Source organism: Canis lupus, chromosome X (assembly GCF_003254725.2).
Source record: "Canis lupus dingo isolate Sandy chromosome X, ASM325472v2, whole genome shotgun sequence".
NCBI lineage: Eukaryota > Metazoa > Chordata > Mammalia > Carnivora > Canidae > Canis > Canis lupus.
The window spans coordinates 51826591-52107051 of NC_064281.1; the positions used below are offsets into that span (position 1 = coordinate 51826591).

General features: G+C 38.9%; 2 protein-coding genes, 1 non-coding gene and 1 pseudogene across 3 annotated transcripts; 2 read left to right on the forward strand and 2 right to left on the reverse strand.

Annotated features, from left to right (window-relative positions):
- The first annotated feature begins 10705 nt into the window (after positions 1-10705).
- On the forward strand, positions 10706-11992 carry LOC112671933 (glyceraldehyde-3-phosphate dehydrogenase-like). Its single transcript, XM_025466278.3, has one exon. It carries the CDS (start codon positions 10778-10780, stop codon positions 11777-11779), a length of 1002 nt encoding a protein of 333 aa, XP_025322063.3. The 5' UTR covers positions 10706-10777; the 3' UTR covers positions 11780-11992.
- A 41683-nt stretch (positions 11993-53675) lies between these two features.
- On the forward strand, positions 53676-243417 carry AR (androgen receptor). The gene is made up of 8 exons (XM_025466065.3): positions 53676-56433; positions 157797-157948; positions 204165-204281; positions 223624-223911; positions 229619-229763; positions 234898-235028; positions 235891-236048; positions 236700-243417. Exons 1-8 carry the CDS (start codon positions 54851-54853, stop codon positions 236853-236855), a joined length of 2730 nt encoding a protein of 909 aa, XP_025321850.2. The 5' UTR covers positions 53676-54850; the 3' UTR covers positions 236856-243417.
- Positions 129282-131158, reverse strand: LOC112671788 (60 kDa heat shock protein, mitochondrial-like; annotated as a pseudogene).
- On the reverse strand, positions 139497-139603 carry LOC112671952 (U6 spliceosomal RNA). The gene has a single exon (XR_003143938.1). It is a non-coding gene; the product is annotated as a U6 spliceosomal RNA (small nuclear RNA).
- Positions 243418-280461: the final 37044 nt, after the last annotated feature.

The following is a 280461-nucleotide window of genomic DNA, read 5'->3' on the forward strand; positions in this document are numbered from 1 at the left end:
CCACCAGTGAGAATGGGGAAAATTAACAAGGCAGGAAACCACAAATGTTCGAGAGGATGTGGAGAAAAGGGAACCCTTTTACACTGTTGGTGGGAATGTGAACTGGTGCAGCCACTCTGGAAAACTGTGTGGAGGTTCCTCAAAGAGTTAAAAATAGACCTGCCCTATGACCCAGCAATTGCACTTTTGGGGATTTACCCCAAAGATACAGATGCAGTGAAACGTCGGGACACCTGCCCCCGATGTTTATAGCAGCAATGTCCACAATAGCCAAACTGTGGAAGGAGCCTTGGTGTCCATCGAAAGATGAATGGATAAAGAAGATGTGGTTTATGTATACAATGGAATATTACTCAGCCATTAGAAATGACAAATACTCACCATTTGCTTCAACGTGGATGGAACTGGAGGGTATTATGCTGAGTGAAATAAGTCAATCGGAGAAGGACAAACATTTTATGTTCTCATTCATTTGGGGAATATAAATAATAGTGAAAGGGAATAGAAGGGAAGGGAGAAGAAATGTGTGGGAAATATCAGAAAGGGAGACAGAACATAAAGACTCCTAACTTTGGGAAATGAACTAGGGGTGGTGGAAGGGGAGGAGGACGGGGGATGGGGGTGTGGTGAATGGGTGACTTGCACTGATGGGGCACTTGATGGGATTAGCACTGGGTGTTATTTTTTATGTTGGCAAATTGAACACCAATTAAAAATAAATTTATTATAAAAAAAGAAGTGGTATATAGTTTATTTCCCTCTCTCCCATTTCCACCTTCCCATATGTTCATCTCTTTTCAATCTTAAATCCTACATAGGTGAAATCATATATTTGACTTTCTCTGACTTGTTTCTCTTAGCATAATACATTCTAGCTCCATCTGCATCATTGCAAATCGCAATATTTCGTTCTTTTTTATAGCTAAGTAATATTCCATTGTGTGCCTGTGTGTGTGTGTGTGTGTGTATCACATCTAGATGGGTAAAGTGTACTGGGCACTTTTTATGATAAGCATTGGATGTTGTATGTAAGTGATGAATCAAATTCTACTCTGGAAACCCAATATTGTACTGTATGTTAACTAAGTAAAGTTTAAATTAAAAAAGAAGTGATATCACACACACATCTGCAATAGCATGGATGCAGTTGGGGAGTGTAATTCTAAGTGAAATAGGCCGGTCATACAAAGACAAATACTATTCATTTGTATGTGGAATTTAAGAATCAAAATAAATGAGCAAAGGAAAATGAGAGAGAGAGAAAGAGAAACCAAGAAACAGACACTAAACTAACTGATGGCTACCAGGAGTGAGGGGGTAGGGCGATGTTTGAAACAGGCAATGGGGATTAAGGAATTAAGGGGTGCACCATCCTGATGAGCACTCGGTGATGTATGAAATTGTTGAACCACTATGTTTTACACCTGAAAACAATATCACACTGTATGTTAACTATAATGTAATAAAAAGGAAATATAATAAAATTATTCTAAAAATAATGAGTATGACTTTGGCAATTAAGAAGACTAAGACAAAAGGTATCAATAGCCTTTCTAGAGATATGCTATAGTCCCTTTGAAAAAAACTAAAGTTTACAACTTAATTTTTGCTCTTCCCAAGACACATTTTTGTTAGTTTTATTTTCTTTACCTTGTTGTGTTTTAATAGGGATCTGTTAGTTAGTTTTATATTCCCTTTGTCCAAGATATTAGACTCATTCTGTTTTCTTGAGGTATAGACATTTTCAAATTCTATGTATCTCACACTTCCTTCATATTATTTTCAAATATCAAGACACCTAGAATTTCTCTTAATCTGCCTTATACTATGTGCATCATGTTTCTATTCTATTTTAATGTAAGCACCCTCAGCATGATACTGTATCTTACTGCCCTATAGATAATCTGAGCACATCATGTAGGTTTACATGGAGAAAACTCATTTGTGAGTTTATGTAAGCTTAATTTTTCAATAGACTTTAATTTTTTTAAAAAAATAGCTTGTTTCTGATCCTTTCTTCTCTCTCTCTTTCATGGTTTGCTGATTTTCTTTAATGATATACTTGTGTTTCTTGCTTTTTTGCATGTCCTTTAATGTTTTTTGATTTGTGGCTCCCATTCAGTTTATAGATAACATCTTCTGCATGTAGTAGTCTCTATTAAACTGATGGTCATTTAATTTTGAGTTCATTCTTTATTCCTTTCCCTTCCCCACTGCAGATACTTGGTATCATCTTTCACATCTTCTTATTTTATGCTTCTATTTATTGATTTTTACATATACACTTGTTTTTTTGCTTTTGCACTTCCTATTTTTCTTTTCTTAGTTATGTCTTTTGTTTCTACTTACAGAGTGCCCCTTAATATTTCTTGTAGGGCTGGTTTCAGTGGTTGTGAATTCTTTTAATTTTGTTTGTCTGGGAAACTATCTCTCCTTCTATTCTAAATAGTGTCCTTACTGGATAAAATATTCTTGGGTGCAGATTTGTCCTATCAACACTTTGATTACATCATGTGTCTTTCTTATGGCCTGCAAAGTTTCTGCTGAAAAATAAGCTCATAACCTTATGGTCTCTCTTTTGTATATAATAATCTTCTCTCTTGCAATGTTTAAAATTCTTTCTTTATCTCTATTTTTTGACATTGTAATTACTATGTGCCTTGATGTGAAACTCCTTGGGATCTCTGTGCTTCCTGAATCTGGATGTCTGTTCCCTTCCCCAGATTTGGGAAGTTTTCAGCTATTATCTATTCAAATACATTTTCTGCCCCCAGCATCTTTATAATGAATATGTTATTACACTTGATGTAGTCAGAGTTTTCTAAGTCTACTCTCATTATGCATTATTTGTTTGTCTCTCACTCGATCAGCTTGGTTGCTTTTCATTACTCTGTCCTCCAGGTCATTGATACATTCCTAAGCTTCTTGTAGCCTACTATTTATTCCATCTATTATATTTTTAGTTGCATTTATTGAGTTATTCATGTCTTTTTTTTATTCATGTCTTATATGTTATTTTTATCTCCTTATCAAAGGTCTCACTGATGTCCTCCACCCTTTTCTGAAGATCAATGATCATTTCTTTAAAATCTGTGGTAAGCATATTACTTACTCTCCTTCACTTAGATCTCCTGCTACAATTTTGTCCTGTTCTTTCACTTGGAACATATTTTTCTATCTTCTCATTTTGTCTACTTCTTTGTATCTGTTTCTGAAGGTTAGGAAAGTCAGCTATATCTTCTGCTCTTGAAGTAGTGACTTTATGAAGAAGTCCTGTAGTGCCCTACAGTGCAGTATCCCCTGTTCTCCAGAATCTGGCACTGTATAAGAGTCTCCTATGTGTGTTGATTACGTCTTACTATTTTAAGACACATATTGTATCTGAGTCATTTTTCCTTTCAGTCCTGAAGTCTGCACTGACTCTGCCTATTGTGGGTTGTGTTTGCTCTCTGTGATATTAGTGAGACCCAGGCAGGCTGGCTCTGAGGGGACATGACAGCAGAAAGGCTCAGGGGCAGGGTGGTTGTGTTAGCAGAATTTTCTCTGAGCCTCTATCTCAGGCTAGAGCTCTTATAGCCCAGTGGCCAGGGGAGGTAAGGTGCATGGCAGCAGTTGTGGTGACTAGGAGCATTCAGCATCTGTACAGGCAGTGGCTGGGCAAGGTGTAAGCATGGCATTAGCAAAATTTGCACTAAACCCAGGGCCAAGGCCAGCAGGCTTAGAGTGGGTGAGTCCTCAGAACTCCTGGGTGGGGCACCCTGCTAACAAGTTAAGTACCAAGTGTCTGCACAGAGGTGCCTCCTGCAGGTGGCTCTGTGTTTATTCTAGAGGGTGGGAGAGGAAAATGGCACCTGCCAGCTCCTTTGTTCTCAGAGAAATTCCCAAACATGCTCTGAAATTAGTATAAATAGATCTCCCTGCCATTGTGCAAGCTACATTACCTCTCCTTGGGCTCTTGTCTCTTTAAGGAGAGACACTCCAGCTATCCTTCACCCTCCTGGCTCAGTCAGTGCTGAGTCAGCTGACTTTTAACACCCCAGGCTCCAAGTTCCATTGGTAGTCCACCCCTCTGGTTTTCAAGGCAAATATTAGGAGGATTAATCTTCCCATGTGGGCTCCCTGTTGCTTTCCCCTCTTCATGACTGCAGCTCCTTTCCTCCAGAGGCAGCTCCTGACTACCATTTCTGCTCTTCCTCATCTACCCAATGTGGCTTCTCTATATTTAGTTGTGGAGTTTGGTCTACCAGTCTTCAGATTGCTTTCTGGTTTATTTACCCAGATATGAGTGAAATCTAGTTGTAAGTGTGCAAGGAGGTGAGGTGAGCTTAATATTCTCCCACTCTACCATCTTCCTAAGTCTCTCCAGGATATGTCCAAAGTAATACTCTTTAAATGGGATATTTTTGAAGGAAGTGAAGAAAAAATATACTTACAGTGGTGAATAACAATTGACACCCACAAAAACTTTACAAAGTCATCAGCATATGTGTGGAAATCATTTGCCAAAGTTATCAGAAGATGTGACCCTGAGAGAGCATGGTCTTTTGCAAGACAAGTATCAAGATGGAGAAGCAGCTGGTGAGAGGAGATGGGAACCCTGGATTCTGGTTCTCTGTTCTAGTTAGGAGACTCAATTGCCTTCCCAATGCTCAGAGTAAACAGTAACAACTAAATAAATGAAGTCTTCCAGTAAGCCAAACAAAGTTATATGGATTAATTATTAGGCCTGATTCTGAAGACTTTGGTCAAATTCACAAACCATCTCATTCAGATTGACAAGGAAATGAGGAAGAGAGAGGAATATTGTCAAAATGATACATGATTTGCTTCAGAATTTACAGAATGGATGTGGTCACTTATGTTAAGTCTATATATATAACTCAGACTATTTTAAAAGTAAAACAAAAACAAATTTAAGGTTTAGAAATAATGAATAAATAAATATAATTTTTTAAAGTTCCTATGGGGCTAGCAACTGAATACATGTTATTCTCCTAAAGATCTAAAGAACTTTCATTATTTATTTATTGGGGGGGGTAGGGGTACAGGGTGAGAGAGAGAGAGAGAATCCTAAGCCAGCTCCAGATCCAGCATAGAGCCTGACACAGAGCTCAATCTCACAATCCTGAGATCACAACTTCAGCCAAAATCAAGAGTTGGACACTTAACCAACTGAGCCACCCAGGCATCCCAAGATCTAAAGAATTTTTAAAATAAATATAGTTTATGGTACATTATGAAATAATTTATGACATTCAATGATAATCGTATCATTCTAACAACATAAAAGGATATTTTCAAAAGGAAAAACATATACATAAAATCACAATCCTGTGAAACCTCCAAGCAAATTATTGTGTGTGTGTCTATAGCTATTTTATAGAGCTGTAATCTTAGTGTATATGTAACTTTGTTTCACTTAAAGAAAAAAACTAATGCCATATTGGAAACATTTCCCATAGGGTTGCAGTTTTCCTAATTTAAATGGTAACAGTTGTATATTATTCCTTGGCTTGGTATGTCAAATGGTATTTATGTTGGATTTTTAGGTTGTTTCTGATTCTTTAGTAGTAGTAGTAAATGATGAAAAAAATGAAGAAGTTTTATTCTGATTAAGATGGAGAAACACATTCCAATCTGTTTTTCCCACTGATGCAGCTAAAATTACTGTACAGAAGGCATAGAGGAACTATGCAAGAACTCTGCAGAGTAATGGTAGCAGGTAAATTGTAAAAGAAAAACAAAAATTAATGTATAAGCAATACACCAGTGAATTTCCTGTATTTTTCCGTATATAGCCCCTATTCTGAACTCAAAGGCATCATGAAGCCCAAAACTGCTCAAGTATAGACAAAAAAAACTCCAAGAAAAGTCCTCATTTTTAATTCAAGGATCAGAAATCATAACACCTACAAAGATAAAGTAGAGGAAATCCCTTGTTGTTTTTATTTTTCTTTCTATCTCCAGCTTTCAGGCAAGCTTCAATATCTAAGGTGCAAAGTCATGGTGGAGGTAACAGCAATGACACCCAGGCAGGAAACTAAAATTCTTAGGAGGAAGACCCCTTTTCTTTGAGCAAGATGATTGTAGTCAAAAGAATGTGGAAGGAAATTCTATTGCCTTTTCTCCCATTGCTTAGCTTGAAGGCAGGTTCAATCACAGGAAACATGTGGCTTAGTGAAGACATTAAAAAACCCTGGCTTTTTAGCCAGAAGACCAAGGAGTCTCTGGGACCCAGAGAATGTCCAGTTGATCACAAAGAAGATAAAGTTTATGAAATGGAGGACATAAAAATGTTTATGAATTTGTTGGGCTTATCTCAAGCTGTACATGTGAAGATTTGATGCTAAAAAGCACATGAAAGGCATGCAGAACTTAACTATAGAGTTAACTACAGAGTATACTACTTAGGTTCCAGATTGGCCTCTGGGGCCGTGCACCCATGGACTAGGTAGTAGACACATGCAACAGATCTGAATAGCATTTTAAAAGCTTTAAAAAAGCAAACTGATATTCAAACAACAATCCACAGAAGGTGGATTAGAACTTGAGAACTGAAGCCTACCAAAACAAACAAAAAATCAGTAATGTTCTCAATAGAATTAGAACAAGACCTGGAGTCTCATACATAGTATTTAAAATGTCCCACTTACAATAAAAATCACTGAACATACAAAGAACTAGGAAAATCTCAACTCTCAAGAGAAAAACAATCAAAATATGTCAAACTTGATATAACCTGGATGTTACAATTATCAGAAAAGCACTATTATAAATAGCTATTATAACCAAGAAGCTAAAATAACACTGAAAATTAATGGAAAGGTAGAAATTCTTGCCATAGAAATAGAAGCTATAAAGAATGAAATGAAAAATTTTAGAACTGAAAAATACAATAACTAAAACAAAACTTTCACTGAAAGCATTCAATATCAGATTGGAGATAAAAAGAAGGAGTTAATAAACCTGAAAACAGGACAATATAAATTGTCCACTCTGAGAAAAAGAAAAGTAAAATGAGTGGAAATTTTGGCTATTGTGGGACAATACTGAAAGGTCTAACAGTCATCAGTTATCAGAGTCCCAGAAGAAAAGAAAAAGAATGTTATGGAAAAAAATTATGTGAAGAAATAATGGCTGAAAATTCCATTGGTGAAAAACATAAACTTATAGATTCAAAAAACTCAGCTAAATTTCAAATCGATAAAGTCAAATAAATACACATCTAGACATGTCATAATCAAACTAATAAAAACCAAAAGTAACAACAAAAATCTTGAAAAATCGGATAGAGAAAAGCAATGCATTTCATATGGGGAAATACAGTCAAATGACTGAAAATTTCTCATCAAAAACCAGGGGGGTCAGAAGACATCTTTAAAGTACTGAGACAACTGTCAATCTGAATTCTATATACAGTAAAAAGTAACTTTTAGGAATGAAGTTGAAATAAAGACATTTTCAGGTGAATGAAAAATAAAAGAATAATAATAAAAGAATTAATTACCAGCAGACCTGCTCTAAAAGAATTGATAAAGGGAGCTCTTTATGGAAAAAAAAAATTGTTTCAGAGAGTAACTTGAAACATCAGGAATGAAGAAAGAGCAAAAAAAGATAAATATCTGTGTAAATATAATAGAACATTTTTCTCTTTTTTTAAATCTTTAAAATAGGCATGAAGGTTGAAAGCAAAAGTGATCACACTATCTGTCAGAATTTTCAATGTATGTGGATGTAATACATGTGATAACTAAAATGCAAAATGGAAGGATAAAGTGACCTATATGGTGGTAAGTTTTCTATGTTGCACTCAAAATGTAAAAAATTAATTCTGAATACACAGGAGCAGTTAAGTTTATCTATTGTCCTTCCATGTGTAAACATCTATAGTACATCCATACAATGGAATACTACTCAGCAATAAAAATAATGAGCTGTTGATACACACGAAAAGTTAGTTGAGTCTCAAAAGCATTATACTGAATGGAAGAAGACAGTTGCAAATGGTTACATGCTGTAGTACTCATTTATATAACATTATTGAAATAACAAAATTGTAGAGATGGGGAAGAGATTAGTGATTTCCAGGAGTTAGGAATAATTGGGTGAGAGGAGAGCTGGGTATAAATATAAAGGAGATCTTTGTAGTAATGGAAAAGTTCTGTATCTTGGTTTCAGTAATGATTACACAGATCTACACATGCAATAAAAAATATAGAACTATATAATACATCTTCCCAATATCAAATTCTCAGGTTGATATCAATACTCTAATTATGTAAGATAAAACAATTTGAGGAAATCAGATGAAGGGTACAGTCTTCCCTTGAATAAACATGCCTCAGAAAGTGAATATTTCTCATTGTTTCATCACTTCAAGGCAAAAACTGCTAATGCTACCGCATACATTTCTCTAGATCAGGCATCAGGAAACTTTTTCTGTAGAATCAAGTAGTGAATATTTTAGGTTTTGAGGGCCATAGCATGAAAGTTGTCAGAGGCAACTTATAAACATATGGTCACGGCTGTATTCCAGTAGAAGTTTATTTATACAAACAGGAGGTGGGGCTGAATTTGGCCCATGGGCTATCAATTGATGAGCCCTGAATTAGATTAAGTACAAAATATAATATATGTAATATATAATAATATAGACAAATAATATGTATTTAATTATATAATATTTTATGTAATTCTTATATATTTTACATATACTATATATGCCTATTCACATATTATTATTATTTATTTTACATATGTATGATCATACATACTTAATGTTTTATAATTTACTTTTTGCACTTAATAATAAATATTGAAACCTTTCCTTGTCAACAGATATAGATTGATCTTATTCCATTTTAGTGACTGCAGAGTATTTCATTGTGTGGAAATATATATTCAATCAACTTGATATTAATAAATATGAGGATTCAAATTTTTAGCAAATAGAATGAATGCTACATTAAACATCTTTATTACGTGTATACATTCATATATATATGATTTTGAACTTATGCAAATGTTTCTATAGAAACTAATTGCTTTTCATTCATAGATGTTTTAAATAATTTTTTAAAAAGATTTATTTATTTATTTGAGAGAGAGAGTACAGTGGGGAGGGGCAGTGGGAGAGAGAGAATGACAAGTAGACTCTTGCTGAGTGCAGAGCCCAATATGAGACTTGATCTCAGGACCCTCAGATTGTGACCTGAGCTAAAACCAAGAGTCAGATGCTTAACCGACTGTCCCATGCAAGTGCCCCATAAGTAATATTTTTAAAATGTTATTTTTTTAGGCTTAATTGTATTTTCTGTTTATTCTGTTAATTTTAAAGCTGGCTGCCTCATTGGCCAATTATACATTCATAGGGCTCTTCTGTTTACAAAGTACTTGTAAATACTTTCATTTGAACTTTATAGAAATGTTGTTAGCCACAGAGAATAAAATAGTCATTATTACTCCATTTTGGAGTTGAGGAAAATGAGGCACAGAAAAGTTACTTAAGTTGTCCAAGATTGCACAGTAAGTTAGTGTTTAAATGGAGCTTACAATCCATGCCTCTTTATTTGATTCACTTTGAGTCTGGGTCACTTTTCTCTCACATGGATAGGCCCTCATTTTGGTTTTAGCATGTTTGCAACTTCTATAACAAATAAGGTTAATACTCTTAAAGATAAATGGACAAAGGGTAGAAACAGGAACTTGACAGAAGTAGAAATAGCAATTAAATATAGGAAGATATGCTCAGCTCATCTATTTAAATTGAAATTAAAACAGCAGTGATATTTTTACCTATTAGATGCATAGAATTAAGAATGTGTGTGGAATCCAGTTCTCCCACTGACTGAAAATTGGATGATAGCTAATATGCTAGTCTCTATCAAAAATTGCTATATCTGCACCTTTTGACTCAAAAATTGTATAGGGATTTATCCTATAGAAATATCTGGATAACTTGATGGGATGAGCACTGGGTGTTATTCTATATGTTGGCAAATTGAACACCAATAAAAAATAAATTAAAAAAAGAAATATCTGGATAATTGCAGGAAGACACACACACAAACACACACAGGAAGGAAGAACACAACATAATCTCTGGTTGCAGAACTGTTTAATGTCATAAAAACTTGGAAACAACCTACATATAAATCAAGAGACTATGGAATACTATGGAACTCTACGCCACCGAAATGGAATACTATGCCATCGTTAAAAGCCAATCTTTTGCACTCAAATGAAAAAGTATTCAGATTCATTAAGTGAACAAATGAAATGACAAAATATGGTAATGGTATAATCCCATTCTTGTAAAAATGAAATGCTATCTAGGCCAATACATAGATATATATTTTAGGAATAAAATATGCCTCAAGAAAATATTCCAACCTCTTAACATGATCATATGTAGGAAAATGCTTTTACACATATTTGCAACAAAATATTTGTATCCCTGGGCTTCAGAATCCAAAAATTTTTTTTAATTTTTATTTATTTATGATAGTCACACACAGAGAGAGAGAGAGAGGCAGAGACACAGGCAGAGGGAGAAGCAGGCTCCATGCGCCGGGAGCCCGACATGGGATTCAATCCCGGGTCTCCAGGATCACGCCCTGGGCCAAAGGCAGGCGCCAAACCGCTGTGCCACCCAGGGATCCCAGAATCCAAAATTTTTATGAAGACCATACAAAGAGAGACTAGGGCTCTCCGCTCCTCCCCGCCCGACAGACAGCCGCGTCTTCTGGTGCTGCGCCAGGCGCGTCCCCGAGGCACGATGGTGAAGGTCGGAGTGAACGGATTTGGCCATATTGGGCGCCTGGTCACCAGGGCTGCTTTTAACTCTGGCAAAGTGGATATTGTCGCCATCAATGACCCCTTCATTGATCTCAACTACATGGTGTACATGTTCCAGTATGATTCTACCCACAGCAAATTCCACGGCACAGTCAAGGCTGAGAACGGGAAACTTGTCATCAACGGGAAGTCCATCTCCATCTTCCAGGAGCGAGATCCTGCCAACGTCAAATGGGGTGATGCTGGTGCTGAGTATGTTGTGGAGTCCACTGGGGTCTTCACCACCATGGAGAAGGCTGGGGCTCACTTGAAAGGCGTGGCCAAGAGGGTCATCATCTCTGCTCCTTCTGCTGATGCCCCCATGTTTGTGATGGGCGTGAACCATGAGAAGTATGACAACTCCCTCAAGATTGTCAGCAATGCCTCCTGCACCACCAACTGCTTGGCTCCTCTAGCCAAAGTCATCCATGACCACTTCGGCATCGTGGAGGGCCTCATGACCACCGTCCATGCCATCACTGCCACCCAGAAGACCGTGGAGGGTCCCTCTGGGAAGCTGTGGCGTGACGGCCGAGGGGCTGCCCAGAACATCATCCCTGCTTCCACTGGCGCCGCCAAGGCTGTGGGCAAGGTCATCCCTGAGCTGAACGGGAAGCTCACTGGCATGGCCTTCCGTGTCCCCACCCCCAATGTATCAGTTGTGGATCTGACCTGCCGCCTGGAGAAAGCTGCCAAATATGACGACATCAAGAAGGTAGTGAAGCAGGCATCGGAGGGACCCCTCAAGGGCATCCTGGGCTACACTGAGGACCAGGTGGTCTCCTGTGACTTCAACAGTGACACCCACTCTTCCACCTTCGACGCCGGGGCTGGCATTGCCCTCAATGACCACTTTGTCAAGCTCATTTCCTGGTATGACAATGAATTCGGCTACAGCAACCGGGTGGTGGACCTCATGGTCCACATGGCCTCCAAGGAGTAAGAGCCTCCTGGACCACCAGCCCCAGCAAGAACAAGAGGAAGAGAGAGGCCCTCAGCTGCTGGGGAGTCCCTGCCCCAACTTAATCCCCCAACACACTGAGAATCTCCTGACCTCCAATTTACATCCTAGACCCCAAGGAAGGGGAGGGGCTTGGGGAGCCCTACCTTGTCATGTACCATCAATAAAGTATACTGTACCCAGCCAAAAAAAAAAGAGAGAGACTAGATTTCAGTGATCTCCCACAAAAACTGGGAACACATATCTCCAGTGACTGATATAGCCAGTGGGAAAAGCAAACATAGTCCCTCCAAGTTAAGGAGGAGAAAGACATTTATATTATTAGAAAAGCAAGCTAACTACCTCCCTACTCCTCCCTATGAAGGTACTTTAAATAACACTTTCTGGGAAATGTCATAAACAACCAGATTTAACATGATAATCAATAAAAATATGAATCAACATTTGGGTAGCACTTGGCATACACACACATTATTGCATTCAATTTTCCAAGAATTCTGTCAAGAAAACAGCACAGCTATTTTTATCCACATTTTCCATATGAGGATACTGAAACTCTAAGTGGGCAAGTGACTTGCCCCAATGTCACACAGCTATTTAAGTAACAAAATCAGGACTAGAATTCAAGACTCTGGACATAAAACCCCATGTTTTCTTTGCTATTCACCTCTAGTCAGTGAAATCACTAAATCATTAGTAGTTGTGGCTTCCTTTGGGGAATGAGAGTTGTTAGAGGGAAAGGAGAACAGGCCCATTAGCTTATAGTTTTTAAATAATCACCTTCATCTCCCCTCCAAATCTGCAATTCCAGTTCAGAACCATGTAACGGCATACATATTGAGTCAGGTCCTAGGCAGGAAAGTTTAGTTCTATTGATTGACCTAGGGTAAATCTCTTTTCTTAGCTTCCTATACAATTGGTGATTTTTCTCATTCAGACATTCAGATTATCTGTAATTCCATTCAATCTACATATAGAGGGTAGACTAAACTTCTCGGAATTCTGTTCCAAGTCAAACAATCTGTACTTCTATAAAAATGATTGCCTAATATTAATAACTATCAGTTATTACATGCTCACCATATGCCAGGCAGTGTACTCAACAGTTTACATGTATTATTTCATCTCATTCTCACAACAAAAATATGAAGTAGGTGCTATGATGATCCTCATTTGACTCATGAGGAGAGTGAGACACAGAGATCAAATGACTTGCTCAAGTTTACACAGTTATGAAGTGGCAGACACCAATTATGAACACAGGTAATTTGACTGAGGATCCCATGGTTTGAACCACTGAGCCCACTAGTGTGGGCCATCTCTTCCATTCAAGTCATTTGCCAGAGAAATTATGGGAGATATCTTGCTCAGACAGGATAATATAGCTCCATTAAATAACTTCTCTTTTTTTTAATGTCTGAAAGTCCTTTTCTGAATAGTTGTTTTGAAATCAAGATCAGTTCATCCATTTTACATGAAATTACTGTCTCTATAAGTTTCATTAAGACAAATCTCTCATAGAGAAACTTCTCTGGAAGCAAATATATAATTTTAAGAAATTAAGATGGGAACTAAATTTTGTGCCCCAATCCAACTTTTAGCAACATTGATGTGGGGGAATTTTGACCGTAGCCTTAGTCAATCTATTGGTGTTTCTACCTTCACAGGCAGAACCCACCATGTACAGTGTTGCAGGTTATCCACTGCACAAGAGGGCCTGGTAGTGAGTACAAGGGCTGAAATTCAGCTCTGCCACTTGTCCCATGTGCCCTGGTTTAAGTTGCATCTCTGCAAAAGGCATCTTTTGTTAATTTGTAGAAAGGCGTGGTCTACTCACCAAACCAGTAACTTGAAGAGCTGGGACTGTTTGGGGTGTGAGAGATGGGAAAGAGTGTGAGAGTGAATTTTGCTAATTCACACAAAGTTGCTCCATGAGCTAGCAGCTGCCCTGCTAATAGACCATTACAGGCCATTCTCAGAGCTTTTACATACTTGTTACACTATCTCATCTCTCGGGGCATTGCCCTCTTCTGGAAGACAACTATCTAACCTGATAAATTAATTCCTACTATCAAGTATTAAGTAAGTGAAAAGGAGAATTGTTCTCAGGACTAAACACAGTGAAATGAACATTGGTGAGAAGTACTTGAAATACAAATGACATGAGGAGACTCTAAAACAGGATGTAATTGCTTTAAATCAATACAAGGCTCCTAAATCAGAAAAGTCATATATCAAGAATTTGGAAGTTGTGAGTAAAGGCCAAACCAGTAAGTATTAAGCATCCCTGGAGATGTCAGAGAAGCTTGAAAGCTGAGTATAATTCCACAGAACAAGAATTATTAGAAAGGGGGGACACCGGGGTGGCTCAGCAGTTGAGCGTCTGCCTTCGGCTCAGAGCGTGATCCCAGAGTACTGGGATCGAGTCTCACATCAGGCTCCCTGCATGGAGCCTGCTTCTCCTTCTACCTGTGTCTCTGCCTCTCTCTCTCCGTGTCTCTCATGAATAAATAGATTAAATTTTTTTAAAAAAATAAAAAAGAATTATTAGAAAGGGGAAGAGGGTGTTTTTGATAAACCACAAATGAATTTCCTGATCTCAGGTGAGATCGTTCAATGATCATTAAGGATTTAAAAAAAGAAAAAGTATATATTTGAACAACATTCAGTAAGAACAAGTGATAACAAACCAACCTCATTTGTTTTTGTTTGTGTTTTTAACAAAGGTACCCATGCCAGAGAATGGTGCCTTACTTCAGTAAGGCATTTGGCAAACTCTCTCATGGTAATCTTTTTAGATAGAGGCTACAAGGAAACACTGTTAGGATTCACAACTGAGGGCCAACCCTGAAAGGTGATGAGCAATTAAGTAACATGCTGACATGAATCTGTCTTAAAAGACTTGGCCTTATTCCTTTCACTAACTTAACAAAGATCTGGATGAAAATTAAGAAGATATACTATTCAAATTTGAAGTTATAGATATAGGGAAGGAAAAGCAAATGATCTGGACTTTTTTTAGAGCAGTCCTGATTTCAGATATTGTGGTTCAATGTCTCCAGGCACCAACAAAATAGTCAAAAAATCTCCCAAATTACAATATTTTGGCATCCAAAAGACATCTACTAGACTTCTTATACAAATGAACACAACACAAAATCTCTTTGACAGAATGTGCATGCCAGTTCAAGATTAGGAAAATATCATCATTCATAAGGAACATTATTGTGCCAGCAGGTGTATGGAAAGGAAAAAAAAAAAAAAAACAGAGAAGCAGAAGTGCCTACAAGAAAACTGACTCTGCTAGCAGTGATAGGGTAATGTTGGGTGGAGGGAAAACTATGTTGAGTTCTCTGCTTAGAGAAATCATTACTTTTGTTTCTCAAGTTTCCAACCCTTTCTAGGCTGTAAAATCAGAGCTGACAATAATCTTGGACAGTTTACTACATTTAAAGACTTTATTTTAGTCACTGAGGCAGAGGTTGAGAAAAAGGAGGGAAAGAGGTCAGATGTTTGGTGTTGATTAGAGTTGAATAGGCTGATATAAGTCATTCCAAGACTAGAGGGAAATGTGGAAAGAATGAGCTTACGGGTCAGACAAACCCTGATTCACACCCCAGTTCTACCATTTTCTTAAATTGTGTGATCTTGGATAAGTTATATTAACCTTTCTAAGCCTCAATTTCCTAATCTGAAAAATAGCAATGTAAAATAATGCTCATTTAACAGGGTTACTGAATATTGAATAAGATAATGCATATAATGTGTATAACATGATATCTAGCACATATTAAGAACTCAAGAAACAGAATTCTTCTCTTTACCTTATGAATTTGCTTCTTCATCACGTTCTCTTTCCTCAGTGAATGATGTCACTATTCACCTAGTTACTCAAAGCAAAAAACTTGAATATCATACTTAATTTCTCCTTCTCTATTATTACTGTAGCACTGATAAACACACACACACTACACACACGCAATGGATTACTTAGTTCTGAAGTTCTTTTTTTTTTATGAGCAATTACCTTTATTTTCAAGTAGGGCAAAAATACACAGGTTCTAGAAAATATCAGATAGTAAACTAATTAAAATCCACAGTAAATTTTTTTATTGGAGTTCAATCTGCCAACATTTAGCATAACACCCAGTGCTCATCCTGCCAAATGCCCCCTTCAGTGCCCATCACCCAGTCACCCCAACCCCCCACCCACCTCCTTTTCACTCATTTTCTCTCCTTTCCCTTTATTCCCTTTCACTAATTTTTATACTCCCCAAATGAATGAGACAATATAATGTTCTTAAGTTCTTTATGCAATTTCTACCTCCTGAATATCTTTCGGATCTATCCACACCTCTTCATTCCAATTGATAAGACCTTAGTCTCAGGCATCATCATCTTTCACCTGGGTCTTGCCATTGCCTCCAAACAAATACATTGCTATTTGTAGTTTTCTCCTACTCTAATCTATTTTTATTTCATACAGCAAAAGTGATTTTCCAATATCCAAAGTTTATCATATCATTCATTTGTTTAAAACATGTCAATGGCTTCCCAACTTCTTTATGACAAAGACCAGTCTCTTCTAAACCATTTTTCAAGGACCTGGCATCACAAATTCCTACTATTTTTTCAGATGTGTCAATTCTGATGTCCCTTCTTCTGAGACACTTTCTCTCATCCAGTTCTTAGCCCAATTGTCAAATTCCTCAGGAAGCCTTTCCTGAATCTCCAAACCAGGTTGACTCTCCTCTTGTTATTTACTGTATGCTTCCAAGGCCCTATTATTCCTCCTTTGCTGCATATTATGCACTTATAATAACAACAAACACTTATATAGCACTTACTGTGTGCCAGGAACTGTTCTAAGCACTTTATATTGTTGTTCAATGTAATTCTCATAACCATCCTGTGAAACAGGTGTTATTTTTACTCCCATTTTTCAGATAAGGAAACTGAAGCACAGAAAAGTTAAGTTATTTACACAAGGTCATACATCTATTTTTTTTGTTTCTTAAATTTAAATTCAACTAATTAACATATAGTGTATTATTAGTTTCAGAGGTAGAGTTTAGTGATTCATCAATCTTATACAACACCCTGTGCTCATTACAATCTAGACCTGGAGATTGGAACCTGGGCAGTCTGGCCCCAGAATCCATGCTTTCAAAGCACTATACATGCTTCCCCTCACTTTTGATAAATTGGTTAATAGCTTATAATTATGTAATTACACTAGAATATAAGCTCAAGGCCTGTGTGATTCTCCCAATGCCCAAGATGGTGCCAGAATCATAGTTAATATTCAATAATTGATTAGATGAATAAGTCAATATTTGTTGAATAAATATTAAAGGAATATATAATACCTATTATTATCATTCTCAAATTCTGACTTAAACATTATCTGCTTTATGAAGTTATCTCTGATTTCACAACCCATGCTGGACAGATTTAGTTGTTACTAACTCTGTGCTCCCAAATTTATTATGTATAATGAGTTTTGCCCAAGAACATGGGGAGTCTTTGAGGACAAAACATGTTTAATTCATGCTTGGATTTCTAATATTCACATCAAGAATATCTAACATATAAAGAAAGAAGTCTTTCATTTAATATAAAAAGAATGTCTAACATACAGTTAGATTAATGAATAGGAAGAAGAAAGGAGTATAGTCATCTAAATAAATGATAGATGACAGTTAAATAGATAATGAACAAATATTATATCACCAAATGAGAATCCAAACATAAATTTAAATCTAATAAGATGAAATTTAAAAGAATAACTGAATGTCCTTAACTGCATGAGATCGCTGAGAGATGATGCTTTACAGCAATACATATTAAAAGACTTAGTGGTTTTAGTTGATTATGGTAAACTCCTTGCTAATCAACAATGTGCTGTTGCCAGCAAACATAATGTGACATTAGCCCACTTCAACAGAGACTGAGTTTCCATGAAGAGGGAGCTGACAGCTACATCTTCTGTGCTAATCTACCCATACCAGCATTACATGCTTAGTTCTTGGTCCTGCCCTCTAAGAAGAAAATTGCATGATTGGGAAGCTACAGTTATTCATAAAAATAGACTTATTTTTGGAAAGCAAATAATCACTGCCTAATTTGTTACTTTTACAAGTTAAGATTTTTATATCTTTTTTCTCTACAATAGCAATAATAATAGCACTCCATAAAGTTTCTATGATGATTAAATGAGATAATGATTATAAAGCACATTTCCCAGTGCCTGACTAACTCTAAAGTTATTAACCACTATTCTGAAGATCAAAAAACGCATGGGCTTTCTGATGACAGTAAGTGATGGCTCTGGGATCTGAACCCAATTCAAAAGTCCTTGGACTTTCCACCAGAACACCCTATCTCCCTGGAAGATATAGACATTTAGAAATCCATTAAGAAGAGGGGGAAGAAGAACACATTCACCTATCCCTCATCCTTCAAATAAATTTACAGCACTTTCAAGAATCACTGCCTTTCATGAGTGAAAATGTCTCTTGAGCAACTGGGAGGTTTTTTGTATTCTGAGAGCATGGGAAGACTATTTCTTGGTCCAGCCACACACACACACACACACACACACACACACACACTTTTATTTTCCCCTCAGTTGACCTGCTGTTTCTCAATATGCTGCAGCTCAGGTTTTGGAAGTGTAAGTCAGTCTTGAGGAATTCTTGGGCTAATATATCTTTCCAATTGATGAATTTAGAGATTATTCAAATCATTGCTAGTCTACACTCTTCAACATATAATGAATTTCTATAGGGTTAATGTTAAGTCCATAAGTACTTGAGACTTCATTAATCTATTCTTTTACTTATTCAACAAACATTAATGATAATATTTAATACACATAGCACCTACTATGTTCTAGGCATCATTTTATGGACTTCACACATATTGACTCATTTACCTTACAACAACCCTAGAGAAAAATACTATTGTTATCCTTCTTTTAAGGCTTTATTTTTTTGGTATATATATATACACACATATATATATTTTACAGTCATGGTATATATATTTTTTTTATAATAAATTTATTTTTTATTGGTGTTCAATTTGCCAACTTACAGAATAACCCCCAGTGCTCATCCTGTCAAGTGCCCCCCTCAGTGCCCATCATGGAGTTCAATTTGCCAACATATAGCATAACATTCAGTGCTCATCCCATCAAGTGCCCCCCTCAGTCCCTGTCACCCAGTCACCCATCCCCCCTGCCCACCTCCCCTTCCACTACCCCTTGTTTCCCAGAATTAGGAGTCTCTCATGTTCTGTCACCCTCTCTGATATTTCCCACTCATTTTCTCTCCTGTTCCCTATAATCCCTTTCACTACTTTTTATATTCCCTGTATGAAGATGTAGTATATATACAATGGAGTATTACTCAGCCATTAGAAACGATGAATACCCACCATTTGATTCAATGTGGATAGAACTGGAGGGTATTATGCTGAATGAAGTAAGCCAATCGGAGAAAGACAAACATTATATGGTTTCATTCATAAGGCTTTATTTTTTTATGTAGGCTCCATACCCAGTGTGGAGCCCAATTCAAAGCTTGAATTCTCAACCCTGAGATCAAGACCTGAGCTGAAATCAAGAGTCAGACACTTAATCAACTGAGGCACCCAGGCACCCCTATTATTATCCTTCTTTTAAAGGTAAGAAAACTTAGGCACCAGATTGGTTATATAAACTGTGTAAGGGCACACAGCTAAGATGAAAACATTTCCTATCTGGCTTTAGTGACTGTACTCAACTACTGTCTCTGTAAACTTCCCCAACTATGCATCAGTCACTAAAATAAATATTGAGCACCCACTATGGGCTTCACACAGTGCTAATTATTACATTAAGAGTAAAAGAAGCCTTAGACAGCATCTTTGTCTTCAAAGATCCTACAGCCTACAAAAGGAGAAAAGACTAACACATATAAAACAACATATATAGATAACAGTGTTACTAGGATACTAGAAATCAGGTTAATCCTGATTGAAAATCATCTGTCCTAATGTCCCTGTAGACCTTTTAAATATGTCATAAATTCAAATATTTTATTATCTAAACTATATCTCTCAAATTACACATCAACTCTTTTTTTCCCATATCCAATTTGGCACAGAACTTTGGTGACACACATATGCCCAAATAATCCTGTTCTAACTAATTTGGGGATAAGTTCAAAAGTCACTGCTGAGATTGACCCAGGGAAATATTTCATTAGGAAACATAAAGTGTGTTATTGCTATTTTGCCTGAAATGGGCACCAGGAAATGCCAGAGGCTTCTTAAATATGATTTTTTCCTTCTACTTCCATTTGGCATTCTGTGTAACTCACATATGCCAAATCCTGCAATAGCTGAAAGATCATGACACACCAGGCAAGACCAGATATGGCTGTGCAAACTTTACCGTAAATTACATTCTGGAGCTATTGGGAAATTTAGTCAGAAGAGAACTCTTTTACAATGTAGAATTGTCTATTAAACTATACATTTAGGATATTTTCTGTTTGAAATGTTTAAAACTCAAAGGCATAGATGGTATTTATAAATATTGTCTATTTTCCTAACTATTCCATATTTTAGATTTTATTATCGACTATTTCAGGGATTAGAAGCCTTGAGTCACTGCCTGTTTTCATACATAAAGTTTCATTGGAACACAGCCACATCCATTTCTTTACATATTGTCTCTGGCTGCTTTTGCATTACATCGTCATAGTAGAGTAGTTGAAACAGAAACCAAGTATCCCATAAAGCCTAAAATATTTATTATTGAGCCTTTACAGAAAGAGTTTGCCGATCTCTTGACTATTTCATTAAAAGCTTTATTATAAATCTAACAGTAAAAGGAATTCAGGGTAGAAGAGGTATTAAAAACTTACAAAGGTATATATTCCTCTGATTCTAGGCAGTGCCCACACATACACCTTACAGACTTATTCATATACATGAATTTATGATCTGCTTCCTTCTTTTAAGTTTAGTGCTTAGAGGTACATAGAGGTTTTCTAGTTCAACCACATCTCACCCCCACTCCTATGTTACAAAAGGGATAATGAGGCTTAGAGTGGGGAAGGGACTTGTCCAAAAGCCAACTGTAACAGACTGAACTAAACTCCATATTTCTACTGCTGTTGCCTCAACTTTGTTTTGTATTACATTCTTATATACTGACAGATTCTTTGCATTTAAATGTGAATGGAATTCCTTTCTTAACCATTCTCTTATTTTTGTAACAGGCTTGGTTTCCAGATGAGAAACAAACACCAAGAAAGTCAAAGTGTCCTAGCCAAGATATCAGGGTGAATTAGAGGCAGAGTTGGGACTAATTGCACAGTGCTAACACCTGCAGAGAATGCCAAAAGGTGATATTTGATCCAACCATGATGAAAAGAAACGAGTGCTTCTCTGGGACCCATCATGTTCACAACTGAATGTCCATTTTTCATTTGATGTTAAGAAACTATAGATCTTACTACCCAACCTTGCTTTGTGTCTCCTTATGGACACAAAAAACGGTGGTTCCAAGGCAGCTACTTCTGCCAGGCCTGAGAAAAACAGACAAGGGAAAAGCCTGATGACAATAAGAATTATGGGATGGGACAAAATTACTATTGCTTCGTTTTTCCTAGAGCGAGATATCCATACAGCAAGACAGAAAAAAATGGGCACTTGCATAGTCTCTGATGTATTTGCTTTGGAACTTTGAGTAGGTTTAGTTTGTACGTTATTCAATCCAAAATACTCTTTTACACACACACACACACACACACACACACACACACACATGCACACACACACAAGGAGTCCGTGATTTCCTGAAGCCTTTGTCTTTGCTGATGCTAGATTTGTTCTTCCCACAGCCCCTACTTGATCTCATCTCCTTATGGATAAATTTGACCATTTTCCAATGTCATAATGTTAGCTTATATATGAAACCTTCTATATCTCTTGCAACTGGAAGTAAGCTCTGCCTCTTGTGAAGCTTCCCAAGCTCTTTCTTGTAGAATTTTTATATAGCTCTTTCTCATATAATTTTTTTAGCTTTTTCTCATTTATTTATAAGATAGTATCTTGTACAATTAGTTATAAACATTAACTGAAAAATCGATGAGGGACCCCTGGGTGGCTCAGTGGTTGAGCATCTGCCTTTGGTTCAGGTCATGATCCCAGAGTCCCAGGATCAGGTCCCGCATTGGGCTCCTTGCATGGAGCCGGCTTCTCCCTCTGCCTATGTCTCTGCCTCTCTATGTGTGTCTCTCATGAATAAATAAATAAAATCTATAAAAAAAAGAAAAATTGATGATAGTATTTGATCTTATAACAGCTGATACAGTATATAGAACAAGGGTCCCAAGGATTCCCATTTGACAGACAATAAAGTTGAAGTTTTGAGAGATGAAGAGTCACATGTTTGCTATGGGTCAAAAACCAGACCCAAGCTTGGTCATCTGTTTTTCCCTTTTACTCTATCTGGAAGATGAACAGAAATAAGGTTTCTCTCTTCAACATAACATTTGTCAAGATTATCTTAGAGCTCTTTAAATGTTGGAAATACAAATTGAAACTCAAGCAGAAAACCATAGATGTGGATTTAGGAACTTTTCAAGCCAGATTGTGATTTCTCAGAATTATTTTTTATAGTTAGTATCAGGGTTTCATGGCCAGAAAAGAGTCTCAAGGTCATCTAGGACAAACTCGTAAATAGAAAAGATATAAATTAAGACTGATAAAAAGTAAAAGTTGTGTAAGTGCTGGCTGACTCACCTCCCCTTTTCTTCTATATGGACTAAAGCCTGGATAGTACACTCTATGGGAAAAATGACTTCACACCTCCACAAGAGTTAATTGTCTCTTGCTTTACCTTGTTACCTCTCATGCTACTACCTTGTTACCCTAGGGAACAAGCCAAGCAGTACTAGTTTAATTGTCAAGTTTAGAATGAACATTTTCTGATGAAGAACTATGAACCATCAAGAAGCCTTGTGGTCAGGAACTAAACACTGTGCAATTGGCTTCCTAGGGCCCCATTTCCTCTGAGACCTATTTGGAGTTAGAACTTCATCGTTGACAAAAACTAACCTTTACAGCTGTCAGGAAGGAGCCAGGACAGCTGTGAAAAGAGTGATTTTGTTCTGCCCCCTGCACCACTTGAAAGCTATGCCAACATCAGTTTCTAAAACTTTTCCCACCAATGAAAGTACAAAGGGTAGGAGTCATGTGTGCTTTTCACAGGCCTGGCAGAGCCTCGAAGCTTGGCACTTAAGTACTTCTCCTTGTTTCAACATGTACCCTCTATAGATTCAAAGTGAGAATGGCTAGAGGTTAAATATGAGGCACTGGGGTAGTTTTTATTTGCTTGTTTGTCTGTTTTAAATGATCTCTTCTGGCCATAACTTCCTTAGGTTATGCCTAAATGGAAATCACCAACACCTGTTCTCTCTGCAGCATACACTCTGGGAGAGGAGTTTCAGATTTGCAATGTCTTCAGACATGTCTTTAAAATTTTATACCACTTCCTATATTTCCCATGCTAGATGTACTCAAAATTGGGAGTGTATGTTTTCAGAAATGGAGACATGCATAGGGTCAGGGAAGATATGAAACTGCCAGGTTTGGCTATATGATTTGCAGAGCCCAGTATGAAATTAAAATATGAGATATTTTAAATATATATCTCATATTTTAATCTCTATATTATAGAGATTGTGTTAATCTCTATAATATATAGAGATATAATCTCTGTTATATCTCTATATAACAAGGATATATTAAAATATCTCCTTGTTAAAATTATTAAAATTTCTTGATGGGCTTAGAAAATAATTAAGCTAAACACCAGTTACTTCTAATTATGGGGCTCTGTGAGACTGCATGGGTCACATGCTCATGAAGCCATCCCTGTTCCCTGTTTATAGAGAGACCAGAACACATTGATGATTCTCAAATTCAAACTGCCCCTTATCAGAAAACCTGATAAATTGAATGGTTATTAAACTATAACCCCCTATGTGATGATCACATTGTAGAATTCTGCAGAAAGAGAAAATAAAAGTCTCATAATGATGCTAAGGAACCATTCAAAGACTTTACTAGTTTACATGATGACTTTATAGAGACAGAGGAATTGACTAGATGGCCTTTTAAAAGGATACAATTTCTGTGACTCTCACTGATCTTCCCTAAAAAAGTCCAGGCTCTTTCTTGACCAAAATTAACAACCTGTATTGGCTTTTTGCCACTTCACATTTATTCACTGGACCAGTGCATGACTGCTGCTCACATCCCACACAGTTGGGTCAGAGCCTTCACTGGTTAATATTTATAAAAAATACTTTGAAGATGAAATCCTAGGTGGGTAGAGAAAACACTGGGCTTGAATAGAACAGAGAGTTGTTGGGTCTGAGCCTTCTCTCAGAACTGCCACTACCACACAATGTGATCTTTGACAGATTTGCGGTAGCTGAGTGGCTGTACTTTCCTTTTGATGAAATAGCAAAAGCTATATAGCCTTAACATGTGGTAGGATTTTTCCCAGTTCCAATACTGAATGCCTGGGTTGCATTAGAAGAGAAGTGTTGGCTGTTTCATTTCTCTGGCCCTTATACACATACCATACTCTGAAGGTAGTGCTTAGCAAGGGGCCATTTCATATTATTAAGAGAGAAGCATGCTCAGCAATACCTTGTCTGTGGGCTGGCATTTAGACTTTGTCTATACACAGAAACCGGTTTGACTGAAATCTGGAATAAGTAAACAGACACAGGTGGAAAATAATAATCACAGTAGTTTTACACATATATTTTGTTTTTAGGGCTAAATAACTAATTTAATTTATTTTTAAAAGCATTTTCTATTATGTTTTTCTGGTACCATGAAGGCCTTACCTAGAAGTGGAAGTTGTGGAGAAATAAAGAAATTCATTTGGAGCTTATTTTCCCCAGAGCTTCTGAGGGGACTTTTTTAGGTGGTCAATGTTTTTAACTCCACAAACGATATAACTATGGACTGCTTAGAACATTCCTTTTTGCAGTAACATTCTGACAACAAGGAGCTACAGCAGGGTAAGCCAGCTAGGGCTTGGCCTGGGGCTCCAGCCTTAGCCTAAACCTGGGACTGGGAACATCTCCAGTCAATTTGGCTGATCCCACCCTCTGACCTGCCTCCTGAGTGGATTGTGGGCCAGGCTAAACCAGGCCACCTCAACACTTGTGTCAGGGAGCAAGAATAAGGGAGGGAGGATGTTCAACTCCTGGCTTTTAGCTGTGTCTGGCTGACTGCATACTGTTGAAATTTAGCTACCAGCCTCACCTTAACCATAACCAGTTGACTCTCTTAAAATAATCTGATTTCAGGAGCCCCTCAGGCATGGCTTAAGGTTCTTTGTTGACTTTGGCCCTTGGCTCTGGGGCATAGGAGACCTGAATTGATTTGAGAGTCATGGGAACCTAGATAGGCTACCAAAAGCTTCTAATTGATCAATTCTTAGTTCAGTTGAACATGTATTTACAAAGCCAGTAATTCTGTGCCAGGCCAGTACTAAAAACTAGGGGTACAAAGTGGACTGAGGTCTGGTCCCTGCCCTTCAGGAGTTCACAGTCTGTTTACAAAGCCAGAGGAGTAAACAGATCATTTCAATATAATGTGATTAATGATAGGCAAAGGATGAGAACTTTATGTCTTGAAAGCACTGAAGAGAAGCACCCGAGCCAGCCTAGGGGCATCAGGGGAAACTTCCTGGAGGAGGGGTCAACAGGTAGTGTTTAAAGGAGTTAGTTTGGGGTAAACCAGTGAGAAATAAGTGTCAAAGAATGAAAAAGAGCAAATGGGAAGGAGTCTAACAGCACTCTATGCTCAAGAAACTATGAAGAGTCAGGAAAATCAAAATTTAAAATACAAGAGTTGTGATGGGGAGAAATGAGAGTAGAAAGGGAGGTAGATAGAGAAGTAGTCATGGGAGTTCGAGATGACATATTAAGGAGATTATCACATATCCTAAAGCCATTGGGGAGCCTTAAGAGTCTTAAGCAGGTAAGATTGGTCAATTGAAAGATCGCTTGGAGTGCAGTGAATATATGAATGAATAAATGAATCTACATCATACTTCTATTTTAAAATGTGCAAATGTTTTTTCCAGAAGCCTACAGAATACAGTCAGAATTCATTGGTTTTATTCTCTTCTAGCTGCTTCAACCTAAACTTACATTCTCAACTCACTCCATTCTCTAGCCACAGATAAAATTTACAATTCTCTACTCATTTAAAGCTCATGCAATTCCCTGTTCCTAATTAGTCCCTTTCTCCTTCCCTTCCTTGACAAATCCATAATAATTTTTTGAGAACAAGATCAATTATCATTTTCTCTGAGAAGCCATCCCTTACTCCTAATTATTATTCCTGTCTTCTAATAGCACCCTGTTCATGCCTTATAGTTTTTATCACACAGTGTTGTAACATCTTTGATTCCCTAAATATTCCCCATTTGACATAAGCTTCTTGAAAACAAAGAGATACATTTATTTCTACATCACTAACACTTCACATAACAATAAATAAAAGTTGGTTAAAATAATCTAAGAATCAACTGGTTGAAATATAAGGTTGAAATCAGACCACTTTAGTCATTTTGGTACTGGAAGAGTTTAATTGTGGAATGTAGTAGAAAGAGCACAAATCAAGCTGAAGAGTAGGGGGTGAGACATGATTTGACACTCTAGACCATGTCCTGCCATTGACTTACTGCAGTCAGTACTGTGCCCTAATGTCTCAAGCTATACATTACTCCAACTAATCTCCTAAAAGGTTATCAATTTCTCTCTCATCCCAGATCCAATTCTTTAGGATTATATTATTCGTATTGTCCATATTCCTATCTCCTAGAGGTGTATAGATGATATAGCAAGGGTATATATGAAGCACTTGTCTAAAAGAAAAAAAAATACCAAGTCCCTGTGATAGATGAATACTAGGAAAGGTCTCTAAGAGACACTTAACAGAACTCCTCACTCAGAATGGAAATCTTTCCATCTCTCTCTCTCTCTCTCTCTCTCTCTCTCTCATTCTCTCATATTTAAAGAATGGGGAATGGTGACATTTAGAGTTGCATTGCTTTGACTCTGCCGAGACCTAATAGCCCATTGCAGCTAATACAAATATTTCACAAAGTGAGCCTCTCAAGTTAAATTCCATAGGATACATACTCATTCATTGGCAGCTTTTATACCCCAAGAGATCTGCTGTCAGATATTAAAGGGGTAATGGATATTAAGGAGGGCACTTGTTATGACGAGCACTGGGGGTTGTATGTAAGTAATGAATCATTTGATTCTACACCTGAAACTAAAGTTACACTATATGTTAACTAACGGGAATTTAAATAAAAACTTGGAAAAATGGTGTTTCCCTGAATTTTGCTGTAAAGCCAAAGCTACAATAACACAAACCAGGTAAGAAAAATAAAGTAATTAAACACATTAACAGGATGTTTCCTACCTGCCTGGCAGCAAAGGAGGAAAGCTTTACAACATCTACAAAAAGATGGCTAATACAATGTATCAGTCAGTGAATAATTTGCATTTTTAAAATAATATGAAGATAGAACCCAGGTTCTTTTCTGATTCCTTTATCACTATTTCCAAAGTTCTATAGCCTTGGCTTATTTGTTCTTCCAAGGTTGGCTGAGACAAGAGACATAAGTGTCAGGGTTTCAGGACAGAGAATGAAAATTAATCATAACAATTTAAAATGATAGCACTTGCATAGAACTTTTTGGGGGGCATGGATATTTTTTTTTATTTTTTTTATTGGAGTTCAATTTGCCAACAGATAGCATAACACCCAATGCTCATCCAGCCAAATACCCGCCTCAGTGCCCATCACCCAGTCACCCCAACCCCCTGCCCACCGCCCTTTCCATTATCCCTTGTTTGTTTCCCACAGTTAGGTGTCTCTCCTATTTTGTGACCCTCACTGATATTTTCACTCATTTTCTCTCCTTTTCCTTTATTCCCTTTCATTAATTTTTATATTCCCCAAATGAATGAGAGCATATGTTTGTCCTCCGATTGACTTATTTCACTCAGCATAATACCCTCCAGTTCCACCAAAACAAAGCAAATGGTAGGTATTTGTCATTTCTAATGGCTGAAAAACATTCCATTGTATACATAGAGCACATCTCCTTTATCCATTCATCGTTCGATGGACACCGAGGATCCTTCCACAGTTTGAGTATTGTGGACATTGCTGCTATAAACATAGAGGTACAGGTGTCCCGGCGTTTCACTGCATCTGTATCTTTGGGGTAAATCCCCAGCGGTGAAATTGCTGGGTGGTAGGGCAGATCTATTTTTAACTCTTTGGGGAACCTCCACACAGTTTTCCAGAGTGCTGTACCAGTTCACATTCCCACCAACAGTGCAAGGGGGTTGCCCTTTCTCCACATCCTCTCCAACCTTTGTGGTTTCCGGTCTTGTTAATTTTCCCCATTCTCACTGGTGTGAGGTGGTATCACATTGTGGTTTTGATTTGTATTTCCCTGATGGCAAGTGATGCGGAGCATTTTCTCATGTGCCTATTGGCCATGTCTATGTCTTCCTCTGTGAAATTTCTGTTCATGTCTTTTGCCCATTTCATGATTCGATTGCTTGTTTCTTTGCTGTTGAGTTTAATAAGTTCTTTATAGATCTTGGAAACTAGCCCTTTATCTGATAGGTGATTTGCAAATATCTTCTCCCATTCTGTAGGCTGTCTTTTAGTTTTGTTGATTGTTTCTTTTGCTGTGCAGAAGCTTTTTATCTTGATGAAGTCCCAATAATTCATTTTTGCTTTTGTTTCCCTTACCTTCATAGATGTATCTTGCAAGAAGTTGCTGTGGCTAAGTTCAAAAAGGGTGTTGCCTGTGTTCTTCTCTAGGATTTTGATGGAATCTTGTCTCATATTTAGATATTTCATCCATTTTGAGTTTATCTTTGTGTATGGTGTCAGAGAATGGTCCAGTTTCATTCTTCTGCATGTGGCTGTCCTATTTTCCCAGCACCATTTATTGAAGAGACTGTCTTTTTTCCAGTATATAGTCTTTCCTGCTTTGTTGAATATTACTTGACCATAAACTTGAGGGTCCACTTCTGGTTTCTCTACTCTGTTCCATTGATCTATGTGTCTGTTTTTGTGCAAGTAGCACACTGTCTTGATGATCACAACTTTGTAGTACAACCTGAAATCTGGCATTCTGATGCCCTCGGCTCTGGTTTTCTTTTTCCATATTCTCCTGGCTATTTGCGGTCTTTTCTGATTCCACACAAATCTTAAGATGATTTGTTCCAACTCTCTGAAGAAAGTCCATGGTATCTTGATAGGGATTGCATTAAATGTGTATATTGCCCTGGGCAATATTGACATTTTCACACTATTAATTCTTCCAATCCATGAGTATGGAATATTTTTTCTATCTCGTTGTGTCTTCCTCAATTTCTTTCAGAAGTGTTGATGGTTTTTAGGGTATAGATTCTTTACCTATTTGGTTAGGTTTATTCCTAGGTATCTTGTACTTTTGGGTGCAATTGTCAATGGGATTGACTCCTTAATTTCTCTTTCTTCAGTCTCATTGTTAGTGTATAGAAATGCCACTGATTCCTGGGCATTGATTTTTCTATCCTGCCACACTGTCGAATTGCTGTATGAGTTCTAGCAATCTTGGGGTGGAGTCTTTTGGGGTTTCTCTGTCCAGTATCATGTCATCTGCGAAGAGGGAGAGTTTGAATTCTTCTTTGCCAATTTGAATGCCTTTTATTTCTTTTTGTTGCCTGATTGCTGAGGCTAGGACTTCTAGTACTATATTGACTAGCAGTGGTGAGGGTGGACATCCCTGTTGTGTTCCTGATCTTCAGGGAAAGGCTCCCAGTGTTTCTCCATTGAGAATGAGATTTGCTGTGGGCTTTTTGTAGATGGCTTTTAAGATGTTGAGGAATGTTCCCTCTATCCCTACACTCTGAAGAGTTTTGATTGGGAATGGATGCTGTCTTTTGTCAAATGCTTTCTCTGCATCTATTGAGAGGATCATATGGTTCTTGTTTTTTCTCTTGTTGATATGATCTATCACACTGATTGCTTTATGAGTCTGAACCAGCCTTGCATCCTGGTGATAAATCCCACTTGGCCATGGTGAATAATCTTCTTAATGTACTGTTGAATCCTATTGGCTAGTATCTTTCTGAGAATTTTTGCATCTGCATTCATCAGGGATACTGGTCTGTAATTCTCCTTTTTGGTGGGGTCTTTGTCTAGTTTTGGAATTAAGGTGATGCTGGCCTCATAGAACGAGTTTGGAAGTATTCCATCTCATTCTATCTTTCCGAACAGCTTTAGTAGAATAGCTATGGTTTCTTCTTTAAACATCTGTTAGAATTCCCCAGGGAAGCCATCTGGCCCTGGACTTTTGTGTCTTGGGAGGTTTTTGATAACTGCTTCTATTTCCTCCCTGGTTATTGGCCTATTCAGGTTTTCTATTTCTTCCTGTTCCAGTTTTGGTAGTTTGTAGTCTTCCAGAAATGCATCCATTACTTCTAGATTGCCTAATTTATTGGCGTATAGCTGCTCATAATAAGTTTTTAAAACCGTTTGTATTTCCTTGGTATTGGTGGTGATCTCTCCTTTCTCATTCATGATTTTATTATTTTGAGTCTTTTCTCTTTTGTTTTTAATAAGGCTGGACAATGCTTTATCTATCTTATTAATTCTTTCAAAGAACGAACTCCTTGTTTTGTTGATCTGTTCCACACTTCTTCTGATCTCTATTTCATTGAGTTCTGCTCGATTCTTTATTAACTGTCTCCTTTTGTTAGGTGAAGATTTTATTTGCTCTTCTTTCTCCAGCTCCTTTAGGTTCAAGGTTAGCTTTTGTATTTGAGTTCTTTCCAGTTTTTGGATGGATGCTTGTATTGCGATGTACTTCCCTCTCAGGACTGCTTTTGCTGTATCCCAAATATTTTGAATGGTTGTATATTCATTCTTATTAGTTTCCATGAATCTTTTTAATTCTTCTCTAATTTCCTGGTTGACCCTTTCATCTTTTAGCAGGATGATCTTTAACTTCCACATGTTTGAAACCCTCTACACTTATTCTTGTGGTTTAGTTCTAGTTTCAAAGCATTATGGTGCGAAAATATGCAGGGTATAATTCCAGTCTTTTGGTATCGGTTAAGACTTGATTTGTGACCCAGTATGTGGTCTATTCTGGAGAAAGTTCCATGTGCACTTGAGAAGAATGTATATTCAGTTGCGTTTGGATGTAAAGTTCTGTAAATATCTCTGAAATCTATCTGGTCCAGTGTATCATTTAAAGTTTCTTTTTTTCTTTCTTTCTTTCTTTCTTTCTTTCTTTCTTTCTTTCTTTCTTTCTTCTTTCTTCTCTTTCTTTCTTTCTTTCTTTCTTCTTTCTTTCTTTTTTTAAGATTTTATTTATTTATTCATGAGAGACACACACACATACAGAGAGAGAGAGAGAGAGAGAGACAGGTAGAGGGAGAAGCAGGCTACATGCAGGGAGCCCGACGTGGGACTTGATCCCCGGTCTCCAGGATCAGGCCCTGGGTTGAAGGGAAGTGCTAAACTGCTGAGCCACCCGGGCTGCCCCTAAATTTCTTATTTCTTTGGAGATGTTATGCTTAGTTCTATCAATTGTAGAAAGCGCCATGTTCAAGTCTCCAAGTGTAAGTGTATTATTATCTAATTATGTCTTAACTTTGGTTATTAATTGATATACTTGGCAGCTCCCTCATTCGGGCCATAAATATTCATGATTGTTAGGTCCTCTTGTTGGATGGATCCTTTAAGTATGATATAGTGTCCCTCTTCATCTCTTACTACTTTGGAATAAACTTTAATTTATCTGATATGAGGATCGCTACCCCTGCTTTCTTTTGAGGACCATTTGAATGGTAAATGGTTCTCCAACCTTTTATTTTCAGGCTAGAGGTGTCCTTATGTCTATTTTTTTTTAATTTTTATTTATTTATGATAGTCACAGAGAGAGAGAGAGAGAGGCAGAGACACAGGCAGAGGGAGAAGCAGGCTCCATGCACCAGGAGCCTGATGTGGGATTCGATCCTGGGTCTCCAGGATCGCGCCCTGGGCCAAAGGCAGGCGCCAAACCGCTGTGCCACCCAGGGATCCCTGTCCTTATGTCTAAAATGAGTCTCTTGTAGACAGCAAATAGATGGGTCTTGCTTTTTTATTTTTTATTTTTATTTTTTTTATTTTTTTTGGGTCTTGCTTTTTTATGGAGTCTCAAACCCTGCGCCTTTTCATGGGGTCATTAAGCCCATTCACGTTCAGAGTTACTATTGAAAGATATGAATTTAGTATCATCATAATACCTATTCAGTCCCTGTTTTTGTGACTTATTTCTTTGGGCTTCCTCTTTCTTTTACAGAGTCCCCCTTAATAATTCTTGCAGAGCTGGTTTGGTGGTCACATATTCTTTCAGTTTCTGCCTATCTTGGAAGCTCTTTATCTCTCCTTCTATTCTGAATGAGAGCCTTGCTGGATAGAGTATTCTTGGTTGCATGTTCTTCTCATTTAGGACCCTGAATATATCCTGCCAGCCCTTTCTGGCCTGCCAGGTCTCTATGAAGAGGTCTGCTGTTAACCTAATACTTCTCCCCATGAAAGTTAGGGATCTCTTGTCTCTTTCTGCTTTAAGGATATTTTTCTTTGGAATTTGCAAGTTTCACTATTAAATGTCGGGGTGTTGAATGTATTTTTTTTTATTTTTAGGGTGGAGACCTCTCTATTTCCTGGATCTTAATACCTGTTTCTCTTCCCAAGTTAGGGAAGTTCTCAGCTATGATTTGTTCAAATATACTTTCTGGTCCTCTGTCCCTTTCAGTGCCCTCTGGAACCCCAGTTAAACATAGATTTTTCCTTCTGAGGCTATCATTTATTTCCCTTAACCTTTCCTCATGATCTTATAATTGTTTTTCTCTTTTTTCCTCACCTTCCTTCCTTGCCAACAACTTGTCTTCTATGTCATTCACTTGTTCTACTTCATTAACCCTTGTCGTTACTACCTCCGGTTTGGATTGCATCTCATTTAATTTATTTTTAATTTTGGCCTGATTAGATCTCAATTCTGCAGTCATGAAGTCTCTTGAATCCTTTATGCTTTTTTTCTAGAGCCACCAGTAGCTTTATAATTGTGCTTCTGAATTGGCTTTCTGACATCGAATTGTAATCCAAATTCTGTAACTCTGTGGCAGAGAGTACTGTTTCTGATTCTTTCTTTTGTGGTGAGTTCTTCCTTCTAGTTATTTTGCTCAGTGCAGAGTGGCTAAAAACAAGTTGTACTGGAGAAAGGAGAAAAAAAGACATAAAAAGGCAGGGAAACAAACAGAAAACAGAAAACAATGAGGGGTATCCTCTGATTCTATATACTGTAAGTCCCTAGACTTTCCCTGGAACTTTCTAGCACTGCTTGGTCAATAACTTGCTCTTCCTCTGTCTTTCCAGCTGGTCTTCTGGGGGAGGAGCTTGCTGTGTTGATTCTCAAGTGTGTGCACCAGGGGGAGCTGCCTTGCCCCCTGCCAGGTGCACGGTTCAGTGGCAGCCATTTATCCTGCAAGACCCCTGTTCCCTCGCGGCCTTGTTCAGTCCCTGGTACAAGGTAACACCAGGAGGAACAACAACAGTGGTGGCAGCCAGCTCTCTGACCCTGGAGTCAGTTCTCTCAGTAACCACCGAAATCTCCCAGTCTGCAGGGGCCTGGATGCTCTGGGGTGGGGGGCCTGATCTGCACACCTCAGGGGCACCCAGCAGCAGGATCGTCCTTGCTGCCATGTGTCCTCCCAGCCTCTGCCTGTCCTGGGGGGAGCGCTGGATCTTGGGCTGTGTACCTCCGCCCCTTGGGCTCCGGGGCTTGTGCCACTGGAATCGTGCTCCCAGGGCCACGCAGCCCCCTCCGCACTGAGCCACTGCCTAAGCTTCTGCCTGAGCTGCTCTCCCATGGATTTTTTTTTTTAAATTTTTATTTATGATAGTCACACAGAGAGAGAGAGAGAGGCAGAGACATAGGCAGAGGGAGAAGCAGGCTCCATGCACCGGGAGCCCGACGTGGGATTCGATCCCGGGTCTTCAGGATCACGCCCCGGGCCAAAGGCAGGCGCTAAACCGCTGTGCCACCCAGGAATCCCCCATGGATTTTTTTTAATTGAAGTTTGATTTGCCAACATATAATATAACACCCAGTGCTCATCCCATCATGTACCCTCCTTAGCAACCGTCACCCAGTTACCCCATCCCCCCACCCGCCTCACCTTCCACTACCCTTCGTTCATTTCCCAGAATTAGGAATCTCCCATGTTTTGCTTTTTTTAATAATCTTCTTGCATAAATCATCTTAACTAATTCTTAGAATAGCCATGGTCTAATGAATCTCAGGGAATTTGCATGTACTTTTCTCTATGGACAGTTCTTCCTATCTTTGCCTAGTTCCTCTAATGCTTCAGATCCTAGCTCACTGATTACTTTAATCAAGGTATCCTTCCCTGACGTCACTGCCTATGTCAAGTCTTTCTGTTACATACTCATGGCATGGAAACCTTTCTTTGTCTTATCATAATTGCAATTTACATGAGAAGACATGAGTATTTAACTATGATATATTTATGATATAAAGTGCTGCTAAAAAAAGTGGCTGCCAAGCCATAGGTTATATTTCTTAGCCCTCCTTATATGTCAGGGAAAGGAAAGGTGACATATAACCTGTTCTTACTAATGCAATATGAACAGAAGTAACATGTGTCATTTCTGGGACATTACATTTAAAAAGCAGTTGTGCCTTCTTTACCCTGTCTTTATACTTCTCTTGCCTGCGTTCAGAGGCTTCTGAGGCACTAGGGGAGTGGTTCTCAAACTTGACTGCATGTTAAGATTGCCTAGGAACTTAAAAAATTTTGATACCTTTGCTGTAAACTAGAAAATAAAATCTCGGACACCCGGGCATCAAGTTTTTTAAAGTTTCTTAAGAGATGCTAATGGGTAGGCAAAGTTAAGGACCACTGCCTAGGGATGACTTTAGGATCCCTGAAAAACTGTGGAGACAGGTTATCTGCTGAGCAGGAATACCTGTATTGGGCTCTCATGTGAGCAAGAAATAAACTTCTGTTAAGCCACAGAAATTTGAGGAGTTTATTATATCAGCTACTTTACCCTAACTAATATATTTCCCATTATATATTTTCAACCTCCAGCACAAAGTCTAGCACATATTATGTGTATAATTACTATTTATTGAAAAAATCATTATGTTCCCCATCCTTACAGATGAAGTTCAAAGTGGTTAAATAACTTACCCAAGGATGCACAGGTAGAAAGCAGCAGTCTGAATCTGAGCCTAGGTCTCCTTGATTACAAAATGGGTATTCTTTTCACTATCCTACAATGCCCTCTTTTGCAGATGAGAAAACCATAAGATTTCAGAAACACCCTCACTTTAATATCCCTCATAGGTGACAATTGCAGGCTATGATGGCATCAGGATCCTGGACCCTAATTAGTGGTAAATGAAGGAACAGAAAACCACTGACAGGAGTTGGTGGAAATTGGTGAGTGGTAATGCTCCTTACCTGGGTCTCAGGTTGCCTGTCTCAGGACAAAGCCCAATACCTCAAACTGTTGGCAACTAAGACCCTTTCTCATGAAACCAGAAAGCTAACAATTGGAATATAGTATTATATGGTAGAAATAAAAAGACCTTAGCCCTGGACCATATCAAGATCTGACTAAATGGTCTTGTGCATTACTCCAGTTTTCCTGTGTCTCCCAATTTTGTCTAACATATCTTTCTAAAGACCACCTGTGACACATCACTCCACAGCTCAAAAATATACAATAGCTTCCTGTCCTTCCCCATATAAATTCCACATCAGTCTTTCCCAAACACTACAAGACCCTCCATAATCTGTTCCTGTCATATCCAGCCAACTTTTTCTCTCAGCCTTCCTTTACACATCTTTGTCTCTAGCCAGGGTGTCTTTTTCACACTCTGTAACCCATCCATGCCTTCTTCAGCATTCCTTCAAACTTTTCTTTATGTTGGGTCCTGCTCTCCACCCTACTCTGCTCACATTTCACAACTTCATGAAGTCTTTTTATGCTACTCTGACCCATCCAGTATTTTTCTAGGTGTTATGTTTTGTGTGATTATTTCATCTCCCCAGAGGAGTTTGTCAGTAACTTGGTTGCCAGGCCCCAGACCAAATCCTCTTCATTTGTGTAATTATGATTACTGATTAATTTCTTTGCAGAGATAGTTGGAAAAACATTCCTGAATACATGATCCCATTTGACAGGCACACTAACCCTATGAAATAAGTATTGATTCCCTATTTTACAAAATATTTTTTGAGTATCTGCTACCTGCCAGGCACTGTACAGGGAAGACGTTTCTTGCCTTTTTTTACAGGTGAGAAAACTGAAAGATGTGTGATGTAAAGGGACTTATTGAAATTCACACAGCTGAAAAATGACTAATCTAGAGCTCCAACTCAGGCTTATCATTCTACATCCAAGGTTCTCTCTATTACATGTTATATCTCCCCTAGAGCAAGAATTCAGTATTTATTGTCTGAAATAAAATACATTTTATTTTTAAGCACTTGGGAGAATTCTTGGTATACTTACTATTGGAAGCATTAACAATAATATCGAGAAACATTTATTGGGCACCAATTATCTGCTGGGTAAAAATGATATATACATCAAATAACATTAGCCATGCCCTAATTGTTAAGTGACTGGTAGAAGTGTCCAGGGATTTCTGAGAAGGACAAGAGCACTGTGACTTGCTGTAGACCCAACTTTGGAGGAAAAGTAAGCTTTGGCCTGAGCCTTGGAAGATAAGCAAGATTTTGATAAAAAGAGAAGGAGGAGGAAGAAGAGCATTTCAAGAAGAGGAAATAATGTGAGCAAAATTTTCCAAGGTGTTTCAAGATCAGGTTGGGTATCTTTGTTTTTTTACCAACTGTAAGAAATAAACTTTTGCACAAAATGTGATAAATGAAAACTCAGTTGGTTTTGAAGATTGGAAGAAAGTGATAAAAAAAAAAGTATGAAAGTGGAAGACCAAAGCCCTGACATGAATTACTGGAAGTGAGAGAACTTTTCAAACTGTAAATGAAAATGCACACAAAATGATTAAAATTACTATTGTTTTTGTTATTGCTATTCTACTGCACAATAAATGGTTTGATTTAATCATTGCTGAGTTCATCATTGAGTGGTGGCTATTTCTGTATACCAAACAAGGGCATAAATCTTACCAAGAAAGACAAAGGAAGACACTATACAAATGGGAAACATTCTTTTCACAGCATATTGAGTTTATTCAAAGTTCAAAAGGACCTGGGTCAGCAGGTGGGTGGCTTCAGGCTCTGTTTATCCCTCTCACTTAAAGTGAGATTCTTGGAGGAAATGAGTTTTGGAGAAAGTGATTTTTTAAGAAGTACAATTTGACTGAATCTACCAACAATACAAATTATCATTTCTCACTTTGCCTAGCACTTTGATCTCTTCAGTGACTTTTGTGGACTCATCTTCCTTTTACTCTGACTCTGGGAAATAAGAAAATGGTATAATACTTATATATGCAGGAAATTTTGAAGGCTTTGGAGCCAAGATGACTCGTTTCAAATCTCAGCTCTATCACTTCCTAGCTATGAGAACTTATACTTCTCTGAGTCTCAGAGAGAAAGAATAATTCTTACTTTTAAAAATTCTCATGAGGATCAAAGAAAATTTGTACATGACCTGGAATGTTCTTCACTTATCAGTTCTTGTTTGGTTCCCTGGCACTTTAGGGCATAGGTTTGAGAGTCAGAGAATATATGGACCCAATTAAAGTAAATTTATTCAACAATTTGCAATTGAGTTTCTCTTAAGTGCCAGGCTCAGTGCCAGGGGCCAGAGACAAAGAAGCAAACACGTCAAACAAGAGCTTAATTTTTGTAGAATGTACAAGCCAGGCCTTTTTTTTTTGACGGACATTAGCTGTATGTCTGTAATACTTAATTCCGCTGAGCCTCAGTTTGCTCAATGGAATAATAGTCATTGCCCAAATGACTTCCTTATCAGGAAGTTGCAAGAGTCAAATTAGATAATGAACATAGAAACATTCTTGTGAACTGTAAATTACTTTACCAATGGAATTATTAGCAGCTATATTCCTATTTGATTGCAAGAAGGGCTAAAAATCATGAGTTTTTAGCTGTATATACCAAAAAGCATATTATCACAGAATCCTGGCCAGGAGTATGGCCGAGACTGGAGTGAATATGAGAATATTGTCAACATCAAGGCCCAGGTATGGGAGGTATCAAGGCACTTTATACAGCCAGGAAGGTCTGGCTATCTATGACACTGAAAGAGAAAGTCTTTGGACTTCTAGTTTTTCTTTCTTTTTTTTTTTTTTTTTTTTTTTTTTTTTTTTTTTTTTTTTTAGTTTTTCTTTCTTGTACTCAACTTCCTCACTTCCCAGATAGGAAGCACTTATTCCCATAGCCTTTTTAACTTTTCCCTTTTTCACATCTGTAAGTAAATCTGCTCTAAGAAAATGATCTGGTCAGCTTATTCATAATAATGTGTCAATGACTGAACACTTCATGGATGACCACTCCCAAGGAAAGGGGCATTGAATTGGGGGCTTTGCCTTAAGATAAAGAAAATAACACTAATGTTAAAATTCTGGGAAATATTAATAAAGCTCAGTTTCTTCTGAAATTATACCAAGTACATGAAGACTGGTCCAACCTGTAGGAGCTTTAACAATAATAGAACCATAAAATGTCAGAGCTAAAAAATTTCTCAAAGTATGTTCACTAGAACATTAATCATTCATCTATTCTTCTAAAAAGGAAGTGGATGATATAATGACCAATATCCCTGGAAATCTTTTCCAGTAGTTTCAAAGCATAGATTTTTTTTTCAAAGCATAGATCTTTTATGAATCATTATTAGGGTTAGGGGAGAGCATAGATCTGTTGGTACATGCAGGGAAACCCATCTCCAAATCTCACTAGTAAGGTTCTCAGCATGCATTAATTGGTGAAAATGCATATACTCTTTGCCTATTTTCAACAAACCTATTTATTTTATTATCTTCCCTGAAACCCCCTTTGAGGACAGCTATCCTTCAACTTTTCCAGAAGAAATCCTCTTATTCACATGGTTACTGAGAACTACTATGTTCCTACAGTGTGATCTTTTCCTGGCAATAATTAATTGGCCAAACAATGGGCATGTGAGCCAAGCTTGTACAATCAAAGTCCTTATCTGGGCTTTTGAATCAAGAGATTCCAGCCCAGTCTGGCTTCTAACTTGAACTGTATAGATGTTATCAGTGGCCATTTTTTCCCATGTGGACTGAGAATGGAGAAAGTGGTCTGTAGAAGAGGAGAGAAGGAGACACGCCAAGAGAAGCACACACAATACAGGTAGACAGAATTCTGACAGCATTGAGTACATTGTTATAATTTCTACTGAGGCTGAGCAGAATTCTGGTTTTGTGAGACATCCCTATAAGCTTAATTATAAATATCTAGGTAGGTGAAATAATTCAATTTCTCTTTTTGCTGGAGTGATCTCAACTGGGTTCCATTACTTGCAACCATAACTCTTAACTAGTAAAGCCCCATACTTACCAAAACTAAAGACAATACATTAGTGAGCTTTTATATTCACACTATCTTACCACTGTAGAAGTATTTTTTTATTTTATTTCTTTTTTAAAAAAATATTTCATTTATTTATTCATGAGAGACACAGAGACCGAGGCAGAGACATAGGCAGAGGGAGAAGCAAGCTCCCTATGGGGAGCCCGATTTGGGACTCTATCCCAGGACCCCAGGATCATGACCTGAGCCAAAGGCAGACAGTTAACCACTGAGCTACCCAGGCGTCCTTGCTTTTATTTCTATTATTACTTAATCACATATGATTTTTTAATGACAAAATTGTAGTCCATGTGCTTTTTGCCTGGTTAAGAGACTTACAGAAACCAAGGCACAAAGCAAGACAAAGACTTATCAAGGGTCAATATCAGAGCAGAAAAACATATTAAGGTGTTATGGTTTTGGATTATCCATGAACTTTCTTGTCTCAGCCCTAGATGGAGTCTCTTGGCTTTATACTGGTAATTCTCACCAATAAAGATGGCAAATTTAAAAAGACAACACGTTTTCTGTAACAATCTAGGTGACAAAACCTACAAACCTAAAGCCACTGTTACAGCATTTGAATATAGTCATTCTGAGTCCAAGGTGGTTGATACATTCACTCCATGAAGTATGGCATACAGTAGTTATGAAAGCAGATGTTCGAATCTTGTTTCTATAACTTTGAAATGTGTAGTCTTGAGCAATAATTTAATCTCTCTGCGTTTCAGTTTTCTCATCTGTAAAATGAAGATATAAATACCTTCTTAGCTGAACTCATAGTTTTTGTTAGGATTAGATGGGGAAAACTCTTTGAAAACTCTAAAATGCGTAACATGTCCTAATTGTTTTGATTTCTAACAAAAAGAAAGAATGGACTTGATTCTTTTTCTATTGTGTATTTTTTTAGGGTAGTACATAGTAGGTGCTGAAAAAAAGGTCAAGTTACTCATTGAAAGTTTCTGACATTTTGTCAATGAGAAAAGGATTATGCAGATGATATGCAAATATCATTCAGTAGTCAGGATAGCATAAGCTATAACCCATAAGTTTCAGGGGTTCCAAATCTGACTCTATTACTTACTAGTTCTATGATCTAGGACAAGTTGCTGTATTTCTCTGAGTTTCTTTTTCCTCAACTGCAAAATAAGAGTGATAACAGTATTTTTCTCATAAGATTGATGTGAGGAGGGACACCCGAGTGGCTCAGTGGTTGAGTGTCTCTCTTTGGCTCAGGTCATGATCCCGGGGTCCTGGGATAGAGTCCCACATCAGGCTCCCCACAGGGAGCCTGCTTCTCCCTCTGCCTATGTCTCTGGATCTCTTTGTGTCTCTCATGAATAAAAAAAAATCTTAAAAAAAAGATTACTTTAAGGATTAAATGAGTGAATTTGCATAAAGCTGTTAGGAAAATGCCAGAGCACAGAGTAAGCACTCCTAGTCTTACATAAGTTAGCTTATATATGGCTCTTAAAAGGATGGAAAGCACATAATAAGTTTGTAATAAATATTACCTGCTATTATAATCCATTGCATAGACTCTGGTGATAAGAGAACCACAACTTAGCTATTTCTACACAAAGTCTTTTCATTTCAATCTGATGATACAATACAAATGCTCTTGTAATACTGTATTACTTTTGTTTTCATGTCCCTGTCCTGGTTTGCAATCTGTGACAGGAGCTGCTTTTAACAGCTTTGTAGACAAGTATTCTGGGCATTACTATAGCACATGTAATTGCAATTTGGCCAGCGTTGGAAAGCAGGTGACTAAGGAATGTTATATAGGAGACAAAGGGGTTATTGGTAATAAGCTAGTATTTAATTGATCATTGTATTTGAATCTTCTTTAGTCCCAGTTTAGGCTGATTCAGGAAGGAAAACAACCAGAATCAGGTATCTTTTGCATTTCAATAAGAATGTAATCAGTTTTGGTCTGTTGGAAAATAATGTTTTCTTTTCTTTATGGCTTTGATCATAATAATTCACAATTCCAGTATACACAAGCTTGAATCATCTTTTTAAATAAAGTAAGAGATTTTCAACTGACAAATATCAAAACACTATTTGTGATTCATCAGGTAAAGTATAAGAATTTCTACTAATGACTCCACTTTCCAAGGTATGACGATGATGCCTCTTTCTTTTGTTAATTTACATTTTAACTCAGCCAGAAATTAAATAAAATTTTTAATATTCTAAGGAGTTAGCTGCTCTGGGTCAGGGTGGAACCCCTAAGGGGTGGGGGCCTTTTCTCAGAGACTTGTGATATAGGTCATACTTCTCTGAGGGAAAGTGATGTACAGGGGGGCAGTAGCAAGGGATTGTATGAATCCATCTATTACAGATCCTCAGCTCTACTCTCTTATGGCTTCATTGTCACCCATGCTCAAAAGCAGCTGCCAGGAAATGAATCTAGAGAATTTATCCCAATTTTCAGGTAGAGCGAGTCCAACCCTAAGCGAAGTTTTCAGTTAGCTGCACAAAACCTGCTTCTCTAGGGATAGGAGATCACTTGTGGAGGAGGATTGATCACTGAAAATTCTGCGTGGAAGAAAGAACTATAATGAAGAAGAATAATGGCCCCACATTTTTCTGCATCTGAATAGCTGAATGACCTTGGGCAAGTCACATCAGGTTCAGAGGGCAGGTTCCTCTTCTGTGTAACAGAGCTTATCATTCACATTCTGCTTAATTCCAAAAGTTGCTCTGAAAACTGAGATATTATATGCAAATATTCTTTGTGAACCACAGTGTCCTGTGCAAAGGTCACTGCTGTCAGAGCCTGAAGCTGTAGAAACATCACAGAGATAGGGTGAAGGCATCATCACTCAAACTTTTGGTTAATCCAGAGAAAACACATGGATATGATGGCAATTGTTTAGCGCTTCACCTCTCTTAGGTTTGAACTCTACAGGGAGACTCCGCTACTATGAATGATAACATTGATCTTAAGTGTGTCTTTTGGCCTTTCTCTGATATCCCCAGAACAATGCATTCTTAAAGGTCCATAAGAGACATGCATATTCTTACTGATGGTCATTTTCCCTTTTGGAAGTTTCTTATTCCCCCCTCAGTACCTGGTAAAGCCAAAACAAATATGAGCCAAGATTCCCCGCGCATTGCCATCTAAAATGTGTTTTTCAGCAACAAATGCTGCCAAGAGTAGGATGGGATAAGGCCTTTCTGCAAGGGAAACGTAAGATGTGGGGGGAGAAAGAGGTCTTGCTGAAACGATTTCCAACTTTTGACCTCTGCTTCCTTCACATGTTTTGAAACCTTTTAAATGTGGAGTTTAAACTTTGAATCTCAAATGTTACCCTGGCACCTGAACTTGGGGTCAAATATCCTTAGGCATTTTGAAAAGTAAATAGCACCATACAGATGATACCAGTAATTAACTGTTGCCTAACGCCTAAGAGGCAGTATAACCTGTTTTGTATTAAACACAGCAGGCTTCAAGTTCTTGTTTCAATTCAATATTGTCATCTTTAAAATGGGAATAGTGGCAAATAATGATACTTTCCTTGGAGAACGGTTATAAGCATTACAAATTGGCACACAATGGACAAATTTTTATGATGATCTTAATTACACATTTTCTTTGCATTCTTTTTTATTTGTTTGTTGTTTTCACAACAAATTGTCAAGAAGGAAATTATTATTATCTCCATTTTACAAAAACGTAAAAAGTCCTGGACTGGGAGATTAGCCGGAGCTCATATAACACATAAATGGAAGTGGAAGGTATTTTTATTCTTCATCAAATATAACCGTAAAATCTGTTACAAAATGTCTTTCTATATCATAAATTCAACACTGCTTTTCTTCATCTAATGTTTAGTCTGTAAGTTATGGATAAGCAGAGCACCTCACCAGAGCATCAGAGAGGCAGCTGAAGCATAATGGTAAGAGGTTAGTTGTTTTGTGATAAAACATTTAGATTCATAGCACTGGACCTACCTCCTATCAGCTGTCTGACCTTGCACAAATTATTTAGTATTTCTGAGCCTCTGTTCCCCCTCTACAAAATAGAGATAACACCAATTCACCTGGTTTCTTGTACAAAAGTAATTGTTAATGACCTGTAATACCAGTGTATCACAATGGACTCCTAGATAATTATCTTTGTTAGCAGTCAAATAGCAGAAGTGTGGACAAATCTCTCTTTCATAACACTGTTGTAATCTCCTTGCATGTAACATTCTATCCCTATAGTTTGGTTAATTGGAACATGTAAAGTTCTTAGTCCCAATGCCCAGTAGAGTGCTTGGCATACAGTAAGAGTTCCATACATTTGCTAAACAAATGAAAAATTAATTAATGGCAATGCACAAAGTGGGGAATACTGCTTGGTAGAGCAGGAAGATTTATAAGATCTATATAAAATATCTGGTTATGATAAGTGTTTTTGAAAGAGGTAAAAATAAAATGTTATGTAAACTATGATTAATAAATCCAGGAATGCTTCCCAGAACACTCAATATTTGATCTGTGTTATGAAAAAAACATTGAATCTGGTCATGAGAGAAGGGGGGGAATAACATTTCAGTAAAAGTAAACAGCATGACCCAAAGATAGGCAGACCTGAGAGTGTACGATATGTTCAGAGGGAGCCCAAAAAGTCTGATGTGGCTAAAGATGTGGGTGGTTGATAGGAGAACAAGATGGGAGAAAGGGACACAGAGAAGCATTAGGGCCTAACTGTGACAGACTTTAAAGTCTATGTGATGGAGCTTGGACTTGAACCTGCAGGCCAGAGTTTGCAGATTGGCAGGGCACAAACTAATTCTTGTCTACAGACATGTTTTTTTTTTTGGGGGGGGGGGCGAGTGGGGGTGTGCCAAAAAGAATTGGCTTGCATGATCTTTTTAAACCAAATGAATTAGTTGCCAACTTTTTTTTTTTTAATTTTTATTTATTCATGATAGGCACACAGTGAGAGAGAGAGAGGCAGAGACACAGGCAGAGGGAGAAGCAGGCTCCATTCACCGGGAGCCTGACGTGGGATTTGATCCCGGATCTCCAGGATCGCGCCCTGGGCCAAAGGCAGGCGCCAAACCGCTGCGCCACCCAGGGATCCCTAGTTGCCAACTTTTAAAGACATTCAGATTTTACAATAAAGTCTAGAATGCTGTTCTTAAAAATGATTGAATATCTGAAATACTGAAACTGCATTCTTGCCTGGCAGCAACCAGCTGGAGTTAAGTGATGGCTACCTCTTTTAGATGGAGCATCTACTCTCTAGTTGGCCACAGTCTTCACCACCCTACCCTTTGTGTATCTCCTACCAGGGTCTCTTCACTCACTTTTGTTACATATGAGGCATGTGGGCTTGAAACCCCTTGTACAGGGGCACTTGGGTGGCTGAGTCAGTAAGGCAGCTAATTCTTGATTGTGGCTCAGGTCAAGGTCCTGGGATCCAAAGCATGGGGCTCCCTGCTCAGCTGGCTGTCTGCTCAAGGATTCTCCCTCCCAAATGTGTGAAAATATCAGTGAAGGTGACAAAACATGAGAGACCCCTAACTCTGGGAAATGAACAAGGGGTGGTGGGGGGGTTGGGGTGACTGGGTGATGGGCACTGAGAGGACACTTGGTGGGATGAGCACTGGGTGTTATGCTATATGTTGGCAAATTGAACTCCAATAAAACAAATTTTTAAAAAGATTCTCCCTCCCTCTCTCTCTACCCCTCCTTCTGTTCATGCTCTCTCTTTTTTTCTCTCTCCAATAATTAAATAAATCTTAAAAAAATAAAAAACCTGGAATAGGCATTTGAAGGTTATAGAGCAGAGGAATAATAAGAGTTATTCATTAGACGAAGACCTGATGATTCTGATGATTCTGACTCTGTTGAAGATAGCCTGGAAGAGAGTAATCAGGGGCGGAATTAGGGCTGGAGTTGTGGAAAGAAAGGATAAGATGAAATGGAGGCTCCAACACTGAGGAGCAGGAAAAACATATGAGCTGCGAAAATAAACCTTTATAATCCTCTAAGTGGAAGAAGTAGCAATCATCCACAAAGCGGCAGAGAGAACTCTAAGGGTTTATTCATAAGCTCCACTCCTCATTTCTAATGCAACTCAAATGTTTTAAGATGATTCTTCACTCTCCTTCTGAGACTGAATAACTCCCAAAGACAGAGTCCACAGTGTCTTATTTATCAGTGAAACCCAGTGCCTAGCACAGAGCCTGGCAATCAATAAGTGCTTTGTAAATACTCATTTGATGTATAAATCAGAGGGATTCTCTATTTTACTTGTAGGTAGAGGAAAGGTTTATTACATTCCAAAGCATGCTGAAACCACAGGGGTTTTTGTAACCCTCTCCCCACCCCTCACCCCCACACCAAGCCAAACTCCTAGTTTGGAAATAGAATTTTAATTCTGTGGAAGTAGAATCCATCCTTTTACTCAACAGGTATTTATTGAGCACTGGCCATGTGCCATGCCAAGCTAAGTCTTAAAGACTTGATGATGAACAAAATTCACAAGGTCAATGTTCTCAGGAAACACACTTACAGTCTGGTGAAGAAAATAAATATTAGGGACGCCTGGGTGGCTCAGCGGTTGAACGTCTACCTTTGGCTCAGGGCGTGATCCTGGAGTCCTAGGGATCGAGTCCCAGGGATTGAGTCCCACACTGGGCTCCCTGCATGGAGCCTGCTTCTCCCTCTGCCTGTGTCTCTGCTTCTCTCTCTGTGTCTCTCCTGAATAAATAAATAAAAATCTAAAGAAAATAAATATTAAGTAAATGCACAATTAATATTAATTTTTTGTGAGAAGTCCTCCAAAAAAATACTGGGTACTATTAAAACATATAAAAAGGTGGGCAAGGAACCTGAGCTAGCCTAGGAGGTCCAGGAAATCTTCCTGGAAGTTCTGTATGCATAGGCATTAACTAAATGAACAGGAGGGAGAATGAATCATCATTTCAGGTACAGGGAACAGCATATGCAAAAGCAGGGGGGACTGTCAGGCATTTGAGGAACTCTGAATAAAAGCCAGTGAGTGGAGTTCAGAAAGCAGGAGGAAAAGAAAGGTAGAAAGATATTAGATCATGTAGATTTGATGTTTAAAGATTTGGATGTTTATACTAAGAACAATGGAAAGCTAGAGACAGAGTTTAAGTAGAAGAATAATGTGACCAGATTCAACATTTTAAAAAAATCTTCTACACAAACATATGTTGACAATTGATTTTTAACAAAGATCTAAAGGCAATTAAGAGGAAAAAGGATAGTTTTCTTTTTCAGTAGTGCTGAAAAAATAAGACATTTCTATACAAAAGAAGTGGATATCCATATATAAAACTTAAAATGGATTATAGATCTAAATAAATGTAAAACTTAAAATTATAAAGCTTCTAGAAATCAAAACACAAGACTTTTAAAAACATAGTTTGAGATATTGGGTTAAAAAAGATTTTTTAGATGGCACCTGAGTGGCTCAGTGATTGAGTGTCTGCCTTTGGCTCAGGTTGTGATCCTCGGGTCCTAGGATCAAGTCCTGCATTAGGCTCCCCATAGGGAGCCTGCTTCTCCCTCTTCCTGTGTCTCTTTCTTTGGGTTTCTCCTGAATACATAAATAAGATCTTTTAAAAAAAGTAAATAAGCAAAAAAGATTTCTTAGATCTGACACCAAAGGCATAATCTGAAAATGAACAAATTGATATAATGGACTTCATCAGAATTAAATTTTTTGCTCTTAAAAAGATCCTGGTAAGACAACTATAAACTGAAAGAAAATACTAATGAATCATATTTCTGATACTGAACTTGTATCTACAATATATAAATTAATCTAAAAACTCCATAATGGAATACAAGCAGCACAATCTGGAAGATAATCAAAAAATTTGAGTGAAGTCCTCATCTAAGAAAATATACAAATGGGAAAAAAGCTCATGAAAAATTCTCTACATCATTATTCACTGGAGAAATGCAAGTTAAATGAGAAATACCTGCACATTAAATTAAAAGGACTGACCATACCAAGCGCTGGTGAGGGTATGGAGGAACTGCTGGTAAGAATGTAAAACGATACAATCACTTTGGAAGGCAATATGGCATATGAGAAATGAAGCATATGTCCATATAAAGACATGTATAAATATTCATAGCAGCTTTATCCTAATAGCCAAATAGTTTAAAGAGCCCAAATGTCATCAACAAGTGAATGGATAAACAACTGTGGTATATCCATACAATGGAATATTACTTAACAATAAAGTAGAAAGTTAACTGATACATATAAGATAAATATCAAAGTTATTACACTGAGTGAAAGATATCAGACCAAAAAAATATTTCATTGATATGAATTTTGAAAAATGAGGACTTATAGTAACAGAAAGCAGATCACTGATTGCCAGAAGAAGAGTGTGGAGAAAGTAAAGAAGGGCACAAAAGAAACTTTTGGATTGATGAGTATTTTCACTATTTTGATTAGGTGATGGTTTCACAAGTGTATTCCTATGCCCAAAGTTATCAATTTGTACAACTTTAAATATATATATTTTATTATATATTCAAAATACCTTAATTATGCTATTTTTGGAAATCCCTCTGGAATGGAAACCACAGAAATAGACCCACATAATATAATCCGTTGATTATTGACAAAGGAGCAATGGCAATACAATGCTGGAACAACTGGATATCCACATGCAAAAGACAATGAATTTAGATAGACCTTACACTCTTCACAAAAATTAACTCAAAATGGACCACAGACCTAAATGCAAAATGCAAAACTACTCTAGAAGGTAATATAGGAGAAACCCTAGATGACGTTGGGTGTGGTGATGACTTTTAAGATACAACACCAAAATGTGGAGAAAAGGGAACTCTCTAACACTGTTGGTGGGAATGTGAACTGGTGCAGCCACTCTGGAAAACTGTGTGGAGGTTCCTCAAAGAGTTAAAAATAGACCTGCCCTATGACCCAGCAATTGCACTGTTGGGGATTTACCCCAAAGATTCAGATGCAATGAAACGCGGGACACCTGCACCCCGATGTTTATAGCAGCAATGGCCACAATAGCCAAACTGTGGAAGGAGCCTCGGTGTTCATCGAAAGATGAATGGATAAAGAAGATGTGGTTTATGTATACAATGGAATATTACTCAGCCATTAGAAACGACAAATACCCACCATTTGCTTCAACGTGGATGGAACTGGAGGGTATTATGCTGAGTGAAGTAAGTCAATCGGAGAAGGACAAACATTATATGTTCTCATTCATTTGGGGAATATAAATAATAGTGAAAGGGAATAGAAGGGAAGGGAGAAGAAATGTGTGGGAAATATCAGAAAGGGAGACAGAACATAGAGACTCCTAACTCTGGGAAATGAACTAGGGGTGGTGGAAGGGGAGGAGGGCAGGGGGTGGGGGTGAATGGGTGACGGGCACTGAGGGGGGCACTTGAGGGGATGAGCACTGGGTGTTATTCTGTATGTTGGCAAATTGAACACCAATAAAAAATAAATTTATTATTAAAAAAAAAGATACAACACCAAAGGCAAGGTCCATGAAAATAGGAATTGATAAACTGGATAAAATTAAAAACTTCTGCTCTGTGAAAGACAATGTTAAGAGAATGAGAAAACAAGTACAGACTGAGATAGAATATATGCAAAATACACACCAATAAAGGACTGCTATTCAAAACATACAAAGAACACTTGAAATTCAACAATAAGAAAACACCAGATTAAAAAATGGGCCAAAGGGATCCCTGGGTGGCGCAGCGGTTTGGCGCCTGCCTTTGGCCCAGGGCGCGATCCTGGAGACCTGGGATCGAATCCTACGTCCCGGTGCATGGAGCCTGCTTCTCCCTCTGCCTGTGTCTCTGCCTCTATATCTCTCTCTCTCTGTGTGACTATCATAAATAAATAAAAATTTTAAAAAAATCTTAAAAAATGGGCCAAAGACATTAACATACACCTCACCAAAGAAGATATTCAATATCAAATAAGTATATGAAAAGATATACTCCGCATATGTCATCAGGGAAATTCAAATTAAAACAGCAATGAGATACCATTACCAGAACTACCAAAATCTGGAAAGCTGACAACACCAAATGCTGGCAAGGAAGTGAAACAAAAGGAACTCTCATTCATTGCTGTTGGGAATGCAAAAAGGTATGCTATTTTGAAAGATAGTTTGGTGGTTTATTACAAAACTAAGCTTACCTTTAAAATATATGATCCAGCAATCATGCTCCTTGGTATTTATCCAAGGGAGTTGAAAACCAATGTCCATACAAAAGCCTACACACAATGCTCATAGCAATTTTATTCATAATTGCCAAAAGATGGAAGCAATGAGGATGTACTTCAGTAAAATGACTAGATAAATAAATTGTGGTACATCCAGACAATGGAATAATATTTGATACTAAAAAGAAAGGAGCCATCAAGTTATGAAAAGACATGGAGGAAACTTAAGTTCATATTACTAAGTGAAAGAAGCCAATATGAAAGGTCACATATATGATTCCAGATGTAAGGCATCATGGAAAGGGTAAAACTATGGAGACAGTATAAAGACCAGTGGTTGTCAGGGAGTGGTAGGGGGAATAAATATTTGGAGACAGGAGTTTTAGGGCAGTGAAAATACTATGTATGATGCTACAGTGATGGGTACATGTCATTATACAATTGTTCAAAACCATAGAATGTACAACGCCAAGAATTCATCCTAATATAAACTAGGGACCTTGGGTGATTATGATGTATTGATGTAAGCTCATCAGTCATTGCAAATACACTGCTCTGGTGGGGAATCTTGATCATGTGGGAAGCTATAGATGTGTGGGTGCAGGAAGTATATGGGAAATCATTGAGCCTTCTTTTTAGTTTTGTTGTGAACCTTAATCTGCTCTAAAAATTTAACTCTTTTTTAAAAAAGATTTTATTCATTTATTCATGAGAGACACATGGGGAGGGGGGAGAGAGATTGAGAGAGAGAGGCAGGGACACAGAGAGAAGCAGGCTCCATGCAAGGAGCCCGACGCAGGACTCAATCCCGGGACTTCAGGATCATGCCCTGGGCCGAAATCACTGAGCCACCTAGGGATCCCCTAAAAATTTAACTCTAAATTTTAAAAACTCCTCTGGCTGCTCAATGCAGGACTGACTTGTATGAAAGTAAGAGTAAAAAAGATGGAGACCACTTATGGTGGTACAGATGAGAAAGGAAAATACCTACCTTGAACTAGGTTGGCAGTAGCATAGATGAAGAAAACTGGGCAGATTTGTGAGCTATTTAGGAAATAAAACCTACAGGATTTGGAGAATGTCCACCATTTTCCAAAGGTCAGTTCATCCTGGCTTTCCAAAGCAAGGAGCTAGGAAGAATTACATTAACAAAACTCCCTTGAAATTACAGAGGAAACCCATGGCAAAAACTGACCTTCACCTTACATGACCTGAGAGGACACCTCTGGTTGCTAATCTGGTTGCTAAGAAACTATAAAGAAAAAGGAGAAGGAGAAGAAGAAAAAGAAGAAAAAAGATGGTACAAGCACACAATTTATATAATATTCAACAGTGTCTCTTGATCTTTTTTAAAGGCATAGAAGGAAAATAAGATGAAATGGGAGATCAGAGTTTAAAATTCAGAATAAAGTAGATACCCTATTATGTTCACAGTAGTTAGCTTTTCCTGACAATGATATAAATGTTGATAGCACCCCTTTAAAACTAAAACATAGCAATGTGATTCTTTAGATTTGTAGAGTGCTTTCCTGTTTACTAAGTTGTCCCATCATCTTCTTTTTTTTTTAATTTTATTTATGATAGTAACAGAGAGAGAGAGAGAGAGAGGCAGAGACATAGGCAGAGGGAGAAGCAGGCTCCATGCACCGGGAGCCCGACGTGGGACTCGATCCCGGGTCTCCAGGATCGCGCCCTGGGCCATCATCTTCTTTAACTACCACTTCAGTCTTCTAAGGTAAGTATTATTGGCCACAATTTTCTGATGACAAAACCATGAAGACAATTTTGGCATTCTAGAAGTAATGTGAACTTTGGAGTCCTTCAGATCTGGGTTTAAATGTCTGTTGGGCTGCCATTTATTGAATGGGCAACTTTGGAGAATTATTTCATAACTTAATTTTCTGAGGCTTCTTTACCCTATCTGTTGGGCATTTCACTAAGATTAGCACCCCCCAACACCCTCCCCCTATTGGGTGTAAATAAGAAGAAAAATCCAGTCAGTCATAGCACTCTAATTGTCAGTGTCAGAAAGACCATCTAGTTCAGGCTCTGCGTTCTCCTCTTCCCACTTCACAGGGCAAGAAACGGAAGCTGAGGGATAGGAAGAGATTCATTGTCAGTCTGTAGACAGTTCTTCTGGCTCTGAGACCTATGCTATTTCCATGTTGCTTTCTCATCAGCCCAGCTGACTCAATTCTCTTTGAGCAACCCTAGTTAAAAGCTTTGGTGGAACTAGAGGTTGTAATAATTATTCAAATAAAATTTTCAAAATATCTGTGCACTTCAATTACATATTCCTGTTAGCTATTACAGTGAGGAATTGAAAATTATCCTTATTACAATTTGATATCTCTAAGAATAGACTGCTTCTTTACCATAAGGGATGATTTGTGAGATTCCTCACTAAAAAGGGCAAGGAAGGGGTATATTTAGGATATATCCAGGCAAGGCTGAAGCCATTAAAATACCAAGGGATAATTTTCACCACATCAGGTAAAAAGCGCCTCAGGCCTTTGCATTCTGGAAGGTTCATTTATAGCTCTTGCCCAAGTGCCCTTGACATTGATTAATCTAGCTAAAATAGTAATGAGATGGAAGACTAGTTTAGGTTCTACTAATGTGGGAACATAGAATAAATTATGCCCTTGTTTCAATGTCTTCGTCTGGAAAACAGAGCTGATCATGCCCACTCTTCCTTCCCTTAAGATCAAGTTACCTTCTTTGGTGAGGGTAAGTAAATGTCCATGATGCTTGGCTGTGAACAAGATAAGACTCTGTTACCCAGTAAAAAGTAGAAGAGATCCATGAAAAAATCTCCACCAGCCTCTGGGAGAGACAGACCCTGCCCAAATCTAGAGCTGTAAGAAATTTAAAAGCTAGGAAGGCCAAGGGCCCCCGCTGACACAAAGGGAAACCTCCTTTCCCATAGGTCTACCCTGCCATTTCTTCCTCTCTTCCATCCTCACCTGCTTCTCCATCTTTAGAGAGATACTATGGTGTCTCCTCCATAAAGGAACAATTTCAAGATGCCACTTCACTCCCTACTCCTGGCTGTCCACCAAGAGGAAGAAAAGCAGTCCTATGTAGCTTCCATCCCTTGAATAGTGCAGTTTGTAAGCTTAAAATATGCAAAGACAACTTGGAAAAGCAAGTACCAGTATATGCGCAAACGTCTGCAAAACCCTGGACAAAATTGAGGTCCCTGTGCACATGACTAGTGTTTCTAGTGTTTATGTGTTTGCCTGCTTATCTGGGTGATTTTGCCTTTGCGTGTCTGGATAGATGAGAAGTGTATGTTTAGAGGCAAATAGGCACACAGGAAGAGAAGAGGGTAGAGTTGTCCTCTGGTTATTAGGCAGAGGGTTCCTAGCGCAATTGACATCATGCCACAAGGCCAATATACCCCTAAGGAAAATTCGGAAGGTTTCAGCAAGTATCAGCTGCTTTGTCCATAGCTTCTTCCTCAGTTTGGAGGAGACCCTCCCATCTGCGCTTCTGTCTGCTTTGAACATATAGCCCCCCGTCTGACACGCTGGTACTCCTGTCGCCGCTACCTTCTCCCTTCCCCCTCACACACAAGCAGAGTCTGTTTTGAGATTGGACTTCGGAACCAAATCTGTAAGTGCTGGCCTTAGGGAGCTCCACTTGGCACTGTCCTCAAAATAAAGCTCCGGGTTAAAGCTTCAGCTCTGGCATGTAAAGCCTGGTCCCGAAAAGTAAGAGGTATCCAGGGAGCTAGGGTCCTCCTGGGCTAAAGCTCCCCTCTCCTGCTTTCACCCACGCTTCGCCAGCACTCATTTCTCCAAAGCCACGGTGCAATAGCGCGCCGCGAGGGGAGGGGAGAAAAGAAAAGGGGAGGGGAGCGAGAAAGGAGGTGGGAAGGCTAGGAGGCCGGCCCGGCGGGGGCGGGACCCGACTAGCAAACTGTTGCTTTTGCTCTCCACCTCCTAGCGCCCCTTCGGAGATCCCAGGGAACCAGCGTGCGGGGAGAGCTGGAGGGTCCCAAACTAGCTGGGAGGCAGAAGAGGCAGCAGAGGAAAGCGACCGAACTCCCCGCTCCAGTGTCGGACAGGAGCTGAAGGGACGTACCGCGTCAACCCCAGCTGGGCTCCCGCAGCAGCCAACGCTTCTTGCAGCGCCGCGGCTTGGAGCCGCCGCCCCAGAGCTGCCCTTTCCTCTTCGGTGAAGTTTTTAAAGCAGCTAGAGACTCGGAGGAAGCGAGGAAAGTGCCGGGTAGGACTGACGGCTGCTTTTGTCCTCCTCCTTTCCACCACCCCCCGCCACACACACACGGTTCTCCTGTTGCTGCCTCAGCCGGCTTCTCTCGGCCCGTCCTCCTACTCCCCCCCCCTCCAAGTCGGCCCAGCGAGGCCGGCCAGAGTTTGCAGAGAGGTAACTCCCTTTGGCTGCGAACAGGCGAGCTAGCTGCACGTTGCAAAGACGGCTCTGGGGAGCCAGACTACCAGTGAGCCGCTTCAGCACTGCCGCTGGGACCGGGCTAGTTAGGCGGTACGCGGGGCTGGCCCCCAGTTTTCCCTCATTCCTTTACCTTCTTCCTCTGTACCAGCAGCTCATTTCCTTCCCCCCCCCCCCCCCCCCAGTTTGCAGGGCCAGAGACCAAACAATGAAAAGGCGGTCAGGGCTTCCATAGACAATTCAAAACAAAAACAAAATCCGAACAAAACAAAACAAACCCCCAAACCCAAGATAAAACAAAAAGAAAAATAATCCGGTTCCTATTTGCACCTGCTTCAGTGGACACTGAATTTGGAAGGTAGAGGGTTTCCCTTGTTTTTCTTTTGTTTCCTTCAAGACTTGGGCATCTTTTGAATCTACCCTCCCAAGATTTCAGGAACAGACTGTGAGCCTAGCACGGCAGATCGTGCCCAGCGCGTTTTACTGTGCAGGAGACTTTGAGGCTGTCAGAGTGCTTTTTGCTTGGTTATTCCTGCAAGTTTCCTTTCCAGGAGCTTCCCGCTGGTGGGCAGCTAGCTGCAGCGACGACCGCATCGCAGCCTGTTGAACTCTTCTAGGCTAGAGAAGGGGAAACGGGTTAAAGGAATTAGGTGGAAGAGTCAGCCAAGCCCAAGGATGGAGGTACAGTTAGGGCTAGGGAGGGTCTACCCCCGGCCGCCGTCCAAGACCTATCGAGGAGCTTTCCAGAACCTGTTCCAGAGTGTGCGCGAAGTGATCCAGAACCCGGGCCCCAGGCACCCTGAGGCCGTGAGCGCAGCACCTCCCGGTGCCCATTTGCAGCAGCAGCAGCAGCAGCAGCAGCAGCAGGAGACCAGTCCTCGGCAGCAGCAGCAGCAACAGCAGGGTGACGATGGCTCTCCCCAAGCGCAGAGCAGAGGCCCCACAGGCTACCTGGCTCTGGATGAGGAACAGCAGCCTTCCCAACAGCGGTCAGCCTCCAAGGGCCATCCGGAGAGTGCCTGCGTTCCAGAGCCTGGAGTGGCTTCGGCCACCGGCAAGGGGCTGCAGCAGCAGCAGCCAGCACCACCGGACGAGAATGACTCAGCTGCCCCATCCACATTGTCACTGCTGGGCCCCACTTTCCCGGGCTTAAGTAGCTGTTCCACCGATCTTAAAGACATCCTGAGCGAGGCTGGAACCATGCAACTCCTTCAGCAGCAGCAGCAGCAGCAGCAGCAGCAGCAGCAGCAGCAACAGCAACAGCAGCAGCAGCAGCAGCAACAGCAGGAGGTAGTATCAGAAGGTAGCAGCAGCGGGAGAGCAAGGGAGGCCGCCGGTGCTTCCACCTCCTCCAAGGACAGTTACCTAGGTGGCAGTTCGACCATCTCGGACAGCGCCAAGGAGTTGTGTAAGGCAGTGTCGGTGTCCATGGGTTTGGGTGTGGAGGCATTGGAACATCTGAGCCCTGGGGAACAGCTTCGGGGGGATTGTATGTACGCCCCGCTCCTGGGAGGTCCACCCGCCGTACGTCCTTGCGCTCCGCTGGCCGAATGCAAAGGTTCTCTGCTGGATGACGGCCCGGGCAAGGGCACCGAAGAAACTGCTGAATATTCCCCTTTCAAGGCAGGTTATGCGAAAGGGTTGGATGGGGACAGCCTGGGCTGTTCGAGCAGCAGTGAAGCAGGGGGCTCCGGAACACTTGAGATGCCATCCACCCTGTCTCTTTACAAGTCTGGAGCACTAGATGAAGCGGCAGCTTATCAAAGTCGAGACTACTACAACTTTCCTCTCTCCCTAGGCGGGCCGCCTCCCCATCCACCACCTCCCCATCCTCACACCCGCATCAAGCTGGAAAACCCTCTGGACTATGGCAGCGCCTGGGCGGCTGCAGCGGCACAATGCCGCTACGGGGATCTGGCGAGCCTGCACGGAGCGGGTGCAGCAGGACCCAGCTCGGGCTCACCTTCGGCCACCACCTCCTCTTCCTGGCACACTCTCTTCACAGCAGAAGAAGGCCAGCTGTATGGGCCCTGCGGCGGGAGTGGAGGCGGCAGTGCAGGCGACGGGGGATCTGTAGCCCCCTATGGCTACACTCGGCCACCTCAGGGATTGGCGGGCCAGGAAGGTGACTTCCCTCCACCTGATGTGTGGTATCCGGGCGGTGTGGTGAGCAGAGTGCCCTTTCCAAGTCCTAGTTGTGTCAAAAGCGAGATGGGCTCTTGGATGGAGAGCTACTCCGGACCCTATGGGGACATGCGGTAAGTTTCTCCTCCTCCACATATCTTTGAATCACCCTAGTCGGTGTTCTGGGGTATCACTCTTCTACCTGCCGGAACACTCTGCCCCTGGGAGAGCTCAACAGTGTTCCATAAAAAGGGCCGCCCTGAATCTGGAGCCTTCTGGGTACTTCTAGCCTGCCAAAGAGAAGACCTTTGTGCTCAGAATCCCCACCGTGTGCCCCACTCCCCACAACCAAGAGCCCTGGATGCTGCTGTGTGCCCTTCCAGATACCTTAACAACACCTCCCCCACCTCCAGCCTCTTAAAATCCTCATGGTGCTCCAGGTCCCAAAGGCTCCAAATTTAAATCCAATAGTAAGGGCCACCTTCAAGCTCTTAAGCTCTCCAGTACTTTTTCTCCTCCCTCTTCCCAAATCTGAGAACCTGCACAGGAAATATGGGCAGTTTCACCTCTTAAGAGTGTGTTAGGGTTTGCCTCCCAGCCTGTGGCTGTTCTTGGCAGGTTAGAGGCAAAAGGACTGGCCTAAACTTTTCTGAGCCCGCCTCCTCCAAAGAGATAAAATGGAGGTGCCCGGATTAGGGGAAGAAGGTCTTTTCTCTGAGTTCTGAGGACCGCTGTGTGAAGATAGGATGAAGTTCCTTCCTCTGGGACAACTGAGGATTTGCCCCAGGGTTGGAAGTCAGCAAAGAGAATCCAACCGGGCAGGAGTAGAGCGAGCAAAGGTAGAGGAAAACTAGCAGACAACATTTCTTCGTAAACACTGGGCAATATTTGCTCTCACAGGTTGACCATGTTGGAAATAGCTACTTGGGTCGGTTTTCTCTTGTAAAGTGTTTATTTTCTCTTTGGAGTACAGCAGATTCACAGCCTCCCACTTCGAGTTTGCATCAGATCCACAAAAGAGGAGAATGTTCTTTTAATAGATAATTTAGCGAGACCTGAGTCTGACTTATAAAGTGTTGGAAATTTTTTAAAGGACTTTTCTGCTATTCCATTGTGCTCAGAAATTACTTTTGGGAGGGAGGAGTGAGGCTCTTTAATATATTCCTTCATTTTAAGAACATGCTTGCATTTTTTAATTAAAGTATAGTTGACACACAATGTTATAGTAGATGTGCTTGCATTTTAAGATATGAGCTGCTACTTTTAAAAAACTTGGTAAGAACTGTTAGGGACTTGTAAGCCATAATCTTGCCCATGACTTTTAATGAGAAAAATGGTGATCAAGTTCATCTGCCTTATTAAAGATTCTTCCCATATTTGTTGAGCCTCCCATATTTGAGGAGATCATGTTGAAGATTCCCCCCTCCAAACAAAGATACTAATTTATCTCAGTGAGGGAGGGAATACTGACCAAGGAACTAACTCCTCAGGTGTGGTGGGTGCTGATGTCCCCTTGGAGTTGTCTTGTTATGTTTTTCTTTAGCTATTTTTTTATCTGTGACTTTTCCAAAATTTCTTTGTTAGCCTTATTAGCATCTTTAGTGACTTAAATCCAACAATTTGCCTCCTTTCACCGATGCTTTTGTTCTTGGAAGATTGATAGAACAGTGTTAGGGAAGAAAAGAGGATAGGATTTTGTAAAATATTATTTTCTGGGCTATTGAAGAAACAGCTTGTTACCAGCCTTTACATCCTACTATTAGATTTTTAATGTTTGGCTTACAGGATTTTCAAAGGGTTTATTTATATCATCAAAACGTTTTCCAGTTAGTTTGGGTTTTTTCTAAAAATTATTTTTGCAATTTGGTTATACCATGGTATAAAAGGTTTTCTTCATTTTATAAGAACAGATTTATTTGATAGGGTTAATTTTTTTTTCCCCTAGTGTTGTTGGCAGTTAGTTCTACTGTGAAGTTTTTTGAGGGATGGAGATGTCTAAGGTACTTCTTGACATAACCATGATGCTAAACTGGAACCTTCTCTCTTCTGCACTGCCCCTCCCCCCCCCCCCCCCCCCCCCCCCCCCCGCCAATTAACTCAAGTAATAGGAAATGAACAATTCCACATATTTGTTAAGGGATGTGTTTCCTTGAAAACATAACCTGAGATTTTTAGGCAGTAGCCATAGAAAGCAAAAAGTTCTTCCCATCAGGTGGGCAGTAAGCTAGGTTATTTTATCCCAGGTCTTAGAAAATCATTGAGTCAGTTTTTTTTTTTTTTAAGATTTATCAATTTCATCAGAATGCAACCAATCGCAGTCTAAAAGTTGACCTTTTCCTACTTTATCTTTCTTTCTCACTTTACTGGGGCACAATTTGGTGAAAGGCAAGGGTTTTTTTAAAGCCAAAGCCAGAACTTCCAGTCTGTATTGCATGCATTATATGCCAAATTTGAGTTAAAAAATCTAAGAATTCTAGAGGCTTCCAATAATGTTGGATTCCTCCCTTTTTCAATTGTGTGTGTGTGTGTTCATACACATTAGTTAATGGGGGGGGGGCTTTAACTTTAGTAACCTTTGGAATAACTCTGTGTTCTTATATATCTACAATGTTTCTGCTGAAAGGAGAAAGGATGAAGGAGAGAAACTGAAGGTGGACCTTAAAAAAAAACTTAATTTAGCATGTAGTTTGAACAGAAGGAATAATAAAAAGTGATGGGAGTAGAGACCCAAGGAAGCTTGTGCAGGAATTAAAGTTGAGATTTAGATATTAATTATCCAGATGCAAAAAGAACATTTTAATTTTTCTCTTGGTAATTTGTTCTGATTTTTATAACAGTTATTATTTCTTTAGTGCTTTGAGATCGGCAAATTCTGCTTTTTTTCCTCTTATTATAAAGAAGGCATTTTATTACTCCCCTTTCCATCTCCTCTCTCATCTTTAGTTATCAAACACAAAACACATTTTTATGACTATTTTGCAAGGAGCAGTTTGTTTTGTAATGCAGAATTTTGCTTTGGGACCAAGATAGTCTGATGCTTTCTGTCCATAGTTCTTGAGAGTCAGTATGCTGTAAATAAGCATCCTTTCTCCATTGTCAGCAAATAACTAGTGAGTTACGTTTGGGTACCAGTGATCAGAACCAGAGAACCAAATAGCCACACTAGGTGATATCTCATTTGGAAATATATGTAAGATGTGCTGATGGAAGGCTCCTCTTGGTCTTCCTCAGAGTATCTCTTTTAGCTCTGCCAAAGGTTAACATCAGTAAGAGCTATTTTCCAAGAAGTTTGAAGCCTTCCAATTGCAGGGTCACTTTGGGACACTTTCTGCCAGTGCTAATTTTACCTGATCAGACTTTCATTCTTTGAGTTGCAAACCTTGATTTAATAATAATTGAATTTGTTGGTGCATTTAATTTTCTTTTTTAAAGTGTTTTTCTTCCCTGTAATAATTTTCTCCTCTGGTCTACATATACACATTCAAAACAATGAATCCTTAGGTCTCTGACTCTTACTTGTACTGTGACTGCTCTTCATGGGATTATGAGTTGGAATTAAGGACTGGACAGTTTTGTTATTTTTTTCCCCTTGATGATATCAATTTGTAAATCTGCTCAAACAGGGAACAAAATGTAGGTTGGGTGTGGCAAGCAAGGGACTTATCTTATAACCAAACCTGAAATCATTATTCTGAAAAATAGAAAGCAAACAAAAATCAAGTTTTTTGAGGTTGGTCCGAGAGGGAAAAGGAAACCTCTCCCCACCCCCCTACCTCTCCACCATTTTCTCTTTGTCTGCAGCTTCATCGAGTGCTGCCTTGTCCCAGATTTTCTTTCATTTCTCTCCTTTCATGCTTTTAGCTAAATGGAAACATAGACACTTCTTTCTTGTTTTCAGGATATTTTCCTCACTTACACCTGTGGCATCCTCCTAAAGATTTCTTTTTTTAATCTGGAGAGTAACCGATCAGATCAACCTCAGCACCTCTCTTTTAAGGCTAGATGACTTGAGGGGATTGCAAAATTAGTAGCTGGGCTTTTTTAGCTTAAGGTTAGAGCCTGAATGAGTAGTTGCTGAGAAGCTGAACTAGATGTTGTGAGGACTTGGTGACTTAATGAAGTATTTTGCCAGCTGCTCACTCTCTCTCCTTTGATCTCTGTCTCTGTTTACTGGCCATTTTGGTAACCTTTTTCTCAAAGCCTGAAAATAACTGGACCCTCATTGAGATGATGCTGGGTCAGACATCTACCACACTTTGACAAGCAAGACCTAAATCTGGGTGTGTGTGTGTGTGTGTGTGTGTGTGTGTGCTTGTTAGAAGTGTCTGGCTGGACGGATAAATATGCTGATGCTATGTAATCATTTAAAAACAAAGAAAGAGGGCAGTCCGGGTGGCTCAGCAGTTTACTGCTGCCTTCAGCCCAGGGCCTGATCCTGGAGACCCGGGTAGAGTCCCATGTCAGGCTCCCTGCATGGAGCGTGCTTCTCCCTCTGCCTGTGTGTGTGTATCTCTGTCTCTGTCTCTCTGTCTCTCATGAATAAATAAATAAAATCTTTTAAAAAGTTAAAACAAAGAAAAATATTGAAGAAACTATTCTACCTGAGGCTTCCCCTACCAGCATTTCATCAAGTTCTGAAATGTTGGATTCAGAGTTTAGTGATCCTCATCCTAAACACAAAGCTGACTTTTTTTTTTCATTGCTCGTAACTTTCTCTACAGTTATCAGTATTGGTTGGCATTTGTTGTATTGAAGAGAATTATGAAATCTCAAATTTACTAGCACCTTTTTAAAAGAAAAGACCCAATGTCTTATAGTTTACGGGCTAGCACTCATGTAAGTTTGAGTAGGCTGGGAAGATGCTTAGTGAACAAACCTTTGCTAGTTGAGGGTATAGAAATAGTGGAGTTTCCTATAATGTTTGTTTACTCTGTGGAAAAATTTCTCTAGAGCAGCACTTCTCAGCTTTTTTTTTCCTCCAGGCTTCCCACCCGATAGAAAATGTTTTAGATTTTTGCTCAGTAAGGGCTACTTTCAGTGGTTGTTACACAGAAATGATAGGACTGTGAATTATGCACAATCCCTTGCACACTCATGGGTGCTGCCACCCTTTCTTCCTTAAACCATTTCCTGCTGCCAACCTGCAGGCCACAGTAGAGTTGAGAGTGGCTCATCCAGATAAACTTATAGCTCTAAAGTGCTAGTTACTTGAGAAATATATATATATATATATATATATATATATATATATATATATATATATATATATTTCATCCATTAAAAATGTGCAGTTCAGGGTGCCTGGGTGGCTCAGTTGTTAAGTGTCCCTGTTAGGCTCAGGTCATGATCCCAGAGTCCTGGGATCAAGCCCAGAGTCCAGTTCCCTGCTTAGTGGGGAGCCTACTTCTTACTTCTCCTTTTCCTTCTGCCACTGTGCAGTCTCCTGTTTATGCTTACTGTCTCTCTTTCAAATAAATACAATCTTTTTTTAAAAAGTGTGCAATTAAGTGGTTTTTAAGAGTCGGGAAACCGTCATCACTATTCTATAATATTTTAATCACTTAGCAGTTATCCTTCCTGCCAAAAGAGCAACTATCAACCATCAATCTTTTGGTCTCTATGGGTTTGCTGATTTTAACAGTTATTTTATTTTCTTTAATAGTTCCTTTAAATTGAATCATGCTATATGTGATCTTTTGTGATTAGCTTCCTTCATATAGAATATTATTTTCAATGTTCGTCTATGTCAAAGCAGTTATCAGTACTTCATTCTTTTTTATAACTAAATAATGTTCCATTAAATGGATGTATCACATTTTATCTACCTATGCATCAATTGATGAACATTAATAGTTGTTACCACCTTTTGACTTTTATGACCAATACTGCTATGAACATTTATAAAAATTCATACAAATTTTTTGTGGGCGTGTGAACATAATATTTTTAATTATTTTGGGTACATACCTGAGAATGGAGTGTCAAGATCCTGTGGTAACTCTGTGTTTAACCTATTGAGGAAATCCCAAACTGTTTTCAAAATTGACTTCTCCATTTTACAATCTCACTCACAATATATGAGGGTTCCCTGTTTCTACATCTTGCCAATATGTGTTGCCTTTGTCTTTTTAATTATAAGTTGTCCTGAATGTGTGTGAAGTTATCTCAAAATGGTTTTGATTTACATTTCTTTAATAATCAGTAATATTAACCATATTTTCATTTCCTTATTGGCTCTTTGTATATCTTCTTTGGAAAAATATCCAGAACCTTTGCTCATTTTTAATTGCATTATTTGTCTTTTTATTATTGAGTTGTAGGAGTTTTTTAATGTAGTCTAGATACAAGTCCTGTAACAAATTATGATTTGTGAATATTTTATCACATTCTATGAGCTGTCTTTTCACTTTCTTGATGTTATCCATTGAAGCACAAACATTTTAAATTTTGATAAAGCCCAATCTATTGTTTTCTTAGACAGCTTGTGATTTTGGTGTCACATATAAGAATGCCTTGCCTAATCCAAGGTCACAAAGATTAACACCTAGGTTTCCTTCCTAACTGGTTTTTGACCAATTTTGAGTGTTTATATAACTCAAGATGTGAGTAGGGCTTTAACTTCATTCTTTTGCATGTAGATATCAACAAATGGTGCAGTCATCACAGCACCATTTGTACAGTCATCACAGTACCATTTGTGGAATCTTTCCTTATTTAACTGTTTTGGTACCCTATAAAATCAGTTGACTATAAACGTGAAGTTTTATTTCTAGACTCTGAATTGTATTCCACCGATCTTTTACCAGTACCACACTGTCTTAATTACTGTAGGTGCTTAGTAAGTTTTGAAATTGAGGAAGTGTGAACTCTTCAACTTTGTTCTTTTTTAAGATTTTTTTTTTTTTGGATATTCTGGGTTCCTTGAATTTCTGTATTGATTTGTAGGATCAGCTTGCTAATTTCTACAAAGAAGCCCGTTGGGATTATGATAGAGGTTGCACTGAACCTATAGATCAATTTGGGGAGTGTTGCCATCTTAACTATGTTAAACCTTCTGATCTGTGACCATGGGATGTCTTTTCATTTATTTAGCTCTTTTTTCAAGAATGTTTTTAAGAGTATAACTTTTGTGCTTTTGTTAGACTTATTCCTAAATATTTTAATTTTTAATGCTACCATAAATGAAATAATTTTCCTTATATCCCTTTTAAATTGTTCCTTGCCAGCGTATAGCGTTAGAATTGATTTTTGTTTATTGACCTAGGATCCTACAACCGTGCTGAAAGTACCTGAGTTTGGAACACCTCTGGGATTTAAGAAGCAGAAGGTTTCCGTTGCTGTACTAAAGTTAAAGCATAGTTTGTCTCATCCTATATGAAGGCTGCATAGGGACACTGTTCTCAATTTTCCTCAGCTGTAAATTGAAATTGGTAATGCCAGCCCTTTTCTGAATGAATAGAAGATTGTCTCTAAAATTATCAGGTCTTTAGAGAACAGTAGGAAAGAAACCTACTGCTTCTCCTAGCAAGGAGATGAGGAATTAATAATTTCTACACACAAAACTAGCGTGAAGAGGTAACAAATGCAAACTAGGCCAAAGAAATAACTAGCCGTATTTGGCTTATGTTTAGATTTGTGTAAATAGCTGGAGTCATAATTTTATATTTTTATGTGTTGTCCTTTGGATAAAGTAAATGCCACCATTCTTTCTGGTGTATATTTCTAGATGAGGAAATGGTTCATTTACTCTCATATAATTTGGGCTTATTTTCAGGGATGGACTCTATAACCATGAAGCAGAGATACAATATACTTATAAAGGGACTGAGCTTTGGCTTCATTAATACTCTAGGCTAAGGGTCATATCTAATCAGCTGCAGCTATCGTGTCCTGATAAAGGTAGGCCACTAACAGGTCCTATCATGACCTTGCTCTCTTTACAGATGACCCTACTAAAGTGATTTTTCAAAAGTACACATCAGAGGGCACCTGTGTGGCTCAGTGGTTGAGCATATGCTTTCAGCTCAGGTCATGATGCTGGGGTCCTAGGATCGAGCCCCACATCAGGCTCCCCAGAGGAGCCTGCTTCTCCCTCTGCCTATGTCTCTGCTCATCTCTCTCTCTGTCTCTCATGAATAAATAAATAAAATCTTAAAATAAAAACTACACATCAATCAACCACTTTTCTTTAATCACTGCCATATGTTTACCTGTGTGTGGAGGTGAGGGTAAAGTGGACACAATTCAGAAGAATCTTAAGTTCACTTCCCTCAAAGAGTCTATAGCTATTAAAAAACCAACAAAAACAAAACAGGATGGCAACACTCTAATATGATGCCAGTATAATGAGATGCTGGATTGTATGGCACATATTTTTTAAATGTAGACATTTGAAAAAGGATGGATCAGTGTAAGCTGCATTGGTCAGCAGTAATACCTGTGACTGCCTCTTATCCTTTATGGATTTAGTGGGGACATGATTGAATTCTAGCAATGGATTATAGGCCTTTTTTAAAGATTTTATTTATTTATTCATGAGAGACAGAGACACAGGCAGAGGGAGAAGCAGGCTCCATTCAGGAGCCTTATATATATATAAGGGCTTTGTTGAATTAGATGATGCAGCTTTTAGAAATGGCCCACCCTTTTAATCATGGGTTCTTTTTTTCTGCTGATTGAGTAGATTCTTTGCTTGTGGAAGTGTAGTCCCACTTATCTGGCCGCTAGGGGGACTGCAAGTGTCCTGTGGCAGGAATTCCCTGGGAATGGTTGGCCTCCTTTGATGGATTCAGCACCTTACAGGATAATTTGGGCCAGAGCCACCTACTACCAGACAATAAATAAGTTACTGAGGTACTTAGTATTTTATCTGGGATGTCCCTTCCCAATGCACAAAACGTTTTTAGTAACGCTGATCCCTTAATACCTTTTTCTGAATGTGAAGCTGGGAGCAGTGACGTTGGGTATTTTTCAGTAGCACTTTCATATCCTATTCTTGCATTTCATCCTCTTTTATATATATATATATATATATATATATATATATATATATATGGCAGGTTTTAGGTAGAATACTTTTCATATTCCTATACTATTATTACTCCCACTGTAAATATTATGTTCAGAGAGGTTAGGTAATGCGTCTGAAGTCAAACAGCCTCAAAGTGACAGAGCTAGGATCTCAGTCTCATTCTGTTCCTCAAATTTTTCCTTTTTTCGAATTCCACATCTCTCTCATGTCATATGTAAGAAGTAGGAGATTCAGAGAGGCAAAGGAACCTTAATTGGTATCAATAATAGACACTGGTAAAACTTGGGGTCTCTTATTTACTCACTAGATTGAGTTTGGTGGATTGGTTTGTATAAGAATTCTGAGTGTCAGTAACCTACCATCCTACTTTATAATCTGCATTGATACCACAAATACTTAAGGAACACTTACTATGTGCCAAGTTCCATAATAGAGACCACTGATACAATAATGAACAATACAGACAAAAACTCCTTCCTTTGTGGAGTTTACCGTGCAGTGAGAGAAGACATACGTGTCCTGAAGAATAGCTTAACAGATTGTGGGAGAGATTCATTGGGTGAGAGACTATTTTATATTTTTTGATCAGAGAAAGCCTCACTGAGAATGTAATATTTGAGCAGAGATATGAGGAAGATGAAGAAGTGAGCCACAGAGATATATGGGGTTAGAATATTCCAGACACAAGCAACCACAAGTACAGAGGGCCTCAGATAGGAGCACACCTGGTGCGATGGAGGAGAGCATGGAGGCCCGTATGGCTGTTTAAGTAAGTGGAGAGTCATATGGGATCAGAGTTAATGAGGGGCACCACAGGTCTTCAGTAGGACTTTGGCTTTTACTCTAATATGGGGATTCATTGGAAGGTTTTGAGCAGAGAAGTAGTATGATCTGACTTATATTTTAACAGAATCCTTCTTCATAACATCTACCACTTTTTCATAACATATGCATTTGTTTGCTTACTTACTGTCTCTGTGGAGAAGAGACTGTAGGAGCAAGGCAGAATCAGGGAGATGGGGCTACCACAGTGATCTAGGTGAAAGGTGATGGTGACTTAGACCAGGGTGGTATTGGTGGAAGAGATGAGAAGTGGCTGGATTCTGGATGTATTCTGATGGTAGAGCCAATAGCATTTACTAACAGATGATATATTCATTGTGAGAAAAAGAGAGGCGTCAAGGCTGATTTCTAAACTTTTGATCTGAGCAATTTGAAAAAATGTGATGAGCATTTACTGAGATGATGAAGATTGTAAAGGAAAACAGGTATTGTGTGTGTGTGTGGGGGGGTAGGAATCAAAAGCCTGATTTTGGATTTATAAAATTTAACTGGTGAACATCTGGATGACTTCCTCTCATTCTTCACACAGTGCTCCCAGCTTTCCTGCTCTTTAAGATTAATTGGGACTTTAGAGATCACCTACACCTTTGATGCCCTCTCTTCTCTCCCCTTTTACTTTATGAAAGCTTAAAAAAGGGTGAAACAGCAGGCTGGCCATAGAGTTGGAGCATAAATTCAGTTCTCTTGGATCCCAACCAGATACTTCTTTTCTTAGTGTTATTCTGAAACCTCATTTCGGGGAGAGAGTGAGTCTCTTCTTACCCAAACCTTAAACCAGGTAATTAAACTAAGTAGTGAATAAAAAATCAGAACACCACAACAAATTGGCTGCTGCCTCTACAATCAAACTGAAATATTATCATGTTTTTGCCCGACTATATAACAAAATAATTTATCTATGAAAAACGCAGTAAGCAGACTTTTAAAGGCTACTGAACTTTGATCACATCTGGAACCTACAGAGAATCTGAACAGAAATGGCCTGAGATCATAGAGTATTACAATTCATGGAACTGGGGAGCCAGATGATTTTATGGTATCTGAAGCACAGAGATGGAAAGGAACTTGACCAAACTCTCATAGGAAGCTTGGGCCTTTTAGTCATAGCATGTTCTGAGGGTTAACCATGTTGCTTCATTGTAAAAGTCTTATTAGAAAAGTGACTCCCCACTCAGAACAAATAATTATAATAACAGCAATAATAATGATAGCACTTACTGTGTGCCAAATATTGGTGCCTTACATGGATTAACTCATTTCATTCTCACAACAACCTTGGTAAATAGGCCCAGAGAGGTCACATAGCTAGGAAGTAGCAGAGCTTGTGTCCACACCCAGGAAGTCTGGCTTAAAACCACAAGGTTCTAACCACCATGTAATACCAGCAGCTTCTCAGATTAGCCAGCCATCTACTGCTACCATCCCCAAAGACTGGTTACTGGGATGACCTAATTATGTACCGCTTCTACCATAGTCTTCTGATCCTCACCAAGTAGGTAAATGACTGGGGATTAAAGTGGAGGTGGAGAGACACAAGGTGGTGGAAGGAAGTTGATCGTATACATTAGGAATTGGAAAGCAGAACTATAGAAATTATTGAAAAAGGCCCAGAGATACTGAAGTAGTTGAAAATCCCAAAGCCTAATACAAACCTGGGCAATTCACTGTCTGCTTAAATAGGAGGGCTACCAAGTTAAGAAAAAAATAAAGTAGCTGAATTTTTGGAGTCAGGAACTGTTTTTATGTGTTTTACATGTGTTAATTCATTTAATCCTCAAAATGACTCCCTAGGGTAGGTACTGTTATCATTCCCATGTTACTGATGAGGAAAGAGACACAAAACAATTAAGGGGAAGACATGACCAAGGTGATAGAACAACTCAGTGGAAGAGCCTATGTTAGAACCTAGGCAGGTCAGCTCTACAGAACTTATATTCTTTCTCAGTACATTTGGGGAAAGGGGTACTACTCATACTGAATTTTTTAAAATATAAAACATAGTGCCCGAACTTCAAGCACTGTGTACCTTTCATCCTTACAATACACCAGCCTCTTTTAAGGGCTCTTAGGAGGAAAGGTACTTACCAAAGGTCGAATGGTAAGTAGCAGAACCAGAGCTTGAATTTGAGACTCCAGACTGCCAGACTTCTTTGCATTCCCTAACTCTAGCTCTCTTCTCACACTAACTTGTATCCCTCTATTCCTTTCTGTAGCACCCCACCCCTTACTTTAAAAAAAAAAAAAAAACTTACGCATCAGCAAGATTGGACAGAGAAAGGGGGAAATGATCAGACCATCTCCTTCCAGACATTGGACAAATGGAACACAAATGTCAGGAAAAAAATAGCCTATGGAATTTGCCCTAAATAAAAAGAACTTCACAGTACACAACAAGATGCTACTTCTGTCCTTCTAGGCTCAAATGACTTGAGCAGGATACCTAGGAAGACCTGAATATGGTTGTCAGATAACATTTTTGTTGTGAAAATAGAGGGTACTACAGGGATGCCTGAATGGCTCAGTGGTTGAGTGTCTGCCTTTGGCTGAGGTCATGATCACAGGGTCGTATGATCAAGTCCCACATCAGGCTCCCCGCAGGGGGAAGCAGAGAAGAAGCAGAGACTGCTTCTCTTTCTGCCTATGTCTCTGCCTCTCTTTGTGTGTCTCTCATGAATGAATAAATAAAATCTTTAAAAAGAAAGAAAGGAAGAAAGAGCGTACTACAAATGTCTTGTTTTCCAGATTTTTTTTTTAAAGAAGATACAATCTTACCACTCATAATAAGGGATAACTACTTAGCCATTTCTTTTGAAAGTTGGCAGTATATAAGAGGAAACATTTTTCCAAACCTGTTGTATTGGGTCACCTTTCTGAAAGCATTGCCTAATATCTAACTGGATGAAGAGGTCACATAAACTGAGAGTTGGTAGTAAAAAGATGGAAACCCTTGATATTTGACGTTTGGGTGCAGAAAGAATTCCAAAACATGTTTTGGGTCTGTTTACTCTACCTACTCCTCCTCTTTTTCATCTTTGTTTAAAAATACAAAGGTTAACAAGTGTGTATTGCCTGGAAGTTTCCAGTTGTTCATTTGAAAAATCTGTTTGATTAGCCTTTTAAATAAAAAAGACTAAATTTGACTGAGACATTTCAGTCATCAACGACCTAATTTTAGACCAAAAATGGTAACCATGCTCATATTTTCAGATGGTAGGTAGTTTGCTTTGAAAACTTGCTAGACCTCGCTGAGGTGCTGGCTTGGCTCAAAATATGCCAGGTCAGATACGGGGTTGGATAGAGTAAGCTCTTCTCTGGGAACATCGCTACTCTTCCAAGTTCAGAGTTCTCCATCAGAGATGACCCCACACTGCCCAGGAAAAGCTGCATGAAGGTCTTTGGGAATTAGGGTAGTGAAATGATGTTTTGCTGTTTCCCAGAGCCTTCTCAGTCATTCCTTCTACCTGAGTTAAAAGATCTTCAGCACCTCTTACCTGAATTAGTTCAGTGACCTCTTGCCTGCTCTCTCTGGTCCTCCCTGTTCCTCTCATATTGTATTCATCCCACCAGGTTAACCTTCTCAAAATTCAGCTATAGTATTATAAGTATTCTTTCATCCATCACTCTATAAGTTCCTTGAGGGTTGAAATTCTAATTTATCTGTTTATTCCCAATACTCAGTACAGAGGAAGCCTTGCTACAAAACTTAGGTAATATGTGTTTGAAATTGCATCTCCCCTTTAGTTGCTTATAGGTTAAAGTCCAAATTCTTGAAGTCTGGTGTCCAAGGCTTTTCGTGATCTGGCTTATTGTCCTAGCCTCGGGTCCTATACTTCCCTCACAAAAATCTTCAGCTCCAGCCAGATGGATCTAGTCACTGTCACCTTAAACCATCCTTACTCTTTTATTTTTTGAACTTGATGTTCTTTCTCTCATTCTTTGGCCTTGAAGCTATCCCAATTTTAATACCATCTATTCTTTGAAACTTAGCTCAAAGACAGTCTCCTACAAGATAAAATTTCTCATTCCCCAACTCATCAAGAAGTGATCTCTATGACATAATATGATTGAAAGAGTGTATGCTTTACTTTCCTCATCTGTAAACTAGGGCTAGAAATCTCTAGTTTCTAAGTTTTGGGGCAGGAGAGGATCAAATGACATGATGGATGTTAGGTACAAGTCAAGGGTCAGTGTTTATACCTTTTAGATGTATCCTTTTTTTCTTCTCCATATATATGGTACTTAGTTCCTTAAATCATAGTTATTTATGTGCATGTCTTATATATCTTCCTAAACTGTACCCTCTTTCAGGGTTAAAATTATTTCATGGAATCTTTGTGTAAGATATCCAAAACATATAGCTTAGCACTTAGCACATAGTAGGTTTTCCATAAGTATTTTTTTATTAAGTGATTCTGGGTCAGTATTACTAAGTGATCGCTAAAAACAGCTCATGGGGCACAAGTTCCAGTAATAGAAATAGGAGATTCAGAACAAAGGAAATGACAGTCTTGCTCAGTTAAATTCTGATTAGATGACATTTGTAGTCAATCCACTATACATGGGGTATCTCCTCTTGGAAAACATGGAGAAACTGGGATGCCGGGTTGGGTGTGTAAAGGGAGGAAAAGATCAGTAGGCGTAAACATTGTCTGAATATATCTGAAGGACTGTTATGGAATAAAGGAGTTAGGTATTTTTCTCTAGTACTCCAAAGGGCACAATCAATGAGGATAGATTACAGTTTGATAATAAGAAAGCTTTCTCAGGATAGTTTCGCCCTACATCAGAATTTGTGAAGATAGGCCAGGTGAGCTTTCTTTGTGCCTCGTATATATATTTGTCAAATTAGTTCATGTCATTTCACATAAAAAATCATATATCCAGCTTTGGGAATGAACATCTGACCTTACTGCCCCTATATTCCTGCATGGCAATAACCAGGCAGAAGCAAGGAGCAATCAATCACTCCTCTGGATGGGGTGTGTACTTTGCAATTTGACCACACACCAGTAACCTGCTTTATTCACCTAAGTTACTTGCTCGACACTTCTAGGTGTTTGATTTTGCCATCCCTGTCACATCTGGGACTCAGGCAAATCCTGAGAGCCTTCCTGACCCCAAAGGCTTTTGTTCCTCCTAGAGGAGGGGCCTAAGGAAAAGTCTGGAGAACCCTGCAACCAGAATTAAAACTGGCTTTCAGTTCTGACACAGCCATTAACCAACTGTGTGACCTTGAGTGAGTAACTTAACATCTCTGAGCCTCAACCTCTTTATCTGTAGAATGCTTTCCTCACAATGTCATTGTGTTTATTAAATAAAACAACTTATATAAAGGGGATGTTGCTTGGTAGGTACTGAAATATTTGTTCCCTCCTTACTCATCACATCCTTTCTGTCTACTGGCAGTATTACACAAGTAGTAAATTAACCCTCTGAATACATTCAGAAAGAACATGGACTCATTCAAAACTATGTATATAGGGCAGAGGTTTGGACTCACATTGGGTGATTTCCACAGTTGGTTCCTAATAATTGAAAACCTATAAATATACTCCAAAATTCCCATCTTGATGATTTGGGGCATCTTGTAGAGTTACGGATTTTTAATAAACAACAGAAAGGCTGAGGGCTCTTGGGAGAGAGGTTGGGGTCAGGGCTAAAGTATAATGTGCTGGGATTCAGACATAGGCTTTGGCATCTGACTGCGTGGTTTAAATCCTGTCTCTGACAATTATTAACTGCGTGCTCTGAGCCACTTAATCTTTCCTAGTTTCAGTTTCCTCATTTCTAAAAAGAAGATACTAATACTTCCTTTGTTGGGTTTTTATGAGGAGGAGTGACATAATGAATGTAAAACATTCATACTAGTGCCTGGCCCAGAATAAAAGCTTGATAAATAGTACCTGTTATTGTTGTTTTACGGCTTTTATTGTTATGATTATTATACCAGTCAAGCAGAGCTTGGGAAAATGCACAACTAGACTCTGAAGTGCATGGGCCATTCCCCAGGCCACTGCTGCCTGTTCCTCCCCTTTATGCAAGCTCCAAGTCTCCAAAATGCTTTGACTGGAATGTAAGTGTGAGGTCATTGCAGATAACAGAGAGTGTGATTTGCTTTGGTAATGCAAGTTATTAAGTTACTTCCCTCAACTCAGCTGAAATCTTTCACTAGTTGATACTTGTTTCAGAGTGCAAGACTGAGCTGGTCTGAGAAGAGTGGGAGAGTGAAAAGACCCTTCCTCTCAGCCAGAAATCATGGTCCTCCACAGGGAACAGAGTGACCCAGTATTGTGTCTGGGCCCTTGGTGAGTGTGAGGCCCAACAAAGTTTAAACTAGTCACTCCATTATATACATTGGTCCCCTTCCCCTACAAAATCACTGGGCAGGAATTTACTTGATTCCTTCCATGGCCTGGAACCATCTTCTTTCTCATCCTTGTGCTCCACACAGCTGGCAAAAGGCAGTCAGCAGAATGAAAACAAGCACCTTAGCATAGAGAGAGAGCTTCATAGCAGTGTGAAATTTGCTTGGGAACCTCATGTTTACAAAGGACCTTTCTCACTGCCTCTGAATACCCCAAACAGTTTAAAACATTTTTTTTAAAACTATGTCTCAGAGCAGCTCCTTGCCTTGGTATATTTAAAGATCTGCTGAGTCATTGAAGAGCAAGCTGGCCAATCACAAGAGACAAGGACTATACTCCAGTCTATGGGGGAGTAAGTTGATAGGTGAAATCTGTTTGGCTTCCTCCCATGGGGAAGGACAAGGTGACCCACTTCTAGCCCCCACAATTCTAGAGAGCCTCTATTAAGACTCCTTGTTCTATCACTTTTGGTTTCCTTCTCAGTTTTTAAAAGAGTAAGAGTGAAAGGGAAGGAGCTCTGGCTCCAGTAGGTCAGCTGTCTGGAGTTATAATGTTCCTGCATTTGGTAGCTGAGAGTAGCACTAAAGTGTCAGTTTGATATATTCATTTCCCTCTTTCCTTTTTAGTTTCTGGTCATGTGCATCGTTACCATGGCACATGCCAGGTGCTAGAAAATGATACATACTTTTTTCTACTTTATTCTTCAGTGCCGTTCTTAATTTATAAGTGGAGAAGTTAGCAGCTAGCAAGTGCTCATTGTGGGTACAGGTTGGGGCTTCCTTAGAGGCAGTTATCCCTCTGGTTTTCATCCTGTAGGTTGGTAGTTCCAAAATTTGACAAAGCCTTGAGCTTCTTGGTCCTGGTCCCTTTGAACTCTTTTCCACAGACTCCAAGTCCCTTTCTTTTACAAGGCAACTGCTCCCGTCTTTGTCTATTGCTGCCTTCTTTTCAACATTTGCCATGTCTAGTTCCTTAGCCTGTCTCTCTCTCATGACTGGCACAGCCTCCCACTCAACTTCTACCATGTCATCTTCTTCACCTGGCTGAAACCGCCTTGGACAGAGAAGCCAGAGTGAATCCAGAAAGGATGCTTATTGGATGACCTTAAAAGGTCTCATAAGATTTTTTTATCAGTGGCGGCAGTGACTTGTTTGGACAACCATATCCAGGACCTAGAAGAAATCAGGTAAGCTAAAAATTGCTTAAAGCCAATAAGAGACCTAGTCCTCTGCCTTCCTTCCCCTTTCTCTCTCCCTCTTTTTTTATTGAGGTATAATTTCCATTTAACATTATGTGAGTTTTGGTGTACAACATAATGGTTTGATATTTGTAGCCCTTTCCCTTTTGCATTCGTTTCTAGATAGTTTTCAGAAGGTATGGTGGCAGGCTCCAATTGATATGAAAAATGGTGGACGATTGGAAAATGAGAGTGGAGATACTGGACCTGTTTGAGACTAAATGATTCCAAGTCCTAGGAGGTATGAAGCACTTGAAAGTTCCCCAAGTACTTTCAGACACATTATCTCCTCTGCTTCTCAAAACCAACTTAGAGGTAGGCACAGCATGGCTTAACATCCCCATTTTACAGATGAGGAAACCTAGACTAGAGGCAATTATGGGATATTCCATGGTAATTCAGACAATAACTGGAGAAACCAGGATCGGGATCACAAATTTTTGATTGTAGGTCTAATTTTTTTCAAGCTCACTGCCCAGATTAAATGAATAATGAATAAATTCATTATTTATAATGAATATTATATTCATTATAATGAATAATGAAATATTCATTCATTATAAATGAATATTTATATTCATTATTTATAATGAATTATTTTCATTATTTATAATAAATTAAATGAATCATTGAATAAATGAATGAATGAGTACCTATTTGATTTGGTAACATTATTTCCAGCTTTGTGTTAAGGATTTGATCTGTCCTTTGTGGTACATTTTCATTCTCAGCGATATCAGTCTGTTTAAATGGTAAACATATCATTCATTTATCCCCTAATTCACTCTTTTATTCATTAATACATTTCCTGAGTGCCAACTTTGGTACTAGACCTTTTACTGGATTCTGAGGATACAAAAAGTAATAAGACATCATCTCAGGTCTCAGAGATCTCACAGACTGGAGAGTAACATATCAATAGTATACATAAAAGCAGCTGCTTATGAATGCCATTACCAAAATCCCAAGTCATATCCTTTTTTGCAGTGAGTATGGCACTACTAAAAGTGGGAATGTCTCTTATTTTGAGTACATGAATATGCAGCCTTATGAATAACTGCCTTTCAACATAATCCTTTATTTCTAAGAACATAAGTAAAATGTTTCAGATTCTGTGTGTCTATGTTTGTGTGTGGGTGGGGGGTATGCAAGGATCGGGTGTGTGATGATGGATGGGAGCCGAGGGATTACTAATAGGAGGTATGGGAGACTTAGGTTGTCCTAGTGAGGTCCAAATCTTTATGTATATATTGTGTAGAGGATCAGGGTGACAAGGGTTGTTGAATAAGAGCTGATCTTAGATGTTTCCAAATAAATGGTCAGCAAATCTATAGCATCACTATTCTACTTGCTTTGAAAATCTGACACCGGAGCCTTTTTCCTAGCATGGGTAAACTGATTCTGATCAAATACTATATTTTTGTGAGCATCCACCTCTCAGTGCTAGGTACTGTGTTAGATATTGTCAAGGTGTTTTCTTGTTTAATTTAATCCTAGGCAATTCTTAGTAGTTTCACTTTGTAGGTGAGGAACTAAGCTTCAGAGAGGTTAATGATTTATTCAAAGTCACACAGTGAGTAATTGGTAGATTTGGGATTTAATTTAGATTTTTGACTTTTGATCCTCTGGCCTCATGCTGTTTTCACTGTTTTGTACCACTTGAGCTTTATTTTTCATATAGGCCATTAAATGTACCCTCCATTAGCCAAAAGCCTCTTGCCTACCTTTAACATCATTCTTCTCTAGCATGTTCTTAAGTAATCCTCAGAAAAGATTTTACAACCTTCATGGGTACTGTGGCCCAGCCTTAATCCAGGCTCTTAAGTGCCTTGGTTAACTATAAAATGGAAAATCAAAGTCATAGCTAATTTAGAAAAAATGAATTTGGGATATGAATATTCTGGGCAACTTGTCATCTTTATTTTACTTCCTTAGCTTCATAAACTTAACCACAATGTTCCCTGAGAACTGGGAGTAATAAGGATGATGGGGAGAAAGTCTTCTTTTCCTTTCTTTCTAAGAACCTTTCAGCCATGTGCCATACCCCCTCCTGCTTCCCTTTGTGTGTGTGTCTGTGTGTGTGTGTAGACGTGAAAGGTGGGAGCTAGACAGGAGTTCTTTTCAGCCCTGAGTTCATGCCAGGGTTTTCTTTCCCTCTGGCTGAACTAAAGTGGGAGGAGAAGTTGAATGACTACCAGGGGGATCCCGAATGAAGAAGACTGGGGTACGGGAAGGAACAGTGAATGTAAGCTCAAAATACCAGAGTTTGTGTCCAGACATTTTTAGCTACTATCTGTGTAACCTCGGACAGGTTAACAGTTGTGAGTCAGAATTTCCTCATCTGTAAATTAAGACATAAATTCAAATTTTATAGATGAAAGGATAAGTCTAAAAGTGTTTTGCAAACTCGGGGCTTATAGATTTAAAGCACTGCTTTTTTATGATCACAGAGTAAATGCTCTGCTTCAGTGATGAAACTTGTCCTGTTTTTCCTGAATGCCTGAACATGCATAGCATAAGGAGTGGGGCATTGCCCCTGTGCCGACTCCATTATGATGGTAGCACCTATGGGCTGAGGGCAATCAGTGGACTGCTTCTGCACTGAGCAAGTATGAAAGAAAAGAAGATTACACATTCCAGGGTCAGCAGATGACAGGCAAAAAGTCCCCCTCTAATCTCCCTAAAGGCCACTCTTATTTATTGAAACTTAACATTTGAGGCTTGTTTCAAGTAGGCATGTCTGCATCCGGGCTTTTACCCTTTTTTGCATATATAACAGGCGTTTGTGGACTTGGTGAAAAACACTTTTTTCCATTTCCAAGGACTAGTTGGACTTCTCCTCTAGACATCAATTCCAAACAGCAAGTTGGAAGGAGGCAGGCTTATGCCAAAGAATCAGGATTTAGAAGGAACCCTGGAGGTCAGTCCTCCCTTGTATAAATGCAACAGTTGAAACCCAGGCATGAAAAGGGATGAAACCAAGGTCACAAAAATCTATCATGGCACATTCATATTGGAAGTCAAGGGCTTTGACTTCCAGGTCAGTACTAGATGCTCTTTAAGGCCCCTTTCAGCTCAGATGTTCTGGGATGGCCATGATCTTGACCCTTTCTACTATACACTGGGGACAAGGGATCTGAGACCCCAGCTCTGTCTAAAGCAGGGATATGTGCCTTCCCCCCTGCTTTTTAGTCTTTAGGGCCCTGGTGGATTAAGGGAGTGTGATTACCACTTGTAATCCTTTCATACCACTGTTGTCAATAGAATCACTTGTGAATTCTGCTAATTAACAAAGAAGATATTAGTATGGGGACAGCATGTTTGCTTCTCTGCCCCTTCTCACTCCCATTGTACATAGCAATAAGGTCTATCAACTCTGATTCATCCAGCTGCTCTATTCTACTATAGGCACTGAGAGCAGAGAGGGACTCCTCAGAAGTCTTTGCTTCATCTTCTTGCCTAGGCAAAAGCCTGCCTCCAAGATGCTGGAGGCCTGCTTTGAATAGGAATTGTACAGGACAGCAGGGAAATGCATGCATAGTGCTCCTCACGTTCCTTGCCTTTTCCCAATGATACTCTGGCTTCACAGGTGGCAGGTTCTTTGGTTGAAAACTTAGAACTCAGTGTGAGTGTTATAAGGTTTGCACTGTGGTGTATAGGATGCAACTACAGCTCTAGCTATTAGGTCTGTAGATCATCTTGCTTGTTAAGCTGTTCTAGTGTTTAGTGCCTTGGGGCAGACTATGGTATGGATGGGAGATTTTGTTGGGGGGCTTGAGCATCTCATTATTGTTAACATGAACAAAGTACTTAATCCACTAAATCAAGGCTGCTTTTCTCACGCACGTTCACTTACCTGAAAAATCCCTAGTGACACTGAGCAACATACTTGGTGTCCTCAGGTTTTCAACCCTTGTGCACAGCTGTGGTTTTTACACACATATCTTGGCTTGACGTTTCTATGTAATTGTATACCTGACTCTCTGTGTCTGTTTATGTGGATCTCTTTCTGAACAGTTGTGACACAGAGACCTAAAAACAGGGTCTAATTCCATGTGCTTTGATGATGGGATATCACGTGTCTTCTTCTGTGCCTGTGCCTCTATGTAATCATGCATCCTATTAAGTCACTGTGTCCCTGTCTCTTTCTATCCATTGTTCTGTCCTTACGTCTCTGTGCTTTCCTGTATCTTATTTTCCTTTGGGTTTGGGCATTTTTCTATGTTTATGAACATTTTTCACTCCGAATCTCTGTGTCCCTGTGTCTATGTGTACAGCTCTTTGTTTCTGTTGATGTATGGATTTCTGCGTCTGGTTAGGCCTTTATTTGTGTTCCTATGCAAACTCATTTTGGGATGACTATGCCTGTGTGTTAATTGCTTTTCTGTGTGTGTCTGCTTCTCTGTGTATCTTTTTCTTTGCCCTTACTGTCTGTTTCCATGTGTTTCTCTGTGTGTATATTTTGATGCATCTGCCTACTTACCATAGTTCCTAGTTCTCTGGGTATCCCTGTGTGTTGCTGTTCTGGGCCTTGTAATTTTTAGCTTATTTATGTTTCTATTTACATCCATTGTAATTGGCCTCTTCATCTTTCTTGTGCACATGTCTTCCTTTAAGTTTGTGTGCATCAGTGTGGGGTCTATGTTTGCAACCTGGACAAAGTACTTGGACAAGATACTTTCATGTAGCTCTCTCTGTGTCAGCTTCTGTTTTGGTGTTGTTGACTGTATGTCTGTGCATATGTGCCTGTGTATCTTACAAGAACCTGCTTTCTAGGAACCCATTGGATTCTTTTTTTTAAGATTTTATTTATTTATTCATGAGAGACAGAGAGAGAGAGAGGCAGAGACACAGGCAGAGGGAGAAGCAAGCTCCATGCAGGGAGCCTGACATGGGACTCGATCCTGGGTCTCCAGAATCACGCCCTGGGCTGAACCACCCGGGCTGCCCCCCATTGGATTCTTTTGTGAGATACCTCAGATGTCTTGAACTTCCTGCTCATTTTCTGGTTTCCTGGCCACCAGGGTACTTAGATGTGTGCTGACACTTAGTTGTGCATAACTGTTCATGTGTGATGTCTAGAGAGTCAGTTAAGAATTGTACCTGTTGTATCTCTATTTAAAAAAAAAAAAAACAATTGTGGGGTATCCGGATAGCTCAGTGGGTATGCCTAAAGGGTATGCCTGAGCTAAAGCTCAGGTTGTGGTCCTGGGGTTTTGAGATGAGCCCCACATGGGGCTGCCTACAGAGCAAGGAGCTGCTTCTCCCTCTCCCTCTGCCTGCCACTCCCCCTGCTTGTGCTTCCTCTCTCTTTCACTCTCTTTGTCCAATAAATAAATAAAATAAATAAAATAACATTTTTAAAAGAAGACAGTTATGTGTGTGTCCATTGACAGATGAATGGATAAAGAAGATATGTATATATGTACAATGGAATTTTAGCCACAAAGAAGAATGACATCTTGCCATTTGCAACGATGTGGATGGAGCAAGAGAGTATAATGCTAAGTGACATAAGTCAGTCAGACAAATACTGATACTGTATGATTTCGCTCATATTTAGAATTTAAGAAATAGACTCCCAATTTAAATTACTGAATATAAAATACTACGAATAACAGAACTAATAGGTAAAATCTATCATACTTTGTAATTCAGACAATCGAGTTGAAATTTTCTTTTGTTAATCTGTAGTGCTGGATTCCAATCAGAAGATAGAGTTTTGTATGTGGGTTTCACATTCTATCCCACCTTGATAACTTCAAACCTAAGTTTTCTCATCTGTATAATAGTCATAATAAAGCCTTTCTCAGTAGCTACCAAATTATTGGATATGGCAAACTTTTCACTTGTGTAGGGGTAAATTTTAAAAATAAGGACAATGGTAGATTTTTTATAAAACAAAATTTATTTGGTTAAGGAAATATTCTGAGATTGTCTTTTGCAGCAACTCCTGGCCATTCTGCTTTGTTTGGGAAGTTACTGATCAGGTTTGATTCTGCCTTTTCTGGGAAGGGAGAGTGATTATTGGGTTGAGGGGGACTCATGACTTTTCTGAGATAATATACCCATGATAAAAATACTGTTTTATACATGTGGCATAAAGTGTCCACTTATGTTAGTCAAGAAATATTTACATGCTATAATTATGACCTCAGGTATGCAGAGACTTTTTTATTTTCTTTTTAATCCTTTGTAAAAGAAAGAAATCCAAATCAGAATATTAAGTAAAATCTCATTAAAACAAATGTATTATAAAGATAGTTTTTATATCCTATAAAAGAATGGAGGTCGTAGATGTTCGCCCATTTATTGTACGAACAAAAGCGATCAAACCAGTCTATCAAATCACTTTTCAAGTGGGAAACGCTGCCATGTGTTTGGCTCATTTAATATATCATAGACAGTCAAAAACAGTTTATTTTTTAAAGATTTTTTGTTTATTTATTCAAGAGAGACACAGAAAGGCAGAGGCAGACATAGGTAAAGGGAGAAGTAGGCTCCCGAGGGAGCCTGATGCGGGACTTGATCCCAGAACCCTGGAATCACAACCTGAGCCAAAGGCAGACACTCAACCACTGAGCCACCCAGGCATCCCCCAAAATAGTTTAAATATCCAAATCAACATTCTAAGACTTGTTGCATTGTGCTTACATCCTTCTCAAGACCAACCTACCTTATATATCGCAAAGTTATTATGTATGTGTAAAGTACTCTGACATCTTAATCCTCACATCAGTCCAGTGGGAGGTGAGTAGGAATCTTAATGCCTGTTTTATAAAAGAGTAAGTTGAGACTCAGAGACGTAAATTAACTGGGCTAATGAGGAAGTAATTACTTTCTATTTCCAGGAATCCTCTGAAGTCTGCTGACCAACTATAGTCTCTGTTCTCTGAGTCTAACTGTTCTAGAAAGCAGTGACTAGAAGGCCATTCTAATGAATTGTCTACATTTTCAGAGGCTCAGCCTTAGCAATGCTTACATCTAGGAAAAGCAAACAGAGACAACTGAAATACTGAATCATTCAGAAAGTACATATGAAACATTTAACCAGAAATAATTTGACTTTGAGTAAGAAAGGTGGAATAGGATGGTGGAACCTGTTCTCCTCTGGATCAGTATTTATTTATCTTGCTCCTCTGAAGCCTGGGCCAACAGTTGTTTGTTCTGTATAGCTTCATCATGTTTCTCCATTTGAGGACAGCAAATTTGGCAAGAATGGATTGGGTTTCCGAGGTATCATGTAGAGGGCTGTACTGACTGATTTATAAAATTCCCTCCCAACTCTTCAAATCTGTGACATTTTCTCAGGATCATCTGATCCCAGGCATTCCTTTGTAATACCATCTCTGTTACCTTTGTGACTAACAGAACGAGGCTGTGAGCTGACCCAAAGGATGTGTGACTGAGGCTCCTGCCCTGTCATTTACACCCTCTCATTGTATATAGGGGAACATTGAGGTTGAGAGTGGTGAAGAGACTTTTCAAGGGTCACACAGCTAGTTATTGCCTGAATAAATATCTCTTTTGAATTTGTAGAATAGGTGGTTTTACCTCTGGCATTGTAGTTTATTGTAAAAGTTTAAAAAGGATAATAAGGGAGACAAACCAAAAAATAGACTCCTAATTATAGAGAACAAACTGATGGCTATCATCAGGGAGGTGGGTAGGGAAATATGGGTGACATAGTTGATGGGGGTTAAGGAGTGCACTTGTGATGTGTGGAATTATTGAATCGCTATATTGTACACCTGAAAAAATAACCCTTTATGTTAACTATATTGGAATTAAAATAAATTTAAAAGATAAGTATCACTTAAAATATAATTGTTCCAACTAGTGACTGAAGATCTAGGTTTTTTTTTTAAGATTATATTTGTTCATTCATGAGAGAGACAGAGAGGCAGAGACAGAGGCAGAGGGAGAAGCAGGCTCCCTGCCAGGAGCCTGATGTGGGTGGGACTCAATCCCAGGACCCCAGTATCACGACCTGAGCCAAAGGCAGACACTCAACCACTGAGCCACCCAGGTGTCCCCTGAAGATCTAGTTAAAGTTAGTTTTTGCCATCTAGGAGTGTTTTGAGGAACACTTGTCAACTATTTCCATAGTACTTGTCAGTATCCTGCTTCAATTGTCTTGGGACTATTGATCTAGGGTAGTGTTTCCCCAACTTTTACTCATTCCTAATGAACTTCACCTTCACAATTTTTTACTCTTACATACCACCTCTACTGCTCTACTCTACTGCTCCATACTTAATGTTTGTCTTTATATTGACTTGCTGTTTATACTTAATACATTTATTATTTTTTTGCATTTTCTATTTTTTCAAATTTGTATTTAAATTCTACTTAATTAACATATAGTATAATATTGGTTTCCAGAGTAGAATTTAGTGGTTCATATGTAACACTCAGTGCTCAGCATAGCAAGTGCCTGCCTTGATACTCATCACCCATTTAGCCTATCCCCCACCCACCTCCTTCCATTAACCCAGTATGTTCTCTGCTGTTAAGAGTCTCTTATGGTTTGCGTCCCTCTCTTTTTTTCTTTCCCATATGTTCTTCTGTTTTGTTTCTTAAACACATATGAATGAAATCATATGGTATTTGTCTTTATCTGCCTGACTTATATCACTTAGTATAATACACTTTAGCTCTATCCATGTTGTTGCAATTAATGATGCCTGAGTAATATTCCATTGTATATATATCACATCTTACTTATCTGTTCATCAGTCAAAGGACATTTAGGCTCTTTAGATAGCTTGGCCATTGTTGATAATGCTGCTATGGGGTGCATGTACCTTTTCGAATCTGTATTTTTGTATCCTTTGGATAAATACTTAGTAGTGTGATTGCTAGTTTGTAGAGTATTTGTTTTTAACTTTTGGAGGAACTTCCATACTGTTTTCCACAGTGGCTACACCAGTTTGCATTTCCACCAACAGGACACATTTATTTTAAAAAGAAACATTCACATCAGTATTGTACATGAGAAACCAAGATCTCCCTCCCTATTTTAAGAAATTATTATGGAAAATCTTAGAAATACACAAAATTAGAACAACTTAATGTACCTCCATGTGCCCCTTTCTAGCTTCAATAATGATCAACATTTGATAAAAAACAAGAATGTTTTATCTCTTCCCCATTCATTTTTTTCTTGCTGCGGTGTTTTTAAACAATCCCAGACATATTTAACCTGCAAATACTTTAGTGCATATCACTAACAAGTAAGGATTTTCTCTTTTTAACATATCATAAGTCACCATTATACCCCACCAAAATAAATAATAATCTGCAAATATTATCTTACACCCTGTCTATGAGAACCAGTACTTTTAAAATGCTAATTTTTTGTTTATTTTTTATTGGAGTTTGATTTGCCAACATATAGTATAACACCCAGTACTCATAAATGCATAACTGCTTAAAAAAATTTACTGCAGGGTTACATTAACTCATCATCTCACTAGCAGTATACTTTTTGCAGTTGCAGAGACCTTCTTCCGAGTCTTACAGCTATTGAAAAGGATAACATTCCTTTCCATTTTCTGAGTCCTATTTTACTCATCTGTAAAACATGATGGAAATGTAGGAAAGATAAGAGTAGATGATCTCTAAGGCTTTTGCCAACATATCAGGACATAGGATTCTTCTAAGTGATGATTTAGTTCACTTCAGCTATGGAAGGTCCATATGGAAGGCACCATCCATAGAAAGAGGAGTATGAAAAAATACCAGTGACTAAGTGTGTTTCTTCCTGTCTTCTAGAAGGTAAATGAGTTCCATATTTTTCTCGGAGTTGGATTTCTCTTTCATTCTCCTCTACCCACCCTTTCAAACAGCAGAGGTAGCACCGATTTGTATAATTTCCATTCAGACTATATTTCTGAAAACACCTTTTGTCAAAATGGAAGTATACTCCAATCCCCTGATGACTAGTTTGGGCTAGTCATTAGTCATTGGGCTAGCCCAATCCCCTAATTGGGCTAGTTTTGACATGTATGTGCTCTGGGCTCTCAGTTTTTGCGTAAGCCCACTCCCTAACCTGCTGGGGACTTTTATATCACCCAGCCCTGAAACCTGGAGAGATGATTGCCATCATACTTCACTCTCTTGCCTCTCTGTTTTCCTTCACTGGCTTTGCAGCAGAGGCTCTCATCTCTAGAACCTTGGCAGTATTATTGAGTTTTAAAAATTCAATCAAATGTAGTATTTCTAGATATCTCCCAAATGCTTCTCAGATTTATAAGATAAACTCTCCTAGAGAAGTGCTACAATTAATCCAAGTGAAAGAAGAGATGTCAATAGGGCTTTCCTTCTTGGTATAGATGGTGGCAATTGCTCGGATGGAAATAATTAGCCTGAGGCCATTTGATTAAAATAAAAACTCAGAGCTGATTTTTTTTTTACTTCTTAATACTGTGTAAAGACTACAAGCTTAAGTTTCTGACTTTCTGGTGGTACTAGACAATATTAAGCAAAGTAAGAAAACCATAAAGATAAACCCAATAACAAGGCTAGTTTTCTTTTTTTGAGGATGATTTCTGGCTAATGACATTGGAAAAGGTTAGGGAGATATATTTTTTAATCTAAAGAATGTGGACAGCATATAGGATCTCTACTCATTGCATTCACAGGGCCCTTATGGGATCTGAGTCTACTCTCCAGTGCATTGAATGCATGTGTGTAGATGAGAAAGACAGGTCTGCTCAAGGGAATGAGAATTGGTCCAAGAATGAACACATTTTCAAAGTTCCATAAAGTAACATACTGGACAGTGGAGCAGGGCAGGGTAAGGATGGTGAGGAAGTACTTGCAATTATTTTTTAAAAGGAGAGGGAGTGAGAAAAGGCAAAACTGGGTTATTTTGTCCAGTTAAAAGAAACCTTGAAAGAGATCCCAAAATCCTTAGAAATCCTTGAGTTCTTAAAAGTGGTGTTTGTTTGGATTTTTCCCCCTGACAATTGTAGGGGTCAGAGAGTTCTCTTTTCTATTGCAAAATGTTGAGAGGTTATAGAAATAATTGTAGGTAGCTTAGCTCTGGCTGTGGTCAGAAATTTAGGATCTGTTTGGAGCTACAATATGTAGCTATACCAGAGAGTCCATGGGTTATCAGAATGGAACAGCTTTGCAAGTAATAGTGCTTTTGTTTAAAATAAATGAAATGCGGGCAGCCCCGGTGGCTCAGAGGTTTAGCGCCGCCTTCAGCCCTGGGCGCGTGATCCTGGAGACCTGGGATTGAGTCCCATGTCGGGTTCCCTGCATGGAACCTGCTTCTTCCTCTGCTTGTGTCTCTGCCTCTCTTTTTCTCACTGTCTCTCGTGAATAAATAAATAAAATTTAAAAAAATAAATAAATGAAATGCTTGTGGTAGATACCTAAGGAAGGCAATAAGAACTTTCAGAAACCCTAACTTTAAGTGCTATATTGATATACTGAGAAAGGCTTATGGTTGTGGAGAGAAAATATGGACGAACCACTGTCTCTTCCCTCCCTGTAAATCAAAATAAAAATAATATAGAAATTGCAATTAGCATTTCAGAAATGCAATTGCTAACATCTTAGCATACTAGTAACTTCAGATGTTTTCTCCTTTGCTCATTACATTTTGGGTGTCTCTTTGGGATGTGCTGTGGCACTAACCACTAACCAATCTGTTTATTTTTCTTTTGTTTGCATAGGAAACTGGTATGTTTTATTTTGGTAAATATTAGTTTATTTTGCAACTAAAACTTTTAAGTTTCATATGAAGAGGCAAATGGAAGGGAACAGTCAGAAACAGTATTAAAAAATAGAATCATGAAAATATATTTGAAATGTCTAGGAAACCTGTGGGGTTTTATGTATGTTGCACAGGAAAGATTTTCTGTCATTTATTTGCTAAATGACAGAAGCCAGGAGACTTAGAATGCATATAAAAAAGTGCTTTCTTCAGAAAAAGGAATGATTGTGTTCCCATGTTAGCAACATGGCTGCAGACCATGAAGTCCTCATGGCTGGCAAGTTGGAATATGGCCATTTTGTAATCACTGGTTAGAGCAGGCTTTTAATTCATGCTCTCAGTAGTACTCCTCTAAATTTTATTTTTCCCTTTAATTATTGGTGCTAAGAGCAGTGACAGCCATGTCCCTGTTTGGTTCCATTGTGTAGCTGATAAATAGAGTTCACTGTTAATTTAACTCAGCAGTAACTTCCTTGGCATTACACTCGTCTTCTGCTGTGCCTATGGATGAGTTACCATATTGAATGTGTATGTGGACAACAAGGCCAGAGAATTGTGTTCATAAATTAATGATCTGGTGCCTTGGGAGCTACAGTTTAAATATTTGTTATTTCCTTCACTTAATGAAACTTCTTTTTTCAAAAAGAAAAACACATAAAGGTAGGAAAGTAGGCTGACAAGCACCCTCCTCTGTATACTTACTTATTCAAGTTGGGATACCCTGATCTCAGTCTCAGAAGTCATGTTTTCAGCAGAATGCCCCCATTGCAGTGAAGGATTTTATTTTACAGGGTTTGGTTTCTGGAGTTGTGCAGAGACCCAGTAGAGAGGGCTCTTCTCAGGCAGCTATGTTAAAGGCAGATGGTTGATGATGGCGATGGCAGACTCCTTCTGTAATTTACTCTTATGACACCTGGCTTCATAACTTTTTTCTTTTCTGTTTTTCTTCTCTCTCTGGGAAAAATTGATTAAGTTTTTCACATGCAGCATATTGCCCTTTTATAGCTTTATTAATATAAAATTTACATATCATAGAGTTCACCTGCTTAAAGTGTACAATTCAGTATTTTTTGTATATTGAGTTGTGCAACTATGACCAAGATCAATTTTATTTATTTATTTGTTTGTTTGTTTATTTATTTTTCTCGAAATAAATTTTAGAATGTTTTCAGCACCCTAAAAAGAAGCCCTGTACCCACTAGCAGTCATTTGCCATTTCCCCCTATCCTCTCCACTCCTAGACAACCTCTATAGATTTTTCTCTTCTGGACATTTCATGTAGATTGAATCATCCAATATGTGGCCATTTACATCTGGCTTCTTTCACATAGCACAAACATTTTTATGTTTATCCACATTGTACCACGTATCCTTTTTTTATGGCTGAATGATGTTCTGTTGTATGGATTTACCACATTTGTTTATCTGTTCATCAATTGATGGAGATTTGAATTGTTCCCACTCTTTTGTTATTATAAGTGATGTTGTTATGAACATTTGTGTACCAGTTTTTGTTTGGACATACGTTTTCATCTTTTTTTAGGTATATACCTAGAATGGAATTGCTGGGTCATATGGTAACTCTATGTCTAACCTTTTGAGGAGCTGCCAGACTTTTCCAAAGCAATTGCAGCATTTTATATTCCCACCTGCAGTATATGAGAATTTCACTATTCTACATCCTGGACATCACTTGTTATTGTCCCTTTTAGTTTAGTTTAGATTTTTTTCTTGATGAGAACTATCTTAGTGGATGAAAAGTGGTATCTCATTGTGCTTTTGACTTACAGTTCCCTTGCCTAGTGATTTGAGCATCCTTTTCATGTATTGAAATTAAAGGTCTATTGAAGAAATAAGCCATTTGAAGGAATGCCTATTTAGATCCCATGCTCTGTTTTAATTGGGTTATATATCTTATTGAGTTGTCAAATTGTTAAATATATTTTGGATATGTTTGTCTTTTTAAGGATGATACTTTAAAGTTACATGATGTTTTCTAGCAAGGATTTGTTTAGTTCTATTGGTGTTACATATTTTAGCTGCATTAGCTGCTTTGCTGGGTACAAATGCCAACAGAATCTGAGTGACCTTGGCTTCTCTGCTGAGAATGCGGCCTAGGAACAGAAATTTATCAGAAATGTATCAGAAATTTACCATTTAACCCCCCTCCCACTCTTATCTGGGACAAGAGAATCTATATTTAAAGGTCTGTATTTTTTATTGTTTTGATTTTTTTTTTTTTACTTTAGATTGACTGGGTTTGGGACCTTTTCTTTCTGTTCTGCCTTATGCAGATTTTATCAGGGACAGGAGAGGAAGGGCACATGAAACTGATAGAAAAGTTGGTAAATTTTATTCACATCAGCATATACTCATTGGCCTGTGTGAATACATCACTCATGTTAATAATAAGCTCTGCGATATTTAGAAGTATTTGTTAAGACTTAGTCAAAAGTGTATCCCCTTTATGCATGGGCTCTATGTACTCATATGAAACAATGGACATGAAGAATAGCCCCCCCCACACTTTGTTTTAGCAATTTATATTAATGATTTAAAAATAAAATAACCCAAAGTAGAAATTCATGGAACCCAACGTCAGAAGTTTTATTTTATTTTAAAAAAAATTTAGAAGAACAGGTTTTAAAATCCCTCGAGTTTCAGATGCTTTTTCTATTTCTTAGTTGTGTGCTTTTGTGCAAGTTGCTTTGCTTCTCTGAATCTCCATTTCTTTATTAGAGAGGTATATAGAAAATCAACTTCTCAAACTGTTGTGGGGACTAAATAAGATGATGTACTAAAGTGTCTGGCACATAAGTGCTCATAAACTAGCTACTATTTTTGTATTTGAGGATAAGGACAAGTGAGTTTATGAATGGGAAACTATACACTAATGGTACAGTTTAATCTGGGTTGTTATCAGAGTCCATAGACAGTTTGGACTGGGATAATGAAAGGACTTTAAGTATTTATTTCCTGATTTATCTAGGCATAGTGCTTGGTAGCTATTGATAGTTTTTTTTTCTCCTGGATATCTGAATTTTTTTTGAAGAGAATGCTACTCAGCAGAAATTTCTTGTAGCAACAATCTCTTATAGACTGTTTTGTGTCTTTATAGAAGCACTTAATGTCCTTTGTTTCACTGTCTGCTCATAACCTCTGAAGCAGGTATGCCAGTTAGTATCAATTCCATCTTTTAGATGAGACAGCTGAGGCCCACAGACATTTAGTGAGTTGTCTAAATTTACACAGATGTTCAGTGGTAGCCTGAGCCACAGCCCACTTCTTATTACCCAAGGTAGCTTTTTCTCCCCATTATGCTATGCATAGTGGGATCATATTCTTTTGTCAGTTTGTTATCTTGAAGGTCCTTTCAGTAGTTTACCTTGGGCAAAATTTTTCATGGTTCAGTGTCTATCAGTATGCATTGTCATTTAATATCTTGATACTCCAGGCAGTCCCAGTGAATAGCTTTGCCTTAGAAGGACACTGAAAATTGTGCACAAGACTGCAGAAGATTGGGTGCATAGAAATGTTTGGGGCTGGTAGACTTTCTGCTGAAGCTATTTGCAAGGTTACTTTGTATGACCCAAAAGTACTGTCAGAAGAGCATTGTGAGATCAGAAGAGATACTTTGAGGGACACCTGGGTAGCTCAGTGGTTGAGTGTCTCCCTTTGGCTCAGGGTGTGATCCCAGGGTCCTGGGATGGAGTCCAGCATCAGGCTCCCCACGGGGAGCCTGCTTCTCTCTCTGCCTATGTTTCTGCCTCTCTCTGTGTGTCTCTCATGAATAAATAAAATCTTAAAAAGAAGAGATACTTTGATTGAAGGAAGGACTATGATCAAGGGTGAAAAATATGGTAGATGATTGTCTTGAATTACTTTCTTTAATGTCCAGCAAACAGTCTTTGGAATGCAATTTCAACAAACCTTGTATAATGTAGAAGATACTGTTACAGATTTCCAACACGAAGCTCATAAATCTGCAATTATCTGTCCTCCTAGGCACATGAAGGAAAATTTATGAGCTTCAGGTTTCTCTGTAGCTATTAAACAAAACATATTTAATCTGGTTAGAGCTGGCACTTGCTCTTGCTTGTGTGCTGGTGCTCTCTTTCTCTCTCTTGCTCTTTTTCTTTTTGGTTAAAGCAATAAATAGGGTTGTTTTCCTTCAGATATCCTCAGTGCAAACATTTGTAACTTTTCATGTCAATTCAGCCCCTTGCAAAACAAAATGGCAGCACCCAGGATATTGAAAATGTTGGATTAGTTCCTTCTGTGAATGGTGCCATATGTGTCAGTTTGCTCTTTCTTCTAGCTGTCCAGTGACCCTGAGTAGCCATTACTGGTCTTTTTCACCTTCTCTCAAGCCACCATTCAGCAGTTCCCACACATATTTGTTAGAGTCTGCTTCCCCAACTTCACAGAAGTTTTTAATAAACTTCTGTTTATTAAAAGATAGATGTTTATTAAGATAGATGTATCTATCTTAAGCAGATAGATGTCTGCGTTTTTTCTAAAGGTCCCCAAGGGGAAAAAAGGCATATTCAGGGAAAATTTAGTGCTTCACCATCCTGAGAAGTAGAGTATTTTCCCCCCAAATGCTAACCACACAACCCTTTCCTTCTATTTGCCTTTTATTGTGTTTACAGGGGAGATATAATGATAATGATTATAACGCACACAATAAATACTTTAACAAGTAGTAATATCTTTTTTCAAAATATACAAAGCTTTGTATTTATTATAAACTGCTCTATGATAGTTTAAGAACAGCTAAGAAGATTTAATTTTGTAATAAATTTTCAATAATTTTGAAACTCATTAAATTGCCTTTAAGTGTTACTATTATTCTGGCCAAGGGATGGAGGGTTGTTCTCTAGTTATTAAACTATAACCTGAATGTTCAGTATATTCTTTGCCGAATCTAAATACAGCATCTTTGCCTACCTCTTCCCATGGTTAGTCTTCTAACTCTGATCCTAGCTTAAAAGCCTCGTCTTCAGTGGGGCCTTCCATGACCACTCTTATTATAAACGGGATCTCTTCTTAATCCCTGCCACAGCATCTTATTTGTTTCCTTTGAAGCACCTGTTAGAATTTCTTGTTATAAATCTGTTTGTTCAGTTGCTCATTTTCTGTCTTCTCCACTAGACTGTCAATTCTGTGAGGGTAGAGACTATGACCTTTTGTTCACTGATATATACATTCCCAGCACTATCAGAGTGCTTGGTACATAGGAGATGCTTAGTAAATATTTGTTGAATGAATAAGTTATAAGGAAGAGTTCTTGTTCTAACTCTTAGTAAGTCTAAGCTAGAAATTCTCTCCCTTGGTTGCATGGGAGAATCATTAATGGAACTTGAAGACAATGTAAACATCTACTCATTTATAATCTCCAGGTCTAAATTTGAGCATGTATATTTTTTCAAAGGATCATCTTGATGAGCACTTAGAAATGTATAGAATTGTTGAATCATTATATTGTATGTCTGAAACTAATATAACACTGTATGTTAATTATGCTTCAATAAAAAATAAGCCTTAAAAAAGATGATTCTAATGCATAGCTAAGGCTAAGAATCACTTATTAAACAGTGTAAAATAAACTTATTGGCTGGCTGACTTTAGGCAAATCACTTAATTTCACTTTAGACAAATCACCTCCAGTGTTCTAATCTGTAAAATGGAAATGATAATAATTTTCAATGTTGATTTGTTTGGCACATATCAGGCACTCACTGGGTATCAGTGTCAAACAATGAAAATCACTCCTCCCCTCACAATCTATCAATCTTTGTGATAGTGTTATCCCTATTTTATAAATGAGAAAACTTATCTCAGGTTAGTTTATGTAGCTAGTAAGTGGCTAAGCCCTGGATTAAAGGCAGGGGTGAGGGTGGAGGTGAAAGAGTGTAAATAAAAAAGCACCCTCAAAATTTTCTCTTTTTCTGCCATGTACTGTAGAGATAATGGAAATGATTTGTTAAAGACATAGCCCAATTTTACAAGACTCCTGGAAGGGAGAATGTGAAGCGTATAGTTCCTAGCTACTGAAGTGAGGGCCTGAGTACCAGTACCTAGCTTACCTTGCAGGTTAGCCTACTCATCTTAACCCTTTTGCCATCCCAAATGTTGATAAGTCAAGTTTAAGTCCAGATCAGATTCAGTTAAAATTTATTTTCCTTAAAATTTTTTGGTATCACATCTACATTTGTAAAACTGTAGTGGTAAATGTGTGCACATTTGCACATGACATTTCTTTCTTGCTCTTCTTACAATGTTTTGGCTTTGCAAATGTGATGTGCTCTTTGAAGTAAAGGTACAATATATGTACCAATCCAAGAGCTGCTTCCTCCCTTCTGTCCCTGACTCTTAGCTGATGACCAGAGTTTTTTGTCTGTAACATTATTTCTGTGTCATATTTGATCAAGGGACCTAGTGTCTCCAGAGCCCTGGGATGTGGACTGTCTCCTGCTTATCAAGGATATTAGTACGTGTTATTTTCTGTATAGGAAAAAGTGCTTGATTAGCACTTCAGCAAAGGGAAAGCTTGTAGACTCAGCTTTAAGTAGACAGAGGAATATTTGACCTCAACTGTTTCTGTTATTGTTCACATCCAGGTCCTCCTGAAGACATGGACACTTTAGACCTTACCTGAAAACCACTTTGTGGTTAATTGAACAAAACTGAAGGTGCTGGTTTTGCATCATGACTGATTCAAAATCTAGGGAATCAAAAGTAATTATACTGGTTCCTGTCCCTGGAAATTCTGATTCATTTGGTCTTACACAAAAGCCAAGAATCTATATTTTTAAGTGTACTTAGAGATTGTGACAGATAGCTGTAATTGAAAACCTGTAGTTGAACTTGTCTACTCCTCCACCCCTTGTTATACTGCTCCAAGTTGGCATTTAAGTTTGATATTGAAGAAAACATAAAAATGTGAATATGCGAAGATGAATAGAAAGTGAAGATGATTCCCACAGAGAGGGAATTTGCAAAAATATAAGAAACAGCTAGAATTTGGATTTCCTTCGCCAAGGATAGAAGTGGAAGCTTTATTTTAGGACATAACAAATAGAGTTTATTTATAGATAAAGGAAAGAAGTGGTGCTATTAACTTTGGATTCTTTCATATAGAAATTTTGATATACCTCTCTGCTGATAAAAAATGTCTTAATATAATGGTGAGTTAATCTTGAGCCATAGATCACTGTGGAATCTCTGTCCTCAGCTGGAGGCCTTGAAGAATTATTAAAAAATTACTTGTTTTTTCAATAGAGACACTTACTAGTTTTTTAAATTCCAGATACCTCCAGAAGAAACACATTCTGCTTAAATGATCCATTTAAGTTTGATTTATGTAAAAATCACCTAATTGCTCAAGTGGTGTTCCTTTACAAGACAGTGATATCCAGTACTGTTGCAGTCAGGAGTCATAGAATAAAAATTGTGCATTTTCTACAACAAAGAGATACAAAAACTCTTAAGTCCTTGTATAGCCATTACATTACTATAGGAATACAATACTGTATGGGTGCTTGATCTTTTGCTTGCTGATGAGTCTGTGCTTATGCAGGTGGAATGACTTGGGAAATAGGTCTCCACCATGAATCAAGATTTTGGTTTTGAATATTGTTTGCCAGTAGACTCTGCTAACCATGCTGCTTCTCCTTTAGACAGATGCCTACTCAGAATCAAGTCTTTCTTTTTTTTATTTTGCTTAGACAGTTGAAATTTTTTTTATTTTTTGTATATTTCTTTATTGAAGTTTGATTTGCCAACATATATAGATTAACACCCAGTGCTCATCCCGTCATTTGCCCCACTCAGTGCCTGTCACCCAGTCAACCCAATCCCCCCCACCCACCTCCCTTTCCACTACCCCTTGTTCGTTTCCCAGAGTTAGGGGTCTCTCATATTCTGTCACCCTCGCTGATATTTCCCACTCATTTTTTCTCCTTTCCCCTTTATTCCCTTTCACTATTTTTTATATTCCTCAAATGAATGAGTCCATATATTTGTCCTTCTCCAATTGACTTACTTCACTCAGCATAATTCCCTCCAGTTCCATCCACGTTGAAGCAAATGGTGGGTATTTGTCATTTCTAATGACACACACACACACACAATACTCCATTGTGTGTGTGTGTGTCTATATATATATATATATATATATATATATATATATATATATTACATTTTTTTATCCATTCATCTTTCGATAGACACTGAGGCTCCTTCCACAGTTTGGCTATTGTGGACATTGCTGCTGTAAACATTGGGGGGGCAGGTGTCTCAGCATTTCACTGCATCTGTATCTTTTAGGTAAATCCCCAGCAGTGCAATTGCTGGGGCATAGGGTAGCTCCATTTTTAACTTTTAGAGGAACCTCCACACAGTTTTCTAGAGTAGCTGTACCAGTTCACATTCCCACCAACAGTGCAAGAGGGGTCCCTTTCTCCACATCCTCTCCAACATTTGTTGTTTCCTGTCTTGTGAATTATCACTATTCTCACTGGTGTGAGGTGGTATCTCATTGTGGTTTTGATTTGTATTTCCCTGATGGCAAGTGATGCAGAACATTTTCTCATGTGCTTGCTGACCGTGTCTATGTCTTCTTTACTGAAATTTCTATTCATGTCTTTTGCCCATTTGATGATTGGATTGTTTGTTTCTTTGCTGTTGAGTTTAAGAAGTTCTTTATAGATCTTGGATACTAGCCCTTTATCTGATATATCATTTGCAAATATCTTCTCCCATCTGTAGTCTCTTAGTTTTGTGGACTGTTTCCTTTGCTGTGCAAAAGCTTTTTATCTTGATTAAGTACCAATAGTTCATTTTTGCTTTTTATCCCTTGCCTTCATAGATATATCTTGCAAGAAGTTGCTGTGTACAAGTTCAAAAGGGGTGTTCAAAAAGGGAGTTGCCTGAGTTCTCTAGGATGTTGATGGATTCTTGTCTCACATTAGATCTTTCATCCATTTTGAGTTTATCTATGTGTATGGTGTAAGAGAATGGTCTAGTTTCATTCTTCTGCACATGGCTGTCCAATTTTCCTAGCACCATCTTTGAAGAGACTGTCTTTTTTCCAGTGGATAGTCTTTCCTGCTTTGTCAAATAATAGTTGACCATAGAGTTGTGGGCCCATTTCTGGGTTCTCTATTCTGTTCCATTGATCTATGTGATCTGTTTTTGTGCCAATACCACACTGTCTTGATGATCACAGCTTTGTAGTACAACTTGAAATCTGGCATTGTGATGCCCCAGCTCTGGTTTTTTTCCATATTCCCCTGGCTATTTGGATCTTTTCTGATTCCACACAAATCCTAAGATGATTTGTTCCAACTCAGTGAAGAAAGTCCATGGTATTTTGATAGGGATTGCATTAAATGTGTAAACTGCCCTGGGTAACATTGATATTTTCACAATATTAATTCTTCCAATCCATGAGCATGGAATATTTTTCCATCTCTTTGTGTCTTCCTCATTTCTTTCAGAAGTGTTGTGTAGTACTTAGGGTATAGATCCTTTACCTCTTTGGTTAGGTTTATTCCTAGGTATCTTCTGCTTTTGGGTGCAATTATAAATGGGATTGATTCCTTAATTTCTCTTTCTTCAGTCTCATTGTTAGTGTATAGAAATGCCACTGACTTCTGAGCATTGATTTTGAATCCTGCCACACTGCCAAAATGCTGTATGAGTCCTAGCAATCTTGGGGTGGAGTCTTTTGTGTTTTCCATGTACAGTATCATACAATTGGCGAAGAGGGAGAGTTTGACTTCTTCTTTGCCAATTTGAATGCCTTTTATTTCTTTTTGTTGGCTGATTGCTGAGGCTAGGACTTCTAATACTCTGTTGAATAGCAGGGGTGAGAGTGGACATCCCTGTTGTGTTCCTGATCTTAGGGGAAAGGATCCCAGTGTTTCCCTATTGAGAATGATACTTGCTGTAGGGTTTCATAGATGGCTTTTAAGATGCTGAAGAATGTTCCCTCTATCCCTACACTCTGAAGAGTGTTGATCAGGAATGGGTGCTGTCTTTTGTCCAATGCTTTCTCTGCATCTATTGAGAGGATCATATGGTTCTTGTTTTTTCTCTTGTTGATATGATATATCACGTTGATTGCTTTACAAGTGTTGAACCAGCCTTGCATCCCGGGGATAAATTCACTTGGTCATAGTGAATAATCTTCTTAAAGAACTTTTGGATCCTATTGGCTAGTATCTTGTTGAGAATTTTTGCATCTATGTTCATTAGGGACATTGGTCTATAATTCTCCTTTTTGGTGGAGTCTTTGTCTAGTTTTCGAATCAAGGTTAATACTGGCCTCATAAAATGAGTTTGAAAGTATTCCATCCCTTTCTATCTTTTGTAACAGCTTTAGTAGAATAGGTATTGTTTCTTCTTTAAATGTTTGATAGAATTCCCCTGGGAAGCCAATTGTCCCTGAACTTTTGTGTCTTGGGAGATCTTTGATGACTGCTTCAATTTCCTCACTGGTTATTGGCCTTTTCAGGTTTTCTATTTCTTCCTGTTCCAGGTTTGGTAATTTGTGGTTTTCCAGAAATGCGTCCATTTCTTCCTTATTGCCTAATTTATTGGCATATAGCTGCTCATAATATGTTTTTAAAATCGTTTGTATTTCCTTGGTATTGGTTATGATCTCTCCTTTTTTATTCATGATTTTATTAATTTGAGTCTCTTTTGTTTTTAATAAGGCTGGCTAATGGTTTATCTATCTTATTAATTCTTTCAAAGAACCAACTCCTGGTTTTGTTGATCTGTTCTACAATTTTTCTGGTCTCCATTTCATTGAGTTCTGCTCAAATCTTTATTAAATCTTTAGTTCTGCTTGAATCTTTAATAACTCTCTTCTGCTGCTGGGTGTAGGTTTTATTTGCTGTTCTTTCTCCAGTTCCTTTAGGTGGAAGGTTAGCTTGTGTATTTGAGTTTTTTTCCAATTTTCTGAGGGATGCATGTATTGCGATTTATTTCCCTCTCAGGACTGCTTTTGCTGTATCCCAAAGATTTTGAACGGTTGTATCTTCATTTTCATTAGTATCCATGAATCTTTTTAATTCTTCTCTAATTTCCTTGTTGACCCTTTCATCTCTCTTTATGCTCTTTAACCTCCATGTGGTTGAATTTCTTCCAAATTTCTTCTTTTGATTGAGTTCAAGTTTCAAAGCATTATGGTTTGAAAATATGCAGGGGACAACCCCAATCTTTTGGTATGGATTGAGACCTGATTTGTGACCCATTAACTGGTCTATTCTGGAGAAAATTCCATGTGCACTTGAGAAGAATGTGTATTCAGTTGCGTTTGGATGTGAAATTTTGTAAATATCTGTGAAATCCATCTGGTTCTGTGCATCATTTAAAGCTCTTGTTTCTTTGGAGATGCTGTGCTTAGAATATCTGTCATTTGTGGAAAGCAGTGTGTTGAAGTCTCTCAGTATTAGTGTATTATTTCGAAGTATGTCTTTACTTTGGTTATTAATTGATTGATATACTTGGCAGCTCCCACATTAGGGGCATAAATATTCATTATTGTTCAGTCTTCTTGTTGGATAGACCCTTTAAGTATGATATAATGTCCCTCTTCATCTCTTACTACAGTCTTTGGGATAAACTTTAATTTATCTGATATGAGGATGTCTACCCCTACTTTCTTTGGAGGACCAGTTGAATGGTAAATGGTTCTCCAAACTTTCATTTTCAGGCTCGAGGTGTCCTTAGGTCTAAAATGAGTCTCTTGTAGACAGCAAATAGATGGGTGTTGCTTTTTTATCCAGTCTGAAACCCTGCATCTTTTGATGGGATCATTAAGCCCATTCACATTCAGAGTTACTATTGAAAGGTAAGGATTTAGTGTCATCATAATACCTAATCGGTCCCTGTTTTTGTGGATTATTTCTTTGGGCTTCCTGTTTCTTTTACAGAGCCCCCCTTGATATTTCTTGCAGAGCTGGTTTGGTGGTCACATATCCTTTCAGTTTCTGTGTATCGTGGAAGCTCTTTATCTCTCCTATTCTGAATGAGAGCCTTGCTGAATAAAGTGTTCTTGGCTGCAGGTTCTTCTCATTTAGGACCCTGTATGTATCCTTCCAGCCCTTTCTGGCCTGTCAGGTTTCTGTGGAGAGGTCTGCTGTTAATCTAATATTTTTCCCCATATAAGTTAGGGATCTCTTGTCTCTTGCTGCTTTAAGGATTTTCTCTCTATCTTTGGAATTTTCAGGTTTCACTGTTAAATGTCAAGTTGTTGAACAGTTTTTATTGATTTTAGGGGAACATCTCTATCTCCTGGATCTGAATGCCTGTTTCCCTTCCCATATTAGGGAAGCTGTCAGCTATGATTTGTTCAAATATAACTTTCTGGCCCTCTGTCCTGCTTGGTGCCCTCTGGAACCCCAATTAAATGCAGATTTTTTTCCTTTTAAGGCTATCACTTATTTCACTTAGCTTTTCCTCATCGTCTTTTGTTTTTCTCTTTCTTCCTCAGCTTTTTTCCTTGCCATCAACTTGTCTTCTATGTCACTCACTCGTTCTTCTACCTCATTAACCCTTGTTGTTAGGACCTCCAGTTTAGATTGCATCTCATGTAATTGATTTTTAATTTTGGCCCTATTAGATCACAATTCTGCAGTCATGAAGTTTCTTGATTTCCTTTATTCTTTTTTCTAGAGTAGCTTTATAATTGTGCTTCTGAATTGGCTTTCTGACATCAAATGTAATCCAAATTCTGTAACTCTGTGGCAGAGAGTACTGTATCTGATTTTTCTTTTGTGGTGAGTTCTTCTTTCTAGTCATTTTGATCAGTGCGGAGTGGCTGTATGAGCGGGCTGCACCAAGAATATCAACCACAGCCTAAGTAAATTTCACCTTAGATGATTCTGCCGAGGTCAGAGACTGGAAATTGAAACCAAAGATTAGAACAAATTAAAACCAAAGGACCACTAAAGTGAAAAACAAATTTTAAAACAACGTAGTAAAAAATAAAAGGCCAGGAATTGTAAAGAAGAAGAGAAATAAAAGTAAAAAGAAAAGAAAAAGAAAAAATGAGAAAAAACCGGGGGGGGGGGGGCTGGGACATGGTGATGGTGATGAAGTTGTAGTGGAGGGAGAATGTAGTCTACCTGAGAGGATCTAGAGGATGATATTCTTGTTTCTGAGTACATTAGCTTCTGTATGTTAGAAGATGCTCAGTCCCAAATTTATATAAACCAGAAATACTTGTAGAGGGCCCCACCATTGACCACCAAAACATAAATAGGATAAAAGAGGGGGCAGAACGGAAATGAAGAATCTCACAGAATGAACCAGCACAGTATACCACTTGGTTCTGGGTACATAGCGGTCATGTTTTTGAAGGTATTAACTTCCGTCATTGTAGAACAAAATGAGGCAGAGAAAAAAAATACAAAACAAAAATACATATCTTGGATATCTCTCGATATTAAGTTGAGTATGTTGAAGGGAATCTAGAAATGGAAGATATATCTAGGATCTGTAATTGTAGAAATATGAAAGTCAAAAAGGAAGAATCTTAAAAATGAAGAGTAGTAAAATATTTTAGTTAAGGTCTGGAAAAGAGAAAAAAATTGGAAATTTACAGTCTGATATAAAAATGAGGGCAGCCTGGGTGGCTCAGTGGTTTAGTGCTGCCTTTGGCCCAGGGTGTGATCCTGGAGTCCTGGGATCAAGTCCCACATCAGGCTCCCTGCACGGAAGCCTGCTTCTCCCTCTGCCTGTGTTTCTGCCTCTCTCTCTGTGTCTCTCATGAATAAACAAATAACATCTTTAAAAAGAAAGAAAAACAAGTTGTATTGACAAAAGGAATAACAAAAAAGGAGGGATACCCTCTGTTTCTATATACTGTAAATCCCTTGACTTCCCTGGAGCCTTCCAGTGCTGCTTGGTCAAGAACTTGCTCTTTCCCTGTCCTTTCAGCTGGTCTTCTGAGGGGAGGGGCCTGCTTTGCTGATTCTCTGGTGTGTGTGCCTGGGGGAGCTTTCTGGCCCCCTGCCGGCTCAGTGCACGGCTCAGTGGGAGCTGTGTATCCTGTGAGGCCCCTGTCCCCTGGCTGCCCCACCCCTCCCAGGCACAGGGTGATACAAGGAGGAACAACAACACTGGCTGCGGCCAGCTCTCTAGCCCTGTAGTCAGCTCCTGCAGTAACTTCCGCAGTCTCCCAGTCTGCACAGGACTAGGTGCTCCTGACCGGTGGGGTCAGTGATCTGTACAGCTCGGGGGTGCCTGGCGGCAGGAGAGTCATCTCTGTCCTGTGCCCTTCCAGCCTCCGCCTGTCCCAGGGGGAGTGCAGCATCACTGGCTTTGTCCACCCAGCACCCTGGGATCCGGGGTCTGTGCTGCTGGAATTGCGCTCTGGGGTCGCAGCTCCTGATGGCAACAGGGCGCAGACCCCTCGGTCCGGAGCCCCCGCCTGACCGACTGGCTTCTTTCTGAGGCCCTGCTGGGTGCCCGCTTCAGCCCTTTACTGAGATTGGCCCACAGTCTGTGGCGCGCTTTGTACTTTCCGGTTTGTACTTCCTCTATTAGTGACTCTGGGAAACTGGAGGCTCCACTGCCCCTTCTGCGATTTGGCCCGAGTTCCCGGCTAAGCACCTTTCTGTCCAGGAAGAATCTGGGGCAGATTTTTAAAGTTCCTGCTTCTCCGGGTCTGGGCTTCCCTGTCTTGGGGGCTCTCGCCTTGGCTTTAGCCTGGCTTCTCGCGGTGCCCCTCCCCCTTCTTTGTAAATTTTTTTTTCCACCTTCCTACCTTGTTAGAAGTGAAAACCCTTGTCTCTGTAGCGTTCCAGCTGTTCTCTCTTTAAATCTCAGGTCGAAAATGTAGGTTTTCAGGGTGATTTGAAAGTTATCTAGTAAGTTGGTGGGGCCAGGTTAATTTGAGGCACCTACTCCTCTGCCATCTTGCCCTCCCCTATCAGATTCAAATCTTTATATAATTTGTGGCATGATCATCATCTATACCAGATATATTGAATAACCACAATGAAAATGATTAAGGCTCAAGTAGTGTGACAAACTGTAGTCATTGGTCGTATATAACTCATCAAAATCAAGGAAGAATAGGAGAACGGTACATTATTAAGTATCCATTTCCTACATTTGATGGGTGGAATTTAGGAATGCATATGGGACTTGTACATTTTGAGGTATTGCCCAACCCCTAGGCAATCCTGGTGGAATTTTTCTTGTATTAGTTTTGTCTTGAAGTTTAGGATATGCTCTCAGATTGTTGCTAATTTCTGCCTATTTTTATAGCACCAAAAGACATAGGATTAGTATGTCTTCATGATGAAGGAAGAGTAACTTAATAGATACAACACAAATAGCAATGGGGCCCAGTTCTCTTGTCTAGTCATTCTGTGAATATTAGCTGAATGTTCAATAACTCTATAGCAAATGCTACTTATTTGGAGTCCTGGAAAAGAAGACATAGTGTCTCTGTGCACAGCTCATGCAAACCTCAACCCCACTCAAAAACTCCTATCTATATTACTCTTCACATTCATAGTCCAAGAGAGAAATTGAGCTAAATCTTACAGGATGGAGTTGAATTTTAAAGCAAGACTAGCCATGGTCTTTATAGAGGAAAATGAATCAGGTAGGCTCTGGAGGAGACTTTGAGTAAGGACCTTTGGGGGTAGCATTATAGGAGAGTAGTTTGGAATCTTGAACCAGAGGAATCTCTTGTTGTCTCTGTTCAAAGAGTGCCTGACTTGAATTCAGACAGATCTGCATTTGACTCCCGGATTTACCACTTAAAAGAACTTGGATAAGAAACATAGGAGTGAATATATTTTTTTGAATTAGTGTTTTCATTTTCTTTGAGTCAATGCTCAGTAGTGGAATTATTGGATCATAGAGTATTTCTATTTTTTAAAGATTTTGTTTGAGAGAAAGAGAGAGAGAGCATGCACCAGCATGGCTGGGGGAGGGGCAGAGGGAGAAGCAGCCTCCCCACTGAGCAGGAAGCCAGAAGTGGGGCTCCATCCCAGGATCTGGGAATAATGACCTGACCTGAAGGTAGAGACTTAACTGACTGAGCCACGCGAGCTCCCCTGATCATGTGGTATTTCTATTTTTAATTTTTTGAGTAACCTCTATACTGTTTTCCACAGTGGCTGTACCCAATTACCTTCCCACCAACAGTACATGAGTGTTCTGTTTTCTCCACATCCTCACCAACACTTGATGTTTATTATCTTTTTGAGTAGCCATTCTGACAAGTATAAGATGATACCTCATTATGGTTTCAACTTGGATTTCCCTGATGATTAGTGATGTTTTTTTTAATAATAAATTTATTTTTTATTGGTGTTCAATTTGCCAACATACAGAATAACACCCAGTGCTCATCCCGTCAAGTGCCCCCCCTCAGTGCCCGTCACCCATTCACCACCACCCCCCGCCCTCCTCCCCTTCCACCACCCCTAGTTCATTTCCCAGAGTTAGGAGTCTTCATGCTCTGTCTCCCTTTCTGAAATTTCCTACCCATTTCTTCTCCCTTCCCTTCTATTCCTTTTCACTATTATTTATATTCCCCAAATGAATGGGACCATATAATGTTTGTCCTTCTCCGATTGACTTATTTCACTCAGCATAATACCCTCCAGTTCCATCCATGCTGAAGCAAATGGTGGGTATTTGTCATTTTTAATGGCTGAGTAATATTCCATTGTATACATAAACCACATCTTCTTTATCCATTCATAGTGATGTTAAGCATCTTTTCACATAGCTGTTGGCCACTTGTATGTTTTCTTTGGAAGAAATATCTGTTTAGGTCCTCTGCTCATTTTAAAATCTGACTATTAATTTTTTGGTGTTGAGTTGTAGAGGTTCCTTATGAATGAGGAAGGTGTAGTATATACATATAATGGCATATTATGCAGCCATAAAGAGTTGAGATTGTGCCTTTTATGACAACATGGGTGGACATAGAGGATATTATTCTAAAATGAAATAAATCATACTGAGCAATACAAATATGATATTATTGTACTTATATGTGGGATCTAAAAAAAAGCAAAGAAAAAGCAGAGTGTCACTGGGGTAAACTTAACAGTGAGAAATTACTTCCCCTATGATAAAGAAGAGGAGTTGAGAGCAAAACATTTATCCATATCACAGGCTTCAAATTCTTTATTATTAAATATCAACATTATTGGCAACAGCAATAAGCACTGTGAAGTGAGTTCCTATGGGGTCGAACAACAAAACACCATGTTATAACTAGACATTTGGCTTCTTTTATAAATATTATCAAATACCTCAACTCTAATAATCAGTTGGCAATCCATGGTGAGCATTAATATAACTCACATGACTGGCTTGGTCTTTTCATTGTCAGTGGAAAGACATGTCCCCGAAATGAGAAGACTGAGGTTACCTAGCATTGAAGTTACACTTAATGAGGCCAGGATCATTCAAGGCTTTGAGTCCTGCCTGAGACCCCTTACTTCTCTTGTGCTCTGTGACCACAGCCTAGTCCTGCCACCAGTAAGAAGCTTTAGAAAGCACATTCCGGTATGGGTCCCAAGTGCTTAGAGATGGGGAGATGATGTGAATGGATCAAGGCATCCCATGGGCAGTGATCAGCCAACAGTACAGCATGTGTGTGCAGGGAGATACTTTGGGAGAGGGGAATCTTGTATATACCCCTCAAATCATGGCTGGCGGTGTTAGCCTCTTCCACCTCCATATAAGAGCATTTCATTTCCTGCCAATTACTCCGCCCTGCCCATAAACCCAAACATACACTCACTTTATTATTTAGCCACACAGAACTTCTGTTTCCTTCACTTCTGTGTAGCTTTGTATGTTTTGTTTCTTCTGCGTAGATAGATTTCTCTTTCACCTGCCAAAATCCCAGCTCAGTGTAACATTACATATCTATAATATTTTTGTCTATACTTCATCATACCTTTTGTTGTGTTGAATATATTCAGTTATCTGTTATACCTCTACAAGGCAAGAAATTGCCTTCTCCATTTCTGAGCCTCATGGCCCTGGCATATAGTAGGCACTCTGCAAATGTTTGAAGCTTGAGTGAATAAATTAATGAATGACCTTCATCCTTTCAGGCTCCCAGTTTTCCCTCTGAAAAGGAGAGCCAAATGAAAGCTCCTAATTTTAGAGGATGAGGTTAGATGGTTAAAAGGTGCACGCAGAAACCATTTTTTATTAAGGCATTATGGGGTTACATAATTCTTTTATTGTTGAGTGCAGTGTAAGACTGGTCCTAGACATAGTAAAGCCCATTCCAGATCAGTTGTTACAGATCGGTAACAATTCCTTCTCTTTAAGGCTGGTCTAAAAAATGTCACTGCCCTATTTTATGCCTTGTCAAAAGGTGGGGATTCACCAGTGTGAAATTCACTTTATTTGTTAATTTCCTTGGCTTGCCTGGTGAAAATATTGACACTCCTCACTTCTCCGTAGTACTGTCACTTACAAGATCTCTTCTTACCCATGATCATATTTAATACTCAGGACAGCACTGTAAAATAGGTATTTTATTTTTTTCGATGAGGAAACTAAGGTTCAGCTGGGTTAAATTACTTGTTTCAAATAATGCATCTAGGAAGTGGAGGGAGCAGGAGTTTAACCCAGGTCTTCCCAGCTCCCAGTTCATTGCTGTTTATACTGGACCACATTGAATCAGGCAGTAAAATCAGGTGTGGAATGGAATGCCATGTGTGATGTTTGCCTAAATGTGTACATCTTTGCTGGAAGACAGTCATGATTTATGCTGGATAAGTATTCAGTAATGTTTGTTTCATTTATTTGGCTACATATATGCTTCCCAGGAGGAAGGTAAGCTAGGGCAAGTGCAGACAAACACCCATAAAGTTTGGATAATTTACTTCATAGTGGGGTTGCCTATTTGAAAAACACACTTCTGGGTGATAGAAAGCAGCTCTTGTATAGATCTTATTCATGACTGCATTTACATGGATGGGTATTTTCCAAAATATCTTTGAAAATGTATGTGGGTTCCAGAATATTTTCTGATTTAGACACACCCGTGAGCATCATCACATTTGGCATAGTAGGGAACTTTACTAGAATGCTACTGGGAAGGCTGCCTGGTATAATGGAAAAAGGAGTGAATTCTGGAACTGGTTAAATTTGGGTTATAGTCACTCACAGTGTGACCCTAAGCAAATTAAACTTCCCTGAACTTGACTTTTTCTACCCTTTGAAATGGAATTTAAAAACCCCATTTTGCCTGATTATTGTGACAGTGAAAATGAAATCCAGCACCAGGCACACAGAAACCACTCAGTAAATATTCCTTCTTTCCTTCTTTGCACCCCAGCCAGTTGCCCACAAACATGCATTTAGAAGTCTTGCTCCTACTCCATGCTGAAATCCACAGCTCTTACAAGAACTAATTATTTTTCTTTCTTCCAAGGCCCCCTATGTTTTGCTCCCTCCTAATTCTGGGGGCTTCCAAAGTGGGCAGGTACAGGATGTTCTGTAGGGTATCAGAGGCTGTTACTCAATCTCCTGGCCAGCACTCACAATTCCTCTTCGCACGCTTCATATGAAGGCGCACTCCCGGTCTTGGAACCCACATATGCATCATGCATTGCACGGCCTTTTGTACCCAAATCTATCGTAAGGGTGAAAAGACCAGGCTCAGACTTGTCCAGGGAATAGATTTCCCAAGCTGCCCTTGTGCCCTTACCATTTTATTAAAAGAGGAGCACTTTAAACTTACTGGGATTTATTTACATGGACTAGAATCAGAGTGATTGGTGGTGTCTTTTGTTGTCAAGATATCCTAAAGCATTTTGCAAGGCAATGTGACAAGCACTGAGGCCACACAGACCAGTGCAGCAGCCACCACCCAACACTTCACAATTAGTCATGCCTAGCCTGGGATCATCAAGCCTGTTTTTATTGGAAGAGCTGAAAGGGAGGGAATGTTAGCTGGCAGTTTCCCTATGTACCCTTTATGAACGTGCCCTTGGCTTTTCAAATTTCACCTGAATAACCAGCTCAGGCAAATTTGCCTCTCTTAAAAAGCAGAATAAGACGGTGCCAAGCCAGGGTGATGCCTCAGGACATTGACCAAATAAGCATGGCCCTCACGATTGGTTTTTGTCCTCACCTTTTTCCTCCTTCTATTTTTTCCACCTTTATTTTTCTTCACCCCTCTCATCCCCAGCATGTTCTCAGGAAGAGGTTAGCCATGAAGGGGATAGTGTGTAATTTTAAGGCAATCCCTATTCTGTCCACCTTTCTTATTTCTCACCATCACACCTTTTCTTTTACAAGGAAAGTTTCAGTAATGAAGCTGCAATAGCACCCTGGGCTTCTTTCCCTTTAGTAACACTCAATACACTTGTAACTACTTGTTCAAATTTTCTTATTCCACTAAGGTTAATGAAGGCAAGGGCAGTGTCTGTCTTGTTCACCTCTTTATGCTTGGCAGGCACACACAGAAAACCCTCAAAAAGTGTTTTAACTGTAAGTTAGTATTTAAGAACTTCCTTGCTGGTATCTAACTCCTGCATTGGTTATAAGCAACTCCCCCATTTGTAGCATACCTTGTTCATTTCCATATCCCCCAGAACAAATTTAGCTTAAGGCCTTGCACTGTGTTAAAACGAAGTGTACTTCCCTCCCTTAGGCCTTCTAATTGGTTTCAGTTTGAGACTAGACTTGAATGGCTTTTGTTCAGACTGCCCATAGAGTTCTCTTTTCCTGTTGCATTCACTTATTTGTCCCTTGAGAGTCCCACAGGAGAGTGTTTGTCACTGATACACATTTTACAAAAAAGATTTTATTTTATTTTATTTTATTTTATTTTATTTTATTTTATTTATTTTATTTTATTTGTATTTTTTTATTGGAGTATTGGAGTTCTATTTGCCAACATAGAGCATAACAACCAGTGCTCATCCCGTCAAGTGCCCCCCTCAGTGCCTGTCACACTCACCCCATCCCCCCACCCTCCTCCCTTTCCACTACCCCTTGTTCATTTCCCAGAGTTAGGTGTCTCTCATTCTGTCACTCTCTATGGTATTTCTCACTCCTTTTTTCTCCTTTCCTCTATAATCACTTTCACTATTTTTTATGTTCCCTGAATGAATGAGACCATATAATGTTTGTCCTTCTCCGATTGACTTACTTCACTCAGCATAATACCCTCCAGTTCTATTTATTTATTCATGAGAGACACACAGAGAGAGGCAGAGACATAGGCAGAGGGAGAAGCAGGCTCCCCGCGGGGAACCTGGTGTGAGACTCAATCCCAGGACCCGGGATCACGTCTGAGCCAAAGGCAGATGCCCAACCACTGAGCCACCCAGGCATCCCACTGATACACATTTTGAGGGCAGGCTTAATCTGAGTAGGTTGCAACCTTCCTATCTGCCTCCTAGAGTTCTCTGCCTGTGGCCTTTCTAAAAAGAGAATTATAGGAGTGCTCTCAAGGGAGAGAAGCCTAAAATCAGATAGCCATGGTAGTTGTGTTTTTGGTATTCAGGTGGTAGGATACAAGCAGCCGGTTTCTCCTTTTTCCTTTCTTGCTTACACAGCTAGGGGGTGGGGCTGAGGTTCTGGGGGAGGAGCTTGATCCTGAAGCCTGCCTGGTGGTTCCATGCTCTGGCTTACTGACATATGATAGTCCTATAGAGAAGCTTAGAACACATGGGGGTTGGCACCCTCTTTTGAAGTTTCACATTTTAAAGGGAGGGACCTTTTTGCCCTCCACCCTTAAGTTGATTTCTGTGCTTTTTAAAGCTACAGCTGCTAAACTACCAAAACTCAGGTGCTTTTCTCTTATTTCCTTTCCTTCCTCTTCTCAGGTATTTGATGATCAGCAAGAACCTCACAATTGCTCCCCTTGGCCAGATATGGAGCCAGGCGTTTCATTTACGTCACAAGTAATGTGGAAACCCAAGGACTAGGTTGAGGTGGAGGAAGTAAAAGCTTTTTTCCTTTCAAGGTTAAGCAGAAAAGAGAACTTAGAACTCAGAGCAAAAGCCTTGAATTGTCACATGTATCACTGGCAAAGGATAACTTTCAGTAATGGCACAGATCTTTTCATGTGAAGATTTGGGTTCAAGGTCTGGATACACCATTTAATGATAACAGACATGTGATTTTATCTCTTCTGAGTTTCAGTTTTCTTATTCTGTGAAATGGAAATGAAGGCAACAATAATTCCCTCACAGAGTTTGATGATAATAACTATCTCAGTAGGGAGAGAAGTCAGATAAAGAACAAGGAAACATTTTGTAGATAGGGAAATGATACTAAGATATAAAAAGCTTATTTTTCTCTCATAGTCTATTCTCCCAACCTTTCCATTTTCTTGCCTTTTGTACAGCATGGATGATTTAGATGTGATTCTAGACAGAGGGATGTAGCTAATTTTTAAACTCTCTTCCAGTTTAGGGATTTGTAAAATATGTTTCTTCCCACCATTCCAGATTATCCCAAGTAGGAAAGTCATCTTTTAAGGCAGAGTAGAAACCTGGAACTCATCAGTCTTGATAATGTCTCTTAAAGTGTAATTGGAGATGGTGTTCCTCCATTTAATTCCGCCATTTAGTTCTGGTGTCTGACCATTGTTCAAATAAATAGTAAAATGCGAATGACAGGAAATTGCCTGGGTTCTGAATCTTTTTTTTTTTTTTGCTTGAGGTAACAATAAGCCTGTAATGGTCACAGTGACCTTTGATTTGACCTTTCTGCAACCCTGCACTTATCACAGAATTTTCTTGCTTTTGCATTTTATGTTGGAGTATCTTTCAGGTATCAGATTAAACTTTAGGCCAGCCATGTGTATTTGCATGGGCAGTGGGCCCAAAGGAAATTAACCTGAGAGGGGAAAAAAGTCAGAGCTGGGGGCAAGAGGCAAGTATGCTACTAAAAACAGAATTTGGGACCACAGCTCTGGGCCTTGGAAAGTAATCTGTCAGCTTGTCACAGTTGACACCAATAAGTGTGGGATGGTTTGGTGGAACTTTTTGCTGGCAGGCTGGGTGGAAGAGAATAGAGAGAGTAGGGTCAGAATACATGTCTGTTAAGATGAGAAAAAAAAGAAAGTGAAATAAAAGAAAACACATAGAAGTGAGTTTAGAGGTAACAGAACTATCACATGCTAGAATATGAGACATAAATTGGAGAGTTTGATTTGTCCTGAATTATATTTTTGTATAAAGTACTCCTTTCTGATGCCAAATGCAGCAGGCTGTTTCCCTTCTCATGCTTCTCATGCTTCCATGGCAGATGAAAGTTTAATCCTTAGAGTGGGCTTGACTGGGTGTTTTGTGCCCCTTGGTCAGCACTGTGCCCTCTCTACAACCTTAGTATAGGGCTTTCTGAGGAGGCAAGCTTCTGAGGATATGTGTCTAGTAAATGAAGATGGGTAAGGGAAATTGTCTCTTGGAACTGAGTAGCCAAACAAAATCTTCCAAGGGGCCTGATGGGATACCTTAAGAAGAACCATGAGATGAAAACCCCAGGCTGGAAAGGCAGCTTTACAGAGGTGGCACTCCTCAATTTTCCTCTGAGTTTTCATGGTCCCACACTTTATTTCCACTGCTGACAGCACTTGTAAAATAGTTTCTTCTCTTAAATAAATGAGGCATAGAATCCTGTAAATCACCAAAAAAAAAAAAAAAAAAAAAAAAAGCTTTCTGGAAGAAACTTTAGTGGAAGAATTTTCTTCATTTAAGTGGTGATTCTCTTACAGAGGTAGAGTAGAAGATTTGGGAAGAGACATAATTAAGTAATAAGGATATATATCCTGAATTTAAAACATAATATCAAGGGGCAGCTGGGTGGCTCAGTCAGTTAAGTGACCAACTCTTGATATTGGCTCTGGTCATGATCTCAGGGTTGTGAGATGTAGCCCTGCTTCAGGCTGTGCACTCAAAAGGGAATCTGCTTGAGATACTCTTTCTCCATCTGTTTCAGCTCCCGAGCTTGCTCACTCTGATAAATAAATAAATAAATAAATAAATAAATAAATAAATAAAATCTTTAAAAATCATATCCTACCGAAATATGATACTAAGGTGATGGATTCAAGAGTGATGGTTTGCTGATGTAGAGCCCATTAGAAACCATACTGTTCTGTTTGACAGACTATAGATAGGTTTATTAATAAAGAACTTTTGTTTGGGTGTTCATTGAAAGCAACCGCTTTAGGTTTATGTAGAGATGTAAAGATTTGTGTCCATAACTGCAGCCACCAGTGCAGGTTGGAGCTGGTGGAGACATGATGTAGCCAAGAAGTCAGAATATAAACTCTACAGACATTTCTCATATTAAACAAACACAATATAGGAAAATCCAAATTTCTACAAAGGATTAATTAGGAAGCCATTATTCTCACTTTTATTTCCTTAATGGATTTTGTGTAAGTTTACTTTTAAATAGGAAGCTCCCTGAATACATTCCAAATGCATTTGGATTTATATACATTTACCTTTCTAGCAACTGTATAAAAACCTAATTCTAAGGGGCACCTGGGTGACTCAGTGGTTGAGCATCTGCCTTTGATTCAGGTGGTGATCCCGGGATCCTGGGATCAAGTCCCACATCGGGCTCCCCACAGGGAGGCTTCTTCTCTCTCTGCCTATGACTCTGCCTCTCCCTGTGTGTCTCTCATGAATAAATAAATAATTAAAAAAAAAAACCATAATTATAATAGAGGAAAAGTGCTTCCCTTTATACAGTTGACCTTTTTTTTAGTGATTATAAAATACATTGCCTATCTCATGATGGTTTCTGTTGAATTCTTTCCTTGGTTTAGCAATATTCTTAGGGAATATTTTGTAGGGAAGGGAAGGGTAGACGGTGAGGGAGAGAGAATCTTAAGCAGGCTGCATGCCCATTATGGAACCCTACGCAGGGCTCCATCTCACAACCCTGAGATTGTGACCTGAGTGGAAATAAAAAATCAGACAGTTAACTAACTGGGCCACCCAGGTGCTCTGGGAAAATAAATTTAATCTAGTAGGTATAATGGGAAAGACTGGAGATGAATCTATGTAAATGATGTCAGTATCAACTACTTATAAAGATTTTCGTGATATTCTTATCATGGTAAAGCTTTGAGCATACCCTAAAGAGAATAGTTACCTGTACAAAGTGTTGCATTGAGTCAATACTAACAACTAATGCCTCTTGTCATGATAACAAGTTGTGGCTTTGATTTAGACTAGAATATCTGCTAAATTAAAGTGAGTCTCACCCGTACTTAAACTTGCCTCTCTCAAAGCATTCTGAGAAAATAGATTACCTGAAAGATCTTAGCTTGAACACTTAAGAATGTATTGAGAAAGGATTTTTGATGAATGCTGTGTCACAGCTGGCTTTTTTTGTTTTTGTTTTTGTTTTTTTAGTAAATATTTACAAAACTCTCATACTGAATATTGAAAATATTAGCAGTAAAATGAGTTTGAAAAAACAGAATATGGTCTGCCACAGCCTGCTTTAAAAACATTTTAGAAAAGTTATAGGACCATAGTATCTGTAAAAAATGTATGATCGAAGGTATAATCTTAGTTTTGTAAAATTATCTTTATATTTCAGTCTAACTCAGATAAAGATTATTTTACAACTAAATCATCTTTTCTTTCTTTTATTACTTTATTGTATGTTTCTCATGGAATTTTCAAAATTCATGAGAAGAACTCTTGACTTCATTAGGTCATAAAATTTCTGACTTAGTGATGGATTTCACAGAGGATTTGGTGTTGAATTCAAACAGTGAAAGAATTTATTTTAATTACTGTATATAAAATCATATATTTTCTTGTGTTTTACTACTCCTAGGGATCTGGATAACCTTCACTCTTTTCCTTGAGTACTCTTTTTTTAATATCTCTTTTTTTTCCAAAACATAAAGATGAGAAATAAAACACTATGAAGTTACTACCAGCATAAGTGAACTATGTCAGATAAAGACTAATACTCTATGACCTCAGTTATATGCGGAATCTAAAAAAGCTGAACCCATAGAAACAGTAGAATAGTGATTACTGATTACCAGTGGCTGGGAGAAATGGATAGATATTCAGAGGGTACAACATTTTAGTTATAAGTTGAATAAGTTCTGAGGAATCTAATGTACAGTGTGGTGACTATAGTTAACAATACTGTTGCTAAGAGAGTAGAGCTTAAGTGTCACCACAAAATATATAATTATATGAAGTGGTGGAGGTCTTAACCCACCTTATTGTAGTTATTTCATAATGTATAAAATATATCAAAATCATCAGTTGTACATCTTAAGCATATGCAGTGTTGTCTGTCAGTTACATCTAAATAAACCTGTGGAAAAATTACTACTAGCATAAGGTAGCTCAGTGGTTCTCACTGAGGTCAGTCTTGTCCCCCTCCTTCCAAGAGTTTGGTTAAATTTAGTCTTAACTCTACCACCAACCATCAAATCATTTAACATTTCTTTGGATCTCAGTCTCCTTGCAAAATGAGAGATTAAATTACATAATCTTTAAAGAATTATGCAGCATCAAAAACTTATAGACCTATGAAGCCTCATGATGGCATGATGGACTCTTTCCTATAAGGGAAAGAATTTCCTTGGTGACTCCACTTGTGTGTGTGTGTGTGTGTGTGTAGCATTGTAGATAACGTATTTATGTACTTTGCTTTTGCTTCAATTAATTTTTGTGTTTTTTAAATTTAAATTCAATTAATTGACATGTAATGTATTATTAGTTTTGGAAGTAGAAGTCAGTGATTCATCAGTTGCATATAATACCCAGTGCTCATTATATCACGTGCCCTCCTTAATGCCCATTACCCAGTTACCCCACTCCCCCACCCCCTCCCCTCCAGTAGCCCTCAGTTTGTTTTAATTAATTTTTTAAAAAATCTCCTTTTAATTAAGTTTTTAAATGTTAATTCCAGTATAGTTAATGTAGTATGATATTCGTTTCAGGTCAATTAATTTTAATATTTGAATTAATTAAACAAATATATGTATTATATCTTAAAAACATTTAAAAATCAATTTTATGAAAAGCAGTTGAAATTTAAAGTTCATTTTAGGTTATTTTGAACATCTGGTTTTTATTTATTTATTTTTTGAAAAGCACTTGTTAGTGTTTAATGAACTTTCCTCCAGATGACTTCAAGCTACTAGGACACAGCACACACCATCCCCTGCCACATCCTTCTTAATCTTTTCCTCAGCTCTTCTAATGAATTTGGCCTCAACTCTTCTACTGAAGATGACATTTTGTTTTTGGATCTTTCCCTTTCCCAAAACTTTGTAGTAGACCAATCACACCACATCAATGTTGGGAGCAGCTCCAGTCTTGATTTTGGCAGCATTTACCTGTGTCTGCTCACTGACCAAGGTCCACAGTTTTTCAAGGTTGACAGTTGGACAGAAGCTCTGGTTCTTCTTTAAGTGGTAATGCCTCATATCAACTTTTTTTAAAAGATATTTTATTTATTTATTTATTTATTTATTTATTTATTTATTTATTTATTTATTCATGAAAGACATAGAAAGGGAAAGGCAGAGACATAGGCAGAGGAAGAAGCAAGCTCCCTGCAGAGAGCCCAATGTGGGACTTGATCCCAGGATCTGGGATCATGCCCTGAGCTGAAAACAGACACTCAACCACTGAGCCACCCAGTCTTCCTATCCTATCCATCTTACAGGGAGAGAAACAGAGGAACGGACTGGCCCTAAATTACATACCTAAGAAGTAGTTTGCTTAGTGTGGAAACTTCTTCAAAAAGTTATTTAACTGAAGTATAGGAAAAGTTTCTGTCATCTCTCTTGAGCAGGGATCAGCAAACTTTTTCTGCAGTAGCCCAAAGAATAAATATTTTAGGCTCTGTGAGTCATGTAGGTCTGTTACAACTGTTCAGTTTTGCTGTTGTACCACAAAAGCAGCTGTAGACAGTACGTAAATAAATGGCTGTATTCCAATAAAATTTTACATAAAATGGTAGCAGGCTGGATTTAGAATGCAGGCTGTAGTTTGCCCATTCCTGCCTTTGAACAAAAGTCCCATGACCCTGCTTGGTATGTCCATTAGTCCTCTTTCTCATCCTTTGGAAACATAACTAAATGAAAAATTCACTTGATGGGATGAGCACTGGGTGTTACACTATATGTTGGCAAATTGAATTTAAGTAAAAAATTAAAAATAACTAAATGAAAAATTGCATTATGTATTTGTAGTAAGAGTACACAGCAATCCTCAGATGACCAGAAACTAACCTCCTTAACTCTTTTACAACAGTCTGGTCACTGCTCTAATTGGCTGGATTCTAGCCTCACCTTTGGCTCCTTTCACAAAAGCTGACACTCAGGCTTTCCAGAACCTTACTTGATACTCAATGCAGAATGTTTGGCTCATAATGGCCTATAACTATCTGCTCATTGTCCTGGTAACTTTTCCAGGTGAGTATGTGCCCTACCCTTTCTACAGAGTTTTTTGCTAGTTACAGAATAAACATTGTAGGCCTCTCTTATTTTAAAGATAGATGCTTTTCAGCAGGAAAGAGGAGAACTAGAGCTTTCCAACTACCATTTTGTAGTATGGATTCTTTCTGGAGGAAAATAATCTTAGACCAAATACACTTTTGGTAAATATACTATTGCAGGCACAGATCATGTGGACAATATTTTGAAGTCCTAGTTGCCTTTACTACGCTAGTGTTTATGGCCTAGGGCAAGTCACTTCCCATCTGTGAGGCTTAGGTTATTCATCTTTGAGACGAGGATAATAATCACAAATATCTCTCAGGGTTTTGAGAACTAAAGGAGATAATGGAGGTGAAAGTGCCTTGTACTGCCACATGTAAAGATGAGGAAAGAACTGATATGATTAGGCCATTGGGATAGCAGTCCAAAAAGGATCGACATTTTTTCCACTTTTTTTTTTCTTTTGCTCAAGGCAAAGTTTGAAGCAAAGAATGTTCTCTTGTAATCCAATGACAAGCATGATGATAATTTACTTACCTACCATTTCCTGAGTGTCTCCCTGTGTAATGAACAGGGTGGTATCCTTGGACTTACAGAGTGCAGTCTAGATCCATGCTGTCCAATATATAGCCTCTAGTGACATGGCTGTGGAACACATGAAATGTCACAAATTCAAATAGAAACGTGAGAGAGGTAGTGGGAGGTGGAGGAAATTATCCAGAAGAAGGTACTCAGACTAGAAATTGGTATTAATTAAAGAAGGGCAGGGAAAAGGCTATTTATAGTTAAACAGAAAGGTAGTTTGTGTGGCATTACTTACTCCTATATAGTCTTTACCTCTTTGTAGCTTTGGTGGCTCTAAGTTATATAGGTAATGTTGCTATATAGATATTGGATTTGGGTTTGGCAGTGTAGACTGAGTATCTACTCATCCATAAGAGTACAGGACAGTGGGGGATAATTTTGTTCTTTCGCTACATGAAAAGTGCATTTTCATGCTCAGTGAATAGATTCGTGGCATAGTGAGCTAATGACTGAAATTTGACTCTGAGAATGGGTTTGCTTTAAATGGGTGTGTAGGGGGCACCTGGGTGGCTCAGTGGTTGAGCATCTGCCTTTGGTTCAGGTCACGATGCTGGGGTCCTGGGATTGAGCCCTGCATTAGGCTCCCCTCAGAGAATCTGCTTCTCCCTCTGCCTATGTCTCTGCCTCTCTCTGTGTGTCTTTCATGAATAAATAAATAAAATCTTTAAAAAATGGCTGGTTAGGAAATATGCTTCAGGTCACTTAGTTCAGAAAGCCCATTTTGGGAAATTTTTAAATTACCTATGTTATGTTTGGTTATTACAGCCTATACTTGTCTTCCAGTTACTGGGATGAATAAATAAAATAAAAAAAATTATTATACAAATCTTTTAAAAAATAAATTAATAATAAAATAAAATAAAAATTATTATATAAATCTTTTTAATAAATAAATTAATAATTAATATTTATTCACGAGAGGCAGAGAGAGAGAGAGAGAGGCAGAGACACAGGCAGAGGGAGAAGCAGGCTCCATGCAGGGAGCCCAGTGTAGGACTTGATCCCGGGTCTCTAGGATCTGCTCCGGGCTGAAGGCGGCGCTAAACCGCTGAGCCACCTGGGCTGCCCAATAAAAATCTTTAAATAAAAATAAAATAAAATTCAGATACAATAGAGCTGGTCACTACAAATTCTAAACAAAACAAAAGTGATTACAAGAAAAACCATCTCCAATTAAATTGAATATTCTGGGGACAAATTTGTTAGCTCAGCAATGGTCACTTGAATATTTTCAACAAATTCTGTTCTTTCTGATGATTTTTTCTAATAGCACATTTATTTTTTTGGCTGAAAAATGTACTTTCATATTTTTAGGTATTTAAAATTTCACATGTATATTGTGCTTTTAAAATAAGTTGATGATTTAATCAAGATCATCATGAAAGCACATGGGATAAGGGGTTATGCAGCAGCTAACAGTGTGTACTTTTTTGTTGTTGTTTATTAATAAACTGAGGAAGAACAACACATTTTTGCCCCTTTTACTCTCCCAAATAATTTCCTCTCTCTCTCCAGTACAGTTGTAAGTAGATTGATGGTAAAGTCTACATATCTTGTATCTTAGAGTTTATATCTTAGTATTTCAGGGTTAAAAGAAGCTTAAATGCCCTGTACTCAATCCAGTCTGTCTTCTGATGCTTGAGAAATCCCATTGCAATGGGAAATACTAAGTACAGAGTAGGCAGTCAACAATGTAGTTAAATAATAGTTCAGAAAGAAGGGGTTCTTGAGTCTCACTGTATAGTAGGTACTTTTAGATTTATTATTTTATTCTTTATAGGCCTGCGGATAACTATAAAAACCAAAGTCTTTTTCAGATTCTAATTTTATGGGCTTGACTACTACGTTGGTTTCACTTTTTTTTTTCAACTCCTATCAGCAAATGTAGTTTCTTGAAAGGTTTCTCTTTAACGCAGAAGGATAGTATAAAGAGATGAATGGGAAGTAGAACCATAGACTATTTCAAATGAATGGGAGCTTGTAGATGATTCAATCCAGTCTTCTCATTTTACTTGCTCAGAGTCACACAGCAAGTCAGCAGAGGACCTAATTCAGTCTCTTGCCTTCCATTTTAGTGAGTTACCTGTACTAATATTCACACCAGTGTCAAATTCCCTTTTGCTGTTATGGCTTGACCACAGTTATGTGTCCTGGAAAATATAACAATGAATTAAGTTGAAGATAGGACCATGATCTCTTTAAAATGTTTTCTAAACCTTTCACATGAACATAAATAATAAATAATTAGGAAGGATAATCCTTATTTCAAATTTATCTTTCTGTTTCAGAATAACAAGTTAAACTATCTATACCCATTCCATTCTAATACAAAATTTTGTTACCCAGATTGAATTTTGACTTTTTTTTCAGAATGTTTAAAGTCTGCCCCACATAGTTAAAATCCTAGCTTAAGTAATAATATACTGTAGTAGGCATAATTCTAAAATTACCCCAGTGATCTTTGTCCTTGTGTGATAACTTACCTTTGAATGTAGGTAGAACCTGTGAATAGGATATTCCCATGACTAGGTTATGTTAAATGGCATGGTTGTCTTTAAGAAGTGTTTAATCACACAAAGCTCTTCAAAAAGTAGAGACATTTTGTCACCTGGTAACAGAATAGGAAATCTGAAGCTTGAGAAGGATTTGATGTACCAATACTGACTTGAAGGTGGAGGGAACCCCAACTGACAGCAAGAAAATGGGCACCTCACACCTAGAGTTACAAAGAAATGCATTCTGTCAAGAGCCAGTGAACTTGGAAATGGATTCTTCCACCCAGTACCTCCATATAAGAGGTCAATTTGGTTGATACCTTGATTTTGGTCAACCATTTTGGTTAACACCTTGTTCTCTCCCTTAGCAGAGAACCTAACTGAACCCACCAGGACTTCTGAATTACAGAACTGTGAGATAATAAATGAGTGTCATTTTATACTGCTAAGTTGGTGACTGTTATGCAGCAGTAAACATACTAATATACTTACCATGTGCTCTAAGATAAGCCCTTTATCAAATCTCTTATGCCTCAGTTTCCTTTTCCATGTCATAATGGAAGTGACCTACACTGCTTTGAAACTGTGTTTGTGAAATGTGGCTTTCACAGTAAGAGGAGACATAACATTTGTCATTTTGGTAGTATTAATATTAATGATTTCGACTCTCCTATACCTATAAAAATCCTTTTCACACAGGAATAAGAAAGTAAAGGAATGTAATTTGGCCCTAGGTAGGCTTTTCCACAATGTGATCTTAGAATACCTAAGGCCATATGCCTGCCATTTTACTATAGCAGAGAAAATATGGAGGTTGGAAAACTGTACCATTTGTATTGCATACTCTGTACCTAGCTCTGTGGTATCTCTGGTATCTCTTTGGATTGTACAAACGGGAAAAAAATGTCAGACATGGTCTTTGGCTTCAAGTAACACATAATATAGTAGAAAGACAAAACATGGGGTCACGTTAATGGTATTCCAACATAGGAAGTGCATAATGTCTTATGATGAATAAATAAAGCTTGGTAGAAGTTCAGAGGAGGTTGCCTGTGAACTGGACCTTGAAGAATAGTAAGGATTTGAATAGCAAGAGACAGAGAAGGAAAGGCATTCCAGTTAGAAGAGCACAAACAAAAGTGTTGAAGATCTAGAAGGTCTTGTGGACAAATAACAAATAGTTCAGTATAACTGAATTGTAAGATTGCCTAAGTGTAATAGGAAATGAGTTGAAAAGAATAGATTGGGGCCAGGTCATAGGAAACTTTGAGTTCCAGGTTAAGGAGTTTGGACATCATCATTTTCTGCACAGAAGGGTGAAATAATCAGATTTGTGATTTAGAATTAAATCATATTTAGCAATATGAATAATGATTGATGGTGAGGTGTGAGAGTGATGAGGCAGAGACTGAGGTAGGAAGACAATTTAGGAAGGAAAGAAAGTGAGAGATGACAAAGGCATGACTTTAGGAGAGTGGTTTTGGGAAAGGACAAAAGGGATGGTGTTATAGGGGAGTCACAGAGAAAAATGAACATAGTAGATCAATGAGGCAAGGCTCAAGATGTTTGTAAGGTGCTGAGATCAACAGAAGTCTCACAGCTAGGAAATATCAGAATCAGGATTAGTACCCAGATAGCCTGCTGTGGAGCTCTTGCTTAATCATTATTGTTCACTCGTGAGAGGGTGGACAACAAAAAAAGTCTGAAACAAAAGCTTTTTTCATATGTGATGTAACAGGAACAAGCAGCATCCCATCTACCCTGCAGCTGCTCTTTGATCGAAGGTTAGGAGTTGGGGTGGGATGGATGTGTGTGTATGTGTATGTGCGCATATGCTGCTTCTGGGAATAAAAATGGGGTACAGATTAGGCCAGGTTACTGCAGTGGGCCTTGTGAGTCACCAGCATTCACCTGCTCCAAGAAGAGGCCTGAGAGGTTTGGATAAGTTGACCAGGCAACACCACATTCTACATACTCAATGTCCTCTGAGAGAATAAAGTGACTCTGTCTCATGTCTGCATGTAACTTTTGGAATCTGCATTTGTTATGAATCTGTTCTAAAGATTTGCTAATTTTCTGTTTGTCCCTCTTTCTGGTCCCTGGTGTGTACAGCATGATCCATTGGGAAATGTGTAGCACTTACAGAATAAGGATTTGGGAGACTTCTCAGATAGTCTAGGGCAGGATTTTCAACGTGTGAATCCAGGACTACCTATATGGAGTCCCTCTAGGATACCTGTTGCAAATGCAGATTAATGGGCTACTTCAGATTTATTGAGGCTCAGGAGTTGATATTTCTAATAAGCATGGGTCATTTTTCAACAAACATAAAATTATTTTATTTATATTTATGTGGTGTTTGCAATCCTCAAGTAAATTAGTCATTGTGTCAGAATAATCAAAGCAATTATGGTATTGAATGTTTCTCTAAATGACACCTTCTCCTGGAAATTCTGATAAATCCTTGTATTCACCCTGTTTGATAATTACCAGTCTGGATCATTTACCTAAAGAATGAAATTAGAGGTCTGTAATATTGTTGAAAATTCTCTCTTGACTCTACACAACTTGTGTGTGTGACTATGACAAGATTACACCAAGTGAGCTTTAATATTAGTATACTCGAGCACTGCCTGAAGAAGTTTGTTCCTCATAAAGGAAATTGACAAAAATATTATTTGAATTTTTTTTCTGTAAATCTTTTATTCTGGTATTAGAGTAGTTTTCACTGCAGGGCACCATTGTGTGCCTCCAAACGAGGCGGCCTGACCTAGTGATGGTAACTGTAGTGTTTTTTGAAACTTTGCAAAGTTGATTGTCATGACTTCATTGAGACAGTCCCCTTCACTTTGATCTTTCAGTGACCAGTGTGAAAAAGGAAACTTAATGGTCTGGAGCTGGTTAAGTGAAATCCAAAAATAATCAAGGCAGTGCTTCCTTTTCTGGCAGTGGGTCATTAGGAATCTCAGCACATTGGAAAGCGCCAAGGTCTCAGCCTTAGACATTCCCAAAGGATTCTCCAAGTGGCCTGTGTTATAGAGGACACTGTTGGAATTGCCTGGTAGGTTTTAGAGGAGATATGTGCGTGGTTGTGGGATGGCCCACCCTTTTTGTTTGGATGGTTCCACCTTCATTGTGACAGACTCTCTGGAGGGCCAGCTTGGTGTGTGTGTTCATTCTATCCTGGCGCATTTGATCTGAGAAAGCATTTGTTCAGTCCTTTGCATTTTGTTTTATAGCCACTCTGCAACCTATGAAATGGTCATCTGACCTTTTTTTTTTTTTAATTTTTATTTATTTGTGATAGTCACAGAGAGAGAGAGAGAATGAGGCAGAGACACAGGCAGAGGGAGAAGCAGGCTCCATGCACCGGGAGCCCGACGTGGGATTCAATCCTGGGTCTCCAGGATCGTGCCCTGGGCCAAAGGCAGGCGCCAAACCGCTGCGCCACCCAGGGATCCCTCATCTGACCTTTTTATTTGTTTGAGAAAAGCAATTTTTCCCTTCTTAGCTTCATGGCTGCCAAGCAGCACAAGCGTAATTCCAGGAAACCATATGATTTCCTTTCGTCTGTTCAGGAACTGGACAAGAACATCAAATCTAAGGCTTACTGGTTTGTATGTGCCCCAAACTGTATATTCTGGTTTTCAGGTAACATAATAGATCATTGGTACCCTTTCATTAAAGTGAATTAGTATATGTTAACATATACATATACAATAAGTATATGTTAATACTTGCTATGTACCAGACGCTGTGCTAAGCATTATGTTAAGAGAGGAGACACAAATTTCTGTCCTCTAGGTGTCTGAAGTCTAACAGGAAACACAAATATATAAGCAAATTGCTATTTTAAAAGATGTCGTAGCATAGTGAATATAAAGTTCTGGAAGTGTGATTAATTCTGAGGAAAAAGAATGGTAATGAAATGTTCTCAGAGGATGTTAAGTTGAGGGAAGAAAGGCAGTCCAGACAAAGAGACTAGCACAGAAGCATGTGAACACATTGAGTTTGAGGGAATGGCAAAATAGTCTAGTGTTGCTTAAGCAGAATGAAAGTAGTTGGTAATATTAGGTTAGTTTATGAAGAACCTTGAAGGTCATTCTGAAAGTTTTGAACTTTGTCCTGTGAACAGTCTTAGAAGGATTTAAAATATTAGTTTGCTATATACTGAGCACTTCTTATATACCAGGCACTGTACATGAAAAAGTAGCGCCATTGCCAACAATATAAATGTTTTCCCCATTAAGACTTGACAGTCATTTGTCCTTAGAGGATTTTAAGAAGGGTTATGATCCAGAGGGTTTGTATTTTGTAATGAAGACTTTGGGAGTGATATGCAAAGTGATGAACCTAGAAGTAGTGAGAGCATTCAGGAGACTATTGCAGGGGGAGAAAAGGCTATGGCAGAAAAGGATGAGCACCATGTTTATTGGATGCTCCTAAGGATTGCAAATACACAAAATTTGAATGAAAGAGTTCAGGCCTTCGATTGGCCCTTTGTGCATATCATTAATATATGTGAATACAAAGAGACTACCTAGTGTTTTTGAAAAATCTTGTAGTTTAGAATTAGAACACTAGGGTTCAGGCCCTGGAGCTACTGCATCATTAGTTGTGAATCCATAGTGTACTTGTTCTTGAACCTTGCTTTCCATAACTATAAAAATGGGAATTTGAAACATTTTGGCTACTTCCTAGAGTCATAGAGAACAGTTGAGATAATACACAGGAAAGACAATGTGCTATACAAATATTGGTTCTTGAGGCAGCTGTTATTTAATGTTTAGAGTATTGTGTCTACTTCACAGAGTTGTTATGAGCATGGAATGGAATAATGGATTTGAAATCATTTTGTTAACTTTAAAACATGATTCAGATGTTAAGTATTAATAATAATAATAAAAGAACAATTCATTCTGCATCCAGATGTTCTCTCTCTACCATGACTCATGTACTCATTTGGAACTGTGCAGATGAACCTCCATTTAATTTTTTCAGGCTGGATTCCCATGTGTAACAGAATCAAATGGGACAAAAAAGTTCTATGCATTGGCTTCTCCCCTGTCAAATTTTGGCTCTAGGACTGAAAGAACACCCATTTAACCCAAGTTGTCAACAACCTTATGTTATTTTGCCCATGAGCATGCTGAATTTGGGCACAGTCCTTCAGATCCAACAAGAATCCCCAAGCTTCCCTTTATTTAAATTGGCCAGACAAACCAGTCTTCGAGTTCTATGTCCAGCAGAGCCATAGGTTTTTCAAAGGTCAGTCATCACCATGAAACCAGGTGTGATATGTAAATAAAGTTTCATATTGTTTGTGGTTAGTGGAGACAACCTAGCAGGCAGAACCCACCACAGTTTGCTGCTTCCAGTGGAGGTAGTTGTATGAAGGTTGTGCCTTTGGTATCGATGAAATAGGACAGAAGTGAGAAATTAGAGCAGTTCTGACCCTTACCCTCAAAATTCTCAGATTAAGAAGTATTCAGATCTTTCTATCCTTTTTTCTTTTATTTCATCAACAGAAGTATGTTCCTACCTACTTATTCTCTCTCCACTGCCTTTTATTTTAGTTAAAGTGGAACCAGCTTAAGATGGTCAGACTTTTGCTTTTCCTGGACCTTGTCATGTTTTCAAAGTGTTGTTTTTGAGGACAAGATGATTAGGAAGAGCCTGGTTCTTTATTTCTTTCCTCTTGGCAAAGAAGATTAAAATCATTTGAAGAAATGCTCTATTGACTGAGTTGATGAATTGCTATTAGTGAATCTATTGTATATTTGAGAAATTTGTACCATTAAAGTTGAAATTCTAGCCTCTAATATAATCTTTTAAAAGTGTTTAATATTGAACAAGTAATTAAATACTTTATTTACTTATTTGAGAGAGAGAGAACATGAGCAGGAGGGAGGGACAGAGAGAGAAGCAGACTCCCCACTGAGTGGGGAGCCCCACTCCTGGATCATAACCTGAGCTGAAGGGAGACACCCAATCAACTGAACCACCCAGATGCTCCTTGAACAAGTAATTTAAAAAATTAAACATGGGGCATCTGGATGGCTCAGTCAGTTAAGCATCTGCCTTTTGCTCAGGTCATGATCTCAGGGTCCTGGGATCAGGCCCCGCAATGGGCTCCCTGCTCAGCAAGGAGCCTGCTTCCCTCTTTCCCTCTCCTGCTCCCCCTGCTTGTGCTCTCTGGCATGCGCAGTGCTCTTTCTCTCTCTCTCTCTCTCTTTCTCTCTCTCTGTAAATAAAATCTTTAAAATCTTTAAAAATAAATAAAAATTTACAAAGTTAAACAAGTAAAAAGTATAACTAGTTACTATCAAAATTCATTTTCATGTTTGCATATTTAATGGTTATTATTTTTTATATTTATTCATATGCCTATGTTTTTATATTTGGTTTATATAAAATGTGGTTTTCTATCATGGCTCGTTTTTTTATATTTTGCTTTTCTCTTGGCATAATATTTTCATTTTAATTGCTTCTTGATAAAACAAAGAACTGTACTTACATATATGAATATTTAAGTTAAACTAATTAAAATTAAAGTACAGAAAAATTCAATTTCTCAGTCTCATTAGCCACAAGTCAAGGACTCTGTAGTCATATGTGTGTAGTGACTACCGTTTTGGACAGTGTAGATCTAGCACATTTCCATCAACAGAGAAAGTTCTATTTTGGAGAGCACAGCCATAGAGTAAATGTGCCATAATGTGCTAAAGCATTTTTTCTTTGTTTGACAGCGAATTGTTTTTTTTTAGTTTTAAATATTATGGATAACTTGTCAGTGAATATAACTATGTGTGTAGCTATTTGATTTGGTTGAGTTATTTTTTGGGGTTAATTTGAAAAGCTGAGTTATTAGGTCAGAGAGTATGGATGTAGTTTTTTAAGCCTGTAACTTATTCAAAAAAGAGAACTACAGGCCAGTCTCTCTGATGAACAAAGATGCAGAAATCCTCAACAAAATACTAGCAAAACAAATCCAACAATGCATTAAAAAAATGACTCACCACGATCAAGTGGCATTTATTCCTGAGTTGCAAGGTGGTTCAATATCTGTAAATGAATCAACAGGATACATCACATCAAAAAGAGATAGAATTAAAAAAATAAATAAAAAAAAAAAAAAAAAAGAGATAGAATAAAAAACATAATCTTTTTAGTAGACACAGAAAAACAATTTGGTAAAGTACAACATCCATTCATGATAAAACCCCTAAACAAGTCGGTTTAGAGGGAACATACCTCAATAAAATAAAGGAAGGCCATATGTGAAAAATCCACAGGAAACATCATACTCCATGGGGAAAAACTGAGAGCTTTTCCCCTAAGGTCAGGAAAAATACAAGGAGATTCCACTCTCACCACTTTTATTCAACATAGTACTGGAGGTCCTAGCCCAGCAGTCAGACAACAAAATTAAGTAAAATTCATCTAAATGAATAAGGAAAAAGTAAAACTTTCATTATTTGAAGATGACATAACACTATATATAGAACACTGTGAAGACTTCACCAAAAAACTCCTAGAATTGATAAATGAATTCAGTAAAGTCTCAAGATACAAAATCAATGTACAGAAATCTGTTGCATTTCTATATACTAAAAGCAGCAGGAAGAGAAACTAGGAAAAAAAATCCCATTTACAGTTGTACCAAAATTAATAAAGTACCAAGGAATAAACATAACCAAAGAGGTGAAAGGCCTGACTCTGAAAACTAACATTAATGAAAGAAATTGAAGAGGACACAAAGAAATGGAAAGACTTTTCATGCTCATGGATTGGAAGAACAAATATTGAAATGTCTGTACTACCCAAGCAATCTACACACTTAATGCAAGCCCTAACAAAATACTTCCAGCATTTTTCACAGAACTAGAAGAAACAATCCTAAAATTTGTATAGAACTACAAAAGACACAAATACCCAAAGCAACCTTGGAGTGGGGGAGCAAAGCTGGAGGCTTTGCTGGAGGCTGGAATCACAATTCCAGACTTCCAAGTTATATTACAAAACTACAGTAATCAAAACATGGTACTGACACCTGAAACTAATATACTGTATGTTAACTAAGTGGAATCAAAATAAAAATAATAAAAAACCTATAGTGTATTATCAGAGTCCTTTCAAAAAGGTTTATATCAATTTTAAGTGCTTTATGTAGCATATAAATATATTAGATTCATTGCATTCACAACACTGGACCTTATCAATTTTAGTTTATTTTATTCTGGTTTTCATTAAAAGATAGTTTATGTTAAAAATATAGTTTATGTTTGAGTTTGCATTTCCTTTTGTTTTGGTGATGATGTGTTTTCCTACCTAGTTTTACTTTTTATTGCATGGTATTGTATATTTACATCTTTCCTCATTTATATTTTGATTCCTTAGTATTTTCTTTATCAATATGAATAACATATTTATATGTAACATAAATCAAATTTTCCATCAATATATTCTTTAACAATTCTAGAATAAATTTAATTTTACCTGGTTTTAAATTTAAAGGAATAATATAATGTATGACATATGTCATATATTCCTTTACATTTCAAGAAACATAGGCAGCTCTATATATTCTTATACAAGATTATTTTTGATGAAGCACCTAATATATAAGAAAATGCTAACCATTGTTTTTTGAACATCAGTTCAGAATTTATACGTTACCAAAAATCACCAAGTGCTGTTGACAAAAAGAAAAAAATAATTTACCAAAATATTTTTAATAAAAATTAATTCTCCCTCCCCCACATTTTAAATTATTATATGTCTGTCTTTAGTGGTGACATACAGTATATTAGTATGTGCCCAATATATCTTTAACTTTTTTATTGAGATATAATTGACGTGTAACATTATATTAGTTTCAGGTGTACAATGTGATGATTTGAAATTTGTATGCATCAGTAAATGATCACCACGTTAAGGCTAATTACTATTCATCACCATAAAAGTTACATTTTTTCCTTATGATGTGAACTGTTAAGACTTGAGGATGTTATGCTAAGTGAAATAAGTCCACAAAGACAATACCATATGATCTCACTTATATGTAGAATCTACAAAAGAAAATAAGTGAGCAAACTAAACAAAACAAAACTAATAGTGAACAGAATGGTGGCTGCTAAGGGAATGGGGGATTGGGGAGTGGTAAAATGGGTGAAACGAGTCAAGAGGAACGAACTTCCAGTTATAAAATAAAGTCATGGGAACATAATGTATAGCATGTTGACTATAATCAATAATATTGCAGTGCATATTTGAAAGTTGCGAAAAAATAAATCTTAGAATTTTTCATCACAAGAAAAAAATTTTACATGACGTATCCCAATGTATCCTCTAAAATGCTAGAAAAATTTAAATAGACACCAAAGTGACATTTTTTTAAGACTGCTTTTATACCACTTTTTCTCATGGTTTTTTAAAATTGAAGTTTAGTTAATATACAATGTTCTATTAGTTTCAGGCAGGGGAGGGGCACTTGGGTGGCTCAGTCAATTAAGTGTCTGTTTTGATTTCAGCTGAGGTCATGATCTCTGGGTCTTGAGATCAAGCCTCATGTTAGGCTCTGTGCTCAGTGCGGAATGTATGTGAGATTCTCTGCCTCTCCCTTTGCCCCTACCCCCTCAAATAAATAAATAAACCTTTAAAAAATATTACTGTCAGGTATAAAAGATAGTGATTTAACAATTCTATACATTATGCATTGTTTACCATGGTAAGTATAGTTACCATTTGTCATCATACAATGTTATAATTTTATTGACTATATTCCCCATACTGTAATTTCATCCATGTGACTTAATTTATGATTGAAAATTTGTACATTTTAATTTCCTTTACCTTTTTGTAAAAGATTTTATTTATTCATATAAGAGACACAGAGAGAAAGGCAGAGACATAGGCAGAGGGAGAAGCACATTCCCTACTGGGAACCAGATGTGGGACTTGATCCCAGGACTCTGGGATCTTGCCTTGAGCCGAAAGCAGACACTCGACCACTGAGCCATACAGGTGCTCCACCTTTACCATTTTGTCCATCACCCCAAAACAGACTACTACCAGTTTGTTCTCTTTATGAGTCTGTTTCTGTTTTTTTTTTGCTTTGTTTTGTTTGTTCATGTGTTTTATATTTTAGATTCCACATATACGTGAATTCGTATGGTCCTTATCTTTCTCTGATTTATTTCACTTAGCATAATAGCCTTGATGTCCATCCATGTTGTCATAAATGGCAAGGTTTCATTATTTTTATGGCTGAGTAGTATTCTAGTGTGTGTGTGTGTGTGTGTGTGTGTGTGTGTGTGTGTATGTACCACATCTTCTCTATCCATTCATCTATTGATGGATCCTTGGGTTGCTTACATAGGTTGGCTATTGTAAATAATGCTGCAATAAACATAGGGATGTATATGTCTTTTTGATTTAATATTTTCATTTTCTTTGGGTAAATACCCAACAGTAGAGTTACTGAATTGTATGTTATTTCTATTTTTAATTTTCTGAGGAATGTCCATACTGTTTTCTACAGTGGCTTCACCAGTTTACATTCCCACCAACATTGCATGACAGTTCCCTTTTTTCCATGCCCTCGCCAATGCTTAATTCTTGTCTTTTTGATAGTAACATAACAGGTGTGAGGTAACATCTCATTGTTGTTTTGATTTGCATTTCCCTGATGATTAGTGATGATGAGCATCTTTTCATGTGTCTCTTGGCCACTTGGATGTCTTCTTTGAAAAAAAATGTCTATTCAGACTACTTTTAAATGTTCATTTAAGGGTCATAAAAAGAGATCATGAGAATTAAATTATTTTCTTTTTTTTTAATTTATTTTTTATTGGTGTTCAATTTACTAACATACAGAATAACCCCCAGTGCCCGTCACCCATTCACTCCCACCCCCCGCCCTTCTCCCAATTAAATTATTTTCAATAAGAGGGCATTTTAACTTACGGGACATACAGAAGATAGATCAATTTCTACAGACCAGAAAGGAAGGAGCGATTTTGTATATTCCTAAAAATCCCTGACCGAGACTTAGAAATTTCAGGATCTTATATATTTTTAGATTTAGCCAGTTGCTAATTATTTTGTAACTTCCCGCTACTGATATTTTGTTTTTCTCCCTGACTTGTTTGGTATTAAAAGTAGTGCTGCAGTTAACATCCTCAAGGGGCAATATATACAGTGTTTAAGGGAAATGCCTCTAAGGCCAGAGTATTTTCATCCAACTATTGGTGCCACCATCTTCTTACTGTATGACCTTGGGCAAAATACTTAATTCCTCTGGGCCTGAATATCTTCTTATAAAGAAATTGAGATACCAATGGTCTGTATCGTATAAGGCCATTATAAGGATTCTTAATGATATATATATTAAGAATGTAAGAGTTTATACTTTAAGTGTCAGGCACATAGAAAATAAAACAATTGTTAATATGATTGTATTATCTTTATTAGCATACTTTTGAAAAATATGAGTTCTTAGTTGTTAAATAGTTGAATAAAACAATGTATGCATTTTAAATCTGGTAGATACTACTTCTCACCTTGCCAAAGAAACTGCAAACATTGGATACTATGAAACTTTTAAATCTTTGTAAATCTTACAGGTTAAAAAAAGTTTATCATAGTTTAAGTTTCTTCTCTTTAATTATGAGTGAGCATGAGCATCTTTTCACATGTTTATTGGCCATTTGTATTTCTTTCCATTTGAACTGACTGTTCTTGGCTTTTGCCCATCTGTTGTTGTTTTTGTTTAGCTTTTCATCTGTTTCTTATTGATTTATGGAGCTCTTTGTATATCAAGGAATTTGGCTCCTTGTCATATGTGTTACAAATAGTTTTCCCAATTTATCTTTCAGCTTTATGTTTCTCTGTCCAGCAATCTTTTTTTTTAACTTTAAACAAGGTTTTATTACACAAAGGTTGTCACATAATTGGATATTTTTCTACTTTGTACACAGTTATTCTTACTCTCCACAGAAAGGCTGCTTAACTTTTCGTCTGGTGATGGCAAACACTAAAATCCTGATTTTAACAAAATTGTAGTAAAAATGCCTCAGTGATTGAAGTTGAAAGCAGTACATTGGTCCATGGCTCTTGCACTCAGTTATCAGGAATGTACAAATGTCTTTTTATTCAAAAATACAAAATAAACTATCTGTAGGCATGGATAATGACAGCCATAATCCATCCATTATACGTTGTCAAATGAAACCAGCAACTGATGGTTATAGCGATTTTCTTAAACATCAGCCAGCCTTTTCTTCAGTCATTTCCTTCAACTGACTTTTCTGAAGTTATGGTTGAGGAACACAGCCTTGAGCTTCCTCTCACAGTTCATTAAGACTGGTAAAGCACTATTCTAGGAATCAGAACATGCTGCCTCCCATACCACCTCCCATTCCATCCGTTCCACCCATTCCTGGGTCCTTCTCTTCTTTAGGAATTTCGGTGACTACATCTTCTGCTGTAGTTAACAGAGAGGCCACTCTAGCAGCATCCAATAAAGCAGTTCTTACCACCTTAGTTGGGTCAGTGATTCCTTTTTCCACCATAATCACAAAATCTCCAAGTATAGCATCATAACCAACTTCTGAGGAACTCTGCATAATTTTCTTAACTATCAATGATCCTTCAACACCTGCATTCTTAGCAATGGTTATTGCAGGAAATTTGAGTGTTCTCTCAATAATTTTGATACCAATTCTTTGATCTTCATTAGCTGGAGTTATTGAATCCAAGGCTGGAATGCACCGAAGCAGGCCCCCACCCCCCTCCGCCCAGAACAGTGCCTTCTTCAACAGCAGCTCTTGTGGCATGGAGGGCATCTGTAACTCTTTCTTTTCATTGATTTCAACATCACTTGTCCCACTAACCTTCAACACAGCTACTCCATTGAGAGTTTTGCCAGGCCTTCCTTCAGCTTTTCCTTTTCGTATTCACTAGTTGTGATATCTAACTGCTCAATAATTTCTTGAATACATTTTTCAATTTGAGCCTTGTCACCTTTTCCTTTTCCAAAGATGGCATCATCTTTGGTCACAATGACCCCTCCAAATTTCCTAAGTCATGAGGCTGAACATCTTCAAGATTTAGAGTCAATCCTTCTTCCCCAAACACTGCACCACCAGTAGCAATAGCCAGCCATATCTTTAAGCTGGTTCTTTCTATTGTCACCAAAGACTGCCACAACCTGAAGACCAACTTTTAACCTATTCAAAATGAGTGTACTCAGAGCTTCTCCATCAACATCTTCAGCAATTATGGCCAAGGGCTTACAGTGAGCATTGGCAATTTCAAGAGCAGGTACGATGGACTGGACACTAGAAATTTTCTTCTCACTCAATAGAACATAGGCATCTTGGAGTTCACATTTCTGACCTTTTGATGTATTAATAAAGTATGGAGAAATATAACCTCGATCAAACTTCATGCCTTCAATAATTTCTAATTCATCATTCAGTGTTTTTACATCCTTTACTGTGAGGACACCCTTTCTTCCAACCTTTTTCATTGAATCGGAAATGATGTTGCCAATTTCTTTGTCTCCATTTGCAGAAATCGTAGCAACCTGAACAATTTCTTCAGGGGTTGTCTCGGGTTTAGACTGCTTCTTAAGTTCAGCGATCACAGTATCAACAGCTAACATCACACCTCTCCTGATTTCCACAGGATTAGCACCTTTGCTAATTTTCTTGAAGTCTTCCTTGGCAATAGAGCATGCCAAGACAGTAGGAGTAGTGGTGCCATCCCCAGCCTCTTCATTTGTATTATTGGCAACATCTTCAACAAGTTTAGCGCCAATATTTTTATATTTGTCTTTTAAGTCAATTGACTTTGCCACGATCACACCATCCTTTGTTACTTTGGGACTTCCCCAACTCTGTTTGATAATCACTGTTCTTCTTCCCTTTGGCTCCATAGTAACGGCTACGGCATCAGCTAAAAGATCTACACCTTGAAGCATTAAGGCTCAGGCATCTGCACCAAATTTTATATCCTTGGCAGAGAATGAGCTGAGAAACAGTGCTCTGGACACTGGCCTAATTTGGTGGAGGACTGCAGGTAGTTGAAGCATCTGCGGGATAGTGGCAGAGCGTGCGGGTGGTGAGGCAGGCTGTTGGAGGCGAGTGAAGGATCTGTCGAGCAATCTTAAATTATATAGTTAAATTAATCATTCTTTCCCATTATGGCTGTTGAGTTTGGAGATCCGTGCTTTGCAGGTCTTTCTAGATGGGTTTTATTTAAATCATATATTAGAAATCTTTTTGCCAAAAGGCTCAATTATGGATGTAAGAGCTAAAAGGGATTTTAGGCATTGCATAACCCAAGTTTCCTCCCTTCATATCTTTTTCATTTTTTCTTGCAGAGGAAAAGAAATTAAGTCCCAGTGAAGGGAATGGACTATAAAAGTACCACAGCAAGCTAATGGTAAAAATGCAGACTGGGACTCTGTGCTCCTGAGGCCTATTCCAGTGATAATTTAGTTTAACCAGTTTGTTTTATAAAAAGAGCTTTCTGACTTTAAAAAAATACATATTGAAGGGATCCCTGGGTGGCTCAGCAGTTTAGCACCTGCCTTTGGCCCACGGCACGATCCTGGAGTCCCAGGATTGAGTCCCACATCAGGCTCCCTGCATGGAGCCTGCTTCTCCCTCTGCTGTGCCCAGAGCCACACTCTCTGAAAAGAGAGTGAACTTCTGAGAGACTTGGCCCTATCTGAATGTGGGGAAAATTCTAAACTCCCAGAACTATGAAAGTAGCCTTCAAACCACATGCACATCCAGTGGTAAAGAGTAAAAATGTAACTGGCTAAGCAGGCTTAAAGCACACACTTTAACTAAAAAGTGGTTTTTGTAGATCTGGGTTTGACATACAGGAAACAAATCTAAAAGATTAAAAACAAGGAAACATATCTAAGCAGAGACATCAGAAGCTTTACAATGTGGGGGAAATAGACCTCTCAAAACTAATTCAGCCAAGTCATTAAGTAGACAAGTGACCAAACAGAAAAGAAGAACAAGCTCCAGAAAGAGGCATATTAGCATCCAGAGTTGTTACAATATAGTATCTGAAATATCTACTTTTCAAGTAAAAATTATGATATGTGGTTCTTAGCTTTCTTCTTTGGAAGTGTTCAATCACTATATTGTACACCTGAAACTAATACTACACTGCTAACTAACTGTAATTTAAATAAAAAATAAAAATAAATTAAAAATAAAAAAATATGAGACGTACAAACAAGAGAAAGTACGGCCCATACACAGGAAATAGAAGTAGTCAACAAAAACTGTCCATGAGGAAGCCGAGATGTTGGACTTACTAAACAAAGTAATATATTTATATCTACTTTAAATATATTCAATGGGCTGAGGAAATAATTTTTAAAATACTAAAGGAAAGCATGAGAAAAATTTCTCATCAGAGAACAGTCAAGTGATAGAAATTATAAAGAAGAATCAAATGGTAAATCTGGAGTTGAAAAGTATAATCATTAAAATGAAAAATTCACTAGAGGGGATCCAGAATAAATTTGAGTTGGCAGAAGAAAGAATCAGCAAACTTGAACATAGTTCAATAGAAAGTATGAATTTGGAAGAACAGAAAGGGGGAAAAGAATGAAGAAAAATTAATAAGCTCAGAGAAATGTAAGATACCTTAGTAGTGTTCCAACATATGTGTATGGGAGTATCGGAAGAAAAGAAGAGAAAGAGCAGAAAGATTATTTCAAGAAACAGTAATATTTTCCCAAATTTGATCCAAAATATTGATCTACATATCAAAGAAGGTCAACAGACTCCAAGCAGGAAAAATGCAAAGTGATTGATACCCAGACACACCATACTCAAAATGTTGAGGCAAATGTAAAGAGAAAATCTTGAAATTAGCAAAAGAAAAATGACAAGGGAAATGCAATAAGATTAACTACTGACTTCTCATCAAAAATAATGGAGGGCAGAAGACAGTGTTGTGGCATATTCAATGTGCTTAACAAAAAACCTGTGAACCAATAATCCAGTACTCATTAAAATTATCTTTTAGAAGTGAAAGTGAAATAAAAACATTTCCATATAATTAGAAACTGCTAGAATTTGTTGCTGGCTGACATGCCTTGGAAGAAATACTGAAAAGAAATGGTACCAGACGATAATTTAAATCCACATGAAAAAATAAAGACCATAGTAGAGGGAATTATATAGATAATGATAAAAAGTAGAATTACAGGGGCACCTGGGTTCCTCATTGTTAAATCATCTGACTTTTGGTTTCACCTCAGGTCGTGATCTCAGGGTACTGAGATCAAGCCCTGCATCAGGCTCTGTGCTCAGCGTATAGTCTGCTTGAGATTCTCTCTCCCTTTCCGACTGCCCCTCTTGCTCATGCTCTCTCTCTAAAATAAGTGAATCTTTTTAAAAAGAATTTCATATTGCTTTTTTTCTTGATAAAAATTAATTGCATGAAACGCTATCAGTACAATTGAATTCTTGGGTCTGTCACATCTAGAAATATATCTGTAAAATAGATGTAAATATAATAAAGTGCAAAGAACAAGAGTGGAAATTAAGCTAAAATGGAGTATGGAAATGGTATCGGATAGAAAATGAACTCCACAGAAAGAAATGAAAAAAATATTGTAAATATGATGATTAACATAAAAATCTCTATAAACTGTGCTCTCCTTTATTAGCTTACTTAATACACATATGATTATATAAAGCAAAAAGTATAAGACATGCATTGTTTGGTAATAATATAGACAAATTATGTATAACAGTTATACAAGGGGAGACTATAGATCTATAGAAGAATTAAGTTTTTAATACCTCTTGGAATTTAGTATAAACCTGAGGTAGATTCTGATTATTAAATGCATGTTAGAAACCTCAGAGCAAGCACTGAGAAAAAAAATTTTTTAGAAAAGGAGAGAAGGTGAGGCAGGAGGAGATGGAGAGAAAGAATCCCCAGCAGGCTCCATGTCCAGTGCAGAGCCCAATGCAGAGCTCAGTCTCACAACCCTGAGATGATGACCCGAGCCAAAATCAGGAGTCAGATGCTTAATTGACAGAGCCACCAGGTGCCCCCACTGAGAAAAAAAAAATTTGTATAGTTTACAAAAATTAAAAACATGGTTAAACTTGCTCACCAGAAAATACCTACTTTAGCAAAAAGAGGTGGCAAAAAAATAATGGAAGAACAAAGTAGTAATGAGAAATACAGAAAACAAGAAAATGGAAGAGGTAATTCTAACTATAGCAACAATAACATTAAATGACAATAAGTAAATAAATAAAAAAGTGAGATTTTCATCACAGATAAATAAAACAAGGTATACATATATGCTGTTTATAGATGACTCACTTTGGATTCTAAGACACAAATAGGTTAAAAGTGAAAGAGTGGAAAAAGATATTTCATGCAAACAGTAACCAAAAGAGAGCCTGAAATGGCTACTATTAATTTTAATCAAAATAAACTTTAAGACAAAACTATTATTAGAGATAAAGGACATACTGTAATAATTAAGGATCAATCAATCAAGAAGATATAACAGGTATAAATATATGCAACAAAATATAGAAAAGTAGTTGGGAAGTAGTTCCCAACAATAATAGTTGGGAAGTTCTATTCATTATATGGAACAGCTAGACAGATCAGCAATAAAATAGAAGACTTGAATAATGAAATAAAATAAAATAAAATAGCTACACCTAATAGACATCTTTTTTTGTTTTAAATTGTAGTTAGTTAATATACAATGTAATACTAGTTTCAGATGTGATTCACCACTGCCATATGATATCCAGTACTTATCACAACAGGTGCACTCCTTAATTCCTATCATCTATTTTACCCATCCCCACCCATGTATGGTAACCATACGCTTGTTCTCTATAACAAGTGTCCGTTTCTTGGTATCTATCTATCTATCATCTATCTATCATCTGTCTATCTTCTATTTATCTATCTATCTATCTATCTATCTATCTATCTATCTATCATCTATCTATCATCTCCACCTATGTTCATTTGTTTTGTTTCTTAAATTCCATATATGAGTGAAATCACATGGTATTTGTCTTTCTCCGACTGAGTTATACCTCAGGATAGTAAAGGCTATCTGTGAAAAACCCACAGCTAATACCATCCTCAATAGGGAACAACTGAGAGCTCTTCCTCTATGGTCAGCAACAAGACAGGGATTTTCACCCTCTCAACTGTTATTATACATAGTATTGGAAGGCCTAGCCCCAGCACTCAGACAACAAAAAGAAATAAAAGGCATCCAAATCAGGAAGGAAGAAGTAAAAATTTCACTGTTTGCAGATGACATGATTCTCTATACAGAAAACCTAAAAGATTCCACCAAAAAACCACTAGAACTGATAAACAAATTCACTGAAGTTGCAGGATACAAAATGAACATATAGAAATCTGTTGAATTTCTGTACACCAATAAGGCAGCAGCAGAAAGAGAAATTAAGAAAACAATCCCATTTACTATTACACCAAAATGATAAGATACCTAGGACTAACTAAAGAGGTAAAAGACCTATACTCTGAAGACTGTAAAACCCTGATGAAAAAAATTAAAGATGACAACAAAGAAATGGAGAAACATTCCATGCTCATGGATTGGCAAAATAAATATTGTTAAAATGCCTATACTCCCCAAAGCAATCTACACATTTAATGAAATCTCTATCAAAATACCAACAACATTTTTCATGGAACTAGAACAAGCAATCCTAAAATTTGTTGGAACCACAAAAGACTGAATACTCACAGCAACCTTGAGATAGAAAAAAAAAAGCTGGAGGCATAATTCCAGACTTCAAGTTATATGACAAAGCTGTAGTGATCAAAACAGTATGATACCGGCACAAAAATGGACACATAGATCAATGAAACAGATTAGAGAACCCAGAAATGAACCTACACCTATATGGTCAATTAATAGTTGACAATGCAGGAAAGAATATCCAATGGGAAAAAGTCAGTCTCTTTAACAAATGGTTTTGGGAAAACTGGACAGTAACATGCGAAAGAATGAAACTGGACCACTAAACACAAAAATAAACTCAAAATTGATTAAAGACCTAAATGTGACACCTGAAACCATCAAAATCCTAGAGGAGAACACAGGCAGTAACCTCTTTGGCCTTAGCTACAGAAAGTTCTTATTAGATATGTCTCCTGAGACAAGGGAATCAAAGGCAAAAATAAACTATTGGGACTATATAAAAATAAAAAGCTTCTACATACTGAAGGAAACAAGCAACAAAACTAGAAGACAACCTATGAAATAGAAGATATTTGCAAGTAAGATATCTGATAGAGGGTTAGTATCCAAAATATACAAGGACGTTCTAAAACTCTACACCCCAAAACCAAATAATCCAGTTAAAAATTGTCAGAAGACATAGACATTTTTACAAAGAAGATACCTCCATGGCTTACAGACATATGAAAAAATGCTTAACATCACTGATAATCAGGGAAATACAAATCAAAACTACAATGAGATTACCTCACCCTTGTCAGAATGGCTAAAATTAACAACACAGGAAACAACAGGTGTTGGTGAGGGTACAGAGAAAAGGGAACCCTCTTACAATTTTGGTGGGAATACAAACTGGTCCAGCCACTCTGGAAAACAGTATGGATGTTACTCAAAATTTAAAAATAGAACTGCCCTATGAACCAGCAATTGCACTACTAGGTATTTACCCAAAGAACACAAGAGTACTGATTCAAAGGTATATATGCAGCCCTGTGTTTATAGCAGCATTACCTATAGTAGACAAATTATGGAAAGAGCACAAGTGTCCATTGGCTGATGAATGGATGAAGAAGAGGTGGTACATATATATAATGAAACATTACTCAGCCATGAAAAATGAAATCTTGCCATTTGCAGTGGCATGGATGGTGCTAAGAAGTATTATGGTAGAACTAATAGATATCTATTGAGTATACCACTCAACAGTAGGAGAAAACAAAGTCTTCTCAAGTGAACATTAAACATTTTCCAGAGTAGACCAAGTTTTTTGTATTGCAAATTTTATAGTCAAGAAAGTGAAAACCCAACCTACAGAAAGGGAGAGCATGTTTGAAAATCATATCTAAAAATGACCTTGTATACGAGATAATTGGAAGCATTATATCCACATAAAAACTTCTCAATGTTTATGACAGCTTTATTAATGTCAGCCAAAAGGTAGAAACAACCCAAATGTCCACTAATTGATGAATAGATAGACAAAAGGTGGTATATCCTTGTGATAAAATCTAACTCATTCATTAAAAGGAATGAAGTATCAATACTTGCTACAACATGGATGAATCTTGAAAGCATCATGCTAAATGAAGGGAGCCAGTCATGAATGGCCATATATTTATGATTTCATTTATATAAAATGGCCAGAATAGGCCAATTTCATTGAGACATAAAGTAAATGAGGTTCACAGAGGCACCAGGAAGGGGAGGATGGGAGTGACTGCTAGTGAGTATGGGGCTTTGTTCTCGAGTGATGAAATTTTCTGGAATTAGGTAGTGATGACATTTGTACAACTCTGTAAATATGTTAAAAAAACATTAAATTATATGTATACTTATTGTTTATTTAAATGGTGAACTTTATGGATGTAAATTACAGCTCAATGAAACCATTAAAGATTGTGTTATCCCCCACTACCATGTTTTTACATCACTCTGTATTATTCTCATTATGAATTTTTTCAAATTATGTTTTAATAACTGCTTTAGCCTGTGGTGACTTTAAGAAACAGGGTCTGCTGCCTCCTATCTGTATCCCTGGCCCATAGAAGAATTCAGTTGCCACCTTTTGAATGAGCGTGAAGGCTTTGATAAAGACAATGAGCTATAGCAAATATATAATGTGGCAATTTTGTTACCTATATACAAATCTATAAGAAACCAGTTCCATGGTTAAAGGGGCTCATTATAAAAATGTGCTTCTTCCTTAAGCATAAATGAACTTTAGCATATCTTATATTAAAACTTCTAATTTTGCTTACACTTTTATAAAAGCATGTTTTTTCCCTTCCAAATCCCAAACAATATTCTTATTGGGTTTTTCTTTTCAGCTTTATCCACAACTGTTTGCTTATCTAGGAATAAAGACAGAATTTTAAGATAGAATTACATTTTCTTCCAACACTGGTGTACAAATGGTATTAATGTAAAACATCCAGGATTTCTGAATATCTATTATTAGTTGTGGTTTATTTGGGTTTATTTTGACCTTGTGTGTATACAGTGAAGGAATAATCAAATGGATATACCTGTTAGTTCTTTTTTCTTTTTATTTTTTAAGATTTCATTTGAGTGAGGGAGGAGAGGTAGAGGAGGAGGGAGAGGAAGACCTAAAGAATCCTAAGCAGACTTCATGCTAAATGCATAGCCTGACACGGGGCTTGATCTCATGACCTTGAGATCATGATCTTAGCCAAAACCAAGAGTTGGACGCTTAACTGACTGAGCCACACAGGTGCCCCTACCTGTTATGTCTTGATGTGTTTCTTCCCAGTTGCAGAAACTTAGACAAGTTACTATGGTCTCAGCTTGCTTTAGTTTTCTTCATCTATCATTTCTACCAGGCAAGGGTGTGGAGAGGATACATTATGATAAATGATATGGAAGCACCTAAAATATACACTGTACATAGATGATGGTGACAATGATAATAATGATGATTATGATAGTGATGGTGTACTGTAGCACCTTATTTTGTTACTCAGAGCATATTACATGTACTTGCAGAACATCTAATGTGAATTAGCTCACTTAATCCACATAACGGGGATGCCTGGCTGGCTCAGTGGTTGAGTGCCTGCCTTTGGCTCAGGTCATGATCCCGGGATCCAGGATCGAGTCCTGCATCGGGCTCCCTGTGAGGAGCCTGCTTCTCCCTCTGCCTATGTCTCTGCCTCTCTATCTCTCAGTCTGTGTCTCTCATGAATAAATAAATAAATCTTTTTTTAAAAATCGACATAACAACCAGGTGGGTAGGTATTGTGACTATCTCCACTTCATAGATGGGAACTGTAGTTGCTCAATATGTGTGACTATAGGTATCACAGTGCTGGCATATGGTGTTAAGCAAATACTAGCTTTCTTTCTTTACATGGGTAATTTTTGTCTCTATTCAAGTCAGTTGTAGATGTCCAGAGACCACTGTTTTGTTTTTTATTTTTTTATTTTTTTTAAGATTTTATTTATTTATTCATGAGAGACACAGAGACACAGAGAGGCAGAAACACAGGCAGAGGAAGAAGCAGGCTCCATGCAGGGAGCCTGACGTGGGACTCGATCCTGGGTCTCTAGAATCACACCCTAGGCCGAAGGTGGCGCTAAATCGCTGAGCCATCCAGGCTACCCTGTTTTGTTTTTTAATATGGGACGCTTCACTAATTTGCATATCATCCTTGCACAGGGGCCATGCTAATCTTCTCTATAATGTTCCAATTTTGGTATATGTGCTGCTGAAGTGAACACGAGAACACTCTGTTTTTATATGTGTATAGCACAAGCATCTAGGCAAATTGTGTTTAGAAGATTGATTGCTTGATTGATTGATTGATTGTGTTTAGGACATTTAATGAAAGAGGAGCACAGGGCCCCAGGCAGCCAAGTATTACATAACCTTGTGAAAGGTCTCCAGACCACTCCAGTCCTCATCAGATAGAATACTGCCCTTTTCAATTTCCAAACTGCAGGAAGCAAGAACGACATTTCAGATCCACTAATCCTCATTGCCTAAGAAGTATGGAGAACAAAATATAGCTTTCCAGAGCTGAGAGAGGAAGAAAATTCTATCACTGTCCTCTCCTAACTACTTCTTAGAGGGGGCATTTCATTTTCAAGTTATCTGGTTATGCTGGTTGTTTCCTTTTCTCACCTTCTGATGTCAGCTCCTACCTGGCTTTTTGTCATGCCTTGTTTATTCCTGGGAGAAAGCAGCTGAAGCTTGCTTCTCAGGGGAGGTTAAGGGTATTTTAGCTCCTTTGCCAGGAACACACCAACCTAGTTTTCTTTAAGCTATGTTAATTTGTATTCTCATTAGTTCATTCATTCATTCATTCATTTACAGGTTCAGTAAATAGTTTTCAAAGGTTTATTTATTTATTGGAGAGAAAGAGAGAGCACAAGTGCTCGCATGAGTAAAAGGAGGGGCAGAGGGAGAGAGTCTTCAAGCAGATTCCCTCCTGAGCTTGCAACCCCATACGGGGCTTGATCCCACAACGCATGACATCATAACCTGAGCTGAGCCTAAAAGTTGGCTGCCTAAACAACTGAGCCACAGAGGCACCACTGGATTCAGTAAATATTTAACAAACACTACTTAGGAGCCAAGCCATGTGCTAGGCACTGGGGGTAGAACAGTAAACAAAAAAATTATGCTACTCTCAAGGAATTGATAGAGATATACAAGTGAATCAACTAACAACCTGGTTCTGCTTTGAAAGCTGTCTGGTGCTCCTGATCTCGCAATCACAGAGCATTTAGCCTATATCCCATCCACCTTCAGAGATAGGGCATTATTGAACCAAGTACTCAAGAGTCAGTCATTTGGAGACCGAATCATGGAGGCCTAGAAATCTAGTACCAGGAGTAAAGCAGCAAAATAGAAGAAGCATGGAGCACACAGTCAGAAGTTACTGTGTCTAGGCTCAGCTCTGTTACTCACTGGCTTAGCTTAGCTCCTCTGTCTTCTTTTGATCATCTGGAGAATAGTGGTTAATGAAAATTTCTATATGGCAGGGTTGTGGGGGAGATGAAATAAGATAATTCTCAGTCAACTGTGTATCTCCTTACTCTGCTGTACTTATTGATATCTGAAATTATTTTTTAGTTATTTATTTATTTATTTATTTATTTATTTATTTATTTATGTATTTTTATTTTTTAGTCTTTCTATGCTTGTTTCATGCACCCCCCCCCAAATGGAAGCATCTGACTTTTTCATCATTGTATCACTAATCTAAAGGTGCCTGGTTTATGGTATATAGAGCTACCAGAGGGCAGTTTGGTATAATAGAAAGAGTGCCAGATTAGGAATTAAAACCAGAGTTCAGATTACAACCTTACTACTTTCTAGCTGCTCTACCTTAGACAACTTACTTAACCTCCCCAAACTTTCTCTGGCTCATTTGTTTGCCTTATAGAATGGTTATGCAGATCTCATGAGATAAACATGTATCAGTGTGCTTTATGTACTTGAAGTGCTCTGCTAATGCAGGTTTTATAAGATGAGAAAACTAAGGGTCAAAATAAAAAGTGTTTGGTCCAAGGTTATGGCAGCAAGTTAGTATCACGATTTATGATGGAATCTGAGGCTTCCAACTCCTAGACTAGCATACAAAAGCATATTCCAGAACAGAAACTGTGAAGAAAGTAAACAGTGGCCAGGGATAAGGGAAAGCAGGCTCTGTCTGACAGCAGCTTATCCGTTCATAATAATAGGAAAGGGGAACGAGGAAGGTACTGTGTCAGAGTCCACATGATCACTTTGCAAAATGGAAGGAGCTTGTTCATAGAGTTGAATGATTCGTCTATGTTTATCTAACAATGACAGTTTCATCAGCTCTTTACCACTTCACTTTCACCTAGTTCAAAAAGATGCCAAGTATGACACATTTTCCTTCTCAGGCTTTATCCTAGAATACATTTGTTTGACTCTGTGTTTAACTGTAATATAGAAAGAAAGTAAGGCAAGGTAAGAGTATGTCAAGGAGCTGTTCACCATTTCTATTGAGGACAAAGGAAAACAATAATCTCAGGGATTTGGATTAGATATGAGGAAGAACTTGTAGGCAGGAAGTGGGAGATACTATGATCAAATAGATATTAACTATCTGGTATTTTTAAAAAATTTATTTATTCATCCATGAGAGACACAGAGAGAGAGAGAGAGAGAGAGAGAGAGAGAGGCGCAGAGACATAGGCAGAGGGAGAAGCAGGGTCCTCATAGGGAGCCCGATATGGAACTCGATCTCAGGACCCCGGGATCAGGCCCTGAACCAAAGGCAGACGCTCAACCGCTGAGCCACCTCCAAGCGTACCAATATTTGGTATTTTTATAGAAAGGTTTTCATTTATCTGGTATAGTTTAACAATGTCCTAATTAGGACTCAAAAGTTGTTTAGGATCTATCTTGGCCTTCAAATTGAGATGTTGTTTAAAAGGTAAGATGGCTGTTTTCAAACTTTGTTGTGAGGCTCAAGAGTAAATCAAGGAGGAAAGAAAGAAGGTGAGTTTAGTGGGAGGTACTTAGGCAGTATCTAGGCTAGACACTGGAAATTCATCTATGAAGTCCCCATGATGGATGGGAAACAGATACATACATAGATTTTTTGTGATATGAGACATTATTGATGTTCTGAAAGAAAACTGTACAAGTTGGGGGGGGTGATCATATTCTAGCTAAGAGATACAGAGTCAAGAAGGGCTTCATGGAGTAGGTAATGGTGTCCTGGGCTGGGACCTGAGTTATGAGATAATGTGGTAAGGGAGACAAATAGTTGGGAGCAGTGCAAGGTCATTTCAGTTAGAGGGAATGACTATGTGAGCAGAAATACAAAGGAGTGAAATAGAATTAAGACTAAAGAACTGAAACAGCGTGGTACAGCTCGAAGGGCACATGAGAAAGTTTGTTGAAGAGGTAAGGAGCTATAAGTAGGCCTTGAATGCCAAGCTAATGCTTTGAATTTGTATCCTGTTGGCCAAGAGATTTTTAGTGCTTGCCTAAGATCACTTAAGCATTTCATAAAATGATGGATACTCAGGTCTCACCTGTAGCTTCAGATTCAGACAACTCTGAGCTAAGTTAGGGTGGGATCAGAGCTCTATAGCTCCTCGGGGGATTCTGAGGCATCTGTGAATTAGCCACCACTGTAGACCATAGGGAATTATTTTTTGAAAGTCGTAAGGAGAAGAGTTACAGGAGCAGATGTTTTAGAAAGAATTCCTCTGGGGTCCTGTGTAACTTATGGATTGAAGAAGATCAGACAAAAAGAAAAACTTCAATAAGAATGTTGCCATTATTTTGAAGGTAAGGTTGTGTGTGGGGATGGGGCAGGTATTATTTAGGCAGTAAATTAACGGATACTAGTCACTGATTGACTTAATGGTGATGGTAGGTGAAACACATTGAGGAAGTATATTATTACATTATATCCAGAATAATTCATGGCTTTCTGGATTGAGTCACTGGGAACTGCTATCCACTGTGAGAAACTCATCAAAAAAATTGATCGTGGAATCAGAAAGACTTGAGTTTAGATCTTATAGCCATCATTTGCTGCCTATGGATTTTGGGCTTAAGGTTTCTGGACCTCAGTGCTCTCTTCTATAAAATGGGAGTGATGGTGCATACCTCATTAATTTGTTGTAAAGATTAAATGAGGTTAAGTTATGTAGAATGTAGTATAGTAGCTGGGACATACAGCTGCATAGTAAATATCAGTTATTATTGGGCCATATGTTACGATATGTACTGCAGTGACATGGGATAGGGGATTTTTATTTTCTGCCAATAGCCCCCTGTCCCCACAGTCAAAATCAATATCACATGTTGGGGAGCAGGACACTTTTCCTAAGTATCAAGTTAGTACTTGGTCTTGGATCAGGCCTTACTCTTGGTGTGTTTAAGAAACAAGGTAAACCCTATTGCTGGTGAGTATCATTGAGGCTGTTTTCCTAGTTTCTGTAGGTTCTTTGAACCAACATAAAATGTCTCATTTTGGATTTCAGATTGTGGACGGAACTTGGAATCTCATCAGCATTTCATTACTACCTGAGTTATGTCTGTTCACATGATGTTATCTTTCTTTTCTTGGTTTGTGAAGTGCTCAGACACTTGACTGAACACTTTTCACATTTCTTAAACTACATTGTGTGACTTTATATTTTTATTTTTTTTAAAAAAATTATTTATTCATTCATGAGAGACAGAGAGAGAGAGAGAGAGAGAGAGAGAGAGAGAGAGAGAGAGGCAGAGACACAGGCAGAGGGAGAAGCAGGCTCCATGCAGGGAGCCCGACGTGGGACTTGATCCCAGGTCTCCAGGATTAGGTCCTGGGTTGAAGATGGCGCTAAACCACTGAGCCACCCAGGCTGCCCTATTGTGTGACTTTAAAGATAGAATTGTATTTTATTTAGTGCTTTCACAAATTTTGTACAAGTGATAGTAGTGGCTGCTGATTTTCTGACTTCATTTGCAATGTCAGACAGAGGAAGAGGCAGTATGGTGTATTGCAGAGCTTACTGGACTGGGAGTCAGATGCCCTGGACTCTAGTCCCAATTGAAAGTTGCGATGGAATGAGGAAAATGGGGAGAAATGACAATTTATTTTGACTGTACTAGACCTTTTTCTATGCATTTTCTCATACATTTGTCAAAAAACCCCTTTGAGGCTGATACATTGTTTTCCTCATGTTGTAGATTAAAAAAAAAAAAACTGATGGTAAGGAGGCTAGGTTCATCTTGTGCCCAGTGTTACATGGCTAGTGATAAGTAGTAGTAGGGTTCAAACTGAGTATTTCTTCTCCCAAAGCCTTTTGTAATACTGCAGTGCAACTTACTAGAAAATGCCTTTAACTCTGAGCTTCATTGGCCTTCTGTGTAAAATAGGACTCTGAAACCTTTGCTCTGTATAGCAGTAAATCTCCTCAGACCAGATGTTGGATAAGGGACAGCGATATTTGTGTCTTTGTTTCTTAATGCATTCTAAGTGCTTCACAGTGCCTCCCACATGGTGGGACACTCAATAAATATTTGTTTATTTCTTTCCAGCAAGAGAGTAGTTCCATAATGGATGAGATCCATTTTTGTGGTTGCTACTTAATGCTATTAGTATTTTCTCAGAGATTTCTGGGCTATAGCCGAGTGACAATTTGATGTTGGTCATCATATAGATTTTTCATAGGTTGACTCTTTTTTTTAAAGATTTATTTTTTATCTTGGATATATATGTACATACGTGTGTGTATATATATGTATGTACATATATATATATAGAGAGAGAGACAGAGAGACAGAGAGAGAGAGACAGAGAGAGAGTTGTGGTGGGAGGGGCAGAGAGAGAGGGAGACAAGAAGACTCCCCACTGAAGGAGGAGCCTGACATGAAGCTCAATCCCAGAACCCCAAGATCATGAACTGAGTTGAAACCAAGAGTCAGATGCTTAACTGACTGAGCCACCAAGTCTCCACCCATTGACTCGCATATTCTAGGCACTGGAAAATTTAGTCTACAGAATGTGAGTAAATAATTGCTCTTCAACAGAACTCTGGTATAGTAGTTATAACACCTGGCTTCTAGTCTCAGGCCTAACTCTAGGAAACTGTTTCTTCTAGTCAATTCTCTCATTTTCTGGTTCCCAAATTTTCCCTGAACAATAAAAGAGACTAAAGCAGTGGTTTTAATCCCTGATTGGACATTATCATCATAAACATCAACTTTTTTAAAAAATTGGATGCCTGGATCCCATCTTAATTCAATAAATCAGGGACGCCTGAGTGGCTCAGTGATTGAGCATCTGCCTTTGGCTCAGGGCGTGATCCTGGAGTGCTGGAATCAAGTCCCACATCAGGCTTCCTGCATGGAGCCTGCTTCTCCCTCTGCCTATGTCTCTGCCTCTTTCTCTATGTCTCTCATGAATAAATAAATAAAAAACAAATCTTTTTTAAAAATTCAATTAAATCAGAATGGCAGGGGGATGTGGAATCTCCCCTAAAGATTTTACCATGCACCCAAAGGTGAAAAATACTGGGCTAGATGAACTATGAGAACCATCCAGCCTTGACAGTCAATGACAGTGCAATGCTATAAAGCATGGTAGATAAAGCATAGGTTTTTGAGTTAGCCAGACATGCATTAAATCCTTGATCTTCTACTTTAACTAGCTCTGTAATCTTGAAGAAATTATTAAATGTCTCTGTACTTCTGGCTTCTCATTATAAAATGGACATAATCTGCATATCCTGCAATAGTAGTTGTAAGGATCAAGCATCTTTGACAGTACCGCCCATTACACAGTAAGCCCTCAGTCTCTAGTATCAGAAGTTCAAATGGAGGATGTGAAGAAACTATTGGTCCAGTAAGATTTAACATGTAAATTAAAAACAACCTGTTTTCTCATTTCCTGCTTTTTTGTTTTGTTTTGTTTGTTTGTTTGTTTTGGTAATGGATTCTGGAAGCAAAGAATGTGGAAAAATCTCTCATCCCTCAGATTAGATGACACTGCAGAAAGGAATCTGGCTAGTTGTTGCGTGGCTGATTGACTAAGATGACTAAGAAGCCATTGGAAAGATTTTGGCTCACAGAATACAGCAGATGTGGCTTGGGAGATGTAAGGACATGACTGTAATAAGCCTTCATCTGTTCAGCCCCATTTCTGAAAGTGGTTCCAGGAGAAAAGGACAGCTTGGTCATTTTGGTAAGGCACACTGATTAAAACAGTCTTACTGCCACCCTTCAAGCTGTCCTGGCATGTTTGTCAGTTCATATAAACTACAGGAAAATGTAAATCACCAGTAGGCCTATAACTGATACATAGCGATAAGTAATTTTTCTATTCATACTTGTCTCTTCATATCAGGTCTGTGGCTCAAGAATACATTAGAATCATGGCATCCTCATCCAACCTATTCCAGAGTATGTTTGACAAGTATGTAAGACACCTAGCTAGATTAGTATTAAGATTTTAGTACCTGGTAGGCATTATTTTATAGTACCCCACCAAAGCACACAATTTTCTCTTCCTATAGTAATAACCATCTTGGCCCCTTTTATAATATTTTCCTTCCTATACATTGCATTAACCATTTGTGCACTTATATTAGCCCAAAAAGAGCCTGTGAAAACTCCTTTCCAAACAGGGGCTGTGCCTTTCTCTACATACCCATCATTTAGCAGAGCTCTCCCTTCATAATGTATGAATGATATGATTTTTTGAATGGATGAATGAATGGTATAAGTGATGTTTCTTCTTCCTTTCATGACACATGATGAGTGTGTATGTGTGTGTGTGTGTGTGTGTGCGTGTGTTGGGGTGGGAGTGATTTTTGTAGCATGTGAAACATAACATGGCTTTTGGAATGTAAGGAAGACTTCCACAATGGTAGAATGAAGACTGTCATAAAACTCTTTTCATAAGAACAACAAACATACTAGCAAAAATTGTGAAAATCAATCTCTCCAGAGCTCTGGAAAGGAAACAAAGTCAGCAACAATCTGAAGTGAAGTGTATTTACTCAAGAAAAATTACTATATGTTCTCTGATCACATGGAAGTAATTAGAAATCAATAGCAGAAGGAACTATGTCAAACTCACAAATGTGTATGTAGTGCTAAATAACACACTACTAAATAAGCAGTGGATCGAAGAATAAATCAAAGGAGAAATGAGAAAATTCTTGAGGTGAGTAACAGTAAAAATATACTATACCAAACTTTATGGGATACAGATAAGTTAAAGCAGTACCTACAGGGAATTTATAGTTATAATTGCTTAATGCAGCTGCCTGAATGTAGTCTCCTTGCAAATTCGTATATTGAAATCCTAATGCCCAATGTGATGGTATTAGGAAGTGACACCTTTGGGAGGTACTGAGATCATGAAGTGGCATCCTCATGAATGTGATTATTGCTTTTATAAAAGAAAGTGATTAGAGCTTGCTTGCCTTTCTACCATGTGAGGACATAAGGAGAAGTCTGCATATTGGAAGAGGGTCCTCACACAACAATGCTGGCACCCTGATCTCAGACTTCCTGCCTCTAGAACTGTGAGAAATAAATTTATGTTGTTTATAGGCCACCCTGTCTGTGGTATTTTGTTGTAAAAGCCAGAACAGGTTAAGACACCTATATTAACAAAGAAAAAAATATCAAATCAACAACTGTTCATTTTAGGAAACTAAAAAAAGCAAAATAAAAACAAAGCATGAAGAAATATTTAAAAAGATTAGAGGGGTGATAAATTGGATAGAGGATAGGAAGAATCAATGAAATCAAAAGTTACTTCTTTGAAAATATCAACAAACTTGATGAACCATTAGACTGACTAAAAAAAGAGAGAAGACTCATGGCAAAATCAGTAATTCAAGTGAGGACATCACCACCTACCTTAAAACAATAAAACAGGATTAAAGGGCTTCTAGAGTTAAGATGGTGGAGTATCAGGGGTACCCTAAATTTACCAGGTCCTTGAGTATAGCTAGATCAACATTCAACTATTTTGAACAGCTAGGGAGAAGATCTGAGGATTAAGGAAAGAGTCTACTAGTTGGAGTAAAAGTACGTGGCAGATGCAAAGCTTATTTTCACAAACAAATCAAAGTACACCTACTTAAAGGTCCAAATACTCCCCACAACAAGCTAGGAGGAACTCTGTAGATAAAGGACCAGTGGAAGAGAGCAGCCAACACACAACAGCAGAGTATACACAGCATACCAGAAATACGTTCTGAGGTTGGTGGTGGTTTCTTTTTTCCTTTTTTAATCTTTTCTTCCTTTCTTTTCTGAAAACAATGACTAAACAGAGAAACTCTCTGCAAAAGAAAGAACAAGACATAATAGTCACCACCAGGGATATAATCAATAGTAAGATGACTAAACTAGAATTTAAAACAACGATTATAAAAGTACTAGCTGGACTTCAAAAAAAGCATAGAAGACACTAGAGAATCCTTTACTGTAGAAATCAAAGAAGTAAATCTAATCAGGCTAAAATTAAAAATGTTATAACTGAGATGAAGTAAAAAATGGAGGCTTTAACATTGAGGATAAAACAGGCAAGAGAGAGTCAGTGATGTAGAAGGCAAAATAATAGAGAATAAGGAAGAAGAAAAGAAAGACAACTATTGAATCACAAAGGAAGACTTCGAGAAATCAGGAATTCAGTAAAGTAAAATAATATCTGAATAATAGAGGTCCCAGAAGACGAATAGTGGGAGAAAGGGACAGAAGGTTTATTTGAACAAATCGTAACTGAGAACTTCCCTAATCTGGTAAAGGAAACAGGCATAGAAGTTCAGTGGACACAGAGACACCCCCCCCCAAAATCAATAAAAATAGGTCAACACCTTGACATATAATAGTGAAACTTGCAAGTTTCAAAAATAAAGAGAAAATCCTGAAAGCAGCTCGGGACAAGTGGTCCTTATCCTACAAGGGTAGATGCTTAAGGCTAGGCTGGCAACAGACCTGTCCACAGAGACGTGGCAGGCCAGAAAGGACTAGCATGATATATTTAACGTGTTAAGTGGGAAAAATATGCAGCCAAGAATACTGTATTCAGCAAGGCTGTCATTCAGAACAGAAGGGGAGATAAAGAGTTTCCAGGACAAACAAAAACTAAAGGAATTTATGAACACTAAATGGGCCCTGAAAGAAATATTAAAGGGAATTCTTTGAGGGAAGAGAGAGCCCAAAATAACAAAGACCAGAAAGAAACAGAGACAATCTATAGGAACACAATAACACTAACTTCATATCCTTCAATAATTACTCTGAATGTAAACAGACTAAATGCTTCAGTCAAAAGACATGGCGTATCAAATTGGATTTTAAAAAAACAAGATATACTACTTACAAGAGACTCATTTTAGACCCAAAGACACCACCAGATTGAAGATTAGGAGGTGGAGAACCATTTATCATGCTAGTAGAAAATAAAATAAAAGAAAGTTGGATCAGCCATCTTTATACCAGACAAACTAGATTTTAAACCAAAGATTGTAATAAGAGATGACGAAGGATATTATATCATAATAAATAAAGGATAAATAAAGGGTCTAACAATTGAAAACTAGCAATTGTAAATATTTATGCCCCTAATTTGGGAGCAACCAAATATATAAACCAATTAATAACAAAGATAAAAGAAACTCATTGATAATAATGCAATGATATGGGATTTAACACCCCACTCACAGCAATGGACAGATCTAACCAAGGGCATTGAATGACAACTGGAGCAAATGACTTCATAGATATATTCAGAGCAGTTCTTCCCAAAGCAACAGAATACTCATTCTTCTCCAGTGCACATGGAAAATTCTCCAGAATAGATCGCATGCTGGGTCACAAATCAGGTCTTACCAGGTACAAAAATATTGAGATTATTCCGTGCATTTTCAGACCACAATGCTTTATTTTTTGAAAGATTTTATTTATTTATTTGAGAGTGACAGCATGAGTTGGGGGTGGGGGACAGAGGTGAAGGAGAAGCAGACTCCCTGCTGAGCAGGAAGCCCAATGTGGGGCTTGATCTCAGGACCCTGAAATCATGACCTGAGCCAAAGGCAGATGGTTTAACTGACTGAGGCACCCAAGAACCCAGACCACAATGCTTTAAAACTTAAAATCAACTACAAGAAAAAAAATTGGAAAAAACTGGAAGAAAAAATGTACAAATACATGGAGAATAAAGAGCATACTACTAAAGAATGAATGGATCAACCAGGAAATTAAAGAAGAATTTTAAAAATACATGGAATCAAATGAAAAAGATAACACAATACTTCAGAACCTTTGAAATACAGCAAAGGTGATCCTAAGAGGGAAGTATATAGCAATACAAGTCTTTCTCAAGAAATAAGAAGTCTCAAATACACAACCTAACCTTAAACCTTAAGGAGCTGTTAAAACAATAACAAAGCCTAAATCCAGCAGGAGAACAGAAATAATAAAGATTAGACCTGAAATAGAAATTAAAAAAAAAAAAAACGTAGAAAAGATCAACGAAACTAGGAGCTGGTTGTTTGAAAGAATAAATAAGATCAATAAACCTCTAGCCAAACTTATCAAAAAGAAAAAATCGAAATTAACAAAATCATGAATGAAAGAAGAGAGATCACAACCATCACTGAAGAAATAAAGAGAATTATAAGAGTATATTATAAGCAATTATATGCCAACAAATTAGACAATTTGGAAGAAATGGATTCATTCCTAGAAATATATAAGCTACCCAAACTGAAATAGGAAGAAATAGAAAACCTGAACAGACATGTAACCACCAAACAAACTGAATCAGTAATCAAAAATCTCCAAGAAACAAGTTTATAGAGTCCCAGATGGCCTCCCAGCAGAATTCTACCAAACATTTAAATAATTAATATCTATTCCTCTGAAACTGTTTCAAAAAGTAGAAATGAGGGAAAACTTCCAAACTCATTCTCTAAGGGCAGCATTACCTTGATCCTAAAATCAAAGACCCCACCAAAAAGGAGAATTACAGAACAATATCCATGATGAACACATATACAAAAATCCTCACCAAGATACTAGCTAATAGGATCCAACAGTACATGAAAAAGGTTACTCACCACAACCAAGTGGAATTTTTTCCTAGGTTGCAGTGGTGTTTCAACATCCACAAACTAATTGATGTTTTACACTACATTAATAAAAGAAAGGACAAGAACCATATGATCTTCTAAATAGAAGCAGAAAGAGCACTTGGCAAAATACAGTATCCTTTCTTGATAAAACCTCTCTGCAGTGTAGGGATAGAGGGAACATACCTCAATATTATAAAAAATCATATATGAAAAACCCACAGTGAATACATTCCTCAACAGGGAAAAACTGAGAGCTTTCCCTTAAGATCAGGAACACATCAGGGATGTCCATTCTCATCTCTGTTGTTCAACAGAGTATTGGAAGTCCTAGCCTCAAGAGTCAGACAACAAAAAGAAATAAAAGACATCTAAAGTGGCAAAGAAGAAGTTAAATTCTCACTCTTTGCACCCAACATGATCCTCCATGTAGAAAACCCAAAAAGACTCCAGTCCAAAATTAATAGAGCTGATAGAGGAATTCAGCAAAGTCGCCTGATATAAAGTCAATAGATAGAAGTTAAGCACCTTTCTATACAATAACAATGAGGCAGAAAGAGAAATCAAGGAATCGATCTCATTTGCAATCGCACCAAAAACAATAAGATACCTAGGAATAAAGCTAATGAAAGGTATAATATCTGTATTCTGAAAACTATAAAGTATTTATGAAAGAAATTGAAGAAGACACAAGGAAATGGAAAAGCCTTCTATGCTCATGGATTGGAAGAACAAACATTGTGAAAATGTCTATACTACCCAAAGCAATCTACACATTCAGTGCAATCGCTGTCAAAATAACAACAGCATTTTTCACAGAGCTAGAACAAACAATGATAAAGTTTGAATAGAACCAGAAAAGACCAAATAGCCAAAGGAATGGTGAAGAAGAAAACCAAGGCTGGGCATCACAATGCCCGACTTAAGCTATATTACAAAGCTGTAATCAGCCAGACAACATGGTACTGGCACAGTAAGAAACCATAGATCAATGGAACAGAACAGAGAACCCAGAAATGGACCCTCAACTCTATGGTCCACTACTCTTTGACAAAACAGGAAAGAATATCCACTGGAAAAAAAGTCTCTTCAACAAATGGTGTTGGGAAAATTGAACAGCCACATGCAGAAGAATGAAACTGGACCCCTTTCTTACACCATACACAAACACAAAAAAAACTCAAGATGGATGAGAGACCTGTGAGACAGGAATCCATCAAACTCCTAGAGGAGAACAGAGGCAGTAACCTCTTTGGCCTCGGCCATAGCAACTTCTGGCAAGACATGTCTCCAAAGGCAAGTGATAAAAGGGCAAAGACTACTGTGATTTCCATCAAGATAAAAAGCTTTTGCACAGCAAAGGAAACCGTCAACAAAACTAAAAAGCAACCTACAGAATGAGAGAAGATATTTGCAAATGTCTATCAGTTAAAAAACTAGTACCCAAAATCTATAAAGAACTTATCAAACTCAACACCCCTAAAACAAAAAAATTCTAGGTAAGAAATAGGCAGAAGACATGAACAGACATTTGTCCAAAGAAGACATCTAGATGGCTTACAGACACATGAAAAGATGCTTGACATTTCTCAACATCAGGAAAATACAGATCAAAGCCATGATCAAATACCACCTCACACCAGTCAGAATGGCTAAAATTAATGACTCAGGAAACAACACTTTTACACATCTAGCCTTTTATTCTTGATCTCTCCACTTGTATTTACCTTTTTCTAAATGCACTGTATAGCCAAGAAAGATGATCTTTTTCATTTTAAGGATATTAGACATTTCCCCCTTTATTATAATAAGGCAAAAGGTGAAGGCACCCTATATATACAATGCAGCTATCATATGGCAGGCACAGGAGTAAGGGCTTGATAGGTACTATTTAATGTAATTCTCACAAAGGCCCTTTTGGTTAGAAAGTATGCCCCATCTCCAGATGAGACAAATGGAGTTCAGAGAGCCTTAATGACTGGGACCAAGGTTCAGTGGTGGATACAGGATTTCAGCCCAGCTCTGCCAGGCTCCAAAGCCCTGCTGAGCTGACATTCAGCTTCCATACAAGGAAAACTAGTCTGTGACTTTTGCATTTCATCTTGGTTCCACAGTCCTTGGGGAACTTGCTTAAAGTAGTCAGATCCTTTAAGGTATTCTCAAGTCTGAGAGACAGACAAACTGAGTATAGCTAGGTGCTGAAAATTTCTGAGCCTAAGTTCCCCATAGTTGAGCTGGCATTTGTAGTCCCCTAGCTTCTAGTGATCCAGAATTAAATAATCTAGTGATTATTTAATTAATTGTGAAACTGTTGAAGAAAAGCAAGTGGTATTCTGGTTTGGGAAAGTTCCTTTTTATGTGGCAGTGCTTTTCCTTCAGACTCAAAACTGAATGTCCATCATAGGGATAATAAGTGAGCACGTAACCTAGGGGAGGCAAGAAATATAAATGTGGCATGCAAATTCTGAACTTACTTGTTCTCAAAGCAAACTTTTGCACTTGGGCTTAGGCTGCTATTTAGGAGGATGTTAGAAACTTCTCAGGTTATTTTTTCTTTCACAATGTGCTGTTAGAGCCATAGAAAGCATGAATGCATGCATTGTATAAGTTAGATATACAGCATAATAATAAAATGAAAGCTCATGAGCCCTGATTAAAGAATAAGAACTTTAAAACCATTTCTTTTGTTTATTGCTCTAACTCCAGAACCTAGAATAGTGCCTGGTATGTAGTAGACATTTTTGAATGCATGCATAAATCAACTTGTATCCTCCTTCCTTATATCATTAACCATAGTCTCCCCTTAGAAGTAACCACTATCCTACATTGGGGTTTATTAGTCCCTTGGATGTATATGATTTTCATATATATATATATATATATATATATATATATATATATATAAATGCTTAAAACATATTATATATAATATATATATATATTCCCAAATTATGTATTGTTTACTTCTGCACTTTTTTTGGGGACTGTATGTCATGGAATCATATAATATTTAGGCTATTGTAATTTATGTCTTTTATGCAACATTAGCTTGTAGGATTTACATATGTGTAGTTGTATTCTCTTCTTGTCATTGCTGAATTTATTTATTGTAATTTATTGAATGAGGGCACTGTAATTTATCCTTTTACCTCTTAGCGGATGTTTATCTTTTCTGCTTTTATAAATAAAAGTGATATGATCATTCCCACACATGCTTCCTGGTACAAATGTGCATGAGTTTCTCTAGGATATACACCTGGATAGGGACACTTGTTGCAATTTTCATTACCAATGCCCAGAGGTCAGCCCATGAGGCAGAATTGAAATGTGCCTTTTGTCTACACTAGGTCAGAGTCAGTAAGAGCGCTATCCAACATATTTTTCCAGAAAGAAGAGGGGCAGGCGGGTGGAGACCAGCCTGGAGAACTTAGCAAGTACTCAGGCCTTTAGTCAAAGTGGGTGGTGGGGATCCCTGGGTGGCTCGGCGGTTTGGCGCCTGCCTTTGGCCGGGGGCGTGATACTGGAGTCCCGGGATCGAGTCCCACGTTGGGCTCCCTGCATGGAGCCTGCTTCTCCCTCTGCCTCTCTCTCTCTCTCTGTCTCTCATTGATAAATAAAATCTTTTTTTAAAAAGTGGGTTGTAATTAGGAAAAGTTCAGATTCTCAAACTGTCTTTATTATTTCTCCCCTTCTTTCTCCTTTTCTATAGTTATTTCCATAAATGGTGCATTTTATTAAACATATCTATAACCAAAATATTGATGACTTTTTTCAGTCTTTAAGCATTGATCATAAATTTGATTAATTGAATTAGTTTGTACAATTTGAACTGTATTTTAAATTTTAATATGGATGAAAATTTCTGTTCCTTCAAGGCTCTTTTCAAAACTACCTCTTGTTTAGGCAGGTTTCTATACTGTATATCTAGTGTTTATTTTCCAGCTATATGATAAAAATTACTGTCATTATCATCATCATTTCATTTACCCATATATACCTTCATACCTTTAAAAAAACATTCTTGTCTTTGAGGTGCTTTCTCATCTGTAGCAGCCTATATTCTGCTTTATTATTTTATCTACTATGTTATTTTACAGTTTCTTGCTTCCTGTCTTCTCTGGTAGATAGTAGGTTTCTTAGAGGCAAGAATAATATATTGATTATCATGATATTCCCAGCACCTAGCCCTTTGCTTGGTTCATAGGGCTAGGTGCTAGGAGTTGAGTTGAGTCTATCTAATTTCAACCTTTAATTTTATAACATGGTTAGTCATAGGCACTTTGGAGTCAGACTTACCTAGGATGGAATCTGGCATTTCCACTTAGGAGATGAGTGATCTTGAACCAGCTCAATTTTCCTAACATCAATTCCTTTCCTACAATACAGAGATGATACGGAGTTACCTGGCAAGGCTTTGGGGGAGATTAAATAACCTGATACATATGAAATGGCCTGGCACATAATGTGCCTAAATACATGTCTTTTTTATTTTATTTGAATGGCTTACATTAGTTTCAGAAGTCAAAAAAAGAAAAATATGAATACACTTACAAAAATAAAAACAAAAAACTTCTGCTGCTTCTCCTTGCTTCATGAATGATACATTTTTTACCCGAGGAAATGACATTTTTAGCCAAAGGAATGATGCTCTTAGCATTTGGCCCATTTACATATGGGAAGTGAGCTATTTTCCTGGGGAACTTGTGGTTCTGCTAGTCTTGCTGGCTTTCCAAAGTCAAGTTAGGAACTGGAGAGCTTGTGAAGGAAAAAGATAGGCCACCATAGCCAGCTGCTGGGTTTGCATATCAGCCAGACTTTTTGAGTGACTTCTGTTGTACTTGGGGGGACTTGAATAAATGCTAATATTTGTGTCTTAGAGGTAAAGTACTTGTCAACTATAGCCTAAGCGAAAATTTTCTTTGCTCTTGCCCTGCCAGGGCTGATCCATGATTATTCAAGGGAGGATAACATTTCATGCTTGTTTGAATTCTGATGACTATGCTTAGCATGGTAATCAAAGAGACATGTGTAGAAAGTGAAAGAGTAGCAGGAAGATGATAGGGTAATGGAAACTGTGTTGGATTTGGAGCCAGATATCCTGGGTTTGCTGTCAAATCATTTTGGGCTTCACCTCTCTGAGTCTTTCTTCATATGATATAATAATGAGGAAAAAATATTTCCCAGAGTTGTTTTGAAGTGTAGAAATCACCCAACACAGCAAATAGGCTGCCATTAAGGCTTATTTTCCTTCCTTCCTTCCTTTCTTAGTAAGGAAGAAGTGCTCATAAAAAGTATGGCTGCATTCCTGTAGATGAGAATATGGGCAATTGTCATCTACTTTTGGAAGATTAACCCAGGATGTCACTTGGGTTTTGCTGAATGCTGAGACAGAGAGCATAGGAGAGAAAAAAATTTGACCTTGGGTTAGAAGAACCATGTTTCATTTGTTTCAAATGAAACAGGATTGGCTTTTCTGACCCTCTCCTTCATATCCATCTGATAGGACTCAGACACAGACCTTCTTAGAGATAGGAAGTTTAGACTAGGTGACCCCTGAGGCTCCATCCTAGCCTAAGGACCTTATGAGTATTTTAATGGCCACATGTTGGGATGGTATCTGAGAAATTTCCAGCATCACTGTGTATCATTTCCCAACAAAACCCTCAGGCATAAGGATTCTGCTACTCAGTGTTGTAGAATGGAGGTGAGAGGATGCCCATGTGATCTACAGAGATGACTAAGGAAAGTCAAGGAGTGGGGGAAATATAGAACAATTAAGACTGGTATGATGACACTAATCATGATCCCTCACTTGTGTATTCATTTTAAAGGCTTTTTATCCTTTTATATAATTCATACTGCCACTCTCAACAGCTCAATAGGATGAGCAATATTATTGACAGGTGAGAGTGAGGCTCAGAGAACTCGAGCAAAGCATACCAGACTGCTTTGTTTAGACTTTTTTGCCTTAGATCTCCCTTTGGATAAGGTAAAGCCATAGAGCTGGGTTCATACCACTTAACTGCTCTGAAATTGTTGCCAGAACCACTTTAAGTTAGATACCTTAACCTCGGGTTTCTGTCTTCATCCTTCCCTCATATAAACTTAGCCCATGAGAGTGGCTGGTTCCAGAGAACTTCTCGAATTCCTTATCAGGATCCAAAAAGGCTCTGCCCGCATGACAGGAAATCAGATTCACACTCAATTAAGTAAGGAGTAATTTTATTTTATAAAAAACAATAATTTACACGTGTAAGTTTGCTCCTGAAGACCTCAGACTTCTGTCCTCTTATCTCTGCCAGCCACTGACATGTATTGCATTGTTTCTCATGTGTCTTTCCAGTTTGGAGACTGCCAGGGACCATGTTCTACCCATTGACTATTACTTTCCACCTCAGAAGACCTGTCTGATCTGCGGTGATGAAGCTTCTGGCTGTCACTATGGAGCTCTCACTTGTGGAAGCTGCAAAGTCTTCTTTAAAAGAGCCGCTGAAGGTAAGGGGTCTTACACACTACTTTCTCCCTTTCTCCTTTATCTTATATATAGGGACACCAGTCTTTCAGAGCCCAGGACTTTATAATCTTGGAGGCAAGGTCACTGGTAGGACCCTCTCAAAGAACCTAAGAACCTAAAGAAGAAAGTTTTTATATTTGCTGGTCCCCTGGCTTTTGCCACCTTGGTAGTACAGGCAATGTAGTCGATGAAGGTGGTTCTATCTGGTGCTTAGAGCCTGGGGCAGTCCTAGGGATAGAAGATAGTTAATGATTTGAAAAGATCTAATTTCTTCTGTGCTTGTGTTCCACTCTGCTGTGTAGTGAGGGAAAAATTGTCTTTATTAGAGAAGTTATGAATGGAGAAACCCCAACTGTGTTCCCCACCCATTCACTATAGTGTATATGGGACTGCTCTTCACAAAGTCTCCTTGGCCTCAGCCCCAGAAAAGTAGTGTTCTTTGCTGTTCAGCAGACCATCAGTTCCCTGCTCCTACTCCCTCCTGCTGCTGCCTTCATGGGGCGCCTTTTATATTAATGGCCTCTAGGTAAATAGGGATACAGAGTGATAAAACACTTTTATTTTCTCCATAGACTTGCCCTCAGGGCCAGTCCATTGGTATAGCACTCACGCTAAATTGCATCTTACATTTGGCTAAGTGGGCTACACCCTGGCTTCTTAGTCTTATTGAGCTTAGAACAGTTCATGTCTGATCAAGTCTCAGAGGTACTCAGCCCACATCCTACAGCAAGAACTCCCATTTCCAGACCTCCTATAGATGCTAGTGACTCCTTTCTTCCCAATTGACCTGGGCTCAAACCTCCTACTCATCCACTTCATTCCTCATCCTGTACTAATGGCTTCTTTTCTCAAAGGGACACTGATAAGCAGCCTCTAGACCAAAATGCTCTGCTCTGGAGGTGGACCCAGTTGCTGAACACCAGTATCTACTCCTATCTCCATTTTCCACAAAGGAAGTACTTCCTGCCAGACTTTTCCTTTGCTCTCACTGGCCTAGAAGTGTTGAGGTCCAAGTTGGAACCAAAACAGTCTTGCCTTAGGTAAAGACTAAAACCCCTGAGGACAGTCTTAAAAGTGGCAGGTATATAAGCCACCCCTTTCACTAGAAATGTGATGGCACCCACCAGAGGACAGCAGAAGCACCAGAGAATTCTTGGCATCTAGAGAAAAGATGCAAAGCAGGTGTCCTTTACTGGTTTTCCAATTGACCGTCAATTGAAATGATGATTGCATTTTTATAATTTTAGGCAGGTGGCAGGAATACTTATAAAACAGAAAACTGTTACCTTGTTTTCTTCCAGTCCCCAAAGCAATAGATAGCTAGCTTTCAGTATTACTGAAAATATGCTGCATGTTCCGTCCATACCCCCAAGTAGACTATTGCTACTGCCTGTGCTGGGCTAGTAGAAGGTCCAGAGCCCCAGTACCTAGACCTAGGCAGTTTAGGAAGAGACACAGAGAGCAGTTCTTGCCTTTCTTAAGATACTTACAGAAGGATGGCTGTCAGAAACGAAAGTGGGGAACAGCCCAAAGACATCAGATCACCCCCAGTTTCCTCAGTGAGAATTTGCTTCCTCCCCTACCCCATTATCCTGTAGGCTTTGTCTGTAGAGCATAGAATAAACCAAGCACTCATGTAGAGATGGTGTGATCAGATGAGGAAAGAGTTTAAGTAAGCAACTGAACAAGCAAATTCAATAGATTAGATTTTATATGATGCTACCTCTGGGTTTTCTAAATCTGGGTCACAATATTGCTATTTTTAGAAAACAGGGAAAGTGATAAGACATATTGTAAAAGGGAAAATTTGCTGTCATAACATACTCCACATAGGAGCTTTCTGCAGAAGTTAGGGCTGAAAGAGGGAGAAAGGCACAGTGGCAACTGGCAGGGGCTACCTGGAAAGAGCTGTGCTATGATGTGGATCTTGGGCTGTTTGAGAACAAGGAAGCAGAGATGGCTAATCACTCAACTTACAGAACACTTGGAAATCCAGGAAGGTCTCAAAATGCTCTAGACCCTAGAATCACATAAGTTAGGGAAACTTGGTAATATTGAGAAAATGAGCCTCCATCAGCTCATGGAACCAAATACTCTTGACTGTTGAAGTATGGAAAATCACAAATGGATTTCTTAGAAAGCTGTGGAGCCCCTTGGCTCCTTTAGGATATGAACCCCACATTCCAGTCCTGAGTCCTTTGAGGGATAGAAGAAAGTGGTTAAAACACACACACACACACACACACACACACACACACACACACAAAAAACAAAGCCAAAAAAAAGGCATTTTCTTTCTTCTCCCATCTATAAAGCTTGTTGGCTGGAGTTTACTGCTGTCATTATCTCTATTTGAAGGCAGGGGGCTGTCTTATTACCCACAGAGAACATTTATTGATTTGGATTTTTTTCCCTCATTTTTACAATGTGTCCTTATTGCCCGAATGGCCTTCATGAAAGTGTTTCTGAATCTGCCTTGTTGAAACTTGAAATTCCACCTGTTTTGGAGAGAGTGGGAGCACAAATCTTTCTTTTCCTCATTTGTTTGTCATTGTCAGTTAAGTCAGACTGAGTATTCAGAGTGTTGATTACCACTTTATTCATGGTTTCAGAAATCTCTGGACTGGGCACAGGTACAAAACTTAAAAGCCTGGCATGTCAGACAGAAATCCATTTCTAGCTTTGGTAGTTCATAAAGCATGAGACTTTAATGCTGTCATTGGTGCAAGGCTCAGCACAGAGTCAATTGTAATCTAGCCAGGTTTTGCTATTGAGGAGGAAGAAGAGGAAGGATCTTCATATTTTCTCATTGTCAGTAATTCTGGGAGTTTGGGGTGAGAATTAGGCTAGTTAGGGAAGTATCTATATATTGTGAGATTAAAAGAGTAATCGTGGTAGGCCATAGGGATAAAATCACTAAAATCTGGTTGATAAAAACTTTGTGTGTGTATGAGTGCATGTACGTGCGAGTGTGCATGTGGGCACATGCAGTTGGGGGATGATCTATGGGCAAGAAACAGGCACAAGGAGAATCAGCTAGCTGGCGGGGTGTTGGAATGAGCAGGGAAGTAATGGGGAAGGCATATTGAATGCTATCTAAAAGACCAGGAAGTCAAAGGAAGGTGATGCCCATACACAGGAGCAGGGGCTCCAAGGGGTTTTAGTTGTCTGGCTTTGAATAATCAATTCTCCTCTTTGGATTTCAATTTTCTCTGTCTGTAAAATAAGGGACTTAAACTAGAGTTTTTTCAGAGAGAGAGAGAGAGGGAGAGAGAGAGAATCCCAAGCAGGTTCCATACCCAGTGCAGAGCCTAATGCTGGGCTTGATCTCATGACCCCGAGATCATGACCTGAGCCAAAACCAAGACTCCGACACTTAATAGACTGAGCCACCCAGGCACCCCTATGTATTTTTAATATGCTTTTCTGGCTTTGACTTTTTATGATGGTTCTACAAATTACAAATATCATCACTGTCAAAACTATTATGTTGTCAGCAAACAAACATGCATTTATACATACCTATATGCACTTTTGGTTTTGCCTTCCTAATGATTGGTGAATCCTAGATCGTATTTTAAAAATCAATTTTCAGATAAGGATAGAGCTAGCTGAGAAAATGCATGGTGGATGGGCTAGGTTAAAAATTCAGGACTCTGAGATTCTCCCTTCCCCCAGCATTGTGACCATAGTTGGATAACTTCCTTTCTTTTCCATTTTCTCATCTGGAAAATCAGGACGTAAATCTCCATCTCTATCACATCATGTTTCAAAGAGGGTTAATTAGTTCATCATGTGCACTGTGTGCTCAAGAATTTACTATTTTTCAGACATTTTCTAGTAAAACATTGGAGATTGTACATCCATTTGTTTTGTACACATGGAGTGCTGTTTGGTACACATCATAAAATTGAAACTGTAGTTTACATTCTGGACTCAAAGAATTACAGCATCGTCACTGATGTTTACAATATGTCCCAATTTAGTATTCCTGGCAAATTTTAAATAAGTATGGCTTTGATTCCCTCTCTCACCCCAGGTTTTTGTGAGGGAAGAAATCTAAGTGAACCCAAATTGAACTCTTTCTGTCCTTTAAATCCACTCTTTCCCACCTCGACTCATGTGGAATTGAATATTACTTCTTGTTTGGAGTCTTGCAGAGAGTTTTTCGTGCTTTTCAGTGTCCTCTTCACTCCCTGGCTTTTTGAGTAACATTTCCCAAGGGCAAGTTAACAATGTTAGGAGGTTCTGCTTGCAGCTTCAACAGAGCCTTGATAGGTATCTTTGGCCAAGGAATTGACTGATCCTGATTGCACTGATCCTAAATAGCTTTTCCGAAAGTTCCTCTTATCTTTTTATCTGTCTCTGGTTTTTCTAAATGTCAAACTTTAGATCAGGGGGTCAGCCAAATTTTCCTATAAAGGACCAGGTAGTAAATATTTTAGGTTTTGTGGGCCATATGGTCTCTGACTTGACTACTCAACTCTGCTTTTGTAGCCTGAAAGCAGCCCTAGACTATACATAACATAAGCTAATGGGTGTGGCTGTATTACAGTAAAACTTTGACACTGAAATTTGTATTTCATTTAATTTTCACATGCCATTCAGTGTATTTTTCTTTTCTCTCTTTTTAGCCATTTAAAATTTAAAAATCATCTCAAAAAATTAAAAAAAAAATCATCTCAGCTCTTAAGCCACACAGAAACAAATGGCACACTGGATTTAGCTTGTGGACTCCCCCTTTAGATGATCACTCCTGTGCTTGCAAATCGGCATAGTAAATTTCACCTTTTCCAGTCTCCTGGTATTTTAGTAACTCTTTAGATTATTTAATTTTAAACATTCTTCTTCAGTGGCCAAAGTTTGCATGTCTTGCTTGTCCAGAATGCCTGGTCTGGTGCCTTTTTAGTAAACAGGAAAAAGTAAATTAATAGAAGAATGCTAGAAGAGGGCACATTTTTTCTAATGATCTAATAGTTCATTCCCCTTTGCAATATCCAGAAAAATTGAAAACATTTTATATGTTTTGTAGACTTTTGCACTGTAAGCATGTGGATAACTATGAAATATATGTGAATGAGTTTTGCTTGATGCCATGTATAACCCAGATGGTAAAGAGAAAGGACTTTGGGGAATATCTGGTACTAAGTGATATGGAAAAACTCTATTCATAGAAAGCAGGTCCCAGGTGGCCAGCTGAGTTATGAATCTGCCCATAATTCTGTTTCTTTACACATTTGCTGGCTTAATTCTGGTTATCCCCATAAGGAGACTAGACCACAGGCCTTCAGAATAAATAATTTAGCTCTGTAACCCATTGTATTTGATACCCACTAAAGTCTCTTGTTAGTGCCCAATTTGGGAACCATGTCAAGAATTTGCCATTGCTGCTGTATAGTGCTCTCTGCCTGCTTAGTTTTAGCATGTACATTTTATGAAGCAATGATTAAAAAGAAGTTGCCATGTCACTTGCAAGATCTTCTGAGTCTGTTGCCTGCTTCCACCTTGTGTTACTAGTACCCAAATTTAAATTTTTAAAGCCATATACTGCAGCCAGAACTTTTTTTCAGTCCTTCAAAGAATCTATTGGTAATTGTGCGACTCTGTTTCATAGATCTTTGCAGCTGGCTTCTATTGTAAGGGTAAATGTCAGAACCATCTTTTCTCCAAAGGCAGGAGTGATTTCTTACTTCTGTGGGCTCTAGTCCCATAGCAAGAAACACACTATCCTTCAGAATGATCGGACTCTGAGATGAGCCATTATTTCAAAAAATAGTCTCTTCAGTTATAGTAACTATGTGTGCATACTTCTGGAACCAATTATTCAGGTGTTCATACTCCTTTTCATGGCTAAGCAACTGCTCTCAGTATTCCATAGAGGCAGGTGAGCTTTGTACCTGCCAAAAGAGTGTACAGAATAGGAAACTTCCTCTTATACAAAAGAAAAACCTGAGATTTAGAGGTGAATGAGTCTTTATAAAGGGAATAAGGATTAGATTTCTCAGTCGCTTTGCTTCCAGTCTTTGTTGCAATTCCTGGGGCACCCCCCAATGGAATCTCCTTAGCTCCTGGCTAGACTAGGCACTGTCCTCTACTGAATACCTCACAAGAACAGGCCTGGTAGTAATCTGCACATCCATTCAGCCAATAAATATTTACTGGTTGCTTATTACTACATGTGGGGTATTGGGCTCACATTCTCAAGATAAAGAGCTTGCCTCAAGGAGCTTGGCGATCATAATCCTGGACACTTTTTTTTTTAGAGAGAGAGAGCATGTGTGTAAGTGGGGGGAGGGCCAGAGAGAGGGGGGGAATCTTAAGCAGTCTCCTCATCTGGCCCAGAGCCTGCCATGGTGCTCCATCTCATCACCCTGAGATCATGACCTGAACCGAAATGAAGAGTCTGATGCTTAACCGACTGAGCCACCCAAGTGCCCCAATCCTGGACATCTTTAAATATCTTCAGTGAATGCAGGGCCACTATATCCACTGCTCATTTGAATTTCACAATCATCTGGGACAGAAGGCAAAGTCATCCTTGTGGTTTTCCACATAAGTAGATCAAGGGTTTTGCCAGTTAATCAACAGATTGTAAATGGAATAGCTGGAATTTGAACCCGGGTGTTCTGATTTGAAAGTAATAGTCACTCTGGTATAGCACAGCTGCCTCTCAAATATATAAATATACTAACCAAAGTAGAAAAAAAGAGTTATGCTTAGGCAAACAAGAAAAATAGTGAAGAGGAACAATAGAGTCAGAAATGACAGAAGTTAAGAAAGACACAGGTACTATGGGATAAACCAAGAAGCCACTGAGTAGCACTCATTTGACAGGAAGTTTGTCTTCCTAAGAAAGCCCCAAATACTTAAGAGCTGGTGGTTCGGGCAGCCCAGGTGGCTCAGTGGTTTAGCGCTGCCTTTAGCCCAGGGTGTGATCTTGGAGACCTGGGATTGAGTCCCATGTCAGGCTACCTGCATGGAGCTTGCTTCTCCCTCTGCCTGTGTCTCTGCCTCTCTCTCTGTGTCTCTCATGAATAAATAAAATCTTTAAAAAAAAAAAGAGCTGGTGGTTCATCAGCAATTTCTTCATTAGGTAGGGCCAGGGACATGTGAGCCATAGTCTTTCCACCACTTCCTACTCTCCATAGGGAAAATTCTGATTCTGATACAGCCAGCCTTGCTGGCTTTTAATTCGCTCTCTTCATATAGTCACAGAACAGAAGCATAATTTAACACTTTTTCTCAAGCAAATTTTGCTCATTACCAAGCTAATGTAAGAGCTCAGAGACATAGCAAATGCATACAAATGGTACAACCTTGGTTCCTTGACCCTTGGCTTTGAGCCTTCTCAAAGTTTATCACAGAATGATTTCCATGGGGCTAGGAGCTAGAGAAATGTATTTTTCTCCTCTTTGATGTCAATAACAGAAAATATTGTATTTTAGGATGGAGGTAAAAAGTTACAACGTCTTGTTGTCTTTTAAAATTTTGATCTTCCTTTCTCTCCTGAGATGCATCATATTGTGGACAGACCTTGATTTCATTGTAGTATCTGCTTGTGGGCCCTGGATGCTGGGCTTCTTACAGTTCCATAAGTTACATAAATGCATTCCTACAGCCTTTCACTTTGTGGACAGCTAATTCAGCCAGGAGTTGTTTAATGAAAAGACAAAAGATTTGCAGTGGTTGGAGTCTCAGGCTCTTAAAATGCTAATCTTTCAAAACTTGGATCTTTTAAAACCTATAAATCTAAAAATCTGACCAAGCCATTTTATGGATAAGGAAACTGAGGCTCAGAGAAAGGAAATGGCTTTTCCATGTTCACAGAACATATAACTGGTAGAAATTAGGGCTTGCTAAAAATTTCTTACTTCTTGTCTGAGGAGCCTCTGGCCTCACTGCCAATTAGCAACCAGAACCACAGAGATTGTTACCTTGAAACCCCCAAGAATTATGTGAGACAGCATAATAAACATTTAGAGCAGCCTTTGGCTCCTAAAACGTGCTCAACCTATCTGAATCCCCTCTGCTTCCACCATGTGTGAGTGCATCTTCCGTAAGTGTAGTTTTTCTCTTTAGCAGGGGAATGGATACTAATGCTAATCTATAGTTGAAGGGCTCTATGAGACTTTTAATGATATGAAGATTCTGCAAGGTTTCATGTGTATAAACATGTATGGATTTTTTAGGGAGAGTTTCATAGCTTTCACGTGATAGTCAGAGGTTCTATAACACAGAAAAGTTTACAGAACACTAGTCTAGTCTAGTCTTTGATAAGGAATTTATGGACTCACAAAGTAGTAGCCTGACTGTGTGGATATCCAAAATGGCTGATGACTGGCACTTTCCTCATGTGGTGTCTATTTATTCAACAATAGGTGCTTACTTAATGTGGACACCAGATCTCTACCAGGCACTGGGATAAGAGATAATAACAAAAACGATTAATTGGGCATTCAGTAGGCCCAATACTGCTTGATAGACTTTTTTCATTCCATCCTCACAGTAACCCTATGACATAGGGTATATTATCCCCAATTTGCAACGGGAACCAAGGCACAGAAGAGTTAAAGTGACTTGCTCAAAGTCATACAACTATTTAGTGGCTGTGGAGTGAATATGACACAGAGTTCTCAATATAACAAAGAGATTAGTGCTGTACTAGAAAAAAGTACACAGTCCCCTGAACATATATAGAATAAGATGAGTTGTTTTACCTGGGAAGTTTGAGAAGGCTCCGGAGAAAAGTTAAGGGTTGCTTTGGGTCTTGAGGGATGTATGATAATTTGCTAGGTACAAAAAGGTAGGAAGGGAACTTCAGGAAGAGGGGACAGACCAACCAAAGACAAGGGATTCATGAATGCAAGAGGCTTGTTTGGGAAACATTATGCAGTGCAGAGATGGTTGAGTTCCCCTTATCACATGCAGTGCTTGTCTTTGTGCCTGCCCTACCCCATGCTGAGCTTTGCAGTCCTGTCCTACTCTAATCTCTGGGCTTTTTGGAAGTAGGCTGCTGTCCAGATAGTGGAACAAAATGTAATGCAAGAGCACCAAAGAGGGCTCTGGTTCTGCCATTGACTTAACATGTGGCCATAAGCATGTCTCATTCCACCTTTGCACCACAAAACCTCCATCTGAATAATAAAGTAGCTGGGCTATATGGTTTTGCAGAATTTAGCAGTAAGTCTATAACAATCTAAATATTTAACAATGAATCTCTGAAGTTTTATGGATATTTCAGATGTGTCTCCATTTGCCAGTGGTTCACTTTATTATGCATTGGCCATGGGAAATAGGTAGACCTGAGTTCAATCCCAAGTCACCTAACTTCTCTGTGTTTCTGTGGGGACAGTAATAGCTCACATGGCTGTTGTAAGAAATAAATGATGTGTGACACTGCTCCTGATGCCCAGTAAGTTTTTTGATTCCTTCTCCTGGAGTGAAGTCTTAGTCATTGGCACACATAGACTTAGGGTGTCCCCTGCATAGACAGAAAGGAAAGATGTGAAATGGTATATGTGACAGTCCCCTGGTTAATGTAATTTTCTCTCTCTCTCTCTCTCTCTCTCTCTCTCACACACACACACACACACACACACACACACCCCTCTTCAGTGTTACTTAGTTAATGTTACTGATCAGCAGGGCCAGTAGTATTTGTATAAGAATATAGCAAAGGTCAGTCTCTTCCTTTTCCTTCTTTGCCTTCCAGGGCACTGTGTGTAACATTCCCCAGACAGCTCAGCAAGCATATGTGTCATTGCCTTTCCTGGTTTCCAGGCTTTGGACTTGAAGGTGTCAGAGCTTTCTGTGTGTCTTCAGCCCCAAGAATTGTCTGACCTCCCTGGTAAGCAAGTCCACAGCCACAGTCCAGGAGAAAAGCTAACAAAGGTCATAAATTATCCTTCATGCTCTTCAGCCATTGGTTTCCCTTGTCCTGCCAGAGGCATGTTTTAAAGTATGTTGAGGCCAGATTCAATAGAAACCTGAGCCAGCACCTGTGTAAATAAATTTTAAGGCTTCTTTTCCTGAAGCTAGATGGATATTTTTTGATACCAAGCCAGAATGTCTTTTATGTAGAGTACTGCCTTCTATATTATTGGTGCTTTGGACCTCTTGGAGGAATGTGGTTTAGTTGTGGTGTTATTGTTGCTGTTGTTGTCTTTGTTTGAGGTAAGGAGCATTTCTTTCAAAAACAGGATAATGCTTTAGTATGACCTCTGACTCTACTGTGTTTAAAATGAAACACTGGTGATATGCTGAAATTCACTGTCTGCTTCCCATAGATTGGCTGTACATCCCTCCACCTCCGCTCACTCTTCAGTGCTGATCCTTTTAAAAATGATCCAACCAAAACCAATGTGTAGCATACTGCCTATCTTTAACTCCTACCTGAATCACCTTCAGATCTTATCAGAAAGCCTATGTTTTTGGGGGATGGTTAGTATCCTACCAAGGGCCCCCAGTGCCCATCAGTAGGTACATATCCATTCCTTGAGGTTCCTTAGCTCTGCTCATCTTCCAAATACAGACAGGGTTGGTCCTTTATTTGGGTTGATTATGACTAAAGTCTTCCTACTTCCCACTGTCCTACAAAGGCCTCTTCTGCCACCCCACTTGTGTAGCCTCCATGACTCCCCAGAAACACCTCTGTAGCCCACATTACTTAGAAAATATTTTTCTTTGTTCATTTTACAACTTGATGAGGACTAGCCAGCAAATTTCGGTTCAGATTATGATTACATGGGAGCAGAAATAGATGCAGAAAGCAAAAGAAAGGGGTTTGGATATGTGGAACGACTTCTCATCTACCTAAGAGCCCTACAAAGATACTAAAATGCTCTTTACCTAGAAGCCCTGATGATATACAGGTAAACTACTTGATTTAAGTTCAACATTTGTTAACTGCGTGACCTTGCGAAAATGACATCACCTCCCTGAGCTTTAGTCTTCTCACCTATAAAATGAGGATAATGATGGTAAAATGACCATCCTCAGAGTAATTATAAGAATTACATGAGGTTGGGGGGCACCTGAGTTGCTCAGTTGGTTGAGCATCCAACTCGATTTTGGCACAGGTCATGATCTCAGGATTATGAGATCAAGCCCCCCGTCTGATTCTGTGCTCAGTGTGGAGTCTGCTTGGGTTTCTCTCCCTCTTCCTCTTTCTCACTCTCTTTCAAATAAATAAATAAGTAAATAAAAAAAGGAATTACATGAGGTAAGACAATTAGAAGTTTCCTTGCATAGTGCCAGACTTTCAAAAATAAAATGAACCAAACACTGTGGACAATGCCTCCTAGCACATGAGTGAAAAATCAGCCCCATATCAAATTATAGAATGTTTCTAGGGGTCCCATGATTTCACTGTAGAAATGCTAGTATGAACTAACTAATTCACCTGTTGCTATTTACATTGATAATTTGGTAGTAATTATTTTCACACAGATGGCATATTTCAGACAAAATTCAGAATATAATAGTTTTTCAGATGTGTACATTCCTAAATATCAAGGACCCAAAAGGAATTGGCTAGAGCAATGGTGGGCAGCACAGAGTTCCCTGGGTCCTGTCTCCTAGTTAGATGGAACTAGATTTTAGGCGTTTGTATTCTCATGATTGAGTGGCTAGAGAAGAAGGGCTGGAGGTGAGCAGCTTATACTCATTCATTTTTTCAAAAAACATGTATTGTATCAGGCTCTGTGTGGGCCCAGAGATGAGTGTGAGTTGGCCTTGCTGTCAGGGAGTTCCTAATCTGGTGGACATGCCCTCCAAGGTCAGCTAAGTTTTAAGACAACTCTAAACAAGAGGGGCCTTATCCCCCATCAGTGGGTCTGGAAGCCTTATCAACAGCAACAAACAATAATGGTGATGATAATCATAGCAGTTAATATTTACTGAACATTTTCTCTGTGTTAGGCATTACCCTAAGTGCTTACCTAATCTTTACAACCCCTCTGTGTGGTAGTAGATACTTGCAAATGAGGAAACTGACGTAGAGAGGACTAAGAGAGTAGGAAGGGAACTAATTCATCTCAGTTCCACATACATTCAGCCTCTATTATGTGTCAGGCCTTGTGCTAAGAAGTATGGATAGAGAGATGAGTAAAACATCTCAGTCCAACAGGAGCAGCAGATAAGCATACAGCAAGCATATTCTAGGCCTTCTACTTGGTACTGGAAACTCAGTGGTGAATGAGACACAGTCCTCCTTTCAAATATCTCGAAGTTTAGTAGGGGATAGCAATGTAGAAACAAAAATTCAATACTGCTCTGATAAATGTCATAAGAGAGAATAAGTAAAAAATGGGATAGATTATACAGCAATGGTTGTTTTAAATCAAAGGCCAAAAGAAACCATGTTATTAAGAATTATGGAGAGGGTTTGGGCTCAGGTCATGATCTTGGGGTCATGGGATCAGTGGACATGAGGCTTGCATGGGTTTCTCTTTCTCTCTCTCTGCCCCTCACCCTCACTCAGATTCTCTCTCTCTCTCTTTCTTTCATAAATAATTCTTTTTAAAAAAAGATTTTATTTATTTATTAATGAGAGACACAGAGAGAAAGAGGCAGAGACAGGCAGAGGGAGAAGCAGGCTCCCTGCTGGGAGCCCGATATGTGATCCTAGGACCCTGGGATCAAGACCTGAGCCAAAGGCAGGCACTCAACCACTGAGCCACCCAGGCATCCCTCGTGAATATTAAAGAATTATTTATTCTTTAAAAAAATTAAAGAATATTTAATAGAATTTAATTTAATTAATTTAAAAATATTTAATTTTAAAGAATTTAAAATTCTTTTAAAGAATTATTTATTCTTTAAAAAAAGAATTGAAGAGGGCAGCCCGGGTGGCTCAGCGGTTTAGCACCGCCTTCAGCCCAGGGCGTGATCCTGGAGACCCGGGATCAAGTCCCACATCAGGCATCCTGCATGGGGCCTGCTTCTCCCTCTGCCTGTATCTCTGCCTCTCTCTCTCTCTCTCTCTCTCTCTCTCTCTCTCCCTCCCTCCCTCCCCCTATGTCTCTCATGAATAAATAAAATCTTTAAAAAAAAGAATTAAAGAGAAACCAATTGATTTAAATCAAACCCCCTCCCAAAGAATGTTAATCTAATTTTATTCCAGGTTGGTCATTTGTGTTCCATTTTTTCATTCTATTCCTAAAATGGATGATCAGTATTTGTTCTGCTTCCAAGGATAACAAAATACTGCAGGAGGCTGCACTCACAATGTATGTAGTTAAACTATTCTGTTATTCCATTGCATACCCACACTTTCTTCTTCCTCACTTTTACTCAGGCTACTCCCTCTGCCACAAGTGCTTTTTCTCTGCATCTCCATATCCTTAAATCCTACATTCCTTTAAAGCCTCACTCAAATGCCTCCCCCTCCATGAAGCCTCCACCCCATCAAAAGACACCAAACCCTTGTCTGTACTCCCACGGCACTTCATGAGTCTCTTGTGGTTCTTACCACTTTTTTCTTTACCTTTCAGTGATGTACTTATCGATATTTTTCCCTCTGCTAGACTGATTTCCTTGATAGAAGGTTCACGTTGATGAAACCATGATTTTATTATAGATGCACTGGAAACCTCTTTTGGGTTGTCTTGTGCCTCATAGGCTTTAGACTTCAATCTTAAACATGTGAAATTATATCACCTATCTGGAGATTTATACTTTCTACTCATGGCTTTTTTAAATGCCCACCACCTTTACACAACAATGGACTAAAATGTATCCCATTCTTTTAGGCCTTGTCCTCATGTATGCATAATTTCTAGAATAAAAGGTTTTTTTCCTTATGCATCTACTGTTAGATATTTACATTGTTTACATATACTTAGGTTGTAATTCACACGCATTACATTTTTTCTTTTTAAAATTCCCTTGGGGGACACCTGGGTGACTCAGCAGTTGAGCGTCTGCCTTTGGCTCAGGGTGTGATCCCAGAGTTCCGGGATCGAGTCTCACATAGGGCACCCTGCATGGAGTATGCTTCTCCCTCTGCCTTTCTCATGAATAAATAAATAAAATCTTTAAAAAATAAAATTCCTTTGGCACCTCTTTCTACCAGTGGAAATACTGGGTGAAAAGCAGGGTTTGGGGGATCCCTGGGTGGCGCAGCAGTTTGGCGCCTGCCTTTGGCCCAGGGCGCGATCCTGGAGACCCGGGATTGAATCCCACGTCGGGCTCCTGGTGCATGGAGCCTGCTTCTCCCTCTGCCTGTGTCTCTGCCTCTCTCTCTCTCTCTCTCTCTCTCTCTCTGTGTGACTATCATAAATAAATTAAAATTAAAAAAAAAGAAAAGCAGGGTTTGGGAAGTGGGAGCATGTGATAGGCAGATCTTTAGGAGTGGTAGACTCATTGTAGGAGTCGGAGGGAGGCAGGTGGCTATAAAAACATCAAAAATCATGTGTTATGTGTTAAAAAATTATGAAAGGCCCCTCTGCTTAAAAGTATCTTGCCATGCATGATCTATTACCATGTCTGATACCCCCATGATCTGTTTTGGAAGACTTTACTCTCTGGGACACATTTAGCTATTATCAGGAAATACTATTGGGAATTAGGTTATCAGTATATCATTGACAGGACTCTGGAAGCATAAAACACCAGTCTCATATATTTTGAAAGGCGTAGGGGATTCAGAACAGATTCTGTTATCTTTTATTATGGAACAGGAAGGCTTAGATAAGGCATCAAGAGTGGCAAGCTCTGAGGAGCCAAGGGTCAAATGAAGGCATTGAGCATTTGGTAGGGTGAAAGAACTGAAGGGGAAGAGGGAAACAGAGGAAGGGTTGTGGAGAGAGATAAATATGTTTCACTTTAACAGGGCTTGGAACTATGTTAGATTTGTGAGTACAACAGAAGCAGTGAAATCACTTTATACTTGAGAGAGATGAATGAGTTCTGAGCAGCCAGTATCTGCCTTTAGATATAATTGTAGGGGTGATGGCCTGAGGAGATATCCAGGCCCAAATTAACATCTTTAAACATTAGAAAACCATGAGGATTTTGGACATCGGAAAAGCAGCAGGGCAAGAAAACTCGGGGCAGACTCAATACATGCAACTCAGGGCAGACTCAATACATGCAAGTAAGTTCAAACCAGCCATCACACACGATTACAACTACTAATGTGTGCTAGAGGCCAGCTGTCACTACCTTTTGTGATAGGAAAATCTTTAGAAATGATGGATGCCTTTGAGGATTTGGAGGGAGGCAGGTGGCTATAGTCACCAATCAGTTGACATCACTGATGTGGTTTGGGGGTTCTGGCTTTCAGATAACTCCAGTTTTCTTTTTTGGTGGAGACTGCAAAGTCTGTTGCAAACTATAAATTCTATATGGAAAAAAACAGGCTCCCCAAGTTATAGTAGAATATGGCACCCTCTGTGTTTGAGGATAGAGGGGCTCTATATGAAGTCAAACTGCATTTTCCAGTTTTATCCCCCAGCATTTTTTTTGCCCCCCCTTGGGACTCAGCTTCTCTTACTTTAGTTCCTGGTGCTACCACTCACGGTTCTTGGCCTCTTCACCCTGAGTATAAGTATAGATCACATTCTTTGGGTTCCCACAAAACAAAAAAAATGAGCTCATACTTGTCACAATGCATATTAGTCAATACTTAGGGAGAACAAACTGGATATCCAGTATAGAAAATAAAGGTAGGAATCTGGTCCTTGGAATCCCATCTAAAACAGTAAAGAAAATTCTTTGGCCATTAGATGTTTTTTCATAAAGTGGCTCTCCCTTAAGCCATGTCACTTTGGCCCAATCTTTCCTTGGTAACATTCTTCCTTGTTTGTTAACCCATCTACTATGCTCCTAAATGTCCTAGGGAAATGCCAAAAACTTAAACACATACCTAGCAAGAGGGAGGTCACTTTCTCATAGCAAGCCCTTATATGATGCTGTGAGTACTTGACACCTATGTTGATGGGAACACTAGTGAGTGACCTGACTATTGCTTCAAGGAGACCCTCAGTGTTCTAGGAAATATAATCCAGAGTTTGCTGACTCACATCAGGGAATATGTACAAACAATCCTGCAGATAAGCCTTCCTCTGTTTAGCTTTAGAGATTTTAAATGAGCTAGGATATGGTAGAGTAGGCCCTAGGAAATTTATTTGATATCTCTCTAAGCTCAATTTCTTCATCTATAGAATGGAGATAACACAGTGGCTGAAAAGCCAAACAAATTGATGCTTATAAAATCATTCTATAAATTTGTAAAGTGTCATATGAGTATGAGTTTATATTTTCTAGGGGATTTCCTTACCATTGTTCAGGACAATCATGGCTATTGTTAAATAGATACTTGCCTCTGACCACCCTGGAACCTTATGTAAAGAGAGTTAGTTACCTGTAGGGGAAACAGCTTTACTTGCAGATCACCTCATGGCTTGCCTGTTTTCTTTCTTTCTTTCTTTCTTTCTTTCTTTCTTTCTTTCTTTCTTTCTTTCTTTCTTTTTGGCTTGCATGTTTTTTAGGCACATAGGTTATTAACAGATAAAGCATATCTCCTCCAATCTGCAGTCACATCACAATTACTTGTGAATCAGGGCTTCTCAAATGAAATTACCTACTCCCTCAAAATAGTCTATTATAAAGATAGCCTATAAATTGATTGACAATATGTCCAAGCACTTTTGCATGATACAGGGATAGGCAGTTATATAGTTTTATTTATGGAGATACTGTCTCCCAGCAAGTGAGCATTAGCCAGAAAATAGCCAAGAAAGGCCAAGAGTGCCTTCCCATCAGAGCTCAGCTTTCAGCCTTAGTTGCAACGTTACTAAAATCCTGTGCAGATAAGTTGCAGGGTTTATAGAAAACTTGCTCCAAGAGCAAGCCCTTGTTTCTTTACTAATGTTCTTAATTCCCAGCAGACATAGTTTTGATCTGGCATTTGGCAACAGGGCAACTTCCTAAGCTGTATACAAATTTGGGAAAAGAAGTGATATTATTGAAACAAATTTATTTGTTGTAAATTATAAATATATAGGCTTTTTAGTTCCATCACCCTCAAAATTGTGTCTGTTTTCCCCAATGGAGCTGTTTCTCTGCCTTTAATATACTTGCTTTGTGCTGGGTGTTCTTGCCTGGCTAACACATGAACCTTGTGAAACTGATTCCAAGATCCTTTTCTTTTTTCTTTCTTTTTTTTCCCCTTTCTCTTGATGCTCAAACTGCCAGGGTCAGTAGTGTCTGTGGTGGGCTGACAATAATGTGGCAGTAAGCTGAGCTTTGTCCTCTGGTCTCCCTTGACCCATTCCATCCATCATCCAGAGGGCTGTAAGCCAGCATTCCACAGAGCAGCCTCACGAAACTCACTGATACTGAAGGGGAACCATGGTTTCAAACAGTCATTACAGAAAGAAGGAATGAGACTTAACATTTGTAAAATTATGGTACTCTCTTTGTTGATTATTTCCATTCCAGAAAGATATTACTCTTCTTTAGGAAGCAATCGAAACCTTACCATCTGGGATGCCCGGGTGGCTCAGCGGTTGAGTGTTTGCCTTTGGCTCAGGGTGTAATCCCGGGTCCAGAGATCGAGTCCCTACATCGGGCTCCCTGTGAGGAGCCTGCTTCTCCCTCTGCCTATGTCTCTGCCTCTCGTGAATAAATAAATACAATTTTAAAAAAAGAAAGGAACCCTTACAATCTTCTATGGCCTGGACTGCTTCCTTAAGAAGCATATTACAGGGAACTCTCTTGGCCAACTTAAAAATCAATCATTTATTCATTTATGCATTCAACTAATGTATAAGGAGATTTTTCCATTCACTCCAGTCTGGAATGACAAACAAGAGTAAGTTTTATCCTTGTCTCCCTCATAATCTAATGAGGAAGATATCTGTTATTTCATTTTTATAATGATCTATCACATTTAATATACTGCTGATGTAGTTTTGGAATATACATGTGAGGTTCTGTGGGGTCTGGAGCCAACAGCCAAGAAAGAATTCTTGAGAAGTCTTCAGTGCAAAATGGTGGTTTCATTAAAGCACGGGAAGAAAAAAAAAGCATGGGGATAGGACCCATGGGCAGAAAGAGCTGCTGCTGCCTGCTGCTTCTGCTCCCCTGGGGTAATGAGGATCAAATGATTATATAGATTATATACTTTGGGATTGGAGGAAGTAAAGATGAGGGAGAATCCAAAAGGATCTTAATATGCTAAAGAAGACACAGGATACCAGAGGTCTTGCTATTGTCAAACCAAGGTTGTTTTTTCCTCTAGTAAGACATTAACATTAAGACAGGAGCTTCCAAAAAAAAAAAAAAAAAAAGACAGGAGCTTCCTGGAGGAACATCTTCTGCCTGCCTCAAGTATTTGTCAATGGGCTGTCGGTTATATATAGGACATTTAATTTTATCGACATTTCCTTCTGACTTTGTATCCTACATCATTGCTGGATATTTTCATGTGGTAATGACTCAAGGGAATGATTGAAAAGTGGAGAGAGGATAGGGAAGAACTGAGTGTGAATCTACCTACTCTCAAGGCTCCATTTTGAAATACTGGGATTGCTGTTTCAAAGAACTGTTTTGTAATCTTACCCCATGACATTGCAGACAATAGAAGCTTGCTGTCACCGGAGGCAAGAAAATGGGTGACAGAAGAAGATGAATGAGATTAGAAATTGGAAAGAGAGTTCATTTCCTTTTATAAAAGAGTCTACTTTACTCATGCATCATGGCAGAGCAAAACCATGCTAGAAAAGAGAAAGCTAGCATGTGACCCAAGAGAAGTCACTGAAACTCTTTGGAATTTTGCTTCTGCATCTGCAAAGACGTTAATGGTTTTTGTCCTTTCTACTTCATGGGTATGTTGTGAGATGATGTGTGTGAAGGGATTTACTAATGTTAACATATCTTACAAAGATTGTTATTGAGATCTTATGTAGGTAGACCTTTCTTTATTAGGGACTTGGAGTCTTTAAAGACCTTTGCATGCTTTTAAATTAAATCATTTGTGCTACAACTTACAGGGTACTCTTGATTTCCTTTCTGGACTCCTCTCTCAGAGACTAAGAATTACAACAAAAGGCATGGTAGAATTTATATATTTTATATATTATATATTATTATATATTTAATGTATTACATTTACCTTTTGTAAGTGTGCCATTCTATGGTTTTTAGTATGTTCAAGAAGTCATGTGCAAGCATCAGTACTATCTAATTCCAGATAGTAGTGATACTTGCAATTACTTCAGTGATGCTAATTCCAGATTTTCATCATCTTGAAAAGATACTCTGTACCCATTAGCACCTACTCACAATTTTCTCTTTTCTCAGACTTAGGCAACCACTAAAATACTTTCTGTCTGTGGATTTATCAATTCTGGACATTTTTTATGAGTGGAATCATACAGTATGTGGCTTTTTAATCTGGATCCTTTCATTTAGCATAGTATTTTCAAGGTTAATCCATGTTTTAGTATGTATCAGTACGTCATTTAATTTTCTGGCCAAGTAATAATTGCTTGGTTTTATGGTAATTCCATGTTTAACTGACAGAGTTCTTTTTTTTTTAGACACTGCACTGTTGTACATTCCTATCAGCAGTGGATGAGGGCTCAGATTTCTCTACATACTTGCCAACACCTTACTATCTGTTACTTTATTGTTACTATTATTATTATTATTATTATTATTATTTCTATCCTAGTTGATATGAAATGGTATTTCATTGGGGTTTTAATTAGCATTTTGCTAATGACTTATGATGTGCATTTTCTCATGTGGTCGTCCAGCATCTGCATATCTTCTTTAGATGACTATTCATATTATTTATCCATGTTTTAATAGGATTATTCCTTTTTTATTATTGATTTTTGTGGAGTCTGATCTCATTCTTTCCCATATAGATATCCTGCTGTCCTAGCATCATTTATTGCAAAGAATATCTTTCTCCATAGAGTTGTCTTATTATCTTTGTTGAAAAACTATTAATCATAAATGTGAACTTATATCTGGACTCCTAGTTGTAATCTACTGAACTCTCTGTCTAACCTTTTGCAACTACCATACTATCTTGATTACTGTGGCTTTGTAGTAAGGTCTGAAGTTGGGAAGAGTGAGTGCTCCAAATGTGTGCTTCATTTTCAAGATAGTTGTGTCTGTTCTAGGACACTTGCATTTCCGTATACATTTTTGGATCACTTTTCAGTTTAAAGAAAAGTGCTAGCTGGGTTTCTTGACACATATGATATTGAATCTATAGATCAATGTGGGTAACACTATCATGTTAATAATAATTAAGTGTTTAAATTCATCAACACAAAATGACTTTCCATTTATTCAATTGAACTTTAATTTACTTCAGTTATGTTTTATAGTTTTCAGTGTATAAGTCTTGACAGTTCTTTTGTCAAATTTACCCCTAAATATTTTATTCTTTTTGATGTTTTTGTAGATGGAGGTTTTCTTCTTAATTTCATTTTGGATTATTAATTGCTACTCTATAGAAATACAGTAATATTTGGATAGTGACCTATTATACTGCATCATTGCTGAATTCATTTACTACCTCTAATAGTTATTTTGTGTATTTTTTAGAATTTTCTTCATACAAGATATCATTTGTGAAAAGAAGCGGTTTAACATCTCCCTTTTCAATCTATATGCCTTTATTTCTTTTTCTTGTCTAATTGTCCCAACTAAAACGTCTGCTACAATGTTGAATCGTAGTGATGAATGAGATCAGACATTTTTCCTGGTCTTAGGGAGGAAATGAGGAAGCTTTGAGTCTTTTACCACCAGCTGTGGGCTTTTCATTGGTACCTATTATCAGGTTGAGGAAGTTTCTATGTAGTCCTGGTATTTTTATCATGAAAACTTTTTGGATTTTGTCAAATGATTTTCCTGTGTCTATTCAGATCACCATGTTTTTGTATTTTATTCATTAAACTGTAATATTACATTGATTGATTTTTGTTTGTTGAACCAGCTTTTCATTCCTGGGATAAATCTCACTTGATTATGGGGTATAATCCTTTTTATGCATTGCCGGATTTGGTTTGCAAGTATTTTGTTCAGATTGTATCTTCATATTCATGAGATATAGTGGTCTTTAGTTTTCTTTTTGCACTGTCTTGTCTTGTTTTGTTATTGGGGTAATAATAGTTTCATAAAATGAACTGGAAAGCATTCCCATATCTTTTTCTTTTTTGGAAGTGTTTGTAAACAATAAGTATTAGTTCTTCTTTAAACATTTGGTAAAACTCTCTGGTAAAACCATGTGTTCCTCAGCTTTTCTTTGTGGGAAATAATAATTATTAGTAGTAGTAATTATTACTACTATGGCTAGTTCAATATCTTTACTTGTTTTTTATTTATTTTATTTATTTATTCATGAAAGAGAGAGAGAGAGAGAGAGAGAGGCAGAGACACAGGCAGAGGGAGAAGCAGGCTCCATGCAGAGAACCTGATGTGGGACTCCATCCCAGGTCTCCAGGATCATGTCCTGGGCTGAAGGCGGCGCTAAACCGCTGAGCCACCCGGGCTGCCCAATATCTTTACTTGTTACAGTTATATTCAGATTTTCTTTTTACATCTGAGTCAGTTTTGGTGGTTTCTATCTTTCCAGTAATTTCTTCATTTCATCAGTGTTGGAATACAATTGTTTGTAGTATTTCCTGATAATCTTTATTTCAGTAAGATTTATTTCAGTTAAGATGATTTAATAAATTGTTTTTATTTCAGTAGTATTGTCTTTTCTTTCATTACTGATTTTCATAATTTGAGCTCTCTTTCTTTTTCATATTGGTTAATTTATTAAAGGGTTTTGGGGATCCCTGGGTGGCGCAGCGGTTTGGCGCCTGCCTTTGGCCCAGGGCGCGATCCTGGAGACCCAGGATCGAGTCCCACGTCGGGCTCCCGGTGCATGGAGCCTGCTTCTCCCTCTGCCTATGTCTCTGCCTCTCTCTCTTTCTCTCTCTGTGACTATCATAAATAAATAAAGATTTAAAAAAAAATAAATAAAGGGTTTATCCATTTGTTGATCTTTCCAACAGACCAAGATTTGGTTTTGTTAATTTTCTTTTTTGTTTTACATTCTCTATTTTTTTTAAATAATTTATTCTTTTAGTAATCTCTACACCCAGTGTGGGGCTCAGACTCATTACCCCAAGGTCAAGAGTTGTATGTTCTTGCAACTGAGCCAGCCAGGCACCCCTACTTCATTTATTTCTGTTCTAATCTTTTTTTAAGAAAGATTTTATTTCTTTATTTGAGAGAGAAAGCACAAGCCAGGGATGGGGGGGCTTAGGGAGGAGTAAACACCCCACTGAACAGGGAGTCCTTTTTGGACTGAGCTGAAGGTAGATGCTTAACCAACTGAGCCACCTTGGTGCCCCTTCTGTCCTATATTTATCACTTTTTCCTCCTGCTTTCTTTTAGTTTGTTCTCCCTTTTCTAGCATCTTAAGATAAGTGAGACTGTTTATTTGAGATTTTTTTTCATGTAGGCATTTACAGCTATAAATTTCCCTCTAACCATTGCTTTCATTGAATTTCATAAATTTTGGCATGTTGTCTTTTCATTTCAATTCATTTTATATTTTCTTACTTTCCTTACGTTTTCTTCTTTGACTCATTACTTATACGGCATTGTTTTATTTTTATATATTTATGAATTTCTGAAACTCTCTTTTGTTATTGGTTTATAATTTTATTTTATTTTGATCAGAGAACATTCTTGGTATAACTTCAATCAATTTAAATTTATTGAGACTTATTTTATGGCCTTGAATGTGGTCTTTCCTGGAGGATGTTTCATGTATACTTGAAAAGAATATGTATTGTGGTGTTTTGGAGTGGAGTGCTATATAGATGCCTATTAGGTCTAATTTGTTTAGGTTGTTCATGACTTTCCTTTTCTTATCTTCTTCTTATTTATTCTATGCTTTATTGAAAGTGTGGTATTTAAGTCTCCAACTTTTATTGTTGAATCATCTATTTTTCCATTTAATTTTGCCAGTTTTCACTTTATGTTGGTGGGAGGATTCTGTTATTAGATGCATATGTTTACAATTGTATGTCTTCCTAGTGGATTCAACATGTTACCATTATAACATGTCCATTCTTGTCTCTAGTACATTTTTTTTGTCTCAATGTCTATTTTGCCTGATACTAGTATAGCCACTCCAACTCTCTTTTGGTTACTGTTTACATGAAATATTTTTTTAGTCCCTTTGTTTTCAATCTGTTTTTGCCTCTGAATTTATTTTTTAAAGATTTTTTTTTATTTATGAGAGAGAGAGAGAGAGAACATGAGCAGGGGAAGGAGCAAAGGAGGGAGAGAGACAAGAAGAAAAGCAGACTTCATGCTGAGCATGGTGCTCCACACGGGGCACAATCTCATGACCCTGAGATCAAGATGAGCCGAAATCAAGAGTTGAACGTTCAACCAACTGAGCCACCCAGGTGCCCCTATTTCTGTCTCAAGATTTAAAGTGTTTCCTTTAAACAGCATAGTTACATCTTGTTTCTTCCATCCATTCTGCAAATATCTGTTTTTTAATGGCAATATTTACTCCAATTACATTTAACATAATTAACTTATAAGGTAGAATTTACACCTGCCAAATGTCATGGTTTATTGTTGCTGGTATTTGTTGTTGCTTCTGTTGTTGCTTGTTTAGTGACATTTTAGAACTCATTCTAGATGCCTGGGAATATTCTGAAGCTTTTCAAAGCCTCCTGTGAACATCTCATTTCTCCACTTTTTAAAAAAAGGTTTTATTTATTTGTGTGTTTATTTTTAAGTGCAGCCCAACATGGGGCTTGAGCTCAGGACCCTGAGATTAAGACATGAGCTGAGATCATGAGTCAGATACTTAACAGACTGGGCCACTTTGTGGCCCCTTAAGGTCTTGTTTTTAATCTCTGCACCCAACTTGGGGCTTGACTCCACAACCTCAAGATCAAGAGTTGCACACTCCACCAGCTGAACCTGCCAGGAATCCCATCATTTCCCCACTTTTTTAAAGCTTTTTAGTTAGCTCATTGGTTGCCACAGTTGTTATCTACCAACCTAGCCAGGCTGATGTCCAGCATTTGCCTCTGTTTATTTTCTAGAAATCACCCCCAAGGAAAAAGCTATTTATACTGAGCAGGCTGTAAGTCATGTTAAATAAACGGTCTTGAGAGTAGTGTTTCAGGGAACCCCCAGACAGGTCAAATGATTGCAGTTCTTTAAGAGTCTTTGTAGGTGTCCCAACACCATTTTGTCTCCTCTGGTGGTTACCAGGCTGGTTTTCACCATGAGTGGTTTTCACCATTACTTCAGGCTATTTTTCATGGTTACTATGGGACTGGGGAAGGAGTGATAGGGAATAAGGGTAAATTTAAACATTGCAAAGTTTTGAATAAATGCTTCCTAGCTACAAGTGTTTGGTTAATTTCTAGAGTTCTTAAAATGTTTATTCTGACCTCTTTTTTTTGCCAGTTTTATAATTTCCTTTATGGAGTAGAGAATTCTAGGCATTCCTCATTCCATCATTTTCTCTGACATTACCCCAATCTAAGATGTTTTGATTCAGAACTTCCCAACCTTCAAAAAAGTGCACATCTAAAGTGTCCAGGAAAAATGATCCTGAAAGTTAATTGAATTTTCAGGATCCTTTAGTTACTCCTTTTTTTAAAAGATTTTATTTATTCATTCATGAGAGACACACACACAGAGAGGTAGTGACATAGGCAGAGGGAGAAGCAGGCTCCATGCAGGGAGCCCAATGTGGGACTCGATCCCAGGGCTCTAGGTTCACACACTGAGCCAAAGGCAGATGCTCAACCACTGAGCCACCCAGGCATCCCCTTTTAGTCATTCCTAAGGTCACTTACCCCAGTGTTGTTTCCGATAAGCAAGAGGAAAAATGTTGTTTTCACATGTGACTCCTATAAAGCTGTAGGCCAGGCCATGTTTCCCCCTCTACTCAAAGTTCTCTAGCCTCTCTCCATCTCATTCAGAATTAAAGTCCTTGACCTAAAAGTTATTAGCCTGTAAGTTCATATATGATCTGTACTGCTATTACCTCTAAGACCTCATATTCCACCACATTGCCTCCTGCTATAGCTACACGGGCTTCTTTGCCAGTCTCCAAACGTGATAGGCTTTCTCCCACGTCAGGGCCTTTACATCAGCTATTCCCTCTGTCTTGAAAGCTCTTCCCTGAGATATGGGTGGGTTAGTCACTCACTTGCTTCAAGTTTTTTTCCCAAATATCAGCTCAATGAAGCCTGCTTCCACCACTCAATTTAAAATCAGTCTGTCCCAGCATTCTTCATCCCCTTTACCATGCTTTTTGTCCACAGCACTTGTTGCTTTTCCTAACATACTACTTAATTTTTTAATTGATCGAGTCTATTGTTTGCTGTCTACTTCCTTCCCTCCTGCACTTCCTTACACACATTAAAATGAATATTAGTCAAGGTAATGATTTTTTTATTATTTGTTCACTTACATATTCTAAACATCCAAGGAATATATATGTAATAAATATGTATTAAATTAATTAATTTCTTCTCCCTTCCCTTATATTCCCTTTCACTATTATTTATATTCCCAAATGAATGGGAAATATCAGAAAGGGAGACAGAACGTAAAGACTGCTAACTCTGGGAAACGAACTAGGGGTGGTAGAAGGGGAGGAAGGCGGGGGGTGGGAGTGAATGGGTGACGGGCACTGGGGGTTATTCTGTATGTTAGTAAATTGAACACCAATAAAAAATAAATTAAAAAAAATAATAAAATAAAATAAAATAAATCTTTAAAAAATTAATTAATTAATTTCTTAATTCTGCTCAGATTTTTCTTAATATTTTATCTGTTTTTATGGAATAGAAGCCAGTGCCTAGTATAGATTCTGGCACTTAATAGGCCTTTAATAATTTTTTGCTGAATGACATAATGAATATTATGCCCCATTACCAGCCCTTGTTTATGCAGTATATCAGGTAAATGAAATGTTCCACCTAAATGAACTTTCCAGATAACTGATCTTCAGCAAGTCTAAGTTTTACTATTTTTTTATATATCTCTTAATAGAATAAGTAAAGTAGTTTGCATGCCTTCCAAAACATAGCACAGTGACTATAATTTAACATTTTTTGGAAATGTTGCCATTTGGAAAACTGAAGAAAAGTGCCAGAGTAAGAGTTAAAATACTCGATTGTGGCAATGATCATTTCTTAACTGCACAAGCTTGGACAATTCTGTTAACATTCTGAACCTCAGTTTTATCATTTTTTGTTGTTGTTGTTGTTTTTTTATTTTTTTTTTCAGTTTTATCGTTTGTAATATGATAATAACTGCCTTGAATCACTCATGTATTGTTGTGAGGTTCAGAGAAGACAGTGTATGGGAACACTATCTGTAAATTGTAAAACTGCCTACAAATGCAAGATCGAAGTTATATAAATGTTTATGATTTGGGATGATGCTGGATATATATGAGCAGATTCCTCCTGGTGGGTGTTTAGGGAACAAAGAAGGGGTACCTTCAATGTGAGAATTGCTAAGCTTGAATAATGTTGGCGTTGCCTGTCATTTGTTGAAGACAATTTTATATTCCTCATGTTCCAAAGTGAATCTCTTTCAAAACTGGAATTTTGCAAGTCTTGTGGTCCTGGATTACTAATAATTATTGATGTTTTACATGGTTTAGATCCAAGGATGACTCTTGTGTTTTTAGGAAAATTTATTTTGCCCCTTAGTGCTAGAAATGTGCTCCAAAGTGCATAGACACCCAAATACCTAGGGACCCTTGGGACAGTGAAAAAAGAACAGATGAAGTTAGACCTGTTTGTCAGCTGATGTTCCTCCAGTTGGCCTGGGTGTTTTTTTGGTTTTGTTTTGTTTTTCATTAAGGAAAGCCTAGCAACATGTACTTTTGAGTTTTCCTGACTTTCCTAATCACAAATGGAAAGGAGTAATTTATTCACTTTTTTGGATTCTACATTATAGAGGAATTGTAAGATTAATGATTGATTTCTCATTTTGTCAGTAACCGTTATTCCTGTTCATAATTCAGTGGTTTAAACATTTTTGGTGAGCATTCCTTTGGGGAATTCAAATGTATAACAGGACAATATGTTATCTTTATGGCAAATGGATGGTATGGGTGGGCCTTTCTCAGTGGATGCAGTTTCCCTGCCTCATTCTCTGATGGTTGGAAGGTAAAGCCTAGGAGCACTTTAACTAAGCAGCCAACATGCCAACAGTTAGTTCATTCTACCACCCCACTAGCCTCCAGAAGTCCTTTTCCTAGCCATGCCTATTGGTCAGTTACAGTAACTGTTCTTTCAGATATTAATCACTGAAGAGCAGACCAAAACAGAGGTTGGGGGTATGAACAGTCAAACCTGTTTGGCTGTCTTAAGGTAGTTGTAAAAAGAAAAACCTTTGTTTTTGGTACAAAGGGAGAGAAAAATAGATGGAGTCAATGTGTTTGTGATATTTTAGATGTTGATGGCCAAGAAATCATCAGTTTTACAGCTGGTTAAATTCATCAATTGTGGCTCTTTCCAACCTCTCTGCCTTTTCAAATATGTCATTCCTCTGCCTGACATGCTCTACCTGCCATCTTTGGAATTGGACTTAACATTTGTAGGCTGTCAGCATTTCTCTTGCTATACAAATTATTATCATACTATCATTTTTTCTCCTGATGATATTATCTTTTGTTCACTTCATTGTATGTCTTCTCCTGGGTCCTATTTTTAATGCTTGCTTGCTTGATTGATTGATTGATTGATTCATCCATCCATCCATCCATCCATCCATCCATTTATTTATTTATTTTAGAGAGAGAGTGAGTGCATGGAGAGGGGCAGAGGGAGAGGGAGAGAGAATCTTAAGTAAACACCTTGTTGAGCATAGAGACCAAGCAGGACTCAATCTCATGACCCTGAGATCATGACCTGAGCGAGATCAAGAGTCAGACTTAACCAACTGAGCTATCCAGGCACCCCTCCTGGGTCTTATTTGTAAAATCCTACTTATTTATTCCACTCTGTTTCTCTTTTTCTTTCAATATTTATAGACTTCCACGAGGTCCAGACCTTGTGTTAGTTGTCTTGCACACATTATTTCATCTAAATGTCATAGCAGACCTATGAGTTATTACTTCCATTTTACAGTAAGCTAAATTGAGATCCAGAGAAGCCTAGTGACTTGCTCCAGGCTCCAGCTAGTAAGAGGCAGTGCAAGGACCTGAGTGCAGTCTGTGGAACTATACTGCCCCATTTTTCCCCTACTGTACTACACAGGCTCCTTTCTTTGTAGTTTCCACTAACTCCTCTATGAGTGCCCCATCTCAAACCTTCAGCGCCTTTGTGGGGCTTTCCTACAGTCAGAAAGAAATTTTGTCTTCTTAGTACTATGAGTCCATCACAGCATGGCTCCCCTAAGGGGAAGGCACTCACAAACAGTCCTGGAGAGAGACTTGGATGGAGAAGGTGGCCGTGAAGTAATTGGGATGCAGGCTTATGTCTCCCCTCCTCCAATCAGTAATGCATCAGCCCTCAGTAGTCATGGCAGTGATACCACAGGCAACCTTGACCCTCAGTGAGGCAGCACATAGGGGAAGCACTCAAAGCTTATCCAGGTTAAAAGCTGTCATACAGTTCAGTTAGTCCATAATGCAGTCCAAGCTTGGATTTTTCTTTCTATGTACCTTTTCCTTTCCTTTTACTTTTTGTATTATTTTCCTTTCATCTTTTCTCCTCCTCATCACCTCCTTCCTTACTCCTTCCCACCCCTACCCCTCCCTCCTCCCTCTCCTCTCCTCCTTCTTCTCCTATTCTCTTGCTCTCATTTTTAGTCTTGTCAAGAAGCATGTAAATATTTTGACACCTACCATGATAAGCATCTTGATATGTAGCTTTGGAATTTTCAGGACATCAAATCAGAATAGCACCCAGAAGGAAAGCACAGTGCAGATGTGTGTCTGAGCTATAGATGATCATATTTCAGGTTTCAAATTTGATCTTGGATGACCCCTTTTTTAAAAACTATATAGGAAAGAAAATATAAATATTGTGATTAAAACTCTTTATTGTGGAACACTTGATAAAGAAAGGCCATTAAGCACAGTCCTTGAATGCTATGCAATAAAGATTTCAGCAGTAACTTCAGACTTAAACATTTCTTCCTGTGTTCCACTTTATTGCGTGAGAATGCCCACAATTCAAACAGCTCTTGTTTACTGAGTAACTAAAATTTGCCAGATGTTTCATATACATTATTTTGAACTGTCATTGCTCTGCAAAAATGGATAATATGATCCCCATTTTACAAAGGAGGAAGCAGATAAAGAGAGAATATGCTATTTACCCAAGATTATGCTATTTGCTCTAACTACTAAATGACATTGTTGGGATTCATAATCCAGTCATTCTGACTCCTAAGTCCATGATCCTGCCACAACACCATACTTCTTTGCCACTTAACAAGTAGCCAAGAACATGTAATAGAAGAAGCTTCACAGTCTATGCCAAATGGTCTCTGAATGTCTGAGCTGAATATTAATTTATTGAAAGTATTGAATCCTGATAATCCTCCCCCATCATTTTATATATGAAGAAACTGAAGCTCAAAAGAAAGTAGTGATTTGCCCAACACATCACAGTGAGTCACTTAAATTAAGACATGACCTACCTTTTTGCCCCATTCCAGAATTCCTTTATATTCTTTTGTATTATTGCTGCTTCATGTGTATTCATTTTATGTATTTATTTAATGTTTCTAAAAGTCAGGAGCTGTGATTTCTGTTTCTCTTCTACAGAGTCAGCACAGGGCTGAACAACTGAGTTTTCAATGGGCATTTGTTAACTGACCAATTTTGTTGTTGTTAATGACAGATGTACTTTCTCTGACCTTATTAGAAGTGCAGCTTCCCTAATTACACAGTGTGAGTGTCATGACAGGCAACACACCTGTTGTGAATGGTAACACTAAAACTGGGAAGTATAATGTGCTGGGAACCCTTTTTGGTTTTCTGTCTGAAGTATTATGGAATATGATTCCCTTTTGCAGTTAGGGATATTGAAGCCCGAATAGGAGAAATGATTTGTCTCAAGGTCATAGGGAAATTCATAACAGAGCTGTGCTGATTTTAAATGTATATTTGGAATGGGAAATACATGTACATGATACAAAATTTTAAAATCAGAAGAGGTTAAAGAGTGACAGATAATTCTGAACCCCCATCCTTCAGATATGCAGTTCTCTTTCTTTTTTTTTTTATTGGAGTTCAATTTGCCAACATATAGCGTAACACCCAGTGCTCATCCCGTGTGCCCCCTTCAGTGCCCATCACCCAGTCACCTCAACCCCCCGCCCACCTCCCTTTCCACTACCCCTTGTTCGTTTCCCAGAGTTAGGAGTCTCTCATGTTCTGTCACCCTCACTGATATGTTCACTCATTTTCTCTCCTTTCCCCTTTCACTATTTTTTTATATTCCCCAAATGAATGAGACCATATAATGTTTGTCCTTCTCTGATTGTCTTACTTCACTCAGCATAATACCCTCCAGGTCCATCCACCTTGAAGCAAATGGTGGGTATCTGTCATTTCTAATGGCTGAGTAATATTCCATTGTATACATAGACCACATCTTCTTTATCCATTCATCTTTCAATGGACACCGAGGCTCCTTCCACAGTTTGGCTGTTGTGGATGCAGTTCTCTTTCTGAGGGATAACCGCTATTCATTAGTTTCTTGTGTACCCTTGTAGACATAGTATGTGTACTTATAAACATATAAATATGGATGTTAAGTGTATCAATATATCAGTCAGTATGTCAGTATTCCTCACAGAACTAGTGCTCTCTATTGTTTTGCATCTTTGTTTTTTTTTTCACTTTATAATGTATCTTGGAGATTGCTCCACATCAGTATACATATTTAATTGCTTTGTTTTTTAATGGCTGTATTGTATGACTATATTGATGGGTATTTATGTTGTTTCCAGTCTTCTGCTATTATAAACAATATTGTAGTGTATGTTCCTGTATAAATGTTATCTCACACGTGTAAACATGCGCTGGGTCAAAGCATGTGTATATTTTAATTTTGAAGGCTTTTGCCAAATTTTCCTCCACAAATGTTGTAAGATGACCATTTTGCAAAATTCGGATCTGATAAAATTTATAAATGAAATAGTTACTGTTCATCTTCCAAAAAAGTTATTCTATTGACCTTAAGTTGTTCAATACAGAGTTTTTTTAAGAATGTTCAATCTTTACATTTAAATGTGAATTCCATTTAAAGAAATGTTATTTATACACATCTATTGGGTAAAGCCTGTGAAGCTGGCAAAATTTCTCTGAAATGCAAATGAATCTATACAAGCTGTGGTTGCAGTTATATTACCAAACCCCAGAGGTGTGCTCAGGTAAAAGTATCAGGAGAAAAGCACAAGGGGTTCAGATCCAACTAGAACAAAGTGAAACTACCACTAGGGCAGAACCAGTTGTGTGTCAGTTAACTGGATTTTTGCCTGGAAGGGGTAAAGGTCAGTGGGGAGCCTTGATTTTGTAGTGGTTGCTAATTTCCATGCTGTAGATACTCCTCTATCAGGGCTGATTTAAAGCCACCAATATTATAGCACTGAATGTGAAATTGGGAAGAGATGTTCAGACTCGGTTTTTATGAGTCATGATAAGCCAACTCCAGCACAACACTGGACAGAGCTCAAGGGAAGACAGCTTGAGAACATAAAACTTGGGTCTGACCAAATGTCAAATGACCTTGGCAGAAGTGAGCTGGCTATTCCTTGTGGTGTGTTTTCTTTGGTGAGTTTGGAGCCTGTACTTCTCCCAGATGATCTTTCCAAATCCCATCTGAAGATCATCATCTGTTTGGGCTCCCCAAAGTACTTATCTGAGTGGCCTGAACCTCTTAGTAGTCTCCAGTGGAACAAAAACAGCAAGGGGCTTTGTAAACTGTCAAATGTTATTCCAGTGTCAAGCATTTGTCCTGTTGTTAATCTGGCATTAGCTATAAAAATCCATAAGCCATATTTTAGCTGTTGTGGACATTGCTTTTATATATATAACATAAATATATATTATATATAATCATACATGTATATTCCATTATATACATAATTCTGTATATAATGGAATATTACTCAGCCATCAAAAAGAATGAAATCTTGCTGTTTGCAATGACGTGGATAGAACTAACAGGGTATTAATGCTAAGCAAAATAAGTCAGAGAAAGAATAAATGCCATATGATTTCACTCCTATATGGAATTTAAGAAACAATACAGATGAACATGGGGGAAGGGAAAGGAGGGAAAAAGAAGACAAAATCAGAGGAGACAAACCATAAGAGACTTTTTCAAAAAGATTTTATTCGTGAGACACACACTGAGAGAGAGGCAGAGACATAGGCAGAGGGAGAATCAGGCTCCCCACAGGGAGCCCGATGCAGGACTCGATCCCAGAACCCTGGGATCACGCCCTGAGCTGATGGCAGACGCTCAATCACTGAGCCACCCAGGTGCCTCAAGAAACTCTTAACTATAGGAAACAAACTGAAGTTTACTGGAGGGGAGGTTGGTGGGGGGAATGGGGCAGCTTGGGTAATGGTCATTAAAGAGGCACTTGATGTAATGAGCACTGAATATTATATGCAACTGATGAATCCCTAAACTCTACCTCTGAAACTAACAATACACTATACGTTAATTAATTAATTTAAAATGTAAAAAAAAGAATAACATTGGACCTTTACCTTAAAAAAAATGCATAAGGTATTAACTCACTTGCAGGGTCCAACATCAGCAGTTTCCTCCCCTAGCTGCATGTTACAAGCAGTGGGGGGACATCTTAAAAAATCATAGTGCCCACCCTTCCCCCCAGTCAATTGCATTAGAACAGCTGGGAGTGAAACCAGGCATCAATACTCTGTAAAATCTCTGCAGGTATTTCTGACTGAAATCTCTGCAGGTATTTCAAGGCTGAGAATTACTACCCCGTGCAACTTGGTTTTGCCACCCATCAACTACCACATCCCTTCCCTTATCATATGCCAGCTGCACTGGCCACCTTGCTATTCCAAGAACACACCAAATTCATTTATGGCAGTAAGGCTTTGCGTTTGCTGCTCCTTCTTCTGAGACTGTTCCTCCTCTGGCTCTTTGCATGTCTGGCTCCTTAAATTATTCAGCTGTCAGCTCAAATGCCACATCCTCATTGAATCTTTCCCCACTCTACCTCAATTAATTTTTCCATTCTATCACAGTACCCTGTTTTATTTCCTTCATTGCATGTATCACCATTGGAGAATATTTGATTTACTATTTACCATTTATTCAATATTTGTCTGTTTTCACCAAAATATCACCTACCTTGCAGGCAAGGCCTTTGACTGTATTATGCATTGTTGTTTCCCTGGTTGCCTAGGATAGTGCCTAGAACATAGTAAGTGTACACTCAAAAATTATTTGACCATCAGAGGATAGTTATTAAATACCTTCTATGGATGAACTCACTGGATAGATTCAAATACTTCCTTATGTGAAAATATAAACTGTATAGCATGGCATTGAGGCCTATTCATGATCTAGCCACCATCTAACTTGTCAGCTTTTCCTTTTTCGGCTTCCGGTCTTCTTTAAGCAGGAGGCCCATGTTAATGGCAGCAGTTAGGGAAGATGGCTTGGAACTGAACACTAAAAGGTTCATTTTAGCAGAGGAGAGTGTGTGTGTGTTCAGAGCAGGGAGAAGCTGGAATGTTTGTGACCATGGCAGGGGCCAGTGAAGAGAGCAGCGTGATCAAAAGATGGCTGCTGATGGAGGGAAATAGAAGACAAGTTCAGTAACATGACCTATAACTCTTCTAATGTATCTAACATTCTTCCTTTTACAGATCACTTGAACGTGTATTCTGTACCATTTGTTTTGCATAACTTTATGAAGTAGATAATGCCATTATGTTTATTCTCAATTTTTATTTTTATTTTTTTTAAGATTTTATTTATTTATGTGTGTGTGTGTGTGTGTGTGAGAGAGAGAGAGAGAGAGAGAGAGAGAGAGGCGAGACATAGGCAGAGGGAGAAGCAGGCTCTCTGCAGGGAGCCCAATGTGAGACTCGATCCAGAACTCCAGGATCACGTCCTGAGCCAAAGGCAGATGCTTAACTGCTGAGCCACCCAGGCATCCCTATTCTCATTTTTTAGATGAGAATACAAAGCTCGGACTTGTTGGGGGCAGTTGGAGCCAGGATTTGACACCTGCTCTTCTTATGTTTTTTAAGATCCTTTTTTTTTTTTTTTGAGAGAGAGAGAGAGAGCAAACATAGGAGGAGGAGCAGAGCAGGACAAGAAGACTTTGTGCCAAGCACAGAGCCCCAAACAGGGCTTGAGACCATGACATGAGCCGATACTAAGAGTTGGAGGCTCAGCCAACTGAGCCAGGCAGATGCCCTGACTCCTGCTCTTCTGATTGTCAGTCCACAGGTCTGTACACTTCCATTTTAGGGAGTTAGGGACAGATTATGCAAAGGAGAGCAATCTGGGCAAAGGAGATAAATCTGGGCCTGATTCCTGTTCCCCATCACTAGAGTTAACCATTAGTTCAAAAAAATAAGAAGTTTTATTATTTATAAACATTCCTAAGAAACCTCCCTATAAAGCGTTGGCTGAGAGCCCATCCATGGTACTGGGTTAACTGATACCGTGTTTCTGAGTGGGTAGGGCAGGTGGGAAGATGGTCACATCCATGGAATCAAAGGGACTCTGCTACCTTTCAAGTCCTTTTCACAGAAGAATTTCCTTTTGGCAGGTCCAGACTGTGTGCCTGGTGTTGTCTAGCCAGTTCCACAGGCCCAAAAGCAGTATCTTGGGGGAAAAATTTACAAGGCATTAACAATGCTTGAAATTGCTTTTCAAAGAAGAGAAGTCCTTGGATGATTAGGCCAGCGGTTCTAGGCTGTCCTGGCTCCAGAAAAAGTTATATCTATAGGATGCATGACCCTAAACAGGACTTGGGCTTATTCCAGTCTATGTAGGTCACTCAGGGGAGAAAGCACTTAGCTCCTTTTTTCTATAGAGTAGTGTTGTTTTTCAGGGGAAGCCCTTAAAGTCAAGAGTTGAGATTAAAAAAACAAGATAAGAATGCAGACTGACTCCAGTCTTCCTTGTATCACACTGAAGAGAACTCTGAGAAACGCATCATAAATTCCACTATGAGTAGAAGACTTCTGAACCCACCCTTCCTTAGGTTGCTACTATTTTCTTAGTGCCTACCACATTCCCTTCAAAACTAAGGGAACCAAGGTCAAGAGAGAAGTAGAGATAATGCACCAAGTTACATAGTGATTCAGTGTAACAGAAAGGCTAGTCCTCAGTTCTTCCTCTTTCCTCCTCTTTTTTTTACTATTCTGCCCTGCCTCTGTCTTTGAAGCATAGTGTCAGGATCCATCTGAGAAGAGATAATGCATTGACAAGAGCAAACATCAACATCACAAGTCATACAGACCTGGTTTCTGATCTTGCTTCTGCCACTTACTAGGTGGTGACTGTAGGTGAGTCACTCCGCATCTCTGAGACTTACTTTCCTCAATTCTAAAATAGGAATAGTAGCTACAAGAAAGAGAGTTTTGATGAGAATTAAATGAAGTGGCATCTTTGAAGGTACCTTGAATAGTACCCAACCAAAACACAGTGGGATTCCCCCCTTCTTTCCATTACTCTCCCCAAGAAGTCAAGTGTTACTCATTCTTCACACTTTGAAGAGGTAGTATGGGTAGATGTAGAACATTCGGGTCACATAAGTGAGGACAGAGACAAATAAGATATTTTCTCAGTTATAGTGGTTAAATAGAAAGTATATGTACCCTAGATTGAAACTGATCTATGTTCTTTGGTATCAGTAAGCGCTTCGTATCTCGTGTTTCCTCATATATAAATTGAGGGTAATAGTTTGTACCCTCCCTCCTTTGAAGAAAGGCTCAGCAAGATAATGAATATGAAAATTATTTTGAAATAATAAAGCAAATGTGCAGAGAATATAGTAGGCAAGAGGCTTGAGTTTTAATCTCATCACTGTCATTGACTGATTACTTAATCTTGGTCTTGTCCATTCTGCTTTCTGAATCTTGGTTTCCCCATCTGCAAAATGAGAATGTTGGACTAGATGATCTCTGCAGAGGTCCTTGTCTCTTCTGACATTCAAGGAGTTCATTATTCAAATAATGATAGATAAGATCTGTATAATGCTTTATGCTTTTTATGCTATTTTCACATGTATTATCTCATATGAGAATAGCATTAAACTGTTGGACTAGGAATACGAAAGCCTGGATTCTTGTCCCTATTTTGACATTGACTCATGCTATAGACTTAAGCAAGGTTTCCCCCTCCTCCTTCTCTGAGTCTCAGTTTCTTAATCCATAAAATAGGAGACTTGGGGGATGGGTTAACTTTTTCTCAAAGTTCTGGGGACTCCTACAGAGTTTCTCTAAGGTATACCACAATGCTAAGGCTGCAGAGGAGAGAAAAGGAGAGGTGTGTGTAGCAGGATGAGTTCTAAGTTTTTCCTATGCCTTCTTCAGGCAGCTGAAGTTTAATTTTATCTGTTTTCTGTGTAGAGTGCCTTTATGTAATATTTCACTTGTAAAAAGATTTTACTGCAATAGAAAAAAGAAAAAAAAACCGTGGGACACCTGGGTGTCTCAGTGGTTGAGCATCTGCTTTCAGCTCAGGGCGTGATCCCAGGGTCTGGGATCGAGTCCCACATCAGGCTCCTTGCAGGGACCCTGCTTCTCCCTCTGTCTATGTCTCTGCCTCTCTCTCTCTCTCTCTCTCTCATAAATAAATAAATAAATAAATAAATAAATAAATAAATAAAATTTTTAAAAACTTGAATAGATGTGCTTTGAAGCCTTAGGTATTAAAGGTGGGATTCAATAAAATAGCTTGTTTGGTAACTTCATTTCTGTTTTTGTTTTTACAAAACAGAATATTGTTAACACCTTTCCAAGTTAAAAAAAAAAAAGTAACTGCACAGCATTCTACTTCATAAATATGGAATAATTTAGTCATCCCCTTAATGTTGGACATTTGAATTTTTCCAATAGTCCCTATTTACATAATGCTATATTGAACTTCTATTTTGTGCTTTTCTTATAAAAAGATTCCAAGAAATGGGATTACTGTTTAAAGGCTATGTGTATTTAACCTTTTTTTTGGATATGTTTCAAAATCACTCTCTTAAAAGTTTATACTCCCACCAGTAGTATTTCTGTGCCAATATTTGTTATTTATTCTTTACCAATCTGACTTATGAAAGTGATATCTTATTTAATTTGCATTCCTGTGGTTTCTAGCGAAGTTGAAATCAATTTTCATATTTTATTGATCATTTATATTTCTTCTTTTATTTTTCATGTCTGTTGTCCATTTTCTATTGCACTGTTCATCTTTATATATCCGAGGAAATTGACCGCTGTTTTTGCATATCTGATGTCAATATGTTTTCCTTAGTTTGTGGTTGTCTTTAAGTTTTATAAGAAAGTTTAAATGTTTTCGAGTCAAGTCTATTAAAATGTTCATTTATGTTTCATTATTGCTGTCCTTTAAAAGGCCTTTTTTTACCTTTAAAAGTTAAAAAATACCTATATTTTCTAATAGTACTTTAATGATTTCCTTTTGTTTTTGTTTTCATTGACATACTTAATCTACATGGAGTTATTTTGGTTTCAACTAGTAATTTAAGTTTATTCTCTTTCCTAAATGGTTAGCCAGTTGTTCTGACACCATTTAGTGAATAAGTCATCTTTTCTTCACTGATTCAAATAACATATATATGGAGTCTGTTTCTGTCTTTTCTGGTCACTTCCACTGATCAATCTATACTGGAGCCATTATCAAGCTGCTGTAATTACTATGGCATTATAATACTTCAAATGTTCGATAGGAAAAGTCTTACTACTCTTCCTTATCAAAAGCGTCTTGGCAATACTGCACATATTACTTCTTCAGGTAAACTTTGAGACTATTTTGTTGAGATTTTGTTTTACTTGTTTTTAATTTGTATATTTCATTGAGGGGGAGGGAACCAACATATTTACAATATTATATCTTCCTATCTAGGAATACTGTACATCTTTCCATTTAATTCAGATCTTATATTATATTCCTCAATATTTTTTTAGTTTTGTTCATGTAAGTCCCACATTCACACTAACCTGATGCTAAGTGTGAGAAGTCCTATGTTCTTCAGTCTTTTCTGTAGCTTCATGATGAACATGGTGATTTGATCTTCTCATTTGCATAATATGATACTGCAGGTGGTGGGTAACTCCCTTGCCTTACTTGATCTACTTTAAGTAGGATTTTTCAAAATGAACGTATTAAAAGAAGCCTAGTCAAACATTGACCTCAATTCATACTGCATGGCAGCACCAATGGGGATGACAAAAACCAATAGAAGTGGGAAGTCTATGGAAAAAATATCTGAAGTTGGTCTCATGACCTCTGTTACTGCTGGAGTTTTGGATCTTACTTAAGCTTTATGATGGAAGAATAGGACAACGAAGAAACATGCAGAACACCATCAGGCAGTCAAGGATTTCAGAGCCAGCTGACATGCAGAGGACCTCATGCTATCCCATTATGTGATCATTCGTAATCAAGGGTAGTCAAGGGTTTGCAGCTGTTCTAATAGGAGATTTGTCAAGCATTAAATGTGCAACTTGTTTGCAATTCTAGAGTGTAGACTTACTTCCTTCAATGCAAGAGGAGATTTTTGTATTTTGCCAAAAATTTCACAATGACATTTCTTGTGAGACTGATTATAGGTTGTTGATATAACCTTGCTGTTGGAGGTCAACAGTGTCAAAGAGCTAGGTACAATATTTGTAGAATCTGAGAAGGAGGAGATAGATAAGAGTTTGTGTTGTCTGTGTTAATTATTCAGTCACCTAGGCTACCGCATGGGAATAGAGGATTTTCTAGGGCCAACCTGGAGCAGGCAGGTGCAGATGTCACTTATACTTCTGTCAACTGAATACTGAGAAGGCATTCACAGGGCCATATACTTACTAGACAATGAACAAAGATACCTAACACCAACAGAGTGCTCTGTCTTGAGGCTACACCCACCCATACTACATTTCCATTGAATGCAGTTGCCAGATTTTTCTCTAGCTGTGTCACCAACTTCCTATGTCTTGGGACATATCATTTCAATATTTAGTGTCCATTTTCATAAACGAAGAGTCAGGCATCACACTGTAGCATTTTGTTATAAGACTTTTAATATCTTTTACAGTCCAAAGATGTTGTAGTTCTAATTAGACCCAGTGGGGTTCTGGCTACCAGGAGGCAAATACTGAGTTTCCTGGAAGGAGCAGCCTTATGACAGAGTCCAGAAATGGAATGGGCTGCAATTCATGAAAGGGTGGGGCAACCCTTTACAGGGATGTTACAAAGGGGATTCAAGCCTTGTACAGAGGAGTGGATGTATTGTGACGAAATACTATTTAAAATTCTTTCCAATCTGGGAGATGTTTAGCCTTATGGACTGTGATTTGGAGCAAACTAAGTGTGATGCCAGGAAGATCAGTTTTGTTTTAGCATCGTTTTCGTTAGTTATATAATAGGGTGTACAATAATCCTTATTATACCACTTTGTACAAGATTAACTTTTGTAAGCTAATGGGAGACATTTTTAACCTTATATTATTATATTTTATATCCTACTTTTCACTTATTGTTACTAAATGTTATGTGTTTTATAGTTACTATATATAAATAAATATGTATAATTATGTTAATATGTATTATATTTTAATTAACTGCTATAATTAAGAAAGTTGTTAACTTCAGCCATATTGGAGAGGTAGAATAAATAGAAAAGAAGTAACAGCAACCCAGTGATTGTACATTGGCTCTGCCATCATTTGGGGAAGTTGGTAATTCAGGCAGGAGAAATGGTTTGGAAGCAAACTTGAGAGGTTGTTCCATCTGTTTTTGTTCCTAATCCAAACTGTACAGATGAGTCACAATTCCACTTTCAGGAGATTCCTTCCATATCTATCTTTGGGACCCTCAACTACTCTGTCAACATTCAGTGTCACTTAAAACTTTAAAGTTACTATTCTGATGAAAAGAAACACAGGTGTCATATATATGCATTCATATGATTTAATATGTTATATACTTCATGTGATCACACATACACATATATACAAAGATAGAATTCAGGAACCCCATTGTGAGTGTATACCCATACACATGTGCATTCACACATACATCGGTACACACATGTATAAGCATGTTATTTTTACATAATGTTGCATATGACTTGCAATAACAGTGCCTCTCTGATACTGTTAAATGCCTTGATTTCTTGAAGGACTGTAGAAAACAAAGAGAAAAGACCGAATAACTGTAGATATAAGAGGCAGTGTTACATTAAGTTACTATCCTAGAAAAAGAGAGTTGAGGGATAAGAGACCATTGTTTTGCTTAATGTCTTACTTATTGGTAATACTTGTGACCTTTATATGAAAGCCTCCACAAATATATTATGGTTAAAATCCAGGTATCATTTGAGACTTCTTGAGCTGGATATGGAATTGTTGAATTGTATTGTATGCCTGAAACTACTATAATACTGTATGTTAACTACACTAGAAATAAAATAAAATAAAATAATAAAGACTCTTGAGCTGGGAAAAAGTTTTAGTGATTTTCCAGTTCAACCATTACATGTTATCAATAGAGCTCAGAGAGGATAAAGGACTTGTCCAAGGTCATATAGTGAGTTAGTAATAAGATTGAACAAGGATTCTAATCTTGTGACTTCCAGCCTAGTGTTCTATCTGTTATCAGGGACTGAAACATTTTTGTTTAACAGAGATTTTCCCCTGTAACCTCAACAGCTAATACCAGGTCTGGCCCATAATAAATGCTCAATGAATGTTAAATGTACGGTGGCATTGGTTGTGCTGAGCTTTGCCCTTGTTCCTGAGTAAATTATAAAGGTTATCTGTGTTTTAGGTCACATTGATTTAGGCCAAAAGACACTCTGGGACTAAGTAAAAACTATAGCTAGTGCTTTCATACTTTTTTTTTCATACTTTTTCGACAGTAACTTTCCTCATTCAGAGGGTGATTTACTTTTAGCAGTGGAATCTAGAACTCCTCTGGAAGCCCTAATCCAGTGGCTCTGCAACAATTCCTTTGTGAACTAGGGTTCAGGAGCGAGTATTTTCTTGTGGAAGAAGAGATTCTTCAATGAAGTATTCGTAATGATCCTATATAACTAATTAATGTGAAAACAAGTTCGGAGGGTTGCAGAAGCACCAAAACTTTGGGGATGTGCCTGTTCTAGAGTACCCATGGCACTAGATGTGAACCCACTGAAATTAGATACAGAGCCTCCCTTCTGGGAGTTGATACTCCTAAACTGAATGACACTCATAAGCTCTCCTTTCTGTGTACATATAACAATCCTCAGTTTGCAGCAGGAAAAGGCAGTTCATGGGGCACTGGGTGGCTCATTTGGTTAACTGTCTAACTCTTGAACTCAGCTCAGGTCTTGATCTAAGGGTCATGAGTCTGAGCCCCAAACTGGGCTCCATGCTGAATGTGGAGCCTACTTTAAAAAAAAGACTGTTAGTAAATTATGTGTTCTGTTTATAAAAGTAAAATCCTGTGGTATTGGGGCACCTGGGTGGCTCAGTTGTTGAGTGTCTACCTTCGGCTCAAGTCTTGATCCCAAGGTCCTGGGATCGAGTCCTACATCAGACTCCCTGCAGGAAGCCTGCTTCTCCCTCTGCCTATGTCTCTGCCTCTCTGTGTCTCTCATAAATAAATAAATAAATAAATAAATAAATAAATAAATAAAATCGTTAAAAAATCTTGTGGGATGGTAGAAGGAGTACTGGCTTAGAGGCCTTGGTTTTCTTGTCTGTTAAGTAAAAGTAATAGTAGTGTCTGCCTCAAAACACTGCTGAGATTATTAATTTAAATGACATGTGTAAACTTGCCAACAGAGGCTTAGTTCATACTAGGTACCTATTAAGTAGTAATATTCTTCCATCATGGGCTCCAATTGAGTGTTCTACAGGCAAGTCACTGTCCCAGAACTCATTCTTGGAATGAAAAGGTTATGTTGTATGGTTTTTAACAGTTCTTTAAGCCTAGCATTTTGGAATTCTTTGACAAAGAGAAGGGAACGAGAGGGGAAGGAGCAGGGTGAGGAAGGGAGAAAAGGAGGAAGGAAGAGAGGAAGGGAGAAAAACAAAGGTTTTGCTGACCTGGCTACTACTGAATCTCCTACATAAAATATCCGTGTGTTTTCCGTGCTTCATCTGTACATGTTAGGCTGAAAAGGGAGAGAAGAGACAAGCTATAGCTAAATGTATGTGTTTTTCTCCCTGTTTACCCAACAGCAATTGCTCTTCAATTTTTCTTCCTTTTCCCTACCACAGATATGCCTCCTCTGCCAAAAGAAGTCTCCCTATAATCCCACTGTCTCCCATAAACTAAAGTGCAGCAGTAAATAAGAGGGACTTGAATAGAAAAAGGGGTGGAGCAAGGGGATGCACAAGCTTAGTCTGTCACAGGGCCCAAGCATGAGAAGTTCTGCATGTTTCAGAGCAGCAGGGTGTGTGTGTCTGCTTACATCTGGTGCTGACTCTGTGTGCTTGTGGATATCCCTGTTCCACTAGTGTATTCATTTCATCAGTGTTTATTGAGGGCCTGCTGTATACCTGTATGCCAGGCCTGTGTTAGGAGCATGGAGGCAAAATATTGAGTAAAATCAGTGATTTGAGTGGACCTTCATGCCTTTCTTGAGCAGCTGTGATCCTGAGAATCTCTGGGTCTGAGCATGTGTGTACATGTGTGAGTATGTGTCTGTGTATCTGTAAAAACTCCACAGACATGCATGACAGCAATTGTTTTTCTTCTGCTGGCTGCAGAAGACTTCCTTTCACCTGGTGTGATTCACTTCAGAAAGAGTGAGCTTTATCTCCATTTGATTTTTATAACCTGTAGGATTGGGGATGTAACCAGTAACAATTTATTTTTTAATTTTTTAATTTTGTTACATTTGTTTTTATTTAAGTCCGATTTGCCAACATATAGTATAACACGCAATGCTCATCCCATCAAGTGCTCTCCTCAGTGCCTGTTACCCAGTTACCCCAACACCCTGTCCACCTCCCCTTCTGAAACCTTTTGTTTCCCAGAGTTAGGGGTCTCTCATGATTTGTCTCCCTCTCTAATTTTTCCCACTCAGTTCCCCTCCTTTCCCTTAAAACCCCTTTCACTATTTCTTATATTCCACATATGAGTGAAACCATATGATGATTTTCTTCCGATTGGTTTATTTCACTCAGCATTATACCCTCCAGTTCCATCCACGTCAGAGCAAATGGTGGGTCTTCATTCTTTCTGATGGCTGAGTAATATTCCATTGTGTGTGTGTGTGTGTGTGTGTATAAATATATATATATATACACCACATCTTCTTTATCATCAAGACAGTATGGTACTGGCACAAAAACAGGTAGATAGATCAATGGAACAGAATAGGGACCCAGAAATGAGCACTCAACTCTGTCTATAAAGTCTCTACAGTGCTTTATTCATTTTTTACAGAGCCACCAGTAGCTTTATAATTGTACTTCTGAATTGAATTTCTGACATTGTATTTAAATCCAAATTCTGTAACTCTGTGGCAGAGAGTATTGTTTCTGGTTCTTTCTTTTGTGGTCATTTTGTCCAGTGCAGAGTGGCTATATGAGTGAGCTGAGTCAAAAATATCCACGACCTAAGTAAGATACTCCCTAAATGATTCCGAAGAGGTCAGAGACCAGAAAATAAAAGAAAAAGAAGAACAGAACAAAATAAAACAAAAGGACCACTACAGTGAAAAACAAATTTTAAAACAAAGTAGTAAAAATAAAAAGCCAAAAACAAAGAAGAAGAAAAAAGAAAAAAAAGTAAAGAAAAAAGAAAAAATGGGGGGATGTGAAGTGGTAGAGAAGAAAGAATGTAATCTACCTGAGGGGTCCTAGAGGGTGATCCTCTTGGTTCTGAGTGTATTTTGTTCTGTATGTTAGAAGATGTTCAATCCCAAATTTATATAAACCAGCAGTACTTCTAGAAAGCCCCAACATAGACCACAGAAACATAAACAAGATAAAAGAGGGGGGAAAAATTGGAAGGAAGAGAGAATGAACCAACACTGTATTCTACTTGGTTCTGGGTGTATGTTGGTCGTGTTTTAGAAGGTACTAATTTCCACCGTTGTAAAACAAACTGAGGCAGAAAAAAATAAAAAGCAAATACACATGTCTCTTATATCTACCAAATTAAATTGAATACGTTGAAGGGAATCCAGAAGTGAAAAATATATCTAAGACATGTAATTGTAGAGATATGAAAGTCAAAAAGGAAAAAACATAAATGAAGAGTTGGTAAAATATTGTAGTTAAGGTGGGAAAAGAAAAAAATACTGGGAATTTTTAGTTTGATATAAAAATGAGTCATAATGGGAAAAAAAGGTGAAAAAAGGAACCTCTAGTTCTATATACTATTTTCCCTCGGTCCTGGAGCTTTCCAGCACTGCTTGTTCAGTAAACTTGCTTTTCCCTTGTTCTTCCAGCTGGTCTTCTGGGGGAGGGGTCTGCTGTGCTGATTCTCAGGTATCTGTGCCTGGCTTGAGATGCCCTGCCCCTTGCCAGGTGCCAGGCTCAGTGTGAGCGGTTTATCCTGTGAGGCCTTTGTTCCCTAGAGGCCTTGCCTCTCCCAGGCACGAGGAAAAACAAAAATGGCCAGTGGCCAGATTTTCAGCTCTGGAGTTGAGCTCCCGGCAAGTAACTAACCGCAGTCTCCCAGTCTGCACTGGCCTTAGATGCTCCTGGGGGCAGGCGCAGGTGCACTGATCTGCACAGCCTCCCCGGGTGCCCAGTGGCAGGAGAGTTCTCACTTTTCTGTGCCCTCCACACTTCTGCCTGTCCTAGGGGGAACAAAGGATCTCTGGCTTTGTCTGCTTGGGCGCCCTGGGATCCGGGGAGCTGTGCTGCTTGACCCACACTCCCGGGGACTGCCTCTCCCGAAGGAAATGGAGTACAGCCACCTCCGGTCCATTGCCTGGCTCTAGGGTAAAGGCAGCTCCAGAGCTGGCCCACTTAACTGGCTTCTCCCAGATGCCCCAAGGGCGGTGGTGCTCCAGCCCTTTACCATGATGGGACTGCGCTTTGCAGTGAGCTTACCCCCGGTGCCCCTCCAGGAATCTTGAGGCTTCACTGTCCCTCCTGCGATTCTGCCCAGGTTCCCTGCTAAGCACTTTTATGTCAGAGAAAACTCCGGCATGGATTTTTAAAGTTCCCGCTTCTCCAGGGCTGGGCTTTCCTGCCTTGGAGGCTTTTGCCGCTCTGCTTTAGCCCTGCTAGTTGCACTTCCCCTCCCCCACCTTATTCTTTTTAATTTTTTTTTTTTGCCTTCTTACCTTGTTAGAATCTAAAACTTTTCTCTCTGTAGCATTCCAGCTGTTCTCTCTTTAAAGCTCAGGTCGAATTCGTAGGTGTTCAGATTGTTTTGAAAGTTATCTAGGTAAGTTTGTGGGACCAGATGAGTTGATGACCCCTACTCTTCTGCCATCTTGCCCTTCCCTCTAAATCACTAACAATTTAAAAACAATGAGAAATCTTGTGGAGTTCTCTTTCATAGAATTCTTACCCATAATTTTATTGTGAAAAACAGGCACCATCTTAGCTTGAGTATGATCCTTTGCATGATTACAGAGGTCAGGAGTTAGAAACATTGCCTAAGTCCAAGTCTCTGCTGTGTTATGCTAAGGGAGCAGTAATTTCTGTCATTGATCACTTTCCCATGGACATTCATGGCTTTTAGTACAGGTAGAATATCTTATTTTTAAAAACCAGTGAGTGGTCCTTATAAAGGAAGTATCAGCAGGACCTCAGTTGTGCATCTCTATAAAAACACCTATGAAAACCAAACAAAAAAGCATCGAATTAACCCAGGTTGTGTGATTCTGTGTGATCAAATTGTTAATGGCCATTCTCTGTTCACTTCTGTCATCTGGCAGGATATATCCTTATGCCCTTTCTGCCTAGAAGTACTAAAGGAGAGAGAGTCTGGAAGTGCATTAATGGGGCATCTCCTATTCTGTTTGTTCTTCCAGGGAAACAGAAGTACCTGTGTGCCAGCAGAAATGATTGTACCATCGATAAATTCCGAAGGAAAAATTGTCCATCTTGTCGCCTCCGGAAATGCTATGAAGCAGGGATGACTCTGGGAGGTATGATACTTTTCCTCCTTCTCCTCCCTCTCCCTCTTTCATTCTCTCATTCTCTCTTTAAACCAGATTTTCCTCTTTGGTACTTCTGAGGTGGCCAGCTCTGCTCTAGATACAGACTGACTCCTTCATATCCTATGTGGCCATCACCCAGCTAATGGCTTTCTTTATCCTTAAGCATGTCACACCCCACTCTGGGGCTCAGCATAGGAACAGAAGGTGTGAAGCAGGGATCAGGACCCATCAGGGGGTGGTGAGTGAGTGTGGAGTGGACTCTGGAGTCCCCAGAGGACACAGTGATACTGGCCTTATGTGTTGAATGATAGCTAGGATGAAAGAACTACAGAATCCAGAATAATCACAGGTGCAGGATGACCCAGGCACAGGCTGGCCCTGAACACCCAGGAATAATCTCAGTTAACTATTTCTATATTGTAGGGCAGGCCACCTGGAATGAGAAGCTGCTTCTCTTTGGAGGCTATGACTAGGCTGCCAAGCAGAACCAGTTTCCTATTGCATCTCTCCCCAGGGTTGAGCAGGCCTTTTAATCATTTTCTTTTCTTTGCAAATCCATTGATAACTTCCAAAAGCATTTTTTCAGGAGCACAATAGCTTGACAGAGGGAAGATACAGCTTTTTTGAGGGCAGCCATTCATCATAAGCTCTCTGTCCCCTACCCTGTGTCTACCGTGAGCACTGTCACCATTCCAGAAAGGCTTGGCTTACTTGTATATTTTCCCCTTCCAAATTCCTCACTTCTTCATGTTCACATCTGCTCAGTGGCAGGGTGTTTCTTGCAGCTTCCAAAAAGAGGCATCTTTCATGAGAAAAGCAGGCTCATCAGTCTACTTTGATTTGAAAATGGAACTTGAAAAAAGCCCTTTTCTGAATGTTTGAAACTATAGCCTCCTAACTGATTATTCATTATCAGCCTGGAAAACCTGAGTTCCTGGAATCCTGCCATTTCTCCTCCACATCTCAAGGCTTATTTATTTATTTATTTATTTATTTATTTATTTTTTATTTATTTTCTCAAGGCTAATTTAGAGCACTTGTGCATCTCTGGTTTTTTTAGGGTGCTCAGTACCTTGTCTGCCTGTGTACATGGTTACAGAAACAAACTTGTTTCCTAACTCTGTGTGGGTATTCATGCTGATAACTGTGTCTGCCCCTCCTTACAGGGCAATAATAGTCTTTAAACAGACCAAAGTACTACAGATGAATTGACTCAGGTTCAATTTGAGACAGTTGCAACAGAGCCATCTCAAGTAGTGTCTAGTACTCCCAGACCTTGCAGGCAGATGCTCTGTGAGTAGTTTCCCAGGCAGCCGCATTAAATGAGACTCAAATTTCTGACTCAAAGACCAACCATGCTCTTATTTGCTTGGTGTACTATGGAGAAATCCTACAATTATGGTCTACTGTTGGGAGGAAGGAGGAGGACTGGGGTGAAATGCAGAAGGGAAGCCAAGAAAGGTGACAAGGGACTGATAGGAGGGAGTTTTCTTCATATGAATATTACAACCCTATGGTGAGAGTTCTGATGCACTCAGGTCTCAATTATTTAGCCCTCAATTATTTAGTGATGGGGGCTCCCAGGTACAGAAGCCCCTCGGCTTTCCATCTGTTGATATGAATTATAAGCCTGCTTTAACATAGGTGAAGATTTATGGTAAAACAAAAAAGTCCTTATAAAGTTTGAGTTCAAATCTTAAAAATTAGTTTCACGTTTTAGCCAACATCTTTCTTTTTTAAAAAACAAGATTTTATTTATTCATGAGAGACACGCAGAGAGAGGCAGAGACATAGGCAGAGGGAGAAGCAGGCTCCTAGCAGGGAGCCTGATCCAGGACTGGATCCCAGGACCCCCAGATCATGACCTGTGCCAGAGGCAGATGCTCAACCACTGAGAAACCCAGGTGCCCCAATATCTTCCATTATAAAACACTCATGACATGGTTATAGTGAACCCCTTTTCAAAAGGAGTAATTTCACTACTTCATATATTAGTCCAGCATAAATCTGTCACTTAATTTCATGGAGAGAGTGGTACAGTAGGTTTTCAAATTGATTTATTGGATAGAATGCTCAAGTTTAAATGGGCTTAGTCAACACAATGAAAAGAAGGTGAGAAGCACTGTGAATGGCTTTTGTTTCAGTTTCACTTCTGTGATATTTATTGAATGTCAATTGTGTACAAAGGCACCATACTGGGCAATAGAGCTCAGGCTGGCAAACTTGAAGAAATGTCTACAAGATACAACGATTCTTGATACTGTGTATGTGGCCTTGCCTTTGGAGTCAGACAGATCTAAGTTAAAGGCCCAGATCCATTATTTACTGTGCCCCTTCTAAGCCTCAATTTCTTCATTTATAATTTAGTGATATCACTTTCACAGAGGCATGATGAACATGAACATCCTTAGTAAATGACAAAGTGCTAGACAAATGTGAGGGCTTACTATGACAGTGAAGTCACTAGTAATTTAAATGGTAAGCTGTTAAAGCACTTCCCAGTTGGCTTTTGCACTGAGTTACTTGCGTGCCCTATAATATTTAACTATTCTAACAGGCAGGGAGAACATCACCAGAAATCACTCTTGATCACCTCAAACTTAAAGAAGCTGATTCTAGTAGTTAAGGGAATCATATATTGTATTCAAGTACCATGTCAATAGCATCCCAAGTATATGCCCACTTAAAAACCATTGTTTGAAAAACAAACTTTTTCATTTTGCTAAACTTATCTCCACATTTCCCGATTCTCTGCTGCAAACCCTTCTCAAGTTTATGATTAACTTGCAAATTCAGTGTACATCACACCTTTACTCAAAACAATGGAAAGAAAACATAAATGTAGAGTGGCCCTTCTACATTAGAAGAATGTACTTCTTCTAGTAGTAGACTTCCCTTTTCATAAGATTTGGGTTTAACATAGACATTCTGATCATACCGAAGGAGAATTCTTATAATTTTGTTTTATTCTTTCTGTCACTCAAAACAGTATAATATATTCTAAAATGGCAATTTTCCATCATAAAATTGGGACAGTGAGATTTACCAAGGACCTTTCTGACACTCTCATTTTGTGATTCTGGGTCTAAAGTCACAGAAAAAGCTTACCAGCTTTCTTTTGATTATGTATCCACTGCCTTCAGAAGTTTAAACAGTCTAGAATTGAGTGTTTTGACTTGCATAATAATTTTAGCTATCTCAGTTACAATGAAGTAAGATATATTATGTGTCTAAAAGTAGACTGGATGCACAGATTATTGAGGGAGTAGAGGGCAGAAGGGTTATCCTTGTATCTTAGTTCTCTAAGAACTGGTACTCTACAGCTGATGCTTGCTTAGTGTTGAGGCCTCAAGATTTCTAACTGGCTTCGTCTGTAGTGTTCCGTCTACTGTTGGGTGATGGGATCACCTTAACTCAGAGATATTTAAAACACAGAACTTTTTACCTTTGTGCTTCTAGCCCTATCTACATGCTCACTGCTTGTTTTCTTAGCAGCTCTTGGTGTTTTTTGGTGTTTCTAAGGGTGGTTGGAGTCTCGGAGTGGATCACTTACAGACTACCTTCAGGCTATGAACTGCCCATTCACAACAGGGATAGGCCTTTCTTTATACACAGTTCATTTCTGGCTGCTTTTGAAAAACACATTGCTAATTGCTTCAGGAATCTGAACCTCTTGCCTAATTATTTCTTTCTTTCTTTCTTTCTTTCTTTCTTTCTTTCTTTCTTTCTTTCTTTCTTTCTTTCTTTCTTCTTTCTTTTTGTATGTTTTTTTATTGGAGTTCGATTTGCCAGCATATAGCATAACACCCAGTGCTCATCCCGTCAAGTGCCCCCCTCAGTGCCCGTCACCCAGTCACCCATCCCCCCGCCCTCCTCCTTTCCACTACCCCTTGTTCATTTCCCAGAGTTAGGAGTCTCTCATGTTCTGTCACCCTCACTAATATTTCCCACTCATTTTCTCTCCTTTCCCTTTTATTCCCTTTCACTATTTTTTATATTCCCCAGATGAAAGAGACCATATAATGGTTGCCCTTCTCCAATTGACTTACTTCACTTAGCATAATACCCTCCAGTTCCATCCACGTTGAAGCAAATGGTGGTATTTGTCGTTTCTAATGGCAGAATAATATTCCATTGTATATATATACCACCCCTTGCCTAATTTTAATGTAAAAACACACTTACAAATATATCCAAAAAAGGACCTTCCGTCTGGTGAATTAACTATGGCTTTTTCAACAGCCTATAATTTTAATATAAGTGCACAGCCATCTCTCACTTTTCTCTGTATTTCCCAAGGATATACTTCCAGTTTCCAAGATGTAATAAGAAAGAAAGAATTGCCCTGAGCTGTCATCTTCTCTTCTAACCTTTTCCTCCTTCTCACTTTCCCTCCTATTACTCCCCAAACATTTATTTATTTGTTTGTTTGTTTGTTTGTTTGTTTTATTTTTGCATTAAGCAACTCTTGAGTTCTTAGCTTTTAATAAATGACATTAGTCCCTGCTTTTACTCTTGCCTTTCCTGGACCATGGAAGATGGTAGGCCTTTCAGGAATTTCATGTAGCAGCCAAACCCCAGAAAAGGAAAAGAAACCTAGAACATGTGAGAGTTTAAAATGTTCAGCGTTTTCCTCAGTGGTTTACTTTAACATATTTGAGAAATCTCTGTCCTACTACGAGACTGAGCTTTACACCTGAGACTCAAAACTGTTAGCATATCTGCAGGGTTTTTTTTTTTAAAGATTTTATTTATTTATTAGAGACAGAGAAGCAGAGACACAGACAGAGGGAGAAGCGGGCTCCATGCAGGGAGCCCGACATGGGACCCAATCCCGGGTCTCCAGGATCAGGCCCTGGGCTGAAGGCCGCGCTAAACCGCTGAGCCACCGGGGCTGCCCCAGATCTGCAGGTTTTAACCTCCAGGATTCTTTAGTTGGGAGGATGGCTCAGAGAGCCCATGGCCACGATCTGATATCACCATGGATGCTATGAATATCCTTGTGGTTTCCAGTGTTGAAGACTGTCTTGATGCCAGCTCTTTTACCATTCTCCATGCTCAAGAGCAGCCCTGCATTGGTACTTTTGGATCACATGTCCACACATGTCCAGATGCAAGAGGGTGATTCCAATGCTGAAACACTATTCACAGCATGATTCTTCAGGAGACGAGTTTCATAGCATTTATCCATCCATGTATTTATCTGTTCATCCTTCCAACCAGTCAACTAGCTAGTCCTTTTATCTTTCCATCCATTCACTCATCTATTTATTCATTTGGCAAATATCTATTGAGTACCAGCTATGCACCAGACACTCTGGTAGGCATTGTGGGGGAGCAGTGATGAATAAAATGAAATCCTTGACCTCAAAAGGTTAAACATTAGGAGACAGACAGTGATAATGAATACATCTTAATCTTAAAGGATAAAGAGGAAATGACTGGGAAGAAGTTGAGTGAGACAGAAGGGAAGGGGGCATTCAACGCACAGGGCACAGTTAGAATAAAGGCACAGAGACATAAGTAAACATGTATGGAGGGTTTGAGGAATGGCAAGTCATTAAAATGACCAGATTTGGGGAAATGGGAAAGGTAAGTTAAAACTGCATGGAAAACAGACTTAGTTATTATGGCTAAAATGTTTGGATTTCAGGCAGTGAAGGATCTATGACATGGGCTAGACATATTCATATATCATTTTTTGCATTTTTACATTTGGTCTTTTTAAGACAATTACTGGCAGCATGAGTGTGGTAGAGGGGAAGACCTAAACTTTAGAAAAATACATAGTAGGCCAGGGAGAGAGGGAGGGGGAAAAAAGTCTAGCACCAAATTTTGCTTAACACCTAAGATTACAGCCTTGATTCCTGGGGTTAGTTGCCTCCATTAAGATTGATACCTGCAGGGGATCCCTGGGTGGCGCAGCGGTTTGGCGCCTGCCTTTGGCCCAGGGCGCGATCCTGGAGACCCGGGATCGAATCCCACATCGGGCTCCCGATGCATGGAGCCTGCTTCTCCCTCTGCCTGTGTCTCTGCGCCCCTCTCTCTCTCTGTGACTATCATAAATAAATAAAAATTAAAAAAAAAAAAAAAAAAAGATTGATACCTGCAAGTACTAGCCATGTATGTACATAAGTCTGTCCCCTAAACAAACTTCTTGCCTTTGTCTAGCCTAGTGTTTCCTGGCATGGGTTCTGAGAAAATTAGTTCCATGACATGGTCCATGAAAAATGATTTTTATGGTCAAATAATTTATGTAAACCTACATATTATGGTTCTGTTCAGGAAGATTTATTGTATGTTAGCATAACACAGACTTTGGCAAGTACTGCAATAAAGTAACATGAGGAGCTTGGTAACTCAGGATTCCTAGATTTAATTCAACCACAGAAGCACTTTTTTTCATTTAATACCTGTTAAGCACTGTTTTGTGGAATAAACTTTGGAAAACTTGGGTACAGATAGGCAGACAATACCTCTAGCCCAGTTCTTCCATTTTGTAGATATGTATGCCATTGCTCACCAGGATAATCAATCATAAATGGCTTCATGACCAAAGGTAGACCATCCTCACCACGTCTCAAGAGGACACACCAGAGGCCTTTAAAATCACTGAAGTAAACCATGTGGGGTCTGTAACATTATTGTCATACATAAAGGTCAGGATGTAATCCAGGCCAAAGTAGCATTATTGTCAAAGTCATCTAATGGCCACAGGTAGAAATTCCTGACTCAAGAAAGATAGATGCTAGACCAGTTATTTCTGACAAATATAAGGATTTCCAGCATTGTACAGAATTATCACTAAATATTTTGGTGAAGAATATCCAGATATTATTTCCTAAAAATTTTAATAATCCTTTTGTGCACTCTCTAACCAGCATTTCAACATCTACCCAGACCTTCATTATGGTGCTACCACATAACCTCTTTGATAAAGTAAGAGGCCTAGAAATCACAGAGTTGTAGAATTTGAGTCCCACTTTGCACCCAGTGATTCATTCCCCTCTACCCCCTGTTCAGCAGCTACAGAGTATCATAAAGAATCAATAATGTGGAACTCAGTCACTGGGAACTTCTCCCTTCTCCTTTGACTCTAATTAGAGCCCTAAAAGTCTCCAGGTTGGAGATACAAATTGTAGGTCTCAATTCTAAGAAGGATGCTGCTCCCACACACAATTCTCAGAGACCGGAGTGCTCCTACACGTCTGCATAACTAAGAAGCAGAATTGCCCTACAGACTTTGATATCAATATGCACAACGTGTGACTCAGTACTTACAACCTCTGTTTTTCTTTCTTTTGCATGGTTTTGTTTTGAGAGATCCTGTAATATAGTGGAAATAGTGTAAGGCACTCAGATATAGACAGGACTCATTTCTAGTCCTGGCTCTGCCACTTACTATCTTAATGGCCTTGGACAAATCAGTAGATATTTTCGAACCTAACTTTCTCCCAACTGTACCATGGGAATAATAAAACTGTCCTTACAGAAATGTTGTAAGTTTGTTTAAAAAAAAACTGGTACATAGTAGGCACAGAACGTTTATCACTGTACCCTCCACTCCTTTTATCAATGAGAATTAGCCTATGTGCTCCCAGTCACCACTGTTATTACAGTGTAGCTTTTGGTACTAGTTCCCTGGTTCTTTGTTCTCAGTATCACCTTCGAATCAACTCTGAAATCTGTTCTCTGTAGTCTAGATCACCGTGCTCCTGTTGATTACATACATATTTGGTGACACATTGTAGGGAAGAGGGTATATACTTCTCTCTAATTATAGTTCCCAAGAGAACTTGTGTGTAGAGAAACCAGAGTCTGTGTCTCATAATTCCTTCAAACCAAATTATCTGGGACAGCACATATATGTTGTAGTCTATCTTTGAGTCTTTGCTTTTAGAGAACTATGGTTAGAAGTAAATAATTTTTTCAAGTCATGAAAATTGATGATACCCGTGTCTGGTACTTGAATGAGTATCTTACTTGTAAAATTTCCACTTAAAATGCTTGAGTTTTTAAAGTGTAATAGGAGCAGAAAGATTTTATTGTTGTTTACTTTTGCTGTAAGTGCTCTAAAATCCCTCAGTTGCTCTTGAGAGAGTAAAATGATGTCATAGGCAATATTTTTCAAAGGCAGTAGGCAGAAAGCTAAGAGTACACAGAACACAATAGGTCATATATACAAAGGCAAGTATTTTCTAAATATAACAATTCAGAAACAAATTATTTGAAATAACTGCTTGTTTGAAAACTTTTGATTTAAAAAGATAGCCACCTGTTTTTACAAATTATAGGATGTAGCCTTAAGATAAAAAAGTGTTTAAAATAGTTTCTTATTGAACTCAACCTATACATACAATTTACTTGAGCAAGATGCTTTTTTAGAGCATTTTGCACATCCTTTGAGATCATATGTATATGGAATAGAACTAAGGGGAAAAGTACATGGCCACCCAGAAATCAGTAGAGCCTTCAGATTGTCTTTTATTGAAAAGGTTTCCATGACAACAAGTATTTAGAAGTAAACAAAATGGCATCACTACTCTAGATCACCTTTTCTAAAATCAGGTTCCACTTTCCTCAGTCTACTCAATCTTAGCTGTACTTTTTAGATCTCTTAAGCCAGGCATAGAAATGGGTTTCTTTCCCCTGCTGAGTACACCATTGGACCAATGGTTCTGTGGTTGAAGTGAAAATTGATTGTTGAGGGATATTTCAGCCTTCTAGCAGCCAGCAGTTTTAAAAATGTAAGCACAAATCCTGAAGAAATCACCTGCACAAAACTTGGACTGGCATTTAGAACTAAGAAGAAAATCTGGATCTTGACCAAGATAAAAAGGTCACCAGCCCAGGCCTGCACAGGGTGGTGTGTCATGCTGGCCACAGTGAGACTGAGGACTCTTCCCAGGGTGGAAAATGAGGCATAGACACTTTGATTAGTGAGCTGTTAGGCACAGAGACATTAGTTTCGAAGCATTCCCATCTCCAGGCTGAGTAATAATGCTCTTAATATCATGGGATTTTTTCGCTGCTGCAAGAAATTCAGAAGACCAAATAGGGAGGCTCTGCTGGGCTCTGAGTAGCTGTAATGAGACTGTTAAATTCTACCTTCTTCTTTTCCTCCACATCCCCCACCCCCACAAACTAATTATTGCCCGCTGTGTACAAGGAGGCACACACAAGCATATACATAAGCTCCTTAGTATATTTGTCAATAAGGCAGAAAAGAAAGGAGGAAGAAAACAAATCTAAGGAAAGAATTTTCCATTTTCTCCCCCTTGCCTGTCTTACAGGGAGGTAGGAAAAGAGAAAAGAAGCCCCAGTCTAAAATGGCAGCCACTCCCTTTGCCCAGTTTTGCATGCTGCCTCTTAAATCAGAGGACCTCACTCAGGCATCTGATTATGGAGACTGCTGGGTACAAGCCATCTTTAAGTTGCCACATTTCACCCTGTCTCTTTATTTTCATATTAGAAAAATTCCGGGTTGGCAAATGCAAACATCTCAAAACAACCAGACACTGAAGGAAGGCTGACCAGCTTCATTCAGAAAAAGGATTCTAGTGGGTTCCAATGGATAACTTGAAAACACCTTGGAACATGAGACTTAGGGTGTCAAGTGTTTGCTCCTCAATTGCAGATGTCAACATTGGAGCTGGGGGCCGCCCTCTTGGTTAACGACTCCCCACAGTGGGACCAATCATTTCCCTACCTCACAGGGATGTTGTGAGGACTAGCTCTAGAATAATCAATTATCATTCATGCAGTACTATCACAGTTGTCAGTTTCTGTAATACGACTTGGCATTAGCACTGTGCCCTTTGATTATTCTTGATCATATGTGATGGCACTCAGGTGGTTGGATGAAGTGAAGCTCTGGCTTGATTGCTGGCTTTCTACAGTGTGCTGCCAGGAAGAAGCTTTGCTGATGGGACTCCAAGTGCTACCTGGAACAGGAAGCCACTATGCCTATCTGCAGCTTCTGTGGCCATTTTTACTTGCTTTTCAACTTGTGAGTTTTCCCTTACCTCCATTTTGCTGGACCATTGCCAAGGACCTAGATTTTAACCTCAGGCCCCATCACCTAGATGAAGGCAGTAGTTGATCCACATAAGTGCAGTGAACAAGGACCAGATTTCTGCTTCTCCTGGAGGAGCAGCCCTAAGAAGCCAGCTGGCCCCTCTCTCCAAACAGAACAAGAGACCAGAGTAAGTTATTTTTGCCTTATTCCCAAAGTCAAGGCGATTCTGTTTGTAGAAACACATACTCTTAGCCCTTTCATAAAGAGGGAGGAACTCAAAATTGAAAAAAAAAAAACAGCGCCAACTTCTCTTATTTCCTGTTTTTTTTATAAATTTATTTTTTTATTGGTGTTCAATTTACCAACAAATAGAATAACACCCAGTGCTCATCCCATCAAGTGCCCCCCTCAGTGCCCGTCACCCAGTCACCCCTACCCCCCACCCACCTCCCTTTCTACCACCCCTAGTTTCCCAGAGTTAGGTTAGAATGAAGGGGGAAAGTAGATCAGACTCCACCCCTTACTTCTAGCCTTAGTTCCCCCACAGTACCCCAGTACTCCTCATCCACTTGCCTCTCCATCAGGTATGAGGTCTTGTTCTTCTCTCAAGCCAGCCTCAAACTTTGCATTATTCTAAGAGGAGAAGTGCTTGGAGTTGGTAATATCTTACTGTTCTTGGTCTCTGCCCCAAAGGCTCCATGTTGAATCCAGTTTCCTTCTGGTGGATGTGGAGTCCTGAGACTAGAGGCAGACAAATATGAGAGTCAGAGCACTGTCTGTGGCTTGCCTGGAGCCTGCATTTCCACCCTCTTCTTTCTCCTGTCTCCACCTACTCTCACTCTCTCTCTCTCTCTCTCTCTCTCTCTCTCTCTTTCTTTCTCCTGACTCAGCAACATTCTGGAGAAAAGCCAAAGAAGGACTTCAGGAGGGAGGGGAGTTTCCCACTCCTTGGGACAGAATTTTAATCTCCAGGCCAACAAGAGGTTCCCTAATGTGGATTGAAAGGCTAATGTAGTTTATTTTTTAACTGCTTTCTATTTGTTTGAAAGTTGCATATTTCTGCTAGTGAATTTTCCTTAATAAAGCCACTAATAATATATCAGTGGTATTTTCTTATTTACAACAGACTGACAGAATTAATGCTGTTAACTTTGAGCCTTTTTTACTTTTTCTTTTTTTTTTTTTTCTCGTTTGCTTTCCAGGTCATGCTGACCTGTTCAGCTTGGGCTGTTTCACATTTGTTTTTAATGTCAGTTTAAATGTAATTGTAAAAGCATGTATGCTCTAAATTCATGTAGTTACTTTTTCCAGTGGAAAAGCCTGGTATGTGAAAGCGTTTCCAGGCTCTACAATTTCACATGAGCAGATTTTTGGTAATGACTCTGTGCCCCTCACCCAGGATGGCATCTGGACAGTGACCCCCTTTCTTTTGGCTCACTAGTCATAAAGAGACTTGGAAATAGTTTCTGCCAGATCCTTTGCTTTGGCAAGGCTATGCAGCATTGCATATCATTTTATTATTAATTACGTTTACCCCTCCATGAACTAAAAACCATTAGACTAAATAGTCCAACAATAAACCTTGAAAGATAAAATTTGATATTCCTTTTGCAGGCTATTTCTCTGACTCAGAAATGGGACCGGGAGGAGAATGGAGGCATGGGGGAGAGGACCAAGAGGGCGTCTTGCCTGAGAAAGTTTGGCCTATACTTATTAGTGTACACTTATATTTGTATGCACCCCTTACTCATCTTTCATTCCATGCTTGCCAGAGACTGGCTCTGTTCCCTGTCTTTTGTCCCTGTCCTACTTCTTCCCCACTCATCTCCAACTGGAAGTCAGGATACTTGTGTCTGTTTTGTGATCTGCTACTATCTAGCTGTGTGACCTGGGGCAAAACGGCTTTGGCCTTCAGTCTACTCCTCTTTAAAACAGGGATTGGTTTGAATGGGAGAGGAAGGGATAGATAAGAGCTGGGGCCCTCAAGCATTTTCTTGGCAATGTAACCTTTTCTTCAAAATCTGATGAAGAGGCCCAAATGTAGATACGGAATAAAGCACTGGCATTCTGATTTGAAAGAAGAAGCCAGATGCTTACACTCACTTTGCATCCTCTTGGGGGCCCTAGTGGAATTTGTAGACCTCTTGAGGCTCCACTTTCATAGTAGAGTTGATGTCTGGGGGTCTTATAATTCTGATTCTCACTCCTAATTGATTTCAATCCCTGTGGAAACTCTGTATGTTTCATCAGTTATCTTATTCAGAAAGAAGTTTACCTGATTCCAATAAAGGGGATGAAACAGAGCAGTGTGGGGCCTAGGAGCTAGCAAAAGGCATAATCTATTGACTTACAGAATTTACTCAGTTCTAAGCACCTTTGTCTTAGCATGCTTTCTCTTGGGGCAAATTACAACAACCCTGTGAGATGATCCTATTATTCTTTTAGGATTCCAAAACCTGTCAGGTTGGCCCTCAACCTCTGGCCTGAGACCAGATGCCCAAGGTGGGAGGCAATGCTTCTTATACGTTGCCACCCTAAGTAGTTTTTCAGAACTATTGATCCACTATTGGAAGATCCACTATTGGAAAACAAAGATCCACTCTTGGAAAGCATCATAGCCTGCCCATTGGCATATACTTTTACCAGTATAACACTTTCACTGAGATCATTTTATTTCTTCCTAATAATTGTCCTACGCTGTAGTCAGGTGAGATTGGAGCCAATATACAGATGAGAAAACTGAAGTACAAGAGAAGTCAAAAGATATGTTAGAGGTCATGTATCCCATAAGACTCTGAATTAACCACCACAATAATAAAAAGCCCTTAATTGTAAATAATGTTTTAGAACTTTGATGTCCTCATTCCATTGTGTCTCCTTAAGTTCAGTGCATTTTTTCATCATGCTTCAGTCTTGGAGGGTCCTTCTAGTGGTGTAGAATCATCTCTTTACTCACAGGTGCCGCCACAGTATCTATATATTCCTCATTAAAAACTTCATTATTTAGGTATTAATGATATCCCCATTTTACAGATGAGTAAATTGAGGCACAGAGAGGCTAGGTCTTATCCAAAGTCACACAGCCAGTAAGTATAGAGCCAGGCTTTCTACATCAGATGGTCTGGCTCCACGTTCTTTGCTCTTCACTACTGCCTTTTATGCACATATGAGAAAACCAAGTGCAAAAGAAGGAAAAAGATGTTCCCAAGGTCATACACTGAGCTCCCCTGGATCCCAATGCAATGTCCATCTGATCTTCTAAGCCTGAAGTTGCACAATTAGATCCCCTGACTACAGTCTCAGTGGGTGAAAAGATGGTCTGCCAGGGTGATGTAAGCGAGAGGCCACAAACTAGCTTTCCCCAGGCCAGTATTCACTGACAACATTCTGTTTGCCCAGCACAGCCTTTGTTTAGAAAATTGTCGTAGACTGCCCCCAGCCAGGGTATCAATCACTTTCACTGTCCCCAGCCTACCTTATTTTTGTGTGCTAGGCAGTTTTACTTATTTACATATGTGCCTGACTAGTGAAGATATTTGAGTTCATGATCCCTTTATTTAAGCACTGGAATACCCAGGCACCTGTGCAGACACACTTACTCCTATACGTGCATAGAAGTATGGCCTAGGCTGGTTTCACAAAGAATTTGCAGCCCTGCAGCAAACATGTCTTTATGTTTACTTAGCATTTAGAATTACACTTAAGAACTGAATTCAGTTTTACAGGCAGTTATGTGCAGAAGAAACTCAGTCATTGTTTTTCATTTTATAATGTGTTACTCTTCTCTTCTCTGCTGTATCTGGCTTTCTTAATCCTGCTGTTCCTTCTTCCCTGTGCCTGAATTTGGTCACCTGCAAACCATTCACTCTCTACTCATTAGAAATGGATGGAGAGGGAAGGAATCATTTTGGGAGGCTCATTATGTGCCAGGCATTCTCTCTCATTTAGTTTTCATGAGTGTCCCAAGAACTAGGTGATGGAACCCCCATTTTACAAATGAGGAAACGGAATCTCAGAAAAGCTGTGAGAGCAAAGAGTTCAAAGATATTAAGCAAGTAATTGACATAGCTGTATTTGACCTTAAGATCATCTGACTCTGAAGCCTGTTATCTTGCCCAATGCCACACTTCTGTAAGAGGACTGTATTTATTTTTTATTGCTGCATGACAAATGACCACGAATTTGGCAACTCCAAACAGTACCTATTTATCAGTTCACAGTTCTATAAGTCAAAAGTCTGACAAAGCCTGACTGGTTTCTCAGGTCAGGGTTTCACAAGTATGAAATCAAGGTATTGGCCAGCCTGCATTTTAATCTGGAGCTCAAGGTTCTCGTCCAAGTTCATGTGATTATGACAGGATTCAGTTCCTTGCAGTTGTAGGATTAAGGTTCCCATTTTCTTTCTGGCTACCATCCAGAGGCTGCTCTCAGCCCCTAGAGGCTGTCCTCATTCCTTGGCACATTGATCCCTCCACCTTCCAAGCCAGTGACAGAGAATCTGCCTTATATTGAGTACCCCCTGACTCCATAAATGTCTTTCCAGAAAGAGCCCAGTCCCTTTTAAGGGTTCATCTGATTAGCCGAGGCCCATTGATGATAACCAACCTTAAAATTCAGTTGAATTATGACTTTAATTACATCTATCCAGTGCTTTCACAGCCACAAGTAGATTAGTGTTTGACTAAGTGGAAGAAGATGTGTGAATAACCAGGGATCAGGACTCTTGGCTGCCATCTCAGCAGTCCACCTACCAGAGAAAGCGATTCTTTTATGCTCCCAATTTTAAGGTGAGATATGAAGAAGAGAAACATCTTTGACATAGGGAGAATGATTCAAGTTTACTTTTTTTTTAGGATTTTATTTATTCATTTGAGACAGAGAGAACATGAGCATGGTAGGAGGGGCAGCAGTGAGGAGGCAGAGAGGGAGAGGGAGAAGGGGGAGAGAGTTCTGACATGGGACCCTATCCCAGGACCTGGAGATGATGACTTGAGCCAAAGGCAGATGCTTAACAATATGAACTACCCAGGTGTCCCTGATTCAAGTTTTCTAAAACTTGGGGAGATTCACCTCACTTGCCTCTTCCCTGTCCATGGATGAGAAGGCCTCTTATCTTGAGGTGGCAAGAAATGAGGCTAGAATAGTACCTAAAGGTCACAGTGGCTATAGAAGCTACATATAAATCACATCTACCTCTCCTTAGGGATACACCATGGAACCTGAATTGAAAAATCTTTCTCTGGTACTATAGAGACAGCCCTCAAAGGAATCTAATGCCACCAGGCTGAAAAGTGAGTTCTCCATAGGATCCAGGCAGCAGGATCCAGACATCATGTCAGGTGCTCTGGTCCCTTAAAGAGGGGGGACAGGTAGGGAAAGGGAAGGAACTTGACAGGGGCCCTTTGTTGTCACTGATCTGACCTGAGACTGAAAGACAGGGAAGAGCTGCAGAGCAACTCAAACACCTTTAGAGTATCCACCTTTACTCCCTTTTCTCCTGGTTTCACCACTCATTTTATGTAAACCAATGGGTCTCTCCTATAAGAGGAACTGACAGGCCTGTGCCTCACATGAAAGAGTTAGATCTGACTCTGGGGCTCAGGTGCAGGAGGAAAGAGGGGTGTGGGGGTGGCCTTCATGGAAGAAAACAAGGCCTTGGGCATTGAGTAACAGCTGAGACTAGCAAGCCTCATTGTCCAGCATTCCAAGTAGTCTAGCAACATGCTGGCCTCTGCTGCAGAAAGAGAACAGAGGATCCCCTGGTAGAATGAATGGAATCTGATTTCAATTACGTCCAGTATAGTCACCCTCTTCAGGCAGAGAGGCCAGAACACCTGGTGCAGCTTGGGCCACTGTGACTGCAGGGACAGCACATTACCTGGGTCCTAGAGTCAAGTGTGAATGCAGCTTCTTTGCCTTAAGCTGGTATCATATATATCTAGAGGAGGAGGATGTGAAAATATCAGCAAAGTTCTCATTAGCACTATGCAGAAAAGGGGGAGTGATTTCATGTTGATGGACTCTCCCCACAGTCTCTACACATATTGATTTTGCTTGTAATGAATTTGCTTAGGTCCACGAGTCATCACCCCAGTGAGATCTGAGTCATTGGTGGGAGAGTCGAGGTGACAGAGTGCACTGCACTGATTGCACCAGCACCAATTGCTTTGTCCCCGTACCTTTCAGAAAAGCCCATGGATTCATCTGTATAAAATTTATTTAGATTCTTTTCTTTTTTATCAATAGCATGAGTAGGGCATGACGAATGAGACAACTGCCCCAGAGAATAGTCTAGATTCACAGCATTATTCCATAGAACTTTCTGAGATGATGGAAATGTTCTATCTGTATTGCTGAGCACTTGAATGTGGCCAGACTAAGGAATTAGATTCTTAATTTTCTTTAATTTTAATTAATTTAAATTAAAGTAGCCACATGTGGCCAGTAGTTAGTGTGTTGGACAGTGTATATCTAGAAGGAGCTCAGAAAGGTAAGTACTGTGATAGACAAAAAACAAGTTAACTAAAAGAGAGCTGATGTAGCACAGGGAACTCTGGGTTAGGAATAGAAACCCCCGGGGCACCTGGGTGGCTCAGTGGTTGTGCATCTGCCTTTGGCTCAGGTTGTGATCCTGGGGTCCTGGGATGGAATCCCACATTGGGCTCCCCACGGGGAGCCTGCTTCTCCCTCTTTCAATATCTCTACCTCTGTGTGTTTCTCATGAATAAATAAATAAATAGATAAATAAATAAATAAGTAAATAAATAAATAAATAAATAAATAATCTTTTTTAAAAAAGGGATAAGGGATGCCTGGGTGGCTCAGCAGTCGAGCGTCTGCCTTCAGCCCAGGGCGTGATCCTGGAGTCCTGGGATTGAGTCCCACATCAGGCTCCCTGCATAAAGCCTGCTTTTCCCTCTGCCTGTGTCTCTGCCTCTCTTTCTGTGTGTCTCTCATAAATAAATAAAATCTTTAAAAAAAAAAAAAAGGAATAAAACCCCAGGGTTTTACTCTTAGCTCTGCCACTAGGTGACCTCACTCTTTCTGGCCTCCGCATCCCCATCTTTGACTTGAAAGGGTGGATTAATGTCAGAAGTCCCAAAATGGTAGCTAAGGACTGAATTTAACTTTGAAATACAGATGAGTTCCAGGAAAATTTTTAAATATTACACAGTTGCCTTCTAGGGTTCTGTGTATGTGTGTGTGCACATGCATGTGTATGGCAAAGCCAGGAAGGCCAGTAGTCATTTACTCTGGTTCACCAGAGTTTCTGCCATTCACCTACACACACACACACACACACACACACATGCACGCATGCACACACCACTGCATTATCTATGTACACCCTGAAGGTATATTGAATCTGTGACCCTTGGATGAGGTGGTTTCTAAAGACCCTTTCTACTTTGTCATGCTGTGAATTTTTAGGCCACTATAATGCTCTAAACCTGTTTCTACTTTGGGCACATGACTAGAGTATGTTCATAGTTTCCTGCCTCTTGTCTTCTGGATCTGATGCTAGTTACTGAAGTTTGGAATCAAGGGTGAGGATGGAAATCAGGGAAGATATAACCCTAGCCCCACTCCTCAGCTCTGCTGTTTGGCTAGAAGTAGGGTTCAGGGCTTCAGAGACCTTGAGGAGGCAGCATGATATAGTAGAAAGAACATAGCCTTTGTAATGAACAGACTTGTTTAGAATATTGGGTTCTCTTTCTTGATAGCTGTGTTTCCTGAGTTTATTCACATGTAAAACAGGGATAGGATTTATTCCTGATCTAAAATCATTGTGGAATTAAATGATGCAATGTGTTCACGAAGTGAGGCATATGGAAGACCCTGGAAAATAGTTACCCTTCTTTTTCTTAGTTGCTTTGGGCATAGGGCTAATTACATCTCTGTCCTCTTTCAGGCTGGAATGGGGAACTACATGGTCTTTCAGTTCCTGAGCTCAAGGCCAGAAACTGCTAGTGATGAGAAAGATGGGGTCTACCTTTAGAAACTGTACCAAGGGAATAGACCCAGGAGGCACTGCCAGTCTATGGAACCCTTGCTGACATGGGTTCACCAGATGATATTTTGGGGGCCAAGCCTCTAAATCTGGTAGTAGATGGGCCCATACCTTCCATCCCATGCCCTTGATGGAAGGTGGGAGGTGGGAGTTGACAGCATGTGTGCATATCTCTTCATCACAGAATGTGCAAGCCCTACAGAAATGGTGGCTAAACAGTGTCATCTTGCACTCAGGTTGATTTTCCAGTCTCCCCTGTTACTTTGTCCTGAGTTCTCTGTGCTCCTCTTACACACCACCATTTTCTCTTCCTCTATCCTAGTAGTTGATCCAACATGTGATCCATTTTTGCATTAACTTACTGAGTTGCACTATGACTGGAGTTTGCAGGACTTATTTTTCTAATTAGAGCTGCAAATCAGTTCCAGAAAAGTATCTTTTTCTATAGGACCCAGAAACATATCAGCAACAGATTTTGTTGTAATTATCCATTTAAATTGAGCAATAAACTTATCTCTTTGTTTTATTTATTTATTTATTTATTTATTTATTTATTTATTTATTATTTTAAAGGGATTAGATATAAAGTGGTTTATGGTTCTCCCTAGTGCAACTGCCTGTGCTAGGCCTCAAAGTTATGACCTTTTCAATTATTTATATTTCTGCCAATATAAATGCTAGGGAAAATAACACAAAGTAAATATCAGGATACCCAGGTACCTCTAAATTGTGCGTGTGCAAGAATGGGGCGGATAGGGTGAGGATGATTCTTAATGTTTAAGTTTGGGATTATTATAGTTTTTAAAAGATGTGATTTCTATCATCCTTTCTCATAGCTGCCTCTTAGTATGGTTCCCATTTTACAGACAGAGTCAGGGATATTCTGTTACTCCCTTGATAATATTGAGGATTTCAGCTCTTTAGCTTCTCAATCTCCCCTTTTCTAAAGAATAAGATCAGTATGTGTGTTATGGCGTATGTTCAACTATGGGCATAATGTCTGACAATTATCTGTATTCAGTAGAAAAAGTAACACGAGGAAATTCCCATTTCTTAAATCCAAGGTGGGACTGAGGAGAAAGCAAGATATGACAGTTTGGGTTTAGTAGGATTTTAGAACGATAAATCATTCATTCAGCCAGTGTTTAAACTGAGCACTTGTCCTTAAGGAGTTTAGATTCTGTGACCAGAGAGAAGGAATATCCTTATTTTCTTAGCTTAGGCAACCTTTCTCACAGGGTAGGTGATTTGTGTGTTTGGCCATTGATAAATGAATCCAAGTTTCCTTTCCTTCCCAATAGCCCGGAAGCTAAAGAAACTGGGGAATCTGAAACTGCAAGAGGAAGGAGAGGCTTCCAATGTCACCAGCCCCACTGAGGAGCCAACCCAGAAGCTGACGGTGTCACACATTGAAGGCTATGAGTGTCAGCCCATCTTTCTGAATGTCCTTGAAGCCATCGAGCCAGGCGTGGTGTGTGCTGGACATGACAACAACCAGCCCGACTCCTTTGCAGCCTTGCTCTCTAGCCTTAATGAATTGGGTGAAAGGCAGCTTGTACATGTGGTCAAGTGGGCCAAGGCCTTGCCGGGTAAGGAAATCAGAAGTGTGGGCATGGGATAAGGGAGAGCGTATTTAGTGAATTGTTCCTATGGGCCCGCACCATGTCTTAACTTATGCAGTCCTCACCATAACCCTATGAAGGGGAGGGATTGGTATAATGCCCACTTTAAAAATAAGGAAGTTCATAAATCAAAGAGAAGAGCAGCATTATAGAGTATCCCATGTCCCTCAAATCAGTACACAGTGATCACGTTTGGATGTTTAAGCCACAGACATAGCACATTTCCCCATAATCAGAGATCACACGGACATACCCTTCTATGCTTTAAGGTACTCTTCTATATGTGCACACACAGGTATACCTGCAAAGATAGTCTTGAGCCTGACTGATATTCTGTCTTCAGTATTACCCTCATACCATGGGAGATCTAAAGAATACAGTATGGTAGAAAGAAAAAGTTGGGAGTCAGAATACTTAGATTCTAGTCTTAGCTCTACTGGTGCCTTATTGTGTGACCCCTTCCCTTTTCTGGGTCTCAGTTTCTTCACCTATACTATGTGAGGAATAGTTGGGCCTAAATTGATGGTTGTCAAATTTTGCCTCAAGAAACTCTTTTAGTGCTCTTTAAAACTGCCTTGGGAATTATAGTGGGAAGAAATATTAGGTGATAATGAAAGAAATACAAAGTGTTTGTCTAACTTCTGCTTGGTTACTTCCAGTAATAGAGAACTCAGTCTCTCCCTAAGGCTATCTGTTGTTTGAACAAGTTGCATTATTAGAATATTAGAGCTTGAGGAAGCCTTAGAGCTCCTCTCTCCAAGGATTCACAAACTTTCCTTGAGTAGCCAAAGTCTTTATTTCTTAAAAACATTGTATACAGATCCAAGTGGAGCTGGTTGATTTAAAGCCAGTACCTCTAAAAAAAAAAAAAAATTAAGCCAGTACCTCTCCCTCACTACCCTGAGAGAAGCCTTGGGTCACTCTTCCAGAATCTTAGGGCTTCAAAGAACACAGTTTGGAGACAAGTGAAGCATAAACTCTATAAGGGTTGCCTTAATCCTAAAATTCTGTGACTCAAAGATTCTTTTGGAACATCAGCAACCTAAACCTGTTACAGAGTTAAAGATTAACCTGCCTTCTAAGAATTGCTGCCATTCAGATGGAAATTGATAGTGAACAGAGCAGTTTCATTTGTATTACTTGATTTGATCTTCATAACAGTACTATAAAGTAGGGATTCTTTTTCCTATTTAAGAGAGAAATACACTCAGGCTCTAAGAAGTGATGTACTTGGCTACAGTTACATTGTCTGAAAGTAGCAGGGGCAGAACTTAAGCCCAGGTCCCCTCCTGATTCCAAATCCCTTCCTCATCCCACTCTACCCATAGTCTGTGTGGTTCCCCTATAGTTCCGGAGCCCTGGGGTTTCCAGTGAGGGGCCAGAGCTTCATCTGAGCCTACCTGGATCATAATATGATCTTGTTGCCTTTAAGACATTGCATGTTGGCTATCAAGCCTTTATTTTTTCTTTCTAACTCAAAAGGCCCAGGCATCCAGCAGACCATCCTAACACCTTCCTTGCTTGAGAAGCTGAGGTTGGTTAGACAATAAGATCACTGGGAAGAAGGCCCACAGACTGGTTGTGTGTGCAGTGTGACAAAACAGAGGGTTCACAGAGGGAGGAAAAACCACAAAAAAGAGAAAGTTGCTTTAATTCTTATCACTTATTCAGCTGGATGTCTTAATGCCATGTGTGAGAATCCGTTTAATCTTCCTAGCTGTTGCTAACCACTTAAATCATCCTATTTTTGAATAGAGAACCTTTTTGTAGATCCGATTCCACTTAATCCTCACAGCAGCCCTGTTAATCATAGGAGCTATGATTTCCATTTCAAATGACAAGGCTCAGAGAGAAGAGGTTAACTAACTCATTCCATTTGGGTTACTTAACAAATGGAGCCAGAATTTGAGCTTACGTTGCCTGGTTTCTAATTTGGTGGTCTTTACAGTAACCTACTGTAAATCATTATGGCAAAGTTTGTATGCCTGGGGGTCACTGGCTTTCCTCAGCCCATCACCCAAACCGAGAAACCCTCTTTCTATATTAACAAGTCTGCAAATCAGTATCAGTTCACCATCTAGCTCATCAGAGGAGATGATCTCTGACCCTGAGTCATTTAAAATGGTAGCTTCAAAAGAAAGCCAGTTACCACATTCATAAGAACTGTTTTTCATATCATCAGTAATTACCTACTAGTTCACGTTATTTGCTCATTCAGCAGATTGACTGCCTGTCCTTTGCAAGCCACTATGCTAGACATCTACTTAAATAAATTTTGTCAGAAGTTTTCTGTGATGGTTATGATATATGTAAATCACCTAGGATAGTACCTGGACATTAATAAATAATAACTACCACTTGAGGGTGTATGAGTAGATTATATACAGTGTATTTATAATCAGATGCTTCTGATTTGGAATCTTAGCTATATACTACTAGTTGTGCAACCTTGAGCAAATCACATGTCTACACGTACTTCTGTTTTTTACATTTGCAGAGGTGGTAGAACAATCAGTAACTTGCTAATTGTTAGTAACATTGAGATTATATAGAAAGAGGACACAATAGTAGATGCTGTGTAAATGATGGGTCATTATTATGAGGCTTGAATGCTAAGCCACTGCTTTCACTAAAATCAGTTTAAGCTGCCACCAGCCTTGCCTAGAAGCTCATGCATAGATCCCAAGGATGATTTATCTTATTTGAAGACCTTAGCTGTCTGATGCACTATAACACTAAAGAATTTCTCTACTGGCCTTTCTTTGGACGTGTGCTCCAGACTACATATGAGACTACAGGTTTCCACTGCAGATTGCTAAGAAATTATAGTTGACTACATTTTATTGAGAAAACAGAATCTCAGTGAAACTTTCTCTGCTCCCTAACCTGTTTGGTGTGTTTCAGAACCTGACGATGACTCCTCTTTATTTCTCCAGAACAGTAGTAAGTAGGTGTTAAGTGAAGATGTGCTAAAGGAAACTTGGAGGCTGGGGCTACTGTCCTCAAGTCATCCCTTAGTTAATAGTCATGCTATCTGGGCAGGCGACTTCAAAGGCTGAGCATTAGAAAACAGAGTTAGGTATTGTAATCATATTAGACCTGTAGGAAAATTAGCCTGCTATGTTGCTGATGTGTACACAGTAATTAGGATTGAGCACAAAGGAGGTCTCACTAAGGACCATTAGTATTATTACAACTAGTATTACAACCAAACTAAGCTTTCCCTTTTTTCTCTTCTTTGTTAGTTCCTTGGCATCTCAAGGAGGGAAAAAAATCATCAGTACTGACGACTTCTTTGGTACCTGTATAGTTTAATCCCTGTTCTCCCTACGCACCCTCATATTCACACACTAAGCAGCCAAGTCTTTCCTTGCTTCTGCTTCAGAGGTTCAGGTTTCAAGCTCCCAGGCCTTTTCTCCAAGAGGTGTTCTATGCTTGGTCCCTGCATTTGTGTCCTACCGGGAAGAGTCAGTACCAGGAGGTCTGTGCTACAGAATGACTTTTGGCAGGAGATACTCTGGGGTCTGAGACTTAAGCTAGTTTGTCAGCATATCACTACAGTGAAGAAGGGAGGCACAGGTCTGAGAGCTAAGATTGCAGCCAATTCATTGAGCTGCAGTGCTGGTGATATGGGGACTCTGTGGTCCCTGATGTCTAATAAGCTTGGGACCTAAAAGAAAAGAAGGAGGAAATAGAGTTTTAGGGTAGGCAAGAACCAAACCAGCAGAACAACGTGTCTAGATAGTGTAGACTTCAGACCTGGGCCTGTGGCTAAGAAACACTCAGGACCTTGGTAGTGCTTGAGCTGTGTTCTTCAGCAGTAGAGTGGAAAAAGCTCTGAAGTAGAGAATCAGAACACCTAGGTTCTAGTCCCAATTCAGCCACATATAGACTGTGTGACCTTGGGGAAGTCAGTGAACTTATCTGCCCCTCGGATTCTTTGTTGGCAAAATGGATGTCACATTGTCTATCCTCTTGGGTTATTGTGAGAGTTAAATTAGGTCATCAAAAGGAATGTTAGAAGCTTTACCTAAATTCATGAAAGCATTTCTAACGAGATATAGCAAAGCAAAGTTTCAGATAATTCTGGATCTTTTGGAGAAAGGAGAAATGGGATACTGTTAAGAGATGAGCTCTGAGGTGATGCTCCAAACATTCAGCTGCCTCAAAACCTCCAGAAAAATATAGCTACATCTGTTCTACCTGTGTGGTATTGTGGAAGTAGCATCTAGGAACCTCTGTTCTCTGAGACTAAGGGAGATAATTTGGATATCATCTAATTCTAATTTTATAAAATGAAAAAAACTGGGGGTTCTTATTCCATTTGATTTAATAAATATATCAAATTAATAAATATTATAAATACTGAATTAATATTTCAAAGATGTGTACTCAAATATCTGAACTGTGCTATGTACTAGGGAGGAAAAGTTAACAGAAGGGATGGTTCCTGTCTTCGGGAATCGACAAGTCTTATGGAGGAGACAGATGTGTACATAAGTAAACCCCAGTACTGTGTAATGAGTGCTATAATTGGGTAGGGCTATACAAAGTTCAGTAAGAAGGTAAAGGAAGAATCTTTAAATCTTCTGCTTAGATGAGTTGGTAAAGGCTTCACAGAGAAAGGTGCTTTTCAGTGAATATTGGAAAGATGAATTGGTATTTATCAGATGGAAAGCCTGAGGAGGGAGGAATGCATTCTAGGCAAAGGCAACTGCCTGTGTAGAGATAGCAGAGTTATAGAGGCATGAGAAAGTATGGTGTATTCAGCAAACTAAGTATTTCAAAACAATTAGAACCTAAAATCTGAGAAGTAGCAAGAAATTAGTCTAAGAAGGCAGGTCATAAAGAACTTGTTTGTGTATAATAATGGCAGTAGGGCAGAATTGGCAGAGTAGGAAGCTAGCAGAGCTTGGTTATTTGTTGAATAGAAAATAATGAACAGGAAGTTAGAGTCAGAAAGAGAATCAGAGAAAAGAGAGAGAGCCCAAAGGTGGTGTAGAGAAGTCAGTGGCTATCAAAGGCATTCCAACGTATGCTGATATGTAATAAAATCCATTTCACAGTGTTGTCAGAAGGGACAAATAAGATTATAGCTAGAAAAGGTCTTTGTAAAGTGCAAAGTGCTGTTCACATAGAAGAAATTATTATTACACTGCATCTTCAGGAAGGCCCAGTAATCAAGAGCCTGTGCTCTTTGGAGTCAGACTACTTGGCTTTAGAATGTGGTCTGCCAATTACTAGCCTTATGATCTTGGACAAGTTACTTAACCTTTCTGTAATTCACTTTTACAGATTCACAGAATGGGGTTACTAATTGTACCTACTTTTTATTGGATTGTTGGGAAGATTAAATGAGTTAATATAAGTGATATACTTGTTAAAGAGTTATTCATTATAAGCAGTCAGTGTTAGATTATTACTCTCCTCCAACTGACAGTACCATCTTTTGCCTCCCATCATCATCTCATTTAAGTAGTTCACTGAAATAGGAAGAGCAAGGAATATTATCCCCACCATATAGTTTGTTCTTGCCCTGCTCCTCAGCATTAATGGCCCCTGGGGCTCCTCAGGAGCTGCCTGAGTGCCAGTGGTTCTCACCCTAGTGGAGGTCTGGGACTTCATTCAGCTCATCAATTGCTCAGTCTGACCACTGCCTGTACCTCATCTTCAGGCTTCCGCAACCTGCACGTGGATGACCAGATGGCAGTCATTCAGTACTCCTGGATGGGGCTCATGGTGTTTGCCATGGGCTGGCGATCCTTCACCAATGTCAACTCCAGGATGCTCTACTTCGCCCCTGACCTGGTTTTCAATGAGTAAGTACTCATGGGCCCAGAACTCACATAAACATAACCCCTGGCCAGACCTGACTGGGGGTGGTGATGGTAATGGGAGCAACAGTGGGGGGTAGCCCATTTGACCTCTAGGCAGTAGAGGCGCCAACCAGACTTCCCAACCTGAGGTGGCTTTGGCCTGCTGAAAGGCCACCTGGTGGGAAGCAATGGGGGATTGGTGTTGAGCCATTCCTTTCTCACCCAAGACCTAGTATTTTAGCCAATTTCTGACCTGCCTTGTAGATTATCTCAACGTCATGTCAGGGTCCCTTTCCTTCACTCCAAGCAATGTAGGGAATGGACAAAGAGACTCGCTATGAAAGTTGAAGTTCCCGTGGTCCCTTTGCTACCACTGAAGGCTACTGCCAATCACAGTTTGTAGTAGCTCCTCTGTGCCAGGACTATAGGAGATAGTTTCTAAATCCATTCTCGTTGAGCCCTCAGAATTAAGCTCAACAGGGACACCTGGGTGGCTCAGCGATTGGGCGTCTGCCTTCAGCTCAGGGCGTGATCCTGGGATCAAGTCCCACATCGGGCTCCTTGCATGGAGCCTGCTTCTCCCTCTGCCTGTGTCTCTGTCTCTCTCTCATTGTCTCTCATGCATAAATAAATAAAATCTTTAAAAAAAGAAAAAAAAAGAATTAAGCTCAACAAAACAAAGTGACTCACCCAAGGCATGTTGGTGACAAAATTCAAAGTATGTCTGTATAACTCTCAGCTCTTATACTGCCTCATGGTGGTAAGTGACAGGGAGGAGCAGCTCTACCACTCTCTGGCCATGTGACATTGGCCCAGCCACTTCCTTTCTCTTTAAAAAAAGGTTTAAGTGGTGCCTAGGTGACTCATTTGGTTAAGCATCCAACTCAAAAACAGAGGATCATAGGGGAGGGGAGGGAAAAATAAAATGAGATGAAATCAGAGAGGATGACAAACTGTGAGAGACTCTTAACTACAAGAAACAGACTGAGGCGGGCAGCCCGGGTGGCTCAGCGGTTTAGTGCCACCAGCTTCCAGATTTCCAGCCCAGGGTGTGGTCCTGGAGACCCGGATGGAGTCCCATGTCAGGCTCCCTGCATGGAGCCTGCTTCTCCCTCTCCCTGTCTCTCTGTCTCTCTGTCTTTCTGTCTCTGTGTATGTGTGTGTGTGTGTGTGTGTGTGTGTGTGTGTCTCATAAATAAATAAATAAAGTCTTTAAAAAAAAAGAAACAGACTGAGGGTTACTGGAGAGGAGGTGGGTAGGGGGATGGGGTAATTGGATGGTGGGCATTAAGAAGGATACGTGATGTAATGAACACTGGTTGTTATATGCATCTGATGAATCGCCTCCCTCTACCTCTGAAACTAGTAATATATTATATGTTAATTAATTAAATTTAAATAAAATTTAATAAATAAATAAAAATACTAAAAAGAGATTTGATTTATGCTTGCCTGCCCACCAGCTCTATTTATACTTCATGAATTTGGCCAAGGGCTGAGATTCGGGAATTACACTTTTCTCAACTAAAATCTCTGTTCTATAATTTCCTGTGTCACTATCTATGGGCAAGACTTGACTTCTCTGACCTTCAATTTCACGGTCTGTTAATAAAATACAACTTTCTTAAATGGTTTGTTATGATGACTAAAATGAAAGCTACTGGATGTGAAATGCCTGTCCCATAATAGGCAAGAAATAAAAAAGAAGTACCTTTCTGATACTCTTTCCCTAATAGTGATAATTTTCTCTATGCTTGCTGTTTGAGGTCCCCTGATAGCATTGTGAGTGGAGCTGCCCAAAAAATTCTCCCCAAGGACCTGGAGCCAGTCTCACCACAGAGAATCCTTTTGGTCAGCGCAGGAATTGACCTTCCTTCCCCTCCAGCCCTCTAACCCAGAAGAGCCTTAAAATAAAATGTACAGGCTACTGGTTCCTTCCAGTACAGCAGGGCCATATGGGGGAAAATGAGTATCCCCAGCTGCCCTCTTCCAACCCAGCTAACTCTGGTAGCCAGGAGCTAAGAATAACCATTGGGCTTTTGGCACAACTTGCTTTATAGCTTCCAGATTTCCAAAGAGTTACCTATGATGCCATCTTCTGGGGTAGTAGGCCTCTAAAAGCCCTCTTTGTGTGTAACTCTCACTCCTACCCCCTACCCTCCAGTGATTGAATTAACATCCTGCACCACCCTTCCCATCCAGAGCCCTAAGACCCTTGAATCTTTGCAAGGTGTTGATTATTTTCTAAATCCTCATTTCCTTTTCCGCCTCGATATGAGTAATTGGGCACTCCTTAGCTTTCTGGCCCACTCCCACGTATCTCTTCAGAAGGCACCACAGGATGGGGTGCCAGGGTGGTTCAGTGGTTGAGCGTCTACCTTTGGCTCAGGTCCTGATCCCAGGATCCTGGGACTGAGTCCCATATCAGGCTCCCCAGAGGGAGCCTGCTTCTCCCTCTGCCTATATCTCTGCCCCTCTCTCTGTGTCTCTCATGAATAAATAAATAAAATCTTTAAAATAAAGAAAGCACCACAAGACTCCTAACATGGGCAGGGTCCTAGACCAATCAAGCCCCAGAGCTCCTGAAACAACAGTGCTCCCGTTCCTCTTGTAGGAACCACTATGGTAGAGCTCTTCAAGTCTCTAGAAACATCTAAACCAGTATTTCTCAACAGGAATGCTGGTGACATTTTCAGAGGAATAATTCTTCATTGTGTAGGATGTTCTTGCATATGGGAATATGTTTATATTCAACAGGCCTGGCACCTGCCAACTAAATACCAAATAGGATCACAGTCACTGTAATAGTCCAAGTTTTTCCCACATACATCTAGTGCTCCCTAGGGAGGTAGTCCCCTCCAGTTGAAAGCCACTAATTGTGGCCAGCCTACTCAAGATACTCATAGGGAAGCTGAAGACCAAAAGGAGAGAGAAGGACTCTGAGCCAACCCATTTCCTGATCTCTTTGACATCAGGCCTGTCATCAGGCCTGCTTTCCTCTCTCCTCGTCAACATCTTTGGGGAGAACTCATGTTGTGAGGGTAATAGGTGGGACCCCAGCTATGTGACCCTGAATAAATTACCTAATGTCTCTGAACCTCAGTCTTCGGGTCTGTAGAATGATGAGTAGCATTATAATGGCACCTTCCTACTTGTCATTTATTGAACACTCACCATATGCCAAGCACTGTGCTTGGTGTTTTGCAATGTTCATCTCTTCTTTTACCACTCTCCTTTATTCTCACCTACCTCTGCTCTCTTCCTGAATTCCACTCCTGCTCCTTGTTTTCTTTTTTTTTTTTTTCTATTTATGATAGTCACACAGAGAGAGAGAGAGAGGCAGAGACACAGGCAGAGGGAGAAGCAGGCTCCAGGCACCGGGAGCCTGATGTGGGATTCGATCCCGGGTCTCCAGGATCGCGCCCTGGGCCAAAGGCAGGCGCCAAACCGCTGCGCCACCCAGGGATCCCTTCCTGCTCCTTGTTTTCTATCTTCCACTCTCTTCTCTCTTTCCACTAACTCTCTCCCTACTCTTTTTGTCCTTTCTCCTTCTTGTTCCCTTCCCCTCTGAATTCCTTCCCTTGCTTTTCCTCCTCTCTTTCTCTTTTTTCCACATTTCTCTGTCCCTGGGACTTGCAGGAGTGTTAGATCAATCCTCCATATTAGGGCTGTGATTTCAACTGTAAAAATACTGCAGTGTTATCACCAACAGAGGCTTGCAAGTACAGTATAGACTGGAGCTGGATCAGGTCCCAGGGTCAGCAGATCTTATTCAAAAATTCTCTAGGGTGAAGGACCTTGGAGCAACACTGCTTTGGTCAGTTGACTTGTGATACTGTTTAAATACTTCCTCTTTCTAGCTGGTCTCCAACCTGAATTGAATATACCATCTGCCCGCCTTCCCTTTATCTCCAGGCCAGCCAAGATCTCTCTAAGATAGGATGCTGACCTTCCACCCAACCAGTACCAGGCCTTCTTAGCCTATGGAACAGGGGAACAGGCTAGTGGCTTGGGGACCAAAATGTCAAACCACAGCCTTCAAGCCTACTGCTCTAGGAGGTCTTTCTCCTCACCACTTCAGTGGATGTCAAATTCCCTTTCCTTTCTCCACAAGATATAAAATCAGTTTTTGTAGGTCTTTTTCTTTCTCTCATTCTCTCTCTCTCTCTCTCTCTCTCTCTCTCTCACACACACACACACACACACACACACATACACACGATTTCTGAAGTGCTGAAAACCAGGAAGGCCAACTAGCAGGAAGATGCTGTTATCTTCATAGAGGCTTGCCATGGCCAGTGATAAGACAGAAAGATTGTTCCCCCCTGAGAAACTGCTCAAACCTTGGCCATTTCCCTTTATAATTTATAGGTGCTAATGTGATGATCTGTTGACAAGCCACTGTAACAAAAACAACTCACATGTGTTTACTACTCCTGAACTGTGATAAGAAACCACCAGTATATGAGGAGTACCTCTTCAAGGTACATTTAGATTGGACATTCAGAAATACTTCCTGGCTGATTTGATAAGCATTAGAACTCATTTTGAAGGGACAGTGGGGAATCTTCTTCCCTGGGAGGTTTTTTGTTTTTGTTTTTTTTTTTAAGTGACAAAATTTCTAGCAAGGGAAATGACACTTATACCAAAAGACAGGGGAATTGACAGGATAAATTACTGTGGCCAGTTGGGGATCCTGGTGTCCTTATGTTAGGATTTGATTTCTAAAACTTATCTCCTAGAAATACTCCATATTGGGATGCCTGGGAGGCAGGTTCTGGCTTTGGCTGTAGCTGGGATATTAGAACTGTAGTCAGGGAGACCATGTGCCTGGCCCATTGTGTTCATTTGGTTAGGCTTTCCTGTCTCTGTCTCAGGAAATAAGAGGGCACAGGGACCTGGAAATTCCATGTGCTAACCCATATCCTGACCAGGGAAGATGAGTAGTTACCAGGATGTCAGGATTTTGGGAAAAAAGAACAACCTCATTCCTTGTCAATAAAGCACCACCCAGAGAAACTGCTAGCTCTTCTTGGAGAACCTGGGAAGGGGAGGGCAACCAAAGACATTCTCTCACAGCTTATTGTTAAGCCTTTCCTTCTTACTCCTTTCCTTTCTCTGGATGTCTCCTCTTCAGGTACCGCATGCACAAGTCCCGGATGTACAGCCAGTGTGTCCGAATGAGGCACCTCTCTCAAGAATTTGGATGGCTCCAAATCACCCCGCAGGAATTTTTGTGCATGAAGGCGCTGCTGCTATTCAGCATTAGTAAGTGCTTGGAGAGATACAAATAAAATGTCCCTGAGGTCATAGGCACTCAAAGGGGAACCACTTTTACCATTAAAGATTTATCGGGGAGAAGCCAGCTCCTAGGCATTTTCTTTCTTCATTCACCCTCCCTCCTCCATGCTCCCTTAGCATCCTTTTTTCCTACCAGGTATGAATTTCATGACCACAGACTAATTTCTTTGCTAGAACTCAACGTCTATTAGATCCCTACCTACCTCCAGCCTCTCTTTGGAACAAGGCTTTTGGGGCTGGCTGTAGCAGGTCTCTGAAATTTTCCATAGCATCTCCCATAGAAACAGGCAAAGATCACCTTAAATTTATTGCAGAGCAGAAGGTATTGCCTCCTGAAAGGAATGTCCTCTTCTGCCAGTAGTAGGAGTTCCATGTAAGCAACCCAGATAGGGTTTGTTAGGCAGGCAAGTAATCTTTCTTTACTGTCTCTTCTAAACGGAGTGCTGTCTTAGCCCCCATAAGGAAAAAGATAGGCCACATTTGATATTCAAAGCTATATATTTTAATTGTCTAAGTCAGAGCTGGACTGTGACATTGTAAAACCACAGATTCAAAGAAAGGTGTGGATAAGAAGACTAGAAAAAAGAAAGGCTCAGTAAATTGTATTTACTTGATGCCCTTCCAATTGGGTCCAGCTAGCCTTTTGTCTAGAACTTCTTGGCTGACTGAAGGACCCAGGCGTACAGACTTCAACTGACAGGAAACCAAGTAGATGGTTCCCTCCCTGTGGGGGTGGGGGTCAAGTTTGTGGTCAGAAAACTTGGTGCTTTGTCTAATGCTTCTTTGTGGGCATGCTTCTCCTCCCCATTCTGTCTTCATCCCACATCAGTTCCAGTGGATGGGCTGAAAAATCAAAAATTCTTTGATGAACTTCGAATGAACTACATCAAGGAACTTGATCGTATCATTGCTTGCAAGAGAAAAAATCCCACATCCTGCTCAAGGCGCTTCTACCAGCTCACCAAGCTCCTGGACTCTGTGCAACCTGTAAGCAAATGATGGAGGGTGCTTTGTCAGGGAGAAGCAACTTGATAGAGCTAAGTGATCATATACTCTTCTAGGATCTGGCACCTCTTGTTGGGTGGTGCTTCCATTCTCCTCTGAATATGAATGTGGCCCAGGAAGCAAATGCAATGGAGAAGAAAGGAACATGGGTCACAATGCCCCTGGATGTTGTGAAAGAGGTGGAGGAATTGAGAACAGAGCAGTTGGGACTCAGGGAAAGGGCTTAGAGCAGATAAGTTCTCTAGGCAGACAAAACAGACCTAAATGTTTTTCCCCTCTTCCTTGAATCACTTTTGTATGTTTGTACGCGTGTGTGTATGTGTGTGTGTCTGTGTGTCTGTGTGAGAGAGGGAGGAAGAGAATGTAGGTGTGCACATGTGTGCATTCTCATGCACATGCTGGGAAGGAGGAACACACAGTCCTGAGTCAGAGAGCTTGCAGTTGTGTAAGAGATCTCTTGGGAGCCCCCAGTAACTCCCTGGGGACCATTTAGTGTATGCATGCGCAAACACAAACACGTAGAGATAGGGAGGATCGGGGCCAGGGAAGGAGGAAGAAATTAAAGGTGGGGGGAAGAGCCTGACTGAAGCCAACTCCTTGTCAAGCCTGTTTTCTCCCTCTTTATTGCTCCAGATTGCTCGAGAGCTGCATCAGTTCACTTTTGACCTGCTAATCAAGTCCCACATGGTGAGCGTGGACTTTCCAGAAATGATGGCAGAAATCATCTCCGTGCAAGTGCCCAAGATTCTTTCTGGGAAAGTCAAGCCCATCTATTTCCACACGCAGTGAAGCTTTAGAAGCCCCTGTCTTCTCACCACCACCACCACCACCCCCGCTCCTCTTTTCAGATATCTTCTGCCTGTTATAACTCTGCACTACTACTCTGCAGTGCCTTGGGGAATTTCCTCTTTTGATGTACAGTCTGTCATGAAGGTGTTCTTGAGTTCTATTTGCTGTACTTTCCCCCCTTCTTTTCCTCCTTTCCTTTTTTTCCTTTTTTTTTTTTTTTTTTTTTTTTTTTTTTTTTTTTTTTTTTTTTTTTTTTTTACCTCCCTGTCTGATCCTCCCATGGCACTTTCAGACTCTGCTCCCTGCCATGGCTCTTATCTGTGTTGTGAATGGTGTTGTATTTCTTTAATTCTGTGATGATCCTCATGTGGCCCAGTGTCAAGTTGTGCTTGTTTATAGCACTGCACTGTGTGCCAGCCACACAAACGTTTACTCACCTAATGCCACGGGAAGTTTAGAGAGCTGAGTATCTGGGAAAACAAAAATGAAAACAAACAACCATCCTGAAACCCCAAATCCTGTAGGGTTTCTTTTCCTCTTAAAGAGACAAACACAATTCCCCCAAAGAGGCCAACAGTGTGACTAGAATAAGGTGAAAATCGCAAGCCCATAGGGAGTCACTATTCTCGCGCCCCCCACCCCCAGCTCAGCCTCCCTGAGAGACTTTATTTTCTGCCAATGGCTATTGCCGTTAGAGGGCAGGATGACCCCAGAGATGAGTTAGGAGGGGAGAGACAGATTTAAGAGAGGACTAAGAGGAGAGGTGGATCACCAGTACCTGCCCACAGCGTTGGCCCCTGATGGCTAGACTGCTTAACTGCAGTCCAGTTCATCTTACTGAAAATGTGCTTCTTGTTTGAAAATGTGTCTGCATGTGAACGCCTCCCCTCCAACCAAGCCTTTTTCTCTCTCACCCTCTGCCTCCACCCTCAAATTGACTTTCAATAAGCTTTTCTAAGAGCTTTGAATTGAATGTTCTCTTTTGCCACAACTTGGCCACTTCCACTGAAGAGTCAGACCAGTAAGAAAGAAAGGAGAGATCTGACCCTTTGGAAGGCCTTTTCCAGAGCCAGGTCTGCTTTCCCATTTGTGGGTCAGGGAAGAGGTTGGGGCTGGAGTCAGAGGAAAAAGAATCGATACATTGATTGTTTTCCTGCTTAGGACACTGAAGATTTGATCACTCTCTTCTCTTACCTTTAAAAGACCTGAATGTTTTCCGCTTGACTCCATATGCACCTGTGAGAGCTCCTTCTTACCTGTCCTTCAGTGGTTTGTGGGCCTGGACCTCACCAGACTGTATTACAGCCATATTGGTGATACTTGTCCATTTATTTGGGCACGTTCACAGACTCTGCTAAGAGCTGCTACCACCAAGAAAGCTAGCAAGCCAGCAGTCTTTATCTATCTCTAGATGCCAGTAGGCTCAAAGACTTCTTACCAGATATCTTTCATCAACTCTTAGATCTCTGGAGCCCTTAGACAAACTGGAAAGAAGGCATCGATGGGATTGGACAAGCTGGGCATCTTGCCCTTGTACCCTAGAGATGATACCTTCCCACCAAGTGGAGAAATATTTACTTCTTCCTTCAGAGCAGCTAAAGGGGCTATGCAGGTCAGGGTTAAAGAGAAAACTCAATTACCAGGGTGAGAAGAATGAAGGCGCTAGAACCAGAAACCCTGTATATGCTGTTGTTGCCACCTAGCGTGTCCACCTGCAGAAGTCCTGGGAAGAAGAGAGAAGAAATAAGAGGAGACTGACTACTAAACTAAAGTCTTCAAAGGCAAAATCTAAAGCCAGATGGGCACCATCTGGTCAGTTTATGCATCATTCTCCTCCACTGCTGATTCTGGGCTCTGACGTTGGCCATACTCACTCAGACCCCCCCCCCCCACCTTTGTTACTGCCTCTCAGCCAGAGGGAGACTGAAACATTTATACTACAGAACCATGACCTCCTTTGGAAAGGTCTGGTTGGCATGGCTCCAATGGGCTGCCATCCATGAACTCAGGGTGTGCTCCTGGAACACTGGTTTCATATGGTCCTTTGGCACACCTCTGTTTTGCTGACTTTGCCCCTCGCCCCCAGTCCTGAGTTCAGGGGGAATGTCCACCTACTTTCTCATCTTGGCAACTGCTTCCTCACTTAGCTCTTATGTTCATCTGCTAAACACAAGAAATTAGGGGCCAGTTGCCAAGCTGCCCATTTCACTCTACTTATTGAGAAGGTAGTTTCTGAGTGACATGTTACTATCTACATGGGTTTCCTCCCCTGGTTTCTGTGTTGATATTAATAGCAAAATGAACTTGCAAAACAGCTTCTTTAAATAACAAGAGACAGGGGAACCTAAGATGGGTGATACACCAATCCAAGACTGCTGGACAAAACTAAAGCTGACAGGTTCTCTTTCTGAGGTAGGATAGATGAATTCTGTTTGTTTGTTTTTTGTTTTTTTTTTTTTAGGACATCATCATTTGGCTTATGTAAGCTCATGAGATTACTTCTGGCTGTTTTAAACAAAACAAATCAAAGAAAAAACAACCCATCACTGTTTTTAGTTACACTAGGTTATAGTTTAATAGTTCTTTTACATCTGTTTTAAAATGATTTTCATCTTTTATGGTACATGGATTTGATTATATCATTCTAATATCTCTCCTTGTAAATACTGGATGCTCTCCTTTTTATTTCTGTTGACTACCAAATTTTTCACCTTTATGGATTTCCCAATTGTGACTCTTGTCTTTATGAATATATATGTTTTGTATTTGTGAAAGCCAAAAATCAGTGAAACAGCAGTGTAATTAAAAGCAGCAACAACTAAATTATGCTGAATTTCCAAATGGCGAGACTAGGGAAAAAACAGCCTGAACCAGGGTTTAGGCCCAGTGTTTTTTTGCACTGGGGTTTCAGTGAGTGAAGGAGATCTTAGTTTGGCTTTGTTCTCCCACAGAAAAAAGGGGATTTTTTTCCTTTTGGCCATTGATGTTCTAGCCAGTGTAATTGACAGAAGTCTCATTTTGCATGCACTCTGCTGTACAGAGTTAATGTGGTTGGTACACTGTACTCACCTGTGAAGGATTGGCCACCTAGATCCATTCACCTGATGAATGGAAAGATGAGGATCCCTCCCAGACAAGTAATGGTAACTATCTCCAAAGAAGTCTGCAGTGCTCAATGGGGATAGAATGAGGAAGAGAAAAAGAAGGAGCACCAGGGAGAATGCCCCATCTGTGCTGCCAGAGAGTCACAAACTCTGTGGTCAAAGAAAACAGTCTTGTGGCAGTTTCAGCTCTTGTTCATTTGGCAGCTCTTCTGGGCCTGGCCTCTGAGCTGAGATGAGGGTTGGGTTCTTTGTTCCATAGCTTATCTGTGCCACAGACAATACCATTGTTCTTGGAGAGTTCGTTATTTTTTTAATGAGAATGGAATTTTTCAAAGAATTCTGTCATTTATCTTTGAAAAAGAAAATCAGTAATACATATATTTTTATATATGTTCACTGGCATGAAAAAAAAAGAGAAAAAAGCTTTGCTTTGTCCTTTGGATAGTTGCTGAGGTGATTTCAGGTTGAGAAATAATGTGCTGATGCTAGAGTCCCTCCCTGTCCATATTCTACTTCTAAATACATATATGCATATATAGCAAGAGGTATTTCTATTTGCACTTTAAGAGAAAGTAGTTTCATCATACACATGATAGTGACACTACACGAATGACCTAACTTTGAGCTTCGAGTAGCTTCTAAGAGTTTGTTTCATTAGCCACAGTACAGACATGGCCTTGCCCTCTTTGCTCTCTTGATATTCTGTGGGGCTCCAAAGCCCAAACCACTCCCCTCGACCCCTTCCCATCCCTGTGCCAGGATTGCACTTCACAAGACTCTGCAGACAGCCCTGTAACTATCCCTGTGTGGCTCTGGGGAAACAAGAGGCTGACTACTAATTATCTTGTGCCAGTTCCCCAGGTGAGAGGGCACTGGACCAAAAGAATGGCCTTTGTGCTCAACCCCCTTAAGGGGTCATGGGAACCAGGAATGCTAAAGCACAGGATCAGATCCCAAACTGAAAATCAAAATAAGCCATTTAGCATGTGCATTTTCTTGTAAAAGGAGGTTTATACCCCTGCTGCCTTTTATAGGCAGGTCTGTTTCTCACCACTAATCTCTTTGAAAATCTTTGAAAGCATTTAAAAAAAAAAGACAAAGAGATGAAAACATCACATTATGTAACCAAAGATTACACTGTATCTGCTAAGATACCAAAATTTAAGAGCATGGAGGGAGCAAACATTAGTGCCTCTTTGGTAAACTATCCAAAGACAGACTAAAGGACTTTGTTGTTCATTGACTTATAAGAGTTTGTGGGTTTTCCCCCAAACGATATACATGTTTAGCAAAGTGAAAGATAATTTTGAAAAAAACTGAGTTTATAGGTCCTTCACTAAGTGATTTTATAAGCATAACTAGCTTTCTTTTTCTCTAGTAGTTGCTGAGCAAATTCTTAAAGCTCCATTATTGCATGGTTGGAAATGGAGCTGTCTTGGCCACTGTGTTTGCTAGTTCCCATGTTAGCATATCTGAAGATGTGAAGCCCTTGATGAGAAGGGGAGCATTTAAAGGACTAGATTTTGCACTAAAGGGACAGCAGGCAGAAATTCTCATTTCTGCCCACTTTGGATGACACAAAAAGCTCTCTTGGGTTTAAGGCAGAAGGTTGAAATATATTGTAAATTAGTATTTGTATCCATGTTTCAAAATTGAATTATATATGTATAGATATAATGTGTTCTGACAGCTTTATCTTTCTCTGCACCTTTATATTTGGTTCCAGGTCATAACTGATACCATGTACTTATGAGAGAGGCTACAATGACACTTTGGAAGCCCTCTCAGAATGGACAAGATACCTGGGTTGATCAGATAGCTAAGAGATCTCTGCCTCTATTGGGGCCTTACCCATAGGGGAGGACAGGATAGGGTACATGATGTACTGCACTTTACTAGCCCAAGACAGATGAATGTGTAAAGGGTGGTGAAGATTCATTGGAATCAACTGGGATTTCCCATAGGGAAGGCCCAGGCTTGGGGCCAAAGGCCCACCCGAATGACTAACCAGTAGACCCCTAATGGGACCTGAGCGTTCGAAGAAGGAAGAACATTCTTTGTTCTTCAACATCCTTGTGAGAAAAGGGCAGTTTCCTACACTTGGGAACCTGGAGCAAGTGCTCCGAATTTTACACAATTCACTCACCTATGATTGAGGTGCTCTTGCTACTGGGTGTCTGTGTGCTCTAATTTTGGTTTTGGATATGTTCTGTAAAGATTTTGACAATGAAAATATGTTTTTATCTGTTACAAAACTGTCAGTGTACTTACTAGAAGTTGTATCTCTGTAGATGCAGGTCCATCTCTGCCCCTGGGTAGGGATGTTTGGCTTCAATTAAGAAACTGACACTGGGGTCTGCTGCCCAGAGCCTCCCAACCATAAACCATTTCTAGGTGAAGGCAGAAAACTCTACATTAGTCACTCCTGCTTTTCAGATGCTTAAGCTGAGGTACCAAGCCACTTGGAATGTTCCTTCCCCCAGAAATTAGTGATAAGTTTTCCCCATTTAGCAGGTAGACATCATTTTAAAGGGAAAAGCAGCCTTGGCACAGTTTTGATTTATCCCCATTTGATGTAGCCAGAAAGTAGGTAATATGCATTGATGGGTTACCAGCCCCAATTCAGTATAGTGGGGGTACTGAACCCTTTCTTTACCTCACTTGTCTCTTAGCCTTTTATGGAATTAAATGCAAAGCTATGGACTGAGTAGTCCTGCTAGGCTAGAACAGTCCCCACATGTACTAATTGATGAGGCTGTCTATCTCATGGCTGCAGATTCCATGGGCCCCCAAAAACTGAAACACACACATACCCCAAAGGAAAGAAGTTCCTAATGTTGTTGCTGCCCGGGTGGTGCCCTCCCTGGCTGCTGCTTTACATTTTGGGACTCTGTTCCCCTGCACTGCAGGCAGGCCAGGCCTGCAGTCTTTCCCAACCTTAGCCCTTGGTGCTAACTGTCCTGCAGTGAAGTGCCTGTGGGATTGTCCTGTCCCATAAGCTCCTCAGGTGCTGAAAGTAGCCACCACTGGGATAACCCAAGCTAACAAAAGAGTCCCCTCACCGTTCAGTGACACCTTTCTGCTTTCCCCTAGACTGGAACGTTGATTAGGGAGTGCCTCAGATGTGACATTCTTGTGCTGTCCTTGAGATTAATTTGGCAGCAAGAGGGAGCAGACAATGTAACCAGATGTAAGAATTAATTTTCAATGTTGAGGGAAAAAAATAAAGAAAAAAAGAAAGCATCATATAAAGATGTTTTTAAAAAGAAACATTAATTTTGCTTGAAAGTTCTGATGGGGCTTAAAAAGTTCTTTTGACTGGTTCTTAGAGCGGCATTTGGCCTCCACTGGGTAGCAGGACCAGCCCCAAGCTCTAGTGCTCTGTTCTTTTTTTGTAATCTTGGAATCTTTTGTGGCTCTAAATACAATTAAAAATGGCAGAAACTTGTTTGTTGGAATACATGTGTGACTCTGGGTTTGTCTCTGTCTCTGCTTTCAGAAATAATATCCATTTGTAAAATACTGGCTTGCTGGTCTGCCAGTTAAAACTTGGCCACGGCCCCTGTTGTGGCTGCAGGCTCAAGTTATTATTAACAAAGAGACTCAAGAAAAGCTGCTAATGTCCTCTTATCATTACTGTTAATTTGTTAAAACATAAAACCATCTAAAATTTCAGGGGAATGTCATCAGAGATTTTTAATTAGCTCTTTTTTATTGGCTGTCTTTATTGAAGTCAAGAGTTGGTACCATGCCCAGTGGCCTTTTATGCTATGTTGATTTTCACATATTTTAAAAAATCTTTGCACAAGGGTTATAAATATGCCCTGAGTTGGCCCTAGAATAAGTTGAACTGAGACCACCAAAATATCAAAGAGTCTGGGCTAAGAAAGCACAAACGGACCCTGATGACCCATTACAACCTTGCATCAAACCCTGAGCTTGTCAACCAGTGGAAATACACACAAAACCCAGCTGTTAACCCTCATCTTCATCCTTATGGGAACATAAAATGATTGGGAGCTTCACTGCCCAGTTCTTGCCAAGCTTCAGATAAGGAATGGGCATGTTCATATTCTCACTGTTTTTCCAGAGCTCTATCGTCCTTGACCACCCAAGTAAAATCTGAACCAGCTCTCTTTGATGTTTTTAAGGGTTTAGGCAAGGTGGCCTCCTGTCTCCTCCCAGCTTGGATACCAAAATGAGATCCCAGGTTGAATTTCTGAGCTTAAGATATAGACCATCAATGAGGTGTGACAGATGCATTAAGGAATAATATGAAAGCTCCCTGTGCCTCAGTGTCCTCCCTAGAACAGGGATTGTCACCATGTCTCTCAATGGGCCCAGGCTAGGGATTCACTGAGAATGTGTGTGACCCAGCTGGTGAGACTATTGCTCTTGCTTTGTTCCCTATTAAAATGTGAGAACCCCTGAACAGGATCCCAAGTTGAGATATATTTGTCATTGGCCACCTCAGAGTGGATAGCTTTCTCAAATTATTCCTGAACACAGTGCTTGATGGAGAGAAGAAGAAAACAAGAGATTTTGCTGATGTGTGTGTCTAAGTAATAGAGAATGTGTATGCTTGTGGGTTGGTTATGTGTGTCAGAGCCTGCCTCTATAAGACCCCTCTGACCACCATTGTTTGGTACTCTTCTTTTGTACCCACAGAGAGTGGTCTAACAGCCACCCTACTTGGTTTTATTAACCACTCAGTTCCTGCCTAAAGTAACAAGGTTGTTAGCTTCCACCATACATTTTCCAAGGGATAGCAGAACACAGAGGTCAGGGGAACAAGGATATTTGGTGTACTAAAGGGAGCCCAGAGGCTCCAATATATGGTCCAATATATGACTTGCTCATAGTCATATAGCTAGTGTATAGATAGGATTCTGACCTGCTGATTTACTTGCTATATGGTACTGAGCAACTCTTTGCCCTTTTCCAGATCTTAGTTTTCTCATCTATGAAATGAGTGTATCTAAAAATGTAGAATAAGACTGAATGAAATGGGAAGCCCCTTCCAATATCGAAATTGTGCTTATTGCAAACTACAGTAGTAACACCTTTGTTAATCATGACATAAAAGGGGAAAGGAATGGCTCTTCATTATCCCCAAGAGACATAGTTTGGGAACTAAAATCCCCATATTTGTACTCAACAAAAAGTTAATGAACACCTGGAGAGAAGAGGGTCAAAACAACATTTGAGTCCTGTGTTACAGATGCTGTCAACCCCTTGATTGATCGGGAAAGGGCTCAAAAGTGAAATAATTTGTTTACCATGTAGATGATCTCATAAGTAGCAGAGATACTTAGGAGTTAAGTAAGCCACAGTCCATGCTTTCAGTGAGTTTACAGCCTATTAAGTGCCTTACGCCAGGCCAGTCTGGGGCTTTAACTTATCACATCTAACTTCCAGCCTTCTCACATCCGTCCCTCAGACAAGATTAAGCTACCTTTCATTGATAATTGCTGCCTTTTAAAACTAGAAGGGGTTTTAGCAACTAGCCCAAACATTCTTCACATGAGGCCAGGCCAAAAAATTATTGAATGTTATTGCGAATTAGGACCCTTGGCAAGGTTACAAGCCCTAAAACACCCAGCTTACCGTCTCTTCATATGCCTGCAGGCAGCATGCCTGGGTGGCAGGGCACCTGAGAATCTTTACCATCCCTTTGCACACTGGTTCAGACCCCTGATGAGAGAGCCTCTGCTTCTCATCTGTTTTTCCCATGTATACAGTTCAGGGATCTCTATTCCAACCATGGCACGTACTTCACCTACCATCCACTCCAAGAGGTTTTCTTCATGCCATTGTTGAGGGTGGGATGAGAAAAGGAGAGAATTATTGGGAAAGCTGGAGAAGTAACTGTAGAAGCCACGAGAAAAATTTTAAATGACAAAATATGACAAAATAGGTTTCTGAGTTAACAGGCAGATGCAGATGATTCAAATTCTCAGAATCTCCTGCCACCATTTCTTCATGCCACAACTTCCCTTCTTCCTTCAACTACTTCCCCAGGGTACTTCAAGCAAGGACAAGGCCATTTGGGAAACTTGGACTGGCTGCCAACCAGGAAAACTGTACCAAGAAAGTCAACTTAAGCCAGACTCTATGCAAATAGCCGTACCCTTCCCAATCCCCATTGGGCACTTTGAATCTCAGATCAAAATAGGCCAGCAGAGCAGCAGATGCTGCGAGAGGCACATCACCTGCCACCTGGATCATGACACTTGTCCCCAAAGGAAGTAAGGCCTTAAGGCCTTTTGATGCTTATACATAGGGCTAAGAGTGGGTATGAAACTTCTGAAAGAACCTCACCACCTCAAAAGACTGCAAGGATTCTTCACAGAGGCACAATATCCAATTATTCCCTCATTCACTTGTTCTTTCATTTATTCACAAACTATTTGTACAACCATTATGTATCCTACACAGGAGTAAGAGAGACATGGTTTCTGTCCTCATGGAGCTTCCAGAATAGTGAGAGAGACAAAAACACAGACGATTGTAATATAATGTAATGGGTACTGTGGTGAGGGAAGTTCAAGGTTCTGTTGGGGTACAGAAGAAAAAATGCCTCTCATGGAGTAGTGGGAAGGTCTAATTGGAAGCCTTCTTAGAGCAGCCTAGGCTATGACCCAAGTTGAATGAAGATGGGCCTGAGGGTAGAGAAAAATGTATTCTTAAGGCAAGAGATAGCAGCAGCCTTGTTAGTGAAACTACAAATAGTTTAGCCTGAGGGAAAAGTTGGAAGAAGGTTGTGGCTGTGAGAGACCAAGGAAGAGTGGAGGCACAAGCAAAGCCAATGAAGGCCTATGTGTTAAAGAGTTTGTACCTTTACCTCAAGTTTAAAGGGAAGCCATAGAAATCCTTGGCAGCATTTCAATTCACAGAACTTATGATCTCATATGAACCTCACAACATCCTGTGGTGGCAGGCAGGTCAGAGAAACGAATAGTACACTGAATGTTAACTAACTCAAATTTGGATAAAAACTTTAAAGAATAATAGTAATATTTTAACTAGTGTGATAGTAAAGAATCCACAGCCAGAAAGAAATGAAAGCAGAAATTCTGGAGGTAAATGAGTGTCAAAGCCAAATGTTACCCTGAGAAGACTGAATTTCTGTATTGATGACTATAAGAGGTGAGAGAAAAAGGAGAGAAACACCAGGACTTGCCCAAGATGGGAAATGTTATAGGAAAACTCCATATAAGGCTGGTACCCTAAAGGGGTATACCCTCAATGTAAAAGTAAAGAAAAATTAATCTGTCTCACAAAAGGAGATAGCAAGAAAACTTGCCTCACTTGATCTTGGCACTGGGTGAAGAAGAAAAATAAACCTCTCATGAGAATGTGTAGCCATAGGTGGTCCACATAGAGTTTTGTAATCCTAATTCAACATGTATGAAGTCTGAAAAACTAGAAGCTGAGATCTCAGATCAGCAGTTCCCACAGGTGATGACAAAGGCAAATCCCCTGAAAGAATACATTCAGGCCTCAAAAATTCCTATATATAATGGTCCAAAGAAAAAGAGCATCTCATGGTCAAAAGTTACACACACGCACACACAAAATAAGATACCCTGAAAAAGTCCATAAAAACAATAAGCATCAGAATCAAACCCACAGGGACGCCTGGGCGGCTCAGTGGTTGAGCGTCTACCTTTGGCTCAGGGCATAGTCCCAGGGTCCTAGGACTGAGTCCTGCATCAGGTTCCCGGCAGGGAGCTTGCTTCTCCTTCTGCCTAGGTCTCCGCCTCTCTCTGTCTCTCATGAATAAATAAAAATTAAGTCTTAAAAAAAAAAAGAATGAGACCTACAGACCAAAGAATGTAGAACCATCACAAATAAAATATAAAGTTAACTTCATTTAAAGTGATTAAAGATATTTATAAAATGCTTGAAATATAAGCAAGGAGCAAGAAACTATGCAGAACAACCAAGCCAAATTTTTCAAAATGTGAAAAAGAATAAAATAGAATCTCTAGAACTAAAACATAGGTAGTAGAATCAAATATAACTGAAGAGAGAATTAGGAAAATGAGAGATATGCAAACAAATTACCCATAGTGTAGTATTGAAAGACAATAAAATACAGACTCATATGTATATAACATTTTATCCATTAATCTGTTAGTGGACACTTAGGTTGTTTCCAAGTCTTAAGTATTGTACATAATGCTGCTATGAACGTGGGGATTCAGATATCTCTTCAACAGAGAATTTTGTTTCCTTCAGATATGTTCCAGTAGTGCAATCACTAGATCATATGGTAGTTCTATTTTGAATTTTTTTAAGAATCCCCATACTGTTTTCCATAGTGGCTATACCAAATAACCCCACCAATACAGAAGAGTTCTCTTATCTCTGCATTCTTGTCAGCATTTGTTTTACCTGTCTTTGATGATAGCTATTCTAACAGGTATTAAAATGAAGTGATATCTTATTGTGGTTTTGACTTGCATTTCCCTAATGATTAATGGAGTTCAGCACTTTTTCGTGTACTTGTTGTTGGACATTTGTACATTTTCTTAGGAAAAAAATGTCTATTCAGGTCATTGGCCCATTTTTAACAGATTATTTGGGGGCTTTTTTGGGTTTTGTTCATTTATTTGTTGCTATGGAGTTGTAGTGTTCTTTATACATTTTGGATATTAACCCCTTATCAGATATATGGTTTAAAAATACATTTTTTATTCCATGGGTTGCCTTTTTATTTGTTCCTTATTTCTTTTGCTGTGCAGAAGCTTTTTAGTTTGATGTGGTTCCCATTTTTTTTTATTTTTTATTTTGTTCCTTTTGCCTCAGGTGTTGTATCTAAAATATCATTGCCATAACCAATGTCAAGGAGCTTTTTTCTTATGTTTTCTTCTAGGAGTTTTACTGTTTATAATCTTATGTTTAAGTATTTAATACATCTCAAGTTAATTTTTGTGAGCAGTGTAAGATAGTGGTCTAGTTTCATTCTTTTACATGTCAATATCCAATTATTCCAGCACCATTTATTGAAGAGATTGTCTTTTCTCCATTAAGTATTTCTTGGCTCCTCTGTCAAATATTAGTCTACTGTATATGCATGGATTTATTTCTGCATTCTCAATTCTGTTCCATTGGTCTGTGTGTCTGTTTTTATGCCAGTACAATACTGCCTGTTTTGATTATTATAGCTCTATAATATAGCTTGAAATCAAGAAGTGTGATGCCTCCTGCATTGTTCTCCTTTCTCAGGATTGCTTTGGCTGTTTCTGGTCTTTTTAAAATTTCATATAAGTTTTAGGATTGTTTTTTTCTACTTCCATAAAAAAATGCCATTGATAGAGATTATATTGAATTTAGTCTATAGATGGCTTTGGGTAGTATGGACATTTTAACAACATTAATTCTTCCAACCCATGGACATGAGATACCTTTCCATTTATTTATGTCTTCTTAAATTTCTTTCACTAATGTCTTGTAGGTTTTTTGTTTGTTTGTTTTTGTTTTATTCATGAGAGACACAGAGAAAAGCAGAAACATAGGCAGAGGGAGAACCAGGCTCCTTGCAGGGAGCCTGATACAGGACTCAATCCCAGGACCCTGGGATCATGCCCTGAGCCAAAGGCAGATTCTCAATCACTGAGCCTCCCAGGCGTACCTTTCTTGTAGTTTTTAATGTAGATATCTTTCACTTCCTTGGTTAAATTTATTGCTAAGTATTTTATTGTTTTTGATGCTATTGGAAATGGGATAATTTTCTTATTTCTTTTTCATATAATTCTTTGTTAGCATATAGAAACACATTTTTGAATGTTAATTTTCTACTCTGAAACTTTAATGAATTCATGAATTAGATGTAACAGATTTTTGGTGGAGTCTCTAGGAATTTCTCTATTTAAAATTGTATCATCTGCAAAGAGAGATAATTTTACTTCTTTGCTTCTAATTCAGATGCCTTTATTTCTTGTTCTTGCCTGATTGCTCTAGTGAGGACTTTTAGTACTAAGTTGAGTGGTAGTGAGAATAAGAGTGGTGAGAATGGGTACCCTTTGTCTTGTCCCTGATTTTAGAGGAAAAACTTTTAACCTTTCAGCATTGAGTATGATGTTAGCTGTAGACTTGTCATATAAGCCTTTTTTATGTTCAGGTACATTCCTCCTACATCTTTCATATAAGAATTGTTAAGAGTTTTTGTCATGAATGGATGTTGAATTTTGCTCACTAACTTTAGACTTTATTAAGTATCCACATAATATTGTTAAAATAACCAAAGTTTGAATGTCAAAGAATGGAAATATATATACTAGGCAAATACCAACTAAAGAAAGCTTTTCTGTTTATATTAATAACCAACAAAATAAACCTATGACAAAAGCATTACTGTAAATATATAATAAATTTGTGATGATAGAATGTCCAGTTTATCAGGAAGATAACATTATTTTAAATGTGTATGCTTCTCATAACCAAGTCTCAAAGTATATAATGCAAAATGTGAAACTAAAACTGACTGTTGAACAATGCAGGGGATAGGGGTACTGCCCCTCTATGCTGTTGAAAATTCACATATAACTTTTGACTCCCCCAAAGCTTAGCTACTAATAGCCTATTGTTGACCAGAAGCCTTACTGATAAACATGAACAGATTCACACATATTTTATATATTGTATGTATTATATGCTGTATTCTTACAATAAAGTAAGCTAGAGAAAATAAAATGCCAAGAAAATCGTAAGGAAGGGAAAATATTTTTACAGGATTATAATCCACATATAAGTAAAAAGCCCATATATAATATACTTATGCAGTTCAAACCCATGTTGTTTAAGGAAAAAGTTAACAGACTTTACATTATACGGGGAGATTTTAACATATTTCACTCAGGAATTGATAGATTAAGAAGACAAAAAAAAGGTAAGTGTATAGATTTGAACAGAAAAATTAAACAAGCTTTTTTTTTCTTTCATATATGGAACTTTAGACCCAACACTGGAGAATGCATATTCTTTTCAAGCACATATAGAGCACTTTTGAAAATGGTCCATGTGCTAGGTCAGGAGCCAGAAAAATTATAGCCCTTGGGCAAAATCCAACCTGCTACCTGATTTTGGTTTTCCTTTTTCAATAGTTTTATTAAGATATAATACCACACATTTCATTCATTTAAAGAGTATAATTCTGTAACTTTAATTATATTTATTGAGTTATGCATCCATTAATAGTCAACTATAAAATACTTTAATTACTCCAAAAGGAAACCCCATATCTCTTAGCCTCTCACCCTCCAGTCTCTCCATACCTACTTCTCTCAGCCCTACGCAACCATTAATCTACTTTCTGTCTCTACAGATTTGCCTGTTCTGGACATTCCATGTAAATGGAATTTTAAAGTATTTGTCCTTTGTGACTGACTTCTTTCACTCAGCCTACTGCTTTCAAGTTTCATCCATGATCTAGCCTGTGTCAGCATGTCATTATTTTTATTGCTAAATAATATTCCATTGTATGGACATACTACATTTTGTTTATCCATCCATCATTCGATGAACAATTGGGTTGTTTATATGTTCTAGCTATTATGAATACTACTATTACTACTATTAACATTCATGCACAAGATTTTGCCTGGACATCTGTTTTCATTTCTTTTGGGTGGATACGTCAGAGTGGAATTTCTGAGTCACATGACAACTATGCCCAGTTAATGGTAACTTAATTTGGTTGATTCCAAGCCCTCATTTATTTTCTTTACCTTTCTTTCTCATTTTGTCTCTTTTTTTGTCTCTCTCTTCCTATCTCTGTCCCCTCTCTCTGTTGCTTTTTCTACCTCATACCCTTCTCTTTCTTCTCTTATTCTGTCTTTTCTTTCTCTCTCTCTATTGCTTTCCCTTCTCCTGATGCTCTTATTCTTTCTCATTTCTATGCTCCATTCCTTTTTCCCAGTTGAGTTTCTTTCAGTCTCTCAAATCTCAGTCTCTCTCTCTCTCTCTCTCTCCCTTTCCCTAATCTTCATCTCTGAGCTCTCCTTTAAGCTCTGGCTAATTTCTACAAAGTACCAGTACAAAACAATCCAAATAACGCAGTTAGATTTATTATTATTATTGTTATTTTATTTTAAATTCCAGTAATTTAAATATCATACAGAGTGATATTAGTTTCAGGTATACAATATAGTGATTCAACAACCCAGGGCTAATCATGACAGTACCTTCTTAGTCCCCATTACCTATATTACCCATTGCCTCCACTCACCTCAACTCTGGTAACTAGAGTTCTCTATGGCTGAGTCTGTTTCTTGGTTTCTCTCTCTCTCTTTTTTTCCCCTTTGTTTATTTTCTTTCTTAAATTCCACATATAAGTGAAATCCTATAGAAAAAGTTAAAAATAGAACTACCCTACAATCCAGTAATCCCGCTACTGGGTATTTACCCCCCAATACAAAAACACTAAATCAAAGGGATACATGCACTCCCATGTCTATAGCAGCATTATTTATTTTTTAAAAGTTTTTTATTAAATTCCAGTTAGTTAACATACAATGTAGTATAATTTTCAGGGGGACAATATAGTCATTCCACACCTTCATAATATAGTAACATTATTTACAATAGCCAAATTATGGAAGAAGCCCAAGTGTCCATCAACTGATGAATGAATAAAGATGTGGTACAGATACACAATGGAATATTATTCAGCCATAAAAGGAAGAAATCTTGCCATTTACAAAAACATGGATGGAGCTAGAGAGTGTAATGGTAAGCAAAGTAAGTCAGTCAGAGGATGTAGTTAGTTTTGAATTGTTTTAAGGTCAGTGTGTAGATCAAATAGATCCAAAATTTGCCTTAAATATTCCAATTCAACAAGTATTTATAGACCACCAACTGTATCAGATATTATGCTTGATTTCATTATGCATAATTTTATTGACTCTTCACAACAAATTTGCAAAGAAAGAAGGGACTATTATTCCCATTTTACAGATGAGAAAATTGAACAGAAAATTGAGGTTTGGGGTAGAAAAGGAGGCATGACTAAAATTGCTAGAATTAAGATTTGTTTCTGGTTCCAATGTCCATGCTATTATTACTGTACCAGGCTGGGAGTGATTAACTCCTATCCCTAGAGTTTGAAATTAAGAGTAGGAGTGGAGGGTAGGTGTCAGAAAGTGTTGGAAGGTAGAAAATATCCAGCTGGTTATAAGTCCTAGCTCTCCACTTGTCCAATTTTCCACCCAAATTTGCTACACTCTTGACATCTTTCTCAGACATTTTCCTGCCACAGACCCTGAGCCTGTCTTAATCAAAGTGGAGAGAATCTTAGAATTTTTGTACCTTTCAGTCAATGCAGTCTGGAAAGAAGTTATATTCTTCAGACCTGGTACCTGGCATTGGGTTACTATATTGTGTCTACTGCTTCCGCCAGTGTTCTTTGCTGCTAATTGAATGACACTTGGTGAGTTAGGAGTGAGACATAAGCATCTTTGTAGCCCTTAAGCTTCAATATTCTATTCCCTCACTTCATGCTTATCCAGTGCATAAGCTTGGTTTCCTGCCTGGTTATCCTGTTTCATGTAGCTCTAGTCCTGGGGCTCTTCGCCACCTCCCACTTCAGCTTTACTCCTTTAGGGGCAGGTTCCACTCATATGCCTCTCTTCCATAACCAAATCTCATATTACTAATCATGTGAGTGATAAAGTAGCCCCAATTCTTCCCTGCCTCATCCTGCCCTGGATGGGCTACTTATATCCACTTACAGTCGGGATAGTCTTCCCCTATGCGATTTTCTCTCCACTAGGCCCATGTTACCAAGGACTTAAGGCCCCTGGAATTCTTATAACTGAGTCATGAAAAAAATCAGAGTTTAGCCTTAAAATGAAGGCCCAAGCCTGGTCTCCCCCATCACATTATCTTACTTCTACAGCTACAATCCAGAATGGAATTAATTAGGTAGTACACATTTTTCAGGTACAGCATAACCTTTCCATGGGGAACTCTGACTGACAGATTCTAATTTATAAGCTTTATTCTGGTGCATAGACAAACACTGCAGTGCTCAGACTGTATCTTTTGAAGGTTATAGCATTTAGACACCAAAGCTCTTAATTTTATTGGAAATGACAGAAAAATGTCATACAAATATTTCATTTTGAGGCATAATAATTCCAACACACACCTCTTACTGCAGTAATTGCTACCCACCCACTTGCATTATGATCTGAGAGTCAGTCACAGGAGGCCCCAGCTCCCTGTTATGTCTGTTTTCAGTGTCCCAAGGCAGCAGAAGTAGGCTTCCTCTCCCTCCATGATGGTTTGCATAATGAGCCCTTTTGGATGCAAATTTAGTATTTTGGTATATTCAGTGTAAACACAGAAGTGTCTAACAAATATAATGGAGCTATTGAGCCGTATTCTTAGCCAAGAGTCCCTGCTGGGCTGACTGGCAGAAGTACCCTGATCATACCAGCATTTAAGGAGTAAGTGTTGCCTAGAAGGAAAAGAAGGAAGAGAAATGAATATACACAGGGGCACTCACATTTTGATACTAACAGAGTGAGGGTAGACAACTGGGGATCCCAAGAAGGAAACTGGACAGAGAACTCCAGTGAGAAAGGCTGAAAAGTGAACTTAGGAGAAAAGACTATGCTGGTTAAAGCAGAAATGAGATGAGAACAGAATGTGAAATAGAGTGGAGCATGTGTGTCCGGGAAAGACATGAACTGGGAAAAACACTGGGCATGGTGACTCGAGAAAATAGTGTACAAATCAGAGGTGGAAGAACTGCCTCGAGGTTGGGGGCAGTTGTAGCCACAATCCTGGTGCTGGCATCCAAACATCCTGGAAGGAAATATGTTTCTTTAAAGATGAGGGGAAGAGGGAGTTATCCTCAACACTGAACTAAAGACAGAGGAAATGAGAAAGCAGACTTTAATGTCATTATAGCCAGAAGTTTGGGTTGAATTCTCTTTCAGAGTGAATACATGTGGGTCACCACAAGGAGAGAATTTGTCTTTTTTTTTTTTTTTTTGAGAGGGAGAGAGGGGAGGAAGGGCAGAGAGAGAAACTTAAGCAGGCTCCATGCCCTGTGCCCAGTACCTGCTTCCCTCTGTCCCCTGCCCCACAGGGCTCGATCTCACAACTCTGAGATCATGACCTGAGCCAAAATTAAGAGTTGGATGCTTTACCAACTAAGCCATCCAGGCACCCCTCAAAAATTTGTCCTTCTTAGTGCAAGAGGCCCTGATTTTAGCCACCAAAACTCTGGTCAAAGAGGAGTTTATGAATAAGGTTTTAGGGAGCCAAGTGTTGAAGAGAAAAGGGATGGGAAAGATTTCCTAATGTTTTATTTCCATATATATCCTTCCATTTTAAGACTCCTAGTAGTTTTCATCATAATCAGACATGCCTGAAATTATCACCAGATGACTATGGTGGATGTCACTTTGTCTCTATGACCCTCAGTTTCCCTTCCGCAAACTGAACATAATTTCACAATGTTGTCATTGAGGTATCTCAATAGGTGCTAAGTGAATTTAATGCAGCTCTGACTCTCTCCTGTTGGCCACAAGAGGGTAGACACAGCAAATCTCAAGATTATAGCACCACTTACCCTTTGCTGCTGGGTGGTCTGGGCCTTGGGCCAACTGGCTCTTCCATTAGACAAGTGGAGCAAGGGTCTGGTCTGGTGACCCCTGCCAGATTGAGCATAGTATGGATGACAGGGAAATGGAAAAATGACCAAAATTAGACTATTCTCACATGGAAGTGGAGAGGAGATGGCAGCTACAAGGATGCTCAATGCAACTGAGAGGTCACCTATTACCAGCTCCCCATCTTCACAATTTCCTGCACTGAAGTAGAAAGTGTCTTTGATCTCAGTCAGGTGAAAGCTGTCCCTCTCTGAATCATTTAGGTTTTCTAATACTTGGCTCAACTCCCTCCATTGTTCCTTTCTCCCTCTCTTCCACTTTCCTGCTTCTATCCCCACTCATTGGAATAGCTATGAGAACAATCCTCTGTGGGGCTCTGCCAAGCCTCCAGATTTTCATTCTTTGTACCAACATTTATGGTTATGTTAGGGAGATACATGGCTTCAAACCTCTTCACTTGTCTTTTTATCCTAGACTTTAGTAAATGAAGGGGAGCAGCAGGGACTAGAATTTGTTGAATCCTAAGCATATGCTAGATTCACTGCCAAATACATTTATTATCTCATTTAATTAGTTCAAAGGTCTTATAACCACTTACAGATGAGGAAACTAAGGCTGAGAGGAAGGTTATATACTCATGCAAAATCACATAGTTAACTATGTGAAGCAACAGAGACTTTGGCTTTCTGTTTCCAAATCCAATGCCCTTGCCACTATGAGCACCTCTAAGAAAGCCTAACCCTCTGCCTCCACCTCTATCAAATCTATGTGGCAAAGATTCCTCTTCTTGTTTTATATATGTGTAGGCCACCACATGTGGTAGAGATGAGGAAACATTTATAAGTGACTTCCACTCACACTCATACTAGGCATTCTTTTAGTTGTCATGCCTCATCCCAGGTAATCAGGGAGAAGGTACTGATGACTCCTGTTTTCATTGTCATTCTATGGATCTTTGAGCCTTTCAGCATCTTCCTGAATACAGAACCTTCCTGGCCTAAACCAGATGCCCCCTCCATTCTTTCTTATTCATATCCTGATGCCACTACTCCCTGGTAGGACCAGTTCTTACCCTTATTCTTAGCCTAGAGTCCTCTCGTAGGAGGACTGGCAGAAACACCCTGATTGTTCTAGCCTGGATAAGGTAAATGCTGCCTGGAAGGAAAACAAACTTAGTCCTGTACCCATGGATGCCAGAAATAGAACCTAAAGATGCACACCTCATGCCTCTCATTACTTTCCCTGTATAAAGCTAGTCAGGATTTTTAATAAGATAGGCCACCAAAGTCGACTGATTTTTGCTATTTGGCTGTGGCCTGGACCAAATCTGCACCTTGAAAAGATGGTGAGCCAGCCAGGCCAGAGAGCTTGGCCACAGCTGCTCTGGGTGCCCATAACCTGTGCCTGGCCCATTCCCTAGCCCTGCAGTTTTATTAGCTTCATTTTTATGTGCTTTTTAACTCTCTGAATGCAGCCAAAACCAACATCAAATAACATTAGGGAACACAAGGTCATGATTCCCCCAACCTCCAGTGCTCAGCCCCCCAAATCACTCAGGAGCAGGGCAGGCAGAATGTGCTATAGTTTTCTTCTTGCTTGTCTTTTCAGAGGGTGGGGGAGGAATGCTGCTGCTCTGTGAGGCTATTCTCAGACACTGCTGCCTCAGAATTCACTGTGAGACATACTTCGGGTCACCATAACCCAAGAAGCAGAAGGAAGGAAAAAGAGGGGGGAGAAAGAAATCCCAGCCAGCAAGCAATCCTCAAATCTTTCTCTTCGAGGCCACAAGTACTGGGCCTAATGGTCCTGGCCAGTGCCTGCTGGAAGGGATAGTTGGAGAAACCAGTCCTTGCCTCTCTGCCTCCTTACCTCCCTCCCCCAGTTCTTCCTCTTTCCTTTCTTATTTCCTTCCAGGGCCAGCTAGGAGCAAGCATTCCAATAGGCCTCCCAGATGGGCTGAATATCCCAGTCACCCCAAGAGATTCACTTGTCCCTTCTCTTGAGCTCTTAGGTAGGGAAGCCAAGAGCCGCAGACAGGTCTGGGAAGTTTCCCAGCACAGCAAGCTCGACATTGGGCCTGAAACAAGATGCAGGAGCCAAACTGCCCCAACTGAAGGAGTTCCCCAGCCTACAGAAATTCAGAAAACAAGTTTAGATAATAGTTTTCCTCATTCATAATACTGGGACATAAGGACAGGACTCTAAGATTGACTGGATAGAGCCTTGGCCTCTCAGTCATGAGCCAGAGGTTCTAGTCCTGTGTGTTCTTGAAGTCTTTTTACTCTCTTGGTCTCAAAATCTTCCAGAAGCATAGCATACATTCTATTATGTAGCTTCTGAGTTTTTCTTGGCCCTTCCTATCGAGAATATTTAAAAGTTTAATATTTTCATCTGTGGATAATTATGAATTTATATTTGTCTCTATCTCCATCTATGAACCTATTTATATATCTAATCATCTACCTAACTACCTATCTGTCTGGGTTAAGCATAGTATTTAGAATTCCTTATGCCAGTGAAGAATAAGATCAATTAACTACATGGCAATTCCTCTTCTGATTGTAATCTCTCTCTTTTTTTTAATTGGTGTTCAATTTGCTAACATACAGAATAACACCCAGTGCTCATCCCGTCAAGTGCCCCCTCACTGCCCGTCACCCATTCACCCGCACCCCCCGCCCTCCTCCCCTTCCACCACCCCTAGTTTGTTTCCAGAGTTAGGAGTCTTTATGTTCTGTCTCCCTTTCTGATATTTCCTACCCATCTATTCTCCCTTCCCTTCTATTCCCTTTCACTATTATTTATATTCCCCAAATGAATGAGAACATATAATGTTTGTCCTCCGATTGACTCATTTCACTCAGCATAATACCCTCCAGTTCCACCCACGCTGAAGCAAATGGTGGGTATTTGTCATTTCTAATAGCTGAGTAATATTCCATTGTATACATAAACCACATCTTCTTTATCCATTCACCTTTCGATGGACACCGAGGCTCCTTCCACAGTTTGGCTATTGTGGACATTGCTGCTAGAAACATTGGGGTGCAGGTGTCCCGGCATTTCATTGCATCTGCATCTTTGGGGTAAATCCCCAACAGTGCAATTGCTGGGTCATAGGGCAGGTCTATTTTTAACTCTTTGAGGAACCTCCACACAGTTTTCCAGAGTGGCTGCACCAGTTCACATTCTCACCAACAGTGTAAGAGGGTTCCCTTTTCCCCGCATCTGTAATCTCTTTTTTTTCTGTGGGCTCTTTTTTCTTATAAAATGAGCTCAAAATGTAAATTAATGAGTTCATTTTGTCCATTGGTAATAGGAACATGTAAATAACATTTCCTTCAAATGAGAAACTATTACTAATAGAGAATAGATAAAGCTATTTTATTATGGTCCATGAAAAATTCACCTCCAGCTGAGAAACTGTAATAGATTCTTGGAGATCCAATCAGAAGCAATATTTTTTCTGCAGATAGGTCAGGTATAGAAATGCTTGTTCAAGCTCCCTCCTGCACCCCCAAGCAGTAAGGAGTTTGATACAGAGAAGGAGAAAGTGGAATGAAGCTCTAGGCAGTCTTGCAGCCTATATCATAGAACAGGGAGATGGGCAAGAGAAGAAGCATCTAGGTCACCTTACCATCTCTTCTCTTGGTTTATCAGGTTATACCCAAAGTTCCTAAACATTCTTGGTTACCAATGCCCTTAACTTGGTGAAAAAAGTTATTAATTTCTTACAGCATCTCTGGGCTAAAAGAAATATCTAACAGTTTCATTTATGAAGTTTTTCAATTCAAACAACTCAGTAAGTACTTATGTCTTAATTTAGTAGCTGCTTAAAAATAATACACATAAATAGAAAGATAAATATTAATATACATATTAATAAACAGTAAACTATCATTTTAAGTTATCTTAAATAGCCACACTTCAGGCCATGTATAATGTCTTAGATCTTTGAATCCAATTAGACATCAGTATCTTCATTTCCTGTTCCATATGGATTTTCATATAGTACACAATTTTTATCATGGAAACCGTCAAAAGGAATAGAGCGCAATCTAATATTTAAACTGTAAACTACTTGAAGCTAGTAGCTTGCAAGATGTCTGACATATATGAAGTACTACTTAATGTTTCACTCAAAAGATTAAAATATGTCACAATGTCCCTGTTTACTGTGGTACACTGAAGAACCTCAGCTTATAATTCAGGAACCCCAGGGCCATAAATTTCTGGACACTCTTAGTCATTACTTCTACCTTTTCCCTCCACTTGATGAAATGTCTTTCCTTAGTTCTTTTTCTCCCACACATTCTTTGTTGTAATAGCAATCTAAAATAAGATGGGCATGTCTGCATCATCCATAAAATTGCCATTGAAAATGTGTTCCACTCACTCCTTTCAGTGCATGCTTAACTCTGTAGCTCAGCAGATCTTTTTCTTTTCTTTTTGTCTCTTTTATTTATTTATTTTTATTGAAGTATAATTAACATACAGTGTTTTTTTACTTTTAAATATGCAATATAATAATTCAACAACTCTATACATTACTCAGTGTTCATTAGGATAAGTGCACTCTTGAATCTCTTCTTCTATTTTACCCACCCACCTCCCCTCTGGCCATCACCAGGTAGTTCTTTCTATTTAAGGGTCTGGTTTTTTGTCCCTTTTTTCTTTGTTCATTGATTTGCTTTTTAAATTCCAAATATGAGTAAAATCATATGGTTTTTGTCTTCTCTGATCTATTTCACTTAGCATTATATCCTCTAGGTCCATCTGTGTTATTGCAAAAAAAAAATCACATTCTTTTTTAAGACTAATATTTCATTATATCTATATCTATCTACATATCTATCTATATATATATATCTACATATCTATCTATCTATCTATCTATCTATATATATATATATAGAGAGAGAGAGAGAGAGAGATCTCAAAACTTCATTCTCCATTCCTTTATGGATGGACACAGGCTGCTTCCATATTTTGGCTATTGTAAATAATGCTGCAATAACCATAGAATATCTTTTTGAATTACTGTTTTTGCTTGCTTTGGGTAAATATTCCAGTAGTGGAATTACTGGATCATATGGTTATTCTATTTTTGATTTTCTGAGAAACTTCCATCCTGTTTCTACTATGACTGCACCAATTTGTGTTCCCACCAACAGTACACAAGGGTTCCTTGATAAATGAATTCAGTAAAGTCAGAGGATACAAAATTAATATAGAAAAATTGGTTGCAAAAAAAAAGAAAGAAAAACTGGTTGCATTTCTGGAGCCTGGATATCTCAGTTAGTTAAGCGGCTAACTTCAGCTCAGGTTATGATCTTAGGATCCTAGGATTAAGCCCTGTGTTGAGCCCTCTGTTAAGCAGGGAGTCTGCTTCTCCCTCTGCCCCTCCTGATAATACTCTCTCTCTCTCTCTCTCAAATAAATAAAATCTTTTTAAAATATAAATTCAATTAGCCAATATAAAGTACATACTTAGTTTTAGAGGTAGAGTTCAATGACTTATCAGTTGCACATAACACTCAGTGCTTATCATATCACATGCTTTCCTTAATGCCCATCGCCAAATTACCCCATCTTCCCACCCACCTCCCCTTCTTCCCCTTCTTCCTATAGTTAAGAGTGTCTCATGGTTTTTCTCCCTCTCTGATGACTTCCCATTCAGTTTTTCCTCCCTTACCCTTTAATCTTCTGTGCTATTTCTGAAATAAAATCTTTAAAAAAAAAGAATTTGGTTTCATTTCTTTACACTAATAATGAAGTAGCAGAAAGAGAAATTAAGGGGAAAAAATCCCACTTACAATTGCACCAAAATAATACAATAACTAGAAATAGACATAACCAAGGAGGTGAAAGACCTGTGCTCTGAAAACTATGAGAAATTGATGACAGAAATTGTAGATGAAACAAACAAACAGAAAAATAGTCCATGCTCATAGATCAGAAGAACCAATATTGTTAAAATGTCCATAGAAAAGCAATCTACAGACTTAATGCAATGCCTACCAAAATACCAACAACACTTTTTTCACAAAACTAGAACAAATAATACTGAAATTTGTATGGAACCACAAAAGATCCTAAAGGGCCAAAGCAACCTTAAGAAAAAAGCTGGAGGTGTCATAATCCCAGATTTCAAGATATACTACAAAGTAGCACTGTTAAGCAGGAAGCTAGGTATGAGCAATAGGAAGGTGAGCCTTAGATGTCCTGATGGAGAGCCCCAACTGATAACCACCCAGGGACCACCCCGTTGCACCCATCTACCAGTCTGTCTATGGTTACAGAATCCCAGCAGTGAAAGAGTTAAGTTTGCTGAACTTGTTGCACTCATGCAGAAAGCAGCCACTTGTCCTTATTTGACTTCTGTCTCTAGAATAGAAATAATGTTGGTTTCCTACCCTGTGCAGGTATTTTGAATACATCTTGGGAAGGAAAATGAATGGTTGGCTAACTATTATATATTTGGGCCTGTCATTCAAATGCTGCAACCATAGAACCCACTTTAAAAAATTATTTAAGACCACACCTTGGAGTTTTCAGGACCTTTGTCTCCCTTGACTGGCCCACTCCTCCCTTGGAGTGTACTTTAGTAAAACTTTTCTCTGCTTTCATTTCATTTCATTGTTCTGTAATTATTTACAGTGGAAACAAAAGGAATCAAGGCTTCTTTCCTTTTACATCTCGTTCTTGGTAACAGTAGTACTCAAAACAATGTGGTCTGATATCCCCATCAGATTGGAAAACATTTAGAAGCTTGACAATAGCAAGTGGTGGTGATTATTAGAGTAATGGGAGCTCTCATATATTGTTGATGGTAGTGTAAACTGGTACAACCACTTTGTGAAAATGTTTTTAATTATTTACTAAGGATGGATATATGCATACTCTATGTCCCAGATATTCCACAACAACTGGTATGACCTGAAACTAATGTTTCTGTGCACCATGATATATATCTATATCTATATCTATATATCTATAATCTCCCTTATGATACATATATGATCATGATAGTATTGTTCATAATGACCAATAACGAATTTTAAATCAATCTAAACACTGATATAGAGTGGAACAGATAGATTGTAGTGTGTTTGTATAATGCAATATGATATGGCAATGGAAACAAAGAAACCATAGTTATACGCAACATGTATTGATCTCTCAAACATGTTGAACATGTTGAGTGAAAGAAACCAAAGAAGAATATACACTGTATGATTCTGTTAAAATAATCTGCCAAAAGGGAAATCTAGCTATATTTTAATGGATATATATGTAGGTGGTAAAACTATGTTTAAAAAGACATAATCCTGGTTCTGCCAAAATAAGAATAGCCTCAGTGGAGCTGAGACTGAACCTCCACACATACCTAGCAACGATGACTCTCAAAGAAACAGTACAAAGCTGAGTTAAGATGCACCACTGCTCATTCCTGTACCTCCTCTGTGTCAACAGGTTCTAGTGAGAATTGATCTTCCACCGCCATCTTGTAGCAACAGAAAATTTGAATCAGCCTTCTATGAGGTTAGTGAACCAGTCAAGGGTTGATGTTGCGCCTCATTTGGAGGCAACAGTAGTGTGCTCTACTTTCACTGGAAAGGTATCAAAGAGGTAAACCTCTACTCCATCACTTTTGCATAGGTTGCGTCAGCAGGGCCTAGAGAGAAGCAGAACATACATGCCCTCTTGGTCCTGGTCCTATACCTCAATTGGGGAACTGCTCACTTGAACCAAAACGATGAAATGAAATAAAATATTTAAATAGGACTCTGAATATCATCATATAATGCCCAAAACATCCAGAATCCAATAGTCAAATACCATACCAATCAAGAAAAATCACATTTGAATGAGAAAAACAATCAGATGACACCAACATGGATGTGACTCAGATGTTGGAATTATCTAACAAGGATTTTAAAGTGGCCACCAAAAATATTATGCTGAGTGAAATAAGTCAATCAGAGAAGGACAAACATTATATGGTCTCATTCATTTGGGGAATATAAATAATAGTGAAAGGGAATAGAAGGGAAGGGAGAGGAAACGAGTAGGAAATATCAGAAAGCGAGACAGAACATGAAGACTCCTAACTCTGGGAAATGAATTAGGGGTGGTGGAAGGGGAGGGGGGTGGGAGGTGGGGGTGAATGGTGACGGGCACTGAGCGGGGCACTTGACGGGATGAGCACTGGGTGTTATTCTGTATGTTGGCAAATTGAACACCAATAAAAAATAAATTTATTATTTAAAAATGCTTCAATAATCAATTAAGTTTTCTTTGGATCAAATGAAAAATAAAATATCTCAGCAAAGAAAACTAAGCTGTAAAACACTAATGGAAATTACAGAATTAAAATCCAATAACAGACCAAAAAACCTTATTAGTTAACCTTAGTAGAATGGAGATGACAGAAGATAGAATCAGTAAACTTGAGGACAAAACAATCAAATTCATACCATATGAATAATAGGAAGAAAATAGACTAAATGAAAAATTAATAGAGTGTTGGAGACCTGTGGGACAATACCAAAAGATCCAACATTTCTATCATTAGAGTCCAAGAAACAGAGAAAGAAAGTGATACATTTTTGAATATTGAAAGAAAAGAACTATAGACCTAGATTTCTATATCCACCTAAATTATACTTCATGATGCAGGAAAAACAAATTCTCAAATAAAGGAAAATAGAATTTGTCATCAGCAGACCTACCCTAAAAGAATAGCTATAAAAAGTTCTCTTAATAAAGAGTAAATGCTAATGGAAGAAAGGTTGAAACCATAGAAAAGAAAGAACATTGGAATGGGGTAAAATATGGATGAGTAAAATAGACTCTCTTACTTCTCGTTAGTTTCTTAAATCAATAGTTGATAAGTGAACTAAAAGTTATCTAATCTGATATAGTGCCCAATGTATGTAGAATAAATACTTAACAAATTATATTTTAAAAGTGGGGAGGGTAAGGGGACATAAAGAAAGTAAGGTTTCTGCTCTTATAGCAAAATAGTTAAACGGCGATACCAGAAAACTGTGATAAGTTATGTAGGTGTATTGTAATATCTAGAGCAAACACTAAGAAAATGATATGAAGAAATATACTATAAAGCACTACAAATAGATCAAGATAGAATCCTAAAAAATGTTCAAATCATCCAGAAGAATGTAAGAAAGAAAAGAACAGAAGAATAGGAAACAGAAAAATCAGATAGGGAAAAATGACAAACCAACATAACAATAATTACCTTAAATGTAAATGCCTCCAATATAAAGAAAAGGCAGAAATTCATAGAGTAGGAAAAAAAATAACTAACTTAACAAAATGCTTTCTATATGACACTCATTTTAAATACAGTGACATTGCTAAGTTGAAAGTCAAAGGATGGATAAGATGCACCATGTAAACGTTAATTTAGAAAGCAGGAATATGTATATCAATATAAGATAAAATATACTTCAGAATAAAAAAAATGACTAGAAACAAAAAAAGTTCGTTACATAATGATAAAAAGAGCAGTCCACTAGGAGGGCATACACTCCTAAATGCATATGTATCAAACAGCTGTCCATCAGAACACAAGATACAAAAAAATGAAAGAGCTAAAATAGACAAATTTACTACTGTAGTAGTTGGTTTCAACACCCTACTCTCAGAGCTTTATAGAACCACCAAACAGAAAAGAAACTAAATAATACAATCAACCCAAATGATTATACATGCATATGACAAAGAATAATATTTATAACAAATTCTTAAAGCTCAACAGTAAACAAACAATGCAACTAGAAAATGGGCAAAAGACATGAGGTGGCATTTCACTGAAGAGGATATACAGACGGCAAATAAGCACATGAAAAGGTATTCAATATAATTAGACATTTGGAAAATGCAAACTAAAACCACAATGAAACATTATTGCACATCTATCAGAATGACTAAACTGAACAGTGGCAGCACCAAATGCTGGTGAAGATTTGAACAAACTGGATAATTAATTCATGCACTTCTAATGAGAATGAAAATGATACATCTACTCTGGGAAAGAGTTTGGCAATATCTTAAAAAATTAAACATATATTTACCATACATCCCAAAAATTGCATCTGTGGCCATTTATCCCCAAGAAATGAAAACTATGTTCACACAAAAACCTGTATATTACTGTGTAAATCAACTTTATTATTAATAACCCACATCTGGAAACAACCCACATATATTTCAATGAGTGAATGGTCAAGCAAACTGTGCTGTATCCATACCATGGAATCCAATAAAAAGGAACAAACTACTGATACACTCAGCAATTTGGATGAATCTCTAGGGAATTATGCTGAGTGAAAATAGCTATTCCAAAAATGTCAAATACTGGATTATTCCATTTATATGACATTCTTGAAATGGAAAAAAATTATAGAAATGGAGAACATAGAGAACAGACTAGTGGTTGCCAGGGTACAGGAATGGGTAGGTCAGGGGAACAAGGAGGTAAGTGTGCTTAAAAAAGGGCACCAGGAGTGACCCTTGTAGTGATATAACTGTTCTGTATCTTGACTGTATTGATATGAATATCCTGGTTGTGACACTGTGGTTCGCAAATTGCTATTATTGAGGGAAACTTGGTACAGGGATATCTCTATAGCATTTCTTACAACTGCATCTGAATTTACAATTACCATAAAGTAGGAAGTTTAATTTTACAAAAAAAAAAGATATGGGTATCACAAAAGTCAGGATAGTAAATTACCTCTTTGGGGAAGGAAATGGATTATAATCAAGGAAGGTTACATGGAAGTATTTTTGTGGTTTTAGCAATGTGTAATTTATTGACTTGGGTGATGGTTATATGTATTTCACTTCATAAATATTCACTGAATTGTACAAGTTTTACACAGTTTTCTCCATATATGACATATATCATAAGGGAAAAATATATTTTCAAAATACACATTTTACTCCTTTGCTTAAAATTCTCCAATTGCTGTCTTCCTTTGTTCATAAGATAAAATCCAAACTCCTCATTGAGGCCTGCAGGCTCTTCTTCACCAATTGTTCCCTTCCTCCTGTTCTGTACTTCTGACATGTTGGATTTGTTTCAGGTCTTCCCATTATAAGATTTTTGCACAAGCTCTTCCTTAGCTTGGGATGATTTAGCATTCTCCCTACCATTCTTCAACTACAAATTCAACTCAAACCTATCAGACTACATCAAACCTCTCACTGATATGCTTTCCAAGCTCCTCATATTTTATTAATACTTCCATAATTTATAATAACATTTTAAGTAATAATTTGACTACTGCCAGTGTCCCTCTTAACTCCTTGGCCTCCAGGCCATAAATTCCATGAGTATAAAACCTCCATCTACCTTGTTCCTTACAGTGCCAGAACAGTGCCTGGAACATAGGACACAACATATTTGTGGAATACAATGTCATTATGTCATTCTGTGTTATTTTTGAAGGCAACATATTGGAAAAGGCTCTTTAGAATCAAATTGATCAAATCCTGGTCAAATCTTGACACTATCACTTACTGGCTATTGACCTCAGGCAGGATTATTTTCCTCTAATATTTAATTTCATTTTCTTCAAAATAAAACTAATAATTATTATCTTTTAGGATTGTCACAAAGTTAAAAGGAAATAATTCATATCAAGATTCCTACCATACCATAATGTCAAAGCAGAGGAAGCACAGTTGACTTTTTCCTGCATAAATTCCCTCCCCATTTAATCCAGAAGAATCTTTGTTTCTCCAAGACAAGTCAGTTTCTTTTCTCAAATATAGAAATTATATAGCTCACCATATTTCTCTTTTTCCCTCTAGCTTAGAGGAAACTCAAGCACTAAACTTCTCAGTGCAAACCATATAAGTGCCTCAGTCACACTAGATGATATTTAAGGATCTTTCAGGACTATTGTTTCTCGTTCTTTCCTTAATAGGCTTGATATAGATAGAAGATCGTACACTGAATGAGCTCCTATAGACTGCATGCAGCTTTCAATCACAGGCTTTTGCAAGCATAGAACAGGTGGTTGCCTATTTAGTATGATCTGAGAAGGCTAAGCAGGGTTACAAATATAATTTTTCCTTCCAAAGCTCATCCATCAAGAGGATGATTCTGACACAGTATTTAATTTGTATGGAAGAAAATGTTATGATCAATTAATGATTTGTGCTCAAGCACAGAATGAAAAAATAATGGCATTTTTACTGCATGACTATTATTCCAGATCTTGTAATCTTCCCATCACCCAATCCAAAACCTGGAATTCCACCAATGGTGTTTTGTACCTCTGATAGGGGCCAAAGGAGCAACCTAAGGCTTGTTAGTAGGCATAGACTGATAGAAAGAACTGATTGACAGGCAGTTCGAACCTGATGATAGTGGTACCTAGGATAATACTGGTTTCTGAAAGTTCAGGACATAGAAGAGAAATGAAGCTTCCTATCTGTAGGCCATGTTCATTGCTTTTCTGGGTTTTATTGGGTCCCCATATTCTTTAGAAGTCACTACAGAACGGTGTTAGATTTAGATTTGATTCTCACCTTGGTCCTTTAAATCATGTTCTAAGGCAAGCCACCTGATGCCCGTGGGTGTCAAGAACAAAACAACTATGAAGAACAATGTATTGACAGCTCAGTTCCTACATACTAGACTAGGAAGACTTCCCTCTCCCCCCTACTCTTCCTTTCCCTCCTTCCTCTCTTCCTCCTACCCTCCTTTCTCACCTCTTCCCTTAAAATTCCTGTCCCCAGTTGTCTCTCTCATCTCTTTTATGCTGTTTCCTGCCAAAACCTCCAGCTATGTCTGTGCTGTGCCTTCCGGGTGTATCGTCAATCCACCTTACCTACCATGAGTCCCTTTAAAGGTCTTGATTGAGGCACACTTATGGTTTGCAGATGCCAAGTGATTATTCTCCACCTACCCGAGACCCAGGAAAGGTTAGTGTGGTCTTCTTGCCCTTAAAAAAGTGGGAGTTCTGTGAGGGAGAAATGGTTTCTGGATTACATAGGGCCTCAGGGCCTGGCACTGAGGTGATTTTTGAGTGACCGTATTTGAATTAACTGATGAATGAGCTGGAAGAAACTTGGAGTCAATCTAGTTGAAGTCCCTGGTCCATATCTCATTACATATTGTATTACAAATATGGAACCTCGTATCAGGATAAAAGAAGATTACACAGTAACTTAGGGGAAGAACTAGGATTTAATTCTAATTCTTTAAATTTTCAGACAAGAGGTCATTCTGCTGCTTCCTAACTGCGATAATTTGGACTTTGTTCTGTTTCTTCATATGTAAATGAGGACTATAATAGTACCTGAGTCACTGGATAAATGTGAAAATTAAATGGGTTCATCCATGTTTAGCATGTAGAATACTCTTGCCTCTCAGAAAAATGCTTAATAAATGTTAGCTATTATTATATTGCTTTTATTGTATATAATGTATTTTATTATATTACAAAAATTCATCTTAAATAGAACTGCCTAACAATATGCTATGATCACAGCTGATGAAAAGATCTCTTTGGGGAAGTTGGGAGACATTAGAAGATCAGAAGTCAGGAAGGAGCTCTGCTTAGGAGTTCCTTCTGAGACTTTCATGTAGAATTTAAGAAATAAAACAAATGAACATGGGGGGAAAAGAGAGGCAAACCAAGAAAGATTCTTAACTATAGAAAACAATCTGATGGGACACCTGGGTGGTTCAGCAGTTGAGTGTCTGCTTTTGGCTCATGGCGTGATCCCAGGATCCAGGAGCCCACTTCTCCCTCTGCCTGTGTCTCTGCCTCTCTCTCTCTCTCTCTCTCTCTCTCTTTCATGAATAAATAAATAAAAATTTTTAAAAACCTGATGGTTACCATAGGGGAGGTGGGCGAGGGAGAACAGGTTAAATAGGTGATGGGGATTAAGTAGGGCACTTGTGATGAGCACTGGGTATTGTATGTAAGTGATGAATCACTAAATTCTACACCTGAAACTAATATTGAACTGTATGTTAACAAACAGGAAGTTAAATAAAAACTGAAAGAAAAAAAAGGTTTCTCCTGAGAACCCCCTTTCCATACTCCTTTTCAAGTACCTCTGCCCACCCAGCTCCTAGGAAACCCTGTAAACCAGATCTTTCAGGTTTGTCCAGGGTATTAGAGATGGGAGCAGAAAACTACACCCTTTTCCTGGAAGACTATTTTCCATACAGTAGTCACTGAGTCAGACATATGTATCCATGACCCCTGAACTTTTCCACCATGTGAAATCTGATGAACTCTTTCTACCATGTGAAATCTACAGAATCACTGGGCTTTCTTGACATATCTCCACTTTTTAGATGGAACCCCATACAGAGAATTTTAGTTAAATTCTGCAGTCCCACAGCAGCTATTCCCAATATGCTCTCATTACTTGTCTGTTGGGGCTACCTGCCTCTTTACCCCATGACAGAGACAGCTGATCTGCACTATTTAAAAAAGTAGAGATGGTGGCAATGAGTAACAGTTTTGGAGATACCAATTTAGATTCAATTTAAGAAAGAATTTTATTTTTTTAAAGAAAGTATTTTCTAATAATTTGGGTTGTCAGTATAGTGATAGACTGGGTAGATGGCCTTGTAACATGCGGATGGTCTCACATTATGGTGTAGTAACAGGAACTGGAAGGCCCTTTGGCAGGGATGTTGAAGAAGTGATTTTTACCACTTTCATCTCAGAGATTTAATTATTTGGTAAGTTAAAAAAACTCAATCTTCAATTGATCCTGCTGCCTACCTGCTTATCAAAGTGTGGTTTATGAATCCTCTGTATTAACATAATATGAGGCACCTATTAAATATTATGTTCCCAGCTCCACCCTTTGCTACTGAATCAGGATTGTTAGAAAATAGTTGCCAGGAATTTGAATGTTTAATAAATTACCTGGCTATTCCAGCTTGCTCCTACCTACTTGTTGGGCTTATTTATAACCCCAAACCTGTACCATTTGCCATTCCAACCACTCCCTCCTCTTCTTCCTTTCTGCGTTTTCATAGTTCACTCAAACCTTTTATGTCCTTTATTCCTTTTTCCAAATTTCTCCCAGGGGCTTATTAGTACTGTGATTCTGGGAAAGTTAACTTCAGAGACTAAGAAGCCTGGCATACAATAGGTGCTCCTTAAATTTCAATTCCTTTCTGCCCTTTCTTTAGCACTTTCTTCCATTCTGTACCCTTAGCTTTAAACTCTTTCTCCTCATTTGTTGTGATCCTCAGTACACTGATTACTCACTCCTCCACCTTTATTAGCACATGTGTGCTCACATATACATACCAAAAAAGAAAAGAAAAATAGGAAAAAATAAACTTTAATCAATCTCCTACTATGTGGGAAACCGTCTGATAGGTACTGGAGCTACAGAATGAACACTGCATGATCCCTACTGTCAAAGGAATCAGTTTCTAGCAGAGGAGACATTCACATACACAACGTGCTCATCTCATATTCAGAGGAAGCTGAGAGAAAAATATGGATTCTGACCTGCATATGAGAAGAAAGGAGAATCAGGAAAGGCAAAAGGAGGTATATATCAGAGTTGCAGGAAACAGAGCAGTGTGGGAGAAGAGTGGAGAGTGCATTGGGAGGAACAAGTAGAAAATGTCCAGTACAAATAGGGAATATTGACAGGGAGGTGGTTTGGAATGTACTTTGAGGTGTCTGTGCATTCTCCAGGTGGAGATGGTAGGGAGATAGTTGGATCATACCTTGTCTGAAGTTCAGGAGTGAAGTTAGGGTTTGAAGAACTGAATTGAGGACAAATCATTATATAGGTAAGACTTAGAGCCTTAAAGTAGAGAATGCCAGGTGGTTAAAGTGAGTAGATAAAGAAGACCTAGTTCACAGAGGCCTCTCTTTTTGGAACTCTGACTAGCCTAGAGAAGATTCTTAAATATGTCTTTCAAGAGGAATTCTGGAGTCTCATCAGTGCTGCCCTAGACTATACGGTAGGAACTAGAAAAAAAACTTCTTTGGTCGGACCCAGTACACAATGGTGTCCCTTCTGTTTGGGTGCAGAACTGTGAGCAGCCATTTTATAAGCAGGACAATTGTAAGGCATAAATAGTATAATCCTACATTGTGGCCTTAAGTACCACCACCAAGAAGATGGGTATAGGTGGAGAAGTTCATTAGGTGCCAGTCTAGCCTTTCCTGGAGGAGGGCTACCTAGACTCACACAGGAACAGGGCTTCAGGTCCCTTGCTTTGGCTGGAAAAAAAAAAGGAAGATATCCTCAGAATCTTATGGTTCTTATCTAAAGGCCATAGGGTTTGGCCACAGGGTTTGGCATTTGAGGTATTTCAGCAGGGGGGAGTTTTCCTGAAGCAATTATAGAATAGTTAAACAGAGCTATTGTGTTTTGAGTATTGTTCTAAGAACCACCCACCGGAAGAGACCTGATTGATCTGTTGCTCTTCTTTGAAGGTCCCAGCAGATGCTTATCTATTTCACTCAACAAGGGAACATCATAGCAGCCCAGGAACCCAACTACTCAGAGATGAGTTTGGATCCCCTGGATCCAATACATACAAACATGCTGCCTAATCAGGGTCATAATCACTGAGCCACCTGCTACCTGGTCAGGTTCATAATCACTGAATGATCCCAGATCCTAGGCTGCAGGCACAAGGTAGGTGAACCAGACAGGAAATTAAATGCCAGATTAGGGGCCCCAAGATAGCATCATAGCAGTAACAATAGGAAGACAAGTAGCACTTATTTGGGGCTTGTACCAAAGCCTCAGTTCAAAACAGTTGAGCTTATTGATCAGGTCAAATGGTCCTAACTATTCTTAGAGAAGGGAGGCAGAAGCTGGAATCAGGCAGGGTCTAATAGGAAAAATCCTGAGTGACACCTGTGTGGCTCAGATGGTTGAGCATCCAACTCTTGGTTTCAGCTCAGATCAAGATGTCATGGGTCATGAAATTGAGCTCTGTGCCAGTCTCCCTGCTCAGCAGGGGGAGTCTGCTTGAAGATACTCTCCCTCTGACCCTCCCTCCAATAACTAAATAAATCTTTAAAAAAGAAAAGAAAAATCCTGAGAGTCTGTGTCTATAGCTGCTCATGTTAGTCCATAAGCCATCTCTTCCTTGCCCAAACCAGAGAGTTGGCTTGAGGGACAATTATGCACGTGGGCTGCATTCCTCTTCCCTGTCCTTTTCTTAGCTAAAATGAGCATGTAACTGGACACTGGTTCTGCTGACAGGAGCTGTCAGCAACATAATAGGTTGCTGATGACAAGGCATGTTAAACAGACTAGGGCTGATCCTCATGTACAGAATCCAACAGGAGGCTGATTAAATTTTGACCATTGGCTCATGCGCTACTACGAAAATGCTTGTGAGTACTTAGTACTTAGCCTGTGGGGCTAAGCTAGCTATACTCTTGGGAGTAAGCCTTGTATTGCCACGATTCCTCTTGGTAGGAAGAAACCCCAGACTTAGGTCAAGAGCCTCAGATTCTAGCCTTTCCTTCTCTTTTCTACCTCTCTCCTTTCTCTCATCTGCACATTCATTCTCTGGAGGAGCCTCTGGCCTTAACCTGTGGCATTATCTATCCCAAGGAAAATTCCTATATTTTAAAAAGAGACTTTAGAATGTAACACAGTAAACTGATATTTTTCAAACTGTGCATCACAAGAAACTAGTAAACTATGAAATCAATTTAGTGGTTAACATGTCTTGAACAAAATAGAACAAAATAGATAATAGAACAAAATAAGAAATATCACAGTGATTGCACATACTAAGGATCCTTATTGTTTAGTGAAACTTGTTTTTATATTTGGTTGAACAATATGAAATTGCCAATGTTTACCAACTTTTTACATATAAAAACTACAATTCATATATATGTATATATGAAAATATATTTGAATATACACACAAATACATATACAAGTGAAAGCATTTCCTAGTTCATAAAATAAAATGTCTTCCTTATCATAGATCAATGGGTCGAAAATGTTTAAAGTCACTGCCTTAAACAAAGGAGATGGCCAGAGATAAGCTGTAGGTAGTTCACTGGGGGAAACAACTTTGGGCAGAGGCCTTTTGGGATTCAGCACTTCTCAAAAAAAGGTAACAACCTTCTTTGTTAATTGTAGAATATTTTGATTTTATTTGTATGCTAGTTCTGGTGCATTTTAGGTAGTCCTAGCGTCTCTACCAAGACAACAAATGTATTTAGGGAGTCTTCTTTTTTTAACTTAAAATCAATTAATTAACATATAGTCTATTATTAGTTTCAGAGGTGGAGTTCAGTGATTCATCAGTTACATATAATACCCAGTGCTTGTTACTTCAAGTGCCCTTTTTTAATGCCCATCACCCAATTACCCCATATCCTGACCCACCCAGCAACCCTGTTTGTTTCCTATAATTAAGAGTCTCTAATGGTTTGTCTCGCTTTCTGTTTTTGTCTTATTTTATTTTCCCTTCCCTTCCCTTCCCTTCCCTTCCCTTCCCTTCCCATGTCCATCTGTTTTGTTTCTTGAATCTCACATATCAGTAAAATCATATGGTATTTGTCTTTCTCTGACTTATTTCACTTAGCATAATACCCTCTAGTTCTACCCATATCCTTTCAAATGGCATGATTTCATTCTTTTTGATGGCTGAATTTTATATATATATATATATATATATATATATATATATACACACACACACCATTTTTTCTTTATCCATTCATCTGTCAATGGACATCTGGGATTTTTCCATATTTTGGCTATTGTATCTATAATTGGGGTGCAAGTGCCCCTTCAAATCACTGTTTGTATCCTTTGGATAAATACCTAGTAGTGTAATTGCTGGGTCATAGAGTAGCTCTAATTTTAACTTTTTGAGGAACCTCCATACCATTGTCTAGAGCGGTTGTACCAGTTTGCATTCCCACCAACAGTGTAAGAGGGTTCTTCAGGGAGTCTTTTCTGCAGAAACATACGTAGGAGGAGAAAAGAACAACAAGGCTTCTGGGATTGGTAGACGGGCTTCCATCCTTGGTCCTCAGCATTTGCCTCTAGGCTCCACTCACCCTTGTGTGTCACTGACAAGTGTGAATAAACTATATAGGGCCCTCTATAAGTGTGCAAGGGTTTCCTTTCTCCATATCTTCACCAACACTTTTCTTTCTTTCTTTCTTTCTTTCTTTCTTTCTTTCTTTCTTTCTTTCTTTCTTTCTTTCTTCCTCTTCTCTCCTCTTCTTCTCTTCTCTTCTCTTCTCTTCTCTTCTCTTCTCTTCTTTCTCTCTCTTTTTGATAATAGCCATTCTATAACAGGTATGAAGTGATAGTTCATTGTGGTTTTGACTTGCATCTCCTTGATGGGTAGTGATGTTGAGCATCTTTTCATGTACTTCATATAGATGGCTATATGCCTTCTTTGGAAAAATGTCTATTCAGATAGTCTGCTGATTTTCATTGGATTGCTATTTTTTTTCATTATTGAGTCATATGAGTTCTTTATATATTTTGGATATTAACCTCTTTTGTAATTGTGAATATTTTCTCCCATTCTGTAGGTTGCTCTTCATTTTGTTGATGATTTTCTTTGTTGTGTGAAATATTTTTAGTGATGTAGTCCCATTTGTTTATTTTCCTTTTTGATGCCTTTGCTTTTGGAGTCATATCAAAAAATACACCCAAACAAAAAACCATTACCAAAACTGATATCAATCAGCTTACTGCCTGTGTTTTCTCCTATGAGTTTCAGACCTTACATTCAAATCTTTAATTTTTTGAGTGGTATAAGGCAGAAAATGAGTGGGAAATATCAGAGAGGGTGACAAAACATAAGAGACTCCTAACTCTGGGAAATGAACAAGGGGTAGTGGAAGGGAAGGTGGGAGGGGGAACAGGGTGACTGGGTGATGGGCACTGAGTGGGGCACTTGATGGGATGAGCACTGGGTGTTATACTATGTTGGCAAATCAAACTCCAATAAAAAATATACAAAAAAAAGACAGTGGTCCAGTTTCATTCTTTTGCATGTAGCTGTCCAGCTTTCTCAACAGCATTTATTGAAGAGGCTGTCCTTTCCTGTTTGTATATTCTTGGTTCCTTTGTCATAAATTAATTGACCGTATATGTGTGTGTGTGTATATATATATATATATATATATATATATATATATACACATATATATATGTTTTTATGCCAACAGTATATTGTTTTGATTATTATAGCTTTGTAATATTGTTTAAAATCAGGGAGTGGTGATGCCTCCTGCTTTCTTCTTTCTCAAGTTTGCTTTGGCAGATTTTAAGATGCTTTTTTCTATTCCTGTGAAAAATACCATCATAATTTTGATATAAATTACATTATTAAATCTGTAGATAGCTTTGGGTAGTATGAACATTTTAACAATATTAAATTTTCCAATTCATGGGCATAGAATATCTTTCCATTTTATTTATTTAGTTACTTATTTGCTTCAACTTTTTTCATCAGTGTCTTTTAGTTTTCAGTGTACAAGTCTTTCATGGGTTCTTTTTTAGACAAGAAGAGGGAATTTTTCAATCACAAGAGAGAATAAAGAATCAATTCCAATTCCAGGATTATATGGGATGAGGTTGTCATCAGGATCTCTGCAGGTTAGGGAGTGTCAGGAACATGGTTAGAAAGCAAAATAATGTTCTGGCATGAAAGGCTATCCTGAGGGGAATTACTAAAAGTGGCTAGTCAATTGTTTCAGTTCCTAGTCCTCTCAAGATGTAATTCACTGGCATTTTCTCTTCTTGGCCTTTCCCTGTAAAGAGGACATAGACCACTCTTAGAAGAATAGGGCCTTTCTGGCACTGAGTCTGCCACTCTTCTTAACAATTTCTCAAGATGGAGCCCCAGAAGAGAATAAAACTAATCAAATCACAGATACCTGATATATAATTTTAGCCCAGTGAAGAATGACCAATAAGCTTTCACTTCTGTTAGGCTATGAATGACCTTACTTGTTTCTTATTACAGAGAAGAAAGATAAGCAATGGCTAGGCTAGAAATTATGGGACAATCATGTAAGGTAATCTTGATGTCTAGATATAATCATTCCCTGCCTCAAGAGTTCAAGGCTTCTGTTTTGGTCTCCCCTATATTTAAATACCTCAAAACCCACCTAGCTTCTCTAGCTGATCTAATAAAACTTCCTTCCCCAATTCTGAAGTGACAGCACCATTCTGCATAGTGTCATAATACTTTCTCTGTCCCCTTATGATTCTCATCACTTTCTGACTCATTTGTTAGTGTGTGCCTATGTCCTAGCTATCAGAGTCAGAGCTGAGTTCAAATCCAACCTCCATTACTTACTGAATGATCTTAGACAAATTCTGTAACATTTCTGAGCCTCATTTTCTTCATCTATAAAGTTGTTATGGCAATAATATTCACCACATGAGGCTGTTTTATGGGCCAGAATACACCCTTAAAATATTTTTCCAGACTTCTACTTTCAGATCTAGCATTGATCTCATCCTAGCAACAAAAAAGACAAACAAACAGAATATCAATGACTTTTCTTGGACCCATCAGAGAATTGACATTTCAGGGCAAACCACTACACCAAAATCTAGAAAAACAGTTCAATCTACAGAATCACCACCCAGATCTAGAGTGGCAATCACTGGAGCCATAAACTTGTAAGAACCCTTAAATGGTAATTTTGACAAATTGCTGGAACCTGAATGTGGATTAGTATGAATTGGAGCCTCAGTTTTAGTGAGGAAACACATAATTTTATAGAGTTCAAATCCAAGAATATCATCATTTTCTTATGATGGAAAGTCAATAAAAATCTCTCTTGCAGCTCTGGCAGGGTAGAAGAAAAGTAAACATTTTAAGATGCACTTAGAAGATTTTCACAAAGACCTGTTCTTCGGGGGAAAAGACTACCAGAGCCTTATCCCACTTATAAGGAAGGGCATTTAGTCAACTCTAGTCCCCTCAAGACTTTTTTTTTCACATAAGGAAGTTCTTTAAAAGCTAAAAAAGTCCCACACTTGTGAAGGTCATATCCCAGTAACACAAGTCCAATAAAAGACTGAGATGTAATCATAAGAATATAGAACACTTCCCCTTATCCATACTTGGTATGACACCAACAGAGCTCCAGTATGATAACAATGGGTTACAACAGAAAGAGCTGCAAAACACAGAGCCTACTTAAGGAGTAAGTCTTAGGGAAACCTAAAGACAACAGAGGGGAAGGAAACACAAGGACAAGAGGAACTTAAAGTCTCTGGCACCTATTACTAAAGAAAACATTAAGCGCAACCCAACTCCTGGCCAGATAAATATAAAACCTCATAGCAAACCTATTTTTCTCCATTGCTCCTATCTGATACATCATTTCCTGGTTGCAGGAAACCAATAGAATGTACACTAATAAAAAACAGGAAGAAAATATGGTCTGAACAGAAAAAGAAAGCACAGAACCAGACTCATATGACACAGATTCCTTAATTATTAGGCAGGATATTTAAGATAACTATGACTAATATATATCAGACTATAATAAAAAAAAGTAGACAACTTTCAAAAAAGAGATCAGTATTGGAAGCAGAAAGATGGACACATTAAGGAAGAAACAAAAGCATGGAATATTTTTCCAACTCTTTGTGTCTTCCTCAATTTCTTTCAGAAGTGTTCTGTAGTTTTTAGGGTATAGGTCCTTTACCTCTTTGGTTAGGTTTATTCCTAGGTATCTTATGCTTTTGGGTGACACTGTAAATGGGATTGCTGAGGCTATGAATTCTAGTACTATGTTGAATAGCAGTGGTGAGAGTGGACATCCCTGCCGTGTTGCTGATCTTAGAGGAAGGACTCCCAGTGTTTCCCCATTGAGAATCATATTTGCTGTAGGCTTTTTGTAGATGGCTTTTAAGATGCTGAGGAATATTCCCACTATCCCTACACTCTGAAGAGTTCTGATGAGGAATGGATGCTATATTTTTTCAAATGATTTCTCTGCATCTTTTGAGAGGATCATATGGTTCTTGTTTTTTCTCTTGTTGATATGATCTATCACATTGATTTATTTACAAGTGATGAACCAGCCTTGCATCCCAGGGATAAATCTCACTTGGTCATGGTGAATAATATTTTTAATGTACTATTGGATCTTATTGGCTAGTATCTTGTTGAGAATTTTTGCATCTGTGTTCATCAGTGATATTGGTCTATAATTCTCCTTTTTGGTGGGGTCTTTGGTTTTAGAATTAAGGTGATGCTGGCCTCATAAAACGTGTTTGGAAGTACTCCATCCCTTTCTATCTTTCAGAAAATCTTTAGTAGAATAGGTATGGTTCCTTCTTTAAGCGTTTGATAGAATTCCCCTGGGAAGCCATCTGGCCCTGGCCTTTTGCGTCTTGGGAGGTTTTTGATGACTGCTTCAATTTCCTCCCTGGTTATTGGCCTGTTCAGGTTTTCTATTTCTCTCTATGCCAGTTTTGGTAGTTTGCGGTTTTCCAGAAATGTGTCCATTTCTTCTAGATTGCTAATACCCCATGCTCATGGATTGGAAGAATTAATACTGTGAAAATGTCAATGTTACACAGGGCAATTTACACATTTAATGCAATCCCTATCAAAATACCATGGACTTTCTTCAGAAAGTTGGAACAAATCCTCTTAAGATTTGTGTGGAATCAGAAAAGTTCCCGAATACCCAGGGGAATATTGAAAAAGAAAACCAGAGCCTGGGGAATCACAATGCCAGATTTCAAGTTGTACTACAAAGCTGTGATCTTCAAGACAGTGTGGGACTGGCACAAAAACAGACACATAGATCAGTGGAACAAAATAGAGCACCCAGAAATGGGCCCTCAACTCTATGGTCAACTAATATTCGACAAAGCAGGAAAGACTGTCCCCTGGAAAAAAAGTCTCTTCAATAAATGGTGCTGGGAAAATGGACAGTCTCATGCAGAAGAATGAAACTAGACCACTCTCTTGCACCATACACAAAGATAAACTCAAAATGGATGAAATATCTAAATGTGAGACAAGAATCCATGAAAAGCCTAGAGGAGAACACAGGCAACACCCTTTTTGAACTTGGCCACAGCAACTTCTTGCAAGATATATCTATGAAGGCAGGGTAAAAAAGCAAAAATGAATTATTGGGACTTAATCAAGATAAAAAGCTTCTGCACAGCAAAAGAAACAGTCAACACAACTAAAAGACAACCTACAGAATGGGAGAAGATATTTGCAAATGACCTATCAGATAAAGGGCTAGTATCCAAGATCTATAAAGAACTTATTAAACTCAACAGCAAAGAAACAAACAATCCAATTATGAAATGGGCCAAAGACATGAAGAGAAATTTCACCAAAGAAGACATAGACATGGCCAACAAGCATATGAGAAAATGCTCCACATCACTTGCCATCAGGGAAATACAAATTAAAACCACAATAAGACCACCTTACACCAGTGAGAATGGTGAAAATTAATAAGACAGGAAACAACAAATGTTGGAGAGGATGTGGAGAAAGGGGAACCCCCTTACACTGTTAGTGGGATGTGAACTGGTACAGCCACTCTGGAAAATTGTGTGAAGGTTCCTTAAAGAGTTAAAAATAGAGGTACCCAGGACCCAGCAATTGCACTGCTGGGGATTTACCCCAAAGATACAGATGCAGTAAAACGGCAGGATGCCTGCACCCCAGTGCTTATAGCAGCAATGTCCACAATAGCCAAACTGTGGAAGGAGCCTCGTGTCCACGGATAGATATAGGAGATGTGGTGCATGTATTCAATGGAATATTACTCACCCATTAGAAATGACAAATACCCACCATTTGCTTCAATGTAGATGGAACTGGAAGGT

Bases quoted from the DNA above. Each gene is read 5' to 3' on its own strand.
- LOC112671933 (XM_025466278.3), top strand. From the start codon at position 10,778: ATGGTGAAGGTCGGAGTGAACGGATTTGGCCATATTGGGCGCCTGGTC.
- AR (XM_025466065.3), top strand. From the start codon at position 54,851: ATGGAGGTACAGTTAGGGCTAGGGAGGGTCTACCCCCGGCCGCCGTCC. The intron at 56,434-157,796 runs GTAAGTTTCTCC...GTGTCTTTCCAG, and splicing joins GGACCCTATGGGGACATGCG to TTTGGAGACTGCCAGGGACC. The intron at 236,049-236,699 runs GTAAGCAAATGA...TTATTGCTCCAG, and splicing joins TCCTGGACTCTGTGCAACCT to ATTGCTCGAGAGCTGCATCA.